We start from the raw sequence: 288,358 nt of genomic DNA, 5'->3' as shown, positions 1-288,358 counted from the left end.
GTGTATATATATATATATATATATACACACACAGCATGCTGTCCTCTGTAGTATATATACAGTTTACTGTCCTCTGTAGTTTATATACAATATACTGTCCTCTGTAGTGTATAGATATATATATATATATATATATATATATATATATATACAGGTCCTTCTCAAAAAATTAGCATATTGTGATAAAGTTCATTATTTTCTGTAATGTACTGATAAACATTAGACTTTCATATATTTTAGATTCATTACACACCAACTAAAGTAGTTCAAGCCTTTTATTGTTTTAATATTGATGATTTTGGCATACAGCTCATGAAAACCCAAAATTCCTATCTAAAAAAATTAGCATATCATGAAAAGGTTCTCTAAACGAGCTATTAACCTAATCATCTGAATCAACTAATTAACTCTAAACACCTGCAAAAGATTCCTGAGGCTTTTAAAAACTCCCAGCCTGGTTCATTACTCAAAACCGCAATCATGGGTAAGACTGCCGATCTGACTGCTGTCCAGAAGGCCATCATTGACACCCTCAAGCAAGAGGGTAAGACACAGAAAGAAATTTCTGAACGAATAGGCTGTCCCCAGAGTGCTGTATCAAGGCACCTCAGTGGGAAGTCTGTGGGAAGGAAAAAGTGTGCAGAAAACGCTGCACAACGAGAAGAGGTGACCGGACCCTGAGGAAGATTGTGGAGAAGGACCGATTCCAGACCTTGGGGGACCTGCGGAAGCAGTGGACTGAGTCTGGAGTAGAAACATCCAGAGCCACCGTGTACAGGCGTGTGCAGGAAATGGGCTACAGGTGCCGCATTCCCCAGAAACAGCAGCAGAAGCGCCTGACCTGGGCTACAGAGAAGCAGCACTGGACTGTTGCATGTCATTCGGAAATCAAGGTGCCAGAGTCTGGAGGAAGACTGGGGAGAGGGAAATGCCAAAATGCCTGAAGTCCAGTGTCAAGTACCCACAGTCAGTGATGGTCTGGGGTGCCATGTCAGCTGCTGGTGTTGGTCCACTGTGTTTTATCAAGGGCAGGGTCAATGCAGCTAGCTATCAGGAGATTTTGGAGCACTTCATGCTTCCATCTGCTGAAAAGCTTTATGGAGATGAAGATTTAATTTTTCAGCACGACCTGGCACCTGCTCACAGTGCCAAAACCACTGGTAAATGGTTTACTGGCCATGGTATTACTGTGCTCAATTGTGAAAAACAGGAGTTTGAGCAGCTCTCACCTGCCAAGGATTCCACTACTATAGCGCGGACCAGCTCCTTCACCCGAAGTAGGAGAAATAGGTATGAAAACGAAAAAAAAGGAATGGTAGGTCCAGCTTGTATTCGTGGAAGTCCAAAGCTTTATTCAATATTCAATAAAAATCCAAGTACAGGAATGCAGGTCTACATGTTTCAGGCACCATCAAATCCTAGCCCTTATTCATGACATGTTCCAGCACACTGCAGAAAGTTTTTATAGAGAGGAGGGAGGGACCGACTTTCTCACCTGAATTAATCAGGCTGAAGTTCAACCACTCCCAACCCATCTACAAAACAACACTCCATTAAAAGCATACCATACATTTATGTGATGTATAAAAAACATAAGAGAAATACAGTTATAATAACGGAACTGGGAGAGGAAAATAAAAAAGAGATGGAGGAAAACTGTATGATCAATAATCAAAAGATCAATATTGTAGGATGAGGTCAAGTTTTTTATTCAGACCATGAGGTTGGCGACTTCCTAACTGGAAAATCCAGTAGGATTCTCTGTTCAAAAGTTTACGTTTTCTGTCACCACCTCTTAAGGGTTTTTTAACTTTTTCTATACCTTGTGCTGACATATATGAGACATCCCCACCATGCACTGTGGCAAAGTGGAGACTTGCCGCAGAAACATTACGATTGGCATGGTGCGGTATGTCTGATATATGTTTCCTAATGCGAGTTTTTATGGCATTTGTTGTACATCCTATATATTGCAACTTGCATTTAGTGCATGTTATGCAGTAAATGGCAAAGGCGGTATTACAATTGAGAAATGAACGAATCTTGAAAGTCTGTCCATTGACAGTAGATTCAAAATTCTGGCTGATTTTCATGTATTTGCAACAAATACAAATGGAATGACCACATTTGTAGTTCCCTTTTGTAGATAACCAAGTACTCTGAATAGAGTGAGATTTATCGTTTCTAAAGAGGGAAGGACTTATTGAGCTGGCTATGGTAGGTGCTTTTTTAGCTGCACATTTTACACCCTTTTGTGCCATAGCTGCCCATGCCTTGTCGCAAGCCAGAACCGGAAAGTGTTTTTTTACAATATTACAAATTTGAGTATATTCCCTGCTGTATTGTGTTACAAAGATATTTTTCCTTTCGTAATTCAGTGTCTCTCTGGTATTGTAGCTAGATTGTTTTACATTGTTAGTTAATAGTGAATTTCTATCAATGTTCAATACCTCTCTGTTACATTTGTCTAACATTTTTTGTGAATAAGCCCTATGTGTTAATCTTTTGGTGATATTTTCTGCCTCTGTTTTGTAGGCTGACTCGTCGCTGCAATTCCTTTTAGCTCTGATTAGTTCACCCTTAGGTATATTCCTGATGGTATGGGTAGGATGGCATGATTGTGCATGCAGTAGTGTATTACCCGCTGTTTGCTTTCTGTGTGTGCTGGTGTATATGGAGGCTGTGGCGGAGTCCCCCCTGAGTCTGAGATCTAAAAATTCGATGTCATTCATGCTGTGTTGAACGGTAAACTGGATACCATTCACACAGGAATTCAGATAATCCGTGAATAGCGGTACGGCCGCCACATCGCCCGACCAGATAAAGATCAGGTCGTCGATGTAACGGCCATACCACCTCACGTGATCCGAAAAAGGGTTGGTGTCGATGAGGAGAAAGCTCCTCTCCCACCATGCCATAAAAATATTAGCAATGGAAGGAGAGAACTTGGCCCCCATCGACACACCTGATGTCTGCAGGAAAAACCTTCCATCAAACATAAAATAATTTCGTCTCAGAAGGAAGTCCACCACAGCCACCACATACTCTGATAGCACCGCAGAAAAATTTCCAAAGTTTTCCAAGAACCAAACCAGCGAGATGTAAACCATATTATGAGGGATGCTAGGATAAAGAGCAATTACATCCGCAGTAACCCAAGAAAATTCCTGGGTCCATTCAAGCTCCTGTATCGCTTGTAAAACCGATTTGGTATCCCTTAAAAAACCAGGAATGTTGGGAATCAGAGGTTGCAGTAACGAGTCAACCCACTGACAGAGACGTTCAGAGTAAGACCCTATACCTGAGACTATTGGTCTCAGGGGAGGTGGAAAAATCAACTTGTGAACTTTTGGTAGGGCATGTAGAATAGGGGTAACAGGGAAGGCAACATAGATATAATCATGGTCTTTTTGGCTAAGAATACCTAAGTTGGAACCATGCATCAATAACGTTTTCATTTCTGATTGAAAAGAGGGGAGCGGGTCACTTGGTAAACTCCTATAGGTCTTATCTTTTTGTAACATCTGATTAATTTGACATCTATAGAGTTCACTATCCAAAATGACCACAGCTCCCCCCTTGTCAGCTTGTTTAATTGGCCTGCCAACTCTCCTGACCTGAACCCCATAGAGAATCTGTGGGATATTGGGAAGAGAAAGTTGAGAGACGCAAGACCCAACACTCTGGATGAGCTTAAGGCCGCTATGGAAGCATCCTGGGCCTCCATAACACCTCAGCAGTGCCACAGGCTGATTGCCTCCATGCCACGCCGCATTGAAGCAGTCATTTCTGCAAAAGGATTCCCGACCAAGTATTGAGTGCATAACTGATCATAATTATTTGAAGGTTGACTTTTTTTGTATTAAAAACACTTTTCTTTTATTGGTCGGATGAAATATGCTAATTTTTTGAGATAGGAAATTTGGGTTTTCATGAGCTGTATGCCAAAATCATCAATATTAAAACAATAAAAGGCTTGAACTACTTCAGTTGGTGTGTAATGAATCTAAAATATATGAAAGTCTAATGTTTATCAGTACATTACAGAAAATAATTAACTTTATCACAATATGCAAATTTTTTTAAAAGGACCTGTATATATATACACAGTTAGGTCCATATATATTTGGACACTGACACAAATTTAGCCTTAAGAATAACAAGGCTAGATTGGACATTGCTAAAATAAAAATGTTAAAAAACCAGCACACTTCTGGCAGAACATTCTTTGGAGAGATTAAACCAAGATCAACTTCTACCAGAATGATGGAAAGAAAAAAGAATGGCGAAAGCATGGTACAGCTCATGATCCAAAGCATACCACATCATCTGTAACTCACGGCGGAGGCAGTGTGATGGGTTGGGCATGCATGGCTGCCAGTGGCACTGGGTCCCTAGTGTTTATTGATAATGTGACACAGGCAGGGGCGTCGTTAGGTCAAAACATTTGGGGCTTGAGCCCCGGATATTTTGTCCAGTGTCCCGAATGTTATGCTGGTAGCATTTTTTTTTATTTGGCTATTCCAGGGCCCTTTATTTTGATTGGACCTGGGCAACCCACCACAGATCATCCCCCCCACCCACCTTGTACTTGTTTCGCTGATCCGCTACTTGCGGGCTGCGCAGGCATGAGTTCAGTCACTTCGGTGCGCAATCCCATCCTGCGGCGCGTGATTCCGCGAGACCCGCCGCGGGAGGTCACGGGTCTCGTGGGATCATGCGCCGCAGGACGGGATTACGCACCGAAGTGACTGAACTCATGCCCGCGCAGCCCGCAAGTAGCGGAACAAGTACAAGGGTGGTGGGGGGATGATCTGTGGGGTTGCCCAGGGTCCACTCCCAACAATAATAAAGGGCCCAAGCAAAGATTTCTGCAGTGGTGAGTAAATGAAACATAACAGATATTGGAAAGTTACCGAATGTTGTATTACATAATGACTGCAGTCTGCACTTCATTTGCGTAAACCAGAACACCCCTTTAAGCATGCCTTTAATGTGCAATTTTAACACAGTGGGCTTGTGCCCCGGATGTTTTCAGACCCTAGCAACGCCCCTGGACACAGGACAGAAGCAGCTGGATGAATTCTGGGGTTTTCAGAGACATACTGTGCGCTCAAATCCAGCCAAATTCAGACAAACTGATTGGTCTGCGTTTCATAATACAGATGGACAATGACCCGAAACATAAAGCCAAAGCAACCCAGGAAATTAGTAAAGCAAAGAAGTGGAATATTCTTGAATGGCCGAGTCAGTCACTGGATCTGAAGCCAATAGAGCATTTCACTTGTTAAAGACTAAACTTCAGACAGAAAAGCCCACAAACTGAACTGAACTGAAAACCGCTGCAGTAAAGGCCTGGCCGAGCATTAAAGAGGAGGAAACACAGCGTCTGGTGATGTCCGTGAGTTCAAGACTTCAGGCAGTCATTGCCAACAAAGGGTTTTCAACCAAGTATTATAAATTAACATTTTATGTACGATTATTTAATTTGTCCAATTACTTTTGAGCCCCTGAAATGAAAGGATTGAGTTTAAAAAATGCTTTAGTTCCTCCCATTTTTATGCAATGTTGTTCAACCCACTGAATTAAAGCTGAAAGTCTGAACTTCAACTGCACCTGAATTGTTTTGTCCAAAATCCATTGTGGTAATGTACAGAACAAAAATTAGAAAAGTGTTGTCTCTGTCCAAATATATATGGACCTAATTGTATATATAGATATACAGTGTACTGTCCTCTGTAGTACATATACTTTGTACTGTCCTGTTCGATGTTAATTACTTTACGCAGTTTAGTGTCATCTGCAAAAATTGATATTTTACTGTGCAAACCTTCTACAAGATCATTATTAAAATATTGATGAGAATAGGGCCCAATACTGACCCCTGAGGTACCCCACTAGTGACAGTGACCCAATCTGAGTGTGTACCGTTAATACCCACCCTCTGTTTTCTATCACCGAACCAGTTACTTACCCACATACAGACGTTTTCTTCCAGTCCGAGCATTCTCATTTTATATACTAACCTTTTATGTGGCACAGAATCAAATGCTTTGGAGAAGTCCAGATACACGACATCCATTGATTCACCGCTGTCAAGTCTAGAACTTACCTACTCATAGAAACTGATTAAATTCGTTTGACAGGACCAATCCCTCATGGAGCCAAGCTGATATGGCGTTATACACTTATTTTCATTGAGATATTCCAGAATAGCATCTCTATGAGGTGCTGGCTTACTTATTATTCAAGTTATGCCTCAAGGACTGTTTAAAAGATCATGTATTGACTTATAGGATATCTACCTGACAACCTGTTCAGCTTTCTTTTCCTTTTTGAAATAGAGCTGATTTGCATATCTTTTTACCAAAAGGAGTGTTGTCTGGAATATAAGACTCCTCACACCTACTAGGCATTCCCCATAAGGGAAAATACCCTAGTGATAAGGAAAATGGTAGCACCTAGTTTATTTACATATTTTATACTCCTCTCACCCCTTTCATATCACTGAAACTCTTTATTATAATCAGTGCTGATAGTGCTGTGATCACAGGATTTTATGAGCTAGTAAGTTCCCTGTTTGAGTAAGATATTCCAATTAGCTTTGCAATAGGTCTCAGCATGAGCAAGTAAATGACTGCAGTTATTATATTTTGCCCCATATTGAGATGTATGAAGCATAAATTAAGTAAATAAAGTTGATATATAGCACAGAAAAGTCTGTTACAATCTTTAATTCAAACTCACACATCCTAATGACAAGGAAAATGGTAGCACCCGGTTTATCCTCTTTTTTCATACTCTCCTCACCCATCTCATATTGCTAAGACTGTATTTGAATCAGTGCTGATGCTGCTGTGATTACATGACTTTGCAAACTAGCGAGTTCTTTGTTTGGGTAAAATATTCCAATTAGGTTTGCTATATCTCTCACCAATGAGTTTGTAGGGGACTGTGATAATAAAATTTCCCCCAATATTGTCGTATATAAAGCGAATAGACATCCTATTTTATTCTAAATTAGAATATTAAAATTTCACACAAATTTAAATAACCCTAATGGTTTTCTAGTACATGAAGAAAGGCATGCTTTAAAGGGGTTCTCCAGGACTAAAAAAAGTGATGTTCTATCCTTAGGATGGGACACCAGTATCAGATTGTTGGAGTCTGACTGTCAAATGTTTGATGAACTTGCCACCGCTTAGGCACAGCTTTGTACTTGTAATAGAAAATGTTCATGATATTTTATCTGGAACTTAGCTGCACTGTCAATCACAGCCACTAGAAATGAGCAAATCAGTTCTGTAGAATAAAAATTTTACTGAATTTTTGATAATTTGATTTGGGAGAATTTGTGGAGAGAGAGACCAGAATGTCATACACAGCTTTTCAGGGCATTGGAAGCACTTTCAAATCAGACCTGCAATATTGAGAGTGTGAAAGAGGGCAATGACTATATATACTAGCACAATTATATAAACACACTATAGTAGATCCATCGATCATTAGCTAGAGATGCAGTGCAGGAGGTAATGGGCATAGAGATAATTTCATCAGGGATCTTTGTTAGCTGTGGTTCTGCATGAGCCGGCTAATAATACACCCTTAAGTCAATAAACAAAGGCTTTGAAGGCATAAAATAAAAAGGATAATAGAAATCATCATCATCTCAGTTATTACATTATGTGGAACTCAAGTCAGAGAGGAAGTAAACAGTTTGTCACTATGGTCACCATGTCCTCCAGCACCTGTCTACTTGACAAACATGTGAGACAAAGGAAGAAATATACGTAAACTTTGATAAATTAACTGTATATGCATTAGATACATATTTAAAGGGGTTATTCACTGGGAAAAAAATTATCCAAAAGAGCTTAGAATGGGTTAAGAAAATAAATGAAGCAACACTCCATAGTCCTTAATTTGCAGGGACTGTCCCTAATTTTCGAAGACAGACAACAATTCAGGCAGGGCTTTTATACGACCCGCTAAAAAGTGGGAGGTCCCAGTGTGTTTGGGTGTATCCTCCAGAGGCAGGTCTTTCATGCCCCAAATAGAGCTGAGTGTATGGATTCTGCATGAATGACATGTTTAGGAATTTTCCTATAAATTTAAATTTTGTTGAATCTTGAAGCTTAAACAGGCTGTTTGCTACCAGTGGCTACCGTCCATTTACCCATCGCCATATATGTTGCTGATAGAGATGAGCGAATTGAAGTTGACAAAGTGGAATTCAATTTGAATTTCAGGTTTTATTCGATTCACATCGAATCTGAATTTCCTTGCGATTCGTGGCAACGAATCTCATTTTTTCCTAAAATGGCTGCTGCACGTGTGAGGACATGGAGCAAGGAACTCTGGGAAGGCAGGATCACCCATAATCCCATGCATGCAGCCAATCAGCAGCCAACCAGCCCTGTGATGTCACAGCCCTATAAATAGTTTCAGCCATCTTGGATTCTGCCATTTTCCAGTGTACTTAGTGCAGGGAGAGACGTCAGCAGACGCTAGGGACAGTGCTAGGAAAGACTTCATTGTGCTAAAAAAGCAATTTACAAGTGCAGGGAAAGATTATTCAAGGTGTAGGGAAATGATAGGGAGGAATAATTCCATAGCATTTATGTTGAACAGGGTTCAGTAGGGGAGGTTACAGCCTGGGTACTAGAAACAATCCTATTACACCTTGCTGCACTGACCGGGGACCCAAATTGCCATTATACAGTTCTGTAATTCCAGAAAACTGTTCCTGTTATTGGGGTGTTACAGCCATTAACAGGATTTATTGCAAGGAAATATTTATATGCCTTATTTGCCCTTGTACGGTGCAGTTATATGTTCTAAAGAAATATTAGGCTTGTATTAGTGGGAAAAAAAGGCTTAGTAGCCGTTGTGTGGTGAAGTGCTAAAATTACAGCCCTTTTTGTCAGTAAAATATATTTGCCGTTCAGCGGTGCAGTTATATGTTCTAAAACCTTTGGTGGCGTGTATTAGTGAAAGAAGAAAAAATATACTTGCTGTTCAGCAGTGCAGTTATATGTTCTAAAGCTTTTTGTGGCGTGTATTAGTGGAAAAAGAAAAAATATATTTTCTATTCAGCGGTGCAGTTACAGTATATGTTCTAAAGCACTTTTTGTCCTGTAATAGTGGCAAAATAAAAATATATTTGCCGTTCAGCGGTGCAGTTATATGTTCTAAAGCACTTTTTATTGTGTGATAGTGGCAAAATAAACATATATTTGCCGTTCAGCGGTGCAGTTATATGTTGTAAAGCCTGTTGTGGCATGTATTAGTGGTAAATGAAAAATATATTTGCTGTTCAGCGGTGCAGTTACATTCTCTAAAGCCTTTTGTGGCGTGTATTAGTGGAAAAAGAAAAAATATATTTGCCATTCAGCGGTGCAGTTATATGCTGTAAAGCCCTTTTTTGCGTCTATTAGTGGCACAAATAAAGTATTTGCTGTTCAGCGGTGCAGTTATATGTTCTGAAGCCCTTTTTGACGTGTATTAGTAAGGAAAAAGAAAAAGGGCTTATTAACCGTTGTGTGGTGAAGTGAGAAAATGACAGCCCTTTTTGGTGTGTATTAGTGGCAAAAAAAATATTTGCCGTTCAGCGGTGAAGTTCCATTGTACTACAGCCATTTACAGGGTGTATTAATAGGAAAGAGATTTACGTCCTATTAGCCTTTCTGCAGTGAATTGTGATTGCTATATTTATTTTTGGGGGGTTTTTGGAGGTAATTCCCTAGTTGTTTTGCCGACATATTCTTTACCACAGGTGCAAGTGATTTTATATACCACCCCTGTGGATTTACAATTAATCAGGTCCCTGATTGTATACGTCTTGTGAGCGTTGTTGCTCATAAAGGTTTTACCACACTGCATGCACTTGCATTCTACACAACCCCCACATTTGTAGTTTCCGTGAATGCCTCTCTCCAGCCACGTTCTTTGTGCTGGTGCTGGGGTGACATGACTATTCACCATCCAATCACGTACACTTTTACCTCTCCTGTATGTGATGCTGGGGCATTCTTTTATAACTCCACAAATGTCAGGGTCCATTCTGAGCATGTGTCAATGTTTTGAGATTATATCCCTTACTGTAGTGGACGCCCCATTTAATGTATCAATAAGACGGATCTCGCGTGTGTTCCTTTGGGGACACGTGTTCAATCTGGTTGTCAAGCTGTTCCTGAAGTCTTGCACCTATCTGCAAGACATCCTAAAAATGACCAGGAAACTTTGCATGCACTTCAGCCACTCGTACACCGCAACTCCTTGAGCTGCAGCAGCAGAACGGCATCCCCCAACATAGGCTGATATGCGACATTTCCACCCGTTGGAATTCCACCCTCCATATGTTGGACCGACTGTACAAACAGAGAAAGGCCATAAACGATTTCTTGATGATCCAAGCGGACAGGAGTACTCCCCTGTGTAACTTCGATGTCAGCCAGTGGCAGCTCATACGTGACACCTGCTGTTTGCTCAGGCCTTTTGAGAAGGCCACATTATTTGTCAGTCACCAGGACTACAGGATGAACAATGTCATTCCTCTGCTTCATGTTATGGAACAGATGTTGGTAAATCTGGCTTGTCAGGGGACTGGAGACGTGGCAATTACATCTCACAGCCACATGAGCCCTGTTGGGGCTGAACTGGAGGTGGAGGAGGAGAAAGACATTGGAGTACAAGCAATGTGTAGCGAAATGGGTGTTTTTTATACACAGGTGATAGGAGAGGAGGAGCAGGCGCAACACCGTGGCAGTATGCAGTGGAGATGGAGGCAGGGAGTCCCTCCGAGTCACTTGCACAAATGGCCTGATGCATGTTCACTTGTTTGCATAGTGACAGCCGAATTGTCACTATTCGGCAGAGGAATGACTTCTGGCTCTCCACTTTGTTGGACCCTCGCTACCGGTCCAAAGTGGGGGCCATTTTTACACCCGTTGAGAGGGAGGACAAACTGAACTACTATAGAGATATCCTATGTAGTCATTTGGCCGCTGCCTATTTGCGCCATCGTTGGACCTCCACAGCAGCCCACCCCCTTAACTTTGACCTTTACAGCAGCCTTCCCCTTTAACAGTAACTTTCACAGCATACCACCTCCTTGACAGTGACCTCCACAGGGGCCCCCCCCCCTTAACAGTGTCCTTTACTGGATCGGGGGCATGTCCTTTTGAACTGAACAGCTCACCATAATACAGCAGCACTGTTCTGTCTGAGTGTGAGCTGCAGGGAGAAAGTCACCCTCCCTCCCACCTCTGCAGCTGACAGAAGTTGATTTTTACATTCATTTTTTCAATCCCCGTCGGCTCAGGAGTGGGAGGGGGCGTGGCCTAACCAGTTCTGGCCATGGCTTAGCGGGACCTAGAAGTTTATTTTTAACTTCATTTTTTCAATCTGTCGGCTGAGGAGGGGGCGTGGCCTAACCGAATCGAGGGCGTGTCCTTTTGAACAGCTCACGCTAAGACAGAAGCACTGTGCTGTCTGAGTGTAAGCTGCAGGGAGAAAGTCACCCTCCTTACCACCCCTGCAGCTGACAGTAGTGGATTTTTTACTTCATTTTTTCAATCCCTGTCGGCTCAAGAGTGGGAGGGGGCGTGGCCTAACCAGCTACAGGGCGTGGTTTCGTGGAACCTGGGGGCGGGGTTCTAAGTCTTTTGAGGGTGGACACATTGTGGCAGGGGGCGTGTCTGGGCTCCTTCCTGCAAGAGTGACTCCCCTCTGGGCCCCTTACTGGCTCATTTGCATACCAAATAAACTGGATTTTCAGGGGATAAAAACATCTATTGCTGGATCTTGAAATAAGGTACTAAGTGCTATTAGGCCATGGCTTTACTTCAATAGCAATTATCCTTGTGACAGATTTCCTTTAAAGCTCTCCTACAGCAGTGAAGATAAATGGCTGTGTTGTTATGGAAACCTGGAGTAAAACTGTGTATGTGGAGGCTGGAGGACCTGCGAGCTTCTATTGACTGATAAGGGTCATGTGACCAGGCTTCTATTGGCTAATGCATTTTTTGGGAATATCTCCGGAACGGTACGTCCTAGAGAGCTGAGAACTAGTCTAAAACCTCCCCGGACACCTGATGTACCTGTGTGCCAAATTTCGTGATTGTAAATGCGACGGTGCGGATTCCTTTAGCAGACATACACACACACACATACATTTAGCTTTATATACAATATTAGAGATAAAACATTGTAACCATTTTATACACAATATTATACAATATAAAACAGAGCTGATTATTAATATTATAATTATTTATTATTAAAGAGCTATTCATTCCATGGCAGTGTATATTTATAAAGAGGTGCACATTAGTGATAAGCGGCAGGGGCTATATTCAAATATCAAATGTAATATTAACGTAATGCGCACGAAATACCGGCGTGGGTCACTTTTGCTACATTTTCCAAGCTGCCAGAAGTTTCCTGAGACTGGAGAAAATGGTTGGCACGGCAGAACATTAAAAATGGCTTTATATGCAGAGTGCTCCAATATATTCACGATTGTGCTAATCGGGATTAATGATGCGAATATTTTGGCGCAATACGTGAAACTTTACATTATAGCAGGTCTGCATGTATGTATCGACAGCTGAACCTATTACACTACCTAACACCCTGCACTGCAACAGCTACACTATATCAGGATATAACCTAGACTGACTATCTGTATTATATATATATAAGCTATATAACTATCTATATACTGTAGTGTGGAAAGCACAGAGCTCAGCAATGACACTGCTGTCTCTCTCAGAACTTAAAAAAAACCTGTAGAACATGGCTGCTCAGACAAAAACATAGCAGCCTTCTCATTGGCCCACAAGCAAGAAGGGAGGTTACCGATGAAAAAACATCTAGAATATTTGAAATTATGAATATATCACTATATTCAGAATATTCGCGAATTCTCGAAGTGCTGATATTCGCGATTAATATTCGCGATTCGAATATTCACGCCCAACACTAGTGCACATACTTCAATTAAAAAATATGTTCAAGAAGCATGAACAAGATAAGTAACAAACTGGTACAGAAGCAGGGAGAAGCATGCCCCCAAGGGCTTACAATCTACAAGGGATGGGAGAAGGACACAGTAGGTCAGGGTAAAGCTGGTCATGGTGGTACTGTAGGTTGTAAGCTTGTATGAAGAGGTGGGTTTTTAGGTTTCTTTTGAAGGCTTCTATGGTAAGTGAGCATCTGAAATGTTGCGGTAGAGAGTTCCTAACATTGTAAGGCCAGCAGACATGAGGAGAGAGTAAGGATGTGTCTCTGCAGGGATGTAACTAAAAGCTCATGGGCCCTGGTGCAAGAGCTCAGCTTGGACCCCCCTTTCCTCAGTGCTTTGTGGCCAGGGGCAAGGAAGCACATTGCCTATGTGCTGCCTGAGGCAAAAATTGAAACGGCGCCCCCCTCCCCCAGGCCAAATTTTTGTCTAAACCTTTTCCCTCAAGCCAGAGGTGTAAATTCACCAGCATGCACTTTCAATAATACTGGTGTCTTCTTATGAGGTACAAGGGTCTTTGGGTCCCTCAGGGTCCTGGGACTGGTAGGGACTCCTACCTCTGCACCCCCTATAGCTACACTCCTGTGTCTCTGTGTATACTTTTGTGATGGATGAGACTCCATCTTTGTGTCTACAGCGGCCATTTTACATTGTATGACCTTTTTTGAAGTTAATAGATCAGTGACATCTGTGTGTGTGTCTGCAGACAGGGGAAGGAGTAACTTAGCCCCCACCTTTGCTATTATCAAGAAATGGAAACTGCTTGGTGTGACATACTGTATATGTCCAGATGTTTCGTGATAAGTGTGTGGGTATATAACCGGAACTGGCCCTAATGTGGTATAAGTATTTGCCTTCCATAAAAAAAGAAACAGAGACTTGGTAAGAACCTATTTATGCTAAAATATGGAATTTGATTGGTCTTGGTCTTGGGAAACATTTGGATTGGTCATTGGTGTTGTTATATATGTCTTGGTTGTTGTTAGAATTTTGTATCGTATCACAGAAAAATGCCCGTAGAGGAAATTGGCTATAAGGAAGCAGATAGATGGTTGTTGAAATTTAGTTTCAACTAAATATTTCAGACATCTGGTAGAGAAATTCTTAACACATAGACATGGGCAATACACAGAGTATACCTGAGGGGTGCAAATTAGCCAAACACATAGTCAAAGATATAGAAGGAAAACAAGATGTTACTGAAGGCGGGTATGAAACATGGTAATTTAGATTCAGAAGTTTGGGAAAGGTTCAAAAGAACACATAGTGGTTGGATAAAGGATTAGGAATGTGAGGAGGTTGTGGAATGTTGGTGTCCGGCGGCAGAGAAAGTGAAGAATGAGAAATGGCCAAGCATAGCATTTGGAGGAAATACAGTATGTATTATGATACCAATGTGAAAAAGGATGACGTGGACGGACTGAAAGACAAAAAGTGTCCAGTACCCTGTGCTCTACCGCCCTCTTATCCGATGGTCATGGGTGGCCCGGGTTACTGGACATGTGGTGTTTGTGGAAATTAGGACCCTGACTGGACTGAGACCTGTAGAGTTTGTGGGGCACCGAAGCCCAGACCACAGACAGGACTATACCCAGTGACTATCAGAACAAGTTTTATTCCACAACTACCAGCACCACCACCAGTTGACGGGACAGCAGACGGAGTAGATGGGGCAGACAATCAGGCTTCCCAAACCCCACCAGTGAGAGGTCAGTATGAACAACAACACATACTGTCATATTTACCTTGGAGTCCTAAGGATCAGATGGGACTTTTAGGTAGAATTCCTGACCCACTGACAAGACCTATGCCTGCCCACTGTATGTTACAACAGATACAAGCCACAGATAGGGCAACATGGGCTGACATAAATTACTTAGTGGCCTTAAAAATGCGAGAATCAACATATAACCAGGGGTCGAGTGGAGGGGGAACGGCATTCCTGCACTATTTTCATGGCAGGAACGCCGTTCCCTTTCAGCCTCAAGCCAGGAGAACGCGGCTGAATCAGATTCACAGGGGGAGACGGAGCGCACTGTGCAGGGCAGGCTAAGGAGGAGCGGCTTCAGTTGAGAGAAAGCTGTCTGTGCGGTGCTGCTGCCTGCGACTGCCTCACTGTGACTCCTCTCATGGCTGCCCCACCCCCTACTGACATCATCTCCTTCACTTCTTCTGTCGGCCAGATACGCTGCAAGTATGTTCAGTCACTTCAGGCAGAGTGTTCGCAGCTGACACATAGCTACAAGATCATTTAGAATGTCTTTCAGAAAAGTTTGTCCTGGGATTCGAACTCACGACCTCTACACATCAGAGGAAGGCATTTACCCTCACAGCCATGAAAGCTGTCTAGGTAGTTGCTTAAAAAAATAAAAATTAGACTTCTACTTATACCTAGTGTACTGATACCTAGTGTACAACCATACACATGACAGCTGCCCACTGTGTATGGATGTAGCAGAGCTGGGTGTGTTGGGGCAGCTGTCATGTGTATGGTTGTACACTAGGTATCAGTACACTAGGTATAAGTTTTTTTTTTTTTTTTTTTTTTTTTTAAGCAACTAGCTAGACAGCTTTTATGGCTGTGAGGGTAAATGCCTTGCCTCTGATGTGTAGAGGTCATGAGTTCGAATCCCAGGACAACCTTTTCTAAAAGTGTTTTTTTTTTTTTATAAGACTTCTACTGATACCTAGTTTACTGATACCTAGTGTAAAACCATACACATGACAGCTGCCCCAACACACCCAGCTCTGCTACATCCATACACAGTGGGCAAAGTTACCTACAGTAGAAGTCTTATATATTTTATTTATTTTTTTAAGTAACTAGCTAGTCAGCTTTCATAGCTGTGAGGGCATATGCCTTGCCTCTGATGTGTAGAGGTCATGAGATCGAATCCCAGGGCAAACTTTTCTAAAAGTTATTTTTAGTTTTTTTTTGTCAGCAGCGACACAAATTACAGCATGCTAGATTTTCTGTGCTTTTTTATTTTTTGGAGGGGGAGGGGGGGGGGGTTGCAGTGGATCTTGGGTGAGTTCCCACACTTTTTTTCCCAGGACTTGACCCCTGCATATAACCCTCTAAAAGAACAGTTGCTGGCTGAAAGGGTAAAAACTGACCAGTCGTCATAGTCTGACAGGGAAAAGTCTGACGCATCGGGCATAGAATACTGCAGGATTTTTGATAGATGGGCAGGACAAAGGAAGATGACAGCGCCCATAGTTTAAAAGATGTAATACAGTAGACTAAAGAAGACGTAGTGGCATTTAAATCTACATTACGGACAGTGTGGACAGACATGGGTTGGGATATCACTGGATGTATGGGACAGAAGTTACTGACATCTGCTTTTATGGAGGGACTGAGACCTGCCCGCCAGACAAAACTGAAGGCATGTAAGCCTGAATGGAGGGTGACAGCACTACTTCAGTTAGTTGCTGCTGCTAAGGGTTTAGAACTAGACATGTTCACTACCAAATCCTCAAAAATCAATACGATACAAGCACAACAGAGACCATGGTCTGGTCAACAGGGACAGACCAGACAGAGGAGGGGTGACTTCAGATGTTGCAATTGTGGCAAACCTGTTCACATACGCAGAAATTGCCGGTTACCCCCTCAAGAACAACAGGTGAACTCACAGAACCAGGGTTCAGTACACACACCCCTGGTCCGGTGACCTCACAATAGGAAGTTGGCAACCCCATGTCCTTATCTGCCATGACCACGGCGACCGAAGGTTGCTGGATCGAAATACCAGTTCAGGTTGGCAATCAGCAGGTTCTCTTTTTAGTTGACATGGGGGCAGCCAAAACCGTAATTAATCCAGATTATGTGAAACCATGGCAGATAAGTGGACAACATGTACCCGCCACAGGGTTCACGGGGGAAGTTGTTTTTGTTCCTGAAACTATGTCGATGAAGTTGAAAATCAAAGATAGTACAGTGGTGACTCAGTTGTTACTAAAAGAAAATATCCCATTTAATTTGATGGGTACTGATGTCCTGTAGGCACTGGGGGCTCATATTCACTTTAATGAAGATGGTTCCACACATGTAGATATTGACACCCCTGATAATGTTTTAACCCGGGTTCTAGCTTTACACCTGGAGCCGGACCAAACATCCTGTGTGGAACAATTGGAGCAGGACCTGCAGCCAGATCCGACAAATTGTGGGCAAAGGGTAAAACTGATATTGGTAGATTGAATGTCACTCCTTTCATGGTTTATTTGAAACCTGGGTGCAGTCCACTTTGGGTCCACCAGTATCCTCTGAGTCACGCACAAGAACAGTCGGTCACCGAGCAGATTGAACAATATGTTGAAATGGGGGTCCTGGTGGTTACCAACTCACCCTGCCAATACTCCGGTCAAGAAAAAGGCCATAAAAGGTCAGCCTATAACATATAGTCTGGTACATGACCTAAGGGAAATCAACAAGGTCACTGTCCTACAAACCCCGATTGTCCCCAATTCACATACCTTGTTGATGCAAGTGCCTTTAAAGGCTTCATGTTTTATCTTTCTGGCAGAAAGTGGTTGTAAATCTTCAAAGGACAAACTGCAATTTTGCCAATCCCGTGTTACTTTCCTCGGTCACTGTTTGTCAGAAGCTGCCCGTCACCCTACCGAGGAAAGAAAATAGGCTGTAAAAGACATCACACTCCCCCGGGGGCCAAAACCCCCCAGAATATTTTTAGGATTGGTGTCTTAATGCAGACCCTGGATTCGAAATGTATCCATGTTGATGCAGCCTTTGTACGACTGCCTGAGTACTGAACCTTTTTCTCTCAGTGACCAGGCAGAAGAGTCTTTTTACACTCTCAAATTGGCAATTTTATCAGCACCTGCATACCCAACTATGACCAGCCTTTTAATCTAGTCTGCTCAGAGCTGAGTGATTATAGCACCTCAGTCCTGACACAGAAACATGGAGACAGGCAGCGTCCGGTTGCCTACTTTTCTGCCAGATTAGATCCTGTAGCGCGCCGCACCCCTTCCTGTGTCAGGGCGGTCGCGGCAGTGCAACTCATGGTGGAAAAAGCATCAGAAATTGTGCTTGATTACTCCCTGGTGGTACAGACTCCTCATGACATTCAAGGAATCCTCAGTCAAGTACAGCCAAAGCACATATCAGTGGCCCGTCAACTTAGATTGCAGTGCTGCCTCCTTATGCCTGACTCAATTACATTCAAAAGATGTATGATTCTGAATCCTGCAACGTTGCTGCACCTTACAGATTCAGAAATGGGGGAGGGAGGTACAGGGTCTCTTTTAAACGATTTAAATGAAAATGATTTACATGACTGTGTACAATTGATGCAACAAGAAACTTTGGATTTTCTCATGTACATGATCAACCTTTGTCTAATCCAGATCTTGAGTTTTTTGTAGATGGCAGCAGATACATGGGTGAGGATGGCTGATTTCATACTGGATATGCAGTGGTCACGCAACATGAGGTAGTATTGGCTGAACCACTCCTTCCTCACATGTCAGCACAGGAGGTTGAGTTGAAGGCAATAGCTGAAGCGTGTAAAATGGCAGATGGTAAAAGAGCAAAGATCTTCACAGATTCCAGGTATGGCTTCGGTATTGCACATGACTTTGGCCCCATCTGGAGGGCCAGAGACTTTCTCACTTCAGCAGGGCAACCAATTAAAAACAAAGATGCTGTGTTTGAACTAATGAACTCACTGTTGCTTCCAGAGGAAGTAGCCATTGTAAAGGTAAAAGCACATACCAGGCAGGAAACTAGGGGCAATGACAGGGCAGATCAAGCTGCCAAACAGGCGGCATTGAAACCTTGGAACTCCGAGGTCATCCCTGTCAGCGTCCTGAAGCCACACCACATGTCTGAAGGTGTGCTGGTAAAACTGTCTGCACAGGCAGATGAAAGAGAGAGAGACTCTTGGGTACAGAAAGGAGCAGCCCTAATTGAGCAAGGTCTCTGGAAGGTCTCAGGTTAAAACTGCCTCCCCAGGGCTTTCTACCCTATGATGGCACAAGAGGGCTCACACACCTGGCCAAAGGGCCAATGGTGGACACTGTGCTGAAGAAATGGATTGCACCGGATGTCTCCACAACTGCCAGTAGTTTTGTACAGGGTTGCATGATCTGTGCTCTGAATAACCCAGGACAGGTAGTAAAAACACCCAAGAAAGACACACCCAGGCCATTTTACCCGTTTCAGAGATTGCAAATAGATTATATACAACTACCAAAAGTGGGATATATGAATATGTGCTTGTATGCATTAATCTCTTTTCAGGATGGCCGGAAGGCTACCCAGTATTAGCTGCAAATGCTAGGAATACAACAAAGAAATTGGTCAGTGAACTTGTCTGCAGGTATGGGGTTCCAGAAGTCATAGAATTAGACAGAGGAAGCCATTTCACTGGGGAGGTGATGAGGGAGATAATGGGAGCTCTGGGAGTCACTCAGGATTTCCACATGACCTATCACCCCCAAAGCAGCGGCTGTGTCAAAAGATTGAATGGCACGATAAAACTAAAAATCCAGAAGGCCCTAGAGACTGTAAGGCCCTAGACAGAGTGCCTCCCAGTGGCCCTGTACTCCATCAGAACCACCCATGGAAAAAGGTCTGGTTTATCCCCTTTTAAGATATTATTTGGATCTGTGCCCAGACTAGGACTGTATTTTCCTCAACAGTTGCATCTCCAGACTGACAGCATGGTCAATTACATGAAGGCACTCACCCGCAGGTTGGAGCACAATCATAAACAAGTGTTTGCTTCCATTCCAGATCCAGACTCAGTGGAAGGGACGCACCCCCTGGTGCCTGGTGATTGGGTTGTCATAAAAAGGCACGTGAGAAAGATATTTGAGCCCAGATTTGATGGTCCTTTCCAAGTTTTACTAAAGACTGAGACTGCTGTAAAAATTGAAGGAAGGACAAATTGGGTCCATGCTTCTCACTGCAAGAAAGTCTTGGAACCACAGGATGAGGGTCCTTCTGTTGGCAGTGGCTCTGACCTTGAGCGTGTCTGCAGTGTTTCGTCCACTGAATGATGAATGGGACAATGCTTTGATATGGCAACATAAGTTGCTGTTTGAGGGACTGAATGACATTGAAACATTGAGAGACTGTTGGATCTGTACTCACAGTCCTGTGAGTTCAGCCAGTATGCCCTATTTTGCCGTGCCCCTCAGTTTTTCTGAATTGACGGAACTGGCCAACTCTACTATATTTTTCTCAGGCATGAAGCAGGTTAAGTCCAAAAATAAAAACAAGGCGCTACCCTTACCCATTGCAGGATGGTCTGAGCCCCCCTGGCTCATGGTAAACAGATCAGGGCCACCAGTTGATTATAGCTCTACCCCCTGGGACGAGAACATGTGGTGCAATGTGTCATGTTTTCTAAGTTGGTCACACTGTTATTGTTTGCAGGTACAGTCGAAGGGTATGTTTTTTAGTCCTCATGACAAATTCGGCTGCAATGACTCTAACCCGAACAGCCTGGTGCAGTGTGTTGGTATAGATCCTGTAAAGGGTAAGAATCTGGCCTGCAACAACCGTACCTTAGCTTATTTAATTGCTGGAATGACTTCTAACTCCTCAGGAGAGTCAGGAAAAGGGATCAAAACTAGCAGCAGGTGTCATACTGGCCAAATTGATAACTCAGTTGTTTAATAGTACGGTGGTTGCAGTCCCAGAAAGTATATTCCTAGTCTGTGGGCATAAGGCATACAAGTGGGTGCCCAGAAATGTCACTGGTTTATGTACAATTGCCCAACTTACTCCTGCAACCTTTATAATACCCCATTCCGACATAGACATAAATGCTGTAACTAAACATACTCTTTATCGAAGAGCCAAGGACAATACACCCAGACCAAATGGTAAACCTCACATCTCACGTAGTAGAGATGAGCATCTCCAATAAGATTTTCAGTACCTTGTTCTTGTACCCCATGGTAATGCAGATGTGGGATAGGCTAGTGGTGGCAACCAATTATTTGGATGATCAGATATGGGAGGTGTTAAAACTCATGAACGCCTCTAACAATCCTGCCAACTGGTTCAAAGGATGGAGTGGCTGGTTAATAGGGCTTTTTTTAAACAGCAGTACAAGTAGTGCTAATTATATTAGTCATTTACATTATAATCAAGCTTATGTGTATCAATACAGTTTGTAAGAAGAAGAAGAAGAAGAAACAATATCGAGATTATTGAGAGTATCTGTGGAAGTGTCCACCCAATTCTTCCGAGTACTCGATACCTATTTGCCATACTAATTTGGAACTCAGCATAAATCAGAGTAGGGGTCTTTGCCCTGACACTTGCATATAGTTCCTGTGACTGGTTGACCAAAATACTTCTTCATAGCTGTGCAAATGGCTGTTAATGCAGTGTTTCCTTTCCTCATCACAGAACAAAGAGAAGCCACTGTGCAGAATACAGCCACGTAAAAACAAAGTCCCCGGGGGTTAATATTGAGGCCCTGTAGGTGCTCCATATGCACTGGCACCTTCACAAAGCAAACTGTAATTCTAGAGGCGAATACCTGTGTATTATGACATGTAATAGAAAAAAGCTTTGTATGTCTAGTATGAGCTCGTATTACTGAGCCGTAAAATGCAGATGAGTAATATGGCTGCGTATATGATCCTTTAGAGTGAAGGAACATTCACATGCACATGTAAGATTCTGTGTTGTTTTTTGGTGGGGGATAATTGTATTGTGTGCATAATATTATAACATAATAAAATATGTAAAACAAAATATACATTCGATAGTTAGAATATTTGTTTTTATTTATTATTTTATTATACTCACTTATATAGCACTACTATATTCCCCAGTGCTTTACAGACATTATCATCACTTGTTGTCCTCAATGGAACTCACAATTTAAGTTCCCTATCTGTATGTCTTTGGAGTGTGCGAGAAAACCAGAGAACCCGGAGGAAATCCACGCAAACACGGGGAGAACATACAAACTCCATGCAGATGTGGTCCTTGGTCAGATTTTAACCCAGGACCTCAGCGCTGCAAGGCACCAGTGCCAACCACTGAGATCTGCCCTATCAGACTCCTCACGCTCATTAGGCGCTCTCCATAAGGTGATATAGTATCCCCCCGAATCCTTATTCACATAAGCGTCTAGCCCAGGACATACTGTAAATGCTCCGTCATAGAAGACCATTAATATTTAATAACCAAAATAGCCATTCTTCATTATAGACATCCCAGGCAACCATTGTACAGGGAGAAATTATCCTTCATGTATTGATTATAATAAAATGCAGTGGTAATGAGTTGGTGTAAATGTCTCCTCCATTTTCCAAGATGATGTCTAAAGACATTTTCTAACAAGTTTCTCCAAGGTTGGGTGTGCAGTCCATCCGTTAGGTAAAGGGGCCCAATGCAACCCTAAAAGTGGCCAGCATCTTCTTACTGTATAGAGTGACTGAGCGAAGGAATGTCATAAATGCCTATTTTCCTGCAGATAATTAGAGAGACACAAGGGCTGCACTACTTTCAGCCATAGTCATGGCAATCAGGTGCATAAAATAAAGCCCCAAAAAATCACCATAGACTAATAGTAGTGGTACCAGTTACACCACATTAGTCAAGATTAAAGGGCCTATCCCTTAATTAATATTGATGACCTATCCTCAAGATAGGACATCAATATTGGATTGGCAGGGTTCCGACACCCAGGACCCCCACCAATCTGCTGAGAGCACCATATACACAGTCACCTCCATAAAGATGCTGCCTGATCCGGCACAAATGCAATGCCTTTTGTCCGGCCGAAACCAGGATTTTATGCCAGAACCCGTCCTGTTCACCTCCGGATCCCATTATAGTCAATAGGGATCCCGCAGTGATCTGTTGAACCCGGCAATGCCAGACCCAGTGAGCACCTGCAGATGTGAACGTGGCCTTAAAATGAGAGAACATTCATTTGCATGCTTCTCACTCTGCACTGTTTCACAAAATCTAATTTAAAATGATAAATGTAAATTGGAATATTATTAAAGTTTAATAATGCATTCAAGATGGAAATGAATGTGATGTCTGAGTATACAGAGGTGCTTTATACAGCTTTGTGAAATACAGTTATTCCATGGAAAATATGTGCAATGTGCAATGCTGCTATGTAACAAAACTAATTTTGCCTCTAGACAGGGCTGAGGATGTCAGTATACTGGCTAAACATATGCTAAAAGGGCAGCCTATATGTTTGGCCATTAAAGGGATTTCCCGTGAGCTAGTGGAACCCATCAACCCACCTTAACCCATTTGTAACTGCCAATACACCCATTTACAGCAGTCACTCATAGACCTGTCAAGGCTGTCAAGTCTTAGCTCTGCATGGATCTCCCGTGCAGCAGAGAGTGAGGGCTCGGTTCTCACATAAGAGCTGGCTCCTGTTCTAACTGACTGGATCAAAAGAATCAGGGGTGCACCACCAATGAGGCCAGGTGAGGCGATCACCTCAGGCAGCACCAGGTAGGGGCCAGAGGGGGGAAGCAGAAGGGCCCTGGGCAGCGAGCGCTATCATTGTAGCAAAGGGGTTAGGTTAAGAAATTTGCATTGGGGGGGCACCGTTTCAGTTTTCGCCTCAGGCAGCAGAAAGGTTAGGTGCACCCCTAAATAGAAGCACTGATCTGGGCCACTCTTAGATGCCACAGTCAATAATGATCACGGCATCTAAGTGGTTTAGAGGGAGGGACTCAATCTGTCTCCGGCCGGAATGAGATTGCAGGGTGCCAATGTCTTCGGATGTGCCTCTCTAAAGCAGCCATCAGTATAGCACTGACCGTACAATAACCTATAGCCTATAGTGCATAAGCAGTACAGTATATTATAGAAGCAACCAAAAGATTTCCTGTTAAAGTCCAGTTGCAGGACTAGTAAATGTAAAAAAAAAAATATTGATGGGTCATTTTTGGGACATTTTTAATAGAAAAAAATAGCAAAAATAAAATCTCCGACATATTTGGTATTGTCACATCCGTAACCACCCGCACTACACAACTGTCATCTAATTTATCCCATACGGTAAATGGCATAAAAAAAGTGCCAATTTTAGTTTTTTTGCTTATTCGATCAAAAAAGTGTTAATGATACTAATCAAAACTATAAGTTGTCCTGCAAAAATCAAGCCCTCACACAGTTCCATAGAATAAAAAAGTTGGGATGCAGCAATGTAGAGATGCTAAAAAATTTTTTTGTAAAGGGTTTTTATTGTGGAAAAGTAGTAAAATGCAAAAAACCAAAACAAAACAATATGTATTTTGTATCGCTGTAGTCGTACTGACCCAGAGATTAAAGTTATCATGTTATTTATGAATGCAACAACAATTATGATGTAAAAACTCATAGGCAATATTGTTGTTTTTTACATCCTCCACAAAAAAAAAAAAGTTTATAAAAGTTAGCAAGTTATGAGTTCGACCTTCGGATTTCCGGTGTGGATTTTAGTGCATCTGTCAGCAGATTTGTACCTAGGACACTGGCTGACCTGTTACATGTGCACTTAGCAGCTGACGGCATCTGTGTTGGTCCCATGTTCATATGTGTCGGCATTGCTGAGAAGAATGAAGTTTTAATATATGCAAATGAGACTTTCGGAGCAACGGGGGCATTGCCATCACATCTAGAGGATCTGCTCTCTCTGCAACTGCTGCCCCCTCTAAACTTAGATTGACTTTAGGAGGTCAGGACCAGGCAGTGAAAACGTTTGCACTGCCTGGTCCTGTCAATCAAAGTGCAGAGGATGCGGCAGTTGCAGAGAGAGCAGGGCCTCTAGGGGTAACAGAAACACCTCCGTGCATATATTAAAACATCATTTTTCTCAGCAATGTGGGCACATATGAACATGGGATCAACACAGAGGCCTTCAGCTGCCAAGCGCACATGTAACAGGTCAGCCAGTGTCATAGGTACAAATCTGCTGACAGATGCCTTTTTCATGCTGCGGATCTGCCCTTAGATTAGCCCTATTGAATGGGGCACAACCAAGAACATACAAGAACAAACTGTCCGTTTTCTGCATTGCATATGGGCCCCAAAAATCGGCACAGATTTCCCATTTGATAACAATATGAAGTGGATTGTGAATAGACTCCATGTACATTTCAATGTCGAATATGCAACAAAATCTACAAGGAATGAATGAATTAATAATTGACTTTACCCTCACGTTGTGTCAACTCTTCTCTACTCATCCCATCGGTGATAAAACCCACTTGTTGTTCTGTATGAAAAAAAAATGGGGACAAAGTTCTCTGAGTTCTGTGCATGTGTCACTAATTATTTATAATTAGAAGGATTTAATTACAACCATTGGGACCTAAGAAAAGCTTAAAAAAATTCGCTTCACAGCTGCTCCACAGGTAAATGCTTCCACAAGGCATATGGCGGAATTAAAAAGGCTCCTTCTAGATGGATGCTGGCCAGGCAGACTGCCCTTAAAAATTCATTTAGCTGTGTGAAAAAATACTTTAGTCGATACTTTAATCACAGCCGATAGTAATGAACTAATGGACACAATTTATTCCTCTATAAGAGTCAACGGGGACCCGAACTTCACTTTATTAATTTCTGTTATAACTTGGTTATATCGGAAAATAATAGCATTCTTTAAGACAGAATGCAAAGCAATATGGCCATTTACGGGTAAAAATAAAAATAAAAAATCACCTCATCCATCTTGACTGAACAGGACCTGCCAAAGGACCTGCAATATGCGTGATGACGTCACCACGTGGGAGAGCGCGGTGAAGTCATCGCGCACATCGCATGTCCTTTGGCAGGTCCTGTTCAGTGAAAATAGAAGAAGCTGATGCAGCGCGATCAAGTGGATGGGGTAATTAATATTTTTTTCATCCCTAAATGGCCATATTGTTTTGCATTCTGTGTTAAGAATGCTATTATTTTCCGATATAACCATGTAATGAGGGAAAATAATAAAATCACCCGAACACCGAACCCAAACCAGGAATTCAGTGAAAAAGTCCAGGTTCGGGTCGAACCCGAGCTACAGAATAAAAGCTAAAGCTGAATTCAGAACTGATGGTTTCCAATTACTATAGAGTTCAACTCAGTGGCTCGTACGCTGTATGGTGCGGTGGTAGCCACAAGGCCTGACTGTACCTCTGCATGCCCTAAAGGTAGGGTGCCCAAATGTTGTCTCTTTCATGGACATGTCCTCTTTCTGGGACCTAAAAAGTTGTCCATCTGGGATTTCTAAATTACCAAAAATGTCTGGGCAGGAACTATACTTAAAGGGAATCTATCACATTTAAAATGTTGTCTGATGTATGAGCAGCATGTTATAGAGCAGAAGGAGCTGAGCAGATTGGTATATAATTTTCTTAGAAAGCATTCAGTGTAACTTTCTATTGATTGATCTAAGACTCTGCTCATTCTCTGAGTGCACACTTATATAGAAAAGGCTGTGAATCACTGAGTAGGACTGCCTACTGGAGTAGATCAACAAACGACAGGTTATAATGAATATTTGTCAAATAAAACTACATACAACTCCTGCTCTATAACACGATGGAACTACATGTACACTTAAAGGGGTAATCCCATGACTAATGTAAAAAATAAAAATCAGACATCATATAGTACATGGCAATCTCTTTCTAACAAAGCTAGAACCAGCCCTGTACCTCACATGGATCCGGAGATCTCCCCATTCATTGCTAGATTTATATCAATCTGAGGGAGTATCAAGGGGAGTGTCTTTTCTGCTACAGCACAGGGGACGTGTCTCAGCTCTCCCTATCACAGCTCAGGGGGCATGTCTCAGCTCTCCCTATCACAGCTCAGGGGACATGTCTCAGCTCTCCCTATCACAGCTCAGGAGGCGTGTCTCAGCTCTCCTTATCACAGCTCAGGGGACGTGTCTCAGCTCTCCCTATCACAGCTCAGGGGGCATGTCTCAGCTCTCCCTATCACAGCTCAGGAGGCGTGTCTCAGCTCTCCTTATCACAGCTCAGAGGGCGTGTCTCAGCTCTCCCTATCACAGCTCAGGAGGCAATTGAAGGATTAAACTGAGCATGTGCAGCCATCTCAGCGAGCAGGACAAAGAAATGAGAAAAAAACCTGACAGCTGGTGGCACTATACAGATACTTTATTAAATAACTCAGTGGCTAAGCTGAAGTTTTAATTAGCTGCAATTACAAAAGTATTCAGATCCAGGTGCTGCTTTAAAAACTGTGGAATATATTTTGTGGGACAACCCCTTTAAAGGAGTTATCCCATGAAAAGCATTACTATGAAACTAATAGGGCATTTCTAAAGAAGTATTACTATAATATACATGCAATAATTGTTCATTTTTGTATGTACATTACATTTTCCTCTCTGATAGCTCCCCCTGCAGTTCATCCTTCTGCTTCATCTTTTCCTGCATTTAGTGGAGGACTAACGTGCTCAGTAGCTTCCCTGCTCTCTTCCACTTCCATCAGTGCACCTTTCATTAATTCATCCTTATTTCTGAATTCATAGACATATATATCTGTATATCTCTGTAGACGGTGGAGAGGGAAATTGTGGGGGTGTGACATTCTAAATTTGTGGGATAACCACTCTAAGACTAGAAGTTTTGGAAACAATGTGCCCAATCAAAATCTATTGTTATAGTCCGGATCGACCGTGAAACTAAACTGGCATATCAGAGAGAAAGTAGTAATAATATGGTCAGCCATATTTGGCCGGTCATGCCATGCAAACAAAATAAAAATAAATCATTGACTGGGGCAGAGCCTGACCACTGAGCGTGATGGAGTTCTGAGACAGAGTGCCTACTCATAAAAAGACACCCAAAACTTACAATGATCAAAATTTGGAGAGATAGACTAAAGGACCACCCTGCGACCCCCAAGTACAGGAAAGGGCAAGTAGAAATAGACCGTTCAGTAAGAAAGAAGCTGGCTCTCTTACCAGCACGCACAAACAAGATGGCCCCGCAGACCTCATTGCCGGACTCAAAGGAGGAGGCGGAGAGTGAGAATGCCGGAGCTTGCGGAGGGCAGAAGGAGGGAGAGGATCTACAAGTGGAAGACAAAGCCATTTTAACAAGATCTTTCCTAAAGGACTCACTAACCCAGGCGCTGGCGCCCTTACTGCAAGAGGTGAGAGAATTGCGACAAGATATAAAGTCGCTTGAACACAGGGTGGACTCCCTAGAAGCTAATCAGGGGCTGCTAGTAGATCACAGCTCTGCGATTTCCAAACACCTGGAAACGCAAATAGACTCCCTTAACAAGGCCTTCCTCCTAATAGAAAATCAGGAGAACAGGAGCCGGAGAAAAAATATTAGGCTAAAGGGCCTACCTGAAGGTGTCGAACCGAATTCATTACAGGTGGCCACCTTGCAACTTTTCTCCTTGGGGAAGAAAGGGCACATCGTATCGTTGTTGAAAAGATTCATAGGTCCCTACGCCGAGGAAGGGTGAACCGCCACGCGATGTGATTTGCGGCCTACTCAGTTTCCGGGACACTGCGGCCTTGCTCCAAGCTGCAAAGGAGAAAAAAGATCTGATGTATGATGGTACCCAAATCCACTTATATCAAGACATAACCCCTACCACGCTGAATAAATGGCGAATCCTAAAGCCCCTCACAGACTACTTGAGGAATCACAAAATCATGTACCGCTAGCTCTATCCCTTTAGGCTTACTTTTAGCAGTGGGGGGTAACTGCTTCACAATCCACACACCAGCGGACCTACCAGATATATGGTCTAAATTATACCTATAGACTCTTGGCTTCCTATGGATAGCACAGCATTGAAGCTACCATTAGTGTTGAGCGAACACCAAAGTGCTCATGTGCTCGAGTAAAACACTTTGCGATGCTCGAGTGTTCTACCGAGCACCAGAGCACAATGGAAGTCAATGAGAGAACCCCAGGCACCCCCTGCTCTGAAGAGGGGAGGGTGTTGGGACTCTAGTTTGGCTTAGGAGCCCCTGCTCTGACTCCATATATGGAGTCAGTGCTTGGGGACACTCCAGTGTATTTAAATCTAATTTCTGAAATGTTTCTGCTGGGATTTGAACTCACAACCCCTTGTACATTAGAGCCAAGGACCTTACCCACTCAGCTATAAATCTGAATGCTAAACTGTGTCAGAAAAACCTCATAGTAGTTTGTGATTTAGTGAGTATTCCTATTCAGCAGAAGACTTAACTTATATTTCTGTGCAGGTTAACATTTAATCTCAATTTCAGAAATGTTCCTGCTGGGATTCGAACTACCAAGCTTGTACATTAGAGGCAAGGACATTAACCACTACACTATATACAGAAATATAAAATAAGTCTTCTGCTAAATAGGAATACACACTAGAAACTACTATGAGGTTTTTCTCACACATTTTAGCATTCATATTTATAGCTGAGTGGATAAGGTCCTTGCCTCTAATGCACAAGGGGTTGTGAGTTCAAATTCCAGCAGAATATTTTCAGAAATAGATGCTAAATTACATTTAAATACACTGACTCGAGAATCGCGCTCGAGCACACGTGGTGTTCGTCCAAACTCCGCGATGTGTCGAGCATAGCGATGCTCGAGCCGAACTGATGTTCGGCCGAGCATGCTCGCTCAACACTAGCTACCATCACTACCACGGTTGGAGCCATGGTCAGTGGTCACCAAGTTCCAGGAGAAGAAGCAAATGAATACCAGAAGAAAGAGGGACTGAACCCACCCACCAACTTTTTCAGATAAAATAAATCTACCTCTCTCTCCATGTCTCTTTCTCCCTAGTCCATCTCCTTCCTACCTGCCTCCATCTCTTGTGCTCCTTTCTTCTCTCTCCCTCTTTCAGTCATTTCTTTCTTAGAGATATCTAGATCCTATTCATTAGATTCACAATTTTTCTCATATTTGTAATTGATCACGTCCCGGCAGTGAAGTAACTGCAGGGATGCAGACCATTATCAGTAATCTGAGGATCCCACCAGGAAACCAGGGGGCTATAGTCCCCACAGTTATTGCAGCCTTAGTATTTTCCAACCTGTAGGGTGTATTTACATGTTTCTATTGTTTTTACAGTTTTGTTTTATTGTCTTCTTTTTTAGTACCTTAATAATTTCACTGTATCTACTGAACAACACAATCCATACCAATCTCTTGGGTGCTCTGCAGGCCCTCACCAGAAGTGCTGAGATGCCCTGGGCTGACGGCTACTTAGCTCCAAGAGAACACCAGAAACAGAATTCTTGTTACTTCAGGGCATGGGTCTGCGGTGCCAGATCAGGAGGTGTATATCCTTTCTCTGTCCCCACACACCCATACATACATGGAAGACATTAGATGCCCTTCCCTACCTCTCCAATCTTCTACTAATGTCTGGACCACAATGTGGATGGCTATACTCACAATTTTTGTCGAATTGAACAATTTCCCTTTATATAATAGTTTACGTGTCATGTTTATGTTTTGTACTCTCGTGCAGGTTGCTCCTGGGAACGAAGGTCCCAATGAATATGCTCACTCCCATACACCACAGCCATGGCAACCATAACCGCTACTTCGTTTAACGTCAGGGGCTTTAAAACACTGCAAAAATGGTCCCAGGTAATCACTCTCCTGAGGAAGTGCAAATCTGATTTTTGCTTTCTACAGGAGACCCACTTGAAAACCAATAAGATTCCTAACTTAACACATACTGTACATACTACAGTCACTGGTTTCACTCACCATACAAAACAGCAGCAAGGGGGGTCAGTATAGCCAAAGCCAAGCATATACCATTCAAGCCCATTTTAACACAAGTAGACACAGATGGGAGATATATCTTTGTGAAAGATTGGCCATGTTATGGTTTCACTATGCTCCTAATAGCAAACAAAATATCTGGATTAAAGACTAGTGATGAGCGTCAGGGGCAATATTCTAATTCGCAATATTTCGCAAATATTTTGTAGAATATTTGTCATATATTCGCGAATTTGAGATTATATTCTTGATTGCGAAAACCGGCAATATATTATTTGTGTAATGCGCGCAAAATACCGTCGTGGGTCACTTATGCTACATTTTTCAAGCTGGTATAGGTTTCCTGAGACTGGAGAAAATGGTTGGCACGGCAGAACATTAGAATAGCTTTACAGGTGAAACTCTAAAGATTAGAATATTGTGCAAAAGTCCATTTTTTATTTCAGTTATGCAAATTAAAAGGAATTGCATTAATGCAGCTTAAAATTAGAATTTTGTGAAAAGGTTTAATATTCTAGGCTCAAAGTGTCACACTCTAGCCAGAAAATTAATCCATACCCCTTGAGCAAAGGTACCTCAAAATTGTGACTTTGGGGTTTCATAAGCTATAAGCCATAATCATCCAAATTATAACAAATAAAGGCTTGAAATATCTCGCTTTGTATGTAATGAGTCTATCTCATATATTAGTTTCACCTTTTAAAGGGGTTGTCCGGGTTCAGAGCTGAACCCGGACATACCCTTATTTTCACCCCGGCAGCCCTCCTGAGCCTGGCATCGGAGCATCTCATGCTCCGATGCGCTCCAGTGCCCTGCGCTAGATCGCGCAGGGCACAGGCTCTTGTGTTTTCAATAACACACTGCCGGCGGTAACTTCCGCCCAGCAGTGTGTTCGGTGACGTCACCGGCTCTGAGGGGCGGGCTTTAGCTCTGCCCTAGCCGTTTTACTGGCTAGGGCAGAGCCAAATCCCGCCCATCAGTGCCGGTGACGTCACCGGGCTGCCTGTCAGCCCCATAGAGAGCCCGGTACGTCACCGGAACTCAGAAAAATGCCTTTGCCCTGCGCGATTTAGCGCAGGGCAAAGGAGAGCATCGGAGCATGAACTGCTCCGATGCTCATGTCAGGGGGGCTGCCGGGGTGAAAATGGAGGGATGTCCAGGTTCAGCTCTGAACCTGGACAACCCCTTTAAGTAGCATTACTGAAATAAATGAATTTTGCACGATATTCTATGGTGTATATTCTATCAACTGTATATGCAGAAAGAGTGCTCCAATATATTTGCACTTGCGAATTTTCAGCAATTAATTATGCGCATATTTTTTTGCAATACGTGCAACTTGTGATATCACAGCACTATGTCTGTAGAATGTATGTATGGACAGCAGAACCTATCAGCTACACTATATATCAATCATAAGATAAGATGCCTTTATTGTCACTGTACAATACAATGTAATACAATGTACAATACAATGAAATGTTGTTTGGAGCAATCCTAGATGCCATGGACAGAGGAACAAGAACTGACATTTAAACTAAAGCATTACACTAGAAAAAAACAAAACATTGCACTAGAAGGCATTACTATTCACAGTTCACAGCATATATATAGCAAGAGCAAAGTAGTAAGTGCTTATGAGTATATACACACTGATTCAGACACCACTGCAGACAAGAGGTCATCATGGGTTCATGAATGCAGCAGTCACTTTCAGTCTGTGGTAGTTTCTATCCTAGGAAGGGGCAACAATCTCCGAGCATTTAGGAGACTGATTGCTTTGGGGTAAAAGCTGTTCTTCAGCCTAGTGGTGCGGGCATGTAGGGCTCTAAGACACCTACCAGAGGGTAGGGGAGTGAAAAGGCGGTGAGTTGGATCCCAGCAGATAATTTTTGCCCTGTTGCTGCAGCGAACAGTGAAGACGTCATCCAGTGATGGTAACTGAGTACCAGTGATTCTGCCAGCCATTCTGATGATGCGCTTGAGGGTCTTCTTGTCCTCAGAAGAGCAGCCGGAGTACCACACTGTAATGCAGTATGTGATAACAGATTCTATGGTGCACCTGTAAAAATTGACTAGCAGCTGTTTTGGGAGTTGTGCTTTCTTCAGACTCCTCAGAAAATAAAGCCTCTAAAGGCCTTTTTTGGTAATTTCAGTTTTTTTTTTTATCCATGACAGGTCCTGACTAATATGAACTCCCAAGAATCTGGAACTTCGAACTATCTCCACGTTTCCACCATTAATGCTAATGGGATGGTGTCCATTTTGTTTCTTCTTCCTAAAATCCAGAATTAGCTCTTTGTTTTCTTGGTATTGAGTATGAGGTTGTTGTTCTTACTCCATCTCTCTAGGTTCTCGACCTCTTTCCTATAGACTGTTTCATCATTGTTGGAGATAGCTCCTAATCTAACCTACACTGACTATCTCCCCCTAACTATCTGAATTATATAAATAAGTTAACTGTCTAATGTAATACAACAAAGCACAGAGCACAGCAATGACACTGCTGTCTCTTTCATAACTGCAATAAACTTTAGAAAATAGCTGCTGGGGAGGTTCTTATATAGTAAGGGGCAGGAAACTTTTCTTTTGGTTGATAGGGATGTTGCTAAGCTCTGACAAAGCCTTCTCATTGGCCCCACAAGCTAGAAGAAGAGAGGGATGATCACCTGATGTGAACTATTCGTCATCACGAACATATAGCACTATATTCTAAATATTCGCAAATTCCCAAAGTGCCGATATTCGCGATAAAAATTCGTAATACAAATATTCGAGTTCAACACTAATAAAGACACGCTATTAAAATTCCAAACCTTTGCTCAAGGATTCAGACTAATAGGAGGAGATTTAAACATCTCCCTAAACCCAGCTGTGGACACCTCCAAAGGAACATCAGCAATCTCACAAAAAGTGATAGGGAAACTTCATAAAGTTCTGAGGGCAAACCACTTAGTAGATTCCTGGAGGACCTTGAATGCCTCTACTAAAGACTATACATTCTACTCACAAGTACATCATACTTATCAGAGAATAGATTATATAATAATTTCTGATAACCACTTAGACATGCTCCAGCGCTCCTCCATTGGCTTGATGACAGTGTCAGGCCACACCCCAATTTCAACTTTTTTATCCTTCTTCTCCCTTGGCGTCTAAATGAGACTCTTCTTGATTCGGAGGAGACCCTGAAAAGCATCTCACATATACAGTGGGATGCGAAAGTTTGGGCAACCTTGTTAATCGTCATGATTTTTCTGTATAAATCTTTGGCTGTTACGATAAAAAATGTCAGTTAAATAAATCATATAGAAGACACACACAGTGATATTTGAGAAGTGAAATTAAGTTTATTGGATTTACAGAAGGTGTGCTATAATTGTTTAAACAAAATTAGGCAGGGGCATAAATTTTGGCACCACAAAAAAAGAAATTAAATCAATATTTAGTAGATCCTCCTTTTGCAGAAATTACAGCCTCTAAATGCTTCCTGTAGGTTCCAATGAGAGTCTGGATACTGGTTGAAGGTATTTTGGACCATTCCTCTTTACAAAACATCTTTAGTTCATTCAGGTTTGATGGCTTCCGAGCATGGACAGCTCTCTTTAAGTCACACCACAGATTTTTAGATATATTCAGGTCTGGGGACTGAGATGGCCATTCCAGAACGTTGTACTTGTTCCTCTGCATAAATGCCTTAGTGGATTTTGAGCAGTGTTTAGGGTCGTTGTCTTGTTGAAAGATCCAGCCCCGGCGCAGATTCAGCTTTGTCACTGATTCCTGGACATTGGTCTCCAGAATCTGCTGATACTGAGTGGAATCCATGCGTCCCTCAACTTTGACAAGATTCCCAGTCCCTGCACTGGCCACACAGCCCCACAGCATGATGGAACCACCACCATATTTTACTGTAGGTAGCAGGTGTTTTTCTTGGAATGCTGTGTTCTTTTTCCTCCATGCATAACGCCCCTTGTTATGGCCAAATAACTCAATTTTAGTTTCATCAGTCCACAGCACCTTATTCCAAAATGAAGCTGGCTTGTCCAAATGTGCTTTAGCCCACCTCAAGCGGCACTTTTTGTGCTGTGGGCGGAGAAAAGGCTTCCTCTGCATCCCTCTCGCATACAGCATTTCCTTGTGTAAAGTGAGCCGAATGGTTGAACGATGCACAGTGACTCCATCTGTAGCAAGATGATGTTGTAGGTCTTTGGTGCTGGTCTGTGGGTTGACTCTGACTGTTCTCACCATTCGTCGCTTCTGTCTATCCGAGATTTTTCTTGGTCTGCCACTTCGAGCCTTAACTTGAACTGAGCCTGTGGTCTTCCATTTCCTCAATATGTTCCTAACCGTGGAAACAGACGGCGGAAATCTCTAAGACAGCTTTCTGTATCCTTCCCCTAAACCATGATGGTGAACAATCTTTGTCTTCAGGTCATTTGAGAGTTGTTTTGAGACCCCCATGTTGCTACTCTTCAGAGAAAATTAAAAGAGGAGGGAAACTTACAATTGACCCCCTTAAATTCTCTTTCTCATAATTGGATTCACCTGTGTATGTAGGTCAGGAGTCACTGAGCTTACCAAGCCAATTTGAGCTCCAATAATTAGTTCTAAAGGTTTTGGAATCAATAAAATGACAACAACAGCGACCACATGTCTGCACCTGCCTAATTTTGTTTAAACAATTGTAGAACACTTTCTGTAAATCCAATAAAATTCATTTCACTTCTCAAATATCACTGTGTGTGTCTCCTATATGATATATTTAACTGACATTTATTATCGTAACAACCAACAATTTATACAGGAAAATCATGACGATTAAGGCTAGTTTCACACTAGCGTTCGTCGGTCCGTTCGTGAGCTCCGTTTGAAGGAGCTCACGAGCGGACCCGAACGCCTCCGTCCAGCCCTGATGCAGTCTGAATAGAGCGGATCCGCTCAGACTGCATCAGTCTGGCGGCGTTCAGCCTCCGCTCCGCTCGCCTCCGCACGGACAGGCGGACAGCTGAACGCTGCTTGCAGCGTTCAGCTGTCCGCCTGGCCGTGCGGAGGCGAGCGGATCCGTTCAGACTTACAATGTAAGTCAATGGGAACGGATCCGCTTGAAGAGGTCACCATATGGCTCAATCTTCAAGCGGATCCGTCCCCCATTGACTTTACATTGAAAGTCTGAACGGATCCGCTCAGGCATCTTGCGCACTTAGAAAATTTTCTAAGTTATTAATGCAGACGGATCCGTACTGAACGGAGCCTCCGTCTGCATTAATATGATCGGATCTGTTCAGAACGGATCCGATCAAGCGCTAGTGTGAAAGTAGCCTAACAAGGTTGCCCAAACTTTTGCATCCCACTGTATTATCCCAGACCATAGTGTGGGAGGCACACAAAGCTTATGTCAGAGGAGAATTTGTGGCGTTGGGCACCAAGATCAAAAAGGAAGGAACATGCAAGAAGACTTGTCTGCCCTACGCCACAAATTAAAAGAACTACTCAACAATAAATGCGCCAAAGCATATCAATATGCTAAGTTCAAATATTATGCGCATGGAGACAAAGGCAACAAATTAATGACCCACTTAATCAAAAAGAGAAAAGAAACCCAATACATAAAATGTATTAGGACCCACCAAGGGCCGACAACCAATGTGACTTAAGATATTGCAGCAGAATTCAGACACTATTTCCATCAGTTATATAATACCCCAGCACATCCATTGGTAGACGCTGACCACACCAGAATAGACTAATTCCTCTCAAGAAATAAAACCTTTCCTCTCTAAAGAAGATAGCTCCTCTTTATTATCTTCCATCACCCCAGAAGAAATATCAAAGATCATTACATCCCTACCACATAGGAAAGCCCTAGGCCCGGATGGGTTACCTGCTGGGTATTTCAAAAAACTACTACCCATCCTACTCCCTCAGATCACTGCTTGGTGTCAGGCATTATTGTCAGAGGCACCTCTCCAAAAACAGGCCTTAGAGGCGACCATTACAGTACTACCCGAAGAAGGCAAAAATAGAGAGGAATGCAGTAACTACAGGCCCATCTCCCTCCTCAACTTAGATGTAAAAGTCTGGGCTAAAATCCTGGCAACTAGGTTGAACAAAATAATCTCAAAAATAATTCACCCAGACCAAGCAGGCTTTGTAACAGGAAGGGAGGGTAACTTTCACTCAAATTATCAATTAATAAAAAACGCTTATTCTACTTAGTAAAGATGCCGAGAAGGCGTTCAATCGTGTCAACTGGACATTTATACAACGCGCCCTGCATAGATTTGGAATACCAACCTGCTTCATCACAGCAATAATGTCCTTGTATCTCCACCCTAGAGCCAGATTAAAGGTCAATGGCACACTATCACCGGCCTTTGACATATGCAATGGAACTCGCCAAGGATGTCCGCTATCCAATTTTAAAATCAATTACTCTTACGCTAAGTCAGAGGCCTTAAACATCACCGTACCAACACCCCAAATCCAACAGTTACACATCTCTTTCCCTTTCAAGTGGAAGCAGGAAAAAATTAAATACCTAGGGATCTTTCTAACTAAATCACCTTCTAAGCTATACCCTTTAAACTATTTTACCCTCCTAAAACAAGTTAGAGACCAATTAAATTCCTTGTCACTAGCTTACGTCTCATGGCTGGGTAGGAAGAATCTCCTACAGACATACATTATGTTCAGATTCCTATACCTACTCCAAATGGTACCTATACACTTACCGCAATCTTTGCATCAATTCGCATATTATTTGCAAATTTTCTATGGAAAGGCAAAAAAACGAGATTAGCATATGACCGGCTGATCAGGGAACGATCGCGGGGGGGGGGGGGGGGGGGGGGGGTTAGGCCTTCCAGATGCAAAGACTTACTATTGAGTAATACATTTAAAAAGATGGCTTCAATTATGCATTCCCGATTCAGGATCCTGGGTTCGGATATAGAGCTAGCTAGCCTGTCTGATAGACAACTTGCGGGATTTGGGGGAATCAATGGACCATACCCCCCACCAGAGGGTTTGTCCAGAGGTATCCACAATACCATCAAATCCCTACAAACAGATACAGGTCCATTCTCTGTCCCTCCAAAACTCCTACCCTCCACTTTAATCCCATTCCTACTATACCAAAACACCACAGATCCACCCTCCTTCTGGAATTCTTTTAAAAATCTAAACATCACTGAGCAAATGTCCAACACCAAAACATCGGCTGACATAGATAACTTATACGCTCAAAGCATACAGTATGTGGTTTATGATGTTTTCTATCTGGGTCCAGAAATCTTTAATAATTGGAAATGACCAGAATAGGTGGCCCAATGTGTCTTCTTCTTGCAAGCATCTCCAGCAAACACTCGTCTCTTTTAGTCCCATTTTGTGTAATTTGCTTGGGTCATTATTCCATCTAGTCATAGTTTTATGAGTGTTCTTGGATTCTTATGCATCTTGAGAATCCATGGGATCTTAAATGTATTTGGTCGATTTCTGCTGCAGTGAGGAATATTTCCAGATATTCCCAGATTTCTGTATAGATAAGAGAGAGCGCACTTGGGGATCACGTGACCAAGCACAATTTTTTTTTTCCAGCCACGATGTATCTGTCTCAATGTTATATTTAGAGTGTAATGCTGAGCAAGCATCCTTAAAGGGAACCTGTCACCGGAATTTTGTGTATAGAGCTGAGGACATGGGTTGCTAGATGGCCGCTAGCACATCTGCAATATCCAGTCCCCATAGCTCTGTGTGCTTTTAGTGTGTAAAAAACCTGATTTGATACATATGCAAATTAACCTGAGATGAGTCCTGTCCCTGACTAATCTCACATACAGGACTCATCTCAGGTTAATGTGCATATGTATCAAATCGTGTTTTTTACACAATAAAAGCACACAGAGCTATAGGGACTGGGTATTGCGGATGTGCTAGCGGCCATCTAGCAACCCATGTCCTCAGCTCTATACCCAAAATCCCGGTGACAGGTTCCCTTTAAACCCTTTTTGGTCAAGGAAATTAACTTTATTTACAGTGGCGGAAATAATTATTTGACCCCTCACTGATTTTGTAAGTTTGTCCAATGACAAAGAAATGAAAAGTCTCAGAACAGTATCATTTCAATGGTAGGTTTATTGTAACAGTGGCAGATAGCACATCAAAAGGAAAATCGAAAAAATAACTTTAAATAAAAGATAGCAACTGATTTGCATTTCATTGAGTGAAATAAGTATTTGAACCCTCTAACAAAAAAAGACTTAATACTTGGTGGAAAAACCCTTGTTTGCAAGCACAGAGGTCAAACGTTTCTTGTAATTGATGACCAAGTTTGCGCACATTTTAGGAGGAATGTTGGTCCACTCCTCTTTGCAGATCATCTCTAAATCCCTAAGGTTTCGAGGCTGTCTCTGTGCAACTCTGAGCTTGAGCTCCCTCCATAGGTTTTCGATTGGATTAAGGTCCGGAGACTGACTAGGCCACTCCATGACCTTAATGTGCTTCTTCTTGAGCCACTCCTTTGTTGCCTTTGCTGTATGTTTTGGGTCATTGTCGTGCTGGAACACCCATCCACGACCCATTTTCAGTTTCCTGGCAGAGGGAAGGAGGTTGTCGCTCAGGATTTCACGATACATGGCTCCGTCCATTTTCCCGTTTATGCGAATAAGTTGTCCTGTGCCCTTAGCAGAAAAACACCCCCAAAGCAAAATGTTTCCACCCCCATGCTTGACAGTGGGGACGGTGTTTTGGGGGTCATAGGCAGCATTTTTCTGCCTCCAAACACAGCGAGTTGAGTTAATGCCAAAGAGCTCTATTTTGGTCTCATCAGACCACAGCACCTTCTCCCAGTCACTCTCTGAATCATTCAGGTGTTCATTGGCAAACTTCAGACGGGCCTGCACATGTGCCTTCCTGAGCAGGGGGACCTTGCGAGCCCTGCAGGATTTTAATCCATTGCGGTGTAATGTGTTTCCAATGGTTTTCTTGGTGACTGTGGTCCCTGCTAATTTGAGGTCATTAACTAACTCCTCCCGTGTAGTTCTAGGATGCTTTTTCACCTTTCTCAGAACCATTGACACCCCACGAGGTGAGATCTTGCGTGGAGCCCCAGAGTGAGGTCGATTGATGGTCATTTTGTGCTCCTTCCATTTTCGAACAATCGCACCAACAGTTGTCACCTTCTCTCCCAGCTTCTTGCTAATGGTTTTGTAGCCCATTCCAGCCTTGTGCAGGTCTACAATTTTGTCTCTGACATCCTTGGACAGCTCTTTGGTCTTTCCCATGTTGGAGAGTTTGGAGTCTGCTTGATTGATTGATTCTGTGGACAGGTGTCTTTTATACAGGTGACTAGTTAAGACAGGTGTCCTTAATGAGGGTGACTAATTGGGTAGAAGTGTCTAACCACTCTGTGGGAGCCAGAACTCTTAATGGTTGGTAGGGGTTCAAATACTTATTTCACTCAATGAAATGCAAATCAGTTGCTATCTTTTATTTAAAGTTATTTTTTCGATTTTCCTTTTGATGTGCTATCTGCCACTGTTACAATAAACCTACCATTGAAATGATACTGTTCTGAGACTTTTCATTTCTTTGTCATTGGACAAACTTACAAAATCAGTGAGGGGTCAAATAATTATTTCCGCCACTGTATGTAACTCTTCTATCCAGCTCTCACCCGTCTTAACACTACTTTGGCTGCCTTCAGGGGGATGGACCCCAAGAGCTTTCGACCTCCCTACATGGTTAGTACAGGCAGTCAGATCTCTCATCCCTTCACACTGGCTTCAATCTTGTGCTCCGACCCTGGCCGAATGGCAGTCAAAGGTAGACCAAGTATACCTCATGGAAGAATTAGCCAGTTGGGCTAATAGAGCTCACGCTATCTTTCTATGTCTATGGGGACCTTGGAAAAAACATAAGCGTGTTGACAAGCGCATATAAACAATATATGGCCTCCAGCTATCTATTACACAAACACTTCATAATCCTACTGTATATTGCCTCTGACCAATTAATTTCATTTCATCTCAGTCGCTACCAAACCCATACCATGTTTAACAAAGTGGATAAATTAAGATCCGAAAGGTGGAAAGTTTTTGACCCCTGCCGTCTATGTCTTATAACTAACTAGGTGGTGGAAGTCACCTATTCTAAGGACACTCCTGGGAGCGACCTCAGCGAACGATTATTAGAATTTTTGCAAGATTAACACATTTATAGGTGACCACTCGCCTCTCATGTGTTTTAATTATTTTGTTTATTTGGATATCTGACCATTTTGTCATCTGTTATATCTGCCTGTTTTTAATGACTCGATAGGGACGCCAGCTGTTTTCACAGAGACATTTAACAAGCTTCTGTACCACCCTAAATGTGACTAGATGGAAACCTTCCATCCTTTTGTATGTAAAACTTACATGTACATTTTTCTTCTAGAATTTTAAAAAATCAATAAAAAGTGAGAAAAAAAATATTGACTGAATTTATAATTTTTTTTTAATGCTTTACACTTAAAATGTCAAACCTAAATGATTTTTATCTAGCATCTCTGACTTACATTGCAGGTCTGACCTGTTCCAGAGTCATTTGTACCGTACCATAGTCCTCAAGCCTTGGAGATCATAAAATGTGTCTCTTGATTGTGTCATGAATTTATCAGATGTTTCAGTAAACCATGTCAAGATTTGAGGCTTAACAGCATTATTAGATAATGTAAGGGAAGCAGCAGAACTTGAATTTTATAGAATGAGACAAGATGAGAACAGGAGAACAGGAGCATCAGCGACAAGGTCTATTTCATGCACAGGAAAGCAGCAGTCTGTTCTGAAATGCATAGAGAAGCGATGTCGTAATTAACTAGATATATGGCAGCCGGAAGGAGTGGATATGTTTTTCCTAATGCAGCAATACTTACAAGGTCAAAATTGACAACAAATTCAAACATTTAGAAAAATATTAAACTTATGCTTTCCATCAATGGCATTTTTCAAAGGTATTTACTGTAAATGTATAATGTAGATAGTGATGTGGCAAGATGTTTCAAGGACATGATTTTAGATACAATATAAAGGGGTATTCCCATCACCTAAATTGCTAGTATACAACATCACTTTATGATCCGACCTCAGGAACTGTTTTAATGTGAACTTTTTAACTGTTTTAATGAGAATAAATAGACTTACGCAGGCTAAGTGCTAAACGTATTCACTAAGTGTGATTATTAAGGTAAAACAGACAAATCCCATACAAAATAGTAAATGTAATCAATAATTATGGCCTGCAATACAATCGGGGAGCTCCCATTGCTGTGCTACCCATGTAGCACATGGCTGATGCCCAATGTTAATACAAGAGAGAGACAGTGATCTACAACATCCTAGCTGGATGATGTTCTCAGCAAGCTAAGTTCTTTGTCTTTGTGCACAAAGGTTTATACCTCCTCTTAAAGGGGATGTCCGGGTTCAGAGCTGAACCCGGAAAAACCTCAATTTTCACCCAGGCAGTCCCCCTGACTTCCGCATCGGAGCAGTTCATGCTCCGATACTCTCCTTTGCCCTGCGCTAGATCGCGCAGGGCAAAGGCTCTTTTGTTTACAATAACACACTGCTGGGCTGAGGCTTCCACCCAGCTGTGTGTTCGGTGACATCACCGGCTCTGATGGGCGGGCTTTAGCACTCCCCTAGCCGTTTTACAGGCTAGGGAAGCGCTAAAGCCTGCCCATCAGTTCTGGTGACGTCACCGGGCTCCCTGAGCAGCCGAAAGAAGAGGCTTCACACTGCCTGCAAGAGACCCGGTACGTCACCAAGTATAAGAAAACAGTCAATTCCAGCTAAGAATATCCTATATGAAAACGGGGCTTCAGAAATATGTGGCTATTACACCAATGTCCCCAATCCCGGACAACCCTTTTAAGTGTGGAGTAGGCATGTCTTATGAGTTAACCACTCTAGAATGTGGTCTGGTGGTCATTTGAAACAAAACAATGGCTTTGTAGATGTTAGCTAACTATCTCTAACTCGCTACATTATAAGGTATATAGAAGTTAATATAATAATTAAAGGTGAAGAACTAACTAGTACTTAATTATGTAAGATACCCTTACAACACAGGAACCCTCATTGATCCCGAAAATGAAGGGGCTGAAGCTGCACAGCAACTCGCCACCTGTGGTACTGGAGAACTGCATCGGACCGACTGAAGTTCCTCTAACAGGGACCCCTTCATTCTCACAATAGGTGGGCTTACCAAAGGTCAGACTTCCTAGAGATGAGATGGGAATACCCCTATAACACATTGAATATCTTAATGGGGTTTCCATACGCTAGGTGGTAGATACTTGATCAGGAGACTTCACTGAGACTTCACCGTACTGCAGACCACAAGCATATCTACAGAGAGTGCAGATGTAGCAGTTGTAATACAGGTCCAAATTCCTGTAGGGCCAAGTGGTGTCTCTGCTATATAAGAAGACACCAGGGTTAGAAGTGACACATGGTAGGTGAAGACTAGGGATGAGCGAACTTGTGTTTTTAAGTTCGGTGTCCAAGGTTCGAGTTCGGGTTATCTAAGAATTCCGTTATGGATTCCGCTACCACGGACCATAACTTATGGTCCGTGGTAGCGGACTCCACAACGGAATTCTTAGAAAACCCGAACCTTGTAAGCCAAACTTGAAAATGCAAGTTCGCTGAACACTTGTGAAGACTCTTTTACAGACACTGGGGCAAAGAAGATTCCAGCTACACCACTGGTTCATTCCCATTTATTTAAATGGACGGAGCAGAGGGACTCTGCAAACCTACTTGTACTTATGAACTGTGCCATTGTAATGAATGAGGGGACCCTGTCATTCTGCATATATAGTAGGATCGACAATTTATTTTCATACTAGACAACTTTCTTGTAGATATCTTCAGGAAGAATATGGTGTGCAACCTGTGGAGTGTGCCGGAAATGTTTCTTGGGCTAGCCATTCCACATTATTTTAAATGATGTGCTTCCACCCCTTACCCTGTATTTGGCCACTGGGATTGTATCTGATGGCACAAATCTTAAGGGCTAATCTCCAAGAGCTGGCAGGAGGCTTCCCTAGCATAAAGGATATATGTTAACGAAAGTCTGGGAGATCTACCCTTCTTCTCTACTCAGGAATATCATAATGGTTTCCTTGAGAATCTGTCAGCAGTCTATAAAGCTACAGTTGACGATCTGTAGTGGATGGGACACAGTCTATAGCAGTGGTCTCCAACCTGCGCTGTCCGACTTTTCCAAAAATAAGGCTAAGAGTTGTAGTTTCATAGCATCTTGAGGATCGCAGGCCTGTCTGTAAGGCCTCTTTCACACAAGCGATACGGATTGTGTTAGGATCTGTTGAGGGAAAAAGTGATGGGTTTTGCATGCAAGTTCAATCAGTTTTATCTGCGATTGCGCTTGTCTGCATTTTTTCTACCCGGATTGAATCCGGATCGCATGCATTTTTCCCACATGTGAAAAAAACCCTGAAGAATAACATTCTACATCTCCTAGAAACTATCAGTGATAAACACTAGAGATAGGCCTCATGCACACGACCGTTCCATTTTTGGTGGTCCGCAAACCGCGGATCCGCAAAAAACGGAAGCCACCCGTGTGCCTTCCGCAACGGAACGGGCAGCCCATTGTAGAAATGCCTAGTCTTGTCCGCAAAATGGACAAGAATAGGACATGCTATATTTTTTTTGCGGGGCCACTGAACGGAGCAACGGATGCGGACCGCACACGGAGTGCTGTCCGCATCTTTTGCAGCCCCATTGAAGTGAATGGGTCCGCACCCGAGCCGCAAAAAATGCGGCTCGGATGCGAACCACAACAACGGTCGTGTGCATGAGGCCTTAAGCAAAGTTTTGGAAAAATTTATTACGCTTCTTCGCCGAATTTTCCCCCAAAATTTGGTTTGTGACAAATTACTTTGTCACGAACCGCATTTTTTTGTAAGTAGTGGGTGCAATGACAGGGAGCTACGATAGTGCAGCTCCCCATCATTGTATCCCTCAGATGCCGCATTCATACACGACCGCTGCATCTGAGTGTAATAATACAGTGTAAAATTAACATAAAAAAAAATGTAATCATACTTACTGCCTCCATTTGCTCACGACAGTCCAGCCACCGCCATCTTGCTTGAAGATCTTGCGAAAAATCTCTTGCTCTCCAAGATGACGTCATCACCCAGGCCAGCGTGGTGACGTCATATGTCACCACTCACAGGATTTCAACCAAGATCTTCAATCAAGATGGCGGCGGCCGGCCGCTAATCAAATTTATCCTGAAATTTGGATCGAATTCCTGTTCTTTGGATTCAATTCGCTCATCTCTCTTATAAACACATTGCATCCGGATTCCTTCCATTTTTCACGCAAAGCCCCATTTACTTCTATGGAGCCAAAGCTGTGTGAAAAATGCACAATATAGAAGATGCTGCGATTTTTCCTGAATACAAAGATGATGCGTGAAAAACAATGCTCAAGTGCACAAGTGCACAGACCCATCGAAATGAATGGGTCAGGATTCAGTCCACATGCTATGCGTTCACTACACACATTGCATCCGGATAGAAACTTGTATGAAAGAGCCCTAGGGCTACATGCACACGACTGTATGTGTTTTGCGATCCGCAAATAAAAAACGGATGACATCCGTATGCCATCGATAGTTTTTTTTGTGGATCCATTGTAACAATGCCTAAAACGGACAAGGATAGGACATGTTCTATTTTTTCTGCGGGGCTACGGAACCGACATACTGATGCGGACAGCATCCGCATCCTATCTGCAAAAAAAACTGAACGGACACGGAAAAAAACAACATTCGTGTGCATGTAGCCTAATAGTGCATATTTATTAGGGAATTTGATCCCAGGCAGCCCTGTATGTTATTGTAGAGGTTTGGCCCCAGAAATCAATAGTTTGGCAGCTAAGAAGTCGCAGATTGTGTATCCGTGGAATGGTTGGTAATGGCGTCTATGATTCTGTGGCAGGAAATAGCAATATAGCTTCTAAAAATGATACTTCAAATGCACAGATCTTCAGAAGAGCTTTCAGCAAAAGTAGACTGAAGATGAAAGCGTCAATTATATCACAATTAGGACCACGCAGTTCCGAGTCTGCATTGTGCAGGGTGCAAAAAGATTTGCTTTGTAAAAACTACCGTTCCCACATGCAAACACACGGGGGATTATTAGCAAAATTAATATCCCATTCAATGCCTGGATCTAAGGTGATCATGCTCTACATCTCCTATGTTCATCGATCACTGAACCCGCTCCACGACATCCGATACACCAGGCTGACAAGGGTTAAAAGGTTGTTACACTTTCAACAAATAACATTAATGTTGTAAAAAAAAATGTTCCAGTATATATTTTGTTTCACTTCTTCACAATTTTCAAGATCTCTGCTTTCAGAATGAAACCTTGACACTGGGTTCACACCTGAGCGTTCCGAAAGGAGCGCTCTGTATGTGCGATTGTACCGGCGTTTACAATCGCGCATACAGAGACAATCGAACGCTCATTGTCGCGCGTTCCCGAATGTCTATGTACGGGAACGCGCGACAAAACGCCCCAAAGAAGCTCATGTACTTTTCTGAGCGTAGGGCGTTTTACAGCGCGATCGTACGCGCTGTAAAACGCCCAGGTGTGAACCATTCCCATAGGGAATCATTGGTTTCTCCTTGTTGAGCGTTTTACAGCGCGTAGGAACGTGCTGTAAAACACTCAGGTGTGAACCCAGCCTGATTGATTGTTTACTCTCAGGTGAATAAAAATATGCACTGGTCCTGAGATGACGGCACAGGCGCCGAGAGCTGAGGACTCTACCTGTAAGGCGCTGTGCACCTGATTATCACATGACCGGGTCAGATTTTCACTGTCAGGAAGTAAACAATGCAGGATCCCATTAACCCCTTACTGACCCGCATGTTTTGTGATCAGACATCTTTTAAACACTTGCACACAAGATGGTTTAGTTCTAAAGTTTTTTATTCTTCTTGGATTCCAAAATCATTTTTGCATCATTTGTTATATGCCTTTTTTTTTACAGAAATATGTTTGGGTAGACTGTACAAAAAAAAATCTGTTTTAGGTTTATAGTACTTTTTAATTTGAAAAAAATTACATTAAAATAAAGGGTAGGAATGTGATGGCAAATGTGTTCCTTTACTTTCATTCTATTTACGGTATTTATTTATTTATTTTTGCTTACTTTTGTATATATATTTTTTGCCTCATCATGAAAGTTATGTGCAGGAGAATCAAATATAATATACATTGATATATAAATAAATAAACAGGGTGTATGTGTTTACAGTATATATATATATATACTGTATACTAGCAGAAGGACCCGGCTTCGCTTGGGTATATTTCATCTATTTCATTTAATGTTTGTGTGTGTCATTAAAAGATATCGACAGTATCCCCCATAGCAGTGACCTCTACAGCACCCCGCCCCTTTAACAGTGAACTCCACAGTCCTCCACCCCCTAACACTGACCCCCCCACAGTGCCCAGCCACTTTAAAATGGGACCTCCACAGCAGCTCATCCCCTTAACTTTGACCTTCACAGCAGCCCGCCCCTTTAACAGTGAGTTTCACAGCACCCCACTAACTTGACAGTGACCTCCTCAGGGGCCCGCCTCCTAACAGTGACCTCCACAGTACCCCGCTGCCTTAATAGTGACCTCCAAAGCAGTTGGCCCTTTAATAGTGGCCCCTGCCCCCTCAACAGTGACCTCCACAGTGAACGCTTCTTTAACAGTGACCTCCACAGCGCCCTGCCCCTTTAATGCTAGGGCTACATGATGACATGTGTCGGGCGACATTTTGTCTCAACAATTTTTATAATGATAGTCTATGGTGTCGCACTGCGACATGCGACATGCTGCGACTGTGACACGACATCCATGTGCAAAACATCCATCCAAGATTCTCTGAGATTTGCATGAGGGGGGGTCATATTTATGTTAAGACTCTGATCTGAGGTCTGATGTCTTATCGAGGTCTTTTTAACATTGGGGGGTCTGATCTGAGGTCTGATTTTTTTTTCTTATTCTCCTCCTCTAAAAACTTGGTGCGTCTTATGGGCAGATGCATCTTATATCGTGAAAAATACCGTGTGTGTGTGTATATATATATTTTTATTTATTATTTATTTATTTTAGATTTTTTTTACACTTTATAGCATTGCCCTATAAGGTTACAATTGAAAATAGCAGAGAGTTGATCTGCTAAGACCCAGCATTTTGACAACATTGCCAAATATCTTATACATGCGATTCCTTTTCCTTTAGGATATTTGATTCACAGATATTGCCATTAACAAATAAAAGTAACATTACTTGATTACATAGATTACTTGTATGACCTTTTGTGACCTTTGTAATTTCCATCCTATAGCTCTGGTCTCATTAGAAAGCTATGTGGGTCACGATATATTTGTTAATATAGCGAATCCAATTACCGGTATCTTCTTTTTCGTCCTGTGGCTACAGGTAAGAAGAGATGCCTAATTTATCCTATATTATCAGTTCCTGTCATGAGATGTATCTGGTGAAATATTTTTCCGAAGGGAAGAATTTATCATATAATGCTTTGGATAATTATATTCTTCGAATGTATATCATATAATAACGTGAACATCTAGACCTGTTGACAGGTTAATACAGTAGCTTTTAGGCTTTTCATGGGGATGGAACACAGTCATAAACATTAAAGAAGGCGTCAAATAGCAATCTGGCCAACTCCCCGTCCCAGAAACGAATGACCCCCCCCCCCCCCCCTCGTCCCATCCACTAAAAGGAAAGCATAACCCCCAAAAAATCCCATTATCCCATGTTTAGGAATACAGTTGTACGTATCAGTGATTGGAGCAATGTCTGTGCAGGTTCGTACCAACAATGGTGAAGTGAAATGAGGCAAACTCAAGTTGACCTTCACTTCATGGATCCCATGAAGTTGTCTGCATGACCTGCCTCTATGTAACGCATGGCTGGCCATGGTGTGAGGACCGACGCTAGTGTCATGTGGTCATTCTAATTAACGTCTTCTGGCTGTTCACACTAGATCCAACAGAAATCAGCAGGAGCAACCATGGTAGGTTGCCTACAGCCGGGTTCAGACTTCCATAATAAAAATTGTCCATGTTGCGACCACAACACGCAGACAATTTATAATAGCCATTGAGGTCCAAATGTCCATGTAGGACATGGATCTAGTGACTGCTGAAGACAAATATCTACAATGGTCTCCAGTAGTGTATGCCCTGTGCTGACCCAAACAGATTCTCGGTCCACATAGAAAAAGAGGTGCAGATGCAGCTGCGGCTCTTAGGATTTGGGGCCCATCTGGGACACTGAAAGGAGTCCCTGCTCTTTTTTAAGGGGTTTCAGGACCCTGTCAAAGAGTCCTTCAGGATTCCTCTAGAAGTCTAGATATTTAACTTTTAGTATTGTTCTTTATTGTATATAGATAGGTCTCAATACCAGTATTGAGACCTAAGACAAAACGGCAAAAACCTTACCACTTAATCCACACACCTAGTAAGGTTTCTGCCTCCCATACAGCATGTTCTGGTTTCATGACCCAGCAGTGACTACCTGAATAAAACAGTAATGTAATTACAAATATAAATTAGTAGCTATATAGGAAGGGGGCCTGGGACCTTTGATATGGGACCCTATGATTTCTGTGTACTCACCAGACTAGTTGCAGGAGGCGACGTGGACACACAAAGAAAGTTGCCATATGCTGCTGCACATGGTGCTATATAACAGGGTTTCTAGAGGAGAATGGCTCCATGAGGAGGTACCTCTCGGTGCAGTTGGTTCCTATAGAAGTCTATAAGTGCTGTATTTTGGTTTTGTAGAACCTGGGGGTTGTATGTTGCCATAATATGCTTACATGCAGGATGTAACATGTTGCTGTGTATATTCAGTTGCCATATTGTGAAAACTTATCTTATAGAGAGGTGGCTTTTTAACTTTTTTTACCCCAAAAAAGAGGGTGAGAAATTAATTTCGGGATAATGAAAAGTAGATGGAAACAAATAAACTCTGCCCTATAATGTTAGCGGTGTGGTAGTATTAACCAACCCCATCCTTGCTATGAGGCCCCTATGTTTATGCCTGCTCCTTACATGCCTGAACACCTTTGTGTGTCTGGTTGGTGGTGAACCTCATTGATCCTTAAAAAGGGGAAACCGGGAAATAAAGTTGAGGACTATCGCCCAATATCACTGCTTAATGCAGATTACAAAATAATCGCAAAAGTCCTTTCCAACCGTTTAAAAAAAGTAATAGCGCGCTTGATACATGCAGACCAGACCAGATTATCATTGGACGCCGCTAAAGCGTTCGATCGTGTCGAGTGGCCCTTCCTCTGGCGTGTTATGTACAGGATGAATCTGGGCCAGGAATTTATTGGATGGGTCAAACTGTTATATAGTGAAGCAACTGCTAGAATTAAGGTTAACGAGGTGCTTACCCCTGCCGTCTCCCTAAAGCGGGGAACACGACAGGGATGCCCCCTTTCTCCACTCCTCTTTGCAATCTTTATGGAACCTCTTGCCTGTAGGATACGGACTGAACCTGGTATATCCGGTTTCGGGGGGAGAGGGACGGACGATAAGATTTGTCTATACGCAGATGACGTTTTACTCTACCTGAATGATGGTTGGAGAAGCGTCCCCAATGTTATGCGGATAACCGAGGAATTCGGCAGAATTGCTGGGTACGAGATAAACTGGCTTAAGTCTGTACTCTTCCCCCTGAACCGGATGCCCCCTCCTAACGATCTTAGGATCAGAGTTATTCCCCCAACAGATCATTTAGATTATCTCGGGATAAAAATCAGCAATAATATCAGGGAATATAATCAATTAAATATTTCCCCTTTAGTAGGGAGAATAAAGGACAAAATAAGAGTGTGGCAGAAACTCCCACTTTCGCAGATCAATAGGATTGCGTTGATTAAAATGGTTTTGTTACCTTGGATATTGTACACGGTTAGCTCCTGCCCCGCTTGGATTGAGGATAGCGTCTTCAATCTGATTGATCGCTTGATAAATGATTTGATATGGGGCAGAAAAAGGGTCCGTATTAAACTACAATACTTGCGAATGGCCGTAAACAACGGGGGCCTAGGCCTGCCCCATTTTCAAATCTATTATCTGTGTGCACAATTACAATGGTGCGTCAATGCCGGGGACGGAGTGTTAATATCACATATCCTAGGCCAACGCCCACCACACTTTAATAACATTTTTAGTATATTGGAATCTGGGCTGCTTCAACGTACAGATTACTCCTACCCCACTATGTTTTTCCTTTTTTTTCCACTGTGTTTTCTGGGCTGTGGATTCTGTGCCTATGAACTGGTATTACAGCTGGACTGCCCTGATTACAGCTGTTTTTGTTGTACGTGTCTGCTCTCTGGCATGAATATGATACACTGTCTGATATGTGATTAGAAACTTGTTTTTATACTGTTTATAAAATAATAAAAAAAAAAAAAAAAAAAAGGTTTCTGCCTCCCATACAGCATGTTCTGGTTTCATGACCCAGCAGTGACTACCTGAATAAAACAGTAATGTAATACAAATATAAATTAGTAGCTATATAGGAAGGGGGCCTGGGACCTTTGATATGGGACCCTATGATTTCTGTGTACTCACCAGACTAGTTGCAGGAGGCTACGTGGACACACAAAAAAAGTTGCCATATGCTGCTGCACATGGTGCTATATAACAGGGTTTCTAGAGGAGAATGGCTCCATGAGGAGGTACCTCTCGGTGCAGTTGGTTCCTATAGAAGTCTATTAGTGCTGTATTTTGGTTTTGTAGAACCTGGGGGTTGTATGTTGCCATAATATGCTCACATGCAGGATGTAACATGTTGATGTGTATATTTATTCAGTTGCCATATTGTGAAAACATATCTTATAGAGAGGTGGCTTTTTAACTTTTTTTACCCCCAAAAAAGAGGGTGAGAAATTAATTTCGGGATAATGAAAAGTAGATGGAAACAAATAAACTCTGCCCTATAATGTTAGCGGTGTGGTAGTATTAACCAACCCCATCCTTGCTATGAGGCCCCTATGTTTATGCCTGCTCCTTACATGCCTGAACACCTTTGTGTGTCTGGTTGGTGGTGAACCTCAAGTCTAAGCATACCATAACAGTATATCAACAGGCCTGATTTAACCCTACCATCAAAACAGCAGAAGAGCACAGACTTAGTACATCTTTCCTTCTCATTACTTGGTATGTCTGCATTGAACCTAACTGCTGCACCCAGTCTGATATTGTCCACACACCTCATCTTTCCTTCTCATTCCCTGGTATGTCTGCATTGAACTTTAATGTTTCTTTTCCTGCTGGATTTATTGAGTATTTGTTTACATTGACTATTTCACCCCTGTATCTGATCCTCCCTTGATTAGGCCAAATGTAGCCCCCCCCCCCTCTTGGTCACACCTAATTGAACACTGAGTGGTCTAAATCTAAGTTCCTAGGTCTTCCAGACCTTGGTCTTTCCAAATGCAACATCTTTCAAGTGCACATACTGAATTATACCAGAATTGGACCACAGGTAATTACAGAAATAGTTAATGCAAACAATGTTTAACTTTTTCATCTTACTCTTCCCACTTTTCCAAAACCTCCTGATATACCCCCACATCCATTCACCCAGCAAGAAACTATTCATCTCTCCCTCCATCTTACCATCTCATCTGACCGCTTGCACAAACCTGTTTGGCAACGTAAAACACTTCCTTCCCAAACACACACAGATACCTCATGCCCTCTCTTATTCTCACCTACTAATAATTTCTCTGCTTCTCCTTATTGCTGGTGATATCTCTCCAAATCCAGGTCCCTCTCAGCAAATCCCCACTATCACCTCTAAGTCCCACTACAAATCTCCTTCTACAAATTTCTGCAACCCTTTAAACCTAATAACCATTCCTCTGACACATGCTCCTTTGGTTCCTATTGCAGGAGCATTATGGAATGCATGCTCTGTCTGTAACAAACTGTCCTACATGCATGATCTTTTCATCTCTCAAAAACTTTCCTTTCTGGGTCTCACAGAAACATGGCTGACACCCTCTGACACCTCCTCCCATGATGCACTCTCATATAGTGGATTTTATTTCACTCACGCCCCCCGCCCTGGCTGAAAACATGGTGAAGGAGTTGGTCTTCTCCTATCAGACACCTGCTCCTACAGCCCAACTCCACTGCCACCTAGAGATGGCCTTGCGGTCGTTTTGCGGCAAACTTTGCGCGATTCGCCGAACATACGAACATTTGGCGATATTCGCGCCCGCCATATTCTTTTACATTGTGAAGAACTTTGACCCATGACACATCCATCAGGTGGTACAGGACAGCCAATTGAGATGTTTCGGCACATGGACACACCCCCTACCTTATAAGTAGACCTGATCTGACCGCCATTTTACATTCAGTCTTTTGCCAGTGTAGGGAGAGGTTGCTGTGTGGAGCAGGGACAGGCTGTAAAGGGACACCAAACACTAGCTAATAGGGCCACAAAAGTCCTTTTAAGGACTGGTATAGATGTGCTATCGATAGGTGTGATACACAGAGGGGTATGATATATTTATAATATACTTTCTAACATAGAAAGTATATTATAGTGCATTTGTATTATGCAGCAGTTACATTTTATCCGCATGACTGCCTAATGTCCCTCAAGCCACAGAATCCTACAAAGGTGTGTGCTGTCAGGTGAATGCCTATTGGCTAATTTTTGGGGCCTGTACTGGCCGACATTTACATTTTTATCCTGTGACCGCCTAATGTCCCTCCAGCCACAAAATCCTACAAAGTTGTGTGCTGTTAGGTGAATGCCTATTGGCTAATTTTTGGGGCCTGTACTGGCAAGTTTGCACAACAATACTTAGTGCACCAATCACTAATATCTCATGAGACTTTATAAAATGTGAAGTGTGTACCGCAAAAAAAATGAAAATTGCATCATTATGGATTTTCACAATGGTGCTTTTATTAAAACACTCAATCTGCATATACAGCGATTGTTCTGACATGCATGTAAAATGTAATCGAATACACTGCTTTAATGTCAAATTACTTACAGTGGGAAGTTCTTCCTCAACGTTGCGAAAATTGCTGCCAACCATCTTCTCTGATCGCATCCAACTTCGGTCTGGTGGAAACCAGTGGCTGTAGTAGGCCGCACCTATTTTGCGCATGCTCATACGCAAAAATTACATTGCTGATATTTCGCATTGAAAAAAATAATGAATGGAGATCGCAAATTTGAATAATACATCTGTCATGTCACTGTCCATGTCACTGGGACTATTTGTGTACTTCTAGTAATTATTTGGTGGCTGCAAATATGATCTGAAGGTTTTTCAGGTTTTCCTGCCATTCAAGTCTATGGGGCCCGCTGCAAACACACGATTTGCAAACATTTGAGCGCGAACGCGCATTCGTCCATCCCGGCCAATGTTCGTCCATCACTACTGCCTCCATTACGCTCACTTCATTTGAAGTACACTCTGTTCGCATCTACTCTCCCTCCTACCTCCAAGTAGCTGTCATTTACAGTACCCCAGGCCCAGCCACCATCTTTCTTTAACACCTGGCTTCTATACTTTCTTTCTGCCGACATCCCCACTATCATCATGGGTGACTTCAACATCCCTATTGACACCTGCCACTCAGCTGCCTCTAAACTCCTATCACTCTCTTCCTCCTTCGGCCTCTCACAGTGGTCTTCCGCTCTCATCCACAGAGACGGTCACACTCTGGATCTTATCTTTACCCGCCTCTGCTCCCTATCTAACCTTTCTAATTCGCCTCTCCCCCTATCCGACCACAACCTACACACCTTCTCTTCATTGGTCTCTTCTGCTGCTCCCCCGGTCCACACACTAGCACACCCCCACAGGAACCTTAAACATCTCAACTTTCGCTTGCTTTCTGACTCTCTTCTGCCACTCTCTATTTGTTCCCTCCAAGACCCAGATGCTGCCACCACCCTGTATAACACCACAATAAGTACAGCTCTGGACTCAGTTGCCCCCCTCACACACAATAAAACTCGAAAAATCAACAGACAACCCTGGCACACCAACCTGACCAAAAACCTCAGACAAGCTTCCAGGACTGCTGAGTGACGATGGCAGAAATCCCATTCTGAAGATCAATTTACTGCATACAAGCAATCCCTCCTCATATTCAAATCCTCACTCACTGATGCAAAACAGGCCTACTTCTCATCTCTCATATCTTCCCTGGCTTACAGCCCTAAACAACTTTTCAACACTTTTAACTACCTTCTCCATTCACGCTCTCCTCTCATCTCATCTCAGCTGAGGACTTTGCCACATACTTCAAACAAAAGATAGTCAACATCAGAGAAATCTTCAGTACACAGTCCCCATAGACCCTCTACACAACTGCTCGGTCCTCTTCTCCCAAAACCCGCTTCTCCAGCATTACAGAAGAAAAACTCTCCACTCTACTCTCCAGATCACATCTCACCACCTGTGCACTTGACCTAATCTCATCCCACCTCATCCCTAACCTCACCACAGTGTTTATCCCAGTCCAAACTCATCTCTTCAACCTATCACTAACCTCTGGTGTCTTCCCCTCTGGTTTTAAACATGCTACCATTACAGCCATCCTCAAAAAGCCTTCACTTGATCCATCTTCTTTGTCCAGTTATCGCCCCATATCGCTTCTTCCGTATGCCTCAAAGCTATTCTGAACTGTCCTCTCACCTCTCCTCCTGCTCCCTCTTTGACCGACTACAATCTGGCTCCCAACCCCACTACTCGACTGAGACTGCCCTTACTAAAGTCACCAATGACCTACTAACAGCCAAAACCAAAAAATCATTACTCTGTCCTCCTTCTCCTTGACCTGTCCTCTGCCTTTGACACTGTCGACCACTCCCTTCTGTTGCAAACTCTCTCATCTCTTGACATCACTGACCTGGCCCTCTCCTGGATCAGTTCATACCTCACAGACCGGACGTTTAGCGTCTCCCACTCTCACACCTCCTCCTTGTCTCATTGCCTCCCTGTTGGTGTCCCGCAAGGCTCTGTCCTAGGACCCCTGCTCTTCTCTATCTACACTTGTCTCAGCCTGGGACATCTCATATAGTCCCATGGTTTTCAGTGTCACTTTTTTGCTGACGACACACAAATCTATCTCTCTGGTCCAGACATCACCACCTTATTATCCAGAATCCCACAATGCCTATCTTCCATATTATCCTTCTTCTCCTCTCGCTTTCTAATACTTAACATAGATAAAACAGAATTCATCATCTTGCCCCCATCTTGCTCAACCCCCCCAACAGACCTATCTATCACGATCAATGGCTGCACACTCTCCCTGGTCAACCAAATCCAATGCCTTAGAATGACCTTGGATTCTGCGCTCTCCTTCCAAACGGACATCCAAGCCTTTTCCACCCCCTGCCACCTCCAACTCAAAAACATCTCCCGCATCTGCGCTTTCCTCAACATTGATTCTGCAAAAATGCTTGTACGTGCCCTCATCATCTCCCGCCTAGACTACTGCAACATTCTCCTCTGTGACCCTGCATCTAGCACACTCGCACCCCTCCAATCTATCCTCAACTCTGCTGAATGACTAATCTACCTCCCACCCTGTTACTTCTCTGCCTCTCCCCTCTGCCAATCCCTTCACTGGCTCCCCATTGCCCAGCGAATTCAGTTCAAAATACTAACAAATACATACAAGGCCGTCCACAACCTGTCCCCTCCCTACATCTCTGAGCTACTTTCCCGATACATCCGCACACGCACTCTCCGATCCTCACAAGACCTCCTTCTCTCCTCTTATCACCTCTTCCCACAATCGCCTCCAAGATTTCTCCCTTGCATCCCCACATCTCTGGAACTCGCTACCCCAACATATCAGACTCTCACCTACAGTGGAATCCTTCAAAAGAAACCTAAAAACTCACCTCTTCAGACAAGCCTCCAACCAGTGACCCTGCTGCCTCTATACCGCCATGGCCAGCTTCACCTGCGCCTACTGTGTCCTTCTCCTATACCATGTAGATTTTAAGCCCTCACGGGCAGGGCCCTCTCTCCTTCTGTACCAGTTTGTAACTCATCTTGTTTAGGCTTCGTGCAATTGTCTGTATTATGTATGTATACCCTCTTATCATATGTACAGTACAGCGCTATGGAATGAATGGCGCTTTAATAATAAGTAATAATAATAATCTCAGTGGGATTGCATATTCCATCAGAGCCTTTGTATACCTCTCTGTAAGGAAGCACATCGAGATAATTATTTATTATTTAATTGCTATGCTAATGTCCTGCAGCTAATTGTGAGCAGAAGACAGGGAACGGAGAACTCTGCTGTAGTTTCCACACTAGATTTAATGTAATCACCATTACAAATTGGCTAATTCCTATGCCTGCAGCCAGAGGTATGTACACTTAATGCTTTTCCAAGGCTTTTGTTGGTTGTACTAATGAGTCAATCTGCAAGGGTCGTCCGAGCTGCTATAAATAACACTAATGATTGCGTTTCCTTTTACCATCAGCAATGATGTGTGCATGGCTCCACAGAGGGAAATTAGAAGTAATAATAGGACGGAGCTGGACTGATATGCGATTTTCTAACCTAGGGAGGCTCGGCCCCTGTCCCTGCCTGCCATTGGCTGTTCCACGCCGACAACGGATGTTTTCATCCGCGCACCAGGAGAAGCAGCGGCGGTGCGGGGACCAGGAGCGGCGCGGGGAGCGGGATAAGTATATTCACTGTAAGGGGCATATGTATTGGATAACCCCTTAAAGGGTACGGCTAGACGGCTACGCTTTTCATGGGACAACTGTCGTAGCCAGGGGCATCTGTAGTGTAGCAGTAATCCCATAGAAATGAATAGGGTTGCAGGTGTGTCAGGACTGCGATTCCCTGAATCACAAAAAAATATACCTGTGTTGGATTTTTTGTGATTCAGGGGTCGCAATCAATGCACATGTGCAACCCTGCGCTGCAACCCCATTCATTATTATTTATGATTATTAAAGCCCCATTCATTCCATAGAGCTGTACATAGGATAAGGGGTGCACATACATAATACAGACAATTGCACTAAGCATGAACAAGACGAGTTACAAACTGGTATAGAAGGAGAGAGGACCCTGCCCACTGGGGGCTTACAATCTAGTAGGCAGGTGCTTAGCTAAAGGCTCATGGGCCCTGGTGTAACAGTTTGGTTTGGGACCCCCTTCCTTTAGTGCTTTGTGGCCAGAGGCAGGGAAGCACACGTATTTGGGCCCCTCAGGCTCCTGGGCTCTGAAGTGACTGCTACCTTGGCACCCCCTATAGCTACGCCCATGCCACTAGGTATGGGGGAAGGACACATGATATGGGATTACGGCTACACTGCAATGTCCCTGTGATCCTGGCCGTGAGCAGTGTCTCTATATAGCCCTACCAGTAAAGGGGTATTCCAGCCATTACGTATATAGGTGATTGTTAGGTTCTGGAGCCTTTTTCCAGTACATGACCGAACCTGCTGGACCCCATTATAAGTCAAGAGGGGCCGTCGGGCACTATATTGTTCGTCATGTGGTGGATCCATCACATCATGAATTCAGCTTTTCGTCACCTATGAAGGAACTTAAAAGCAGAGTTTAGAAAGTAGATGTAACCAGTGACTAGATGTCTAAAGGGAAGGTTTCACCATCATCATGTAAATGAACAAGAATAGGCATTTCTATTATCCGCTCTGCAAAATGTGGAACGCACATGGGCAGTATCCGCAAAACACGGCGCGGTCGTGTGTATGAGCCCTTAAAGGGAGTCTTTCACTAAATATGACCATTACAGACAACTAAGATCAGGTTCTCCATTACTTTCCCCAGATTACTACGGTACCTTTCATATTGCAGTCCATCGCCGATTTGCTCCAAAAACACTTTTATACCATATGGTAATTGGGTTCTGAATGTGCCCAGGGGCGGCGTTCATGCGGCCGGTGCCCAGGCCCCTCGGTGCTTTGCTTACCAAACCCCTCCTCTTTCACCCCTCTGGCCGCCCTTATTTAATCTGATTACCTCCTTCTCTCTTTCTGAAATCCCGCGTCCTCGCCGCTCCACACATTCCCGGCGCGTGCGCACTGCATTGCCCACTATGGGCAGAGGAACAGGGACTTTGAATGCTCATGGGCCAGCCTGCGCAACCCGATCCCGCCGGCGGAGGCACGGGATTTCAGACGGAGAGGAGGAGGTAATCAGATTAAGCAAGGGCGGGCCAGAGGGGTGAAAGAGGAGGGGTTTGATAAGCAAAGCGCCGAGGGGCCTGGGCACCTTCAGAACCTAATTACCATGTGGTATAAAAGTGTTTTTTGGAGCAAATCGGCGATGGACTCCAATATGAGAGGTACCATAGTAATCTGGGGAAAGTAATGGAGAACCTGATCTGAGGGGTCTGTAATGGTCATATTCGGTGAAAGACTCCCTTTAATCTGACAAAGGCAGCGTCTGCTCAGAGATTGTGTTCTCCCCGTGCTTACATGGGTTTTCCGTAATGACATATGTCTGATGGGGACACTTGTGAGCTCCACTGGGGATAGGAACTGATTGGAATGATTACATTCTGTATACAGTTCTGCGGAATAATTTGGCGCTATGTGAGTAGCAGGAAATAAAATGGATTCCTTTACACATGAGAGCATTTCATTCTTGTCCTTCAGCATTTGCAGCGGCCAGTGTACCCCAAATGTCATGGTTCAGGTCTGCAATATTCAGGCTGCTGATGGATTATACAGCACAACAGGACGGTGCATGTTTATCCCATAGCTTCTCTATGCAAAAGAAGAAATTCTGATTAGGTGGGAATATATAACAATCAGAACATAGGAGGGAACTGAAATTCATGCAATTTCCTAACATAATGTTCAAAGTGACTCCAAAGGTGGAGCTTTAATTACATTGTCTCTCTGTAGCAATAGATTTATGAGACAGTAGGAAACAGAACTACAGAACTGCACAATAGATTTCTATGGGCATTGCAAGGATGGACATTGGGATCAGAGGACTCCTGTGTCAGAACAGTCTATGGCCTCCTTCACACGAGACTTTGTAATCGGCATGCAAGCACTTGTGACTTTTGGTCCAAGTTTTTTTTTTCCTGGTGTTTTTGAGTGGAGAAGTCTTCAGAAAAAAAAGCAGCTGTCTGCACAAGCCCTGCAGACAGCTGGCAGCATGCTACAGCTACATGTGAAAGCATTGCCCTCTCCTGCAATGCACCTCTTTAGCTGCACACACCATACCATATGTCAGGGATGGACAACCTGAGGCTCTCCAGCTGTTGCAAAACTACAACTTCCAGCATGCCCATACTGCCTACAGCTATCAGCCTACAGCAGGGGATGGCGGAAGTTGTAGTTTTACAACAGCTGGAGGGCCGCAGGTTGGCCATATGCAGACATCCCATATGTGCAACTCATCTACCTACATAAGGGTCCAATGGGGGGGGGGGGGGGGGCACTGCCACCTCTACTGTCTATTCAGGTCCATGTAAAAGGGCTCAGCTATTGAATTTCATGGGAGATTCTTACTGAGACATAAGTGCTGCTCTATCATGAGCTATGAAAGTGTGAAGGGCCCATATATTGCTGTCGTTATCACACATTGCTTATATAAGGGCAGATTTACTAATAGAGATTTGACAATGCAAACATAGAAGGTATCAACTGTGCTGTGCTAGAAAATGGAAGTGTTTTGGGCTATTTTGTCGGTGGAGTAGGCATTTGTGCTTAATTTATGATGCATTTGCATCATTTTTAGGGGGGTTTTGTGCCATGCCCGGTAAATTACTGAGGGTCAGACAGGGGTTTTGTGGGCAGAGTTTAATTTTTACCCAGATTTAGAAGGGCAACTTTTTTGACCAAGAAGTAGCAAGTCACCCCAAAATTCACAAGTGTACTCCAGTCCCCTGGTGGTGTACAGAATGAGATTAGACAAAAAAAAAAAAAAAACATAACAAATGTAATAAATGGAGTGCAACTTTTAGTAAATTTGTTGCAAAAAAAAAGCAATTGCAACGCATGACTAAAAAAATTAGAGCAGAAAGTCACTATTATCACATTGTCCGCTTTGTTCTCATTCTTTGGCGTGTCTGTCATGAGTTGTGTTTTTTCTTTTTTCTTTTAAAATGTTGCATGTCATTTGTTTAATTTGTCACATGAAATACCTATGGATTATGGGTTTTTCACCCTAAAACATGGATGTCCAACCTGCAGCCCTCCAGCGGTTGCAAAACTACAACTTTCATCATGCTGGACAGGGCATGCTGGGGGTGGTAGTTTTGTAACAGCTGAAGGGCGGCAGGTTGGACCTCCCTGCTCTAAGGTCTAATCATATATATTACAAAGGCTCCGTCAGTTTGTATTCTACTTGGGGACTGGAGTACACTTGCAACTTTGTTTTACGTTTTTTTTTTAAAGTGGCAATGATAAATCAAATTAAAAAAAGGTAGCTCTGCTCAAAAAAGCATTTGTCCAGCCCTTACTAAATGTAACTTGCCAGGCACGGAGTAAGCCACATGGTGCAAATACATAATACATTTAGAGAAATCTGAACCCCACTGACAAAACTGGCAAAATCACTCCAAAGTTTTGACACACGGTGTTGTACCTTAACCAACGCCCACTTTCCCACTAAGCCACGCCCCTTTGTTAGGTATTATAAAAATAGCATCTAAAACCTTTAATGTGCGACAATTTGGGTGCATTATCAATAGTAAATCTGCTCCACGTTATGTCCAATCTGCCCCGTAATAAAGTTGTAAATGCAAAAGTGATGCATGCAGAATAGCTCTTCTCAGGAAGAATCATAGATGGTTCAGATATCTTAGGGATTATTTGCTCAAGGAAGTTTAGCTGCAGTTTTTGCCAATGTTTTTGCTAAATTGTGCCAAAGGTACTTAAAAGTAAAAAATAAATTAAAAAAAGATACAAAAAAAAATACATATGTACGTATAGACGCAGGGGTGTACATAGAAATCACTGGGCCCCATAGCAAGAATCTAAATTGGGCACCCACTGCTGTATATACTATATATCTATACACACTGCATCTATTATACCTCGTACCTCACATATCAGTACACTGCTGTATATACTATATATCTACATATTGCATCTATTATACTGTGTAATATATGCAGTGTGTGAGTGTGTATATATATGTATATAAATACAAATAGTTAAGGCTGCAGCGCAGCCTGTAATTGTGGGAGGGGCATGCAGTACTTAGGCCGGCACTCACCTCCTCTCCAGCCTGACGTTCCAGCGGCGTGCAGTACGGTCCGATCCTCAGCTGTGGCCTCCTCACTTCCGGGTCCGCCCCTCAGCTTCCTCCTGCTGCTTCTCCAGCGTTCGGCTCTCCTCAGCTCCCGGCGTCAAGGACTCCACGCGTGCAGTACGGTCCGATCCTCAGCTGTGGCCTCCTCACTTCCGGGTCCGCCCCTCAGCTTCCTCCTGCTGCTTCTCCAGCGTTCGGCTCTCCTCAGCTCCCGGCGTCAAGGACACCACGCGTGCAGTGCGCTCCGGTCCGCAGCTGTGGCCTCCTCACTTCCAGGTCCGCCCCTCAGCTTCCTCCTGCTGCTTCTCCAGCGTTCGGCTCTCCTCAGCTCCCGGCGTCAAGGACACCACACGTGCAGTGCGCTCCGGTCCTCAGCTGTGGCCTCCTCACTTCCAGGTCCGCCCCTCAGCTTCCTCCTGCTGCTTCTCCAGCGTTCGGCTCTCCTCAGCTCCCGGCGTCAAGGACTCCACGCGTGCAGTGCGCTCCGGTCCGCAGCTGTGGCCTCCTCACTTCCAGGTCCGCCCCTCAGCTTCCTCCTGCTGCTTCTCCAGCGTTCGGCTCTCCTCAGCTCCCGGCGTCAAGGACTCCACGCGTGCAGTGCGCTCCGGTCCGCAGCTGTGGCCTCCTCACTTCCAGGTCCGCCCCTCAGCTTCCTCCTGCTGCTTCTCCAGCGTTCGGCTCTCCTCAGCTCCCGGCGTCAAGGACACCACGCGTGCAGTGCGCTCCGGTCCGCAGCTGTGGCCTCCTCACTTCCAGGTCCGCCCCTCAGCTTCCTCCTGCTGCTTCTCCAGCGTTCGGCTCTCCTCAGCTCCCGGCGTCAAGGACACCACGCGTGCAGTGCGCTCCGGTCCGCAGCTGTTGCCTCCTCACTTCCAGGTCCGCCCCTCAGCTTCCTCCTGCTGCGTCTCCAGCGTCGGCCTTCTTTCGCTCCCGGCATCTCAAGGTAGGTCTAGCGCAGCTCCTGCCTGCCACCTCACGCTGCCTGGGTGAATCGGCCGCCAGGGTCTCGCTTCCAGTGTTGATCACGAATATTCGAGTTGCGAATTTTAATCGCGAATATCGGCACTTCGAGAATTCACGAATATTTCGTTTATCGCAAAATATATTCGTAATTGCGAATATTCGATTTTTGCGAAAATACTAGTTCATGCGAATTTTTTATGCTAATTTTATGCGAATTTTCGCAATCAAGAAAATAATGCCTGGAGATCATGAATTCGCGAATTCTCGAATACATGGCGAATATTCGTCCAAAATATTCGCGAAATATCGCAAATTCGAATATTTCCCCTGCCGCTCATCACTACTCGCTTCCCGCGTCTGTCTGGTCTGAATGCCTGTCCCTTACCCTCCCTCATCTTTTTCTGTCTGCCCCCCCCCTGTCCACTGCGGCTGGGTTTTTCTCTGCTTCCCTGGAGGTACTTGCGCGTTTCTGGGGCTATTGTCACGCGTTCCCATAGTCTGGTGGGGCGCACAACAATAAACGCACACTTGTCCTGAGGCGGCACCTGTTGGACGCTTGCGCCTACAGAACACAACATGAATGCTCAGGTCCTAACCCATCGAGCCGTCCCCCAGCTGCAGCATGTTTTTCCTCCAGCCACTGCGGAGTCTTGTTCCATGCTCCGAGTATGTCGGCCTCCGCAGTCGCTAGTTCATGTCTCTGGGCCTCATCTCTGGTTGTCCTTTTTCTATCACACCACCTTTTCCATTACACCGCGGCCCTCGGTTTCTCCGAGTGTTCCGCATCACAGCGTTCTCGCCTTATTTTCTGTCGTGGCTTATTCTTCCCGGGTCCCCGGGCTCTCTCTCTCGCGGTGTTCGTCCTGTCTCAAGCCTTGGATCGCCCAGGGTCGTCTCTTTTCCGGTTCGCCCGGTTCGCGTGTTTGTCTCCTGGATCGCCCAGGTCCCTTCCCTAGTTCGCCTGGGGTTCTTCTTTCTCCTGGATCGCCCAGGTCTCTTCCCTAGTTCGCCTGGGGTTCTTTTTCTTTCTCCTGGATCGCCCAGGTCTCTACCCTAGTTCGCCCTGGGTTCCTCCTTCCTCCTGGATCGCCCAGCTCTGTTTTTCAGTTCTCGGTTACCTGGTCTCTCTGCTATTCATGGGTGTGGGTTGTCCATGCTTCTTGCTTCCAGTCGGCTGTCCCTTGTACCCCTGGGTCCTGTCTCAGGCTCTCCCATATCCTGGGCCAGTCTGGTCGACTGCTCCTCTTCTGGCGTCTTACCTGTCTTCGCTTCCTTTGGGGGTTCGCCTCCCATCTCGCTTCCCAGCTGTCGCTCATCTGGTCCTCATATGCGTTATCTTCAGATCGCAGGTTCGGTCAGTTTTTTTTTTTTTTTTCGGCTCGCGTCAGTCAAAGGTTTTAAAATCTTTCCTCAGGTAAGTTCAGGTCTTGTTCGGTCCCTCTGAGGACCGTATTTTTTTTTTGTTTGTTTTCCTCTTCTCGTCTGCAGGTCTGGATTTTTCTTTAGCTTACCGGTTCGCATTCGAATTCAGATCTCCTTTTCCTTGGTCTTGGGCGTCTTCTGGTAAGTATTTTAAATAGTTTCGTTTCCCTCGCTTTTCATCTTCATTTTCGGCTGCTCCTTCGCGTCCGCAGCTTCGTTTTTCCTCTCATTTACATTCTTCCGCAGGTCGGTGACCCGGAGGCCGTGGATGCCCTCCATCGATCCGAAGTGGGAAAGGGTTTCATCATCGGTCCCTTTCTCCACATTCTGTTTCAGTCCTGGCGGATCAACCCCATCGGGCTGGTTGTGAAACAATCCTCCAATTAAAACGCCTCATCTACGACCCGTCAGCGTCTCATATGTCATCCATCCCAAGCCTGAATTCCCTTATCCCCTCTGAGGAGTATTCCATGCAATACTCGTCAGTTGAGGAAGCCATTCAGCTCATTCTCCAGTCGGGGGTTGGGTCCTGGCTTGCCAAGGTAGACAAAGCTGATGCATTCAAGCTTCTCCCGGTCCACCCGCATCTTTGGAGGTACTATGGTATCAATTGGTCGGACAGGGTTATTTTGCCAACCGCTTAACCTTTGGGTCCAAGAGCAGCCCCTGGCTGTTCGACCAGTTTGCCAGGGCTCTCCATTGGATCCTGGTGCATCACGGAGGTCTTCCCATTGTAATTCATTACCTGGTCGATTTCTTGCTCATTCAGAATCCTCATCCGGTCCCTTCAATTCCCGCTACCCCTGCCACCAGGGTGATCTTCTGGGCATCACATTAGATTCCGTCAAGATGGAGGCCAGTCTGCCACCTGAAAAGTTGACCAGGATCCGCTCTGCCATCTCCCGGGCGGTCAGCGCTCTGTCCCTGACCAAGGCGGAAGCTTCAGTCCTTACTGGGTCTGCTGAATCACGCCTCGAAGATCATGCCCCAGGGCCGGTCTTTTCTGGCCAGCCTGTTGCATCTTCTTTCCACAGTTCGTGACCAGGATTCTGTTGTCCACCTCGACCGCCACGCCATCTCGGATCTTGCCATGTGGAACACCTTCCTTTCAGAATGGAACGGCATTCCCTCTTCGTTCCCCGTTGGGACTCGGCTTCCCCGATTATTTTCTCGGACGCAGCCGGTTCCATCGGCTTTGCCGCCATCTTCAGGTCCCACTGGCTGGTGGCCAGGTGGCCCCCGGAAATCCAAGCAGACCCAGCTGCCATCGGGTCTTCTCCTTTCCTGGAATTATATCCCATCGTGGCTGCCGCCTTAGTCTGGGGCAGCTCCTCGTCCAACTTGCCAGTCTTGTTCGTCACGGACAACCAGTCCCTGGTCGATATTATCAATTCCGGCAGGTCCAGATCTCTCCGGGTCATAGCTCTACTGCAGAAATTAGTGTGGCTATCCCTCACCCACAACTTCCACGTCCGTTGTGCTCACATTCCAGGGGATTCCAATACTGCCGCTGACGCCCTCTCCCGTTTCAGTTTTTCCACTTTCTTTCAGGAAATTCCCGAAGCAGATCATCCCGGTACGCAGGTTCCTCCACTAAGCTCATTCATCCTGGATTAGCATCCCTGGTGGTCCAGGCAGAGAGACTGGTCGAGGGTTCTCTTTCCCTCAGCACAGCCAGGAATTATCGGGCCGGCTTCACAGCTTTCAGCAAGTTTGCTCGAGAATTCCCAAGGGGTCAGCTGGAGGAAACCTCATGTGTCTTGGCGTTCATTGCATTTTTGCCACACTCGCCTCTCCTTGTCGCACAACACCATCAAGCTATATTTAGCAGGGCTCCAGCATTATCGCATGATCGCCAAGCCACATGGGGGTTCCATCCTTGCTTCACAAGCCGTCAAGGCAACACTCAGGGGTCTGCAGAAGAAGGGAAAGTGTCCGCGCACCCGTAGACTGCCGGTGTCGGGGGAATTGTTCAGAGCCCTATCCTCGGCCTTAGACGGCAGTCCTTTTGGGCCCTCTCTCAGCACGGTTCTGAAGGCGGCTATTTACCTCGGGTTCTACGGCTTCCTCAGGCCTGGTGAATTTACGTCGGGCTCCGGGCGTCATAGCTTCCTCCAGAAACGCCACCCAGTCTGGTCCACAGACCATTTTGTCCTCCATCTCCCGTCCTCCAAAACCACCAGTCTGGTCCTCCCACGGAGATTAAGTTCTTCCCTTCAGGTAACCGTTGGTGCCCGGTCAAGGTTCTGTGGCAATTATCGTACTGCTTCACGGTCTCTCCACCAGACTCCCCTCTTCTGCCTTGCGTGGGTCAGCCACTCACCACATCAAAATTCATGTCCCTCGTCCGGTCCCTGATGCAGGGGTTGGGTCACGACCCCAGTACCATTTCAGGTCATTCCTTCCGCGTTGGGGCTGCGTCGGCAGCATCCAAGCATCAGGTCCCCGCACATGTCATCCGCTGCATGGGGCGTTGGCGTTCGTCCTGTTTCGCCCGCTATACACCAAATCCCCAGGCAGAAATCTCTCAGGCCTTCCGTACACTGGCTTTGTGATATTCAATAAAACTATGTCACCTATTCAGAGTCTTTGGCCCCTTTTCTTGGCGTACCCGCGACCGTGGCTCCCGGCACACCCCAGCCTCTAGGTTCAGGGTTAAGGGTTTCCCCTTTCCCACTTCCACCATCCTAGCCCTGACCACAAATAGTTAAGGCTGCAGCGCAGCCTGTAATTGTGGGAGGGGCATGCAGTACTTAGGCCGGCACTCACCTCCTCTCCAGCCTGACGTTCCAGCGGCGTGCCCCTCCCTCCCTCCCCTTTTCTCCACTCTCACCTTGGGTATGCCCCCTTTTCTTGGCGTACCCGCGACCGTGGCTCCCGGCACACCCCAGCCTCTAGGTTCAGGGTTAAGGGTTTCCCCTTTCCCACTTCCACCATCCTAGCCCTGACCACAAATATATATTAGATGCAATGTGTACAGATATATGTGGTCAGTTATACATTATGGTCTCTGTGTGTCAGGTACATGAGGTAGTGGTCACTGTAACTGTCTGAATTATTATATATGAGAGAGCAATGAGTAAAAAGAGGGCATGAGGGGGCAAATGATGAGAAGTGGAGGACCTCCTCTTACCACTCCATTCCAGTCTGTATGGATCAATGCAGAGCTGATTGTGAACTTCTAATACTTGCTATTAGGGGTTGAAGAACCTGTGATGATGTCATCACAGGTCTTGGCAGATGTACCTTTCAAACCTGGGAACTACACCATTTTTGGTGCAGTTCCTTTGCTAGATCCTGCAGGACCTGTGATGTTGAAGATGATGTCATCACAGGTCCTGACAGATGCACTGTTCTAACCTGGGAACTACACTTTACACTGTGCAGTTCCATTACAGGTCCTTTAGCTTTAGGAAGATAGGCGGGAGCAATTAGGGGGCGTAGCCTCTCCCCCACTGCGGGCCCCCCTTCCTCATGGGCCCCATAGCAGCTGCGTGGTCTGCCTATATGGTAGGTACGCCACTGTATAGACGCACATTTTTTTAGACGGTGGCCTCTACATAACTCCGGAGTATCCCCTGCCGATTCTAAATGGAAGCCAACTTCCTTGCTGTCTTACATTTAGATCATTTTCTATGCCTAAATCAGGTGTAGAAAATGACGAATGAGGCGGGCCGGCCAGCCCATCCCCACCCACGCCATGCCCCTTTTTCAGACCTGGCATGAGTGGGGAGAAGTCACAGATTTTGCCACAACATAGTGTGGCATATATCTGTTCATATATGACTACCATAGTCTTTTTTTTCTCTTTTTCTGTGGGTTTTAAAAAAAAAATATATAACTTCTCTCATCTTTGTACTAGTACAACTGATGTAAATTCCAATAATTCAAGCAGCATCCTGACCTATCCTATCCCCTTAGAGACTGCAAGATAATGAAAAGTTTATGATTTAATAAAAAAATGCACTAAAAATTATTTTGGCATAACTGAATACCCCGTTGTGTTCTGCCCTCATATGGCCATATCTTAATAAATGCTCAACTGTTATACTGATAGAAATAACACAAAAACTTTGCGTGAGGATAGTAAACTGCATCTAACAATCTCGGACTGACTTCGGAGCATTTATAAATGTATAATACGACTGTGATGAAGTCACCGAGCGCATAATGTCATAGCTCACTCCATACAGAATGTCAGCACATGATATAATGACATTACAGAGGCCGACTGGCTCCAACCCAAATCGCGTTAATTACAAATTGGGTTGTTGCAGTCGTTTGATATGATAAATGATTAGAGTGATTAAACCTAAGTTGAAAACGCATCAATAATGCATTCCCATATCATTTCAGATACAAATGTCTTCTTTATATGTTGGTGACCTCATAATATAATATATATAAATGCCACTAGATGTAGCTCTCAGCTTCTGTCACGCGTTCCAAGCTTTGAATAATTCATTGCTTTGACTAAGCCTGGAATCAAGAAAAAGCCTGGAACTGGAGAAACGTTTATTCAAGTAAAGCCACCATTGAACTTCATCTCAAGGTCTGGACTCAAGTTATTACTTCAAATCCCTCAATTATTTCCCCTATTTATTGCTTCGGAGTCAAAGCCTGGGGTACAGCCGTATCCAAGTAGGAGCACCGTGACTAACATAAAGAGACATTTTAGGCCGTAACATACCACTCCTACTAAACCTGGACTGGCGCTATAGGAGGGTCCTGTGGGGAGGCCTCCCGTTGCACATGCAAGGCACATGCACTGATGTCACTGGTGATGAGCCGTAGACTTGTCTCCTGATCTTACTCTACTTGCAGAGCCTGGTGGCTTTGAAATGGGAAGGTTTGGGACCCTAAAGCCCACATGCATAATGGTATGCTGGTGATTTAGTGGCCCCAAAACAAATGGCAGGTTCCCTTTAAGAAATTAGTGGTATGTTTAGGAGCCTAGAGTTAGCTTAGGTATTAGCTTAGCAGCTAATATCTAATATCTCCGGTGGTGTTGGGTATTAAAGGGGTAAATATCAATAACCATTATTTATGGTGGTCCTGGGTGGTTAAAGGTTAATATCTAATATCCCCAGGCTTCCCGTCACATAGGAACCAGGTAATGAATGAAATTAAAAGGGTAAGTACATTATTCGCTATTGCATATCACTAGAACATGCCATAATGTTGTGGTCAGAAGGAGTCTGACCGCTGGGTCCTCCAACTATTCCTGAAAATGAGAGGTCCAATGTCTCTTCAGTGTTACTCCTGCATCTAGACGATTTTACCATGCAGGATTCTACAGGAGCTGGACGGTGACATACAAGGGACATGTACTGGCTTATTTTTTCACCGAACTATGATTAATGGTGTTGTGCCGCCAATAGGGGCTATTTACAGGATACAGGCTAGGCGCTTGATCGCTGGGGACCCCAGAACGATCAGTAATCATAAATGCTCCATGAGATTGAAGCCATGGTGCGTATGCTTGTTTACCACTCCATTCACTTCTATGGGACTGCTGAGTATGTACACCACCGCTCCATTCCCAAGGGGCAGTTCAATGGCACTCGAGGACCTCCGATTTTTGTGACAAATACGTATCCCCTTTCCTGTAGATAAGGGATAAGTGTTAGTAGCAGCACAACCCCTTTAAAGGTAGCCATGCACAATAGATAACTGACGGCCATGAAGCAGAACAGAGACATTTGGCAAAGGAACAGAAATAATTTTTGAACTGTGTTTTTTGTATAATGGATTGGACTGACAGTAATATTTTATGATTTGGATTGATTTATTGAAGTGGAAACCCCCCTTTTAGTACTTACTGTAGAGGAGGATTCAAGGACAGAAAAGCTCCTGAACTGCAGATCTTCCTGACACAACCATTAACTATATCTTACAGAGCTTTGGTCAGATGCATATCCTGGTGACGTTACTTCCAGATTCCTGTTCGCCAAATATAACACTCCATCTATTCGGCATTCAATCTGTCATTGATTAGCAGGGCAGTCAGTGTGACAAGGTCCGACAAACAATTGTGTTAATTCCATTCCTAGAATATTTTCCGAACATTTCGATCCAAAGTGAAGGGTCCCCCGGCGGTCCCTGACCAGCCGAGAGAAGCTTTTATCGTCATGTCCTAGACACAATGCTTCATTGTGATAAATGTGCAGCTTGTGCTCTGAAAACAAGACTTTATTCCCAGAATAGGACTGTGTGGTCTCTGCTTATGGTGCAGGTTTCTCCTCCAGATTGGAAAGTTCTTCAGTTATGTCTAAGGGCACAAGTCAACGCACTGTTTGGGCAGGCAATTATTGGGAAGGGACTGGTCTCTCCTGATAATTGCCTGCTCGTCAGTGGAGCTAAGAGCTGCATTCACATACAGCAATTAACTCCACTGTATGGGAATGATCAATGGCCACTGCCATCACTCATCCTCATGCAGAATCATTATTTTGGGGCAGCAGATCCCTGTTTACACTGCACAATCTGCTGCCCAGAAATGAGGATTTAGGTGTCTGCGTAAATGATGATTTCACCCAATGAATGAGCATTTGCTCATTCATTGGGTGATTGGAAGCACCTTTCAATATCAGTATATTTATAGTATGGTGGCTCACTCCACATACAGTTGTGGAAATGGGTGCTACTAAGTCTAATATGACTCACCCAGTCATAGGTTAGATAATGTATAAAAATGTGTAGGAAGACTGAGCACTCACCAGCTGGACCAATTAGAGAACAAACGGATATATAGCAAAATATTTATTATTTATATATAGCCCTATATCTAAAATGCAGCAGAATCAATAATAATATGGTATATAAAAAATTGATGTTCAAAAATAAATACACCTATAATAAAATGCAGTCATATATATATATATAACTTAGACAATATTAAAAATATAATAGGCCTAAAAAAAAAAAAAAAAAAAAAAAAAAGGGAGCAATTATTCACAGTACAGATACAGATGATTAGAATAAATATTTGGTAGACTGCTGATAAGTTCGGGGAGTACGCCAAATAAAGTGTCCAGATCGGAATATTGTAATGAATGTGCGATAAGTCACTGGTTAGTACAATAGATGCGCCAGATATGGTATCCAATAGTTGTCAATAGTCAAAAGCAAATTAGTATCCCTGTGTTAGTTCACTTCGTATAAAGTGCTTTGATTCAATGTGGCTAGGTGGACATATATTTAAATGGGTATAATACACCTGTTATACGCCGTCTAATGTGAGTATAACCGTGGCGTCCCACGAGGCTCACTGTATTAGAATCGGTGGTACCTGAGTCTGGTCGCTTGCTTGAGGTGGTTGAAATGAGCGTATAGCTCTCGGCGTGAGAAGTCTTCTGATGATATTCACCGATGCTGCAAGCCTGGACCTGGTTGATGAGTAACAAGGTGTTTCTTCCACACTAGCAAAAAAGGGTATACCATGGTTATTGCACTCGGACATCAGCTGATGAAAAAACTCACGAGACCCCAACATCCCGACAATTGAACTTTGACTCTGCCGGAAGTATACCCTTTTTTGCTAGTGTGGAAGAAACACCTTGTTACTCATCAACCAGGTCCAGGCTTGCAGCATCGGTGAATATCATCAGAAGACTTCTCACGCCGAGAGCTATACGCTCATTTCAACCACCTCAAGCAAGCGACCAGACTCAGGTACCGCCGATTCTAATACAGTGAGCCTCGTGGGACGCCACGGTTATACTCACATTAGACGGCGTATAACAGGTGTATTATACCCATTTAAATATATGTCCACCTAGCCACATTGAATCAAAGCACTTTATACGAAGTGAACTAACACAGGGATACTAATTTGCTTTTGACTATTGACAACTATTGGATACCATATCTGGCGCATCTATTGTACTAACCAGTGACTTATCGCACATTCATTACAATATTCCGATCTGGACACTTTATTTGGCGTACTCCCCGAACTTATCAGCAGTCTACCAAATATTTATTCTAATCATCTGTATATGTACTGTGAATAATTGCTCCCTTTTTTTTTTTTTAGGCCTATTATATTTTTAATATTGTCTAAGTTATATATATATATATGACTGCATTTTATTATAGGTGTATTTATTTTTGAACATCAATTTTTTATATACCATATTATTATTGATTCTGCTGCATTTTAGATATAGGGCTATATATAAATAATAAATATTTTGCTATATATCCGTTTGTTCTCTAATTGGTCCAGCTGGTGAGTGCTCAGTCTTCCTACACATTTTTATACCTTTCAATATCAGACTGAGGTTCTTTGGACCCACCGGAATTATTCTAGGGACCCCAGTCCTATAACATCAATAAAGTCTAATAGCTTTTGAATCAAAGACATAGACCCTAGTGGCAAGTGATTGGCTTCAAAGGCAGTACCAAATAAAATAAAAAATCCTGGACTTTTGGGACCCAGTATGGCTGCAGAGAGTGGGCCCACCAGAGGAACCTCTGGTACTCTGGTGGGCTGGGCCAGTCTGACCCTGGCACCCGAAGCGTCAAATAGTGGGAACAAGCGTTCTTACAAATTTTTGCTCGTGATAACTGAACCTATAATGGTCCCATGTAAATCCACCATAAAGCCTTTCATTAGCAATATACATTGGGACCAACATATGTCACTGTTTAGGCCTACAGTGGCCTACATTGACCATAGGCTTGCATGGCACTGGGCATGTGCTGGTTTCCAGGGCCGTGCATGACCTTTTATCAGTGTTGCTTGCCCTATATCAGTGGCCATATTCTGGACGGAGGTGCCGTATAATCAGTAAAGGGCATTGATAAACAACAGAGTGAGACTTTACATATCAGTGCTGATTCCCTTATAAGAATGATTTATAATGTATTTTTGGAAAAAAATGTGGGAAAGGGTCCAATCCCTTTAAATCACAGCTGCATGGTTCTCTTTCTCCTACTCTGATCTGTATGATCAGTATAGGGCAAAAGGGGAGCATGAACGTGGCACTGCTAAATGGATGTATTAGGTGTGTGTTGTACAGACGTACAGGTATGCAGCATTTTTATAACAGTTTTTGCCAGTTGGAGATGATGCATCTTCTGCAACATCTATAGCTACGTCCCAAGTAATCCTTCATACTGTATGTAATAAACTATTATTCATAAGTTTCTTCCTAGAAGCAATGCTGATAGTTAGGACAGAAGAAAAGAATCTCATATGCAGTGGCTGGATTTGAGGTGGCCCCCAACACTATGCAGGGTCCCTCAGACACCATAGAAGTGTCACCACCTGCTTCTACTCTCCAGTGGAGATGGTAAGATGTGGTGCACCCCAATGGGAAATAAGTCCAAAGACTCAAGGTCTGCAGTAAACCACTGTGCTTCTTTACTTTAGGAACTCAAGTACAAAACAATACAGTCAAGACACTAAGCTGGCTTCTATGGTCTCCTCCCTGGCAGAAGAAGGTTCTGTGCTGAGGAAAGGCCAAAGCTAGCTGAACCTCTCTTTCTCAGAAGACCTGTACCCTGGCCCAGTGTATGTGACTCAGTTGTCTGACTGGCTCCCTGGTCAAAGGGCTGATGACCCAAGGTCTGGGGCAGAGTATCCCTGTCTCATCATCTTCTTCTGGTCACTCATGCAATCTGCCCGAGTCTCTCCGACTTAACACTGGTCCCTATATGCACAAAACTAAGGTCACTGAATGCTCTACTTTTATACAGTTTCTGACTGTAGAACCTTCTAGCGGGAGGGGTGAATCTGGAGATGCATAGCCTCACAGAAACAATGTTGCAGTTCAAGCCTGCCATAGACTTGTATTGGGCCTCAATACAAGTAAATAGAAATGTCCAGTTTTCATTTATAAACAGCAGTCTTACAGAGCTAAATCAGGTGGTCAAAGGTTCACCGTGTCTGGCCTTTCCCTCCAAAACTCAGCTCTGCATAGTCCCTTATGACAGCAGTGGAAAATTACTAGCTTCTCAGTGCACAGACTGGAAACTCCCAAAGTCTCTCAGCGTGAACTGGCTGTGCATTAAACCTTTCCACCATTCAGTGCAACATCTTATATATCATGTAAAATTCAGTTCAACAGTTTAAAACAGTATAAGTGCAAACAACGACATAAATCACACTGCAAGTTAACCCTTCAAAGTGGACTAAAGTAGTAAGTTGATAACTTTGCATAGCAGCAATAGGGGCAAATGTCCACAAACATCCAGACTCCAAAGTACCCTTGCTTCAGAGCACTACACATAGAGAACCTATGGGATATAGAGAATATTTACAGTGCAAGCATAATTATACACAGTGACAATTAGCTTTTATTAGCCATCTTGATTGATCCTGAGTTTAATCAACATGAGCAAAAACTGAAAGGAAACACAAGCAACTTCGAGCCACCTGCTTGTCAGCCTGAACACTGGGCTACATTTGGACTAGTGCCCTGTATACTTGCCAGCTTCCCCATCTGCCGGCTATGCCCAGAGACCAGCATGTATGGAAGCATATTGCAAGATTTACCAGTGGCATTAGCTTGTTACTAAATGGATGCCTTTCATCTACTGTACAAACAACAGGTGCAGAGAAAGTAGAATTTTTAGCTCTCTATTGGTGCACCAGCCATTCTAGTCCCTAAACTTAGTAGAGCAGAGGTGGCATGTGTGAATGTATGCAATTCCTTATGTCCTGTCTGCATGATGTGTATATCGCGCTCAGGGGCGGACTGACCATTTGGGCACTAGGGCATGGACCAAGGGCCCGTGGCCACTAGGAGGCACCGTGAGAGGTGGGGCATTTGGGTGGTCCGCCCCGGGCCCAGCATTGCTAGGGGGCCCATCGCCGACGCAAATTCCCACAAACTATGGCGGGGCACGGGAGCGCATAGTTCCCTGCCTCGCCAATCACCGCTAAGCATATGCAGTAGTAATCGCGGCACAGGCGGGCGTGATAACGTCATCACGTGCCTGCGCTGAGACGCAGCACAGTGAGGGGCTCTGCGCGCCTGCCTGTCTAGCCTGCCTGTGAGCGCCAGGAGTCTAGGACACAGGTAAGGATTGGCTTTTATTTTTTTGTGTGCCAAGCCAACTTTGGTGGACATTACTGGGGGCACAGGAGGCGAGGATATATTACTGAAGGGACAATGGGGGCAAATTACTACATGGGGAGCTAACTACTACATGGGGCAGTGTGGGGGGAAATTAATACTGTGGGGGCAGTCAGGAAGAAAATTAATACTGTAGGGGCAGTGTGAGGGAAAAAAATACTACTGTGGGGGCAGTGTGTGGGGGACAAATAATACTGTGGGGCAGTGTGAGGGGAAAAATACTACTGTGGGGGCAGTCTGGGGGAAATTGATACTGTGAGGGAAATAGATACTGTTGGGGCCGTGTGGGGGACAATTACTTCTGCGGGGGCAGTGTGGGGGACAATTGGTACTGCGGGGGCAGTGTGGGGGACAATTGTTACTGCGGGGGCAGTGTGGGGGACAATTGGTACTGTGGTGGCAGTGTGGGGGACAATTGGTACTGTGTGGGCTGCGTGGGGGAAATTGCTACTGTGGGGGCAGTGTGGGGGAAATTAATACTGTGTGGGCAGTGTGGGGGACAATTGGTACTGCTGTAATTACCTGGTGTTGCACGGAAGGAGCATGCACCACGTGAATCAATGAAAAAAATCTAGCAAACCGCCAATATGTTGCAAAATATTAATCTTCTTTATTTTTCATCAATATATTGTTTCATATAACGTGTTTATGCATATAGCCTTTATCAATGGATACATGTCATGATTCACAGTGACTCTTATATATATGCATCAATCAAACAAAGTGACATCATCCACCCCCCTATGGGCGGGAACAAAAAACATAAACCAACCAGCTTCTTAGTTTCACTATAACCCGAAAACACATATACAGAAAGGATAACACAAAATCGAAAGTAGTGGATCAGCGAGCTGATGATGTCTACGATAAAGGAAAAGAAAGAAATTATTCAAATAAAGCAATGTGATAATGTATACTTAACACAATCTCATAACCTTGCGACCTCATAATCGCGATTTAGACCCTTGGGATGCAATGTATCAAGGGTATGTATCCAAAATGCTTCTCTACGGAGTAGGATTTTTAAAATAATATTTATGAGAATATTATGTTAAAAGTTCGCGAAATATTGCGAAAACTAATATTGACTATGCTGCTCATCACTACCCTGCACTAAAGTGAAAGGATGCTACTGCAAAACAGCTAATCGGCAGGGATGCCAGGCGTCAAACCCCCACCGATCCTATACTAAGGATAGGCCATCAATGTAAAAATCCCAGCGAACCCCTTGCTGTCAACTTTTGGGTCTTCAAAGATGGCATCCGCTCAGTGGGCACCATAGCCAGCGGGTGCCTGCTGTTTTACACGGTAGACAGCTATTAGTAGAGCCTGTAATCAGACTACAATCACACACTTTTAAGCCTTCAGATGCAGTGGGCAATTGTTACCACAGTATATAAGCTGTTATTTCCCAGGAGCGTGGCCCTTCCACTGACCTGCAGGAGCCGTTTGGTCGCAATGGAAGCATTTGGCCTTCTGAAGGCTCTGAGGCCTGCCATAGCAAAATCCCTATCAAGCCCTGCCTCATCACTGCAGTGTTGACAGAGAGCAGGTAAACGGGGAAGAGAACAGTGAAGAGAATGCAGCGCTCACAAAGGCACAACTTTCTCTTAATATCAAAATGTAGAAGAGATAACCAGTGGCACGTGATCAAGTGGTAACAAGCCATTTTAGAAAAAAACGCTATACATGGCTGTCTGAACAGAGACCAAAAGGGATTAAGAGATGCAGAAGTTGCTCCTTCTGCAACTTTAATTCCCAACTGTCAGTGATCTCTTTTGCAGGGATAGAACATACGGTTTTTCCACTTATTACCTGTCGCAGCAAGTTTGTGGTTTATTTAATTCTATGTAGATGCGGACGCTTCTACATTGGTAAAACCATTCGCTGTTTACTTGAAAGATTCCGGGAACACCTAAATTCCTTAAAAACAGGAAAGGGTGTCCCGCGGTTAATAGATCATGTGAGCAGGGCACATAATGCAAATCCCAGTGTATTGACCTTTGCTGGTCTTGAAATTGTTAACCGCACAGAGAGAGGTGGAGACAGAGAGAGGGAACTCCTGAGAAGAGAAACAAAGTGGATCCTACGCACAGATGCAATGGGTCCCTTGGGATTAAATGAGAAAATAGACATGAGTGTATTTCTGTAATGAATCATTCCTGTATGCATTGTAATTTCGTATTTGTATTGTTTTATTGGTTTTTATATTTGCACATGCACTTACACTATTGAAGGGGTCCCGCCATTTATCAAGAATCCCTGTCCTCCATTGTGGAAATTCAGGTGTTGATTAAGTAAGTAATTACTGCGATGATGCGGCTTCCTGTGCACATTTGTAAGTGCCGTGACCCCGCCAATAGTGGAAAGCCAGAAGAAGCGCACACACGCGCGAAACGGCTGTTGCTTTATGCTGTGTTTGCACCGTATGCACCCCCCTCCTGCTATGGAATAAAGTGTACCTTTCTACAATCGGTAAGTGCCGCTCGTTTTGAATGTTCTCCTTCGTTGGAAGACAACTTTCTCTTAAGGCTACTTTCACACTTGCGTTCAGAACGGATCCGTCTGCATTATATTGTAAAAAAAAATCTAAGTGTGAAAGTAGCCTGAACGAATCCGTCCAGACAGTGGCGTAGGGATCGCCATAGCAACCATAGCAGTGGCTATGGGGCCCTACGCCACTGGGGGCCCGTCCGGACCGCATAAATTTTTATTAACAGTCACAGTGCACAGTAAAAACACACAGGCAGCCAGGCCCGACCGCCCGCCCAGTGTAGTGGGCGGGGCGTGGGCGGTTCGCGGCTCGGGCCTGGCTGGGGGGAAGGCAAGGAGGAGTAGTCAGGTCAGGACTGGAGGCTGAAGCAGGCGGGCCTGGGGCTCACTGCCGCACGAGCAGAAGAGGTAGGTAACTAGAGGGAGGAGGAGGCGGACTCAGGCGGTGAAGGGGGCGGGGCCGGACCGTGGAGGGGGCGGGGCCGAGCCAGGCCGTGGAGGGGGGGGTTACCTGTTGTGGAGGGACTAGGGAGGGAGAGGGAGTGCTGCTGCACTGGCGCCAGTCAGATTAGCGCTATCTCTATCTGAGTCGCTCTGTCACTGACCTGACATCAGTGACATTGCTCCGCCTCCGCCTCTCCCCTCCTTTCTTATGATGGACAGTGACCAGCAACAGGACGGCCCGATGTGGGCGGAGCTATAATAGCCCGCCCCCTTTTCTGCCCGCGATTCCTGCTGCCTGAAGTTGAACCTTCCCTGCCCAGCATGCTGAACACCAGTTGGATTGCCAGAACTGCACCAGTGATGTGAGTGACAGGGGAACTGGGGTTATATTCAGCTTTCCAGACCATGTGCACATGTGACCTGCAATACAGTAGGAAAGCTGGGTGAATTATATCATGAGATGTCATCCAGCTTCCCTGCTATCCTGCATGGCACAAGTGCAGAGGCATTAGAGTATGGGGGAGAGGCACAGCAGGAAAGCTGGGTGTCTATATATGTGTATTGTATATGTGTGCGTCCATGTATGTGGTGACTGTGTATAAGTGCGCCCCTGTATGTGAATAGTATGTGTATGAGTGCGTCCATGTATGTGGAGAGTGCGTGTATGAGTGCGTCCATGTATGTGGAGAGTGCGTGTATGACTGCGTCCATGTATGTGAAGAGTATGTGTATGACTGCGTCCATGTATGTGGAGAGTGCGTGTATGACTGCGTCCGTGTATGTGGAGAATGCGTGTATGACTGCGTCCATGTATGTGGAGAGTGCGTGTATGACTGCGTCCATGTATGTGGAGAGTGCGTGTATGACTGCGTCCATGTATGTGGAGAGTGCGTGTATGACTGCGTCCATGTATGTGGAGAGTGCGTGTATGACTGCGTCCATGTATGTGGAGAGTGCGTGTATGACTGCGTCCATGTATGTGGAGAGTGCGTGTATGACTGCGTCCATGTATGTGGAGAGTGCGTGTATGACTGCGTCCATGTATGTGGAGAGTGCGTGTATGACTGCGTCCATGTATGTAGAGAGTGCGTGTATGACTGGGTCCATGTATGTGGAGAGTGCGTGTATGACTGGGTCCATGTATGTGGAGAGTGCGTGTATGACTGCGTCCATGTATGTGGAGAGTGCGTGTATGACTGCGTCCATGTATGTGGAGAGTGCGTGTATGACTGCGTCCAGGTATGTGGAGAGTGCGTGTATGACTGCGTCCATGTATGTGGAGAGTGCGTGTATGACTGCGTCCATGTATGTGGAGAGTGCGTGTATGACTGCGTCCATGTATGTGGAGAGTGCGTGTATGACTGCGTCCATGTATGTGGAGAGTGCATCCATGTATGTGGAGAGTGCGTGTATGAGTGCGTCCATGTATGTGGTGACTGTGTATAAGTGCGCCCCTGTATGTGAATAGTAAGTGTATGAGTGCGTCCATGTATGTGGAGAGTGCGTGTATGACTGCGTCCATGTATGTGGAGAGTGCGTGTATGACTGCGTCCATGTATGTGGAGAGTGAGTGTATGACTGCGTCCATGTATGTGGAGAGTGCGTGTATGACTGCGTCCATGGATGTGGAGAGTGCGTGTATGACTGCGTCCATGGATGTGGAGAGTGCGTGTATGACTGCGTCCATGGATGTGGAGAGTGCGTGTATGACTGCGTCCATGGATGTGGAGAGTGCGTGTATGACTGCGTCCATGGATGTGGAGAGTGCGTGTATGACTGCGTCCATGGATGTGGAGAGTGCGTGTATGACTGCGTCCATGGATGTGGAGAGTGCGTGTATGACTGCGTCCATGGATGTGGAGAGTGCGTGTATGACTGCGTCCATGGATGTGGAGAGTGCGTGTATGACTGCGTCCATGGATGTGGAGAGTGCGTGTATGACTGCGTCCATGGATGTGGAGAGTGCGTGTATGACTGCGTCCATGGATGTGGAGAGTGCGTGTATGACTGCGTCCATGGATGTGGAGAGTGCGTGTATGACTGCGTCCATGGATGTGGAGAGTGCGTGTATGACTGCGTCCATGGATGTGGAGAGTGCGTGTATGACTGCGTCCATGGATGTGGAGAGTGCGTGTATGACTGCGTCCATGGCTGTAGTATGAAAGGTACAGAGGCTAAAATACTTGTGGATATGTAGAGGTAAATCAGACAGATCTATTACAATTGCAGCGCAGGTTTTAAAGGGGTTGAGTTGAATATAAACCCCGTCAGCAACTGGAAATGTCAAAAAACAAAGTCGTGCTAAAAATGACAGTAAATACAGTAAATAAAAAGTCTTTGTGAAGAAGTGTGTGTGGGGGGCCCCGTACAAAAATTTGCTATGGGGCCCAGTCAGTTCTAGTTACGCCTCTGCGTCCAGACTTTTACATTGAAAGTCAATGGGGGACGGATCCGTTTGAAGATTGAGCCATATGGTGTCATCTTCAAACGGATCCGTCCCCATTGACTTACATCGTAAGTCTGGACGGATCCGCTTGCCTCCGCACGGCCAGGCGGACACCCGGACGCTGCAAGCAGCGTTCAGGTGTCCGCCTGCTGAGCGGAACGGAGGCTGAACGCTGCCAGACTGATGCATTCTGAGCGGATCCGCATCCACTCAGAATGCATTAGTGCTGGACGGAAGCGTTCGGGCCGCTTGTGAGCCCCTTCAAACGGAACTCACAAGCGGACAGCCGAACGCTAGTGTGAAAGTAGCCTAACACAGCTGATTGTTGTGGATATCAGCAGTCATACCCCCATTGATCTGATATTAGGATAGGTCATCAATATAGGAAAAGCGGATAAGCAGATAAAACCTTTAAAAGTAGTGCAGGAAGTTTCCCATAGGCTGCATTGGTAAACCAGTCTATGGTACAAGCAATCTAACAATTACATGTTGAAGTCCCTTAGGGGGGCTAAAAATAAAGTGGGGTACTATTATATCATATAATTGATAGAGCTATGTGGTGGAGGGATGAACCGGCAGCGGGGGTGGGAGGGTTGACTAAATTGTGAGTCCATACTGCATATTTTGTAAATGATTTTATCTCTATTGTTTTCTATGAAGTAATAAAGAATGTATTTATACTTTGTGTGGTTTTACATTTTTGGCACGTCATATATTGTTAGCACACAGTGGTCTGTACCAGTCTAGTGGTTGGTGGGCTAAAAATAAAGGTAAAAAAATAAAAAATAAATTAATTACCTCTTCCCTTTCCCCAATTTACAAATAAAAATAGATAAACAATAAAAAAATAAAGAAATAACGATCATTGGCAGCACCCCATCCCAAAACACCTGCACTATAAAAATATATTAATCTGGTATGATGGCATTGCTTCAAGAAAATGTAATAAAAAGTGTTTAAAAATTCATACACACCCCAATAAAAACTACCAGGGACATTGCTAAGCACGTAGATTCCTCGTATTACAGGCACATTGCCCCGAGCCTCCAGCCAGCACCTCAACTGTTGCCTTAGTATACTTACCTCTGCTCTCCTGTAAGCTGAGCAGAGTGCAACCTATTCAGCTGAAGGCTCTCACACACCCGTGTTATTATTCCTGTTCTTTTGCTCCATTAAAGAAGCAGATAAATGAAAATAATGAAAGCACCGGATTTGGCACATAACTGACAAGAAACAGATCCCATTGACTATAATGTATCCCTTAGGTTTCCATTTAGGAGAACACTTTTTTTAGCGGACAAAAAAGTCCTGCATGCACAAAATCTGTGAAAGATGCCACCGAACAGAGCATACAGGTCCTTCTAAAAAAATTTGCATATTGTGATAAAGTTCATTATTTTCTGTAATGTACTGATAAACATTAGACTTTCATATATTTTAGATTCATTACACACCAACTGAAGTAGTTCAAGCCTTTTATTGTTTTAATATTGATGATTTTGGCATACAGCTCATGAAAACCCAAAATTCCTATCTAAAAAAATTAGCATATTTCATCCGACCAATAAAAGAAAAGTGTTTTTAATACAAAAAAAGTCAACCTTCAAATAATTATGTTCAGTTATGCACTCAATACTTGGTCGGGAATCCTTTTTCAGAAATGACTGCTTCAATGCGGCGTGGCATGGAGGCCATCAGCCTGTGGCACTGCTGAGGTGTTATGGAGGCCCAGGATGCTTCGATAGCGGCCTTAAGCTCATCCAGTGTTGGGTCTTGCGTCTCTCAACTTTCTGTTCCCAATATCCCAAAGATTCTCTATGGGGTTCAGGTCAGGAGCGTTGGCAGGCCAATTGAGCACAGTAATACCATGGTCAGTAAACCATTTACCAGTGGTTTTGGCACTGTGAGCAGGTGCCAGGTCGTGCTGAAAAATGAAATCTTCATCTCCATAAAGCTTTTCAGCAGATGGAAGCATGAAGTGCTCCAAAATCTCCTGATAGCTAGCTGCATTGACCCTGCCCTTGATAAAACACAGTGGACCAACACCAGCAGCTGACATGGCACCCCAGACCATCACTGACTGTGGGTACTTGACACTGGACTTCAGGCATTTTGGCATTTCCCTCTCCCCAGTCTTCCTCCAGACTCTGGCACCTTGATTTCCGAATGACATGCAAAATTTGCTTTCATCCAAAAAAAAGTACTTTGGACCACTGAGCAACAGTCCAGTGCTGCTTCTCTGTAGCCCAGGTCAGGCGCTTCTGCCGCGGTTTCTGGTTCAAAAGTGGCTTGACCTGGGGAATGCGGCACCTGTAGCCCATTTCCTGCACACGCCTGTACACGGTGGCTCTGGATGTTTCTACTCCAGACTCAGTCCACTGCTTCCGCAGGTCCCCCAAGGTCTGGAATCGGTCCTTCTCCACAATCTTCCTCAGGGTCCGGTCACCTCTTCTCGTTGTGCAGCGTTTTCTGCCACACTTTTTCCTTCCCACAGACTTCCCACTGAGGTGCCTTGATACAGAACTCTGGGAACAGCCTATTCGTTCAGAAATTTCTTTCTGTGTCTTATCCTCTTGCTTGAGGGTGTCAATGATGGCCTTCTGGACAGCAGTCAGGTCGGCAGTCTTACCCATGATTGCGGTTTTGAGTAATGAACCAGGCTGGGAGTTTTTAAAAGCCTCAGGAATCTTTTGCAGGTGTTTAGAGTTAATTAGTTGATTCAGATGATTAGGTTAATAGCTTGTTTAGAGAAGCTTTTCATGATAAGCTAATTTTTTTAGATAGGAATTTGGGGTTTTCATGAGCTGTATGCCAAAATCATCAATATTAAAACAATAAAAGGCTTGAACTACTTCAGTTGTGTGTAATGAATCTAAAATATATGAAAGTCTAATGTTTATCAGTACATTACAGAAAATAATGAACTTTATCACAATATGCTAATGTTTTGAGAAGGACCTGTATGTGAACATGCTCTAAGCAGTAGAAAGTAGCTGATGGAGGACATAACTCTGGAGGCAAGGGGGCTGCTATAAAATATGGTCTGATGCCCCTAGCCCGCACTCACTTCTGGTTTGGTCCAGCTCATTTCAGCTTTCCACACTTCCTCTGGTCAGAACAGAGGCCCACTGGTCCACCAACAGAGATCCTGTGGAGCATCTTAAAACACCCGCCACTCTATGCTTGTAAGTGCCTGTGTTTTGTGCCCCAAAATGGTGTTCCTTCCCATCCCCCTATACCCCAGTCCTCTCTACACAATGGGTCACATCAGGGTTGGTAATTGAGCATCATTTATTATCACCCACCCAGAGACCCTGCAGCTCCTTCCCTCTCCTGCATATGCAGCTCACGGTAGTCGGAGGTAAGGGACCGTCTGCAGACAGGAAGGACACAGGAACCTATAATGACATTTCCTGTGCTCCCCACGCCCTTTGCTCCCCTCTCAGTATGTACGTATATATATACCACGCCATGGCGCGTGTTTCCCTTATTGCAAAAAAGTAGGCCTACACAGCATCGTAGATGGAAATAAAAATGTGAAAACAATTTCTCTGCATTGTCAGATTTTCACATCCATAACTTTATATTATTTTTTTTAAAACACAAGAAAAGCTGTTCAAAGAAGTCATCCATATGTCAGATCTGTAAAGGATAGAACAAGTCCTATACTTGTCCCCAAAGTGCAGACCAAGGACCCATTAAAGTCAATGGGTACACAACGAGATGCGTCATATGCACAGACCACATCGTTATTTTGCAGATCCATGGAGAGCAGACATGGTCATGTGCACGAGTCCTTGAAGGGGTTATCCAATTTCTGAAACAGCCCCCCCCGTGTGCCGGGCCCCTCACAGGTAATATTCTTACCCCGCTCCCGGCGCCACTCCTGGTCCCCGCACCGCCACTGCTGCTTCTCCCTGTACACGGATAAAAACATCTGGTGTTGGGGGGGGGGGAGCAGCCAATGGCAGGCGGAGAGGGGGACGAGCCTCCCTAGCGTCACCTGCGATGCTAGAGAGGCTCCCCCCGCCTGCCATTGGCTGCTCTCCCCTGACACCGGATGTTTTCATCCATATACAGGGAGAAGCAGCAGCGGCGGTTTGGGGACAAGGAGCGGCACCGGGAGCGGGTAGCGCGGATAAGTATATTAAAAAGTCACTAAAGTTCCAAACCGTGGTTTCACAATGGTTTTTCCGCTGCGGGTCTCAGGAGTGAAGTGGGCTCAATTCACAATATCAGCATGCGTTTTTTCGGGCCCGCGCGATTATTCACTACTTCCTCCTCTCTCAAAGATCCTCCAGTTAGGCAAGCACTAGTGGGATGCCGTATACTCCGAATATTCCTCTTTCCACTACAGCTCCTGTGGGAAAAGCGCACCAATAGTGTAGCACAGTATATGCTTCTCACCTGCACCTTTCCCTATTAAACTCACAGGGGCCGGTGGAAATCAGGCACCTCCGACACAGCAAACAGCACAAATCCTCCGATGTTCTTTATCCTTAGTAGTTCTATATAACATAAAAGCTCCAATAGTGAAGAGCCGCTATTTAGTAGATAAAACCTTTTTTAATAATACTCACAAATGTAGGTGGAGACAAGCGATTATAACAAATAGCAGCCTATTGCTCCTGCCCTTAGGGGGGCCCGGCACATGGGGGGCTGTTTCAGAAATTGGATAACCCATTTAATACAATTATTTGAAAAATATTTTTATGGTCAATGGATTCAAAATGTAAACTCAAATATCTCATTTCAAGTTGTCTGCTTCGTGCACTAAGAATACAAGCCTCGGTTGCCTTACAATACGCGGTTTCATCTGTGCCTCAGGGGGCATTGCATTTTTGTTTTTCCTCTGCCTGGAACCCATTAGTATTCATGATGATATTATTCAGGGAAAACTTTTGGGTCACTGAATAAGTAACGATCTCTTCCTACTTAGGAGCTTGTTTGAGATGGTACATTGAAAATGAGTCTTGCCGTGCTGCCCCGGATAAGTATGATTGGGCGTTTAGGCTTATAAAGCTAAGACACGGATGCTCTTAAGACAAAGCCATGTGCCGGGTGCATAGATACTAAGGGACCGGTTTCCTTGGCAATGGTAACTATGTGAGTATCTCGGAATGCTGAATGTCTCTTCGGATATTTAGACGTTAACCATAGTCTTTCCGAAAATCATTTTTTTTAAAATCATTCACGAAAAGAAAAGAAACATTCACTTCAGAAGTCTTGTGAAGTTCATTCCACTCTGACCATTGGAATACACACAACCCGGACCACTGGAGCAGACACAGGCTGTGTAGATTGAGACAGGGGGAGCAGAGTCATCTCTTTATCATCAGTGGATAGAGGATTTGCGTTCTCTATTGTACTGCTGGAGACAGGGGTATAGCTAAAGGCTCATGGGCCCTGGTGCAAGATTTCGGCTTGGGCCACCCCTTCCCTCAGTGCTCAGGGAGAAAAAAATGGAAAAATTGAAATGGCACCCCCCAACTCCACCCATGACAAATTCTTGACCTAACCCCTTCCCTCCAGCCAGGGGTGTAACTTGTCCAGCATGCACTTTCCATAATACCAGTGTCTACTTATGGGGCAGAAGCATCTTTGGGCCCCCTAAGGGTACTTTCACACTAGCGTTTTTCTTTTCTGGCACTGAGTTCCGACAAAACGGCTCAATGCCGGAAAAGAACTGATCAGTTTTATCCCCATGCATTCTGAATGGAGAGTAATCCGTTCAGGATGCATCAGGATGTCTTCAGTTCAGTCATTTTGAACGATCAGGCAAAAGATAAAACCGTAGCATGCTATGGTTTTATCTCCGGCCTAAAAAACTGAAGACTTGCCCTGAATGCCTGCATTTTTTTTCTATTAGTGCATTCAAAATACCGGAATACCGGATCGCATGCACAGACCGAAAAAAAAGGTGAAAAAAATAAATGGCGGATCCGTTTTGCCGGATGACACCGGAAAGACATGTAACCTGAATACTACAGTCCAGTATAGTATATCTCCCATGTACTTTATCATTCAGCTATAATATCCGGCCTACATTCAGTGCGCTGCCTGTGCCGTTCATAGTGCGCCCTGCGCTGATGAATGGCAGGAAAAGTCTAAGACATACTGGTACACCATAGACTTTTTCCAGGGTGCGAGTGCCCACAGAGAGGGCTCTAAGTGCTGCCTCTGGCACCCGTGACATAGATTCGCCACCACTGGTCTATAGACACTTACCTGACCATTAATTTCCATTTATTACAGCTGACATAAAGCGCGCACACTCACAGCACTAAAGAAACAATACAAGATGGAAGTGTGTGTCTACAATATGGCTGCCCCCAGGGAAGCTTGTAAAAATAATAATAAAAAAATAAATAATTTATGATAAAAAAATTAAATAAATAATAAAAAATAATTACAGCATTTAATATAAAAATAACACATTTAAAAAATTTATAAAACCCATTTCTTTTATACAGACTTTCTTTACATTTAATAAATTAACATGAATATGCATTCACTTTCAAGAAAGTCACCAGGAAATTCACTGATAAACCAGGCACAATTGGGGGTCATTTATCAAACTGGTGTAAAGTAGAACTGGCTTAGTTACCCATAGCAACCAATCAGATTCCACCTTTCATTTTGCAATGATTGGCTGCTATGGGCGACTAAGTTCTACTTTACACCAGTTTGATAAATGACCCCAAATGTCTTGTAGAGCTAGCTCAGCTGAACGTAATGATACCTTTCACGCCTTCACAAGCTGCGGATTTTGTAGCCGAATTTTCCGCGACTTAAATCAGTTCAATTCCTTTGAATGGGGCTTGCAGAAATCCATGTGCCTTTCCACCCCATCGAAATATATGGAACTGATTTTCTGTCGTGGAAAATTCTGCAACAAAGTCCAGAGTGTGTGAGTGCACCCTCAGAGATCCGACGCTTCATTCTGGAGAAAGGGTTCTTTACTAATGAGCAGTTAAAGGGTTTTTCCAGTCCTTTTGGTTTATTGATAGACTTCAGTGTCTGATCAGCCAGGCTCTCACACCCCGCACCCCTACCGATCAGCAGGTCGGCAGTAGCTCCGTGTAGTGGACAGAGCTGGTGCTGCTCCCGTTCCCTCAGACATAACTCAATACATCAGCTCCACTGGCAGTGTTCCTTTTAGTGCCTGTCTCCTGACTTCATCATCACTTTGCTCACTTCTAGGTTTTCTATGAGGATAATTTGAGCACACTCTGCAAAAAAAACCCTGTTAAAACATTGCAACTGTCTTACGGCAATCACCCTCGTACTTAATGCATCTGCTTTAGAAACAGACTCATTTGTCTCCATCATCTTCCAAATAATTATCTTTAGAGTTTCTCTAGATTAAACATTTTTCTGCATAATCTAAATAAGTACATGATGGATGTCTCAAGACTGGCTCTTTGTATAAAAATGAAGCTAATTGAGTTTGTCTTGAACTGAAGCATTACATGATTAACATAAACTCCGCTCTGCTCTAGACACATATGTGAACAGGTATTTTAAGAAAAAAATAATAAAATACATTGTGTAGTCATCATGTTCTCTGCAAGAATTAAATAAACCCAGTAGTTATGGAAATCTTGTAGATGAGCACTGTGGATTTTCCCTGCAGCGCCTCCACAGGTTAAGTGAAGCATTACATACTTGTTCATAAAAATCAATGAGAGGCACAGGTCCTCCAGGCCAAGAGATACTTTTTGAAGCAGTTCTGCGGCTGGTTGATACAGTATGATCCTGAAATGGGGGATTCCTCATCTATTAAAGGGGTTGTGCCATCAGGACAACTTATCCCCTATCTTGTGGATAGAGGATAAGTATCCAATGGGTGGGAGTCCGACCGTTAGGGCCCAATCACAAGAATGAGGGGGCCCATGCTCCACGGAGCAGCAGACACACATGTGCACTATTATCTTGGGGAGGAAGGATAAGCGTCTGGTTGGCAGGAGTCCGACCGCTGGGGCCCAATCACAAGAGTGAGGAGGCCCATGCTCCACGGAGCAGCAGACACACATGTGCACTACTATCTTGCGGAAGGAGGATAAGTGTCTGATTGTCAGGAGTCTGAGTGCTGGGGCCCAATCACAAGAGTGAGGGTGGCCCATGTTCCACGGAGCAGCAGACACACATGCGCTCTGCTAACTTGCGGATAGAGGATATGTGTCTGATTGGCGGGAGTCTGACCGCTAGGGCCCCATCACAAGGATGGGGGGGGCTATGCTCCCCTTTTGAAAGGGACAGCAGACACACATGCACACTGCTATCTCAACTGCATAGAGCACATGTATGAGTGTCCATTCTCATGATCGACACCCCCTGATCAGACATCCGCTTTCCTGTGTATAGGAAATAAGTTATTGGAATGGGACCACGCCTTTAATAAAAATTGTATACCTTTTTTCCCCCCAGAAACAGGACCACCCAAGGGCTGTGTCTGGTCCTGCAGCTCAGCCGCATTCCCATAAATTAGGAAAGAGTGGTGCAGCAGCGGGTGGAGGTGAGTAATGAAGCTTTTTTATTATTAACATTTTCTGGCTCGTTTTTCTTTTTTAAAGTTAATGTCTCCTTGCAAAACTCTTTTAATGCTACTTAAAGGTGGAGACTCTAAATACTGCAGTAAGATGACATGACATCTTATGTGAAACCACAGTAACACCTCTTATAATCATGACGAGCTCCACCATGTGGCAGAGTCAACTCTGCTACATCTTTATGAGACTTAGAGGATTAAGATATCTAGAGACAAGGGAGTAATCAGGGGTGCAGTGGTTGCTATTATCGTCAGGCCCTGGAGCCTGAAGGGTCCTAAGAGGATCTCTTTGTCCTATAGGGGGGGTCCTATTACAGCTTTTGCATTGGGGCCTAGTTGTCATGGAACCATGAACCAGACGTACAACAAGAGATAAGTGGAAAATAAGAAGGTTTTATTGAAGAGCAAGCCGTAAGCAAAGTCCGAACGGATGGCTAAACCGAAGCAGGGTCTTGCGGAGACAGAGGTCAGGAACCAGAAGGGTAGTCAGACGAAGCCAGGAACAGGAACCAACGGGGTAGTCAGACGAAGCCGGAATCAGGAACCAACGGGGTAGTCAGACGAAGCCGGAATCAGGAACCAACGGGGTAGTCAGACGAGGCCAGGATCAGGAACCAGAAGCAGCAGCAGTCTTGGAAGCATGTGAACACAGGAGGACCAAGCAAGGAACTGAAGCCACAGACCTCCTATATATATGAGCTGGGCATCCAGCTCCTCCCAGTGGGAAGGAGGAGCCGCAGGGTGGGAGGCTACAAGAAAACCCAGAAACCAAGATGGCCGCCAGCACATGTCAAACGAAGGGAACAGCAAGGAGGTAAGACCATGACAGTACCTCCCCCTCAAGGGCCCCTCCTCCGCGGAGTAAGGAACGGTTTCTGAGGGAAGCGTGCGTGGAAGGCTCGGAGCAAAGCAGGAGCATGGACATCTGCGGAGGGAACCCAGGAACGCTCCTCTGGACCATAACCACGCCAATGGACCAAAAACTGCACCCGGCCGCGGACCAGGCGTGAGTCCAGGATATTGCTCACCTCATACTCCTCACGATTGCCCACTTGGACCGGACGAGGCCGAGGAATCGAGGAAGTGAAACGATTACACACCAGTGGCTTCAACAGGGAGACATGAAACACGTTGGAGATCCGCATGCCAGGAGGAAGCGCAAGGGCATAGGCTACCGGGTTTACCCTGCGAAGCACTCGGAAGGGACCAACAAAGCGAGGCGCCAGCTTGGGAGTGGGCACTCGAAGGTTGAGGTTGCGGGTGGACAACCATACGCGGTCTCCGACCTGGTAGGAAGGAGCGGGCGCTCGTCTGCGATCAGCCTGGAGTTTCTGGCGCTGCGCAGAGACCTCAAGGGACCTCTGGATCTGTACCCAAGAAGCACGTAGGACGGAAAGGTGATCCTCCACAGCCGGAATATCCTGGGGAGAGAATACCTCCGGTAACACGGCAGGTTGGAACCCATAATTGGCCATGAAGGGAGACGTCCCAGAGGAAGAGTTCACCGCCGTGTTCCTGGCAAACTCAGCCCAAGGCAGGAGGTCAACCCAATTGTCTTGGTGATCGGAGACATAGCAACGAAGGAATTGCTCCAAGGCCTGATTGGATCGTTCTGCGGCCCCATTGGACTGAGGGTGGTAGGCCGAGGAGAAAGAGAGATGAATCCCCAACTGGGAGCAAAAGGCGCGCCAGAACCTGGACACAAACTGACTCCCCCGATCCGACACAATCTCCTTGGGCAAACCGTGCAACCGGAAGACCTCCCTGGCAAAAATCGAGGCCAACTCTTGTGCAGAGGGTAACTTCTTGAGAGGAACACAGTGGCACATTTTGGAAAACCGATCCACAATCATGAGAATGACCGTATGGCCTCGGGATGCAGGGAGGTCCACAATGAAATCCATCCCCAGGTGTGACCATGGACGCTCCCCGGTGGCTATGGGTTGCAAAAGGCCCAACGGAAGGTGCCGAGGGGACTTACTCTGGGCACAAACGGAGCATGCCGCTACATATGCGGCGATGTCGGAACGTAGAGAAGGCCACCAGAACAGACGTGAAACCGCCCAGGACAGCTGATTCTTTCCAGGGTGCCCCGCGGCCTTGGAGTTATGGTAGGTTCGCAACAACCGAGTGCGCAACTCCTCAGGCACAAAACATCTGCCGTTGGGTCTCCCAGAGGGAGCACCAGATTGAGCCGCCAAAATCTGCTCACCCAGAGGAGAAGTCAGGCTGGTGCGAATAGCGGCCAGGATCTGATTCGGGGGTATGACCGTAGTCGGAATCGACTCCTCCCCGGACAGCTCGGAGTACTGCCGTGATAAGGCATCCGCTCTGATGTTCTTGGAGCCGGGTAGGTAGGAGACCACGTAATTAAAACGTGACAAGAACAGAGCCCATCTGGCCTGACGTGGTGTCAATCTCTTGGCCTCAGAGAGGTAGGTCAGATTCTTGTGGTCCGTCAGGATGAGAACCGGAACCACCGAGCCCTCGAGCAAGTGCCTCCATTCTTTAAGGGCCTGCACGATGGCCAATAACTCCCTGTCACCAATCTGATAGTTGCACTCCGCGGAAGACAGTTTCCGGGAGTAAAACCCACAAGGAAGCAGAGGACCCTCTGGTGTTCTACGCTGAGACAGGAGGGCGCCTACTCCCGTCTCAGACGCGTCCACCTCGAGGACAAAAGGCAACCCAGGGTTGGGATGCGACAGAATCGGAGCCGACACAAAGGCGGACTTTAGAGCCTCAAAAGCTCGGATGGCCTCGAGCGGCCAGACCTGAGGATTACTGCCCTTCCTGGTCAGATCCGTGAGAGGCTTGGCTAGCATGGAAAAGTCCCTGATGAACTTCCGATAATAATTGGCGAAGCCCAAAAAGCGCTGCAGGGCACGAAGCCCACTGGGCTGGGGCCACTGTAAGACAGCCGAAACCTTCTCAGGATCCATGGAGAACCCCTCAGCGGAAATGATGTAACCTAAGAAGGTTACCTGGGATCGGTGAAATTCGCATTTCTCAAGCTTACCGAACAGCTTGTTCTCTCGTAAGCGTTGCAACACTCGTCTGACATCCAGAATGTGGGCCTCCATGGATGCAGAATATACCAAGATGTCATCCAAATAGACCACCACACACTGCTGCAACAGGTCACGGAAAACATCGTTGATGAATTCCTGGAAGACTGCGGGCGCATTGCACAACCCAAAGGGCATAACCAAGGATTCATAATGACCGGTCCTGGTGTTAAACGCGGTCTTCCACTCATCGCCCGCCTTGATCCTTACCAGGTTATATGCCGCCCTCAGGTCGAGTTTGGTAAAGACCGTGGCCCCTTTGAGGCGATCGAACAGCTCGGAAATCAAGGGTATCGGGTAAGCGTTCTTGATCGTGATGCGATTGAGACCCCTGTAATCGATGCAAGGCCTCAACTCGCCGCCCTTCTTTTTCACAAAGAAAAATCCAGCCCCTGCCGGGGACGAGGATTTGCGAATGTGTCCGCGTGAAAGCGCCTCCCTCACGTACTCCTCCATGGCCTCATTCTCCGCTACCGACAGTGGATAGACTTTGCCACGAGGAGGAACGGCACCGGATTGTAACTCTATGGCACAATCGTATGGGCGGTGCGGAGGTAGGGCAACCGCGCGCACCTTATCGAATACATCCCGGTACTCTTCGTATTCAGGAGGCAACAGAGAGTCCGAGGAAGTACACAGCAACTTGACAGGCCCATGGATGCAACTAGCCCCACACTGCGGTGACCACGAGAGGATCTCGACCGATCTCCAATCGAAAGTCGGATTATGCTTCTGGAGCCAGGGGTACCCCAAGACCACTGAGTAGTGTGGAGACGAAATAACCTGGAGACAGACCGACTCTCTGTGAACGGCACCAATGGCTATCCCCACTGGAAGGGTCTCATGAGTCACGTGTGGCGGCAGAAGGGGTCTGCCGTCTATCGCCTCAAGAGCCAGTGGGGAACCTCGAGGCTGCAGAGGAATGGAATTGGCGGCAACGAACACTCTATCAATGAACAAACCACCAGCACCAGAGTCCACCAACGCCTGGGTCGTCACCGAGCCCCCGACCCAGGAGAGGACAACCGTGATCAGTGGTTTGTCAACACGGGAAACCGGGGACGAGGAGACTCCACCCAAGATCTGCCCCCGACAGGACCTCAGGTGCGAGCGTTCTCCCGGACGGTTCGGACATGCCAACCGAAAATGCCCACCGAGACCACAGTACATGCATCGGCCCTCGCGTCTCCGGAGTACCCTCTCCCCCTCAGACAGGCGAGCAAACCCCCGCTGCATGGGTTCACCCCCAGACAAGTCATCCCCAGGAGGCGTGGGAGGAGAGGGAGGCACGGGTGGGACAGCAAACGTAGGCGCCAATCTGTTAGGAGACCTCCGCAGGCTCTCCTTAAAGGAAGGTCTCTCCCTGAGTCTGGTGTCAATCAAAATCAGGAAAGAAATAAGAGACTCGAGCTCCACTGGTAGGTCCTTAGCTGCAACCTCATCCTTCAAGGCATCCGAGAGACCATGAGAGAAAGCAGCGACCAGAGCCTCATTATTCCAGCCCACCTCTGCTGCCAGGGTACGAAACTCAATGGCGTATTCAGCTACGGATCGTGAACCCTGTCTGATGGACATAAGGAGCTTCGCAGCAGAGGCAGCACGAGCCGGCACATCGAATACCTTCCGAAGAGAAGCAACAAAACCGGAAAACTCGGCAACCACCGGATTGTTGTTCTCCCATAAAGGGCTGGCCCAGGCCAAGGCCTTGTCCGAGAGCAGCGAGATCAAGAAGCCCACCCTTGATCTCTCAGTAGGAAAGGCATGTGGCAGCAACTCGAAGTAAATGCCCACCTGGTTAAGGAAACCTCGGCACTGAGTTGGCTCTCCCCCAAAGCGCTGTGGAAGGGGGGCAGAACCGGTCATACCCTGAAACACCACAGGCGCAGCAACAGGTGTCAGGGTAGACTCTGGCGCAACAACCGGAGCGGCAGTAGGAGCGGGCCCAGGAGCGACAACCGACCCATCGGCAACGGAAGCTAAATGAGCCGTGCGTTCAAGCAGGGTTTGCAACGCCACAGCGAACCGACCCAACAGGTGATCCTGCTGATCAAGTCTGGCAACCAGCGTAGGTAGCGAGGGTGGCCCTGTACCGTCAGAATTCATGGCTTGGTCCTAATGTCATGGAACCATGAACCAGACGTACAACAAGAGATAAGTGGAAAATAAGAAGGTTTTATTGAAGAGCAAGCCGTAAGCAAAGTCCGAACGGATGGCTAAACCGAAGCAGGGTCTTGCGGAGACAGAGGTCAGGAACCAGAAGGGTAGTCAGACGAAGCCAGGAACAGGAACCAACGGGGTAGTCAGACGAAGCCGGAATCAGGAACCAACGGGGTAGTCAGACGAAGCCGGAATCAGGAACCAACGGGGTAGTCAGACGAGGCCAGGATCAGGAACCAGAAGCAGCAGCAGTCTTGGAGGCATGTGAACACAGGAGGACCAAGCAAGGAACTGAAGCCACAGACCTCCTATATATATGAGCTGGGCATCCAGCTCCTCCCAGTGGGAAGGAGGAGCCGCAGGGTGGGAGGCTACAAGAAAACCCAGAAACCAAGATGGCCGCCAGCACATGTCAAACGAAGGGAACAGCAAGGAGGTAAGACCATGACACTAGTAGCTTCAAGTTAAAGGGTTATTCCATCTTGGACAACGGAGGCATATCACTAGGATATGCCCCCAATGTCTGATAGGTCTGAGTCCCACCTATACTTAGCACACTTCTCCATTCATTCCTATGGGAGCACTGAAAATAGACAAGTAGCACGCACGACTATTTTCGGAAGTCCCATTAAAATGAATGGGAAGTGCGCTGCGCAAGCGTGACCACTACTCTGTTCGCTTCTATGGAGCTGACGGAAATAGCTGATCCAGTGCTCAGCTATTTTCAGTGCTCTTATAGGAATGAATGGAGGGCACTCTCTGGCCCTTTGCGGGCTCGTATTAAGTATAGGTGTGGGTCTCAAAGGTAGCACCCGCACCTATCAGACATTGGGGGCATATTCTAGCGATATGCACCCAATGTCCAAGATAAGGCAATCCCTTTAAGCATCTATCTATAAATGTTACTAGTATTCAACTATTTTATTCCTAGGTCTATGTATATACCATGGTAGCTGGAGCAAACACCGTAGCTTTCCTTTGTATTTTCTACTACTAGTTTTGTTTAATTATTTCTCTGGGAAATGATCCGAATCCCCCTAAGCAATGTTACATTCCTTCCTATTCGCTTCCTCCTCCAATGGACCACGAGTTCTAAGCTCACATGCAAAAATTAACGGGCAGGCCATCCTTCTGAATTGCCTTCGAGCACAAATCCATAGCAATCCGTATGATATCCAAAGCTATTTTTTAGCTACAAAAGTATATACCGTACATTACAACAAGCACTTCTCTTGTTTGGCACATGGTCCACGTCCTCATGGTGGTTCAGGTGAGCCAGATTACAGCCGGCACTTGATTGGTGTAGACTGGTTTCAGATCAGGTCCAGCAGTGATGATGCCACCCCAAGACGAGGGTACACCAAAATGCACATCGGGGTGGGCACCATCCTGGCTGCAGCATATACGATGGGTAATGCACTTTAATACTCTTATATTTTGTTTGTGGCTGCAACACCGATAGGCTGTTATATTGTGATACGTTTGTTCATATCTGTTCTTCTTTAGTGATGAGCGGCATAGGCAATATTCGTGTTTGCGATATTTCGCTAATTTTTCACATAATATTCACAATAGACACAAAAACCATCAAGAGCTACAAAGAAACTGGCTCACATGCGGACCGCCCCAGGAAAGGAAGACCAAGAGTCACCTCTGCTGCGGAGGATAAGTTCATCCGAGTCACCAGCCTCAGAAATCGCAGGTTAACAGCAGCTCAGATTAGAGACCAGGTCAATGCCACACAGAGTTCTAGCAGCAGACACATCTCTAGAACAACTGTTAAGAGGAGACTGTGTGAATCAGGCCTTCATGGTAGAATATCTGCTAGGAAACCACTGCTAAGGACAGGCAACAAGCAGAAGAGACTTGTTTGGGCTAAAGAACACAAGGAATGGACATTAGACCAGTGGAAATCTTTGCTTTGGTCTGATGAGTCCAAATTTGAGATCTTTGGTTCCAACCACCGTGTCTTTGTGCGATGCAGAAAAGGTGAACGGATGGACTCTACATGCCTGGTTCCCACCATGAAGCATGGAGGAGGAGGTGTGATGGTGTGGGGGTGCTTTGCTGGTGACACTGTTGGGGATTTATTCAAAATTGAAGGCATACTGAACCAGCATGGCTACCACAGCATCTTGCAGCGGCATGCTATTCCATCCGGTTTGCGTTTAGTTGGACCATCATTTATTTTTCAACAGGACAATGAACCCAAACACACCTCCAGGCTGTGTAAGGGCTATTTGACCATGAAGGAGAGTGATGGGGTGCTGCGCCAGATGACCTGGCCTCCACAGTCACCGGACCTGAACCCAATCGAGATGGTTTAGGGTGAGCTGGACCGCAGAGTGAAGGCAAAAGGGCCAACAAGTGCTAAGCATCTCTGGGAACTCCTTCAAGACTGTTGGAAGACCATTTCAGGTGACTACCTCTTGAAGCTCATCAAGAGAATGCCAAGAGTGTGCAAAGCAGTAATCAAAGCAAAAGGTGGCTACTTTGAAGAACCTAGAATATGACATATTTTCAGTTGTTTCATACTTTTTTGATAAGTATATAATTCCACATGTGTTAATTCATAGTTTTGATGCCTTCAGTGTGAATCTACAATTTTCATAGTCATGAGAATAAAGAAAACTCTTTGAATGAGAAGGTGTGTCCAAACTTTTGGTCTGTACTGTAGATTTTTTGATTCTGTTCCTGAGCTTCCACTAGAGTTTATGACCCCTGTGGGTCAATTGGCAACTACATCTGGACTATCTCAGGAGGTAGCATTCTGGTTGCTTTGCTGCAGCGAAAGCAAGATCTCTGTACAGAGGTTAAAGGGTTAAAATCAGGGGAGCATCAGAATAATGCCCTTAGGGTTTAGCCCAAAGCAAAACAGGTTAATGGGGTCCACACTCGCTAATCCATAATTCATTTATAACTTCTAGCAGGAATAATAAAGGAATGGCACAACAGAGAGTTATAAGAATAAACACTCCAGAAGTGTTATTACATGGGAAATGCAAGTAGTATAAGTTCCTAAAACAGACATGTCACGGGTCCTCTTTAACAAATCTTGGAAGTGTCTTTATGTCCTCAAGCCTGGCAGGTTATCAGCTGACTGATCATTCCCCTGAAGTGGCAGAATTCCAGCTCATGCAATCAGGTTCTCGATACAGGGGTGTTCGTATATTACAGCATAGGAACTGCAGAAAAAATGTGTCCCCTTGATCACTTATTTATCTCATTCATCTCCAGTTGATTTATCTACAAAAACCGTAAATGATGCAAGTTACTCGCTTTATATACAGCCATTTTATAAGTTTATTGTATCTTTTAGAACAAAATGCAGCCTGATGTTGCTTCCTGAGAGATAGTAATAATGCTGTTCCTATGAGAGTATCAGTCTGTATGCTGAAATATGCTCCTTGTCAGAGAGTTTTCGATTATAAAACAGACTAAGCTTACGCAGCCAGTCGCCAACTTTCCATGGGGAGAGGGGGGTCAGTGACGGCTGCTAGTGCTCCAGATGGAGCCTTCTTTCCCAGCATGCTCTTCCAAATCCTGACAGCTGAGGAGCTACAGGTTGTCAGCTGCAGCTACAGAAAGTGTCAGTTCTGCTCATCATCTCTCAAGGTCTTCACAGCCTCCCGCAAACCTCAGTAATTAATATTCGCTTTTTATTTAATTGACTGTACAAGTTATATAGCACCAACAAGAATATCTTTCTCCTAACAATATCTTCCGTCTTTCTAAAAAGAATGTTTCCATTCACTGACACCAAGCAGAGATTTCTAAAGTGATGAGGAACTGAAACAAAGTCGTTTATAAGTTTATAACCTACAATATCACAATAATCCTATACATTAGTGAAGGCATCCGCAAATAATTGATAGGTACGTATATCGAGAGAGTCAATTTTAGGACAACAAATCACCAAACTGCTGGGAAAAAAATCTTAAAAACACCCATTAAAAACACAAAACTGGGAAAGCGCAAGCACACATGGTATTGTCTCTAAAGTAGTCAACCACCATGTCTCAGTAAAAACTATGCCCTATACTGCCGAGCACCCCTGGAATGGGCAAGGTGGGTAACAACTTTATGGACTTGTGATTAGGCAAAGTAATTAGGCTCGCCAGCATGAGGAGGTAGATCAAATAGAAATGAGCTAATTAATTCCATAGGATGAAAATTTTACCCAAATTTTTCACAACATTTTTATTCTATAGAATCAGAGTTTTAGATGATTTCATTCAGGAGTATTTTTGAAGAGAGAGCGAGAGGAAGGGCAGAGAGTGAGGGAGAGAAAGAGATTGGGAAGAAGGGGAGAGTAAGATAGAGAGAGGGGGGGAATGTGCAGAAAAAAAAGAAGAGCGAGAGATTGGGATGGAGGGGGAAGGGAGAGATTGGGAGGAGGGAGGGATAGGGGGAGTGAGAAGAACAGAGAAAGAGATTGGGAGGGGGGAGATAGTGAGAGAGAGAAATAGAGAGAGAGAGAGAGAGGAGGGGAGAGGGATTGGGAGGGAGAGTTAGATAGAGCGGGAGAGAGAGGGGGAATAGGGAGAGGAAAGGGACAGATTTGGAGGATAGAGGGATAGGGAGAGAGAGAAGAACAGGGAAAGAGAGATTGGGAGGGGGAGAGTGAGAGAGAGAAGAGAGGGATTAATAAAGTAGGGGAGAATTATATAGAAGAGAGAGGGGAAATAGAGAGAAGATAGGGAGACTAGGAGGGAGGGGAGAGAGAGGGAGATAGATTGGGAGGAGAGAGGGATAGGGAGAAAGAGAGAAGAACAGAGAAAGAGAGATTGGGAGGGAGGGGTGAGGGAGAAAGAGGGAGAGGAATAGGGAGATAGAATAGAAGAGAGAGAGAGAGATTGGAGGCAGGAGGAGAAAGAAAGAAGACGATTGGGAGGGAGAAGAGAGAGTAGAAGAGTGAGAAATCAGGAAAGAGGGGACAGAGAGAAGGAGAAGGAGAAAGAGAGAGAATCAGAAGACCATCCACAGCTTTTCATGTCAATTGAAGCACTTTCGATTGGTTGAATTGTTTCGGGCCTGAACAGAATCAGACTCCTGATTCAGTTGAATTAGATCCATATCAAATTTCTGCAAATTTGTTATCACTAGGATCAAGGAATGGCATGACCCACCTGGGAGGAGCCTGTTCCCGCCTTCTCAGGTGCAGCTCAGCCTGTCGATCAGTGCAGTGCCCGTAGTTAGAGAGTTGCTCTGCCGACAGAACTAACCTGTCCCTTTCATTAAAGTGCTGTAACTTGGGCCATCAGTTTGGCCACATGAAGTAAAGTTTCTATTGCCAAATAGGTATATACACCAAGCATAGCTCATCATCTCGATTACCCTCACCTCAATCAATAAAAGAGTTAAAAAAGTGCAGACAATGATCTGTAAAAGATCAACTATACATGTATACAATGGTAGAAAACGGTTATGTGCCTATGATCATGTACTTATACCTGGTTCAGATATCCCATGAGCCTAATGTGCAGTATGACAACACTTCCTATAGTCCTACGGTGGACTCCTATACTCAAAGCAATCAGTTGTGTTCTGCTCCTGTCAGAAGGTGACGGGGACTGTATAGACTGTAACTATAACCACACATTGTACTAATGGAATTTACAGCTCTTTCTAAAATCTTTTATGTGCTGAAGGGATATTATAGTAACAACCGACCTGCATTGTGCAACGTCCATTAAGTGCATTAACAATAGAAAGGTCGTAACAACAAACAGCTCGGGTCCTTGGATCTTAAATTAGAATGCATTAACAAAATATAAAGCACAGACTGTTCATATCCTGAGAGCGGACGGGTTCCAGGAACCTGTTTTCTATCTTATCTGAAGGACAAGCTCTTTTTTCTTTGTCCGTGATGTACCAGTATATGGTGGAGTGAATAATTCAGCAGGGCTCTCTGATTGTCTAATTGGACAAAATTCATGTCATTAATGACCGGGTCATCACTAGAATTGTAATATATGACTCAGAGATTAAAATAACATGATTCTGAGAAACTGTAGGATTTGCATAGTGCTATAGAAAGAGACCCAACCAACTTCCCTGACTCCTTCTACATATCAGTCATTGTTAAATTTAAAGGAACGGCTAAAAATGAGAGAAAAGTCTGATATTTTTTCACAATTAGCTCCACCTCGTCCATGGGGTTTGGTATTGCAGGTTTGTTCCATTTACTCCACTTAGCCTCAATGCTACACTCAGCCCACAGACCGTAGTGTGTTCAGTAGTATCAGACTCAGTAGAATTAGTCATGAGATACAATTATATTTGTCTAGATTTGGTAAAGTAAAGAGAATGTAGCATCAGAAAAGTTTATATTATATTTTGGTGTGTTTTTTATCTATGGGACTATCCACATAACAAATATCTAGAAATGTTGACGTTTTCAGTAGAACACCCACAATAGACTGATACTTTCTGTTCTCTGCAGCTCACTTGCCAACTTTACTGTGTAGACTGGGGCAGATGAGCAGAGTCATCTCATTATTAGAGCGTTGGTGAGTTATTGATTCCCATTCCTTTCAGATACCATAAAGTACATACTTTGCTGTAGTGTCTATACAGGCAATACAGAAAGCAGGTGGCCCCCACTAGGAAAATAATTTAAAATAAAAAACTGCTACAGTATTTAAAGGGGAGATTTTGGTTGTGTATATTATCTCCATGGTGAGAAATAATAAAATAAATCAATATTGACCATACTGATTCCCTGCAGCTCCCATCCTGATGCTTCGCATCCACTACCGGTCTCTGCTTCCTGTTTCCTCTTCACAGGCAGAAAATGCTCATTCAGCCAATCAGTGTTTGAGGTCCTTTGTGTCAAGATGGATAATATCTATAGATAGCAGGACCGCAGGTTGGCGCAATGACACCTTACCAGGATACTTGAATGGAGAATAAAGGATCTTCTTCTTTATTGAGTTTTCTTTTATGCCAATTTTTTTTTAAACGCGTTTCGCGGGTCTAGAGCCCCTTTCGTCAGGTTTAAATGGCTTAAAAAACAACAAAACATATACATCAGGTATTTAAACCGTAAAAAAAACGCCAAAGGAGCTTCCCTGGACAGCCCAGTGGGAGTGGTGCTGTCTCAGGGTGTCCCCTCATTTGCATATGAGTAAAAATGTATTCACATTAGAGGTAGACAATCATAGGCTTATATGTGTTGCTTGAAATACATAAAGATAAAATCTGTAGCAAATCTTGTGTTTTCCATTCCAATTAATTTATTTTTAATGAAAATTATGTAGGGTATGGGGCAGGCGCCATGAAGTCACGTGATTGCTGTTACAGTCACGTGACCCTTCCTTGCTAGGAAGTGATTGACGCCAGTGTGTCAATTGCTGAGGTTGCGGACGCCCAAGGGCCAGATGTAGGAAGTCGGCCGGTCGCGTGGTCGCTGTGTGATGCAACCATGTGTCCTGGTAACCAGGGAAACGATGGATGCTATAGTGTTCCTGGCTGATGTATTGAACGCTGAGGTCGCGGACCTGTGGGACTGGACATAGGAGATCTTCCGGTCACGTGGTCGCTGTGTGGTGTGGTCACGTGACTTGGTTGCCAAGGAGAAATAGACACTGTCTTGCTCTAAACTGGAGCCTCCGGGTCACGTGGTGACCTAGATAGGTCACATGACCAGTGTTGCTATAGAAATAGAACGCCTAGAAGACAATTCTTTTAGGTGCGCCAACATACATAAAAATGAAACAAAGAGATGCCAATGGGCGGAAATGCCATGGCAACAGTGTACTTATCAAAAGAGCAAAGGAATTAACTTGTATAAATCAAGAGATGATATCATGGAGCTATTTCATATATATGGGTGAAATTTATATCATGGGTGATCTCATAGAACAATTTGATATATATGGGTGGGGGTTGTGTATTTCTCGGGGGATGGTATCCGTGATGGTTATTAAGGGAGGATGTAGTAAAGTAATTTAGTATATAAGGACAGTGATTATGTAATTACTGTGGAAAAATGAAAACATAGGTACGGGGAAAGATATGTGCATTGCTTGCCTATGGATAGTAATGTGAATGAGCTGAAAATGCTAATATCATTCAGTGGCGCGGTGTTTGTGAGACCGCGTGTTTTGTGTTGTTGTTTTCAGATTTAGACTAGGGAGAGGAGTTTTTTTAAACGTATAATAATGCTATGTAGCTGTTGTCGAATTAGTATTTGGACAAAATTAGCTGCTGTGGTTTAGGCCTCATGCACACGACCGTTGTGTGTTTTGCGGTCCGCAAACTGCGGATCCGCAAAACAAGGATGGCGTCCGTGTGTGTTCCGCAATTTGCGGAACAGCAAGGACAGCCTTTAATATAACTGCCTATTCTTGTCCGCAAAGCGCGGACAAGAATAGGACAGGTTATATATTTTTTGAGGACCACGGAACGGAGCAACGGATGCGAACAGCACACGGAGTGCTGTCTGCATCTTTTGCGGCCCCATTGAAGTGAATGGGTCCACATCCGAGCCGCCAAAACTGCGGCTTGGATGCGGACCAAAACAACGGCCGTGTGCATGAGGCCTTAGAGATTAATTTCAAAGGCCTCATTTAGACCATATGAGTGCAATGTGTTCAATTTGCGTATCCAGTACATTTCCGGGCGCTTGATACACCTGGTGGAGAAAGTGCTGTGTACGTGCGGCTGGAGGTGTAATAACCGCTGCAGGGTGTGTGAGGGAAGATACAGCAGCCGCAGGTACGTGGCTTATGTGACTTTTCCAGTCTGGACTGCTTCTTGTATGGCTCTCAGACAGCACACCAAAGGAGGAGACGGTGAGACGCTGACTAAAGCGCAACCCTCAAAGACGGCTGCGATACATTCACAAGTCTGAAGCACCGATCTGAAGCCTAATGGATCTGTAATGTAGCCTTTAAGGCATCCATTTAGATAAAATATAAATCTGAGTAATACGTTACCCTCTGTAAATTAATTGTGGAACAGTACGGGCTGGCTGCATGAAAGGTCTGGAGACTGCGCTTAAGTTCGTAATGATGTTGCCATTTGAATGGTGGCGATAACACCCACAGAAGCGTCCCTATATATGTGACACAATTGACTATGAATATATGTGGCAAAATTAAACACCATTGACTTATATACAACAAGCGGTAATAGCAGTGTGTCACGACCCTTGGTCATGGTCGTGACTCCTTGGGAGCCGCATGCAGTTGCCCGCGGTTTGGTGTTGTGTCAACCGCAGCTGGGGGCACTTAGTTGTTTGCCTCAAGTGCGGTTGCCGCGGACAACAGGTATGCGTGCGGTTGCCCTTGGCAACGTGTGTTTGTGTGCACTTCCGTTGTCTGGTGTGCACGGGGGTTATTGTGTGCACTTCCCCTTTAAGTTGATGTTTTCCCTTCCCTGGTGTTGGAAGGGTTAACTTCCTTCCTAGTGTGTGTGTGCACTGGGTGTGTCTGACTGTTGGGTGTGGCTTCTTGGCCCTATAAAGCCTCAGTGAATAGCAGTAGTCAGTGGGGGGTTCTTCAGCCATGCTGGCTGGAGACAGCCTCCTGGTTGTTTACCAACTGCCAGTGGGGGCCTCAATTCTGGTCATAAATTGTTACCTTGTCTGAGGTGATGTTTATGTGTATGCGGTTGCTTGTTTATTGCACCTTATGGTTTCCTGGTTTCCCGTATGGTGTGTGCTGTTGTCATTTGTGTTGGTTGTGGATAGCAGCACTTGCACATGGGTTCCAGGCTGTGTGTCTGTGGCAGGTAGGTGAGATTGTAGTTTCCACGTACCTGCCACTGCCATAAGTTGTATTGGTTTCCCCTTATTTACAGCTTGGCCATTCTAGGCTCCTGTTCCTCTATGTCCAGGAGGAACAGGTAGTCTACCCAGCTCCTAGCTTAGGGACCTGCGGAGGGTTAGTAGGGACCCAAGGTTACAGAGCATGAGTCCTCCTACCTTTAAGGTCGGCTCATGCCGCTAGGAGTTAGGGTCAGATTATGGAGGCTTTAGGAGGTGACCTGCTCCCTGATCCTGTGGTTCTGGCCAAGCAGCAACCAAACATCTACGGGTACCGCACGGCTGAGGGTTTCCCCCATCTCCAGCCGTGACACAGTGACTTAGGTATCACAAACATTACTTGTGAGGAGCACCGCTTCGAGTTTTTTCAAAGGATCCTGAGTAGCTCTCATCTGCTTTTTGTTTCTTGTTTTGTATTACAATTTTTGGGGAATTTATACCCTCAGCTGAATAGTCAAAGTGGAACTGGTGATCCGTATGATTATAGTTTAAACACACTATAGTTTGTACTGATGCACTGCTTTCCATATGGACTATTGAAAGGGGACTATAATTAGAGCACATTGTACCATATTTTTTATATATTACATTTTATATATTCTTCTTGATTCTGTTGACTCTCAATTTTAATGATAAATGTACTATAATAGGAATATAATGTACTAAATCTCCTTAGATTTGAGTGCCCTCCAACCTTTTACTTTGAATTGTGTAGCACTAATTCCATAGGTGTTGCCCTTGGAGAGACCACCTGCTGGGGAGCCACTGTTATTTCATTTGTCCTATTGCAGTATGCCTGACCGACAGGGGAATTATACGCGAGGTCACGGTGTGAGCATTAGGTGGGCCGAGGTAAACACAATTCTGGTTACTCACGGTTATGTCGTCCCTGGACAGGCCTGCACAAGTGATGAGGAGAACGTCACAGGAATTCTCTGGGGCACACTCTGGTGTAAGGGACACTGGCCAGATGGTGGTTTGAGGTGCCCTTGATGGTCTGTATTAATGTGCCTATGGCAAGGTCCTTTGTAGTCGTGACGCCAATACCTTTTATGGTGGTGACAAAATGACAGCCTTTTTTTGGGTGTATTAATTTCCTTTTTATTTACTTATTTGATCTAACAGTATGTCAGACAGAGAAGTGTCAGGCCCTGCACAGGTGAGGAGCAGAGGCCTAAATGTTTCTGGCGCAGGCACAGGTCGCAGCAGAGTAAGGGGGGATGGCAGCAGGGGTCACTTCGAGAGGCCTGAGCTCCCAGTGTCAGCTAGCGGTCGAGTCTTGACCAGCAACCCAGCGGTTCTTGAATGGTTGACTCGGTCATCCACTTCATCCCAAGTGACAACAGACATCCCCAGCCAAGAGTCGGTGGGTTCGTCAGACACAACCCTTAGTTGGCATGGCCCGGGAGCAGGCCCTGTGCCCTCACCTGTCCTCAACCTGCCTCTGTCCTTTTCTGTTACCTCAGCCAGAGAAGTATTATATGCTGTGGGCTCAGCTCCACTTTACAGCGAGGACGAGCTACTAGAGGACAGTCAGAAGCTACTGCCCAGCCAAGATCTGGAGGAGACATCCTCCGCTTCCCCCACGAGGCGGGCAAGTAGTGATGAGGAGAGTGGCGTGGGAGCTGGTGTTGTGAGTGGTCAGGCTCCTGGCTCAGAGACCATTGAGGAGGACATCAGTGATTAGCAGACAGTACACGATGATTATGTAGCCGATCGCAAGTGGGAGCCGGGTGACGAAAGGGCTTCATCATCATCGGGAGAAGAGGGTGGCAGCTTGCGCATGAGATAGCAGCGGAGCCAGCAAGTCGGTAGCGTGGCCGGGAATCAGCAGTGGGAGGTCAGGAGCCAAAGGTGCCCGGGTAGACCACTTGCTTCGCAGGAGCTTACCTGTCCGGAAAGTAGTGGTGCATGGGTTCACTTAGGCAGCGGCGGTAGCAGTCAGTCAGTGCAGAGTGTTGTGGGTAAAATCACCTACTTGGCGGTGTGGCAGCCGCCGGAGGAGGTAAACATGGCCATTTGCTGAATCTGTGGGCAGAAGGTGAAGCGTAGCCAGGGTGCCAATGTTGGCACCATGGCCCTGCATCAACATATGCAGCGTCACCATAAAGTGGCCTGGGAGAACCGTGGCTCCAATGTGGTGGTCCAGCCTGCCGCAACAACTGCTGTGTCACCCAGTGGCACACACTCGATTTCAGGCATTCAAGGCTTCACTACCTCAGCCGAAGAAAGCTGTCTGTCCTTCCAATCATCTACTGGTCCTGATGCTCTTGCTCTTCGCCCTCCTACTCCTCGTCAGTCATTCCGTCAGCAATCGATCACTGAAGCGATTTCCAAGAGACAACAGTACGCGTGCACTCATCCAATAGCGCAGAAGTTGAATGTGCTCCTGGCCAAGTTGCTGGTGATGCAGTCCCTCCCTTTCCAAGTGATGGACTCTGCACCTTTCAGAGAACTGATGGCTTGAGCTGAGGTGGAGAGTCCCAAGCCGTCATTTCTTTGTGAAAAAGGCAGTACCAGCCCTGCACAAATATGTAGAACAGAAGGTAGACCAGTCCTTGAGTCTGTCGGTGTCTGCCAAAGTGCACAGCAGCGCCGACATGTGAAGCTTTAACTACGGTCCAGGACAATATATGTCCTTTACAGAACACACGGGGTAAATGTGGTTCCTGCCCAGCCAAACCAGCAACTTGGCCAGGTGACGCCGCTTCCGCCTCCACGTTCTCACGCCGTTGGTCCTGCGACAATGTCCGCCACTCCCTCCTCATCCTCCACTGTGTCTTCAGCTGCGTCAAGGAGGGCTGAGCCATGCGCCCTGCATTGCACACGTGTTCAATTTGGTTGTCAAGCGGTTCCTGAAGTCTTCCACCCATCTGCAAGACATCCTAAAAATGGCCAGGAAACTTTGCATGCACTTCAGCCACTCGTAAACCACCAAGCAAACACTCCTTGAGCTGCAGCGGCAGAACGGGGTCCCTCAACATAGGCTGATATGCGACGTTTCCACCCGTTGGAATTCCACCCTCCATATGTTGGACCGACTATACCAACAGAGAAAGGCCATAAACGATTTCTTGATGATCCAAGCGGACAGGAGTACTCCCCTGTGTAACTTCGATGTCAGCCAGTGGCAGGTCATGCGTGACACCTGCCGTTTGCTCAGGCCCTTTGAGGATGCCACGCTATTTGTCAGTCGCCAGGAGTACGGGATGAACAACGTCATTCAACTGCTTCATATCCTGGAACAGATGCAGGTAAATCTGTTTGATCAGGGGACTGGAGATGTGGCTCCTACATCTCATGGCTACATGAGCCCTGTGGGGGCTGAACTGGGGGAGGAGGAAAAGGACATTGAAGCACAAGTAATGTGTAGCGAAATGGGTGGTTTTTCTACACAGGTAACAGACGAGGAGGAGCAGGAGCAGCCGGAGGAGTAAGAGGGAGGTGAGGAAGACGAGGCAGATGACCCAGGCACACTGTGGCAGTATGCATTGGAGATGGAGGCAGGGAGTCCCTCCGAGTGGCCCGCTGCATGCTCAGTTGCTTGAGTAGTGACAGCCGAATTGTCACCATTCGGCAGAGGGATGACTTCAGGCTCTCCACCTTGTTGGACCCTCGCTTCCGGTCCAAAATGGGGGCATTTTTTACACCTGTTGAGAGCTAGGACAAACTGAACTACTATAGAGACATCCTATGTAGTCAGTTGGCCGCTGCCTATCTGCGCCATCGTCCATCCTCTCGCAGGTCTGACTGGGGGGCCCTCTGTGCTCTCGCTCCACTGCCATGGCTGCTGTGGCGGGGTAAGTAAGGGGGATAGGAGCAGTACCAGCTCCATCAGCAGCTTCAGTCTAGAGTCGATGATGAGCAGCTTTCTTAACCCGCCTAGTGAAGAAACTACTTACCAGCAGCAGCAGCTAGACCTGGAGAAGCACCTGAAGTAGCAGATGGTGGCATACTTAGGACAGCACTTCGGTCATCAACTGTTGCTCCACCTGTAGTATACCACAAACTGATTCAGAACCTCACTCAGGCTCCACAATTATATCCACATAATAGACTCAGTTGTATTAGTCTTTATCAAAAGGTTATTTGTAAGGTATAAATAATACTTACTCTTTTGAAGCTTTGCTTGCATTTTTCAGTCCTTTTATTTTTCATATTAATAAATAACTATAGTGCATAGTAATCCTGAGAGCGCTGAACTGATTGCTACCCCATGCTGCGCAACTTTTTGGGGTCACTCCCCCTTAATCAGGCATTGTGCAACTCTATGGCCTCCTCATGCTGCTGCTGCTGCCACCTCTACACTATGTCACCTTGCCACTCTGTGGCCTCCTCATGCTGGTGCTGCTGCCACCTCCGCACTATGTCACCTTGCCACTCTGTGGCCTCCTCATGCTGCTGCTGCTGACACCTCCACACTATGTCACCTTGCCATTCTGTGGTCTCCTCATGCTGCTGCTAACTCAACACTATGTCACCTTGCCACTCTGTGGCCTCCTCATGCTGGTGCTGCTGCCACCTCCACACTATGTCACCTTGCCACTCTGTGGTCTCCTCATGCTGCTGCTAAATCAACACTATTTTACTGGGCAACTCTGACCTCCCCATGCTGCTGCCACCTCCACACTATGTCACCTTGCCACTCTGTGGCCTCCTCATGCTGCTGCTGCCACCTTCACACGATGTCACCTTGCCACTCTGTGGTCTCTTCATGCTGCTGCCACCTCCACACTCTGTCATTATGCCACTCTGTGGTCTCCTCATGCTACTGCCACCTCCTCACTATGTCACATTGCCACTCTGTGGTGTCCTCATGCTGCTTCTGCTGCCACCTCAACACTTTGTCACCTTGCCAGTCAGTGCACTCCTCATGCTGCAGCTGCTGCCACCTCTACGCTATGTCACCTTGCCATTCTGTGGTCTCTTCATGCTGCTGCCACCTCCACACTCTGTCATTGTGCCACTCTGTGGCCTCCTCATGCTTCTTCTACTGCCACCTCCTCACTATGTCACCATGCCACTCTGTGGCCTCGTCATGCTGCTTCTGCAGCCAGCTCAACGCTATGTCACTTTGCCAGTCTGTGCCCTCCTCATGCTGCTGCTTCCACCTCCACGCTATGTCACCTTGCCACTCTGTGGCCTCCTCATGCTACTGCTAAATCAACACTATATCACTGGGCAACTCTGTGGCCTCCTCATGCTGCTGCCACCTCCACACGATGTCACCTTGCCAGTCTGTGGCCTCCTCATGCTGCTGCTAACTCAACACTATGTCACTGGGCCGCTCTGTGGCTTCCTCATGCTGCTGCCACCTCAACACTATGTAAATGGGCCACTCTGTGGTCTCCTCATGCTGCTTCTGCTGCCAACTCCCCACTATGTTACTGGGCCACTCTGTGGTCTCCTCATGCTGCTAATACCTCAACACTATGTCATTGGGCCACTCTGTGGACTTCTCAAGCTGTTCTCCCACCCTCCCCACTCCATGACTGGGCCACTATTTTGCTTTCTTGGCCTGGTTGACATCATCATTTATTTGACCCTTCTTCTGATCTGTCAGAAGGAAGGAAAAATGAGACGCCCAACGGATCCTGTCTGTGTAGCAGCTGTAAGGACTGTATGGTCCCATCAGAATTGGTTTGCGATTTGGTAGCCAAAAGCAGGAGAGGGTACGAAACACAGAAGACATGCAAATATTCCATTCACGTGTCCTCTCTGTTTTGGATCCACTCCTATTTTTTTGGGCTTTAGCAATACTGATAGATTACTAACCAAATGCTGACCGAGTGAAGGCGGATGCTCAACAGACAAGATTCGTTTTTTGGGGGGGTTATTGTTCTCACGGATCAGAGGAAGGGCAAAATAATCAGTGACGTCAACACAAACTTACTGCTGACACCCTCTCCACTCTGTCAGGATGTCAGAGCGTTTAATAGAACAGGTTCTGTAGACATCTATGTGGAATCAGCTGACGACAGTGTAAAAGGAGTGAGCTCTTTCACTCTACAGTAGGATCTTGGGCCTTTGCACGGTTCTTTATAAATGGCACTAACATCGACCTGTAAAGCTGAGTTCACACTTGAGTTATTTGGTCAGTTTTGGCCCAATAACTGCCCAAATAAGTGAAGTGTGTAGTTATTCTATGGGCGATGCCTGTCATCTGCATGTCATACTGACTCACAGTATTGTTTTACTAGGACAGCAGACTCCCTATGCATGTTACTGCAAGGCACAGTGTTCTACACCACTATAACGGCTTCAGATATATAAATGAAAAAAGGAAATTAAAACAAGGAATAACTAAATTAAAAACAAAGGACGGAAGGTATGTAGAAGAGAAAAAAGGGCTAGCCGACTGCCTTAATGAATACTTCTGTTCAGTTTTTACAAAAGAAAAAGAAGGAGAAGGACCTCCACTAGAAAGGATGACTATTAAATCGTTTGATGGATGTGTCTTTACAGAGGAAGATGTTCTAAGTTTGCTGTCTAAAGTGAAGACAAATAAGTCACAGGGGCCTGATGAGATACACCCAAAATTATTAAAAGAGCTTAGTGGTGAGCTGGCAAAACCGTTAACAGATTTATTTAACCAATCATTAGTAACAGGAGTCGTCCCGGAAGATTGGAAATTGGCAAATGTCGTGCCCATTCACAAGAAAGGTAGTAGGGAGGAATCGAGCAACTATAGACCAGTGAGTCTGACATCAATAGTAGGCAAATTAATGGAAACCCTACTAAAGGATAGGATTGTGGAACATCTAAAATCCCATGGATTGCAAGATGAAAAACAACATGAGTTTACTTCAGGGAGATCATGTCAAACAAATCTTATAGATTTTTTTGACTGGGTGACTAAAATAATAGACGGTGGAGGTGCAGTAGACATCGCATATCTAGATTTTAGTAAGGCTTTTGACACTGTCCCACATAGAAGACTTATCAATAAACTGCAGTCATTGAGCATGGACTCCCATATTGTTGAGTGGATTAGGCAGTGGCTGAGTGACAGACAACAGAGGGTTGTAGTCAATGGAGAACATTCAAAACAAGGTCATGTTACCAGTGGGATTCCACAGGGATCTGTACTGGGACCAATTTTGTTTAATATCTTCATAAGTGATATTGCAAAAGGCCTCGATGGTAAGGTTTGTCTTTTTGCTGATGACACAAAGATATGTAACAGGGTTGATGTTCCTGGAGGGAAACGCCAAATGGAAAAGGATTTAGGAAAACTAGAAGAATGGTCAGAACTCTGGCAACTGAAATTTAATGAGGATAAGTGCGAGATAATGCACCTGGGGCGTAAAAACCCAAGGGCAGAATATAGAATATTTGACACAGTCCTGACCTCAGTATCTGAGGAAAGGGATTTAGGAGTAATTATTTCAGAAGACTTAAAGGTGGGAAGACAATGTAATAAAGCAGCACGAAATGCCAGCAGAATGCTTGGATGTATAGGGAGAGGTATAAGCAGTAGAAAGAGTGAAGTGCTTATGCCGCTGTACAGAACACTGGTGAGACCTCACCTGGAGTATTGTGCGCAGTACTGGAGGCCATATCTCCAGAAGGATATAGATACTCTAGAGAGAGTTCAGAGAAGAGCTACTAAACTAGTACATGGATTGCAGGATAAAACTTACCAGGAAAGGTTAAAAGACCTTAATATGTATAGCTTGGAAGAAAGAAGAGACAGAGGGGATATGATAGAAACTTTTAAATACATAAAGGGAATCAACTCGGTAAAGGAGGAGAGCATATTTAAAAGAAGAAAAACTACCACAAGAGGACACAGTTTTAAATTAGAGGGGCAAAGGTTTAAAAGTAATATAAGGAAGTATTACTTTACTGAGAGAGTAGTGGATGCAGGGAATAGCCTTCCTGCAGAAGTGGTAGCTGCAAATACAGTGAAGGAGTTTAAGCATGCATGGGATAGGCATAAGGCTATCCTTCATATAAGATAGAGCCAGGGACTATTCATAGGATTCAGATATATTGGGCAGACTAGATGGGCCAAATGGTTCTTATCTGCCGACACATTCTATGTTTCTATGTTTCTATGTTTCTCTCTGCAGCCAGGAAATAGCTGTTTTTTAACGCAATTTTCTGCAAATAAATTCTGATCGAATCGTTTCGGAAAATTTGGCAAACCAGCCAAATCAATTTTTTTTTTTAATTCTCTCATCTCTAAATGCAACAAATAATCATTTGCTTTTCATGTTTTTATCAGGTTTTTGTAAAAACGAATTACAAGAACAAAGCCATATATTGTTAACGTGTTTTAATTTTTGTTCTAATTCTATTTCCCTAAAAATATTTGTTGTTGTTCTTAGTTTTATTCCATGGATATTTTCTTTTATTCCGTGGATACTTTTACGGTACTGAGAGACTGAATAGAAGTCTTGTGAGCATCATAAACTTTTGTCATAAATCTTTGGGATTCTAAATAAAATTCAAAAAGTTTTCAACAAAAACTTTCTCTGATATGAAATTGCTCTGCAACTGCCAAGAAATTGCTGAATGCGTAAAATATTACACTCTCTGAAAGGCTGCTCTCCGCTCGGTTCCTGCGCAGTAATCATACTTTAGTGCTATTTCAGTTCAGTCATGCCCTCGTTCTGCTCATGCTGTGATCAAATGATTCAACTTTTGAATAAGAGACAAAAAATGAATGGCATAAATTCCAATTTTCACTTCAACCGCAAGAATAGTTTTCGACATCTAGTCATTTCAAGTGTCTTCTGACAACTGCTTTAAATATAATCACACTTAAAATGAAGGAAAAATTTCAATATACACATAATTTATTCTTCGAGAAGACATTGGTTGCAGATAGAGATGAGCGAATCAAAGCTGACGAAGTCGAATTAGTTACGAATTTCAGGAAAAATTTGATTCTGATTGAATGTGAAATTTCCTGATTGAATGTGAAAATCGCAATTTTTCTTTACATGGCGGCTAGCCGGCTGCAGTGGCGGCTAAAATGGCGGCTACATTTGTGAGGACATGGGGCAAGGAATAGTGTTGATCGAGCACAATAGTGCTCGGGTGCTCAGGCCGAACACATCGGGATGCTCAGGTGCTCTACCATGCACCCGAGCACAATGGAAGTCAATGGGCGAACCCAAGCATTAAACTAGGCACCCCCTGCTCTGAAGAGGGGCGGGTGCCTGGTTCATAGGAAAAGGTCAGAATTTGATGGAAACACAACCGAAATGGGGAACAGCATGGGGAGGATGTCTGGATGCATCTTGGATTCCCAGGCCGCTGCTGGGAATGATGTTGTCCGAGTAGTACAGCACTTTTACAGACTGACAATAATACGCTCAAAACCGAAGATAAAATTGATTTTAGAGGAAAAATTGTTCGGAATTTTTTTTTCCTGTATACTTACTTGTATATAAAGTGCAAGTGCTGCCAAAAATTACAAGGAAGAGGCACTCCGATACAACTGGAGGGCCTCATTCACATTGTGGTACAATTGTTCAGGTAGTGGGACTCACTAATAAAGCCTATGCACTAAGTGAAAGGGCTGCCAAAAATTACAAGGAACCGGCACTACAATACACCCTTTGTTACACATAAAGGAGGGCATCATACACAGCCTTGAAAAATAATGATTGATGGCCTGCTGGTGACCCTCAAAAACATTTGGAGCAAGGGCCTGCTGATCTGACCATCTAAAACATTATGGGCGAGGGCCTGCTGCCACTATGGTGACTCTAGATAACCTGGGCCCGATCGCACTTCCCCGTGATGTCGACGATTGAAATCGGATGTCTGCCCTATCAACTTTCAATGTTATTTTCAGCGCGAACCACGGGGATTCAGGGTTTGATTCCGGAGATGGAGCTGAGAAACAGTTACGGCTACCACTTCCAAGCAAGGCAGCATGCGCGCAAATTACCTATTAAGTATAATTAGGTGAGGGCCTGCAGGTGAGCTGACCCTGTAAAAGATTGTAGGGGAGGGCCTGCTGCTGAGCTGACCCTCCAAAACATTATGGTTGAGGGCCCTCTGCTGAGCTGACCATTTAAAAAATTTACAGTGTTCAAAGCAGGCCGAGTCACCTGAATACTTCAGCTAGGAAAAATGGAATAGGACTCCAGTTCATATTTTGTTGGTTTTCGGAACTGGGGCCATGATTAAGAGGGACGGCCGGGGGCATCCGTATTGCGCCGCTAGAGGTGAAATTCTTGGACCGGCGCAAGACGAACCAAAGTGAAAGCATTTGCCAAGAATGTTTTCATTAATCAAAAAAACGAAAGTTGGAGGTTCGAAGACGATCAGATACCGTCTTAGTTTTGACCATAAACGATGACGAACGGCGATTCGGCAGCGCTATTCCTATGACCCGCCGAGCACCTTCCGGGAAACCAAAGTCTTTGGGTTCCGGGGGAAGTATGGTTGCAAAGCTGAAACTTAAAGGAATTGACGGAAGGGCACCACCAGGAGTGGAGCCTGTGGCTTAATTTGACTCAACACAGGAAACATTACCGGGCCCGGGCACGGAAAGGATTGACAGATTGATAGCTCGTTCTCGATTCTGTGGGTGGTGGTGCATGGTCGTTCTTAGTTGGTGGAGCGATTTGTCTGGTTAATTCCGATAACGAACGAGACTCTTTCATAATAATTAGTTACGCGACCCCTGGCAGTGAGGATTGCGTTGACCAGTCTCTTGGATAGTGAGACTGGACTTGTAGGTGAGGGCTTGCTGGTGAGCTGACCCTCTAAAAAATTATATGTGAGGGCCTGCTGGTGAGCTGACCCTGTAAAACATTGTCAGAACAAAGAAAATGGTGCTTGGAGTGCCAGATAATGAGTGTTATAAATATTTTATTATGGCATAGCAAAAACATCAAAATTACATACAAGAGATGCAGTAGGACAGGGAACAACCCTGGGAGGGACACTCCGGTCATCAATGGTAAAGAAAGTGTGGGGTCAGCGGAATAAAGATATGGTAAAAGAAAAATGAATTACCCGCAGATACACAGTGTATACTGGATAAAAAGAGGTGAGTCACAAAATGACTGCAAGGCCCAACACGGGCATAGACATATACATCCGTGTTGGGCCTTGCAGTCATTTTGTGAATCACCTCTTTTTATCCAGTATACACTGTGTATCTGCGGGTAATTCATTTTTCTTTTACCATATCTTTATTCCGCTGACCCCACACTTTCTTTACCATTGATGACCGGAGTGTCCCTCCCAGGGTGGCGCCGTTCTCTCCCTTCCCTGCTCCCTTTTTTGTTCCCTGTCCTACTGCATCTCTTGTATGTAATTTTGATGTTTTTGCTATGCCATAATAAAATATAACACTTATTATCTGGCACTCCAAGCTCCATTTTCTTTTTTTGTTCTGACATTGTACTCGGGAGCTTGTGCCGAGTTATCTATCAGGGGTGTCACTGTGGGTACATTGGGTGGGTACGGGACCCCCCCTTACCCCCTCCTTTTTCTTCCTGACACCCCCGTGGGTCGTTCCCCCCTCCCTGTAAAACATTGTAGGTGAGGGCCTGCTGGAGAGCTGACCCTGTAAAACATTATGTCACAGATACATTTTTGAAGCGCACGCTTTACACAGGAGATGTGGCGCAGCTAATGTCACATTGCGCTCGAGCACATGCTCTATTTGGCCGAATACCGCCATGTGCCGAGCATCGAGATGCTCGAGCCAAACAGGTGTTCGGCCGATCATGCTCGATCATCACTAGCAAGGAACTCTGGGAAGGCGGGATGACCCATAATGCCATGCATGCAGCCAATTAGCAGCCAGCCAGCCTGGTGATGTCACAGACCTATTAATGCAGCAGCCATCTTAGAGTCTGCCATTCACTATCGTACTTTGTTCAGAGACAGATGTGTATGCAGGCGCTAGGGAGAGTTAAAGAAAAATGTATTGTAAAAAAAGGAAAAAAGCGATTTACTAGTGCAGGGAAAGGATAGTGAGAGGAATCATTTCACAGACAGGGAGAGACGTGTGCAGATGCTAGGGAGAGTCATAGGAAAATCCTCTATGTGAAAAAAAAGAGATTTACAAGTGCAGGGAAACTTGGGGATCCAGATAGTCTCATAATACCAATGTCATTCCAGCAATTAGTTATTGGGGTGCAAGTGCTATGATGAAAAGCCTTTAGTGGCTTTTATCTGTAGAAAAAGATAAATATATACGCAGGTCACTTTTGCTGTTAACTGCGCTGATATCATTTAGTGGCCTATTTCAATACAATATGAGAAATATTTACGCAGGTCACTTTTATTGTTATTTGACCTAAACGTGTTTATTGACATATTTCTAGAGAAAAAGAGAAAAATAGACTAAGTTCATATTTGGTGTTATTTGCCCTAAAAGCATATTTTGTCGTATTTCACTACAATACGAGAAAAATAGACGCAGTTCACATTTGGTGTTATTTGCGCTAAAAGCGTTTATTGTCATATTTCTAGAGAAAAAGAGAAAAACATTCGCCATTCACTTTTTCTGTTATTTACTTAGAAATCATTATTTACGCTGAAATCGTTTCGTTGCCAATTTCAAATCCTTTAGTTGCCTATCTCAGTAAAAAAAGAAATATATATTTGTCGCTTTTAGGGGTGTTTTCATTTGCTTTTAATTTATTTAGTTCAGCTGAAAGTATGTCAGACAAAGAAGTGCCAGGCCCTGCACAGGGGAGTGTCAGAGGCGTAAATGATTCTGGTGCAGGCACAGCAGGGGTTTCTTCCCGAGGCCTCAGGTCCACATATCAGCTAGCAGTCGTGTCTTGACCAGCAACCCAGCGGTTCTTGATTGGTTGACTGGATCTTAGACTTCGTCGCAAGTGACAGCAGCACAAGCAGCCTGAGTCTAGAGTCGCTGATAAGCAGCTTTCTTCACCTGCATAGGGAAGAAACTACTCACCAGCAGTATCAGGTAGACCTGGAGCAGGACATGAACCAGCAGGTGGTGGCATACTTTAACAGCACCCTGCCAGCCATCATAGAAGATCCGGTGGACTACTGGGCAGCAAAACTGGATTTGTGGCCGCAACTGGTCGAGTTTGCCCTGGAAAAGCTGTCCTGCCCGGCCAGTAGTGTGGCATCAGAGTGGGTGTTTAGTGCGGTGGGGGCTATAGTTACCTCAAGAAGAACTCGCCTGTCCACCCAAAATGTGTAGAGACTTACTTTTGTCACGATGAATTAGGCGTGGATCAGCCAGGATTTCCACCAAGGTGAACTCTTCACGACCAAATGGATGAGGTGAGTATTTTTTTTTTTTTAACAGATTAACCCCTGACAGCCCTTATTGGTCATCTAAAATGCCACGATCAGTGCTGAACACGGCATCTGAAGGGTTTAATGTTGGCGGTTTGCACCTTGGCCGTTCTCCGCCACTGCGCCAGCTAAGCACAAAGTGAATTTTTGGGGTGAAATTCGGCGAAGCAGCCGAATCTACTTTTTTTTAGAACTTCACTCATCTCTACATATAACCAATAGTCCAATATTCACTTTTTGCCGCCAATAGAATAAGGTCCACCAGAAGTCGATCACAACCTCTAGTTTTCGTTAGGCAGTCCAGATTCCAAATGCAACATACAAAACCATAGGTCCAGATGTAAAATGCGTTCCCCCCACCCTTTTTATCAAGGACTTGACATCCTCCCAAAACTCTTTCAAACACAAACATAACTATATACTGTGAATTAAATTAGCTTTTTCCTTACCACATTTGGGGCATTTTTTGCGTGAAAGCTTTTATATATTTCTCCAATGACAGGATGAAGGCATATATAACTCTCTCTATTTTTCGGAGCATATCAATTCACTTTACAGTTGATGTTCAAAATCTTAGATTGTATTTCTTCAGCATCTTCCTGTGTATCCAATATTTTCTTCCATTTAGAACCTATTAATCCTTTCTGACCCTGTTCTTCTATTTTATATCTCAAATATTTATATGTATTTTACAGTCCATTTTAACATATACACTCACCTAAAGAATTATTAGGAACACCTGTTCTATTTCTCATTAATGCGATTATCTAGTCAACCAATCACATAGCAGTTGCTTCAATGCATGTAGGGTTGTGGTCCTGGTCAAGACAATCTCCTGAACTCCAAACAGAATGTCAGAATGGGAAAGAAAGGTGGGCTACAACAGCAGAAGACCCCACCGGGTACCACTCATCTCCACTACAAATAGGAAAAAGAGGCTACAATTTGCACGAGCTCACCAAAATTGGACTCTTGAAGACTGGAAAAATGTTGCCTGGTCTGATGAGTCTCGATTTCTGTTGAGACATTCAAATGGTAGAGTCCAAATTTGGCATAAACAGAATGAGAACATGTATCCATCATGCCTTGTTACCACTGTGCAGGCTGTTGGTGGTGGAGTAATGGTGTGGGGGATGTTTTCTGGGCACACTTTAGGCCCCTTAGTGCCAATTGGCCATCGTTTAAATGCCACGGGCTACCTGAGCATTGTTTCTGACCATGTCCATCCCTTCATGACCACCATGTACCCATCCTCTGATGGCTACTTCCAGCAGGATAATGCACCATGTCACAAAGCTCGAATCATTTCAAATTGGTTTCTTGAACATGACAATGAGTTCACTGTACTAAAATGGCCCCCACAGTCACCAGATCTCAACCCAATAGAGCATCTTTGGGATGTGGTGGAACGGGAGCTTTGTGCCCTGGATGTGCATCCCTCAAATCTCCATCAACTGCAAGATGCTATCCTATCAATATGGGCCAACATTTCTAAAGAATGCTATCAGCACCTTGTTGAATCAATGCCACGTAGAATTAAGGCAGTTCTGAAGACAAAAGGGGGTCCAACACCGTATTAGTATGGTGTTCCTAATAATTCTTTAGGTGAGTGTATATTGCTATGTTTTTTATGTTTATTATCCATATGTGTAGTAGGCATATTAGGGTGTAGTTCATCATCCTAGACGCTAGAGGGAGCTAGGAAACCCCTAGTATATATATTTAGGCCCAGACAGGGAGGAGTCAGTCTGTGTAGTCAGGAGTCTGTGTGAAGATAGAAGTGAGAGTGCACCTTAGCCAGAGGGAAGCTGAGGGCACCCTCCTGACATGCAGCTAGACAGCCCAGGCTTCTAGTTGCCACCAGGAGGCTAGTGGATGCAGTCCAGCCTGCCTGAGGATATTGAGCCAGAGTTAGCTCAGAAGACTGTTACCAGGGGAAGAGTTTGCCTCCTGAGAGAAACCTGCAGTTCCCATAACCAGAGAGCAGAGCAGAAGAGTATTCCAGCCAACCTGAAAGGAGCTGAAGGGCAGAAGGATTATTTACCTAAAGCAAGGGATATATACCTGAGGAAGTTTTCTACCAAGGATAAAGCCAGCATTAGGGCATACGGGCCTTGGGATTGAGACAGCCAGGAGTTCTGAGGAATAGTGCACAGGATTTCTGAGGAGAAGGTGCAGCCTGGTCTGTAAGTATTTTTACCCTCTGAGTATCTTGCAAAGAAACTTTGTACCTGCCATTATTGTAAAAGCCTGCTATTGATTGCTGCTGCCATGTGGAACTGAACTCAGACTGTATAAAGTTAACTGTTTCCAATAAAGGAAGTTTGGTTCACCTCAACATTGTGTCTTACTGCGTTTCACCTCAGCAGCGATGGCGCGCTGTGAGAGACCCTGCTTATGCAGTTCAACAACCCGACCACGTTCAAAAAGGGAGAGTTTTTTTGCCTTTGCCATCACAACGTGTTACTACCTGACAGAGAATGACAATGAATCCACATCTTTGCACAGATTTGGCCTGTTTCAGTTAAATCGTTATTTTCAATTAATTGAATGCTCAAAAAATGTTTTGTCTCACTCTCATTTCTTCTTGTTGCATGTTCAAGCTTTACTTGGAACCTTGTAAGATCCAACAATGTAAAATATGATTTTTTGTCATTTTTCAAGTGGTCTTAAACTTTTGATCAGGACTGTATATATATATATATATATATATATATATATATACACAATGCCTTGCAAAAGTGTTCACCCCCCTTGACTTTTTTTGTATTTTGTTCTATTACAGCCTTAAGTTCAATGTTTTTGTTAATCTGAATTGTATGTGATGGATCAGAACACAGCACGCATGGGGTCCTACCACTCAGTGAGTTTTTGTCCTTATGTGTATGGAATGTGCCACTTCATTGTGGTGGTAACATTCTTTTGCACCTGGCAGCTTCTGTGTCACATGGTCTGTTGTCGGTGCGGCTCACAGCTTTATCCTACCTCACAGTGCATTGGTGATACCACTATGGAGACATGTGAGAGCCTGGCTGTGAGTTAATTGCACTGTTCAGACCCTGTTCACACACTACAGGCAGGTTAGTGGTAGGACCCCATGCGTGCTGAGACACCGTGACGTGGTGCATGAAGTGCTTCGATATATTCCTGACTGGAAGATATTGGCAAAGTTCTCAGCTTTTAACATCGGCCTGAGGAATTAGCTAGTATTGTCAGTTGCGTATCATTTTGGTGCATTTTTTGAAACATGTAAATGTGTTGGAATGGCCTAGTCAAAGCCCAGATCTCAATCCAATAGAAAATCTGTGGTTAGACTTAAAGATTGCTTGGAGCTGTGATTGCCGCAAAAGATGGCTCTACAAAGTATTTACTTTAGGGGGGTGAATAATTATGCACATTGACTTTTACTGTCATTTTGTCCTATATAAAAAAGAAACAAACTTATTCAAACTTGTAGGCATGTTCTGTAAATTAAATGATGCAAATCCTTAAACAATCCATGTTGATTTCAGGTTGTGAGGCACCAAAATACGAAAAAAGTCAAGAGGGGTGAATACTTTTGCAAGGCACTGTATATATATATATATAGTAGGGATCTGTACTCGCAGTAGGGTTGGCAATGATAGATTTTCATGGAGACAGCAGGTTTCAAAGTCCAAACTGTGCTTTATTTGGTCATTTCAGCATGACAGAGTAGCATCCAAGTTATAGCGTTGAGGTAAAGTTATAGCACCAGCATAAAACAAAAATAAATACCTGCCTGTCTGAGCTTTACCGATTCCTCTCTCACCTACAGAGTTCTGTTCACACCAGGGAAGATCAGGCTTCACTAAGCCTGATGGTCAGCCAGTCACCAAGCTCTAACCACACAGGTCAGCTCTCCAGGCTTCATTCCCCCTTTTGGTCTAACAGCCCTCCTGACTGTGACCACACAAAGCCTCTCAGGCTTCCTTCTCCCCAGACTGGCATTCTGAGGTCTGCTTTATTTCTGCAGTGATGATCACTTTATATACTGTCTCCTTAAATAGACTATACTTTTCAAGGGTATAGGATGGGCCAGCTCTCTCTCTATTTGATGGTCAGTTAGATATGTTCCACCATTAAACCATTCCTTTGCATATCTCAAGATACTTGATAGATTCCCTCTGCTTGTTTGATTTTCGTAGAGGATATTTTTGGGTACCTTGTGTCTTTTATTTCTCCAGATAAATTTGAGGAAGCAATTTGCTAATAATTGAATGTATTTAGTTTTCAAAAAGAAACAAATCATTTGTAAGGGGTACATAACTCAAGCAAAGCTGATCATTTTTATTAGCTGACATCTCCCAAAAATAGATGATGGTAAATTTGACCACTTTTGGAGCTCTTTCTTAATGTTTTTTAATCTTGATCCCCATGTATTATTTAATTTCTTCCTTAGCTTTATATAAATTAGGCCCCCGCTTCCAACTCAAGTCTGGGTCTCTTACTAACAATAATATTTCCGTTTTAGTCAGATTTTTTGGATATCCCGAGAGTCCACCAAAGACTTTTAGATTCCTTATTATTTTATTAATTTCCTTATGTATATTATTCATGCATAAGTAAATCATCAGCAGACATTGCCACTTTTATTTCCCTCTTTCCGATTTTTATACCTTCTGTTTCTTTCTCTGGCACACAGCCAGTGTTTCAATGGCTAAATTAAATAAAAGGAGCAACAATGGAGACCTGTCTGATCCCCTTCTCATATCAAAGGTACCCAGCCACCCTTACCTGGGCCTTTGGAGTTTTATATGAGATACCAATCAATTTCCCCAATTTCCCCCCCAATCTAACCTCACCTAAAACTGAAAAGAGCCCAGGACACACTATCAAAAGCTTTTTCTGTATCAAAAGACATTATTGCAGCCATTCAATATAAGTGGGCCCTGGGCCTGACCCACTCAAGCACTGCCATAGTTCTTATAATATTTGTATCTCCTGATCTCCTCTTAATAAATCCCATCTGGTGGTCTTCTATCAACTCAGAGATAATCGGGGCCAGCCTATTGGCTTTGATTTTTGTCAATACCTTCAACGTCTTAGTTGAGTAATGAAATGGGTCTATAAGAGCTTGTTAACAATTCATCTTTCCCTTTTTTGGCATCATTGTAATATATGCTAAATTAGAGAATGACAATTATTTACCTTCCAGATATATTTCATTATTGGTTAGCACTTCAATGATTTTATCATTCATCATATAAAAAAAAACCTCAGAGCCATCAGGACCTGGGGCTTTACCGAGAGATAGATTTTTTTTAAAATTCAGAATAGCCAATTTTTTCTCTGTTCCCCTTTTCACGGATGTTTTCTCCAAAAAATATCTTAATTTCTGATGGATCTACATATTTATGTTTATCAGAAAGCTGACTATAATATTCTGCAAAAACAAGAGCTATTCGGGTGTATTAACAACTTCTTGAACCTATAAGTTTTACCTTATAGGATAACTGTCACACTTAGACCCTAATTTCAATTTTCATATATGTAGTTACTAATAACATGATATTCCAGAATCAGTTACTATTAGACTGACTTACCCCATATTTAATAAGATTCAGCTGTCACGGAAGGTGTACAGGAAACAAGACAACACAAAATGAATATATGACTCACTGGATCCAAAACTAAGGAACAAAAAGGGAGACCCCTGCATCAGACCTGGCACTCTCCCTGACTGCTCAGCCTATGCGAAAATCCCAATGGTAGATGATCGCATATCCTCGTACCTCGACTGCATAACACCTGAACACCCTACAACAGTGAGGGGACACGACCACCGGCTCCCTACACTAGACACGGAGGGAGTCAGGGTCACCTGGGATCCAGCAAACAGAAAAACACAAAAAATGCACAACACTTATCTTGTAGAAGACTTGGAAATAGGATCAGCATGCACACACTCTCCAGGAAGTTGTATAAACCGCACACTAATGCTCTATGGGGAGGGATTTAAAGGGATGCAATCAGTCCAACTACATTACAGCTGAGAGTGGCTAACGAGATGAGGAACTGAAAGCAAAACAAAGGAAGCTCAAGGAGGAGGTTCTGAAAGGCATCTGTCAGAGCTTCTCAGATGTCTGGTGGTGACATCAGCCCTTAGCAACCAGTCTGCATAAAACTGCAATCTCACTATTCAGTTAAGATGGCCGCCACTGCCCTCACCCTGAGGCTAATCCCGCCTGCCTTCACTAGCCAGTAACAATAGCCCCCCAAAAGTGTCAGTAACCAGAGCCCTCCCCCCTGAAGGGTTAATCTCATGCAGCACAAAGGGGTCCTCTTACCACATGCTGCTTTCATTTATACACTGAGCAGACAGCAGATCTCCCTTCCCTGGTCTGCACTGCTTCCACTCTGCTTCTCCAGCTCTGCTGAGTGAGGGAGCGTCTGCCAAGCGCAGGGACAGGGAGAAGTGCACACAGCCCAGGCACTGTTATCAGCTGCTGGGGAGGACCTGGCTTTAATCATTTACTTACAGTCCCTGGCTGTCAGTAATCTGACCTTGCACTCTGCCTGCTTCTCTCCCCTTTAACACATAGACGGACCCTGCATAGCAACCTGATTTTAAGCACAGGTAAAAGTAGGCAGTACAGGGAACAGAACTGTGGAATTAAGGGGTAATTGAGTACACAGTGAAAAGTTGAAATAGGGCCACCAAGGAGATATTAATTACCACAATCCAATACTCCAAACAAAAAAAAGTTATACTTTAACCTCTTAAGGACACAGGGCGAACATGTACGCCCTGTGCATTTTCGATCACCGCCGCACGGCATTGAGCAGGCACTTGGGGCAAATGCGCCGGGGGGTCCGGTGACCCCCCCATGTATGCGATCGCAGAAAACCGCAGGTCAATTCAGACCTGCGGTTTTCTGCGTTTCCGGGTTATTCGGGTCTCTGAAGACCCGATAACCCGGAACAGGACAGTGATGGTGGTGTGATTTCACCCCACCAATCACCATCCAGCGATCCTGAGTGGTGATGGTGACATCACCACTCAGGATCGCTTTCTGATTGGTCTGTGGGCGGTCCGGCGGCAGATTCAAAAGAGGCAGGCGCTCCTCTCCTCCTCCTTTTGTGTTCCGGAGCCAGGAGGAGAGAGGAGCTGCCTGCACGTGTGTCCGCCATCGCTGCCAGCACCCCCAGGACCCGATCTCTACCCCCAGCACCCCCCATCAGGTACATAGGGACAGAATAGGGAAAGTTTGGTTTAGGCAGGGAAAAAAAAGGGAAAGTTAGTTTCTGAACTTTTCTGAACTTTGATTGCATCACCCTAAGTTAGGGTGTCTGGGGTCCACAGCACAGCTGTGTGACCCTAGACCCCCCAGGGGTGCTGCCACTTGCCCCCCCACCCCTTGCCCCCCCCCCCCACCTTTTTTGGGGTGCATTTTTTTTTTTTTGAGTACGCTTACTGTGGCCGGCACTTAGTGTCCGGCCACTGTTAGTGCATCGCACACCCCACCGCTGATCAACTTCGGACGGTTGATCAGCGGTTTTGAATATTTTTTCCCAAATTTTTTGCCCTTTTTTTAGTTAGTTTATTTTATTTCTGTTAGTTTTAGGGTGAGTTCGTGAACACCCGTGCCCCCACACATACGCACACAAAATAAAGAGTTACACACACGCACATATACACGCAGACACACACTCCCCTATGGCCCGCCGGACGTTCTCGGCCGAGGAGGCATACGCCCAGCTTGCCTCCGACTCCGAGAGTCCCAGTGAGGATGAGGATGACTCCACATTCCTGTTGTCATCCGCATCCTCCTCATCATCTAGCGATGATGATGAGCCCCCAAGGCGGCGGAGACGCCGCCAGGCGGAGCAAGGGGACCGCCATGTTAGGGACCCTGTGGCCCACACTAGTACGAGCAGCTCTGGGGCTCGTACTGGTTTCCCGGCCCACCAGTTAAATCCACCGGAGCCCCCTGCCGGTGAACTTGTCTGGTGTAGCCCAGAGGGATACGAGCCCGTGATTCCTGATTTTGTAGGCCAATCAGGAATCCAGATTTCCACAGTGGGCTACACTGAATATGACTTTTTTTGTCATTTTTTCAGTGACCCACTGGTAAATCTGATGGTGGAGCAGACGATTCTGTACGCCCAACAGTTCGTCGCTCAACACCCGGGCTCCTTTTTGGCCAGGCCCGGTGGCTGGACGCCGGTCAGTGCAGCCGAAATGAGGACATTTTGGGGCCTCGTGCTGCATATGGGCCTGGTCAAAAAACCCAGTGTCAGGCTGTACTGGAGTGGGGACGTCCTATACCAGGCCCCACTTTACAGTACAGCCATGACACGCTCCCGGTTTCAGGCCATCCGGAAATGTCTGCATTATTCCGATAATGCAGCATGTCCCCCCCCCGAGGTGATCCTGCCCATGACCGTCTGTATAAGATACGGCCGGTCATCGATCACTTTGGGGCCAAATTCATGGAGGCCTATGTACCTGGAAGGGAGGTCGCGGTTGATGAGTCTCTCATTGCGTTCAAGGGGAGACTCATTTTCCGCCAGTATGTGCCCTTCAAGCGGGCGAGGTATGGCGTGAAGCTATACAAAATTTGTGAGAGTACCTCAGGGTACACTTACAAATTTCGTGTATACTAGGGGCGAGATTCCCGGATTCAACCCCCAGAATGTCCCCCCACTCTGGGTGTTACCGGGAAACTTGTGTGGGACCTTATGTACCCACTGCTGGATAAGGGTTACCACCTTTACGTGGATAACTTTTATACCAGTATCCCCTTGTTCCAGTCCCTTGCCGCCAGATCCACGTCCGCTTGTGGGACTGTGTGGAAAAATCAACGCGGCCTCTCTGCCTACCCCCTCCAGGTACCTATCCCCAGGGGTGAGACCCGTGCCCTTACCACTGGAAACCTGTTGCTGGTCAGGTATAAGGACAAGATGGATGTCCTTATGCTGTCCATAATTCATGGTAACGGCATCACCCCTGTCCCTGTGCGAGGTACCGCGGCAACGGTCCTCAAGCCCGATTGTATCGTCGCCTACAATCGGTATATGGGAGGAGTTGATCTCTCTGATCAAGTCCTCAAGCCATATAATGCCATGCGCAAAACCCGGGCATGGTACAAAAAAGTTGCGGTCTACTTGGTGCAGGTTGCCATGTACAACTCTTTTGTACTATCCCGAAGCGCTGGCAGCACAGGGACATTGAGGCAGTCCTCAAGGCCCTGATCTTTTCGGACCGGGAAAGAGCAGGCCGGAGTACCTCAGGAACTGTAGGTGCCCGGATCGTCCCTGGCCAACACTTTCCAGGTGTGGTCCCCCATACTGGAAAGAAGGACGAACCCAAAAAAAGTGCAGAGTGTGTCGCAGGAGGGGGATACGGAAGGACACGACTACTCAGTGCGACACTTGCCCCGATCATCTGCATTGACGGCCTCTGCATTGACGGTTGCTTCAGGGAGTATCACACTTCCATGGAGTACTAAATTTATATCCCAATTTAGCACTGACATCGGATAAAAAAAAACTGGTTCTCAGACTTGAGACACCCAAAAAAACTAAAATAATTTATTAAAAGTAGACATATTAGGTATCGCCGCGTCGGTAATAATCTCCTCTATAAAACTACCCCATGACCTAACCCCCCAGATTAACACGGTCAAGGAAAAAAAAAAAAAGGTGCAAAAAAAGTTTTTTTTTGTCACCTTACATAATAAAAAGTTTAATAGCAAGCGATCAAAAAGTCATATAGCCCCCAAAATAGTGCCAATAAAACCGTCCGCTCATCCCACAAAAAATGAGCCCCCCCCCATGAGATAATTGGATAAAAAAAAATTAAAAAAATGACCCTTAGACTTTAGAGATACCCAAAAAAAAGATTTGTATCAAAAAAGATAATATAGTCAAAAACCTAAATAATTGTAAAAAAAAAGTAGACTTATTAGGTATTGCCGCATCCGTAAGAATCTCCTCTATAAAAATATCCCATTACCTAACCCACCAGATTAACACGGTTAAAAAAAAAAAAAAACGGTGCCAAATCCGCTATTTTTGGCACTTTTCCATTTCAATCCGTTTTTTCCGGTAACAAAACAAGGGTTAACAACCAAACAAAACGTAATATTTATTACCCTGATACTGCAGTTTACAGAAACGCCACATTTGTGGTCGTAAACTGCTGTATCAGTAAAAGGGAGGCCGCAAAAGGAAAGGACCAACATGGTTTCTGGAAGGCCGATTTTGATGGCCTTTTTTATTGACACCATGTCCCTTTTGAAGCCCCTCTGATGCACCCTAGAGTAAAAACTCCCCAAAACTGACCCCATCTAAGAAACTACACCTTTCAAGGTATTCAAAACTGATTATACAAACTTCATTAACCCTTTAGGTGTTCCTCAACAGTTAATGGCAAATGGAGATGAAATTTCAGAATTTCAATTTTTGGTAACCTTGCCTCACAAAAATTTAATATAGAGCAACCAAAAATCATATTTACCCTAAAAATAGTCCCCAAAAAAATTCCACCTTACCCCGTAGTTTCCAAAATGGGGTCACTTTTAGGGAGTTTCTACTCCAGGGGTGCATCAGAGGGGTTGAAACAGGACACAGTAGTTTACGGCAACATATTGGGTGTTTATGTAAACGGCAGAGTCAGGGCAATAAAGATACAGTCTTGTTTGGCTGTTAACCCTTGCTTTGTTAGTGGAAAAAATGGGTTAAAATGGAAAATTAGACAAAAAAATGAAATTTGCAAATATCATCCCCATTTGCCAATAACTCTTGTGCAACACCTAAAGGGTTAACGACGTATGTAAAATCAGTTTTGAATACCTTGAGGGGTGTAGTTTCTTAGATGGGGTCAGTTTTAGGGAGTTTCTACTCTAGGGGTGCATCAGGGGGCTTCAAATGGGACATGGTGTAAATAAACCAGTCCATAAAAATCAGCCCTCCAAAAACCAAACGGCGCACCTTTCCCTCTACGCCCCGCTGTGTGGCCGTACAGTAGTTTACGGCCACATATTGGGTGTTTCTGTAAACGGCAGAGTCAGGGCAATAAAGACACAGTCTTGTTTGGCTGTTAACCCTTGCTTTGTTAGTGGAAAAAATGGGTTAAAATGGAAAATTAGACAAAAAAATGAAATTCTCAAATTTCATCACCATTTGCAAATAACTCTTGTGCAACACCTAAAGGGTTAACGACGTATGTAAAATCAGTTTTGAATACCTTGAGGGGTGTAGTTTCTTAGATGGGTTCCTTTTTGGGTGGTTTCTATTATGTAAGCCTCGCAAAGTGACTTCAGACCTGAACTGGTCCCTAAAAATTAAGTTTTTGTAAATTGCTGAAAAATTTCAAGATTTGCTTCTAAACTTTTAAGCCTTATAACATCCCCAAAAAAATAAAATATCATTCCCAAAATAATTCAAACATAAAGTAGACATATGGGGAATGTAAAGTCATCACAATTTTTGGGGGTATCACTATGTATTACAGAAGTAGAGAAACTGAAACTTTGAAATTTGCTAATTTTTCCAAAAATTTGTTAAATTAGGTATTTTTTGGTGCAAAAAAAAGAATTTTTTTGACTTTATTTTACCAGTGTCATGAAGTACAATATGTGACGAAAAAACAATCTCAGAACGGCCTGGATAAGTCAAAACGTTTTAAAGTTATCAGCACTTAAAGTGACACTGGTCAGATTTGCAAAAAATGGCCTGGTCCTAAGGTGTAAAAAGGCTGTGTCCTTAAGGGGTTAAAGTTTCTCTTCACAAGCCTTGCCAACAATTTCCAAGATTTATTACCATAAACATAGAATTTCACATATTTTCTTGCAATGTGTTGTTGCTCTATTTTCTCTAATAAGTTGTTATACACATTTTTTACTTCTTGACATTTAACCTTATTTCCTATTGTGGGGTTGGTTTTATATATTTTAAGACATTTAGTTTACTGATTATATTAATCAAATCCATTGTGTTTTCTTTCCTTAAACTATACATATGGTATATGACATTATTTTCCCCTCAGCACCGCTTTCATGGTTTCCCATATCAAAATGCCGTCCTGTATACTGTATGTTGATGCTTGTCAATGAAATACTTATCATATTCTTCTCTTAGATATTTATCAAATAATTTATCTCCATTAAGAAAAGTTGGAAATCTCCAAATAGTCACACACTGACCAGGGGCATGATCTGATATAATCAGGTCATATGCTGTATTTTTACATTCAAGACCTTTTCCAGGAGTTCCATTGAGACAAATATTCAGTCAATTCTAGAGAACAAGGAGAAAAAAAGTGTAATCCCTCTCTTCAGAGTTAAACAGTCTCCATGAGTAAGACATTTCTAAATTCCTTACCATGCATTTAAAAGATTTATTCGCCCTAAAACAAACCGTTTTGGACGAGGAACTATCCATATTGATGTTCATCACTGAGTTAAAGTCCCCTGCCAAAACTTTAGATTGTGATCGATCTAACATAACCCATTTCTCCAAAGATGTAAAATATTCCTCCCCTGGATTATTCGGGGCATGGATGTTGAGTATGCAGAATTTGTTAGTAAAGGTAAGGACTATTTTAAGGCCTCTACCTGTTTGATGTTCTTCCACTCAAATTATATGGCAATTTATTTTTTTATTAAACAAAATAATCAACCCACTTATTCTCCTGGTTACACGGATCACCCTCACATATCCCAATCAGAGACGACACAGTTTGTCCATTTCTTTTTCATTCAAATAAGTTTCTTGTGATAGTGCTATATGTGTTCCAAGCCTATTCAAGTGTCAAAATACTTTATCCCTCTTAATTGAAGTAGATATACTCTTAACATTCCATGACATTATTCTCAACGGTCCCATATGCACATATTAACTGGTTCCTTAAGGTCATACAGAGTTGCAGTACCCCACAACACCTTTAAGAGTAGCTTCTCCCACTCCCATGTGTAATTTATCTTATACCACATTTTAAACATTAACACGTGAATGCCCTATATCAACTGATGTCCAAGCTCAATGGACATGGAGGGTGGGCTGGGGGTGAGACGAAAAAATATAATTTCTCCCCATCCAGTCCACCCACCCAGACACTCCAATGGAAATAACTGAATCTACTAATGACTGGTGTAACCATAGTTATCTTCAATACATTTCTTAGCTTCCTCTTTTAGTCTGAAGGAAATGTTCGTACCATCATCAACAAAGCAGGGTATTACAAGGCAAATTTGACATTTTTTCCCACCAAAAATAAACATAAATCAAAAATGCTCTCTTTTTTTCTGAGACCAGTGTCGAATAGTCTAAAAAAAAAGCTACTTCTTTCCTTCAACCGATAGTCCATCAGCCTGTCTATAGGCCTTTAATGGCCTTTTGAGGTCCTATTCCTCAAAGAAGAAGACAGAAGAGAAGCCGGGCTGCGCAAGCAAGTGGATTAAGGTGAGTTAAATATTGTACTATAGCTATAACTGTTCTTGGTAATTTTCTTTCCTGGGTTTCTCTTGGTGGGCCCAAGTTAGGTCCCAGGTTCTTGGGGATCTGGATAGCTACCAGGTCTTTTAATGCATTGTTAGAAATTTCTGTGATTCCCACTATTCATATATTATTTCTCTTTGCCCGATTCTCTAAATTACCCAATTTTCCTTTCAACTCTTCCTTTGCTTTATTGGCCTCTTGTAGTTTTATATGTAGGGATTCTAGTTCATCTTCCATAGATAGTAATTTATGCTTAAACTCGCCTGTCTTGTCTGATAGTTTTTTTATTTTCTGCCATAAACTGGGTACTTTTTTGTTGCAATAATCTTTCCAATAATTCTGACAATGAAGGTAATAACTCACTTGTTATTGCTTTAGCTATATGTCCATTGGGGGTTTCGTTTGGTTCTGTTTCTTGTGGGGGTTTAGTGGTTACCATAGGCGATTTTGTTGCAAATTAATTAGACTCCCTCCTTGTGTCTGGTTCCGCTGAATGGGAACCTTTGCTTACTTGAGCTCCTCCTGGCATCTTTTAAACATTAATGTAGTTGTTCAGTGGCTCACCAATTAGGTATTATGGATAGAGGTGCTCTATCACCGGTACACCCAAAGAACCGAACCGTGTAGCAAAGAAATTCAATGTATAAAGATATGATGGCACACTCACATATGGTATAAACTTGGAATGATGAGTATCTTGGTTATGATAAAATGGTATTAAATAAATACCATTTTATCATAACCAAGATACTCATCATTCCAAGTTTATACTATATGTGAGTGTGCCATCATATCTTTATACATTGAATATCTTTCAAACACTATATAATCTTTCTTTACAGGGTTTAAAATGTTCTTTATTCCATTTTAGTTTTTGTTTTAATATTTACATTTTTCTACATTTTTATTTTATTGTGTTCCCCCCCCCCCCTCCACCTCCACCCCACAAATAGGTTTCAATTAGCCTTTTTTTTGTACTTTGTTCACTACTAGGGGGCCTCTAATTTATCCCGAATGTAATGATTCAGAGCCAAGTTCTAAATATTTCGCTTATCCCCTCCTTTTTTGCTCTTTTGTTTTCTTCTGTCCTTTTCCTTCTATGTCAGTATACAATGTCTCTGTGAGTGTCTCAATGAATTTTCCTTATTTCTTTTTCCTTATTCCTTGTTTTGTGAATGTATCCATATACAGCAATATAGCATACAGTCTAGGTAAATGTCACCCGATGATGTCTCCCATCAGACAGAACGTGTCCATCCACCTCAGATTTGTCGGGATCCCAATGCTGTTCTGTTTCAATAAGGTAGATGTACCGAGTCTAGTTTGTGCAGCTACTGGTGCCCAGCGCAACGCAACAGCACTTATCCGGTGCTCTGAGCGCTTTTACTCCTACTCTTCAGCAACCCTCTGTGTGTACTTCATGCGAGCACTTCACCACGCTATGTAGCTCACCGGCAGCACTACCCCGGCAGCAAATTGCAGTAATCAAAGACAAACCGGCCACTAGCAGCCAGGGAAACAAACAACTCTCCATCCGCCTTCAGCTAAAATAGAGCCAGGTCAAAGACACAAGGAGGCCCTGGCAATGCAGCAATTAATTGTCATGAGGGTGTCACGACCTATCGCTGACCCTGTGGTGCCTGCCCCATTTCAAGGGATTGCTCCATGACCTAGTAGTGGGAATCGATTCTGTTCCAGGTTTTCCTGTTTTGGTTTACTATCCTTTTTGTCCTGTCTAGGTATCGGTAGTTTTCCTTTCAGCTGTTCTGGGTCTGCCACTCCCAGCCACTATTTAGGGAACTTTTAGCTATTAAATTAGCATTTGAGGAAGGGCGTCACTTTTTGGAGGGGGCAGCTCATCCCGTCATGGTGATTACAGATCATAAAAACCTGTCCACCAACGCCGCAGTGTCGGTGGTCGCCGGGCAGCGCCGCGGCAATGTTAGGTTAGGACCCACTCATTGAGGCAACCTTGGCGTGGTGAGTGGGCTTATGCCTTTTGATCAAAATGTACACTAATGCCTCATTCAGCATGTAGCATAGAGGTGGTACACATGCGCTATTTAGTGCTGTCCCCTGCAGAAATGCAGGGATGAGATCATAGCATTAGCAGTGGATGTGCGATTCATTTCTTCTTTTCTCCCATTATCTATTGTATAGAGATTCTGTCCCTGGATCAGCACTCCTTCCATACGCCAGGTGATTTTAATTAGCCTAGTATTCTGCAGTAGGGGTTAAATTAGCCTATCATGCTCTCAGTTGGAGTTCCTGTGAGCTTCAGAGGAGGTGAGCTTTGACAACTGTTCACATGGTGAGGTGCTGCACGGGGGACACTGTGCTGATTTTCTGGCTGGCTGGTGGGGCCCAGAGCTAGGTTTGGCATGGTCAGGCAGCAGGGGTGCTGCTTGGCTGCTGGGCCCCGCCGCCGGCCGGAATGGCGCCGCAGCGTCGGTGGTCGCCGGGCAGCGCTGCGGCAATGTTAGGTTAGGATCCACTCATAGAGGCAACCTTGGCGTGGTGAGTGGGCTTATGCCTTTTGATCAAAATGTACACTAATGCCTCATTTAGCATGTAGCATAGAGGTGGTACACATGCGCTATTTAGTGCTATCTCCTGCAGAAATGCAGGGATGAGATCATTTCTTCTTTTCTCCCATTATCTATAAAAACCTGCTGTACCTTGAGTCTGCTAAACATCTTACCCCTAGACAAGCTAGGGGGTCTTTGTTTTTTACCAGGTTTATTTTGTTATTACTAGAGTTGAGCGAATACCTGGATGTTCGGGTTCGAGAAGTTCGGCAGAACTTCCCGGAAATGTTCGGGTTCGGGATCCGAACCCGATCCGAACTTCGTCCCGAACCCGAACCCCATTGAAGTCAATGGGGACCTGAACTTTTCGGCACTAAAACGGCTGTAAAACAGCCCAGGAAAGGGCTAGAGGGCTGCAAAAGGCAGCAACATGTAGGTAAATCCCCTGCAAACAAATGTGGATAGGGAAATGAATTAAAATAAAAATTAAATAAATAAAAATTAACCAAAATCAATTGGAGAGAGGTCCCATAGCAGAGAATCTGGCTTCCCGTCACCCACCACTGGAACAGTCCATTCTCAGATATTTAGGCCCCGGCACCCAGGCAGAGGAGAGAGGTCCCGTAACAGACAATCTGGCTTCATGTCAGCAGAGAATCAGTCTTCATGTCATAGCAGAGAATCAGGCTTCACGTCACCCACCACTGCAACAGTCCATTTTCATAAATTTAGGCCCAGCACCCAGGCAGAGGAGAGAGGTCCCGTAACAGACAATCTGGCTTCATGTCAGCAGAGAATTAGTCTGCATGTCATAGCAGAGAATCAGGCTTCACGTCAGCCACCAATGCAACAGTCCATTGTCAGATATTTAGGCCCAGCACCCAGGCAGAGGAGAGAGGTCCCGTAACAGAGGATCTGGCTTCATGTCAGCAGAGAATCAGTCTTCATATCATAGCAGAGAATCAGGCTTCACGTCACCCACCACTGCAACAGTCCATTTTCATAAATTTAGGCCCAGCACACAGGCAGAGGAGAGAGGTCCCGTAACAGACAATCTGGCTTCATGTCAGCAGAGAATTAGTCTGCATGTCATAGCAGAGAATGAGGCTTCACATCAGCCACCACTGCAACAGTCCATTGGCATATATTTAGGCCCAGCACACAGGCAGAGGAGAGAGGTCCCGTAACAGAGGATCTGGCTTCATGTCAGCAGAGAATCAGTCTGCATGTCATAGCAGAAAATCAGGCTTCACGTCAGCCACCACTGTAAGAGTCCATTTTCATAAATTTAGGCCCAGCACCCAGGCAGAGGAGAGAGGTCCCGTAACAGACAATCTGGCTTCATGTCAGCAGAGAATTAGTCTGCATGTCATAGCAGAGAATGAGGCTTCACGTCAGCCACCACTGCAACAGTCCATTGGCATATATTTAGGCCCAGCACCCAGGCAGAGGAGAGAGGTCCCGTAACAGAGGATCTGGCTTCATGTCAGCAGAGAATCAGTCTGCATGTCATAGCAGAAAATCAGGCTTCACGTCACCCAGCACTGTAAGAGTCCATTTTCATAAATTTAGGCCCAGCACCCAGGCAGAGGAGAGAGGTCCCGTAACAGACAATCTGGCTTCATGTCAGCAGAGAATTAGTCTGCATGTCATAGCAGAGAATGAGGCTTCATGTCAGCCACCACTGCAACAGTCCATTGGCATATATTTAGGCCCAGCACACAGGCAGAGGAGAGAGGTCCCGTAACAGAGGATCTGGCTTCATGTCAGCAGAGAATCAGTCTGCATGTCATAGCAGAAAATCAGGCTTCACGTCAGCCACCACTGTAAGAGTCCATTTTCATAAATTTAGGCCCAGCACCCAGGCAGAGGAGAGAGGTCCCGTAACAGACAATCTGGCTTCATGTCAGCAGAGAATCAGTCTTCATGTCATAGCAGAGAATCAGGCTTCACGTCACCCACCACTGCAACAGTCCATTTTCATAAATTTAGGCCCAGCACCCAGGCAGAGGAGAGAGGTCCCGTAACAGAGGATCTGGCTTCATGTCAGCAGAGAATCAGTCTGCATGTCATAGCAGAGAATCAGGCTTCACGTCAGCCACCACTGCAACAGTCCATTGTCATAAATTTAGGCCCAGCACCCAGGCAGAGGAGAGAGGTCCCGTAACAGACAATCTGGCTTCATGTCAGCAGAGAATCAGTCTTCATGTCATAGCAGAGAATCAGGCTTCACGTCACCGACCACTGCAACAGTCCATTTTCATAAATTTAGGCCCAGCACCCAGGCAGAGGAGAGAGGTCCCGTAACAGACAATCTGGCTTCATGTCAGCAGAGAATCAGTCTTCATGTCATAGCAGAGAATCAGGCTTCACGTCACCCACCACTGCAACAGTCCATTTTCATAAATTTAGGCCCAGCACCCAGGCAGAGGAGAGAGGTCCCGTAACAGAGAATCTGTCTTCATGTCAGCAGAGAATTAGTCTGCATGTCATAGCAGAGAATCAGGCTTCACGTCACCCAACATTGGAACAGTCCATTGGCATATATTTAGGCCCCGGCACCCAGACACAGGAGAGGTTCATTCAACTTTGGGTAGCCTCGCAATATAATGGTAAAATGAAAATAAAAATAGGATTGAATGAGGAAGTGCCCTGGAGTCCAATAATATATGGTTAAGGGGAGGTAGTTAATGTCTAATCTGCACAAGGGATGGACAGGTCCTGTGGGATCCATGCCTGGTTCATTTTTATGAACGTCAGCTTGTCCACATTGGCTGTAGACAGGCGGCTGCGTTTGTCTGTAATGACGCCCCCTGCCGTACTGAATACACGTTCAGACAAAACGCTGGCCGCCGGGCAGGCCAGCACCTCCAAGGCATAAAAGGCTAGCTCTGGCCACGTGGACAATTTAGAGACCCAGAAGTTGAATGGGGCCGAACCATCAGTCAGTACGTGGAGGGGTGTGCACACGTACTGTTCCACCATGTTAGTAAAATGTTGCCTCCTGCTAACACGTTGCGTATCAGGTGGTGGTGCAGTTAGCTGTGGCGTGTTGACAAAAGTTTTCCACATCTCTGCCATGCTAACCCTGCCCTCAGAGGAGCTGGCCGTGACACAGCTGCCTTGGCGACCTCTTGCTCCTCCTCTGCCTTGGCCTTGGGCTTCCACTTGTTCCCCTGTGACATTTGGGAATGCTCTCAGAAGCGCGTCTACCAACGTGCGCTTGTAATCGCGCATCTTCCTATCACGCTCTACAGTGCAGGAAGTAAGGTGGGCACATTGTCTTTGTAGCGTGGATCCAGCAGGGTGGCAACCCAGTAGTCCGCACAGGTTAAAATGTGGGCAACTCTGCTGTCGTTGCGCAGGCACTGCAGCATGTAGTCGCTCATGTGTGCCAGGCTGCCCAGGGGTAAGGACAAGCTGTCCTCTGTGGGAGGCGTATCGTCATCGTCCTGCCTTTCCCCCCAGCCACGCACCAGTGATGGACCCGAGCTGCGTTGGGTGCCACCCCGCTGTGACCATGCTTCATCCTCATCCTCCTCCACCTCCTCCTCATCCTCGTCCTCCTCGTCCTCCAGTAGTGGGCCCTGTCTGGCCACATTTGTACCTGGCCTCTGCTGTTGCCAAAAACCTCCCTCTGAGTCACTTCGAAGAGACTGGCCTGAAAGTGCTAAAAATGACACCTCTTCCTCCTCCTCCTCCACCTCCTCCTCCTGGGCCACCTCCTCTTCCATCATCGCCCTAAGTGTTTTCTCAAGGAGACATAGAAGTGGTATTGTAACGCTGATAACGGCGTCATCGCCACTGGCCATGTTGGTGGAGTACTCGAAACAGCGCAACAGGGCACACAGGTCTCGCATGGAGGCCCAGTCATTGGTGGTGAAGTGGTGCTGTTCTGTAGTGCGACTGACCCGTGCGTGCTGCAACTGAAACTCCACTATGGCCTGCTGCTGCTCGCACAGTCTGTCCAGCATGTGCAAGGTGGAGTTCCACCTGGTGGGCACGTCGCATATGAGGCGGTGAGCGGGAAGGCCGAAGTTACGCTGTAGCGCAGACAGGCGAGCAGCAGCAGGATGTGAACGCCGGAAGCGCGAACAGACGGCCCGCACTTTATGCAGCAGCTCTGACATGTCGGGGTAGTTGTGAATGAACTTCTGCACCACCAAATTCAGCACATGCGCCAAGCAAGGGATGTGCGTCAAATTGGCTAGTCCCAGAGCTGCAACGAGATTTCGCCCATTATCACACACCACCAGGCCGGGCTTGAGGCTCACCGGCAGCAACCACTCGTCGGTCTGTTGTTCTATACCCCGCCACAACTCCTGTGCGGTGTGGGGCCTGTCCCCCAAACATATGAGTTTCAGAATGGCCTGCTGACGTTTACCCCGGGCTGTGCTGAAGTTGGTGGTGAAGGTGTGTGGCTGACTGGATGAGCAGGTGGAAGAAGAGGAGGAGGATGCCGAGTAGGAGGAGGTGGCAACAGGAGGCAAAGAATGTTGTCCTGCGATCCTTGGCGGCGGAAGGACTGCGCCAAACAGCTCTCCGCCTGGGGCCCAGCTGCCACTACATTTACCCAGTGTGCAGTTAGGGAGATATAGCGTCCCTGGCCGTGCTTACTGGTCCACGTATCTGTGGTTAGGTGGACCTTGCTACAGATGGCGTTGCGCAGTGCACACTTGATTTTATCGGATACTTGGTTGTGCAGGGAAGGCACGGCTCTCTTGGAGAAGTAGTGGCGGCTGGGAACAACATACTGTGGGACAGCAAGCGACATGAGCTGTTTGAAGCTGTCTGTGTCCACCAGCCTAAATGACAGCATTTCATAGGCCAGTAGTTTAGAAATGCTGGCATTCAGGGCCAGGGATCGAGGGTGGCTAGGTGGGAATTTACGCTTTCTCTCAAATGTTTGTGAGATGGAGAGCTGAACGCTGCCGTGTGACATGGTTGAGACGCTTGGTGACGGAGGTGGTGGTGGTACATCCCCTGTTTGCTGGGCGGCAGGTGCCAACGTTCCTCCAGAGGCAGAGGAAGAGGCCGAGGCGGCAGCAGCAGAAGAGGTAGCAGGGGGAGCCTGAGTGACTTCCTTGGTTTTAAGGTGTTTACTCCACTGCAGTTCATGCTTTGCATGCAGGTGCCTGGTCATGCAGGTTGTGCTAAGGTTCAGAACGTTAATGCCTCGCTTCAGGCTCTGATGGCACAGCGTGCAAACCACTCGGGTCTTGTCGTCAGCACATTGTTTGAAGAAGTGCCATGCCAGGGAACTCCTTGAAGCTGCCTTTGGGGTGCTCGGTCCCAGATGGCGGCGGTCAGTAGCAGGCGGAGTCTCTTGGCGGCGGGTGTTCTGCTTTTGCCCACTGCTCCCTCTTTTGCTACGCTGTTGGCTCGGTCTCACTACTGCCTCTTCCTCCGAACTGTGAAAGTCAGTGGCACGACCTTCATTCCATGTGGGGTCTAGGACCTCATCGTCCCCTGCATCGTCTTCCACCCAGTCTTGATCCCTGACCTCCTGTTCAGTCTGCACACTGCAGAAAGACATAGCAGTTGGCACCTGTGTTTCGTCATCATCAGAGACATGCTGAGGTGGTATTCCCATGTCCTCATCATCAGGAAACATAAGTGGTTGTGCGTCAGTGCATTCTATGTCTTTCACCGCTGGGGAAGGGCTAGGTGGATGCCCTTGGGAAACCCTGCCAGCGGAGTCTTCAAACAGCATAAGAGACTGCTGCATAACTTGAGGCTGAGACAGTTTCCCTGGTATGCATGGGGGTGATGTGACAGACTGATGGGGTTGGTTTTCAGGCGCCATCTGTGCGCTTTCTGCAGAAGACTGGGTGGGAGATAATGTGAACGTGCTGGATCCACTGTCGGCCACCCAATTGACTAATGCCTGTACCTGCTCAGGCCTTACCATCCTTAGAACGGCATTGGGCCCCACCATATATCGCTGTAAATTCTGGCGGCTACTGGGACCTGAGGTAGTTGGTACACTAGGACGTGTGGATGTGGCAGAACGGCCACGTCCTCTCCCAGCACCAGAGGGTCCACTAACACCACCACGACCATGTCCACGTCCGCGTCCCTTACTAGATGTTTTTCTCATTGCTATGGTTCACCACAACAACAAATATATTATTTGGCCCAATGTATTGTATTCAAATTCAGCGGGATATAAATTTGAGGCCTAGTATTTAGGCGCTGGGTGACCGGTATGGATTTAGTGACAGAATTAGACTTGGAAATGCACAGTAGCATGTGTGTGAAGTTATTCTGAATGACCCTATGTGCACCTTGAATATTATATACCCTTTTAGGGATAGATTTCAAATAGCTCTAATATAGCAGAAACCGCTAAATTATGAAATTGCTAAATTGGGAATTGTATTTCAACCCAGAACAAAAAATGTGCTTTGGCGGACACTAAATAACTTGCCCATCCACAACAGGACAGCGGTAACGACAGATTTAGCGGGATATAAATTTGAGGCCTAGTATTTAGGCGCTGGGTGAGCGGTATGGATTTAGTGACAGAATTAGACTGGGATATGGCCAAAAAATAACCACACTATTGCTGGTTAAATGCACTTGGTGTGACAGCTTGACCAACCACACTACTGAGGGTTAAATGCACTTGGTGACGGGCGCAGCTTGCCCCTGATGTAGTATATGGCCAAAAAATGAACAGACTATTGCTGGTTAAATGCACTTGGTGACGGGCGCAGCTTGCCCCTGATTTAGTATATGGCCAAAAAATAAACAGACTATTGCTGGTTAAATGCACTTGGTGTGACAGCTTCACCCTGATGTAGGCTTTAGCCAAAAAACAACCACACCATTGAGGGTTAAATGCACTTGGTGACAGGCGCAGCTTGCCCCTGATGTATTATATGGCCAAAAAATAAACAGACTATTGCTGGTTAAATGCACTTGGTGTGACAGCTTCACCCTGATGTAGGCTTTAGCCAAAAAACAACCACACCATTGAGGGTTAAATGCACTTGGTCGCAGCTTGGATGCACTTGGTCGCAGCACCGCACAAGACACAAAATGGCCGCCGATCACCCCAGAAAAAAGTGACTGACAAACGGTCTGGGGAGCCTAAAAACAGTGAGCAATTGAATTTCAGCAGCTCAATGATCCACAGCTGCAGATCGATCGATTAATCAAGTCCTTTGGAGGAGTTAATCTGCCTAATCTCGCCCTACTGTCGCAGCCGCAACCTCTCCCTACGCTAATCAGAGCAGAGTGACGGGCGGCGCTATGTGACTCCAGCTTAAATAGAGGCTGGGTCACATGGTGCTCTGGCCAATCACAGCCATGCCAATAGTAGGCATGGCTGTGACGGCCTCTTGGGGCAAGTAGTATGACGCTTGTTGATTGGCTGCTTTGCAGCCTTTCAAAAAGCGCCAAGAAAGCGTCACAAACGCGCCAAGAAAGCGACGAACACCGAACCCGGACTTTTACGAAAATGTCCGGGTTCGGGTCCGTGTCACGGACACCCCAAAATTTGGTACGAACATGAACTATACAGTTCGAGTTCGCTCATCCCTAGTTATTACCTATTGTCCGGGGGCAAAAAATACCAACGCTGATCCCAAAAGTTCGTTATCCCAAAGTTTAACGAACGTTATCCCAAAGTTTCCCTGGAGGGAGTGAGGTTGTTAATCCGGTGCTGAATTTACAAAAGGGGATGGTTGTCTCTGCGTTACACTCAGACCTGGAGGGGAGGGTTTTGGAGTCTCAGGGGGACGCCCCGATCTCCTGCCTCCCAGGAAAGTTGTTTGTGCATTTGAACTTGCGCCTTGAAATATTAGGAGAACATCATAACTCTGCCCTTGCTTGGCGCCCGGGTAGTAGGGCAACCTCTGAGCTATTGTCTCGTCATTTTTGGTGGCCGAGGCTGCATCAGGATGTAGTTGATTTTGTGTCCACCTGTACAACCTGTGCACGCGCTAAAGTCTCTAATACTCGTCCGGCAGGGTCTCTGTTACCACTAGTCATTCCCAACAGGCCGTGGACACACCTGTCAATGGGCGTTATCACTGACCTACCTGTTTATGTGGGTAAAACTGTTATCCTGGTGGTTGTAGACAGGTTCAGTAAAATGGTGCATTTCTTTGCTTTACCCGCGTTGCCAATTGCTAAAACCCTGGCTCAGGGCTTTATCAGTGAAATTGTTAAGCTTCTCGGTGTCCCGTCCGATGTTGTTTCAGTTTGGGAAACCCAGTTTATTTCTAAATTCCGGAGAGATTTTTGTTCTAGTCTGGGGGTACATTTGTCTTTTTCCTCAGTCTTCCATCAGCAGTCAAATGGCCAGACTGAACGCACCAACCAAAACCTAGAGACTTACTTTAGGTGTTTTGTGTCTGAAAATCAAGAGGAATGGTCATCTTACTTACCTTTAGCAGAGTTTGCTATAAACAATCGCCGTCAAGAGTCAACTGGTAAGTCACCATTTTTTGGTGCATATGGTTTTCATCCTCAATTTTGTACTTTCAGTGAAGGGGAGTTGTTTGGGATTCCTGAAGAAGAACGGTTTACATCGTCACTCTCCTCTGAATAGCAGAAGGTTCAAAGCAATTTGAAAAATATGGGAGGCAGATATAAACATATGGCTTATAAGAAACATTCGCCAGGTCTGGACCAAGGGGTGAATGACTACTGTATTAAACCAAATAGCAAATGTTACCCCTTTGCAGTGGTCCTCTGGGGCACTGCACATCAATCGTCCAATCCCTTCTGCCTATAAGACCCCAGTCCATATACCATCCTGCACCTGACAAGCCCCTCTATAAGCCATGTAAGAGGTTTTTTTTTTCTCTGGGGAGACCTAGGCCATCTATGCATTACAAGGTTGGCAGTAGCTACCCACACAGTCAAGTTAGGCATATCCCACTAGTTAATGCTGATCACAGTGGGTTATAAAAGCAGGACCCAGGGGTGATCCGTGGAGATTCTTCTGTTAAATGTGATCCATTACTAGCACTTCACTTTAGTTTGAATTGTATTGTTGTATATTATTTGTTGGATTATGAAATAGATTATGCCGCTTTGCCCCTAAATGTCCGGCTTTCCCCATATATACACACTGCACAATGAGCACTGTGCATAGAGATTAGAAAGAGGTGCTAAGGCTTCCTTCTCCAGTCCTAATGATCATGTGGTCACTGGGGGCTGGGAGTCTGTGTGAGCTGTTGGGTCTTATCAGACCAACTCTGCAGTGATTTTGCATAGCAGTGTACAACCTCTCTGCATGGTTTATTCTACCCATGTAACTGAGACTACTATGTCGAAATACAGGTGAAATCAGCAATTTAAAAAAATGGAATGTCCCCCAGAGGTCTTGTATGACCTTATGGGGGGCAACGTATCAAATAAAAAATATAAACAAAATAAAGTTAAAAATAACGCCACCACAAAAGACACCACAGCTTCTAGTGCTGTTTCCAGGAACCACAACCTATACATCCCATATCAAAACAACCATTATGGAAAGAGGACATCATAAAAAAAATATGCTGTATTTTCTACACCATAAGACATACCTAGGTTTTAAAGCAGGAAAATTATATATATATATATATATATATATATATATATACACACACAGTACAGACCAAAAGTTTGGACACACCTTCTCATTCAAAGAGTTTTCTTTATTTTCATGACTATGAAAATTGTAGATTCACACTGAAGGCATCAAAACTATGAATTAACACATGTGGAATTATATACATAACAAAAAAGTGTGAAACAACTGAAAATATGTCATATTCTAGGTTCTTTAAAGTAGACACCTTTTGCTTTGATTACTGCTTTGCACACTCTTGGCATTCTCTTGATGAGCTTCAAGAGGTAGTCACCTGAAATGGTTTTCACTTCACAGGTGTGCCCTGTCAGGTTTAATAAGTGGGATTTCTTGCCTTATAAATGGGGTTGGGACCATCAGTTGCGTTGTGGAGAAGTCAGGTGGATACACAGCTGATAGTCCTACTGAATAGACTGTTAGAATTTGTATTATGGCAAGAAAAAAGCAGCTAAGTAAAGAAAAACGAGTGGCCATCATTACTTTAAGAAATTAAGGTCAGTCAGTCCGAAAAATTGGGAACACTTTGAAAGTGTCCCCAAGTGCAGTCACAAAAACCATCAAGCGCTACAAAGAAACTGGCTCACATGCGGACCGCCCCAGGAAAGGAAGACTAAGAGTCACCTCTGCTGCGGAGTATAAGTTCATCCGAGTCACCAGCCTCAGAAATCGCAGGTTAACAGCAGCTCAGATTAGAGACCAGGCCAATGCCACACAGAGTTCTAGCTGCAGACACATCTCTAGAACAACTGTTAAGAGGAAACTGTGTGAATCAGGCCTTCATGGTAGAATATCTGCTAGGAAACCACTGCTAAGGACAGGCAACAAGCAGAATAGACTTGTTTGGGCTAAGAACACAAGGAATAGACATTAGACCAGTGGAAATCTGTGCTTTGGTCTGATGAGTCCAAATTTTAGATCTTTGGTTCCAACCACCGTGTCTTTGTGCGACGCAGAAAAGGTGAATGGATGGACTCTACATGCCTGGTTCCCACCGTGAAGCATGGAGGAGGAGGTGTGATGGTGTGGGGGTGCTTTGCTGGTGACACTGTTGGGGACTTATTTAAAATTGAAGGCATACTGAACCAGCATGGCTACCACAGCATCTTGCAGCGGCATGCTATTCCATCCGGTTTGCGTTTAGTTGGACCATCATTTATTTTTCAACAGGACAATGACCCCAAACACACCTCCAGGCTGTGTAAGGGCTATTTGACCATGAAGGAGAGTGATGGGGTGCTGCGCCAGATGACCTGGCCTCCACAGTCACCGGACCTGAACCCAATCGAGATGGTTTGGGGTGAGCTGGACCGCAGAGTGAAGGCAAAAGGGCCAACAAGTGCTAAGCATCTCTGGGAACTCCTTCAAGACTGTTTGAAGACCATTTCAGGTGACTACCTCTTGAAGCTCATCAAGAGAATGCCAAGAGTGTGCAAAGCAGTAATCAAAGCTAAGGTGGCTACTATGAAGAACCTAGAATATGACATATTTTCAGTTGTTTCACACTTTTTTGTTATGTATATAATTCCACGTGTGTTAATTCATAGTTTTGATGCCTTCATAGTCATGAAAATAAAGAAAACTCTTTGAATGAGAAGGTGTGTCCAAACTTTTGGTCTGTACTGTATATATATATATAATATTATTTTTTTTCATCAGACCGCCAAATCAGATTCCCAATTTTCATCAGACCACAGATCAGACAAAAAAATAAATAAAAGACCTTATGTCACACAACATCAGGTCATAGTGTGCACTCACGCACACTACATCCTGGCGCTGTATGCTGTCAGGCCACGGCAGGCACCTGGAGAAGACTAATGAGTGGTGAGTAACTGATCTTACTGTACTAATGAGCGCTTCTGTAATGAACGCGCTCATTAGTATTCGCATTGTAAGATGCGCTGTCATTTTCCCTCACTTTTAGGGGAAAGAAACATGCGTCTTATAGTGCAGAAAATACAGTATATCTTTTAGTTGCAAGTTGTCTTTTATTTAAGACTATTTCTCCCTTTTTCACATTTTCTTGGTTATAAAAAATAACAAAAATACTAAAATAAAAATGACAAAAGTAAAGCCCCATGTTTTAGTTAAAGAAGGAGTAAAATGTATTTACATAACCGAACAAGAAAATAAAAAAGTTATGGCTCTCATAGATGCATGTACTGAAAAAATTGAGAATGCTTCTGGTCAGGAAAGGGATAAAAAGACTTGGTCTTGAACCGGTTAAATAACATGAACATTTTGGCCTTTTCTTCCATGACTGACCCTGACAGAGAAGGTAAATAGCCTGCTGAGCCAGTTGTGATCTATACTGTGCTCTGAATGGCGACATATGTTACTTGGAGTAATTGACTTACTACATAACAGGCAGGAAATCATAAAATGTGCACAGAGCCTCGGGATATATTATATAAGAAACATAGCAACTCTCAAGCCATGAATCAGTAGATGATGATGGTCCTGGTGCCTGTCATTCAATTATGTGCAGCCTGTTTTTCTCTCATCACATGTAACTCTCAATCCCTCCTGTCAGCATCCATTGTGAATTTATTTCTGTGCTGTACATAGGTCTTGTCTGCTCCAAGATTACGGCCATTTCCCGGAGGGCTCGGTCTTATAAAATGTTCCAAATACACATGTGTTCCCTGTGGAAGGCAAATGCAATTACAGTGAGAATCCTTCAATCCGGAATTCTTTAATCCACAAAGTCTGATAATCCAGCACTTAACCAGAATACTGAGCAGAGACAACCGCTTGCTCGGATATTCCTCTGATTAATAACAGAGTTAGGCTACTTTCACACTTGTGGCAGAGTGATCCGGCAAGCAGTTCCGTCACCGGAACTGCCTGCCGGATCGAGCAATCTGCATGCAAACGGAGAGCATTTGTAGACGGATCCGGCAAGAGTTCAGTTTTTTGGGCCGGAGATAAAACCATAGCATGCTGCAGTATTATCTCCGTCCTGAAAAATCAAAAAGACTGAACTGAAGACATCCTGATGCATCGTGAACGGATTTCTCTCAATTCAGAATTGCATGGGGATAAAACTGATCAGTTCTTTTCCGGTATATAGCCCTTAGGACGGAACTCTATGCCGGAAAAACGCTAGTGTGAAAGTACCCTTACAGTAGCAGATGATGGTCCTTTAAGGGGTTGTCTCATCTGGAACATTGGTGGTTTATCGCTAGGATTTGCCACCAATGTCAGATAGCTGCACATCCCACCTCTGGGACCTGCACTTATTTTTAAAACGAAGCTCCCAAAGAGAACGAGAGTGCACCGCGCATGCGCAGTCCTCTCCATTTTTCTATGGACTACTTTTGAAAGTCCCATAGAAATAAATGGAGAGTGAACCATGCAAATGCGGCCACCGCTCCGTTCGCGTCTATGGAATTGCTGAAAATAGTAAAGCCAGTGCTTAGCTATTTTTCGGCGCTGCCATAGAAATGAATGGAGGGCAGCCAAGCATATGTGGTCCCCTCTTGTTCTCTTTGGGAGCTTTGTCCCGCACCTATCTGACAATAGTGGCACGTTCCAACAATATGCCATCAATGTTTTCAGGTGAGACAACCGCTTGAAAGAGCAGATATCAGCAGGGTCAACCCTATTAAACCAGGAATACTGCCTGGTAGAGTCAATTCTGAAGATTAAAATCATACCTGCCTCGTGAAAATCAGTTGGGGCATTCCTGAGAAAAAGGCCTTTTATTAATTGTGCAAATGAGGGCTTCGGTGCACTGAGGGGCGGGGCCTAGCCTATTGGTGCACCTCAGTTCCTCAGCTTTCCAGTGCCGGACATGTCCCTCAGGAACACCTCCACTAATTTTGGTGACAGAGTTTTATTGTTTTCCTCCTCACCTTCCAAGAGTTATAACTTTTTGATCTTTTCTGCAGCATAGCCGTATGAGTTTTATTTGATAATGGCACCATAATGTATTGTTAAACTTTAAAAAAATATCTTTTTTTCCGGAGCTCACACGAGGTGTTCATTTTTTTTGTACGATTACTGTGATACCAAATTTTTATAGTTTTTTTTTTAAATAGATTTCTACTTTCAAAAGAGTAAAACACTTTTTGTCATCACTGATAACTTTTTATTTGTCCATGGAGATGTATGAGGGCTTTGTTTTTTTGTGGTGTGAGCTGTAGTTTTTGTTCCATGACCTCAAAGGGTGAAGGAGGGGGTGTCAAGACCATGTTTATGGCCATGACTCCTTGGGAGCCGCATACAGTTGCCCGCGGTTTGGTTTGTTGTGTCAACCGCAGCTGGGGGCACTTTGCTGTCAGCCTCAGGTGCGGTTGCCGCGGACAACAGGTATGTGTGCGGTTGCCTTTGAGTTGTGTGTGTGTTGTATGCACTTTTGAATGTCTGGTGTGCACTCTGTTTTATGTTTGGTGTGCACTCTGACATTTTCCCTTCACTGTAGCTGCCCGTGGCAACGTTTGGTTTGTTAGTACATGTGGTGGTAGTGTCTCGGCCTTTTGGCCGGCTCCCAGGACACGTTTGCCACGCATGTTGTTGTCATCGGTAACAGCTGCAGTGAGTATTTGTGTGTATTTCTCCTTATGTGGTCTCACTACACTTCCTGGTGTTGGAAGGGTTAATTCCCTTCTGTGTGTGTGAACACTGGGTGTGTCTGTGTGGGTGTGACTACTTGGGCCTATAAAGCCTCATGGTTATCTCCAGTCTGAGGGGTACTTCAGCCATGACTAGCTGGAGTAGCCTCCTGTGTTATATCACCTGCCAGTGGGGGCCACCCTTGTGGTCATAAGTTTAAGTTTATGTGTAATGTTTACTTGATGTTTTCCTTTGTTATTCGGTGCAGCTATGGATCTGGGTTCGTGTGTGTGCTCAGTTCATTTTGTATTGTGTGGACTTCAGCTTGCCAGCACAGGGATCCAGTCAGCAAGGCTGTGGCAGGTGGCTGGAACTAGTGCAGTTCACCTGCCATATCCATAGGACTGTTTGTGTTCCCCTTTTCCCTGCAGCTTGGCCAGTGAGACTCCTGCTCCTCCGTGTCCAGAAGGAACAGGTCGTCTTACACTACTCCTGGTTCAGGGACCGGCGGAGGGTGAGTAGGGATCCGAGGTTCCTGAGCATGGGCCCTCCTACCTTCAAGGTCGGCTCATGCAGCTAGGAGTTAGGGTCGGATTAGGGATGCGTTAGGAGGTGACCTGCTCCCTAATTCTCTCATCCTGGCCGAGCAGCCGTTAACATCTTCTGGCATCGCACACTAATCTATAACATAGATGGCCTATCCTTAGGACTCCTTCTGATCAGCACAATGAAGGGTCTGAGACTTGCTCTCCTTTTAAACTGGTCCATTCCTGGTACTGGGGCTCATCCAGTCCTCTTCATTGCGCTGATCGGCGTCAATCCCAGGGCTTGGACCCCCTGCCATTAAAGTGACTTCATCTATCCTGGACTAAGTATGAGCTGTACACACAGGATGGCTGCCGGATGAATGCTTATTTGGCCTATAGCCATCACTCTCGATCCCCTCAAGCTCATGCATGGCCAGGCAAGCATCTGTTCTCGGTAGGAAGACTGGGAGGAAGCTGCTGCCAGACCGCTCTGGAAGGGCGACTATCTCCCCGACAATAAAAGGATTGAGCAGATGAAATCCAACATGTTTGATCCTTATCAGCAGATGTTGGGGAAATGTTGTAGGCTCCCATACACATCAGAAATCTAATGCCAATGGCTGACTTAAAGGGGTTCTCCCATAAAAAATATTCAGCAGTTTTCAAACCAGCGCCTGGATCTGAATACTTTTGCAATTGCATGTAATATCTATATAGCGCCACCTGCTGTTTGTTTTTTTAAAATTTTATTTCTAGGGTATGCTCAGTTCAATCCTTTAAGTGCCTCCTATGCTAAAACTTTTGTAATGGAAAAAAAAAAGTGCCTCCTATGCTGTGATAGGGAGAGAGCTGCAGCAGAAAGGATACGCCCCCTAGCGGTCATCTCAATGTAAATCTAGCAGAGCAATTGGAACAATTAATGTGGAGATCTCTGGACCCATGTGAGGTACAGGGCTGGTTCTAGCTTTGTTAGAAAGAGATTGGCATGTACTGTATGATGTCTGATTTTAACTTTTCCGAAATATTTTAATTGATGACCTAGACTCAGGATAGAGCATCAGTATCTGATCGGTTTGGGGGGTCCAACCAGGGTTGCCAACTGTCCAGAAATTTCCATAAAAATAGGCAACTTTTTTCCTGTGTCCGTGATTTTTTTTTAGGCTGGTGATTCTTGACTAGATTATTTTCGTGGTAATTATCACCATTTTACAGCTCACAGTAAATGGCTGTCCCTGATTTTGGGTTAAGTTGTCCAGAAAAAATAAAAATTCGGGTTGGCAACCCTGGACCCCCGCTGATCATCTATTTTAATAGGCACTGGTCCTCACAGCAGCTCCGCTGCCTTCTCGCAGATTTTCCTAGGCCATGGCCTAGGCGCAGCTCAGCCCCATAGAAGTGAATAGAGCTGAGCTGCAATACCAAGCACAGCCGCTATGCAATGTACGGCGCTGTGCTTGGTGAGCAGAGACTACGTGGCGCTACTGTGAGTGCCGATGCCTTCTCAAACAGCTGATCGGCGGGGGTCCCAGGTGTCGGATTTCCAGTGACCAGATATTGATGACCTATTCAAAGGATCTTGGAAAGCCCCTTTTAATCATGGGATAACCCCTTTAATGATCAGCCATAAATTTTATAGTCCCAGGGAACCTTTTTATTCAATGCTGTAAGTATCAATTAACTCGGCCGCGGCGGAGCAGGAAAATATCAATATCTCGTTAAATAAAGGATAAGGCATAATTACTAAACTTTTTACTAAAATGTCCTACCTTTTTGAAGGTTTATAAATGGGTCGCATACACGTATAGCAGAGACGTCTTATTCAGGTGGCTGCCTTGTCACATACTGTAGCAGGAACAAGCCGCGATTCACTCCAGCATTTGTCCCAGAAAATAAATGTTCCGTATACTGCGTACAGGCAGCACACGACAGCGAGTGGAAAATCAATTAAAAACGCCTGTCTGAAAATCACCAGCGACTGCGCCGATGAAAAGACCAATTAGAAGGAAATCAGAACAGCAGCCGGTTCTGACGAGAATCACTTCCATGTAAATTAAGATTGGAGTGATGAAAATGAAATAAAAATGTAAATGCGACTGCACTGATTGAAATTTACAAACATGGCTGTTGTAATGCATTTTTCATGAAGATTTCTATAGGTCAAGAATTACGTTTTCAGCTCTGCTGGGCAGAGTTTTATTTTTATTTTTTTTGGAGGGGGGGTAGTATTCACAATGAATTTCAGGCACAGCATTGTGTATGAGGATCTGATCTGAGATTCTTGGTTTATAAACACAATGTAATAAGTACAGCGATCTATCTCTTGTTCTTATATCTATCTGTCTGTCTGTTTGTCTATCTATCTAAAACAAAAACAAAAAAAAAGAGGCAGCACTCCAAGTCAGGTGGCGAATCCGCTTTTATTCACCCCAACTGCAACTTCTCAGCCCAGTGAGGCCTTTCTCAAGCCTAGTGACATGTGCCAGAGCGGCAGTATATAGACACATAAGTCCAATAATTACAATGAATCAATGTGATTGATAAACATCAATTTCATCCAAAAACAGTGTAAGGCCCCTTGCAGACAAGCATGAGCGGATTCGGTCTGGATGTGTTGCGGATGCGCTCAGTGAAAAATTTGCAATTTCGCAAGCAAGTTCATAAAGCTTTGTCTGCAATCGCGTTCAGTTGTTCAGTTTATATCGCGCGGGTGCAATGCGATTTAATCCGTTTTGCGCGCGCGTGATAAAAAACTGAAGGTATACAAACAACATCTCTAAGCAACCATCTGTGAAAAACACTTGCTTGCTGATGCGATGCTATTTTTACGCAGTCCCGATTCACTTCTATGGGCCAGCGTTGCGTGAAAAACGCAGAATATAGAACCTGCTGCTATTTCATGCAAAACACAAGTGATGCGTGAAAACTAACGCTCAAGTACATAGACCCATTGAAACGAATGGGTCCAGATTCAGTGCGAGCGCAATGCATTTGCATCACGCATTGCACCAGCGCAGAATACACTCGTGTGAAAGGGGCCTAATTCATATCATAAACATATAAATAAGCATATAAAGTGCAAAGTGCATATACATTGTATATGGAAGGCATCCAATAAGTGCAATCAATATGTGTTCCTTAGGGTTAAGCAAATCGAGGTAGCCAAAGTGGACTTCAATACGAAATTTCAGGGAAAATTTGATTTGCTGCCAAGCCGAATTTCCTTGTGCTTTGTGGTAACGAATGAATTTTCCCTGAAATGGTGGTAAAAAAAAATCATGCTCACCTCATCCATTTGAGCGTTAAGAGGCCACCTCGGCCATCTCGATTGAAGGACAAATGTGAGAACACAGCATATTGATAAAATAATGATGGTAATTAGAGATGAGCGAATCGAAGCTGACAAAGTGGAATTCGAGCAATGAATGCGAATTTCCTTGCACTTCATGGTAACAAATCAGAATTTTTCCTAAAATGGCGGCTACACGTGTGAGGACATGGGGCAAGGAACTCTGGGAATGCGGGCGGACCCATAATGCCATGCATGCAGCCAATCAGCAGCCAGCCAGCCCTGTGATGTCACAGCCCTATAAATACGGCGGCCATCTTAGAGTCAAGCATTTTCAAACGTTCTGAGTGCAGGGACAGACGTGAGAAGGCGCTAGGGACAGCAATTGGAAAAACCTGATTGTGAAAAATAAACCTGAAAAAAAAACAATTTACAAGTGCAGGGAAAGACTAGGGAGGAATCATTTCCCAGCATCTTCGTGCAAGGAGAGACGACAGAAGGCGCTAGGGACAGTGCCAGAAAAGCGATTTACAAGTGCAGGGAAAGGATAGGGAGGAATCAGTTCCCACCATCTTAGTGCAGGGAGAGACGTCAGATTACAAGTGCGGGGAAAGATTATTTGGGGATCCAAATAGCCATTAAACAGCTCTGTCATTCCAGCAATTTGTTCTTGGGGTGCAAGTGCTATGCTGAAAAGCCTTTAGTGGCTTATATCTTTTCAAACAAGAAAAATATACACGCAGTTTACTGGTGCACTTATTTGTGGCAAAAGCGTTCAGTGGCCTACTTCATTATAGAAAGAAAAAAATATACACACTTCACTGGTGCACTCAGGCAGTTGAATGATGAACATACGTATGAGATGATACGAGAGGATCCCGTGGCAGGCATACAACAACAACTTATGAGATTACTTCACAAATATCTTATAAGATTTTATCTCTAATCAGAAGGCTGAGAAATTGGTACCACTCTTCCCCACCAAACCTTGTTGGCAATTTTTGCCGAAAATCCATAAGTTGCTGAGTCAACCCCCTGGTCGCCCTTTTGTGGCGGGATTGGCTCGGTGATTGAACATGTATCCAAATATGTTGACTGGTTGCTGAGACCCCTTCTCACTTGTGCCCCTGCGGATTTATGCAATACCAACGATTTCCTCCTGGCTGTGAAGGATTTCCATTGGTAGGAGCAGTGGCGGATTACAATAGGGACGTTCGGGTCGGCAGCCCCGGGCCCAGCACCGCTGGGGGGCCCAACGCTGACCCGAACGCCCACATACTGCGGCGGGGCACAGGAGCGCATAGCTCCCTGTCCCGTCGCCGATCTCCGGCATTCACCGCATAGGCCTCAGGCCTTGTAGGCCTGAGGCCTATGCGGTAGTGAAATCCCGGCGCAGGCGTGCGTGATGACGTCATCGCGCGCCTGTGCCGGGACGCAGCACTGTGACGCGCCTGACTCATCCCGCCCGCCTTCCTCTGCGAGCAAGCGCCTGGCCCTGGACATAGGTGAGTATTTATTTTTTCATTTTTTGTTCATTTTTTATTTTTTTATTTAATTTGCCTACTTGGGGGGGACACAGGAGGACCTATTAGGGAAGATAAATCGATTACATGGGGGGGAATGTGGGGGCTGTATGGGGCCAAATTATTATGGGAGGGAATACTATGTGGGGGCAAATTACTAGATGGGGCAGTGTGGGGGCAAATTATTATGAGGGAATACTATGTGGGGGCAAATTATTATGGGAGGGACTACTATGTGGGGGCAAATTACTAGATGGGCAGTGTGGGGGTAACTATTGTGTGGGGGCAATTTGCTGTGTGGGGGCAAATTATTATGGGAAGGACTACTATGTGGGGGCAAATTTCTATCTGGGGGTAGTGTGGGGGAAACTATTGTGTGGGGGTAATTGCTATGTGGGGGCAAATTACTATGTGGGGGAAACTATTGTGTGGGGCAGTGTGGGGGAAATTGCCATGTGGGGACAGTGTGGGGTAATTGCTATGTGGGGACAGTGTGGGGTAATTTCTATGTGGGGACAGTGTGGGGTAATTTCTATGTGGGGACAGTGTGGGGTAATTTCTATGTGGGGACAGTGTGGGGTAATTTCTATGTGAGGGCAATTTACTATGTGGGGGCAAATTACTATGTGGGGGCAGTGTGGGGAAAACTATTGTGTGGGGGCAAATTATTATGGGAGGGAATACTATGTGGGAACAAATTACTATGTGGGGGCAAATTATTATGAGAGGGACTACTATGTGGGGGCAAATTACTAGATGGGGCAGTGTGGGGGCAAATTACTAGATGGGGCAGTGTGGGGGCAAATTACTAGATGGGACAGAGTGGGGGCAAATTGCTATGTGGGGGCAGTGTGGGGAAATTGCTATCTGGGGACAAATTACTATATGGGGCAGTGTGGGGGCAAATTACTATGTGGGGGAAACTATTGTGTGGGGGAAATTGCAATGTGGGGACAGTGTGGGGTAATTTCTGTGTGGGGTAATTTCTATGTGGAGACAGTGTGGGGTAATTGCTATGTGGGAAAATTGCTATGTGGGGGCAAAATACTATGTGGGGGCAGTGTGGTGGAAATTACTATGTGGGGGCAGTGTGGTGGAAATTACTATGTGGGGGCAGTGTGGGGCAAATTACTATGTGGGGGCAGTGTGGGGCAAATTACTATGTGGGGCAGTGTGGGGCAAATTACTGTGTGGGGGCAAACTACTATATGGGGCAGTGTGGGGCAAATTACTGTGTGGGGGCAAACTACTATATGGGGGCAGTTTGGGGGAAATTACTGTGTGGGGGCAGTGTGGGGCAAATTACTATGTGGGGGCAGTGTGGGGCAAATTACTATGTGGGGGCAGTGTGGGGCAAATTACTGTGTGGGGGCAAACTACTATATGGGGGCAGTGTGGGGCAAATTACTGTGTGGGGGCAAACTACTATATGGGGGCAGTTTGGAGGAAATTACTATGTGGGGGCAGTGTGGGGCAAATTACTATGTGGGGGCAGTGTGGGGCAAATTACTATGTGGGGGCAGTGTGGGGCAAATTACTGTGTGGGGGCAAACTACTATATGGGGGCAGTGTGGGGCAAATTACTGTGTGGGGGCAAACTACTATATGGGGGCAGTTTGGGGGAAATTACTGTGTGGGGGCAAATTACTATGGGGGGATTACTATGTGGGGGCAGTGTGGTGGAAATTACTATATGGGGTGTTGCTATTGGGGAGGCACTATAGGGGCAATTCTATTATTTCTGGGGACACTATACAGGGATTATTGTCTGGAGCACAATAGAGGGTGGTATTATTACTGGGGGTCTCTAGGGGACATTATAGCTGCTGTGGACATTATAGGGACATTTGGGGTAATTTATCAAACTGGTGTAATGCAGAACTGGCTTAGTTGCCCATAGCAGCCAATCAGATTCCACCTTTCATATTTGACAGCTCTTTTGGAAATCGAGTTCTACTTTACACCAGTTTGATAAATTACCCCAATTATATCTATCAGGGTCACTATTTTTTCAGCAGTATAGTTCCTGGGGCATTGGGGAGCACAACGGGCACAGTATTGGGGGTGGCAGGATGACACTGTGGGGACACCAGGATGAGGAGGTTGATGGAAAATTTGAGAAATCTAACGTTTCTGTGTTACAAACTGTAGAGACGAGATGCGGCTAAAAGAATTTGCCATGGTGGTCTGGGTCAAATGGAGGAGAAAAGGAAATAAAAGGTCTACATGACAGGAGATGTCACTGGATGTAAGAGGTATGTGGTGCTGTATTCTCCTCCATGTCTTTTTTATTACAATTATATGTATTTAAAATTTGACGACCAAATTTTTCAGTTTAGGACCCAATTTGGGGTATTTTTTTTTTGTCTGAAGATGTCATATGGCCTAAGAAGAGACTGTGGCGCTCATAAGGCACCGCAGCCTCTTCATACAAAAAATAAATAAAAATAAACTAAAATGGAGGGGGGGGGGGGGCCCAAGTTGGGTAGACAGCCCCGGGCCTATCATGCACTTAATCCGCCCCTGGGTAGGAGGGTTGTAGTTTGGTATCTCTGGATGTTGAGAGCCTGTACAACTGCATTCCACACAAGGCGGGGGTTGCTGCAGTTCTCGAAGTCCTAGAGAATGTTGGTAAGAGTGTTTTTTTTGTGATTTTGTGGCGGAGGCAACAATGTGTTTAAGTTTGGGAATCAGTGATACAGGCAGAAACATGGTACTGCCATGGGTACTCCCGTATCATGCACGTTTGCTATACTGGAGGACAGAAATGTATTTACCACTAGTAATCCATATTCATGCCATATAAAGCTTTTTTTGCGGTATGTGGACAATGTATTCATGGTGTGGTCAGGCACTGAGGCCCAGTGTGCTGAATTTGTCACGTTCTTGAACATCACGAATAATATGGGCATGTATTTCACTCTCAATTTTGGAGGTTCTTACATAGAATTTTTGGATGTGGCTGTCGAGGTTGTGGGTGATGAGTTGGTGACCAAGAGGTATCAAAAACCCACGGCTACCAACTCGTTACTACACCAGCTTTCATCCCAGTAGTGTTAAAAGATCAGTCCCTTATGGACAATTTATTAGATTAAAGAGTATTAATAGTACCCAAGAGAGTTATTATGAACAAGCCCTAGAATTGAAAAAGCGTTTGATGAAAAGAGGTTATCCTGAAAAGTTGGTAGAGATTGCCATGAGAAAAGCTGGAGGTTTATCCCAATGTGATTTACTAATGCGTAATACTAAACACAAAAAGAATAGAGAGTAGGGTAAAGATAGACAGACGTCAAAGGAGATTTGTGTTTTCCTTCAGATATAGCCCTATGGCAGACTGTATACGTGAGGCCATATATTATAATTGGGACATTCTAAAGAGGGATGATCTCTTTGCAGAATATGTGGAGGAAAAGCCGCTTATAAAGTGCAGGCGAAGCCACACCATAAAAGATAGAATAGTAAGGAGCCGCTTTGTAGACGACACCAGGAGTAATTGCTTACGAAATAGCAGACCCAAGGGTAAATTTAAGTGTGGTAATTGCTCCTTTTGTAAGTATGATTCCCCCAAAAAGTACTGAATGTTGCAGGTGTACAACATAGAATCAAAAGTTTTATAACCTGCAGAAGTATGTTTGTGATTGCAGCTTTTTCTACATAGGGAAGACTATAAGATGCCTATTTGAAAGGGTTAGGGAACACATCAACTTCATACAATCAGGAAAAGGTTGCCCCATATTTATCAAACATATAAGGGAGGTACGTGGAGGCAGTTGTAAAACCCTCAGATTTGCTGGTATCGAGCTAGTCCCAAATTTACCGTCAGGAGAGTAGGTGGATTTTACGCACAGGAGCGCTAGGACATTTAGGACTAAATGATAGAAATGATTTAAGTGTTTTTCTATAGGACTCTTTGCTTGTTGTTTTTCACCATGTGTGATGTTTAAGGAGTTAAACTGAGGTGCGTCATGATTTTCATTGGCAACTGCACCTGCAAGAGTTTAAAAAGAGGCAGAGCAGGACTATGCGCTTATGTGTGTGGCCAGAGGAAGCACGTAATATGTATTGAAGGAATGCGTGCTGCCCCAGTCTGCTGTACTGAAGCTTTGTTGCATCAATAAAGAAGAATTCGTTTTGGGGGGGGGAGTTGTGCCACGTTTGCGCGAAACGGCCTTCGCCGCTAATATGTATTGAAGGAATGTGTGCCGCCCCGGTCTGCATCAATAAAGAAGCATTCGTTTTGATTCAAAGTGGTGAGTGCCGCCTTTATTCTTCTTCCATTTTGTGGACAATTTGTGGCAAAAGCGTTTAGTTGCCTATTTCATTCTTGAAAGAAAAAAATATACGCACATCACTGGTGCAGTTATTTGTGGCAAAAGGGTTTAGTGGCCTATTTCAGTACAGAAAGAAAAATAAATATGCACTTCACTGGTGCAGTTATTTGTGGCAAAAGCGTTTAGTGGCCTATTTCAGTACAGAAATAAAAATATATACGCACTTTACTGGTGCATTTATTTCTGCTGAAAGTGTTTACTGGCCTATTTCAGTACAAAAAGACAAATACATTCTCAGTTGACGTCGGCGGCAGTTATATGTGTAAAAAGTGTTTAGTGGCCTATTTCAGTACAAAAAGAAAAATACATTCTCAGTTCAGGTCGACGGCGGTTATATGTCTTTAAAGCGTTTAGTGGCCTATTTCAGTACAAAAAGACAAATACATTCTCAGTTCTCGTCGGCGGCAGTTATATGTAGTAAAATCTTTATTAAAGTATTTTGGTCGAAAAACAAAATGTATTTAGCGGTCAGTGCTGCGTTTATATGCAGTAAAATATCCATGATGTTTCAATGATAAATCTGCAGCGTGGGGGCCCCATGTGGCTTCTACACACTCTCTAAATAATCCTTCAGCGGGGAGAATAGATGCTGGATGACCGGGACGCTCCATGACCTACCTACCCGGCAAGTAGTGGTGCAGGGGTTACCGGAAGTAGCGGCGGTAGCAGTCAGTCAGTGCGGCGGTTCTATGTGTTATTTTGTATTTCAGTGCAAAAGGAAAAATACATTCTCAGTTCACGTCTGCAGCGGTTATATGTGTTGAAAGCATTTAGTGGCCTATTTCAGTACAAAAAGACAAATACATTCTCAGTTCAGGTTGGTGGCGGTAATATTTGTTGAAAGCGTTTAGTGTCCTATTTCAGTACAAAAAGAAAAATACATTCTCAGTTCACATTGGCGGCGGTTATATGTCTTGAAAACATTTAGTGGCCTATTTCAGTACAAAAAGACAAATACATTCTCAGTTCACGTCGGCGGCGGTTATATGTCTTAAAAGCGTTTGGTGGCCTATTTCAGTACAAAAAGACAAATACATGTTCTATTTTTTCGGGAACAGAATTGTGGATCTGGAAGTGCGGATCCGGAAATCTGGATGCGGACAGCACATCCGCATCCATTCCGGCCCCATTGAAAATAAATGGGTCCGCACCCGTTCTGCAATTTGCGGAACGGATCCGGACCCAAGTTGAGGATGTGTAAATGGACCCTAAATGAATAGATGAAGCGGCCACTCTGTGGCCTCCTCATGCTGCTGCCACCTCCACAATCTCTTGTCATTGTGCCACTCTGGGACCTCCTCCTGATGTTGCTGCCGCCACCACCTCCACTCCCTGTCATTGTGCCACCCTGTGGCCTTCTCCTGATGTTGCTGCTGCTGCCCCTTCCACGCTCTGTCATTGTGCCACCCTGTGGCCTCCTCCTTATGCTGCTGCCACCGCCACCTCCACACTCTGTCATTGTGCCACTCGGTGGCCTCATTATACTGCTGCCACCTCCAGACTCTGTCATTGTGCCACTCAGTGGCCTCCTCATACTGCTGCAAACTCCAGACTCTGTTATTGTGCCACTCAGTGGCCTCCTCCTGATGCTGCTACTGCTGCTGCTGCCACCTCCAGACTCTGTCATTGTGCCACTCGGTGGCCTTCTCTTGATGTTGCCACAACCTCAAGACACTGTCATTGGGCCACTCTTTGGTCTCCTCATGCTGTTCCCACCCCCCCCCCACCCCCACTTCATGACTGGGCCACTATTTTGCCTTTTGGTCTGGCTGACATCATCATTTGTTTCACCCTTCTTCTGATTTGTCAGAAGGAAGGAAAAATGAGACACACAACGGATCCTGTGTGTGTCACAGCTGTAAGGCCTGTATGGTCCCATCAGAATTGGCTTATGATTTGGTAGCCAAAAGCAGGAGTGGGTAGAAAACACAGAAGACTTGCAAATATTCCATTCACGTGTCATCTCTGTTTTAGATCCAGTCCTTTTTTGGGGGGGCATTAGCAATACTGATGGATTATTGAGCAAATGCTGACCAAGTAAAGGCGTATGCTCCACAGACAGGATCCGTTTTTTGCGAGTTATTGTTCTGACGTATCAGAGGATATCAACACAAACTTACTGCGGACACCCTCACCACTCTGTCGGGGGCTCTACTTGTATAAGCGTTTAATAGAACAGGTTCTGTAGAGCACATCTATGTGGAATCAGCTGACGACGGTGTAAAGGAGTACGCTTCTTCTTGACGCTAACATCAACCTGTAAGGCTGAGTTCATACTTGAGTTATTTGGTCAGTTTTGGCCCCGTGACTGCCCTAATAAGTGAAGTGTGCAGTGATTCTAAGGCCCCTTTCACACGGGCGAGTATTCCGTGCGGATGCGATGCGTGAGTTGAACGCATTGCACCAGCACTGAATCCCGAGCCATTCATTTCTATGGGGCTGTTCACATGAGCGGTAATTTTCACGCATCACTTGTGCGTTGCGTGAAAGTCGCAGCATGCTCTATATATTGTGCGTTTTTCACGTAACGTGGAGACCCGATCATTATTATTTTCCCTTATAACATGGTTATAAGGGAAAATAATAGCATTCTGAATACAGAATGCATAGTAAAATAGCGCTGGAGGGGTTAAAAAAATAAATAAAATGTAACTCACCTTAATCCACTTGATCGCGCTGCCCGGCATCTCCTTCTGTCTTCACCTTAGCTGTGTGCAGTAACAGGACCTGTGATGACATCACTCCGGTCATCACATGGTCCATCACATGATCCATCACCATGGTAAAAGATCATGTGATGGATCATGTGATGACCGGAGTCACCACAGGTCCTGTTACTGCACACAGCTAAGATGAAGGTAGAAGGAGATGCCGGCTGCGTGATCAAGTGGAGGTGAATACAATTATTATTTTTTTTTTAAGTGAATGGGTCCGTGATCCGCTGCTGCTGCCCCACGGACAATGTTCGTGCATTGCGGCACACAGGGCGCAGGAGGCCTAAGGAGAAATGGTGAAAGGCTAAGGCCGAGTCACATATGTGACACTAAATAGAAGGGGGTCTCGTACACAAATGTCTGATCACTGTCTGTTCACACCGATCACCATAGTCCCACCCTGGACAATGGAAGCCAGCCAAATCATGGTAGGCACCATTCATTCTAGGTGAGTAGAGGAATGTAGGGCACCGTTGTGTCCCATATCCTCCACCCAACCAAAAGAGGGGACTCCCGTTTGGACACAACCCTAACCCATGTAACCACGTATATCGTGTACACCTTGCCAAAAGGAAAGATAACATCTCCTTGGCCGAGTCAACATAGTTTCAACAGAAAATGTATCTATTGTGCTTATTAGAGGATAAAGTCCAATGGAAAAATCATATCAATGCCTTGAATGTCATGTCATAAAAAAGAAAACAAAATGAAAAAAGAAAACTGGAAAAAAAAAATGAAAATGACAACAGAAACCAATATGAGGAGACTCGTTGCTAAGAGCCCACATACAGCTGAGTCCTTGTTGACAGTTCTGACTATTTCAAGTTTTCTCCCTGTAACAAAGCAAACATACGGCTAGTAAAAAAGGTAAGTAATATGTAAAAATACAAAGAAAAGCACATCTCACTAAACTATCTACAGAGACAGATGAAAAACATACAAAAATATATACAGAGCAGGGGACCCCCGTGAGTGCACCCTCTCACACACAACCACGTTGCATATTAGGCACACACATACATCACTGAGCACTTTCAGTCAGATGCCCCAGGTTTAAATTCCACATTGAGACCATATAGTTTATTGAGGTTTTCTGAGATGTTAATACTGATGACCTATCCTCTGGATTTGTCCCGTATATGGGTGTGCAAATATAGCTGTCACGCTTCGGTGTAGGAGGGAAACACCACAGGAGGGTAGGTGGAAACAGGGAATCAGGCCTGAGAACTAGGGAAGGAAGATGGACACCTCCTACTGAAAACGCTAACCAAAATCCTGACTGACTACCAGTATGAACAGACCACAAAGGTAGATGAGTTTATACACAGGAATACATAGAGTCCTATTTAGCCCTATAGGACCCTGGTACTAATGGCAGGGATGAGACTACCTGTTCCTCCAAAAGGAAGGACAAACAGGAGTCTACTTCAGGCCTAATAGAAAGAATAGGTAAATACAACACACAGAACCCATCTGAAATTCTGAAATTCCAAACTACCGACCACCATTAGAGATGGCCTTGCGGTTCGCCCGGCGGTCGTTTCGCAGTGAACTTTGCTCGTTAGCGATTCGCCAAACATGCAAACATATGGCGATATTCACACGCGCCATATTTTTTTGCACAGCGCCGAACATGGACACACACCCCTACCCTAGAAATAAACCCGATCTGGCAGCCATTTTACATTCTGTTTTTTGCCAGTGTAGGGAGAGGTTACTGTGTGGAGCAGGGACAGACTGTTAGGGACACCAAACGCTAGCTAATAGGGCCACAAAAGTCCTTTTTTAAGGACTGGTATAGGTGTGCTATCGATAGGTGTGACATACTGAGGGGTGTGATATACTTATAATATACTTTCTAACATGGAAAGTATATTATAGTGCATTTGCATTGTGCAGCAGTTGTGTGCGGTTCTGCTGCGATACCGCAGCTAGTTAGAGGGACAAACGCTATTGGAATAACTAATTGCAACTGGTGTGATATACCTCTGTTGCCCCTCCCCCCCCCAAAAAAAATGATTGAGGGGTGTGATATACCTATAATATACCTTCTAACATAGAAAGTATATCATAGTGAATTTGTATTGTGCAGCAGTTGTGTGCGGTTCTGCTGAGATACCGCAGCTAGATAGAGGGACAAACGCTATTGGAATAACTAATTGCAAATGATGTGATATACCTGTTGCCCAAAAACAAAAACTAATTGAGGGGTGTGATATACCTATAATATACCTTCTAATATAGAAAATAGAAAGTATATTATAGTGTATTTGTATTGTGCAGCAGTTGTGTGCGGTTCTGCTGAGATACCACAGCTATACATAGGGACAAACGCTATTGGAATAACTAATTGCAACTGGTGTAATATACCTGTTGCCCCCCCACCCCCCAAAAAAAAAAAGATTGAGGGGCGTGATATACCTATAACATACCTTCTAACATAGAAAGTATATTATAGTGCATTTGTATTGTGCAGCAGTTGTATGCAGTTCTGCTGAGATACCGCAGCTAGATAGAGGGACAGACGTTATTGCAATAACTAGTTGCAACTGGTGTGATATACCTGTTGCCCCCAAAAAAACTGATTAAGGGGTGCGATATACCTGCTTCCACAAAATACTGATTAAGGGGTTTGATATACCAGCTTCCACAAAATACTGATTGAGGGGTGTGATACACCAGCTTCCACAAAATATTGATTGAGGGGTGTGATACACCAGCTTCCACAAAATATTGATTAAGACCTGCTTCCACTAAATAATGATTAAGGGGTTTGATATACCAGCTTCCAGCAAATACTCATTAAGGGGTTCTATATACCTGTTTCCACAAAATACTGATAGAGGGGATTGATATACCGGCTTTCACCAAATATTGATTGAGGCCTGCAATACACCGGCTTCCACCAAATATTAATTAAGGGGTTTGATATACCAGCTTCCAGCAAATACTCATTAAGGGGTTCTATATACCTGTTTCCACAAAATACTGATAGAGGGGATTGATATACCAGCTTCCACCAAATATTGATTGAGGCCTGCAATATGCCTGCTTCCACAAATACTGCTCTTCTATAGCGACTTTGTCACAGGGTCATTTTGAAAATGACAGGCATAGGAAGAGGCAGGCCATTCCGAAGGGGTGGTAGGGGACGGGCAGGTGCACCAGGCCGGAGCCTAAGTGGGAAGTTGGAGAAGGTGCGTGCGATTACATCAAAGGACGCACCAGAGTTGGTTGAGTGGCTCACTCAGCCTTCTGCTTCTGCACCCTCCTCACTCTCTGCTGTGTGCACCCCCAAAGACACCACCACCACCATAGCCCCTCCACTCGAGTCAGAAGAATTATTTTCCCATCCATTCCCAGACCTTACCGATGTGAAGCCATTCTTGGCATCGGATCAGGAAAAGGAGGTATCAACGGCCGGCACCCAGTGGTCTGACGACAGTGCCCAGATCAGCCCAAGGGCGGAGGTCCCCGCTATTGCTGCCTACTTCGAGATCTCTCATGTCAGTGGAGGTGAAGGTGACGATGATGACGTGTCAATAGATGTCACGTGGGTGCCCACAAGAGAGGAAGAGGAGGGGAGTTCAAAGGGAGAGACAGAGCAGCAGATAGGGGGTAGAAGGAGTGGAAGCAGGCAGAACTCGCAATGCACAGGAGGCAAAAAGCAGACTGCAAATGTATCTGGAGTGAGCCATCCACCATGCACGGTCACATCTGGCGCTCACAGGACGCCGGCAAATGGCTCCGCAGTGTGGGCTTTTTTTAACGTGTCAGCTGCTGACAATAGTCTTACAATCTGCAGCCTGTGCTGTCAACGCATAAGTCGCGGTAAGCCAAACACTCACCTAGGGATGACTGCCTTAAGAAGACACCTGGCCTCCCATCACCGAGCCCAGTGGGAGCAACACCGTCAGAACACACAAAGCCACACTCCCGTCGCTCCACGTCCTGCCTCTTCTCCTTCTCCTCTCTCCTCCCATTTGTCCTCCACTCCACCTTCCACCGTGCTGTTGTCGTCGCGTTCCTCTGGCAAAAGGCAGGCTTTCGTGGCCCAAATATTCGAACGTAAAAAGTTGATAGCGTCGGATAACCCTTTTGCCCAACGGTTGACCGCTGGCTTGTCGGAACTGCTAGCCTGTCAACTACTGCCATATAAACTGGTGGACTCGCAATGGAAGGTCCCCGGAAGGAAATATTTCTCCCAGAAGGACATCCCAGAGATTTATGGCCACGTTCAGTGGCAAGTGAATGTATCTCTGGCACACAGTGTCGTGGTCTAGCAAACACGGGCAGGGAAGGTACATAACTTTTACTGCTAACTGGGTGAACCTTCTAAAGGCTGTCAAGCATGCAGACTTCTGCAGCCATTTGATGAGATCACCAAACTGGTCAGTCGCAGCCAGGGCGCCATCAGTGACATTGTGCCTTATGCCTTCTTTCTGGAGCGTGCATTGCATCGTGTCATTGATCAAGCCATCGAGGAGCAAGAGCTGGAAGATGAGAAAGTCGCAATGCTAAATTAATTCTCAGAGGGGGCTATTCCATCTGAGACAAGTCAGCAGGAGTCTGAAGAGGAGTTAGCGGAGGATGGTGCCTGGGGGGAGGAGGAGGAGCAAGAAGGGTAGGCGTTAAACTTTTCAGGGTTCCCGGGTGTTGTCCGTGGATGAGGGGAGAAGACCGAGGACGACATTCTCCTGGGCAATGAGCAGTAGCCATGGCGCTTCACCACTTCCAATTTAGTGCAAATGGGGGCCTTGATGCTCCAGTGTTTGAAAAGGGACCCCTGTATAAGAAGGGCAAGGACAAGTACTTGGTGGCAACATGCTTAGACCCCCGGTACAAACACAAAATGGCAGACATGTTACCAGCATCACAGAGGGCTGTCAGAATGCAGCATTTTCCAGGCCTTGCTGCGAGAGATGCTGCATTCTGCTGTTGCGGACGCTGGCAGAGGAATTTCCACCCACAGAGAAACTGTTGCTGGTACCAATCCTACCGCGCATGCAAGAGGGCGGTTTGAAGATATGTTTTTCACTTCGGATATGAGATCATTCTTGCAGCCAACCCATCGACAGCCGCCCTCCGGATCCAGCCTTAGGGAATGCCTAGACCGACAGGTGTCCGACTAAATATCAGAAAGGTACTCACTAAACATTGGAGTATCCTGTTGAAAGACCCGATTCTGAAAGATGTACTCCCCAAACAGCCGTCCTTTACATTTAGAAGAGCCCACACTTTAAAAAATACCATCACCCCCTCATGCCCTAAGCTTCGAGCACCCAATAAAACTATCTTGCCTCCAGCAACTAAAAAATTTAAATGCTGTGCGATAATCACTCATGGCATTAGAGAAATCGAAATAGGAGGTTCATCCGGCATCTGGGCCCTAAAACAGGAACTAAACTGTGGGATGAGAAATATCATATATCTCTTAAGGTGCCCATGTGGCTTAAAATACGTAGGTAGGACCTCTCAAACTTTGAGGGAGAGAATGTGTGAACATCGTTCAAACATCAAACGTAAAGTTTTAACACATAGTGTATCACGCCACTTCCCTGAATGACATGATGGCACCCTACCTGGTCTTACAGTCACCCCTTTAGAAACCATCCCATCTTCCTACCAACAGTTATGTCGGAAGGAAATGTATTGGATATTTACACTGAACACATTATCCCCTTTCGGTCTAAATGAAAGCCTGGAGTACTTGAACTATTAAAAGAACACTGCAGGTACCCCTATAATATGTCAACAGCTTATCCAGATAGCTCACACATGATCATATACATGTTCTTTCTTTTGAACATGTATTCTAGCTATACTAATATGCATTTTTCATCTAGTCGTGTATTTTAGAACATATGGAATTGTTTTGCGAAGATTATTTCACATACGACTCTGTTCCGTTATTTTGAACATTCATTTTAATTTATTTTAGCATTATCTATTTTAAGTCTTATCAGCATGCAGTCTCTTACCCAGATGTTTAGCTTAGTTTATTTTAATATCCACCCGTTCTTTTTAATGTAAGAGCTATCTATATGAATATGTAGTCTATTATCTACATGATAATTTGCTGTCTATCATTATCTTTGCGAATTTGTCTGTATACGCTTGTATCTTTTTGCCTATTTGTTTATTTTTATATCTTTTTTTTTTATTAAAAACATTTTTTTCAATTTTAATTTTAATTTATTTTTTATTCTTTATTCTTTTTTTTTACTTATATATTTGAAAAGGTAGCCTTTCTAAAAGAAACGACACACTGCCAAGGTTGAACAATGGAATTTTCGATTATAATTTTAATCCTTTCCTTTTAATATATGTGCTCTGGGCCACTGCGTTCCACCGGTACATGCTAAGTGACGACCGGTGACGCAGGCACCCGATCACATGACTCGGCACCTGATCAAGTGACCTAGCCATCGAACACTACATTCCTTTTGTTGTTCTCTAGTGAGGTCACGTGTACTTACGGCCTGGGCTTAGCCACGGGTGACCATACTAATCAGGGTCTGCTGCCACCTAACCCCGCCTCCTAAGTGCCCCACATATTCGAATATCATGATAATATATATATGGTTTATTCGTCTGGTGTGCGCGATGTGTGGCTTCCGGTTCGGGTATGCGTTCCACAGTCGAACGCACCGAAAGTTCCAGGGTGCGTTCCACTGTGGAGCGCACCGGAGGTGGCGCGTTGCCATACTGGATATCTGAAGATCGCAGCGATGCTAAAGAGCAGCTGCTCAGTATACTTCTATACTTATCCCTGTGTTAGTTGTCTGTATATTGATTTCTATTTAAACTTTGTATACTAATTCCGATTGTAACTATATGGGCCGACAACTTGTGGCGCGTCACTTCCGGTGAGTTCCAGCGTGGAACGCACGCGAAAACTGGATGTGACGTCACTAGAAACCTTTTGGCGGTTTTTTCTTGTCTATTTAAATACCACCTTTTGTTATTGTATTTATATCTGCTCCTGATGAAGGGGACTGACTATTAGGCCCCAAAACGCGTTGAGCTTCCTCTCCTCCCTTACCCTGGCTTTGGAGTAAAAGAAGAAGTTCAAGATACAATGTTGAGTATTTGCTGTCCTTTTCTGACATCTCTACAGGCGACCCAGGTGCCAGGAGGTGTGGTGTGGGTGTCTTGAGCTTTATCCCTACATTACCCTCCTTGGGAGAAGTGAGTCATTAACATTTTGGCTTTGATTTTATATGAATCTATTCTGATTAGTTACACGTAATTTTCTATATGTGTAAGTATTGCTACTCTATATCTCTATACCTTGAGATACAAGGAAACAAGTCTATATAGATTACATTATACGGATCTCTATGATCCACCTCATAGCCTCTATCTGATTAACTCTTAGCGAATTTGGCGCCTTCTCTTTTGGTCTTTTTTAGCGTGTATCAAGTACCACTATCTTCATAAGAAACAATCACCCTTTAAGCAAGCTGGATAGTCGCTGGGAGCGTGAACCATATACAATAGTGGCCATTCCCTCATCAGAGGTCTACGAAATCCAGAGAGAGGATAAAGTTACTCAGCGAGTCCATCATAACAGGCTCAAGAAATGCCTACAGGAACCTGTTCAAGAGCAGCCAAGAACAGAGGATACATCACCCGAGCTGCCATTGTCTTCAGAAAGTAAGACTCCAACAGAGTTGCCTTCCATGCTTGACCCCCTTCAGTGGTTACTCCAATAGTCAAATTCGAGTCCTGAGGCCAGTTGCTGAGATTACTCCAAGTCAGATAGATGATCCTCCTGCACAAGTCCAGGACTCTACTTCTACCCATGGAGACTTGAAACTGCCCTATCGGAGATCCCAACGGACCAATAAAGGTAAACCACCTGCCCGTTATCGGGAATTCTTTGAAAACCAGTGTTTAGCCACAGAGACAATAGGAGCCAAGCCATGGACACATTTTGACTAGTAAGAAACATTGCCTACTATTTATTGTTGACATTCTGGCCTTTTTCATCTACCCTTTTTGTGCCTGGACTTCATGGACTCCATCTATCAGCCAAGCCATACCTCATGTTGGATTACAAATTATTTTCGATTTTTGTGTTTTTGCTACTTGTTACAAGTTATGCAACTGTTACAAGCTTGCACCCAAAGAAAATACTCAAACGTGTACCTGAGCTCTTTGTGATTTATACTGTGCTAATCTTGCACTACTTTTGCCTAATTGTTTACAGGTTGAGCAACGTTCAAGCACTTATGCCCATTGTATGGACTCTTTTACAGATGCCGCAATGTGACCTTTATGCACTTTTTGTGAAACTGCACTAATTTTTGCCTTTAGCCAGAGCAGAAGCACCTTACTTTTGTGTGCCTTGCCTTACAGCTCTGTTCTCTTTACACGGACTGCCTCTGCGGATGCTTAATACGAATGGCCTACTCCTGGTGTCATGTATCCTAGGTACCCAGGTAGGACAAGTGGTAAGTCCCAGGCAGGTCCCGCAACTACAAGGATAACCATGCTGCTTCGGGAACGGCTAGGGGAATAATATACCCCTCCTTCCTGTTTGTTATATGTGCCAGGTTTGGTAATGGGACTACTAAACCCCCATCCTGGTGTGTCTTCCAGGAGTTCGATGGGATTACTATACCCTCCTCCTGTGATTGCCAGAAGTGCTTGGAGAAGCTCATGACTTCCTCTTCTGTGCCTTTGCCTAAGGTATAGGCCTCAATCTTAGAGCCATTTTAGCTACCCATAGTCACCATAGTGATCGTGCTATAAGCCTTATATTTTGACTTTGGTGCAGGGAAGGGTATACAGGATAAAGCCACTCTTCCATTTGCAAGTATTTCATTACTCCATGGTGGGATTACGGAGTAAGGACACCACCATGCTTTCTTTGGTATTCGGATCCAAAATACTTCAAAGTCAGTCAGTAGTGATTGCTTAGTGCAGACCTTTGGTTCACTGGGTTTACCAAGAGGGAAACTGTTAATTAGGACACCCTACTCATGCGGGCAGGAACCTCAGGGTAGCCATTTCATGTTTGTCATTGTATGTCTTTATACAGTCCTGATCAAAAGTTTAAGACCACTTGAAAAATTGCATAAAATCCTATTTAGCATGGCTGGATCTTAACAAGGTTCAACATGCAACAAGAAGAAATGGGAGTGAGACAAAACATTTTTTGAGCATTCAATTTAATGAAAACATAGAATAAACTGAAACAGGCTGTTTTTCAGCTGATCAAAAATTTAGGACCACACCTCCAAAAAAAAAACTAAACCCCCCCAAAACAGAAATCTAACTCCAAACATGAACTCAGTAATGAGTAGCTCTGCCGTTATTGTTTATCACTTCCAAAATTAGTTTCGGCATGCTTGATGCAAGCGTTTCCATGAGGTAAGTGGGAACATTTCTCCAAGTGGTGAAGACGGTCGCACAAAGGCCATCTACTGTCTGGAACTGTTGTCCATTTTTGTAAACTTCCCTTGCTATCCATCCCCAAAGGTTCTAAATTGGATTTAGATCAGGGGAACACGCAGGATGGGCCAAAAGAGTGATATTATTCTCCTGGAAGTCCCTTGTCCTGCGGGCATTGTGCACTGTAGCGTTGTCCTGTTGAAAAACCCAGTCGTTACCACACAGATGAGGGCCCTCAGTCATGAGGAATGCTCTCTGCAACATCTGGACATAGCCAGCGGCCGTTTGACGCCCCTGCACTTCCTGAAGCTCCATTGTTCCACTGAAAGAAAAAGCACCCCAAACCATTATAGCGCCCCCTCCACTGTGGTGCGTAGAAAACATGGTGGGATCTGCTTGTCATGCCAGTAATGTTGGAAACCATCAGGACCATCAAGGTAAAAAAAATTCTCATCAAAGAATAAAACTTTCATCCACCTTTGAATCTCATCTTTGGTGCTCTCTTGCAAAGTCCAAACGAGCAGTTCTGTGGAGTTCAAGGAGACGAGGTCTTTGTAGACGTTTTTAGTTTTTGAAGCCCTTCAGTCTCAGATGCCGTCTGATGGTTATGGGGCTGCAGTCAGCACCAGTAAGGGCCTTAATTTGGGTCGAGGATCGTCCAGTGTCTTGACGGACAGCCAATTGGATCCTCAGGCTCAGTGCTGATGACATTTTTTGGGGTCTTCCACTTGACTTTTTTGTTCCATAACCCTCAGGATCATTTAAGAAATTCCAAATGACTGTCTTACTGTGTCCCACCTCAGCAGCGATGGCGCGCTGTGAGAGACCCTGCTTATGCAGTTCAACAACCCGACCACGTTCAAAAAGGGAGAGTTTTTTGCCTTTGCCATCACAACGTGTGACTACCTGACAGAAAATTACAATGAATCCACATCTTTACACAGATTTGGCCTTTTAAAGGCATGTGGTCCTAAACTTTTGATCAGCTGAAAAACAGCCTGTTTCAGTTTATTCATTGTTTTCATTAAATTGAATGCTCAAAAAATGTTTTGTCTCACGTACCATTTCTTCTTGTTGCATGTTGAAGCTCTACTTGGAACCTTGTTAAGATCCAGCCATGCTAAATATGATTTTTTGCCATTTTTCAAGTGGTCTTAAACTTTTGACCAGGACTGTACCTCAAAATCCACAATAGACTACCTTAAAAGGCACAAGCTGAAGGATTCATCATAACCCTCACAGTCATCATTTAAAACCTATGGATAGACCTTAAAAGAGCAGTGCGACCAAGACAGCCCAGGAATCTCACAGAACTGGAAGACTCTTCCAAGGAAAAATGGATGAAAATCCCTAAAACAAAAATTGAAAGCCTCTTGGCTGGCTTCAAAAAGCATTTACAAGCTGTGATACTTGCCACAGGGGGTTCTACTAGGTACTAACCATGCAGGGTACCCAAAGATTTGCTTTGGGCACTTTTTTCATTTTTGTTATTTAGAAAATGTAAAAGATGAACATAAAACTTGTTGTTGTTTAAAATACAACAGGAATGTGTCATCTTTAACTTTATGCCTTTTGGAAATCATTTCATCTGCTGTTCACAGTAACAGTAATTTTGAGTAGGGGTGCCTAAACTTTTGCATACCACTGTATCTATCTATCTATCTATCTATCTATATCTCACATCTATCTAACATCTATCTAATATATATATATCTAACTCATATCTATCTATCTATCTATCTATATCTATCTATCTATCTATATATCTATCTATCTTTGCTTTATTTGCTACAATGTATCAGTATGGAATCCAGGATGTTTAGCTCCAGAGTATTGTCTGAACTAGATACATTTGTATCCACTTCTTAGCTCAGAGCAGTACTAGCTATGTACAGGGTTGCAACCTTTCCATATATACACCAGACAGCTGGATTTTTAACTACAAACCACCACTATGACCACTATGTTTTCTCACCACCAAAATTAGTTTTGAAGCAAGCCTACCACCATTAATGAGAGCCGAGAGTCAGTACACCAGCACCAGAAACTACACAATGGACGAGCCTTCTGCTACTGGCGCCATCCACTGTATACTTTCTGGCGTCATGAGGAGCTGACCGGTAGGGGTGTTGGGTGTCAGACTCCTACTAATTTGATATTGATGACGATCCCGAGAAAAGATTATCAATATCTAAGTCCCCTTTAAGTTGTTCACAGCCACCCACCCAATCTGATGAAATATTATAGTCTTGTCATAATATAGCTTGGTGATGCCACAGAAATCTTGATTGATTGACTTTTTTCTAAATATAGAATGATAGAAAGTAACAAGTGGAAGTTGTCACCTGTAGATGTAAATGAGAATAGCCTGGGCATTCACTGATTAAGCATTATCCTTACTTTCCACCTCTTTAACATAATTCTACATTTTACATGTCTGTACAGCACACAATACACCATCATCCCCGACAATACAAGCACAGACGTCTCTGTAAACAATTTCTGATTTCCTTTGAAATGAATTACGCCCTCTCATGTGAAAAGAAGCAGCAGACTGACGATATTAAGTGCAGTGAAAATCGAAATCTTGCTTAATTTGTCTGCAGACCTGTGCAGTGTCAGCGGGGAGTCCTTTCCTGCGAAACGTGGTTTACGGATGTTCACGATGTGATAGATCGCATATTCCCACCACAAGCTGTGTTTAAATTACCTTCGTTCTGCCTTCCTTCTAGGGACATTTTAACATTTCCTACACAATACATTCTTAAAAGGTCATAAAAAAAACAAGTACAAGTGCGGCAGATCATGTGTGCCCCAAGATCTTTTAAAGAAGGAAAGTATCTGCTGTGCAAACAGCGATCTTAATATTGTCTTCAGATGCATGGCATTTTTATATCCTTCTGCAAATACAGCAATAGCAAGGAGGCAAGAATGACGGACACGTCATTGCTACCTCAATTCACTCCATGCACAGTTTTAATAATACATTTATTAGCTGTGACGTATATAAGTCATCTGAGGATAGGTCATCAATATGAAAACCCCTGAGAACCCCTTTGAAAGGGAACCTGCTAGGATCATCAAAAACCATGGCCAGCGTGAAATCCTGATAGGCTCCCTGGTTACAACCAACTATTTGTGGGTAGATGTCACAAAGTGGGTGTGGACCTACTGTGTCACTGAACAGATCTGGCATGGGTTACTTCTAAAGGAATTATCTAAGTGCCTTCCTCCCTACAGTTTTCACGTTTTATACGGGAATCTGGACTCTGCTGCAGGGAAACCATCAGGCCTCCACCTCTTGAAGTTATCTATGTTCAGTGGACAGGCAAAATTGTAGTCAAAGCACAAGCCGAGGTCAGGGTAGGCAGACATTGTTCAATCTGGTTATCAGTTCAGACAGTTCTTTGTGCAGAGAACCATTCATTTCTATGGGGTCCTTCGGCCATGAAAAAATGCAGCATATTTATTTTTTCATACAAAGCTATCTTTAATGAGAAAAACTACAGACTCTAGTGGGTCGGTATGTGTTGTGGGTGCAGTCCGCATTAAACATGGATGGCACCCACACATGAAACTCACTTGTGTGCATGAGCGCTAAAAGGAGCTATTACTTTCAGAGGAAGCTGATCGCCAAACACGTGACTGGGCGTCGTGGTGGTCCAGCATTGAGTACGTTTGTTTTATTGATTGGATTTGCTTGTGATTATTTATCACTTGGATTTTACTTTTAAACTACTTCCAATCATGTACACTTAAAGGGGTTGTCCGGGTTCAGCTCATACCTCCATTTTCACCCCGGCAGCCCCCCTAACTTGGGCATCGGACCAATTCATGCTCTGATGCTCTCCTTTGCCCTGCGCTAAATTGCGCAGGGCAAAGGCATTTTCAGGAGTTCCGGTGACGGACCGGGCTCTCCATGGGGCTGCCAGGATGGGTGGGCTTTAGCCCTGCACTAGCCAGTAAAACGGCTAGGGCAGCGCTAAAGCACGCCCATCAGAGCCGGTGATGTCACTGGACACACTGGGGGGCGGAAGCCTCCGCCCGGCAGTGTTTTGTTGTAAACAAAAGAGCCTATGCCCTGCGTAATCTAGCGCAGTGCAAGGGAGCACATCGGAGCATGAGATGCTTCTAACATCAGGGGGGCTGCCTGGGTGAAAATATCGGTATATCGGGGTTCAGCTCTTCACCCGGACAACCCTTTAAGACTAACAATCATATCATCAATATTTGATACATACTCTCTGACTTTTGACCACCACTGTTTACATCAGATGATTTGAATTGTTTTTTAAATTATGTAATTATGTTGAGCCTATAATTAATATTGTTTGTACTAATGAATTGAACTCACTAATATTTCACAGATCACTTCTAGTGTGGTTACTTATTATCCTATTGCTATCCCATATGCTTTGCTAAAAAAATACGGTCTGCATTTTCTAGAAACAGTCGATCCGTTGTCATTGGGCAGTGTCTGGTTTAGGCTGTAATATCATTCACTTAAAGGGGTTGTCCGGGTTCCGAGTTAACCCCAGACCTATCCCCTTCTTCTCCCATTCAGCCCCTCTGACATGAACATTGGAGTATTACACGCTCCGATGCTCTCTCTTGCCTTTTTCTGTGTCGCGCAGGACAAGGGCTGTTTGTTTATATTTTTAGCACTGCTAGGCGGAGGCTTCCACCTAGCAGTGTTCCCGGTGACATCACTGGCACTGATGGGCTAGGGCAGCACTAAAGCCCACCCCTTAGTGCCAGTGACAGTCACTGGGCTCACTGCTCGGTGGAAGCCTCCGCCTAGCTTACCCATGGAGAGCCTGGTGCGTCACCGGATATCCTAGAAAAGCCTGAATCACGCAGGGGGAGCAGTGGGGGGAGAAGGGGATATGTCCGGGTTCAGCTCTGAACCCGGACAACCCCTTTAAATGCTGTAATGTCAGACACAGCCTACCAACAGGAGTGGCGCTGTTTCTGGAAAAATATACCTTTTTAGTTCTGGGCAACTCCTTTAATTTTTGCAGCAGTTTTATCAGCTCCCACTGACTATTCACTCTTTAAAGGGAATCTGTCACCAGCGACCTCCCTGTCCAACTGTTTGCATAGACACATAGCTCTGGTTCACCTGATTAAAAAACATGTTTTTCTTTTGTTGCTCCTAGACTCCGTTCCCGAGTTATGATACTTTTTCTTAATGTGCAAATTAGGCCTTTGGTGCAATGAGGGTGTCACCATTGCTCTTGTTACACCCAAGCTCTGCTCCTTTCTGGGGCCAGCCCTTTCTCGGCTCCTTTGATTTACAGGGTCAGGCAGTAGCAAAGCAGCCAGGAAGGGGCTGGTCAAAGAATGGAGTGGAGCTCCATTGGTGATGGCCTCATTGCACCAAGGGTCTAATTTTAAGAAAAAATATCAGATAAGCCTCAGATTAAAAAAAAAACTGGGTTTTAATTAGGTGAACTACAGCTATGTGTCTATGCGGGATAGGGAGATCACTGGTGACAGATTCTCTTTAAATAATTAACAGATTATAACTAGATCCAAAATCCCCAAAGCTAATATTTAAATATAATATCAATAAATCATATCCAATATGTACTGTAACAATAACATAATAATCATGTGAAAACACACACAAGCATCCTGCAAAATCAGTTTTTGTAGACCTGATGGCAGCTCAGAGCCTCGTACGTTTATTCCCCAGAGTCGCTGGCACAGCAGCTGAGCCCTCGCAGCACTGAAATCTCCAATTTATGCCGCGCTGACTGTATACCGTAATAGGGAGAAGTGTGCATCAAGCTAACAGTGCTTTGTTTGATAGCTCAACCATGGCTGCGCATTTACAGTTCCAAAAAATGTATTCTGCTTTTTCCCCTGTCCAAAATAACATTTCCATTTTGATCAGCCAAAAAAAAATAAAAACACAAAACCATAAATGATCAAAAGTCACGGATCCAATATTCAATTTTGATTGAATTTATTCTATGAAAGTAAATTGAATACATTGGTTGCATAAACATTGCAGAGAACAGGAGCAAATGCAATATAACAATATAGAAATCCATGTATATATATATATATATATATATATATATATATATATATATGAAAAAAAAATTATAATAAAAAATATATATATTTACTGTAATTTATTTATTTGTTAGCCACATAGATGTTTCAGGGAGTTACCTTATAGCATGAGACCATAGATTGCATTTATACAGGTCCCAAAAGTCTATCTTCTAGAACACACATCTAAAGAGTAGGGACTTCATGCACACGAACGCATGTTTTTTCCACATCCAATTCACATTTTTTGTGGGTTGGATGTGGATCCATTCACTTCAATGTACCAGCTGAGGAGAGTATAATGGTCTACTGCAGCAGCTGAGGTGCACAATGTGAGGGCTGGAGGTGTCTGAGATGTATAACAGAGTTCTGCACTGTCTGAAGCATGGATTATGATGTTCTGCAGTGTGTCTGATGATCTGCAGAAGCTTAGGTGTCTATCATGAGGTTCTGCAGCAGCTCAAGTATGTATTCTGATGTTCTGTGGTATCTGGGATATGCTCCCATTGTCTTAGAGGTGCGGTTCCCACCACTGGGGCCCATACCTGTATCAGGAACAGACGCCCGCAAAGTGGTGGCTGGAAGACTCCGGTCCGGCCACCACCAAGCTCTCTCCCTATAGAAGTGATTTGGAGCGCACCGCGCATGACCGGCCACCACTCCCGTTCACTTCTATGGGCCTGACGGAAATAGCCGAGCTGGGGTCTGATATAGAGTCTGACACAGAGATCTAAAGGGGGTCTTATCTCAGGTCTGATATGGGGGGGGTCTCATCAGATGTTTGATATTGGGGTCTGATCTGAGGATCTCTTATGGGGGTCTGATCTGAAGGGTAAGGGACTAGTTTTTGTACTGTCACACATTAGGGGGTATTTTTCTCCTGGCATACATTATAAGGAGAAGTATTACTACTGGGGGACTATGGGGAACATGATTACTAGTATTGGCACAATGGGGGCATTATTACCATCGGGGTCATGTTAACACTATGCACGCTGGTAGATAATTATTTCTATTGGTGGGACTTTGGAGAGCACTATTACTGTTGGGGGGCACCCTGGCACAGTATCAGCTTAGCACAATTAATTTTTATTTTGTATTTATACTATTAGTGTTGGACACAACTTGCTGGATGGAGTAATTTTTTAGGGCCCTGTATGCCAATAATTGTTGAAGGGGGCACTATCTGTGTGGTACTAGTATTTTTAGGAGGACTGCTTCTGCATTATAGTATTGGGTGGGCAGGATGGGGTGTTCAGAAGGTGGAAGTGCAACGTGCCAGACCACAGGGGCAATATGTGAGTGTAATGGTGGTGTGCCGAATGGGTGTAGTAGTTCTATTACTCACAGTTCTGTAGCTCCCTGGGCCGGCCTTGCAGTGGAGGGGAAGACAGCATGAAATCCTCCGGGGCTCTCTCTATTGCAAAGAAACACCAGCCAGATAGAAGTCGAGGTGCCCTTGATGGTAATATGAGACAGAGAAAAATGGCGGTTCTGTGGTGCTATTCCAGCAGTGTCCTGGAAGCACCGTGGGGGCTCCAGAGAGCCAGAACCAGATTTCTAGCTTTGAATATTATCAAGCACCCAAGGAAAAGTGCAAGTACAGCAGTCTCTATATATAATAATAAGATGCGTGTGTGTCAAAGAACGCTCTAAGAACGCATAGAGATAGCTATAGTAAATGAGAAGAGATATATACAGAGAATTGTAAAATACTGAATCATAGAATACAAGGATCATATATAAAAGTCCAATACAGGGATTAAAAAGTGCATAAATAAATGTTTGTGCACTCAACTTTGGCATATGTCAATATGTCTCACTTTCACTTTCAGCATACTAGTGAAGCATTGATAGAGGACTTACTTTACCGGGGAGGGAAGTATAGGATAAGCACATAACACCTATACTTGTACCTCCCCCGCCGAGATCTCCTTTTAAAGATGAATAAGGCTTCTATGTCCCCCAAAATGATGACACCGGGGCTCCAGGATCCAATAGAGGTCTTTAATGTATACAAAAGCTCAAAGGGTTTCGGGATAGTACCCCTTTATCAAGAGCATAAATAAAACACAGACATAACAGGATATAGATAGATAGGAAATGCACATGGTTTGCAGTCAGGTGATCTAAGGGGCCGGACATGTGTTGACATCACTTCCTGGCACTGGCCTGGAGTGACGGATTGATATATCGTCTAGAATAGTAGAAGCAAAGAATTCAATATAATGAAACATAAGTATAATGAAATATAAGTGATGGGCGATGAATATGTAAAAGGAGTTAATAAAATATAAAGTTGGATATAATAAGGAGAAAAACCCATATTTCTTCTAAGAGTATGGAGACCGGAAGTGGGAGTGTCTACCTATGCGTTCCAAGGTGGAACGCATGGGAAGATTTTTATATACAATTTATATATTTATATTTTCATCTTTCTAAATAAATTGTATATAAAAATCTTTCCATGCGTTCCACCTTGGAACGCATAGGTAGACACTCCCACTTCCGGTCTCCATACTCTTAGAAGAAATATGGGTTTTTCTCCTTATTTTATCCACCTTTTTATTTTATTCAGTAGTGCTCCCGTAGGGTTCTGTTCCGCGCTTCTGTTCCGCACTATTCCACATGCCCGGATTTGCAGGACCCATTGAAGTGAATAGGTCCGCCTCCGTGATGCGGAATGCACACGGAACGATGCCCGTGTATTGCGGATCCGCAAATGCGGTCCCTAATATGGCAACGGGAAGCACACGTTCGTGTGCAGGAGGCCTAAATAGAAGGGGGTCTCGTAAAGAAATGTCTGATCACTGTCAGTTCACACCGATCACCATAGTCCCACCCTGGACAATGGAAGCCAGCCATATCATGGTAGGCACCATTCATTCTAGGTGAGTAGAGGAATATAGGGCACCGTTGTGTCCCATATCCTCCACCCAACCAAAAGAGGGGACTCCCGTTTGGACACAACCCTAACCACGTATATCGTGTACACCTTGCCAAAAGAAAAGATAACATCTCCTTGGCCAAGTCAACATAACTGCAACAGAAAATGTATCTATTGTGCTTATTAGAGGATAAAGTCCAACTGAAAAATCATATCAATGCCTTGAATGTCATCATGTCATAAAAAAGAAAAAAGAAAAAAAGAAAGCTCGAAAAAATATGAAAATGACAACAGAAACCAATATGAGGAGACTCGTTGCTAAGAGCCCACATACAGGGTCCTTGTTGACAGTTCTATTTCAGGTTTTCTCCCTGTAACAAAGCAAACATAGCGCTGGTAAATAAGGTAATATGTAAAAACAGAAAGAAAAGCACATCGCACTAAACTATCTACAGAGACATATGAAGGCACACACATACATCACTGAACACTTTCAGTCAGATGCCCCAGGTGTAAATTCCACATTGAGACCATATAGTTTATTGAGGTTTTCTGAGATGTTAATACTGATGACCTATCCTCTGGATTTGTCCCGTATATGGGAGTGCAAATATATCTGTCACGCTTCGGTGTGGAAGGAAATACCACAGGAGGGTATGGGGAAACAGGGAATCAGGCCTGAGAACTAGGGAAGGAAGATGGACACCTCCTAGTAAAAACCCTAACCAAAATCCTGACTGACTACCAGTATGAACAGACCCCACAGGTAAGCGAGTTCATACGCAGGAATACACGCACGGCGTTGTACTCCTCTTTGCTTGACGGTGACAAAATGGGCGGTGATTCATAAGCAAACAATACAGTCCATAGCAAAGTCCTACTGGGGCAAAGCCAACTTAATATTGAGGTATAAAACATTTGCAATCCAATAAAGCACAAAAAGGTTCTAGTATTGCAAACATGAGTATTGCATAAGGGTACTTTCACACTTGCGTTTTTCTTTTCTGGCGCCGAGTTCCATCCTAGGGGCTCAAATCCGGAAAAGAACTGATCAGTTTTATCCCCATGCATTCTGAATGGAGAGAAATCCGTTCAGGATGCATCAGGAGGTCTTCAGTTCAGTCTTTTTGACTGATCAGGACAGAGATAAAACCGCAGCATGCTACGGTTTTATCTCCGGCCAAAAAAACTGAAAACTTGCCTGAATACTGGATCCGGCATTCTTTTCCATAGGAATGTATTAGTTCCGGATCCGTCCTTCTGCGCAGACCAAAAAAATAAATATGACACCGGAAAGACGGATCCGGCATTTCAATGCATTTTTAATATGGATCAGGATCCTAATCAGTCTTAAAAGGCCATCAGTTGGCATACGTTTTTGCAGGAACTGCTTGCCAGATCACTCTGCTGCAAGTGTGAAAGTAGCCTAAAACAGGCACAGAAAATGTCCTTCTGGGTACATTGCTTGAGCGTTACATAATTTGATCCAAGTTAAAGTTCTCAGATAACCTGAGAAGGCGGGAGGGAAAGGGAAAAATGGTACAACAAAAATAAAAATGCGCAACTGGGAAAATGTTCACACTGTTAATGTCCAGCAAGTTAGTCCTGAATATTTTTTATTTTTTTTAAAGGGACAGTAGGCTCTGAAGTGACTTAAGGAAACGGCCACTAAGGGGTGCAACGAGCACGAGTCCTTACTGTTTAAATGCCTAGGGCTCACTGTGGGACACACATTTTTCTTTTGAGTAGTGTGTACCACCACTGCAGGAGGTACCTTCCAACACAGATTTTTCAAGTTGAGGGGCATTCCTGCAGGTCTCCAGGATATTGGCGAGTTCCGCTAGGATTGCGAGAGTCGCAGTACTCCGACTGTAAGTTAGCCTCTCTCTCTTCCAGCCGTGCTGTGGATCTGGTACACTAGCAGCGGCGGCAAGCTTTGACTCCTCAACGGGAGTTCGTGACGCAGGCTCCGGCTCTTGGGAGACAGAATCGTTTCCGGGGCGCCCACAGCCGACACCCAGCCGATGCTGTACGGCTAGCTGGCGTTGACCTTCTTGATGGGCCCAAAATCTCTCCCAGTCCTCAGCAGCGGCGATGTCTTCTTCCCTCCAGTGAAGATCAGGTGACCGGTAAGGCCTAGCTTCCACTTCTACCATTATCGGCTGCCAGATGTTGGGTCCTACGAAGGAAGCTTGATATGTGGCCCGAACAGGCGCCGGTGGGGTCGTCATTTCACTGCCGTACTTAGTATTACTTTCTGACTCCTCCCAATTTTCTGGCTCTGGCTGCGGCCTAGCTACTGCAATGGCATACGGACCCGTCAGGCCTTCCTCAGGGGTGAATTCCACAATTTCACAGGTTATGTTGGAATTCGGGTAGATAGGATCTTTTAACCGATCTCAGGTTCACAAAGTAGTCTCGACCAGTGCCCTGATCGCGCAGGAATCCGAATTCTCGCTCTTTATTAAAGGATAGGACAGTGCCCCGCCACCTTTCTAGTTTGGAGAAACACTCCTCTGGATGTTCCAATAGTCTTTTGGCCAGCTCCTCGAAGTATCTTTTCTTCATATTGGTCTTTGCGACACCAGCGGCTCTAACCTCCGCCATTAAGACCGTAAATAGTGGGTTTGCTGCTGGGAAACCCCCTTGTCCTCCCAGAGGTTGTGGTTGCTCCACTACAGGATCATCCTCCTAAATAGGCACTGACGCTTCAACTCCACGCCGGAGACTCCAGTTTTCTCCTGGGCGGCATGGGGTAAGAATAGGGCAATGGCTTCCTGGCTCAGGCCAAGCTGTGACTCCATGTCTTCAGCCATGACTCCTCCTCTCTCTGATCTAGCGCACAGGAAGAAGTCGAACAAGTACTTCCAGTCGTCACGCAAACTCCACCTTTTACACGGCCCGCCTCCTAGGTTCACCAGCATTAGAGGGTCAGCGCCGACATTGTAATCCATGCTGGGTATATGGTGGCGCAGCAAATATTATTTTCCCGCAAATTTAAAAGGGGCGGCACTCAATTTTTCCCACCGTTGGGATGATTCTCAGCGCACTAATGGCGAACAAGAAGGCTGTCAGCGGCCAATTTGGGTACATTAAAAAGTCCATTCAGCGACAGCAAGCACTGTTACTAACATGAAAATCTTCAGTTTTCTAAATTTGGACCATGTGATTTTTTAATGAAGGTCTTGTATAATATCCACATGTACTTTACAATTCACACAGGCTATTCTCCGGTTGATTAAAGGCTCTTAAAGTTTCTCTCACTTTCAATATGCAACTGATGTCATCAATACACAGTGTACAGTTCATTTAAAGGCACAGAGGTGTGTGATATACGTTTCACATCCTGTTCGTGACGCCAATTCTTTGCAACGTGCCAGACCGCAGGGGCAATATGTGAGTGTAATGGAGGTGTGCCGATTTGGTGTAGTAGAAACACCAGCCAGATGGAAGTCGAGGTGCCCTTGATGGTAATAGGTATTCTTAGGGTGCTTTGGTGGCTGGGCCCCTGTGTTGTTCGTGACGCCAGCACTGTGAGGTAAATAGAGTTGAATGATGAGAGAGGCAGTAGTTGAACCAAACAGGAACTTTACTTGTCTTGCAATAAGTATAGCGGCACTTTGTCATAAATACACATGTTAAAGCTGCAAATCCCAATAACAGGCTCAGTGAGGTGGTGTATATAGGTTCCAGCTCAACTGTATAGAAGTGATGGTCTTACTTGTACTTGGTTCCTGACCTTACTCTGGTTACTCAGCCTTTCAATAATAGTTTGGATCCTCTGTAACTAAATATTCAGCACTTAGCAGTTCAGCAATATTCAGTGCTTCAGCAACCCAAGGGCAATCTCCCTCATGTCAGGCAAACTTTGCTCCATTCTTTGAAAAGGTTGCACAAGATACAGCAATTATTCTCTTAATCCCTAGAAGGGTCCCTGGAAGGGGTATTACAGTAAAGGATTAATAAATCCTAGTCTTGGACTACAAAGGTTGCAGTAGTATGGTCCCCTGGGCTAGGCCCAGCAGAACAGAGCCAAGTCTGTCTCCTCTCCTCCTAACTCCTAATCTCTCTTTAACTTCCTGTGGCTGACCTATATAAATGGTGTTACAGAGACCTCTAGTGTTGGAGGTATGTAATGCATTCACCAGCCTGAAAAAGGAATTTAGCAGCTGTGGCAAAGGAAATGCATAAAATGGCATGAAATTAGATATAGCAATTTGGAGTGTTCCCATCCAACTGGAGTGGGAAACTACAGAAGGGTGATGGAAAAGTAGGAAACTAAGATGTTTGTTAAACTCTGCAGAGAGAAGAGGTGTCTGAAAGAAATCATCATGGTGGTCTGGTCTGAATGGAGAAGATAAGGAAAGAGAACATCTACATCACAGGAGATGTCACTGGATATCCTCAGGATAGGTCATCAATATCAGATCGGCAGGGGTCTGACTCCTGGCACCCCTGCCGATCAGCTGGTTCAAGAGAAAGCAGCATTGCCTTTTCTGCTCTGTTTATCTGCTTGGCACAGCAATTGTAGTGATGGGCAGGTGTAATTACAAGTATGGCGTCTCCATTCACTTCTGTGGGACAGCTCTGTAGTATTCACTTGAACAGAAAAGTGAATGGGCACGCCATACTTGTATTTACACTGCTCACCACTGCAATTGCTGTGCCGAGAAGATAAACAGAGCAGAGAAGGTAGCGTTCTTATGATCGTTGTCTTCTCTTCAAACAGCTGATCGGTGAGAATGCCGGGGGACGGACCCCCACAGATCTCATATTGATGACCTATTCTGAGGATAGGTCATTAATAGTAAAAAGAGGACAACCCTTTAACAGTAGGGCTGGAGGGAAGGGTTTAGGTTGAGAATTTGGCATGGGGGGGGTGCATTTCAGTTTTTACCTCAGGTAGTAGAAAGGCTAGGTGCTTCGGTGCTCCTCTGCCCCTTGCCGCAAAGCACTGAGAGATGGGGGGGGGGGGGGGGGGCAAGCTGAAATCTTTCACCAGGGCCCATGAACCTTTAGCTACGTCTCTGCAGATGAGGTATGTATTATGAGGTTATGGAGCAGATTAGGTGTATATTATAAGGTTGTACAGCAGCTGAGGTGTGTATTATGAGGTTCTACAGCTGATGAGATGTGTTTTGTGAGGTTCTACAGCAGCTGAGGTGTCAATTATGAGGTTTTGCAGCAGCTGAGGTTCTGCGGCAGCTGGGGTGTGTATTATGAGCCTTTGCAGCAGCTGAGATGTGTATTATCATGTTCTGCAGCAGCTAAGGTGTGTTTTATCATGTTCAGCAGCAGCCATGGTGTGTATTAAGTGGATGAACAGCAGATGAGGTGTGTTTTGTGAGGTTCTGCAGCAGCTGAGGTGTGTATTATGATGTTCTGCAGCAGCTGAGGTGTGTATTGTGAGGTTCTGCAGCAGCTGAGATGTGTATTATGAGTTGCAAGAAGAGCACAGTGATATTTATTCAGATATTATTTACAGACAATGGTAATTATAAAGTACATAAAATAACTTTTATAGCAACAATATAAAATATAAGGAAACAAATGTTCCCAGACAAATAAACCACAGCCTGTCAATCAGCACACGCAGCTTTTGGTAGGGAGCATATTGTCTTGCATTGAAAGCAACCTGATAATACTGGAGTCACAGGCGAGGGTGTTTGAAGTTGACAGGGGATTAAAATAAATTCTCTGGGGAGATGGAAGGTCCATCGTGAGCTCATGAGACTCTCTTATCCTCCTAGACAACAATGTTGTATTTACATCTCCTTCTTAAGTCTAAAGCAGGGATCAGCAACCTTCGGCACTCTCCAGCTATGTTGAAACTACGACTCCCAGCATGCACACTTGCTTAGCTGTTTTCAGAACTCCCATATAAGTGAATAAAGCAGGCTGGGAGTTGTAGTTTCACCACATCTGGAGTGCCAAAGGTTGCTGGCCCCTGGTCTAAAGCATGGAGCTAGGAGAATCAGCCACACCTTCAGGTCTTTTTATGCAGTGTTTGAAGCAGAATTAGGAAAGGTTCATAAAAGGAGAGCATGTATTAAAGGGGTTATCCCATCTTAGACAATGGGGGCATATCGCTAGGATATGCCCCCATTGTCTGATACAAGGAGAACCGAGAGGAGAAAGTTGAGAAAGTCGCACTGCGCATGCGCAGCTGCCCTCCATTCATTTCTATGGAGCCGCTGAAAATAGCCGAGCGCTGGCTCGGCTATTTCTGTCGGCCCCATAGAAATAAATGGGAGCGGTAGCCGCGCATGCGCAGTGCGCAGTGCGCTCCTATTCACTTCAATGGGAGAGGCGGGGAGCTGCGCCTGGAGGTGGACGGACCCCGGGAAACCCGGGGTCCTCCAGCCACAACACTCCCCGACTCCGTTCTCCTTGTAGGTGTGGGTCCCAGAGGTGGGACCCGCACCTATCAGACAATGGGGGCATATCCTAGCGATATGCCCCCATTGTCTAAGATGGGATAACCCCTATAAGGACAGATTCTTTTTAAATCCATTCCTGCATTAAAAATCCTGAGTGTGTGGACATCCCCTAAATCTAAACCAGACTCACTATGCAGTCACATGTGACGTCATTTTTCCTCCATGGGCAATTCACTGAAAAATCTGCATGTCCTACATGTCGATTTTGATACAGATTTTTTACAATTTACCCTTAAATTCCCATCGTATTTTAGCCTGGGTTCAGATCACCATTTAGTTTTAAGTTTTCCTGATCCGTCAAAAGAACAGAGAAATAGACAAAAACAAAGCAAATCCTTTATTTTAAGCACCCGTTATGCTCATTTATGCACATTTCGCCTCCGTTTTACCCATTTCCATCTGAGATCCGTTAATTAAAACTAAAAAAGTTATACACAAAGTTTTTTTTCCATCTAAAATAATGGATCTAATATGGAAATGACTAAAACGGATGCAAAATGTGCATAAATCAGCATAACAGATGCTTAAAATAGAGGATCCGGTATTTTCTTTATTTTTCTGCTCTTCTGACGGATCAGAAGAACGGAAAACTAAACGGTGTTGTGAACCAGGCCTTAGGCTCAGAGAACTACATCAAAAACTGCATGTGTGATTCCTGCCATAGGGCTCATGCATACGACCGTATGTATTTTGCGGTCCGCAAAAAACAGATCCGCAAATAATACGGATGACGTCTATGTGCATTCCGTATTTCGTGGAACGGAACAGCTCACCCCTGATAGAACAGTAACTATCATTGTCCGTAAGGCGGACAATAATAGGACATGTTCTATTTTTTGGCGGAACGGACATACGCAAATGGAATGCAGATGGAGTAACTTCCAGTTTTTTTGCAGACCCATTGAAATTAATTGTTTCCGCATATGATCTGCAGAAAAAAAAACTGAACGGACACGGAAATAAAATACGTTCGTGTGCATGAGCCCATAGGGAAGCGTTGCAAAAGGATTTAGAGGAGATTAGAGGAGGACCAAGATTTACTATTGGGGCTGCACCTGAATTTGGAACTAAGATTTGGAATATTTTTGCCCAGTTTGGCGCACTTTATGTTTTACGGAGAAAGTCAGCCAAAAAGAATAATCTATAGCGCCTGACCTATTGAGTCTTGGCTTAAGATTGCATTTTTTGCAAACAAAATTCTGTCACAAAATAAGCCAATCAGTGGATGAGGTAAACTAAGGCAAATTGTACTGGATCTTTAGATTGGCTGTCTAGGTTTAATATCTCAGTCCAAGAGCTATAACTTTTTTTATTTTTCCATCGGTGTAGTCGTATTAGGGCTCATTTTTTGTGGGACAAGTTGTAGTTTTTAATGGCACCACATTGGGGTACATATAACTTACTGATTAACTTTTATTAACTAATTTTTAGGGGCTGGGAAAAAGCAACAACAACGCCTCGACTGAGTTTTTACAGCGTTCATTTTTCAGCAAAAATAACATTAGAACCGATTACAGCATTTATTGATAACAGCGATACTAAATACATATAGTTATTTTATGTTTTACTACTTTTGCACGATAAAAGCTAATTCTGGCACTGCTTTTAATGTTTTTTTTACAGCGTTTACTGTACAGAATAAATGACATGATAATTGTGTAGTGCAGGTCTATATGGATGCAGAAATACCAAATATGTGGAGGGGACAGAAAAGATAAAAAGAATTTTAAACAAATTTTGAAAACGCCACCACTCGCCACAATGCAGCTTCTAGCCCCACCACCATAACACATACATGCTATACCTCAAAACAACCGTTATGGAAAGGGGAAATAAAAAATAAAACATATTTTAGTTGCACGTTGTGCTATTAAGGCCTCTTTCGACCAAGCAAGCATAACAAAGCATCTAGGCTGAATCCTGACCCCTTCATTAAAATTTAAAACATCAGAGATCAGTAATTAGAACTGATGGCATCAGAGCTCAGTAATAAGGCTACTTTCACACTAGCGTTTTTACTGTATCCAGCAGGGTTCAGTAAAAACGCTTCCGTAACTGATAATTAGGAACGAGCGAATCGACTTCAGATTAAACATCCGAAGTCGATTCGCATAAAACTTTGTTCTAATACTGTACGGGGCTCTGATTGGCTCTGATTGCGCAATAACTTCATAAATTAATTTGTACTGTAAAAAAACATTTCCCGAACTCGGGTTTGGTTCCAAGGTTCCAAGGAAATGTTTTTTTACAGAACAAATTCATTTATGAAGTTATTGCGTAAAGTCTCGCGAGACTTCGCGAACCAATAACTTCGGCTCATCGGAGCCAATACATTCTAATACTGTAGGGAGCTCCTACTCCGTACAGTATTAGAACAAAATTTTATGCGAATCCACTTTGGATGTTTCATCTGAAGTCGATTCGCTCATCCCTACTGATAATACAACCATCTGCATCTGTTATGAATGGATACGGTTGTATTATCTTTAACATAGACAAGACGGATCCGTCATGAACTCCACTGAAAGTCAATGGAGGACGGATCCGTTTTCTATTGTGGCAGAGAAAACGGATCCGTCTCCATTGACTTGCATTGGGGGTCATACCTCTGCATCCCAGGACAGAAAGCAAACTACAACATGTTGAGGTTTGCTCTCCGGTATGGGAACTGTCACGGCTGTCATGGTCTGGTGGTAGTGGACCGTGACACTTTTGCCATGCATGCTTGTTGCTGGAGGCAACATGTTGTTAGCATGATTTTACACTTCCCCTTTAAGGCTGGTGTTTCTTCCCATTTTGCTTTGTTTAGGGTTAAAGGAGTGTGCAAGGTGGAGCTGGTTGTGGCCTCATGGCTCTTCTTAAACTGGAGTTGTGAGACTGAGGTTAGTTGTATGTCTGTCTTTGTATGAGTAGGATAGGAGGTTCTGGTCAGGCGCAAATCACTGGTAAAGTTGGTCTTTATGTGAATAAATCTTCTTTATTGCATGAATACCATGGATGTATACAGAGAACAACGCGTTTCGGGGCTCCAAATGTCCCCTTCATCAGGTTATTAGGTTTGTATGAGTAGGAGCTTTGCTCCGTTGAGGATGTGTCACCTGTCCGTGAGGGCCTCCTTGTGGAATATCAAGGTCTTAAGCAATGTCATCCTGATGTTTCCCCATTTCTCCTTACCCTTTCTCACCTGTTTATGATGTTTGGTGTGGGTTTATGTACAGGGTGTTTGTTGTATGTCTTTTGGTGTTCCATGTCTGGTCTATTTGGTGTTTGTAGTCCAGCAAGGTTGTTTAATATTTCCCCTGTCTGTCTGTGCCTATGGAAGTGGGCTTCATGGTTTCCCGGAGGGGTGAACCACAAGTCAGCAAGCTGTAGTTGTTCCACCCAGTCGTTGTGGCAGGTAAGTGGTGGTTGTTCCAGTGCATGTCGTTTGCGCTGGGCTCTTACCTGCCGTTTTGTGTTTATGCTTGCTCTCTGCTCCTTCCTTGTTGCTAGGCCTGCTGGAGACCTCGGTTCATCCACGTCGTAGATGAACAGGTCGTCTCCTAGCCCTGACATTATTTCCAGGGATCTCTAGAGTTATTAGGGTCCTAGGTTCCGGGTATGAGCCCTCCCACCATCAGGGTTGGCTTATACAGTCAGGAGGTCAGGGATTGTATTTAGGGATGCATAGGAGGTGAGCTGCTCCCTTATCCTGGCTTCCAGGCGTAGTGGCATGGTCTATATTGACATTGTGCAGTGGGGGGCTTTCCCCCACTCCCCATCGTGACAGGAACGCAACTAAACGGAACGGAATGCATTTTGGAGCATTCCGTTCTGTTCAGTTCAGTTTTTTCCTCATTGACAATGAATGGGGACAAAACTGAAGCGTTTTTTCCCGGTATTGTGCCCCTTTGACGGATCTCAATACCGGAAAACTAAAACACTAGTGTGAAAGTAGCCTTAGAATTGATGACATAAGAGCTCAGTAATAAGAACTGATGACATCCGAGGTCAGTAACTAGAACTGATGACATCAGAGGCCAGTAATTAGAATTAGAATTCAATAATTAGACTTGATAACATCAGATGCTGTTGGGCAGGAGTGTAGCTGTAGTGGAAGCGGGGGAAGCAGCTGCTGTGAGGCTCGAACTCAGAAGTGGCCCGTATGGGAGAAGGACTAAAAGATTTTATTGTCAGGGCTCATGCAACAGTATTATACAATTACATTATACAGTATACAGTGACAGTATATACAGTGACATGACATACAGTGTCTATGTGTAGGAAACGGACAGAGCAGCTGCTGGGCCTGGTCTGAAAAAGTGATATTAACTAGCTGCAGGAGTGGGGGTTGCGAAGATGTTGCTGGAGGGGGGTGGGGGGCATTAAAAACTTTGCTGTGCGGCCCAGTCATTTCTAGTTACGCCACTGTCATGGGGCCTGTCTGCATATAAGTTGCATACTTGTATATAACCTATAGACATTTTATCCTTTGTGGAGGATTTACAATGCATTTGGAAAGTTTATTTTGTTATGTTGTAGTGCTACGCTACAATAAAGAGTCCACCCCGGGTAAATTCAGTTGATTGGACACGATTTGGACACAGTCCTGTCTATTTAAGGTCTCACAGCTGACTGCATATCAGAGCAAAACAAGCCATGAGGAGGTAAGAACTGCCTGTAGAGCCCAGAGACAAGATTGTGTCGAGGCACAGATGTGGGGAAGGGGACCAAAAAATTCTGCTTCACTGAAAGTTCTCAGGAGCACAGTGGTCTCCAAAATTCTTAAATGGAATAAGTTTGGAACAACCAGGACTTATTCTAGAGCAGGCTTCCCCACCAAATGAAGTATTCAGTGGAGCAGGGCCTTGGTAAGAGAAGTGACCAAGAACCCAATGGTCACTCTGGCTGAGCTCCAAAGTTCCTGTGTGCTGATGGGAGAAACTTCCAGAAGGTCAGTCATTACTGCAGCACTGCACCAATCTGGGCTTAATGGTAAAGTGGCCAGAAAGAAACATCTCCTCCGTAAAAGACACATGAAAGCCCACCTGGAGTTTGCAAAAAAGCCACCTAAAGGACTCTCGAACTGTGAGAAACAAGATTCCGCCAAAACCAAGATCAACTTTTTGGCCTCGGTTCTAAGCATCATGTCTGGAGTAAACCAGGCACTGCTCATCATCTGCCCAATACCATCCTTACAATGAAGCATGTTGGAGGCAGCATCATGCTTTGGGGACAGGAAGACCGGTAAGGGTTGAAGGAAAGCTGAATGGAGCAAAATACAGACATATTCATAATGAAAATCTGATCCAGAGTGCTCTGGACCTCAGACTTGGATAAAGGTTTACCTTCCAAAAAGACAATGACCCTAAGCACTGTTAGGGCAAAACCCCTACCTCTATGATTGTCGGGATTCCAATTGAAGTTTTATGAGTTCTGAGAGAGAGCTGACACAGACACGCTTGCTGAATCAACTACTCTACTTTATTCCATAAAAAGCATACTGAGATTTATTATACAAATCAAGTCTACGAACCGGACATTGGAGTCCAAGGACTTTGATTTCCCTTTCTATAATGTTCTGCAATTTTCGAAACACAGTAAAGAACAAACAAAACGTATACTGTGACTCCTAAAGCCAGACCAAAAACATCCCAATCAAAGTTACTCATGATCAGAAACTAAACCCAAAAATCATAAGTATTTTCAACTTTTAAGGTTCTTTATCAATATGAACTCGACTGTAAAAGGAATTTTTATATAATCCCTCGAGCCAGACAACCGGTCAGGGAGGCACAGATATAATGTAAGATAAAGTCTCTTACCTTATCTGTCCGTCCCGGTCTGGATTATCCAAGTTGTCGGGAGATCAATGAAGTGTCCTTTAGTCGAGCCCCTCGTTGAAGCGCCAAGTTTTGTTAGGGCAAAACCCCCTACCTCTATGATTGTCGGGATTCCAATTGAAGTTTTATGAGTGCTCAGAGAGAGCTGACACAGACACGCTTGTTGAATCAACTACTCTACTTTATTCCATAAAAAGCATACATTTTGTAACGGTATAGATAACAGATAAATCTGGCACACCTCCAAAGGGGGTGGAAAGCGAAACTAATGATTTGATTGGTTATTCATAAAAGGTAATACTTCCATAGCATACTAATAAAATTCTACTAATTAAAAAGGTTCTGCAGAATTTTATCTCAAAGTTAGCATTCGTTAGCATTCCAAACTAACAAGGAGTATAACTCTCTCTTGTATGTCAGACTCTGATAAGGAAGCCGAGGCGGCCACTACCTTGCCCTTGCAGCTAGGAGCAGTTGACTTATATACACAGAGACTCCCTACGTCCTGCTGGTTCATACATTTTTCCACATATGTACAAGATGGAGAACATGTTTATACAAAATGGATTCTCATCCCTCACAGCACACAGCCAAGACAATAGCGAAGTGACTTAGGGACAACTCTGTAAATGTGGTTGAGAGCCCTGACTTGAACTCAAACATCTCTGGAAAGACCTGAAAAATGGCCGTCCACCAACAGTCCCCATTAACCTGACAGAACTTGAGAGAATCTGCAGAGAAGAATGGCAGAAAATCCCTAAATTCAGGTGTGCAAAGCCTTGTGGCATCATTCCAAGAAGACTGGAAGCTGTAATCCCTGTCCAAAGGGTCTTTAAGGTGGTCAAGGAGAAAAAAAGGGCAAACTTAGCAAGATGGATTAAGGAGCGCCAAGGGAGCTATTAGGTGGATTGAAGGAAAAAAAGGGGGATGTGAGCAAAAGAGAAATAACGTGTTCCGAGGCTGCACCCTAAAGTGGGCAGTGAAACCCCTTTCAAGTCCTGAGTAAAGGGTCTGAATACTTATGTCAATGCAAGATTTTACTTTTTACTTTTCAATAATTTAGCATAGATTTCTAACATTCTGTTCTCACTTTCTCATTATGGCCTATTGAGTGCAGAATGACGGGGAAACATTGTCTTTTTTTTATTTTAGCACAAGGCCCAACATAACATAATGTGAATAAAGTCAAAGGATCTGAAGGCTTTCTGAATGCTCTCCATTTGCTTGTGACTTGACACTCTGCTCTTACAGACGACACTTTTATCTCATTGTTCTAGGTGCCCCAATACCATAAATAAGGCCTAATAGACGCCCCAAATCTATTATAATTACAAGTCATTTTGTCATTATGAGATATACCTGCAAGAAGCTAAAATGTAATTTATCATGTGCTGGGTTAATTACAGAAAATTAGGAGGCCGCAGCTTTGTTACAATACTGAAAGGCTGGAAAATGGAGCTAATTAGATGCCGCATTCACCGGAGGGTTTGATTGACAGGTGTATTAGGTGGGTGTGCAGCTTTATTGTGGCTTTTCTTACTCCACAATGGATCATTCTGTGCAGCGGAGACGGCTCTCCTGCAAATCAACCACTTTTAATGCATGTGACTTGAATGCCGCGCAAATCCGACTGTAGACATGTTTTTTCCACAGTTAGACAAAAAAAAAATCATATATGGGGTCATGGATCATGAGAGAAGTATTTAAAATCTGTTCCGAAAATGACAGAACACGTCCTATTCTGAACCTTATTGCAGAATAATAGTCATTTCTACTGATGGGAGTGGGAAAAATGCGGAATGCACCTCGAGGGTATCCGTATTTTGTGGATCTGTGGTTTGCAGACCGCACTATGGACACACTTTTCCATCCACGTTCTGCAGTTTTCTAATATACTCTGTCTCTCGCCACTGTCAAGATCTCTGCTTGCTGTTTGTGAATGGGGAAATCTTTAATAGCTGAATCAAAATTTGGTGGTTCCAGGTATTAAATGCCTTCATAACGTTGTGCTTCCATTCACCGGGACCATTCAACCATCTACAGTATATGGGGCTTACCCAGGGGTCTATACACATCTCATAGGGCCCCCTGCCTCACCCAGTTTTCCAGACTAATTTAACCTTTTTTTTATTTTTTATTAAGCATAATGCATTTTAATTAAAAATTGTAATTAAAAAAGTCACCCTCAGCCTCACCCAAAATTTAATTTATAGGAAAAATTGGAGCAGGTGCTTCATAAATACAGCGTTCATTCTGAACAGCGTATTTCCTAATTGCTGCTTCCCTTCAGATAATATATTACAAAAACGTCTGCCTGCAGCCGCCATTAGGGGGAGCTCAGTCTATAGGAATTCATATAGTTACCATTGAACGCAATTGAAGCTGTTATAATCTCTTTGCTCTGAGCTCCCCCTGGTGGCAGCTGGATGAAGATGCCGTATTTTCATTTCAGGATCAGAAGAAGGAGTTCAGGGCCGGGTCCTATAGCAGTCGCATGGTGTGCCTCCATTGAAGGCATACAGGTGGGTTTACTCTGGGTTTACTAACTGTACTTTAACAGCAGTGGTGTACATAGAGAAGTAAGGGCCTCATAGCAATGATCATCTCAACTAAGACTGGGCCCCCTTTTGCCCTGGGCCCCATAGCAGTTACATGCCGCTATGGTAGGTACGACCCTGCTCCACAGATGATGTCAGGCAGGGGGAAAGATCAGGCATGTTGAATATCAGTGCCGATCCTTTTGTTTTGAAAAGAGGTAAGCCGCCACCAGAGGTGTCTAGCAGCAGCTTACTCCTCTCTCCCTATTGGCAGCACTTGCACACTGAGCCATGCTGGGCATGCATGTGTATGGGGGGATTCGTGGAGAATAGCCATTAACAGAGATTTTATTTAATTTTTTTGATTTTTTTTGCTTCCATGGAGTGAATTAAATTGTTGCACATGAATAGATATTTCTTTTCTTGAGCCCCAAAATCTATTTTATCAACTAGTTTTATATTAAAGGGGTTTTCTCTAGGATATGTCCCCATTGTCTGATAGGTGCGGGACCTGCACCTATCTCCTAAACAGAGCCCCGAAAGTGGTGGAGGGAACACTGCGCATGCGCAGCCGCCCGCCATTCATTTCTATGGGGCCACAGAAAATAGGCGAGCGCTGGTTCGGCAATTTCAGTCGGGCCCATAGAAGTGAATGGGAGCGGCGGCCGGTCATGCGCGGTGCGCTCCCATTCACTTTTATAGGGAGAGCGCTTGGTGGTGGCCAAGTCCTCCGGCCACCACTTTGCCCTCTCCGCTAGCGATCCAGGTGTGGGTCTCAGCGTTGGGACCCACACCTATCAGACAATGGGGGCATATCGTAGTGAGATGAGACACCCCCTTCAGCAGCAACCATTGTATTAGTCACAACCTGATCTTACCATGTGGGGCAATGAAGATGGAAATAATTAAAGGGGTGGTATGAGATTAGTAAACATGTGTTATATTTTTTTTTACCATAACAGCGCCGCTCTTGTTTTTTTTGGTCGTGCTTGGTATTGCATCTCAGCCCAATTCCATTGAACGAGGATGAGCTGCAAAACCAGACACAACCTGTGGTCTTTTCACTAATCGTATGCCTCCTCTTTAACTACTGTGGATGGCATACTGATCCTGGCTGTATGTAACATTTCCGCATGCTGCCGTGCTGTGCTATGAAATGAATTCATTTGTGAATTAGTTAATTAATATGCCGCTTTTAATGACGCTGTTCGCGTACACAGATGGCGGGTTTATCTGCCTGAAAAGCCTACCGAAAAATATGGAAATAGTCGATGTGCGTATGTCATGGCTGCAGAGAAGCTTTCCTTGGGGACGGAGACGTGAAACGTTTGCTTGGGTTTCACAAGTTTGACTTCAGAACTGAAATGTGACGTTTGTGTCTGTCCCTGAGGAGACAGTGTCAAAATTAGATGTGATTTCATCCATGTGCTGTCATCAATCGTGTGGCCGTTCTGCAAATTATAGTTGTGTATTATTATGTATTATAATGTTATGTATTGTTTAATGGATTTGGCTATTGTTACCAGTAGGAAATGGATGATAAAGGTTGGCAAGGAACAGAGCTAATCACCCTGTTCCTCCCCTCTTGGTATGAGTGGGCTGGTCCTGCTTTCTGCCAGAGACAGAGAAGAGAGGAAGCACACTGCTGAGCTCCTGCTCCCAAATAGGATTCTCCAGAGAGATCTGCTTAATCCAAGTCTCAAGTGAAGTCTCGAGACACTAGACAGCAGAGTGAACTGGCTACAGCTAGCTTTTAAGACACTGCTGCATGGTGAGGGACTACAGCTAAGACACCCATCACCCAGAACGTTACTAAGCTAGTACCACCTAACTGCTAAATAGCCACCTTCCAACCTGCCTCCATAATCCTTACTGGTGCCAGAGAAGTTTTGCACTTGAAATCTGCTGCTGCTGAATCTATTGGAAATTCTTAAGTTTAATTCTGGTCACCTTTTTCAGTACTACATTTCCACTGGGAGCAATGGTCTGATGGAGAACACGGATCTTCTGGGGGTATGCTGCACATGTCCTATTCTTGTCCATTTTGTGGAGAGAATAGCCCTTTCTACTGATGAGTATGAGAAAATTACGGAATGCACGCTGCCAGTACCAGTATTTAGCAGTTTGCAGATTTTTTGGATCTCTTCTTATCAGGAGTAATGTGAATATGAAGTTTTATTCCTGAAAATACCCAGGGTGATTCATTGTGAAATGTTCAATGCATTGAGCTGTATCACAGCCCTTCCCCTCTGCTCTGAGTGACAGGTATAATGGTCTCCTGGTTGGTTGCTATAGCTGTCACTCAGGACAGAGGGGAGCAGCTGTGAAGCAGGTCAATGCAGAGATCACCTCACTGTAGAGCCCTGCCCTGGAAACTTGCAAAGGCAGAATCTAGCATAATAAAAGTTATTATTCACACTACTCCTAAGGGCTCTCGCACACAAATGTATTTTTAGTTTACATCCGATCTGCATTTTTTGCGGGTTGGATGCCCACCTATTCACTTTAATGGGGTTGCAAAAGATTTGGACAGCACACCGTGAGTTCATAGCGCTATACAATGCCCATAAATTGTGAACATATGGTTACTAAACACTACCAATTCTCTACCAATGATGGATTACAATAGGAGCATTCGGGTCGGCAGACCCGGGCCCAGCACCGCTGGGGGGCCCAACGCCGACCCGAAGGCCCACTTACTGCGGCGGGGCCCGGGAGCGCATAGTTCCCTGCCCAACGCAAATCACTTCCATAGGCTTCAGGCCTAGTAGGCCTAAGGCCTATGCGGTAGTGAAATCCCGGAACAGGCGGGTGTGATGTCATCCTGCGTCTGTGTTGGGACGCAGCACTGTGACGTGTGCGTGCCTCTCTCATCCCACCTTCCTTTGCGAGCAAGCACCTGGCCCTGGACATAGAGTATTCAGCTTTAAAAAAAACAACACATTTTTTATTTTTTATTTTATATGCCTACTTTGGGGGACACACAGGAGGACATATTAGTGAAGAGACATCGAGTACATCACTATATTGGGGCTTCTGTATGGGGGCAAATTACTGATGTGGGGATTACTATGTGGGGGCTGTGTGGGGCCAAATTATTATGGGAGGGATTACTATGTGGGGGCAGTGTGGGGGAAACTACTGTGTGGGGGCAGTGTGGGGGAAATGACTGTATGGGGGCAGTGTGGGGGACACTTCTGTGTGGGGGAAACTACTGTATGGGGGCAGTGTGGGGGACACTTCTGTGTGGGGGACACTACTATGTGGGGGCAGTGTGGGGGAAATAACTGTATGGGGGCAGTGTGGGGGAAACTACTGTGTGGGGGCAGTGTGGGGGAAACTACTATGTGGAGGCAAATTACTATATAGGCCATTGTGGGGGAAATTACTATATGTGAACAGTGTGGGGGAAATTACTGTGTTGGGGCAAATTACTATGGGGGATTACTATGTGGGGGCTATTGGAGAGGCAGTGTAGGGGTAAATCTATTATTTTTGGGAACACTATACAGGGATTATTACCTGGAGCACAATATAGGGTGTTATTATTACTGGGGGCACTCTAGGGGACATTATAGCTGCTGTAGACACTATAGGGACATTTGGGGTAATTTATCAAACTGGTGTAAAGTAGAACTGGCTTAGTTGCCCAAAGCAGCCAATCAGATTCCACCTTTTATTTTTGACAGTTCTTTTGGAAATCTAGTTCTGCTTTACACAAGATAAATGACCCCAATTATGTCTATTAGGGTCACTATTTTTTCAGCAGTATAGTAGCTGGAGCATTGGGGAGCACAACGGGCACAGTATTGGGGGTGGCAGTAGGATGACACTGTGGGGACACCAGGATGGGGAGGTTGATGGAAAAATTGAGAAATCTAACGTGTCTGTGTTACAAACTCTGTAGAGACGAGATGTGGCTGAAAGAATGTGTCATAGCGGTCTAACGGAGGAGAAGAGGAAAGAGAAGGTCTACATGACAGGAGATGTCCCTGGATGTAAGAGGTATGTAGTGCTGTATTCTTCTCCAAGTCTTTTTTTTTTATTGTAATTATGTGTATTTTAAATTTGGCGACCAAATTTTTTAGTTTAGGGGCCCTTCAGCTGTTGCAAAACTACAACTCCCAGCATGCCCGGACAGCCTACAGCCAGGCATGATGGGAGTTGTAGTTTTACAACAGCTGAAGGGCCACAGGTTGAGCATCGCTGCTCTACTATAAACCACCCCAAAAAATTGTATATGAACAGAATTCACAGTATTTATCAGAGAAAACACGTTGGTGCTTTATATCACGTATTTTATACTTGTATCATGTATTAGACTGTGCAGTATAGATGAAGCCTCCGCTAGCGCTAATATTATGTGGCGCGTCAATAAAATCAATGTGTTTATTTATAAATATCCCAATTATCTTAATGAACAAACACAGCGCTAAGTAGGAAAATATGGCCGCCATGTCAAACCGGCAAGGTCAAATGTGTCGCATTAATCCAGAGCTGTTCACCGCATGGCCTATAAAATGTCAGCATTTTGCCCAATTAACACCTCGCTCTGGATACAGCTGCTAATACTAATTAAAGTCATGGCAGCAGATTGGGAACTTATGTACAAGGTTCAGTTTTCGCATTCATTATAAAAAACACAGAATAACCCATCTTTTATTAATGTAGGTCTATAGGTCTCGTTTCCCACCTAGGAGGAGGGGAATATTTGAAGTCAGTTTTGCAAATTTGATGCGTCTTTAATTAGCACGTGCCAGCAGGATCAATCCTATTAAGGCCTCATGCACACGGCCGTTGCCCGGCTGTGCCCGTATTGCAGCCTGAAAACATTCACTTGAATGGGTCCAAAATATGGTAGGTGCGGTGGCGATTGGAGGCACGGAACCCCACGGAAGCACCACGGAGTGCTTCCGTGGGGTTTCTCTCCGTGCCTCTGCACCACAAAAAATAGAACATGTTCAAGTTGAATAGGTCTGGATCCGTCGCGGCAGCCGCACGAATGTTGCCTGTGCATTGGGGACCACAAATTGCAGTCCCCAATGCACGGAACGAGCGAGCAACGGCCGTGTGCATGAGACCTAAACCAGACATACTGCCTGGTAGAGTTGACACTGCTGATGATAATGATTATAATAATACCTGTCTTCAGTGCACAGAGGGGCATGGCAAGCACTGGAAAGCCGAGGTACACCAAGGGCCACGGGCCTGCTCCTTGTGCACTGAATAACTAATTAGTAGAGATGAGCAAATTTCTTGAAAATTCGATTTGGGTGCTTCGCTGAATTTAGCAAAAATATTTGCTTTGCGCATTTTTTTGTAAGTAGCGGGTCCAATGACAGGGAGTTGCGATAGCGCCACCCCCTTCATTGTACCCCTTAGATGCCACGTTCATACATGATCGCGGCATCTGAGTGTAATTTTACACAGTTTTTAACAATAAAAGAAACTATTACATCAAACTTACCGCCACCATTTTGCTCGCAACGGACCGACCGCCGCCATCTTGCTTGAAGATCTAGGCCGAAATCCTGTGCAGCGCAAGATCACGTCATCCCGCCGGCAGGGGTGGTGACGTATGACGCCATCACGCTGGCCGGCGTGATGTTGTAATCTCGCGCCACATGGGATTTAGGCCGAGATCTTCAAGCAAGATGGTGGCTGGCGGCCCGTCGCTAGCAAATGGAGGCGGTAAAGTTAAAATTTTTATGTTTTTTACGCTATTTCAGGATACATTGATTCGCTGACACAAAGCATGAGGAATTTCAGCTTCGGTGCGAATACATTTTTCCTGAAATTCGGATCGAATTCCACTTCGTCAGCTTCGATTCACTCATCTCTACTAATTAGCATAAAGAATAAAAGTTATTTTTTTTAATTTTGCAACAGATTTACACAAGACAGGTATTATTTTAATCAGCAGGATCAACCCTACCAGGCAGTATGATTGAGTCAAGTCTAAGGCTAGGTCTACACGACGACATTTGTTGCGCGACAAAAAGTTGCGCGACAGATAGGGCGCAACATTTGTCGCGCAACATTTTGTTGCACTAATGTCGCGCAACAATTTTTATAATGGCAGTCTATGGTGTCGCACTGCAACATGCGACATGCTGCGACTGCGACAGTCGCAGAAAAATCCATCTCAAATGGATTTTCTGCGACAGTCGCAGCATGTCGCATGTTGCAGTGCGACACCATAGACTGCCATTATAAAAATTGTCGCGCAACATTAGTGCAACAAAATGTCGTGCAACAAATGTCGTCGTGTAGACCTAGCCTAACGCTTACTATGTTCCGTGTGTCACTACTGCGTTACACGGAGAATTTCTTGACAGAAATCTCACAAGGAATATCTTGCCAGTAAACAACACGTCATGTAAATAGATTCGTCGTGTACAGGAGAAGGCGTCTCACCTGTAGAGAAGCCTAACAACGTGTTACAAGGGCAATTTCTCCCCGGGGAATTAATTAAAAGAAATTAACACCTGCAGTTAAAGCTGCCTCCCTCTACCCTCCTCACCACCATCCGAAGACCTGGGAATGTAATGGTTAAGTATTAAATCAGCGGTGAACCGTCACCCCTACTCATATTACTTTCAGGGTCGTGCGGGACAGAAGTAATACTATGCAACTAATGAAATGATTCAAATTCCCCTATTTTTGTGATAAATGTGAGCATTTTATTCATTTCTATCTACTTTACACTATTAGGGCTCATGCACACAAACGTATTTTCTTTCCGTGTCTGTTCCATTTTTATTGCGGAACCATTCACTTCAATGCATCCGCAAAAAAACGGAAGTTACTCCGTGTGCATTCCGTTTCCGTATGTCCGTATTTCTGTTCCGCAAAAAAATAGAAGACGTCCTAGTACTGTTCCATGAAGGGCCAGCTGTTCCGTTCCGCAAAATACGGAATGCACACGGATGTCATCCGTATTTTTTGCGGATCCGCCATGTAAGTGCTGTATATGGTCATATGGAGGTGACAGACTCCCTTTAATATAAAAACATCAAAAGGTCATTTTCTGATGACACATTCCCTTTAAATAGAATAAGGATGTAATAATACTCGAGCTTAGCCTATGGATGAAAGGGCCTCTGCTTCTAAAAGAAAGTAGCTGTGTTTTTAGACCCTGCCATACACTTCTTTAACCATCCCTTTAAGTACAGTATAAACAGATCTTTTGTCTGTCTGTAGCCCACTGTCTGAATGACAGGAAATCCATGTGTACATTCTAAAGATAAATGTAGGGGTAAAGAAATGCATTCAGTAAAAGTTGTATGTAGGCACAAACTAATAAAACAAAGTGATATGAACATGCACCTCTTTCCGCTTTCTTGTTCGTTGCATATATATAATGTAAATTAAAGGATTTGGTCAAATCTATTCACTGGAAGTTCACATAAAACGATGTCATTAGTTGTTTTGGCAAAATGCCGCGTCCATTCATGTATTTATGATGGAATTAAGCTTCTGAGACCTTCCATTTACTTGCAGGTACAAAGACTTTTTTGGAAAATGGACAAAGAGTGATTTTCTTGAAGTTTATACACAAAAAAAAAATCTTTCTTCCTAAGCCACTGAACAGACCTGTCACATATCTTGGATTTGTCTGGGTTCTTAGAGTATTTCAGTGACTGACTGTCATCAAAACCACAAGTCATGGAGCTGCAGGAGAGGAAGACGTCCGATTATATATAGAAAATTGTTTATAACGACTTTAATCCTATTTTGTTCTTCTTGTTATTACAATGTTTGATGTGTCATAAAGTACAGAAAGTCCTGCAGAACATAAGATCTCCTGCTCCAAATACATTTTCTTTTAGAAGACATAATGGGAAAGATAGAGAGACAATAGATAGATAGATATTTCCAAAAAATGAGGCAGCACTCCTTATTTTGTCAAGCCTCATTGAGTGGGCTGAAACGTTGCCTGGGAATAAATTGGGTCACCTTTTCACTTTGATTTGGAGTGCTGCCTCATTTTTTGGAAATATTGTACAGTGGAATGGTTTCCTACCTTCCCTGAGGATTTGCACCCGATTTTTTTTTTTCTAACTGTGCTGCTGTTGTGTTTTTGTTTTTTAGATAGATAGATAGATAGATAGATAGATAGATATGAAATAGATAGATATGAGATAGATGGATAGATAGATAGATAGATAGATAGATAGATAGATAGATAGATAGATATGAGATAGATAGATAGATATGAGATAGATAGATAGATATGAGATAGATAGATAGATAGATAGATAGATAGATATGAGATAGATAGATAGATATGAGATAGATAGATAGATAGATATGAGATAGATAGATATGAGATAGATAGATAGATAGATACCGTATTTTTCGCCGTATAAGACGCACTTTTTTCCCCCCAAAAGTGGGGGGAAAATAGCAGTGCGTCTTATATGGCGAATGCAGCTTATTTTGCGATTTGCGAATTTTCGTGCGAATTTTTGCGCAAATTTCCGTGCGAATTTTCGCGCGAATTTTCGCGCAAATTATTTTGCGATTTTCAATGATACACCCGCCGCGATGCCGCGCGGCGGGTGTATCAGCTGTGAGGGAGGAGGGGCTGGGGGCCGGCGTCTGCTTTTATAATGACAGCGGGGCCCGTGCAGTGACTATTCTACTACACGGGCCCCGCTCACTGTATAATCGTATGTCTAATAGTAAATAGTTATGTACATAATCGCATAATGAGCGGAGTACTTACAACTACAAACGCTCGCCGAGAGGAGGGAGGAGGCAGGCTGGGAGGACGGGCGCTGGCAGTGTGTGAGTCATACGTCACGCGCCTGCGCCGCCCACCCACTTTATGAATGAAGCCGGCGGCGTGGGCGCATGACGTATGACTCACGCTGCCAGCGCCTGTCCTCCTGGCCTGCCTCCTCCCTCCTCTCGGCGAGCGCTTGTAGTTGTAAGTACTCCGCTCATTATGCGATTATGCACATAACTATTTACTATTAGACATACGATTATACAGTGAGCTGGGGGCCCGTGTAGTAGAATACAGTCACTGCACGGGCCCCGCTGTCATTATAAAGCCAGATGCCGGCCTCCAGCCCTGTATTGAGGGTCATTCACTACAGGGACACTTATGGAGGGGATCTGTGGATGACACATAGCATAAGATGCTATATATGTGTCATCCACAGATCCCCCCCATAACTGTCATACACAGAGACCCCAATAAGAGCCACCCACAGATCCCCCATAACAGTGCGTCACCCACAGATCCCCCATAACAGTGCCATCCACAGACCACAATTAGTTCAAAACCCACCAAAAGCACGCCTTTTGGTTCAAAATATTTTTTTTCTTATTTTCCTCCTCAAAAACCTAGGTGCGTCTTATAGGCCGGTGCGTCTTATACGGCGAAAAATACGGTAGATAGATATGAGATAGATAGATAGATAGATAGATAGATAGGAGATATAAGATAGATAGATAGATAGATAGATATAAATTAGATAGATACATAGATATGAAATAGATAGATACATAGATAGATATGAGATAGATAGATAGATAGATAGATAGATAGATAGATAGATAGATAGATATGAGATAGATAGATAGATATGAGATAGATAGATAGATATGAGATAGATAGATAGATATGAGATAGATAGATAGATAGATATGCAGTGAGAGAGATATTGCAGTGAGAGAGACTCACTTCAGGAGACTGTCTGATCTCTGCCCAGACTTCACCTCCATGGAGGAGGAAGAGAGACTCTCCATACTGCTGGGGGAAGAGGAGAACACAACGGCCATAGCAGCACAATATATTACTGCCTGCCATGGACTGAGAGGAGCCTGATATACCATGGACTCCTATACCCCCACCCTGGACCTGTCCCCACCCCCCAACCCTACCCAATTATTTACCACTTGCTTTGGCAATGCTAAAATGTATTTAGTCCTGCCAATAAAGCTTATTTGATTTGATTTGATTTGATATGAGATAGATAGATAGATAGATAGATATGGACTATAGATAGATATGAGATAGATATGAGATAGATAGATAGATAGATAGATATGAGATAGATAGATAGATAGATAGATAGATAGATATGGACTATAGATAGATATGAGATAGATAGATATTAGATAGATAGATAGATATGAGATAGATAGATAGATAGATAGATAGATAGATATGAGATAGATAGATAGATAGATAGATAGATATGAGATAGATAGATAGATAGATAGATAGATAGATAGATATGAGATAGATAGATAGATAAAAATGTCGGTTTACTTTACTTATTTTGCATTTTTTTAATGAAAATCCTGACCCTGAATTTGACTAGGTAGTGAGCTGCCTGTCTTCACTATTCAGCGCAGTACTGAACAGTAAAGTCGTTCCTCACTCAATGCATCCCTCGTATATGGCTAAAGCTGGCCATAAATCTCTTATAATATAAAAATGAGTTTCTGTCTGTCTGTTCTTTATGCACGACCAAATGACTAGACCGATTTTCACCAAATTTGGCACACAGGTACATCAGGTGTCCGGGAAGGTTTTAGACCAGGTCTCAGCTCTCTAGGAAGTACCGTTCCTGAGATATTCCCCCAAAATCACCTGCATTAGCCATTACAAGCCTGCAAGTCTTTCACTTATGTCACAACTGCCATACACACACGGTCACATGCACACATTTTTTTATTTTTTTTTCAGATTTCCATAACAACCCAGCCATTTTTCTTCACTGCTGTAGGTCAGCTTTAATCTATGGCTACACGACAACATGTGTCACGCAACAATAAGTCGCATGACACAGGGCACAACTACACTGCTACATGTGTCGTTCGACATTGATGTCATGCGACAATTTTTATAATGATAGTCTATGGTGTTGCACTGCGACATGCAACATGCTGCGACGCGACAGTCGCAGAAAAATCCATCTTGGATGGATTTTTTGCGACTGTCGTGTCGCAGTCACAGCATGTCGCATGTCGCAGTGTGACACCATAGACTATCATTATAAAAATTGGTGAGAGAAAATGTCGCGCGACACATGTCGTCGTGTAGCAATAGCATTAAAGGCCATGTGGAGGTCACTGTTAATGACTTTTTACGACACACACAAACATTAAATTAAATAGATGAAATATACCCGTACGAAGTCGGGTGCTTCTGCTGGTACTATATATATTTATACACTGTCCTGTCTGACATCGGTACACTGTGTCTGTGTGATCTGTATGTCCGGCGTGCTCGCTAACTATCTAGCCGCTGAAAGATAAAAGAGATCACTGCCGACTCTGCTGCATCTCCTGGCAGCTCATTAGTCAGCAGCCAAACTAATACTATGTTGAAGCACCTTTTGACTTTATTACAGCAGTCTTTTTGGGTATGAGTCTATCAGCATGGCACATTTTGACTTGGCAAGATTTGCCCACTCTTCTTTGCAACAACACTCCAAATCTGTCAGATTGTGAGGGCATCTCCTGTGCACAGCCCTCTTCAGATCACCCCACAGATTTTCATTCGGATTCAGGTCTGGGCTCTGGCTGGGCCATTCCAAAACTTTAATCTTCTTCTGGTGAAGCCATTCCTTTGTTGATTTGGATGTATGCTTTGGGTCGTTGTCATGCTGAAAGATGAAGTTCCTCTTCCTCTTTCTAGCAGAAGCCTGAAGGTTTTGTGCTAATATTGACTGGTATTTGGAACTGTTCATAATTCCCTCTAGCTTAACTAAGGCCCCAGTTCCAGCTGAAGAAGAACAGCCCCTTGGCATGATGCTGCCACCACCATGCTTCACTGTGGGCATGGGGTTCTTTTGGTGATGTGCAGTGTTGTTTTTGGGCCAAACATATCTTTTGGAATTATGGCCAAAAAGTTCAACCTTGGTTTCATCAGACCATAACACCTTTTCCCACATGCTTTTGGGAGACTTCAGATGTGTTTTTGCAAAATGTAGCCTGGCTTGGATGTTTTTCTTCGTAAAAAAAAGGCTTTCGTCTTGCCACTCTACCCCATAGCCCAGACATATGAAGAATACGGGAGATTGTTGTCACACGTACCACACAGCCAGTACTTGCCAGATATTCCTGCAGCTCCTTTAATGTTGCTGTAGACCTCTTGGTAGCCTCCCAGACCAATTTCCTTCTCATCTTTTCATCAATTTTGGAGGGACATCTAGTGCAATGAGCAGGACACTGGTACAATGCAGTGGGTCAGGATATATGTATATAAGTCTATAGTTTGTTCGTGACGCCAATTGCAGCTTGCACAGGTACTGTAGCAGGGCCCTTTAAGATGTTATAGCCCACGTACCAGGTGAGGAATGCCAGAGGGGGATAATGTCTCTGTATAGCAGATATGGTAGTGTTAACGGTGTCTCCTACCTTGGTACGGCTGGACTCCTGGATCCTGGCTCACTTGCAATGAAATGAGTGTTGTTAATAGGAGTAACTGAGGAACTTTGGTGGTAGTAAATGAGATCCAGACTTGGAGTATAATGCAACTTGTCTTTACTGGATGGCAACAGAAATCCATACGAGTTACAGCAATAGTCTTGAGTCCCAGCAGGTATTGGTAATGTATGGCAGGGATCAATATCTCTTCTGCTTCTTTACTATGTGCCTGGAGAATCTGGCAGGTATTTATCTTCTGCTCTGTCTGTCTTCTGCTTGGTGTGGGCCTGACTAGCTGAGGAGGAATTTGACTTCTCCTGGACTCTGGAGAAGTACTCACAGGACTGCTCGCAGGGAATGGTTTTTCCTGGAGATCTGTAGTTCTGGAGGTCTTGCTTGGTTGTCCACAGTCGAGGCTGAAGGGCTCAGACTGGGAGAAGTGATCCTTGGCCTCAGCCGAGGCTGGATCCTAGGTTGGGATCCCTGTAACTGGGAGCTCCTATTAACACAGCCTTCCCCAGGCAGGGGTGGCTGGTACACTGACTTAATTTCCTTCTCCTCCTCATGAGACAGGACATGGGAACAGCCCACTTCTGCTCACACAGGGGAGACTAGACTGGAATGAACTATTCCAGCCTGGATATACTAAACTGGCTAAGGTCTGCTGAACACATTGCTGCCACCTGCTGATGCACATGGAAATTACAGCATAATATATCAAACAGGCCTGGAAAATACATATACAGGGAAATGCAATGTTAGATTACACAAGATGACAATAAATATACACCTGACAGGTTGTAGCAGGGAAACAGAGTTGAGTAACATACTCTGGGATGTTACACTAGTACTTGGTAACGTCACAGTTGTGCCATATTTTCTCCACTTGATGATGACTGTCTTCACTGTGTTCCATGCTATATCTAATGCCTTGGAAATTCTTTTGTATCCTTCCCCTCACTGATACCTTTTAACAATAAGATCCCTTTGATGCTTTGGAAGCTCTCTGTGGACCATGGCTTTTGCTGTGAAAATTTCAGGAAAGACCAACTAGAGCAGCTGAATTTTATTTGGGGTTAATCAGAGGCACTTTAAATAATGGCCGGTGTATGCTGACTATTTAACATGATTGTGAATGTGATTGCTGAATTCTGAACACAGCTACATCCCCAGTTATAAGAGGGTGTGCACACTTATGCAACCACATTATTATTATTTTTTATTTTTTTTCTTCCCTCCACCTAAAAGATTTCAGTTTGTTTTTCAATTGAGTGGTACAGCTTAGGCTACTTTCACACTAGCGTTCAGGTGTCCGCTTGTGAGCTCCGTTTGAAGAGGCTCACAAGCGGCCCCGAACGCATCCGCCCAGCACTAATGCATTCTGAGTGGACGCGGATCCGCTCAGAATGCATCAGTCTGGCAGCGTTCAGCCTCCGCTCCGCTCAGCAGGCGGACACCTGAACGCTGCTTGCAGCGTTCGGGTGTCCGCCTGGCCGTGCGGATCCGTCCAGACTTACAATGTAAGTCAATGGGGACGGATCCGTTTGAAGATGACACACTATGGCTCAATCTTCAAACGAATCCGTCCCCATTGACTTTCAATGTAAAAGTCTGGACGGATCCGTTCAGGCTACTTTCACACTTAGACATTTTTTAACAATATAATGCAGACGGATCCGCTCTGAACGCAAGTGTGAAAGTAGCCTTATAGGTCACATTAAAGGTGGAAAAAGTTACAGCACAGAAACCTGACATTTTAACCGGGGTGTGTAGACTTTTTTTTATCCACTTTTTATGGCTAGCCTTAACCACTTAGCGCTACGCTAACGCCGAAAGGCGTCATCTCTGCGGCGCTCCCAGGCTACGCTAACGCCAATAGGCGTCATCTCGCGTGAGCCGAGATTTCCTGTGAACGCGCGCACGCAGACGCGCGCGTTCACAGGAACGGGAGGTAAGCGAGTGGATCTCCAGCCTGCCAGCGGCGATCGCTCGCTGGCAGGCTGGAGATGTGATTTTTTTAACCCCTAACAGGCATATTAGACGCTGTTTTGATAACAGCGTCTAATATACCTGCTACCTGGTCCTCTGGTGGTCCCTTTTGTTAGGATCGACCACCAGAGGACTCAGGCAGCTCACTAAAGTAGCACCAAACACCACTACACTACACTACACCCCCCCCTGTCACTTATTAACCCTTTATAAACCACTGATCAGCCCATATAGACTCCCTGATCACCCCCCTGTCATTGATCACCCCCCTGTCATTGATCACCCCCCTGTAAGGCTCCATTCAGAGGTCCGTATGATTTTTACGGATCCACGGATACATGGATCGGATCCGCAAAACGCATACGGACGTCTGAATGGAGCCTTACAGGGGGGTGATCAATGACAAGGGGGTGATCACGCATATAGACTTCCTGATCACTTCCCTGTCATTGATCACCCCCCTGTAAGGCTCCATTCAGACGTCCGTATGATTTTTACGGATCCACTGATACATGGATCCGCAAAACACATGCGGACGTCTGAATGGAGCCTTAGAGGGGGGTGATCAATTACAGAGGAGTGATCACCCATATAGACTCCCTGATCACCTCCGTCATTGATCACCCCCCTGTAAGGCTCCAGTCAGACGTCCGTATGATTTTTACGGATCCACGGATACATGGATCGGATCCGCAAAACACATACGGACGTCTGAATGGAGCCTTACAGGGGGGTGATCAATTACAGAGGAGTGATCACCCATATAGACTTCCTGATCACGCCCTGTCATTGATCACCCCCCTGTCATTGATCACCCCCCTGTAAGGCTCCATTCAGACGTCCGTATGATTTTTACGGATCCACGGATACATGGATCGGATCCGCAAAACACATACGGACGTCTGAATGGAGCCTTACAGGGGGGTGATCAGTGACAGGGGGGTGATCACCCCATATACACTCCCTGATCACCCCCTGTCATTGATCACCCCCCTGTAAGGCTCCATTCAGACGTCCGTATGATTTTTTACGGATCCACGGATACATGGATCGGATCCGCAAAACACATGCGGACGTCTGAATGGAGCCTTACAGGGGGGTGATCAATGACGCAGGTGATCAGGGAGTCTATATGGGTGATCACCCCTCTGTCATTGATCACCCCCCCCCCTGTAAGGCTCCATTCAGACGTCCGCATGTGTTTTGCGGATTCGATCCATGTATCCGTGGATCCGTAAAAAATCATACGGACGTCTGAATGGAGCCTTACAGGGGGGTGATCAATGACGAAGGTGATCAGGGAGTCTATATGGGTGATCACCCCTCTGTCATTGATCACCCCCCTGTAAGGCTCCATTCAGACGTCCGCATGTGTTTTGCGGATCCGATCCATGTATCCGTGGATCCGTAAAAAATCATACGGACGTCTGAATGGAGCCTTACAGGGGGGTGATCAATGACGAAGGTGATCAGGGAGTCTATATGGGTGATCACCCCTCTGTCATTGATCACCCCCCTGTAAAGCTCCATTCAGACGTCCGCATGTGTTTTGCGGATCCGATCCATGTATCCGTGGATCCGTAAAAAATCATACGGACGTCTGAATGGAGCCTTACAGGGGGGTGATCAATGACGAAGGTGATCAGGGAGTCTATATAGGTGATCACCCCTCTGTCATTGATCACCCCCCTGTAAGGCTCCATTCAGACGTCCGCATGTGTTTTGCGGATCCGATCCATGTATCCGTGGATCCGTAAAAAATCATACGGATGTCTGAATGGAGCCTTACAGGGGGGTGATCAATGACAGGGGTGTGATCAATGACAGGGGGGTGATCACCCCATATAGATTCCCTGATCACCCCCCTGTCATTGATCACCCCCTGTAAGGCTCCATGTAGACATTTTTTTGGGCACAAGTTAGCGGAAATTTTTTGTTTGTTTTTGTTTTTTCTTACAAAGTCTCATATTCCACTAACTTGTGTCAAAAAATAAAATCTCACATGAACTCACCATACCCCTCACGGAATCCAAATGCGTAAATTTTTTTAGACATTTATATTCCAGACTTCTTCTGACGCTGTAGGGCCCCTAAAATGCCAGGGCAGTATAAGCACCCCACATGTGACCCCATTTTGGAAAGAAGACACCCCAAGGTATTCCGTGAGGGGCATATTGAGTCCATGAAAGATTGAAATTTTTGTCCCAAGTTAGCAGAAAGGGAGACTTTGTGAGAAAATACAAAAAAAAACAATTTCCGCTAACTTGTGCCAAAAAATAAAATTCTAGGAACTCGCCATGCCCCTCACGGAATACCTTAGGGTGTCTTCTTTCCAAAATGGGGTCACATGTGGGGTATTTATACTGCCTTGGCATGTTAGGGGCCCGAAAGCGTGAGAAGAAGTCTGGGATCCAAATGTCTAAAAATGCCCTCCTAAAAGGAATTTGCACATCTAGGCTGCAAAAAAGTGTCACACATGTGGTATCGCCGTACTCAGGAGAAGTTGGGCAATGTGTTTCGGGGTGTCATTTTACATATACCCATGCTGGGTGAGATAAATATCTTGGTCAAATGCCAACTTTGTATAAAAAAATGGGAAAAGTTGTCTTTTGCCGAGATATTTCTCTCACCCAGCATGGGTATATGTAAAATGACACCCCAAAACACATTCCCCAACTTCTCCTGAGTACGGCGATACCAGATGTGTGTCACTTTTTTGCCGCCTAGGTGGAAAACTACTTACCACACATTAGGGCCCCTAGAATGCCAGGGCAGTATAACTACCCCACAAGTGACCCCATTTTGGAAAGAAGACACCCCAAGGTATTCCGTGAGGGGCATGGCGAGTTCCTAGAATTTTTTATTTTTTGTCACAAGTTAGCGGAAAATGATGATTTATTATTTTTTTTTTTCCCTTACAAAGTCTCATATTCCACTAACTTGTGACAAAAAAAAAAAAATTCCAGGAACTCGCCATGCCCCTCACGGAATACCTTGGGGTGTCTTCTTTCCAAAATGGGGTCACTTGTGGGGTAGTTATACTGCCCTGGCAATTTAGGGGCCCTAATGTGTGCGAAGTAGTTTGAAATCAAAATCTGTAAAAAATGGCCGGTGAAATCCTAAAGGTGCTCTTTGGAATGTGGGCCCCTTTGCCCACCTAGGCTGCAAAAAAGTGTCACACATCTGGTATCGCCGTACTCAGGAGAAGTTGGGCAATGTGTTTTGGGGTATCATTTTACATATACCCATGCTGGGTGAGATAAATATCTTGGTCAAATGCCAACTGTGTATAAAAAAATGGGAAAAGTTGTCTTTTGCCAAGATATTTCTCTCACCCAGCATGGGTATATGTAAAATGACACCCCAAAACACATTCCCCAACTTCTCCTGAGTACGGCGATACCAGATGTGTGTCACTTTTTTGCCGCCTAGGTGGAAAACTACTTACCACACATTAGGGCCCCTAGAATGCCAGGGCAGTATAACTACCCCACAAGTGACCCCATTTTGGAAAGAAGACACCCCAAGGTATTCCGTGAGGGGCATGGCGAGTTCCTAGAATTTTTTATTTTTTGTCACAAGTTAGCGGAAAATGATGATTTATTATTTTTTTTTTTCCCTTACAAAGTCTCATATTCCACTAACTTGTGACAAAAAAAAAAAATTCCAGGAACTCGCCATGCCCCTCACGGAATACCTTGGGGTGTCTTCTTTCCAAAATGGGGTCACTTGTGGGGTAGTTATACTGCCCTGGCAATTTAGGGGCCCTAATGTGTGCGAAGTAGTTTGAAATCAAAATCTGTAAAAAATGGCCAGTGAAATCCTAAAGGTGCTCTTTGGAATGTGGGCCCCTTTGCCCACCTAGGCTGCAAAAAAGTGTCACACATCTGGTATCGCCGTACTCAGGAGAAGTTGGGCAATGTGTTTTGGGGTATCATTTTACATATACCCATGCTGGGTGAGATAAATATCTTGGTCAAATGCCAACTGTGTATAAAAAAATGGGAAAAGTTGTCTTTTGCCAAGATATTTCTCTCACCCAGCATGGGTATATGTAAAATGACACCCCAAAACACATTCCCCAACTTCTCCTGAGTACGGCGATACCAGATGTGTGTCACTTTTTTGCCGCCTAGGTGGGCAAAGGGGCACATATTCCAAAGAGCACCTTTCGGATTTCACAGGCCATTTTTTACACATTTTGATTTCAAACTACTAACCACACATTTGGGCCCCTAAATTGCCAGGGCAGTATAACTACCCCACAAGTGACCCCATTTTGGAAAGAAGACACCCCAAGGTATTTCGTGATGGGCATAGTGAGTTCATGGAAGTTTTTATTTTTTGTCACAAGTTAGTGGAATATGAGACTTTGTAAGAAAAAAAAATAATAATAATAAATCATCATTTTCCGCTAACTTGTGACAAAAAACAAAAAGTTCTATGAACTCACTATGCCCATCAGCGAATACCTCAGGGTGTCTACTTTCCGAAATGGGGTCATTTGTGGGTTTTTTCTACTGTTTGGGCATTGTAGAACCTCAGGAAACATGACAGGTGCTCAGAAAGTCAGAGCTGCTTCAAAAAGCGGAAATTCACATTTTTGTACCATAGTTTGTAAACGCTATAACTTTTACCCAAACCATTTTTTTTTTACCCAAACATTTTTTTTTAATCAAAGACATGTAGAACAATAAATTTAGCGAAAAATTTATATATGGATGTCGTTTTTTTTGCAAAATTTTACAACTGAAAGTGAAAAATGACATTTTTTTGCAAAAAAAATCGTTAAATTTTGATTAATAACAAAAAAAGTAAAAATGTCAGCAGCAATGAAATACCACCAAATGAAAGCTCTATTAGTGAGAAGAAAAGGAGGTAAAATTCATTTGGGTGGTAAGTTGCATGACCGAGCAATAAACCGCTAAAGTTGTGGAGTGCCGATTTGTAAAAAAGGGCCTGGTCACTAGGGGGGTATAAACCTGTGGTCCTTAAAGGGTTTCTACCACTTAGGTGTCACATATTTGGCTGTCAGACACTAGCGATCCGCTAGTGTCTGCTCTGGCCAACCATCCTAATATAATTGCTTTTGGGGCGGTGGTTTGGCTAAAAAAACTACTTTTATTAATATGCTAATGAGCCTCTAGGTGCTATGGGGGCGTCATTAGCACCTAGAGGCTCCGTCTACCTTCAGAAACGGCCGCCGCCGAGCGCGTCCCTCCAGCCCGCCCATCTCCTCCTGAATGCGATCCTCGTATGTATTCTGCGCATGCGCAGTGAATGTCTGATCGCTTCCTTGCTCAGACATCTCCACTGCGCCTGCGCGATGACGCCATAGTGCTCCGAGGACAGGCGCAGTGGAGATGTCTGAGCAGGGAAGCTGTCAGACATTTACTGCGCATGCGCAGAATACATACGAGGATCGCATTCAGGAGGAGATGGGCGGGCTGGAGGGACGCGCTGGGGGCGGCAGTTTCTAAAGGTAGACGGAGCCTCTAGGTGCTAATGACGCCCCCATAGCACCTAGAGGCTCATTAGCATATTAATAAAAGTAGTTTTTTTAGCCAAACCACCGCCCCAAAAGCAATTGTATTAGGATGGTTGGCCAGAGCAGACACTAGCGGATCGCTAGTGTCTGACAGCCAAATATGTGACGCCTAAGTGGTAGAAACCCTTTAAGTGGTTAAAGGGGTTGTCCCATGAAAAATATTTTGAGGTTTTGAATAGTGATGAGCAGCATAGGCAATATTTGTTTTCGCGATGTTTCGCATAATATTCGCAATAAATTAGCAAAGTCTAGAATTCGTGATCTCCAGTCATTATTTTGCGATTGCGCAAATCAGGACTAATGATGCACATATGTTTTGCGCAATACATGCAACTTCACATTTTACCAGGTCTGAGTAGATATTACTGATTAGTGCACTAAGTATTGTTGTGACATCACAGCACTATGTCTGTAGCCTGTATGTATGGACAGCAGAGAAACAGTAATCCCTATCACACTACCTAACACCCTGCACTGGGACCTATCAGCTACACTATATCCCTATCTAACCTACACTGACTATCTCCCACTAACTATCTGTATTACCGTATATATATATAAGCTAACTAACTAACTATCTAATGTAATTGGATAAGGAATAGGATCCAGATGAGAGCACAGAGCACAGCAATGTCACTGCTCTCTCTCTCAGAACTGCAAAAAAAAACTGCAGAAAATGGCTGCTGGGGAGTTTCTTATATATTAAAAGGGGTCGGCAGCTTTCCTATTGGTTGCTAGGGATGTCGCTAAGCTCTGACAAAGATATTGCAGCCTTCTCATTGGCCCACAAGCAAGAAGGGAGGTTACTGATGAAAAAAAACATCTAGTATATTGACGATTACGAATATATAGCACTATATTCGACATCTTAACGAATTCTTGAAGTGCCGATATTCGAGATAAAAATTTGCGATTAGAATATTCGCGATCAACACTAGTTTTGAAACCAGCACCTGGATGTGAATTATTTTATAATTGTGTGTAATAAAAAATACACCCCACCCACTCATTTATTCAACAAAATGTATCTGTATAGCGCCACCTGCTGTCTGTTTTCTCCTCATTTCTTTGACCTGCTCACTGAGATGGCCGCACATGCTCAGTTTCATCTTTTAACTGCCTCCTGAGCTGTGATAGGGAGAGCAGGGCCACGCCCCCCTTAGATGCAGCAGAAAGGACACTCCCCTTGGGCTGCCAGCTTGATATAAATCTAGCAGAGCAATGAATGTGAAGATCTCTGGACCCATGTGAGGTGCAGGGCTGGTTCTAGCTTTGTTAGAAAGACATTGTCATGCACTATATGATGTCTGATTTTCATTTTTTACATTATTCATGGGATAACCCCCTTTAAGCTCTCCGTCTTTTTTTTCTCTTGCCGGGCACCGTTACTGGGAGAGGGAGCATATCTTAGCTGAGTTAGGGGTGTGGTCTAGGGTGTCTTCTTTTTTGGGGTTATGAAACTGGCCACCCTAGATAGAATATATAGATTATAGATAGATAGATAGATAGATAGATAGATATCAGATGTCAATATTATCCTAATTTAAAGTCTTTCCTTTCATAGAGGCAGACGGCTCCACTTGTGAGACCAGGCTCACCATTAAACTGCTCCTCCTGTTTAGGGAACCTGTCATCTGGATTTTGTATATAGAGCTGAGGACATGGGTTGCTAGATTGCCACTAGCACATCCGCAATACCCAGTCCCCATAGCTCTGTGTGCTTTTATTGTGTAAAAAAAAAACGATTTGATACATATGCAAATTAACCTGAGGTGAGTCTTGTCCCTGACTCATCTCACATACAGGACTCATCTCAGGTTAATTTGCATATGTATCAACTAGTTTTTTTTACACAATAAAAGCACACAGAGCTATGGGGACTGGGTATTGCGGATGTGCTAGCGGCCATCTAGCAACCCATGTCCTCAGCTCTATACACAAAATCCAGATGACAGCTTCCCTTTTAAAGGGAGTCTGTCAGCAGTTTTGACCTGCTAAACTGCTAGCATTACAAACATCATATCTTTTGTGGTAGTTTTCTCATTAGTAGTGCTCTCTCAAGTGTCCAAGAGGCAGAGCTTCACTGTAAATTGCCCTCTCTCTTTTGGCTTCACAACCCCTCCCATCTGCTCTGAGTGACAGCTATAGTATCCAACCAGGAGATCACTACAGCAGAGGGGAGGGTCTATGAAACAACTCAATGTAAAGAGCAAACTTCACAATGAAGCTCCGCCTCCAGTACACAAAGGTAATAATATTCTGTCTGTCTGCATCTGCCACTAGGGGGAGCTCACTGCATATGGCATATGTATTCATACAACTCCCACTGAATTCATTGGGAGCTGTATAAATCTGAGAGATCTGCCTAGTGGCACTCATGTAAGCAGAATCATACTACTGAACCTAATGTTTAAGGGAGTCTGCCAGCAGTTTTGATAATGCTAACTCCACCTCCAGTACACTTGCAGGGCAGAAACTGTCAGAATACAACTTGTTTTTCACTCTACTCCTGATAATAAAAACTCTATACAAAAAGGTATATTTGTTCTGCTGTCCCCTGTTTTTAACTAGAGCTGTCAGCAGTTTAGCATTATCAATACTCTGCTGATAGACTCTCTTAAACATTAGGTCATTGGGTTGAATTATATAATTCTGCTTACATGACTTTGCCACTAGGCGGATCTCTCTCCACGGATTGAACCTAATGTTTAAGGGAGTCTGCCAGCAGTTTTGATAATGCTAACTCCACCTCCAGTACACTTTCAGGGCAGAAACTGGCAGAATACAACTTGTTTTTAACTCTACTCCTGATAATAAAAACTCTATAAAAAAAAAAGGTATACATGTTCTGCTGTCCCCTGTCTTTACCTAGAGCTGTCAGCAGTTTAACATTATCAATACTCTGCTGATAGACTCTCTTAAACATTAGGTCATTGGGTTGAATTATATAATTCTGCTTACATGACTTTGCCACTAGGCGGATCTCTCTCCACAGATTTAGACAGCTGCAAATGAATTCAGTGGGAATTGTATGAATACATATGCAGAGAGCTCCTCCTAGTGGCAGATGCAGAAAGCCAGAATTGTATTACCTTTGTACATAGGGCCCAGTATGAGTTTTTTATGGCCTTTGATTCCTGTTTGTTCTGTTTTCATCTAAGGCCTGACTAAAGAGAGTCCACTGTGCTAATACCATACCAATGGGTTATTTCTGGTGACGAGGAGAATCAGATTTGCTCTTTTCTTGTGGGAAATATTCGAAAAACATATTTTGCTCTCCAAACCTCCCTCCTCCTGAAGATCAGTTTTTCATAAGCTGTTGTTTTTTGGGTCTATTTTAGACAGATGAGCAGATGGCACAATGTGCAGGTACATTAAATCAAACCGCTCTTCCAGTTTATATTGTGCCAAAGCAAGAAGTTAATTTACCATGAAATACAACATATTGCTGTGAATTTGTGGTCAGAGACGGCAGAAAACCATATCCTGCGCCTACTTCATCAACCTAAAGACTTAAAGGGAATCTGTCACCTACTTCCACTGTAATTGAAGGGGTTGTGCAGGCAGTATTTATTGATGACGTCTTCGTGTGCGACCCACACCTATCAGACATTGGTGGCATATCCTAGAGATCCATGTTCAGTAAAACATTCTAGGGTCATGTAACATACCAGAAAATAAACTCTTTCACTCTGCTCCTCAAAATGCAGTTTTTTTAGGTGGCAAATAAAAAAAACAGCAATTCTGGCTTTTTTTCTTTATGGAATTCACTGTGTGGGATAAATTACATGATGCTTGTGTAGTGTGATATGTGATGGAGATTTTATTTTTGCAATATTTTTTATTAAATAAAACTTTATTTAAGTGTTTTAACCATTTACTAGTCCCACAGGGGGTCTTTGATCACTTCTATAATACTCTATACTGCTTATGTAGTACAGAGTATTATACTGTCAGTGCTATACTGACAGTCACCAGCAGACTGTGCCAGAGAGGTGTAGCCTGATATGGATATACTGCAGGGAGGCCTGGGGCCATCGTTATGCCCCAGGATGCCATGCAAATACATCAGCAAACCATAATCTCATTTAAGGGTAGATGATGGAAGACAGAGGGAGCCCCTCCCTCTAAATCATTTAGATGCCGCTGTCGCTATTGACTGCAGAATCAAACAGGCTAAACTGCCTGGATTGGCACTTCTATTTATCCAGGCGATTAGGGCTGGAGCCTGACTCTGATTTGGATGCTGAGACCCTGCTCACCACTGCACGGGAGACTTGTGCAGCTCTTATGCTAAGCTGTCATAAAAAGGCCATAAGCCTTAGAGACCAACATAAAAAGGAGTACTGGTGGTCACTAAAGGGTAAAAAATAGTTTTTTTGCATGGTTTGCTGCATGCTATACCTAACCTTATCATGAGTAACACACCCATAAGGGGTACTCCAGCTTTCAGTTATCAATGATCTATCCTCTGGATATGTTATTTATATTACATTGATGGGGGTCCAACACCTGGGGTCCTGTCAGCTGTTTTCAGCAGCTGTTAGTACCAGAAATTAAACAGTGAATGAAGACGGAAGCAGAAGTTTCTGTCCACTGTGTAATGGTCATACCAGTGTACTGCAGCTCAATTCCCATTATATCAATATACAGTACAGACCAAAAGTTTGGACACACCTTCTCATTCAAAGAGTTTTCTTTATTTTCATGACTATGAAAATAGTAGATTCACACTGAAGGCATCAAAACTATGAATTAACACATGTGGAATTATATACATAACAAAAAAGTGTGAAACAACTGAAAATATGTCATATTTTAGGTTCTTCAAAGTGGCCACCTTTTGCTTTGTGTCATGGTCTTACCTTCTTACTGTTCTCCTTCGTTTGACATGTGCTGGCGGCCATCTTGGTTTCTGGGTTTCTTGTAGCCTCCCACCCTGCGGCTTCTCCTTCCCACTGGGAGGAGCTGGATGCCTAGCTCATATATATAGGAGGTCTGTGGCTTCAGTTCCTTGCTTGGTCCTCCTGTGTTCACATGCTTCTAAGACTGCTGCTGCTTCTGGTTCCTGATCCTGGCCTCGTCTGACTACCCCGTTGGTTCCTGATCCTGGCTTCGTCTGACTACCCTGCTGGTTCCTGATCCAGGCTTCGTCTGACTACCCTTCTGGTTCCTGACCTCTGTCTACGCAAGACCTTGCTTCGGTTTAGCCATCCGTTTGGACTTTTGCTTACAGCTTGATTTTCAATAAAGCCTTCTTATTTCCACTTATCTCTTGTTGTACGTCTGGTTCATGGTTCCATGACATTAGGACCAAGCCATGAATTTTGACGGTACAGGGCCATCCTCGCTACCTACGCTGGTTGCCAGACTTGATCAGCAGGATCACCTGTTGGGTCGGTTCGCTGTGGCGTTGCAAACCCTGCTTGAACGCACGGCTCATTTCGCTTCCGTTGCTGATGGGTCGGTTGTCGCTCCTGGGCCCGCTCCTACTGCCGCTCCGGTTGTTGCGCCAGAGTCTACCCCGACACCTGTTGCTGCGCCTGCGGTGTCTCGGGGTATGACCGGTTCTGCCCCCCTTCCACAGCGCTTTGGGGGAGAGCCAACTCAGTGCCGAGGTTTCCTTAACCAGGTGGGCATTTATTTCGAGTTGCTGCCACATGCCTTTCCTACTGAGAGATCAAAGGTGGGCTTCTTGATCTCGCTGCTCTCGGACAAGGCCTTGGCCTGGGCCAGCCCTTTATGGGAGAACAACAATCCGGTGGTTGCCGAGTTTTCCGGTTTTGTTGCTTCTCTTCGGAAGGTATTCGATGTGCCGGCTCGTGCTGCCTCTGCTGCGAAGCTCCTTATGTCCATCAGACAGGGTTCACGATCCGTAGCTGAATACGCCATTGAGTTTCGTACCCTGGCAGCAGAGGTGGGCTGGAATAATGAGGCTCTGGTCGCTGCTTTCTCTCATGGTCTCTCGGATGCCTTGAAGGATGAGGTTGCAGCTAAGGACCTACCAGTGGAGCTCGAGTCTCTTATTTCTTTCCTGATTTTGATTGACACCAGACTCAGGGAGAGACCTTCCTTTAAGGAGAGCCTGCGGAGGTCTTCTAACAGATTGGCGCCTACGTTTGCTGTCCCACCCATGCCTCCCTCTCCTCCCACGCCTCCTGGGGATGACTTGTCTGGGGGTGAACCCATGCAGCTGGGGTTTGCTCGCCTGTCCGAGGGGGAGAGGGTACTCTGGAGACGCGAGGGCCGATGCATGTACTGTGGTCTCGGTGGGCATTTTCGGTTGGCATGTCCGAACCGTCCGGGAAACGCTCGCACCTGAGATCCTGTCGGGGGCAGATCTTGGGTGGAGTCTCCTCGTCCCCGGTTTCCCGTGTTGACAAACCACTGATCACTGTTGTCCTCTCCTGGGTCGGGGGCTCGGTGACGACCCAGGCGTTGGTGGACTCTGGTGCTGGTGGTTTGTTCATTGATAGTGTGTTCGCTGCCGCCAATTCCATTCCTCTGCAGCCTCGAGGTTCCCCACTGGCTCTTGAGGCGATAGACGGCAGACCCCTTCTGCTGCCACACGTGACTCATGAGACCCTTCCAGTGGGGATAGCCATTGGTGCCGTTCACAGAGAGTCGGTCTGTCTCCAGGTGATTTCGTCTCCACACTACTCGGTGGTCTTGGGGTACCCCTGGCTCCAGAAGCATAATCCGACTTTCGATTGGAGATCGGTCGAGATCCTCTCGTGGTCACCGCAGTGTGGGGCTAGTTGCATCCATGGGCCTGTCAAGTTGCTGTGTACTTCCTCGGACTCTCTGTTGCCTCCTGAATACGAAGAGTACCGGGATGTATTCGATAAGGTGCGCGCGGTTGCCCTACCTCCGCACCGCCCATACGATTGTGCCATAGAGTTACAATCTGGTGCCGTTCCTCCTCGTGGCAAAGTCTATCCACTGTCGGTAGCGGAGAATGAGGCCATGGAGGAGTACGTGAGGGAGGCGCTTTCACGCGGACACATTCGCAAATCCTCGTCCCCGGCAGGGGCTGGATTTTTCTTTGTGAAAAAGAAGGGCGGTGAGTTGAGGCCTTGTATCGATTACAGGGGTCTCAATCGCATCACGATCAAGAACGCTTACCCGATACCCTTGATTTCCGAGCTGTTCGATCGCCTCAAAGGGGCCACGGTCTTTACCAAACTCGACCTGAGGGCAGCATATAACCTGGTAAGGATCAAGGCGGGCGATGAGTGGAAGACCGCGTTTAACACCAGGACCGGTCATTATGAATCCTTGGTTATGCCCTTTGGGTTGTGCAATGCGCCCGCAGTCTTCCAGGAATTCATCAACGATGTTTTCCGTGACCTGTTGCAGCAGTGTGTGGTGGTCTATTTGGATGACATCTTGGTATATTCTGAATCCATGGAGGCCCACATTATGGATGTCAGACGAGTGTTGCAACGGTTACGAGAGAACAGGCTGTTCGGTAAGCTTGAGAAATGCGAATTTCACCGATCCCAGGTAACCTTCTTAGGTTACATCATTTCCGCTGAGGGGTTCTCCATGGATCCTGAGAAGGTTTCGGCTGTCTTACAGTGGCCCCAGCCCAGTGGTCTCCGTGCCCTGCAGCGCTTTTTGGGCTTCGCCAATTATTATCGGAAGTTCATCAGGGACTTTTCTATGCTAGCCAAGCCTCTCACGGATCTGACCAGGAAGGGCAGTAATTTCCAGGTCTGGCCGCTCGAGGCCATCCGAGCTTTTGAGGCTCTAAAGTCCGCCTTTGTGTCGGCTCCGATTCTGTCGCATCCCAACCCTGGGTTGCCCTTTGTCCTCGAGGTGGACGCGTCTGAGACGGGAGTAGGCGCCCTTCTGTCTCAGCGTAGAACACACGAGGGTCCTCTGCTTCCTTGTGGGTTTTACTCCCGGAAACTGTCTTCCGCGGAGTGCAACTATCAGATTGGTGACAGGGAGTTATTGGCCATCGTGCAGGCCCTTAAAGAATGGAGGCACTTGCTCGAGGGTTCGGTGGTTCCGATTCTCATCCTGACGGACCACAAGAATCTGACCTACCTTTCTGAGGCCAAGAGATTGACACCACGTCAGGCCAGATGGGCTCTGTTCTTGTCACGTTTTAATTACGTGGTCTCCTACCTACCCGGTTCCAAGAACATCAGAGCGGATGCCTTATCACGGCAGTACTCCGAGCTGTCCGGGGAGGAGTCGATTCCGACTTCGGTCATACCTCCGAATCAGATCCTGGCCGCCATTCGCACCAGCCTGACCTCTCCCCTGGGTGAGCAGATTTTGGCGGCTCAATCTGGTGCTCCCTCTGGGAGACCCAACGGCAGGTGCTTTGTGCCTGAGGAGTTGCGCACTCGGTTGTTGCGAACCTACCATAACTCCAAGGCCGCGGGGCATCCTGGAAAGAATCAGCTGTCCTGGGCTGTTTCACGTCTGTTCTGGTGGCCTTCTCTACGTTCCGACATCGCCGCATATGTAGCGGCATGCTCCGTTTGTGCCCAGAGTAAGTCCCCTCGGCACCTTCCGTTGGGCCTTTTGCAACCCATAGCCACCGGGGAGCGCCCATGGTCATACCTGGGGATGGATTTCATTGTGGACCTCCCTGCATCCCGAGGCCATACGGTCATTCTCATGATTGTGGATCGGTTTTCCAAAATGTGCCACTGTGTTCCTCTCAAGAAGTTACCCTCTGCACAAGAGTTGGCCACGATTTTCGCCAGGGAGGTCTTCCGGTTGCACGGTTTGCCCAAGGAGATTGTGTCGGATCGGGGGAGTCAGTTTGTGTCCAGGTTCTGGCGCGCCTTTTGCTCCCAGTTGGGGATTCATCTCTCTTTCTCCTCGACCTCCAATCAGGCCTTGGAGCAATTCCTTCGTTGCTATGTCTCCGATCACCAAGACAATTGGGTTGACCTCCTGCCTTGGGCTGAGTTTGCCAGGAACACGGCGGTGAACTCTTCCTCTGGGACGTCTCCCTTCATGGCCAATTATGGGTTCCAACCTGCCGTGTTACCGGAGGTATTCTCTCCCCAGGATATTCCGGCTGTGGAGGATCACCTTTCCGTCCTACGTGCTTCTTGGGTACAGATCCAGAGGTCCCTTGAGGTCTCCGCGCAGCGCCAGAGACTCCAGGCTGATCGCAGACGAGCGCCCGCTCCTTCCTACCAGGTCGGAGACCGTGTATGGTTGTCCACCCGCAACCTCAACCTTCGAGTGCCCACTCCCAAGCTGGCGCCTCGCTTTGTTGGTCCCTTCCGAGTGCTTCGCAGGGTAAACCCGGTAGCCTATGCCCTTGCGCTTCCTCCTGGCATGCGGATCTCCAACGTGTTTCATGTCTCCCTGTTGAAGCCATTGGTGTGTAATCGTTTCACTTCCTCGGTTCCTCGGCCCCGTCCGGTCCAAGTGGGCAATCGTGAGGAATATGAGGTGAGCAATATCCTGGACTCACGCCTGGTCCGCGGTCGGTTGCAGTTTTTGGTCCATTGGCGTGGTTATGGTCCAGAGGAGCGTTCCTGGGTTCCCTCCGCAGATGTCCATGCTCCTGCTTTGCTCCGAGCCTTCCACGCACGCTTCCCTCAGAAACCGTTCCTTACTCCGCGGAGGAGGGGCCCTTGAGGGGGAGGTACTGTCATGGTCTTACCTTCTTACTGTTCTCCTTCGTTTGACATGTGCTGGCGGCCATCTTGGTTTCTGGGTTTCTTGTAGCCTCCCACCCTGCGGCTTCTCCTTCCCACTGGGAGGAGCTGGATGCCTAGCTCATATATATAGGAGGTCTGTGGCTTCAGTTCCTTGCTTGGTCCTCCTGTGTTCACATGCTTCTAAGACTGCTGCTGCTTCTGGTTCCTGATCCTGGCCTCGTCTGACTACCCCGTTGGTTCCTGATCCTGGCTTCGTCTGACTACCCTGCTGGTTCCTGACCTCTGTCTACGCAAGACCCTGCTTCGGTTTAGCCATCCGTTTGGACTTTTGCTTACAGCTTGATTTTCAATAAAGCCTTCTTATTTCCACTTATCTCTTGTTGTACGTCTGGTTCATGGTTCCATGACACTTTGATTACTGCTTTGCACACTCTTGGCATTCTCTTGATGAGCTTCAAGAGGTAGTCACCTGAAATGGTCTTCCAACAGTCTTGAAGGAGTTCCCAGAGATGCTTAGCAATTGTTGGCCCTTTTGCCTTCACTCTGCGGTCCAGCTCACCCCAAACATCTCGATTGGGTTCAGGTCCTGTGACTGTGGAGGCCAGGTCATCTGGCGCAGAACCCCATCACTCTCCTTCATGGTCAAATAGCCCTTACACAGCCTGAAGGTGTGTTTGGGGTCATTGTCCTGTTGAAAAATAAATGATGGTCCAACTAAACACAAATCGGATGGAATAGCATGCCGCTGCAAGATGCTGTGGTAGCCATGCTGGTTCAGTATGCCTTCAATTTTGAATAAATCCCCAACAGTGTCACCAGCAAAGCACCCCCACACCATCACACCTCCTCCTCCATGCTTCACGGTGGGAACCAGGCATGTAGAGTCCATCCGTTCACCTTTTCTGCGTCGCACAAAGACACGGTGGTTGGAACCAAAGATCTCAAATTTGGACTCATTAGACCAAAGCACAGATTTCCACTGGTCTAATGTCCATTCCTTGTGTTCTTTAGCCCAAACAAGTCTCTTCTGCTTGTTGCCTGTCCTTAGCAGTGGTTTCCTAGCAGATATTCTACCATGAAGGTCTGATTCACAGTCTCCTCTTAACAGTTGTTCTAGAGATGTGTCTGCTGCTAGAACTCTGTGTGGCATTGACCTGGTCTCTAATCTGAGCTGCTGTTACCCTGCGATTTCTGAGGCTGGCGACTCGGATGAACTTATCCTCCGCAGCAGAGGTGACTCTTGGTCTTCCTTTCCTGGGGCAGTCCACATGTGAGCCAGTTTCTTTGTAGCGCTTGATGGTTTTTGTGACTGCACTTAGGGACACTTTCAAAGTTTTCCCAATTTTTCGGACTGACTGACCTTCATTTCTTAAAGTAATGATGGCCACTCGTTTTTCTTTACTTAGCTGCTTTTTTCTTGCCATAATACAAATTCTAACAGTCTATTCAGTAGAACTATCAGCTGTGTATCCACCTGACTTCTCCACAACGCAACTGATGATCCCAACCCCATTTATAAGGCAAGAAATCCCACTTATTAAACCTGACAGGGCACACCTGTGAAGTGAAAACAATTTCAGGTGACTACCTCTTGAAGCTCATCAAGAGAATGCCTAGAGCAGGGATGGCCAACCTGATGCTCTCCAGCTGTTGCAAAACTACAACTCCCAGCATGCCCAGACTGCCTACAGGTATCAGCCTACAGCAAACCATGGTGGGAGTTGTTTTACAACAGCTGGAGAGCCACAGGTTGGCCAGCCCTGGCCTAGAGTGTGCAAAGCAGTAATCAAAGCAAAAGGTGGCTACTTTGAAGAACCTAGAATATGACATATTTTCAGTTGTTTCACACTTTTTTGTAGTGTATATAATTCCACATGTGTTAATTCATAGTTTTGATACCTTCAGTGTGAATCTACAATTTTTATAGTCAAGAAAATAAAGAAAACTCTTTGAATGAGAAGGTGTGTCCAAACTTTTGGTCTGTACTGTATAAAAGCTGATATACCCCTTTAATAACAAAATTAAAGGGAGTTGTCTCTTAGGACTCAGAGAGCCACTTGTGCGGCTGCCATGTAATACCACATTTCTCTGGTGCAGGGGAAATTTCTAGCTGGTCTTAGCTTCCACCAATAAAATCAGCTGACAACTCAACCCATTTAAGTAGGAAGGTACCTGGTGGGACCCACTGGTCAGATCAGAGACTGTGGGTTCTCTCTACTAACCCCTAGAGTGGAGAAAGGACAGAACACAGCAACAGAGAAACTGAACCACTACTTCCAGGATTATTTAATATGGTTGACAGCCGATTCACTGAGTCAGACAACAGGTAATGCTCCAATAGCACAAGTTGCAGTTAGAACCGCAGTTAGTGTGAACTGGGTCCAATAGCAGACACGGTGGTGAGAAGTGGTATTGCAGAGAACACTGGAGTAAAGGAGGATGATGGTGGTAGTCAGAGGCAGAAGCTGAAGCGTGGTCAGAGACAAGCCAGAGGTCAGAAGAGTAGTATGTCTTATGATACGTTTCGGCAGAGCATGAGACTCTTAATCTCAGGATAGCCGAAACGCGTCATAAGACATACTATTATGACTGAATAAAAAGAATATCCTTATTTACAATTGACGACTGCTGGGATTTCCTTTTGAATTAGTCATCATAACCAAGACAGGGTTAAAAGCTGGCATGGAGTCCTGTTGAGGGTCCTTATTTTGTTAGAGGAGACTTAATTCTATCACAGAATGTGCCAAAATGGAGCGCAATTCATTATTGTTTTTGCTGGTTGTAAAAGATTTTTCTTGTCTATACTATTGGTTTACATGTATGCCAGCCATGAGGTGGCATAAAGAAGGACGATGTATGTACTATACCCAACACGTTGTGCCAAATAGCGGTATCCCTCTGTTCAGGGACTTAAATGTAGGGGGTGCAGAGACACATGGTAGGTGAGTGGCCATCCAACACTGGACAATTGACGACTGCTGGGATTTCCTTTGGAATTAGACGTGGAGTTTCGCTCCTTCCGGCTGCAGCGCATACACAAGGTTGAGTGCCGGCTGATTCATAATATAAAATATAGGTTATGATGACTGTCCTACAATCCCAATGTTTACCTTTGGATGAAAAAATTGCAACGGGAATCCCAACCATGTCCGCAAATTCTGCACAACAATTTTTTCCCCTATTGGGAAACACTGAGGTCCTGTGAATGTGATTTTCCTTTGACTGCTGCCCTACTACCAGATGTCCCGGAGTCCTAGCCCTACACCTGGGTCTGTGGCTGTAAGGTTAAGCACTAAGTTAATTCTTTAAAATGAACCATTTAAGATATAAAATTACATTTCCCAAGCGTAGACCTTGTGCAGAGCAATGGGTGATAATAGAGTATGGCTCTTCTCCTGCAGCTGCGGGCAGTGACATATTATCGCACACGTGCCAGGCTCCGTACTCCGATGTGTTAGTAATGTGCACTGACCTTTACAGGACCCGGTAATTGCACTGGCATTTGGGATTATTTGTTTCGCTCCCAAGATGTCACGTCTTAATTTTTGCGCAGGAACAAGCTGTGATATGTAGCTGGGAGAAAATGTAATTATATAGGAAGCAAAAGGAAATAGAGTTGCAGAGTTTTGGAAAAGTGAAAATACCCAGCTAAAAAGTTCAGCGTGAAAAGTAATGTTCCAGATTTTTCCCAAATGAAATGGTATTTACTAACAAGTGGGTTTGTCGTCCAATATTCCCTTCTGGAGCTGGAAGTAAGAGGCTGGCAATACACATAGGATAGCTGTCAGATGAACGAGTTCCCCAATTGCAGCGAGCCCATCAGGAGCTGGAGCAGAGGATGGGAGTGGTAGTGGCTCTGGCTGTTACAGTCAATGACAGACCGTTGCTCTGAAGTGAAAGGAGGGCGCACCCTTTTTTCCTTCAGGGTACACCCTGATTCTGGGACTCCTGCCTAATGGGAGTTGGGGTGCCCCTGATGTTAGGTGTTTGGGTACAAGGCAGGGGGCGTGGAGTGCAATGGCTGATGTATGGTACAGGAATCAGTAACAAAAAATAAAAGTGGAATCGCACTCACCAGGACTTGAGGTCTTCCGGTATGCAACAGCCTACCTGGAGTCCAAGATTCATCAGGGCTCCTTAGTGAAGAATCCAAAAACGAGAAGAAGGAGGCAGCATAACCGGTAAAAATCCCTTTAATGCGGGAACCGCCAAGTGAACAGACGTGCAAGTTTGTGACGTTTCGGCTGCAGCCGAAACGTCACAAACTTGCACGTCTGTTCACTTGGCGGTTCCCGCATTAAAGGGATTTTTACCGGTTATGCTGCCTCCTTCTTCTCGTTTTTGGTACAGGAATCAGTAACCAGGACAGATTTAACAGAATTAATGTCTGTCTTTAGTGCAAAATAGGAGTTGTAGTACATCCAATTGTAGCAGACACAGTTTACACAGTCCAAGCCTCTTCACACTCAAATGGATGAGGGGAGTATGATTTTATTATTGCCATTTCAGGAAAATTTATTACCATGAAGCACAAGGAAATTTGGCTTCGCGGCAAATCGAATTTTCCCTTAAATTCTTAACGAAGTCCACTTTAGATACTTTGATTCGCTCAACCCTACTCACCAAGTACAGCACCGTACATTGTATAGCGGCTGTGCTTGGTATCAGAGCTCAGCCCCATTCATTTCAATGGGGCTGAGCTGTGCCTAGGCCATGTGACCGATGAGCGTGAAATTACATTGCCTAGACTAAGCTGTGAGAAGGCCGCGGCGCTACTGCGAGTGCCGGTACCATCTCAAACAGCTGATCAGCTGGGTCCCGGGTGTTGGACTCCCACCGATCACATCTATCATCAGTTACAAAAATCTCAGAAAACGCCTATAAAGGTAGTATTCCCTTCTGGACATCAATGTCTTAAGCCTCATTCACACGTCAGTGTTCCACGGACAGCATAGGTCCCCATTCATTTTAATGCGTGTATTTAGACATCAGTGTTATAGCACGGTCCGTGGCTCTGTTTTTTTTTAGCACAGGTGCTTGCTCTATTTTGTCCATGTTCACGGATCCATCACGGCCATTATAGTCTATGGGTTCTTGAAAGCCACAGATGCAACACGGATGCCATCCGTGTTTTACGGATCATTAGGAAAAGATGCTTATTTTTCAGCTGTGCACGGTCAGTGAAACACGGAGGGCACACCGACAGCAAAAAACGGACACACGGACAGCTTCATAGATGCATCAGTGACCACCTTCTCACGGATTTGAGCACAGACACGGATGTGTGAATAAGGGTACTTTCACACTAGCGTTGTTTGAATCCAGCGGGCAATTCCGTCGCCGGAACTGCCCGCCGGATCCGGAAAAAACGTGTGAAAACGGATTACATTTGAATCCTGAACAGGATTCTGATCACAATGAAAAAATGCATTGGAAAAAAAGGATCCGCCATTTATAGACTTTAACTTTTTTTTAAAAATTTCGGGTTTAACATGCAAAAGCTGGATCCGGTTTGACGGAACACACGGCGCCGGCATTAATGCAAGTCAATAGGAAAAATGCTGGATCCGGCGTTCAGTCAAAGTGTTCCGGATTTTTGGCCGGAGGTAAAAATACAACATGCTACGGTTTTCTGAAAAGACTGATGATCAGTAAAAAAAAACTGAACTGGATGCATCCTGAACGGATTGCTCTTCATTCAGAATGCATGGGGATAAAACTGATCAGTTATTTTCCGTATTTGAGCCCCTAGGACGGAACTCAGCGCCGGAAAAGAAAAACGCTAGTGTGAAAGTACCCTTAGGCGTTATCCACAGGATATGCCATAAATGTCCAATAGGTGCATGTCCCACCTCCTGTCTGAATAACGGGACCTGATCCTTTCCCGTCATTAATGGAGAGCAGGTCACACTGTGGGACCTGTGAAAATAGCTGAGCATGCTTACTCTGCTCTTTCCAGAAGTCCCATAGCAGTGAATGGAGCAGGCTTCTCCGTTCACGACAGTGCTCGGTGGGGGTCTCGCTCTTAAGATAGAAGCAGGTCCATAAATACCCAGATGGGACAACCCCTTTAAGCTATCGCACAGCTGTGACACTATTGTTCACACCGCACACCTCGTACACATGCACGTTGTTCTTCAGTGTATCCTGCCAGCAGATAATTTCATTAAGATGAATAATCAATTCTATTATACGACAAGATATAAAAGAAAGATCTGTAAACACAAAAATGATCTGGAGCTCTGTAAGTTCTGACTGTACGGCTGGTGATTATGGATAATTACCGTAAGAGAACGCACTAATAATCTCACTTTCATGTAATAGACTATGCTTCATTTTACTCTGGGCGTTAAGATATCGCCTGGAACCTCTTTCTCCTACAATTAAAAGTTTACAAGTGATAGATGTACTTCTCATCTCTTGAAAGAAAATAGAAAGGCTCCTAAGTGAAGTCTTCATTCAAGTGTTGTCCTCAGAGAGGTGACGTGCTTGTGTTCTTTAAGTGGAAAACTGTAATTTCCAGATATCGGAGTGCTCTTCTCAGCAAATCAGCCCTCAAAAACTTCTTGGGACATTAATGCTGTTTCATTTCCTCCAAGTAGAAAGACTTAAAGGGCATCTGTCCGCAGATTTGTACCTATGAAACTGGCTGACCTGTTACATGTGCACTTGATGTGGCGTGCCGCCCCCAGGGGCGATCGGGTCCCTGTGTTTAGGAATGCTGGGTGGTATGTTGTGGCCCTAATAGTTTGTATCACCGTGCTCCTACCTGGATACTGTCGACCCCTGGGGTTGTAGTTGGTGGAGTAAGTAGAGTCCAGACTTGGTGATAAACATCCAAACAAGGGACATCCTAAAACATGTAATGTGAAAATTAGTGCTGAGCACGAATATTCAAATTACAAATTTTTTATCACAAATATCGGCACTTCGAGAATTCGCGAATATTTAGAATATAGCAATATATATTCGTAAAAACCAATATTCGTTTTTTGTTTTCATCTGAACCCATTACTTAATGTAATTGTATTGAATATAGTGTTACAGTATATTCGTTTTTTAGAACATTTGTCATTTTTATTCATCTGAAGTCATGATTCCTCCCTGCTTAAGTTGCTTGTGGGCCAATGATTCATTGGCTCACAAGCAAGAAGCAGTGAGGAATCATGTGTTCTTACGAATTCGCTTTACGCGATTTTTACATTGCCGATTTTTCGTAAATATTCGCGAATATATGACGAATATTCTACCACATATTCGAGAAATATAGCGAATTTGAATATTGCCCCTGCCGCTCATCACTAATGAAAATGGCTTGATGTAGCTTAATGTACCATAATGTGCCTAAACCTCAATCAATTGCCTTGAAACTTTGTACAACCTAAGTTTCCAGCTTCCCAAACCTATCCTGGAAGTTTCATGGATTTTGGCTACCCACAAGGCAAATGAGTGACGTTAAGCTTGTTTTTTGGGGAGATTAATGTGGCTTAACATACAAAAAACAACTCAGATGTTAACTAATTTCCCCCAAACTTCCCATCCTACTAGACTCTCTCTATGCCAACATATTCTGAAGATTTGGGGTCATTTGATAAAACATACCAAAAGTTATTCACATTAAACTATTTTATTCCTTTTTTAAACATTTAGCGTAATGTGAAAAGCGCTTAATGTACCATAATGTGCCTAAACCTCAATCAATTGCCTTAAAACTTTGCATAACCTAGGTTCCCAGCTTCTCAAACCTATCCTGGAAGTTTCATGGATTTTGGCTACCCACAAGGCAAATGAGTGACGTTAAGCTCTTTTTTTGGGGAGATTAATGTGGCTTAACATACAAAAAAACAACTCAGATGTTAACCAATTTCCCCCAAACTTCACATAATATAAGACTCTTATCTGTTCAAATAAATCTTCTGAATATGTATAGAGAGAATCTTGTGGTATAGGACGTTTGGGGGAAATCGGTTAACATCTAAGTTGTTTTATGTACGTTAAGCCACATTAGGCTCCCCAAAAAACAAGCTTAATGACACTCATTTGCCTTGTGGGTAGCCAAAATCCATGAAACTTCCAGGATAGGTTTGAGAAACTGGGAACTTAGGTTATGCAAAGTTTCAAGGCAATTGATTGAGGTTTAGGCCCATTATGGTACATTAAGCTCTTTTTACATTACGCTAAATGTTTTAAAAAAGGAATAAAATAGTTTAATGTGAATAACTTTTGGTATGTTTTATCAAATGACCCTAAATCTTCAGAATATGTTGGCATAGTAAGAGTCTAGTAGGATGGGAAGTTTGGGGGAAATTGGTTAACATCTGAGTTGTTTTTTGTACGTTAAGCCACATTATATATCTGTAAAGAATAAATCAAGGCAACTGGACGTACTGTCGATTTCTTGAAAACGTTTCACTCGTTCGTCCAATGAGCTTTCTCAATTCTGAATGACTGTACAAAAATTCTGGGAATAAACATGTAACTGAATCAACATCTGGTAATTATACCCAGCATTGGGTCAAAGGTGTTGATTCCACTAACCACTTTCAAGGGAATTACACCGAGTCATTGGTTCAGATATGTGGATGACACTTGGGTTAAAATTCATAAACAAGAGTTACAGGCTTTCACCGACCACATCAACTCAGTGGATCATAACATCAATTTCACGTGGGAAGATATGCAGAACAACAAACTGGCGTTTCTGGACTGTCTTATAACAGTGGAAGAGAGAAGGAAGCTGGGAATAGAGGTCTATCGAAAACCAACACACACAGACCAGTACCTGCTATTTGATTCCCACCATCCTCTAGACCACAAACTGGGAGTCATCCAGACTCTACACCACCGGGCAGAGAAAATCCGCACCAGAACAGAGGCCAAGGTGAAGGAACTCAAACACCTCAGAGGGGCACTTAAAACGTGTGGGTATCCAGTTTGGGCCTTTGTCAAAACAGAAGGAAGGAGAAGAAAGAGCACCAAGACTACCAGTGAGGGCGAGAAGCATGACAGACGCAAGAATATGGTTATCCCATATGTAGTTGGGGTGTCTGAGAAACTCAAAAGGATTTTTAATAAACATCACATTCCTGTTTGCTTTAAACCCAGCAACACACTGAGGCAACAACTAGTTCACCCCAAAGACCCAACGCCTAAACACAAGATGGACAACATTGAGTACGCAGTCCAGTGCAATGAGGAATGCTCAGAACTGTATATCGGCGAAACAAAACAACAACTACATCAGCGTATGGCTCAGCATAGAAGAGCCAAAACCTCTGGTCAAGATTCAGCCGTGTACTTACATCTAAAAGGAACAGGTCACACCTTTGAAGACAGTCAAGTACGTGTTTTGGATAAGGAGGCCGATTGGTACAAACGAGGCGTGAAGGAGGCCATCTACGTAAAAATGGAGAAGCCAAGCTTGAATAGAGGTGGGGGGTTAGACATCTATTGTCTGCCACATACAATGCTGTCTTGACACCTTTTTCTGGGAAGTCTTTATCACCTACTGACTCCAATTAGGATAATGGAATCAACACCTTTGACCCAATGCTGGGTAAAAATGACCTCTGACCCCATGCTGGGTATAATTACCAGATGTTGATTCAGTTACATATTTATTCCCAGAGTTTTTGTACAGTCACTCAGAATTGAGAAAGCTCGTTGGAAGAACGAGTGAAACGTTTTCAAGAAATCTACAGGACGTCCAGTTGCCTTGATTTATTCTTTACAGATATACCATGACCTGGATAAATGAGAACCTTCACAGACGTTAAGCCACATTAATCTCCCCAAAAAACAAGCTTAATGTCACTCATTTGCCTTGTGGGTAGCCAAAATCCATGAAACTTCCAGGATAGGTTTGGGAAAGTGGGAACCTAGGTTGTACAAAAATTCAAGGCAATTGAGGTTTAGGTACATTATGGTACATTAAACCATTTTCACATTAAATGTTTTAGGATGTCCCTCCAAACAATACTTGATCTGTCTCTTGGCTCCGGCAGAGTAAGGGTAAACTTGCCAGTAAACTTGAATACTTTGCTTTATCCCTCTGCTGCTGTGCTAGTTCCTATCAGCTTCAGTTACTGTTTCTTGGGTGAGGTATCCTGTGACCAGGGCTTTTTTTCTCAGAGAAAAGGTGGTGGAACTCACCCCCCCTCCCCTGGCCACGCCCCCACCCACCCCTAGGACCGCCCCCTAAAACCGCCCCTTTAGAGAACAGGGATGCAAGTAAAATTTGGGGGGTCACGTGCTGCAGGACGGCATTGTACACCGAAGTGACTGAACTCATGCCCGCGCAGCCCACAAGTAGCGGAACAATTACAAGAGGGGTGGGGAATAGCCAAATTAAAAAATATTTTTAACATAAAGGTGTGCTTTTGGTGGGTTTTGAACTAATGGTGGTCTGTGGATGGCACTGTTATGGGGGCTCTGTGGATGGCACTGTTGTGGGGGCTCTGTGGGTGACACATATATAGCAGCTTATGCTATATATGTGTCATCCACAGATCCCCCCATAACAGTGTCCCTGTGAGGTAATGATCCCCAATACAGGGTCTGGGGGCCAGCATCTGGTGTTGTAATGGCAGCGGGGCCCGGTGCAGTCACTGTCTTCTATTACACCGGGCCCCGCTCACTGTAATATTGAGGCATTAATGTAGGCAAAAGGCATTTTAAACAAGAGAAATCCTCTGCGATCCTCTCCACAGAGAGGGAGAGGATCGCAGAGGATTTCTCATGTTTAAAATGCCTATTGCCTACATTAATGCTTCAATATTACAGTGAGCGGGGCCCGGTGTAGTGGTGATGTAAAGGTAGTATATAGTGGCAGTAATATGGCAGTAATCTAGGTGTAGTGGTGGTATATAGTGGCACGGCAGTAATATGGCATTGCTAGCAGCAGTGATCACTGGTGAACTCTTGGGCAGGATAAGTGAATTACACCGGGCAGCCCTGAGTCCATTGTCTGGGATCCTCTGCTAATCCATTTATGGAAATGATCGGTAATGAGCGGCGCTTATTGATCAATTACCCGGCACGAGACCCGAAACTGCCCGAGCTGCCGTGTCCCGTCCGCAGAGCTGTATTCATCCGAAACCAGCGGTCCAATCCAGATTCCCACATTTCCATAAGATTACCGTATTGTACAGCCTGCAGCATCATTTCTACCCTGCGTTTCCTAAATTACCGCAGACAAGATCTCTCCCAGACGAGCACTCAGCACTAGATTACTACATGACTGGTATTGAAGCATCGCCCATCTTCTCATTATCCGACCACCCCTCACAGAAATATTACATCTCATATATGACCTCGTCTCTCCTGCCTTATTCCTTTGATTACAGAGTCTCTGTACTCACAAACTCCTGTAGCAGGCAGGCCGGACGGCAGCGCAACTCAATGACGTCACGCGCCTGCTCCTCCCACTTTATGAATGAAGCAGGCGGAGCAGGCGTGTGACGTCAGTGAGTTACGCTGCCGCCCGGCCTGCCTGCTACTGAGTTTGTGAGTACAGAGAGGATCGCAGAATCGCAGAGGATTTCCCCTTTTCACATATGATTAAACTCAGTTAGTTTGTTTGCGGCGGGGGGCGGACGCACATGAGGGGGGCGGGGCGAGTCGGACGAATAGGTGGCGGAACGCCGTTCCGGGGCGTTCCGCCAGAAAAAAGACCTGCCTGTGACCCATTTTGCTGAGTAGGGTGTCTTTGGTTCCGTTTTGCCTCTCAGACAAAGTCCTTTTATATATCAGGAATGCTCTGCTCTCTGAGCTGCTTTCCCAAAGCTCCTGCAGCAGTGAGGGGAAACACTCCCTCACCACACTGCTTCATTCTCAAGCTCCAACTCTCCACTCTCTACTGCACTAAAGCTTCCTCCAACCCCTCCCTTGATAGGAAACATGACTCACCTACATCTGCCCAAAAGGGAAAGAATGGAATGGAAAGTTATACTCTATTTAAAGGTACTCTCTGCCAGATACACTTCTACCTGCTGAACAACCAGGCACATTATATGTAATATTTGCATGCCAACATTATTAAGGCACAGTATCAGAGGACCTGGAATGAAATATACAGATGACATTCTTTGCTAGCCATTAGAGACAGTAGCTGTGCAAGAATGGGAGTGCACCTTCTGTGGTACTACATTGGCAGCTGAAGGCATCTTTGTTGGTCCCATGTTCATATGTGCCCGCATTGCTGAGAAAAATGAAGTTTTAATATATGCAAAGGAGCCTCTCCAACTGCCATGCCCTCTGCACTCCGATTGACAGGATCAGAACTGATCACATTTACGCTGCCTGGTCCTGTCAATCAAAGTGGAGAGGGTGCGGCAATTGCAGAGAGAGCAGAGACTCTAGGTCTTACAACAACGCCCCCGTTGCTCCTAGAGGCTCATTTGCATATATTAAACTTCATTCTTCTCAGCAATGTGGGCACATATGAACAACATGGGACCAACACAGATGCCTTCAGCTGCCAAGTGCACATGTAACAGGTCAGCCAGTGTCATAGGTACAAATCTGCTGACAGATGCCCTTTACAGGGGTTGTCACTCAAAAAAAAAATATATTGCACATTTTTCAAAACAGCAACTAGATCTGAATACTTTTGTAATTGCATGTAATTAAAAATTTAGGATAGCCACTGAGTTATTCAATAAAATCTGTCTGTATAGCTCCACCTGCTGTTTGTTCTTTTCCTTTTTATCTGTCCATCTACTGGTCACACATGCTCAGTTTAAATCTGTCACCAGCCATATTATCTGTTAGAAGCTGTGACAGTTACCGAGAGTTAAGAGAGCTGCAGCAGAAAGGACACGCCCTTTGAGCTACCAGCTTAATATAAATCTAGCAGAGCAATTGGAGCAATGAATGGAGGAATCTCTGGATCCATGTGAGGTACAGGGCTGGTTCTAGCTTTGTTAGAAAGAGACTGTCATGTTCTATATGATGTCTGATTTTAAATTTCTACATCAATCATGGCAGAACCCTTTAAACAGGACCCAACATCTCTCCTGACATGTCTGTTTTAGTAACTACTTGCATTCCCAATGTAACAACAATTTTGAAGCATCTATTTTTATGATGTGTTGCGCTATTCCTTTATTATTCCTGCTGGAAGTTATGAGTGAATTACTAGCAATCTGCAATGAAGGTCCAGGCAGGTATTACCAGCTAGGTAATGGGGGCTAGGGGGAACACCGTCTGGACCTTCATTGCAGACTTCTAGTAATTCATTCATAACTTCTAGCAGGAATAATAAAGGAATGATACAACACAGAGCCATAAGAATAGCTGTTAAAGGATTATTATTACATGGGGAATGCAAGTAGTTACTAAGACATGTCAGGAGAGGGAACAGGTATTCTGTAATACACATGCTGTTTTCTATTATAGAAATTCAAGGAACAAAAATTATGAAATTGGATCAATCCAATAAGTTTCACATTCACTTTAGTAATGTGCAAAATGTGCAAAATGTGAAAGAGAAGGTCTACATAACAGGAGATGTCACTGGATGTAAGAGGTATGTGGTGCTGTATTCTCCTCCATGTCTTTTTTATTATAATTATACGTATTTTACATTTGGCGACTACATTTTTCAGTTTAGGACCCAATTTGGGGTAATTTGGGGTATTATATTTTTTTTTCTGAAGATGTCATATGGCCTAGGAAGAGACTGTGGCGCTCATGAAGCACTGCAGCCTCTTCATACAAAATAAAACTAAACTAAAATGGAGGGAGGGGGCCAAGTTGGGTAGACAGCCCCGGGCCTATCATGCACTTAATCCGCCCCTGGTCACCACATAACCTTATAAAAGGGTACTAGATATAAGCATATGTTTTGGACCTATTGCAGGATGCGTGACCACTATGCCATACCACCTGCAGCAGCTACTAGAGGGAGCTCACTGCATACAGATTCATACAGCTCCCACTAAGCTTGGTATTACCTGCATAGATCCATATGCATTGAGCTCCCCCTAGTGGTGGCTCTGTCCAGTCTAAATGATATCATTTATCAAGCTGGAACTACAGCTCCCCTGTACAGATGGAATATGGAATTAATTAGCACAGGATTTTGGACATATCATGTTATATATTTTGGTGGTTTAATATAGGTGGTGAAGCCCATTGTCAGACCCTATGAGCTCTGGACCTGGATCTATTTGGAAAGGTTTTATTTCCCTGGAACTGTTATGGAAGGTATGTCAGCAGGGAAATAAACAAACACAGGGAAAACAAACAGAACAATAGACTAGGCCCAAAAGCTAGGGAGAAAGGGCCACCTCCTAGCAATCCCTGAAGCTTTCCCTATACTGCTGTGCACATGTGCATACCCTTATGGTGGATTTGCACATGCCCTCGTGCCTACGTCTATATACCCTGGGAAAACCCTGAGCAGAAGGGAAAGGGGACGAGGCGACCTGCTTCCTTAAGCAGGAGGAAGCAAGCGTCTCCCTAGAGACCTAGACAAAAGACAACAAGGGAAGAAACAGAGAGGACTTATCTTGAGCTGAGCTGGAGCAGACAATTCACAACACATCCAAAGCCCACAGGAATGAACTATAACCCGCACAAGCCACTGGGAGAAGGAGGAATCAATAGCCTCGCTAACAATCAACCCAGTACACCTGAGGGAAGGTGGATCAAGCTCAACTCAAACCAAAACAAAGAGAAGAGTCAAACACGTGCAGCCAGCCTGGCAGATCTCCGCACATTCACAGGGCAAGGCGTGACAGGAACCATATGGGGACTTGGAAACGTTAAAAAAAACTTTTACAGGATTAGAAAAACATGGCTGCTTTCCTCTAAAAAAACTCCACCACACCTGTCTATGAGTTTAGTCTAGTACTGAACTGCGGCTCTATTATCATAAATAGCTGCAATACCGCCCCCTACCAGTAGACAGATGTTGCACTGTTTTTGAAAAAAAAGTAATTTTATCTAATCCTGTACACGTTTAAGCCGGTGTTGGTTGGAATTAACAAGTTGGTCAATGCTCATCTATTAATGACGCTAGCTGCACAATTATACAATGTTCTTGTAGTGGTTATACTCCAGTGAATATTAAAAAAGAAGAATTCAGATTAAAGCAGCACCCTAACATCCGCCACTGACAGCAGGGCACTCTTAATCAGTGGGCACTTTTTATGGCTCATTTATGGACTACAAGTCTTTATACTTAACCTACTTTCTTACAGCTTCCATTTAAAGTGCAGTGAACAGAGAAGCCTCTGTAAACGCGCTCCATGGTGGCGATGTGGCCCAAATTATTTATGAGTTAACAGGGTGCACATCACATCAAGTATTTCATGCTTATCTGAATGTGAGCAAAGGGTCCTCCGCTGAAATCTGACATGCTCTAACATTGATTTTCCTAGGGGTTCAGAAAAATCCTCTTATAAATATTACATGGTGCCTAAGAGAAATGACCTTAGTTTATGGATTTTTACAGGTTATCAGCAACACATCTTACTAAGTAAATTCTATGAGGTGTCACCAAAAGAGACTGGAATTGCCTAGACAGACTGGGAACTTAAAGGAACTGTACACCTTATAGGGCAATTGTTTTATATGACTGCATTTTACTTGTTTTGGGCTAAAAATCCTTTCTTTAATTGGTCTTAATTAAAAATATTTAGCCGTTCTGTCACAAAGGTTTAACTGTTTGTCTAAATGTGTGAACCGTACTTTCACTTTGTGCAGTCATCTAATAAACTTTATCTCAATTACCATCAATTATTTAAGCCACATTCTGATCAGTAAGATAGGAATGAAGCTATAATGAATGTTCAGCAGGTCAGAGATCAGAAATAAGGAGCCATCAGCTGAGCTGCCTGATGGGACAAAGTAAAATAAGCCCTACCCCGATAATAAGCCCTAGCTCTATTTTGCAGGGTTTTTGGAGTAGGCTTAAAATATAAGCCCTACTCCAAAAATAAGCCCTAGATACAGCCATATTTTAGTTTATATAAAGGGAAGGTGGGGGAAATGTGTGGGTTGCAGCAGCTCAGGAGTGCTTACTAATGGTTACTGAGCTGCCATGAAACTGCGGGCGGGCAACGCAGGCTTTAGTGAATTAGCCTTCAGTGAAACGGATAAATGGCGGCACTAAGCAGCACCTGACGGGCGGGCTGGCGGCTTCACTAAATGCTAAATCATGCTGGCAGCCCGCCCTTCACTTTCACGTTGGGCGGGCTGGCGGCTTCTCTGTATGCCCTGTACTGCCGCCAGCCCGCACGTTCTTACTTACATGAAGGAGGCAGCAGGAGGATCTCCTTCTCCTCTCCGCTGCCTGGAGGAGCTCCCTACATCTCTCCCGTGCCGTATCTGCTCTCCCTGGTACCATAGATTGCTGCCTAGGTCCCTTGGGTAAGGACAGCTCAGGGGCAATATACGGTACAAGAATGAAAAATGTGTGGCAAATTTGACTATAACCCCCCTCATCCATAGGAATGCACCCATGTACTGCAGAGGGGGGTTATAGTCATATTTAATATAAACACTGTCTAGGGACTTTTCTATAATTGGCATGTGTCTATATAAAAATATGTTCATGGAGCCAAATAAAAAAGCCCTACCCCAATAATAAGCCCTAACCCTTTTTTCAGAGAATTTTTTTTTTTTATAAAAGACCCTGTCTTATTTTCGGAGAAACACGGTACTAGAGCATTTCAAGGCTGCACAGAGAAAAGGACTCAACATTTTTTATAAAGACTAATTGATAAAATAATTCTTAGCTCAAAATGAGTACAATGCAGTAATTGAGAAAACAAAATCCCCCAAAGGTGTACATAGAAAAAAATAAAAAAATAAAAGTGGCCCCATGTGGCCCCAATTGACAATAGGCAGGGCCAGCAATACTGTAGTGCAGTAGAAAATACTGCTGCAGCAGTACCAAATACACAGTGCAGCACAAAATAATGCCGCCCCCCCCCCAGCACCACTCAACCCTATCATCATCCTGAGGACAGCAGTTGTCTGTCAAGGAACCATGAACCAGACGTACAACAAGAGATAAGTGGAAACAAGGAGGCTTTATTGGAAATCAAGCTGTAAGGCAAAAGTCCAAACGGATGGCTAAACCGAAGCAGGGTCTTGCGAAGCCAGAGGTCAGGAACCAGAAGGGTAGTCAGACGAAGCCAGGATCAGGAACCAGCAGGGTAGTCAGACGAAGCCAGGATCAGGAACCAGCAGGGTAGTCAGACGAAGCCAGGATCAGGAACCAGAAGCAGCAGCAGTCTTAGAAGCATGTGAACACAGGAGGACCAAGCAAGGAACTGAAGCCACAGACCTCCTATATATATGAGCTAGGCATCCAGCTCCTCCCAGTGGGAAGGAGAAGCCGCAGGGTGGGAGGCTACAAGAAACCCAGAAACCAAGATGGCCGCCAGCACATGTCAAACGAAGGAGAACAGCAAGAAGGTAAGACCATGACAGTACCTCCCCCTCAAGGGCCCCTCCTCCGCGGAGTAAAGAACGGTTTCTGAGGGAAGCGTGCGTGGAAGGCTCGGAGCAAGGCAGGAGCATGGACATCTGCGGAGGGAACCCAGGAACGCTCCTCTGGACCATAACCACGCCAATGGACCAAAAACTGCACCCGACCGCGGACCAGGCGTGAGTCCAGGATATTGCTCACCTCATACTCCTCATGATTGCCCACTTGGACCGGACGAGGCCGAGGAACCGAGGAAGTGAAACGATTACACACCAGTGGCTTCAACAGGGAGACATGAAACACGTTGGAGATCCGCATGCCAGGAGGAAGCGCAAGGGCATAGGCTACCGGGTTTACCCTGCGAAGCACTCGGAAGGGACCAACAAAGCGAGGCGCCAGCTTGGGAGTGGGCACTCGAAGGTTGAGGTTGCGGGTGGACAACCATACACGGTCTCCGACCTGGTAGGAAGGAGCGGGCGCTCGTCTGCGATCAGCCTGGAGTCTCTGGCGCTGCGCAGAGACCTCAAGGGACCTCTGGATCTGTACCCAAGAAGCACGTAGGACGGAAAGGTGATCCTCCACAGCCGGAATATCCTGGGGAGAGAATACCTCCGGTAACACGGCAGGTTAGAACCCATAATTGGCCATGAAGGGAGACGTCCCAGAGGAAGAGTTCACCGCCGTGTTCCTGGCAAACTCAGCCCAAGGCAGGAGGTCAACCCAATTGTCTTGGTGATCGGAGACATAGCAACGAAGGAATTGCTCCAAGGCCTGATTGGATCGTTCTGCGGCCCCATTGGACTGAGGGTGGTAGGCCGAGGAGAAAGAGAGATGAATCCCCAACTGGGAGCAAAAGGCGCGCCAGAACCTGGACACAAACTGACTCCCCCGATCCGACACAATCTCCTTGGGCAAACCGTGCAACCGGAAGACCTCCCTGGCAAAAATCGAGGCCAACTCTTGTGCAGAGGGTAACTTCTTGAGAGGAACACAGTGGCACATTTTGGAAAACCGATCCACAATCATGAGAATGACCGTATGGCCTCGGGATGCAGGGAGGTCCACAATGAAATCCATCCCCAGGTGTGACCATGGACGCTCCCCGGTGGCTATGGGTTGCAAAAGGCCCAACGGAAGGTGCCGAGGGGACTTACTCTGGGCACAAACGGAGCATGCCGCTACATATGCGGCGATGTCGGAACGTAGAGAAGGCCACCAGAACAGACGTGAAACAGCCCAGGACAGCTGATTCTTTCCAGGATGCCCCGTGGCCTTGGAGTTATGGTAGGTTCGCAACAACCGAGTGCGCAACTCCTCAGGCACAAAACATCTGCCGTTGGGTCTCCCAGAGGGAGCACCAGATTGAGCCGCCAAAATCTGCTCACCCAGGGGAGAGGTCAGGCTGGTGCGAATAGCGGCCAGGATCTGATTCGGAGGTATGACCGAAGTCGGAATCGACTCCTCCCCGGACAGCTCGGAGTACTGCCGTGATAAGGCATCCGCTCTGATGTTCTTGGAACCGGGTAGGTAGGAGACCACGTAATTAAAACGTGACAAGAACAGAGCCCATCTGGCCTGACGTGGTGTCAATCTCTTGGCCTCAGAGAGGTAGGTCAGATTCTTGTGGTCCGTCAGGATGAGAACCGGAACCACCGAGCCCTCGAGCAAGTGCCTCCATTCTTTAAGGGCCTGCACGATGGCCAATAACTCCCTGTCACCAATCTGATAGTTGCACTCCGCGGAAGACAGTTTCCGAGAGTAAAACCCACAAGGAAGCAGAGGACCCTCTGGTGTTCTACGCTGAGACAGGAGGGCGCCTACTCCCGTCTCAGACGCGTCCACCTCGAGGACAAAAGGCAACCCAGGGTTGGGATGCGACAGAATCGGAGCCGACACAAAGGCGGACTTTAGAGCCTCAAAAGCTCGGATGGCCTCGAGCGGCCAGACCTGGAGATTACTGCCCTTCCTGGTCAGATCCGTGAGAGGCTTGGCTAGCATGGAAAAGTCCCTGATGAACTTCCGATAATAATTGGCGAAGCCCAAAAAGCGCTGCAGGGCACGAAGACCACTGGGCTGGGGCCACTGTAAGACAGCCGAAACCTTCTCAGGATCCATGGAGAACCCCTCAGCGGAAATGATGTAACCTAAGAAGGTTACCTGGGATCGGTGAAATTCGCATTCCTCAAGCTTACCGAACAGCTTGTTCTCTCGTAACCGTTGCAACACTCGTCTGACATCCAGAATGTGGGCCTCCATGGATTCAGAATATACCAAGATGTCATCCAAATAGACCACCACACACTGCTGCAACAGGTCACGGAAAACATCGTTGATGAATTCCTGGAAGACTGCGGGCGCATTGCACAACCCAAAGGGCATAACCAAGGATTCATAATGACCGGTCCTGGTGTTAAACGCGGTCTTCCACTCATCGCCCGCCTTGATCCTTACCAGGTTATATGCCGCCCTCAGGTCGAGTTTGGTAAAGACCGTGGCCCCTTTGAGGCGATGGAACAGCTCGGAAATCAAGGGTATCGGGTAAGCGTTCTTGATCGTGATGCGATTGAGACCCCTGTAATCGATGCAAGGCCTCAACTCACCGCCCTTCTTTTTCACAAAGAAAAATCCAGCCCCTGCCGGGGACGAGGATTTGCGAATGTGTCCGCGTGAAAGCGCCTCCCTCACGTACTCCTCCATGGCCTCATTCTCCGCTACCGACAGTGGATAGACTTTGCCACGAGGAGGAACGGCACCAGATTGTAACTCTATGGCACAATCGTATGGGCGGTGCGGAGGTAGGGCAACCGCGCGCACCTTATCGAATACATCCCGGTACTCTTCGTATTCAGGAGGCAACAGAGAGTCCGAGGAAGTACACAGCAACTTGACAGGCCCATGGATGCAACTAGCCCCACACTGCGGTGACCACGAGAGGATCTCGACCGATCTCCAATCGAAAGTCGGATTATGCTTCTGGAGCCAGGGGTACCCCAAGACCACCGAGTAGTGTGGAGACGAAATAACCTGGAGACAGACCGACTCTCTGTGAACGGCACCAATGGCCATCCCCACTGGAAGAGTCTCCTGAGTCACGTGTGGCGGCAGAAGGGGTCTGCCGTCTATCGCCTCAAGAGCCAGTGGGGAACCTCGAGGCTGCAGAGGAATGGAATTGGCGGCAGCGAACACACTATCAATGAACAAACCACCAGCACCAGAGTCCACCAACGCCTGGGTCGTCACCGAGCCCCCGACCCAGGAGAGGACAACAGTAATCAGTGGTTTGTCAACACGGGAAACCGGGGACGAGGAGACTCCACCCAAGATCTGCCCCCGACAGGATCTCAGGTGCGAGCGTTTCCCGGACGGTTCGGGCATGCCAACCGAAAATGCCCACCGAGACCACAGTACATGCATCGGCCCTCGCGTCTCCGGAGTACCCTCTCCCCCTCGGACAGGCGAGCAAACCCCAGCTGCATGGGTTCACCCCCAGACAAGTCATCCCCAGGAGGCGTGGGAGGAGAGGGAGGCACGGGTGGGACAGCAAACGTAGGCGCCAATCTGTTAGAAGACCTCCGCAGGCTCTCCTTAAAGGAAGGTCTCTCCCTGAGTCTGGTGTCAATCAAAATCAGGAAAGAAATAAGGGACTCGAGCTCCACTGGTAGGTCCTTAGCTGCAACCTCATCCTTCAAGGCATCCGAGAGACCATGAGAGAAAGCAGCGACCAGAGCCTCATTATTCCAGCCCACCTCTGCTGCCAGGGTACGAAACTCAATGGCGTATTCAGCTACGGATCGTGAACCCTGTCTGATGGACATAAGGAGCTTCGCAGCAGAGGCAGCACGAGCCGGCACATCGAATACCTTCCGAAGAGAAGCAATAAAACCGGAAAACTCGGCAACCACCGGATTGTTGTTCTCCCATAAAGGGCTGGCCCAGGCCAAGGCCTTGTCCGAGAGCAGCGAGATCAAGAAGCCCACCTTTGATCTCTCAGTAGGAAAGGCATGTGGCAGCAACTCGAAATAAATGCCCACCTGGTTAAGGAAACCTCGGCACTGAGTTGGATCTCCCCCAAAGCGCTGTGGAAGGGGGGCAGAACCGGTCATACCCCGAAACACCGCAGGCGCAGCAACAGGTGTCGGGGTAGACTCTGGCGCAACAACCGGAGCGGCAGTCTTAGAAGCATGTGAACACAGGAGGACCAAGCAAGGAACTGAAGCCACAGACCTCCTATATATATGAGCTAGGCATCCAGCTCCTCCCAGTGGGAAGGAGAAGCCGCAGGGTGGGAGGCTACAAGAAACCCAGAAACCAAGATGGCCGCCAGCACATGTCAAACGAAGGAGAACAGCAAGAAGGTAAGACCATGACATTGTCTTAATACCAGATGCTCCTAGAATTAATAGTGAGAGCATCAGATCTCTATATCGCCAACCTGCGGCCGTGAGGTATTGCCTATAGAGGGATTGCCATTTTTGGCTTAGTTATCACAGTGAGTTTGCACAATGGTGGTAATCAGTCTGACATGTCATCAGATGTGTCCATCTTCTGCTTTATAGACAAGGACACCGCTATAAGGGGTGCATAGATTGCAGCTATACCTAAGCCTTTTATAAATAGTACTTGGTGGCTAGGGTTCCTACCTGAGGTCCTGGAGCTTCAAATTCCACCTCAACCTATGGACATGCTTGGCAACACTCCAGGGACATTATGGGGCTCCCTTCAAAACGTGGGACCTTCCATACTCCTGGAAGACCTGGAAAATCTCCCAGAAATAGCATGGAGGGCTGCTTATTCCCAGAAAGCAGCCCTCATATTCTTGAAATTCATACAGTGCCGAGGCTGTGGAAGCAGCCTCGGCACCCAAACATGCAAAGAGTGGGTGTGATGGTGTAAGAGTTGGGTAGGCTCCACAAGAAAAGGGTGGATCATGTAAGAACAAGGGTGGTCTGTTTAAGGGGATCCTGAGATTTCTGCTAGATTTACTTCAAACTGACAGCTGCATGTCCTTTCTTAGGGGGTGTGCCCTGTCTGCTGAAGCTCTCTTCCTATCACAGCTCAGGGAGCGTGTCCTTTCTCAGAAGGTGCGTTCTTTTTGCTGCAGCTCTCTCTCCCTGTAACTGTCACAGCTTCTAACAGTAGATATGGCTGGTGGTAACTGAAGGATGGAACTGATTATGTGCGACCTGCTCAGCGATGTTACTAAGGTGGACAGAGAAATAAGGAAAATATTAAGCATCAGGTGGCGCTATACAGATTCATTTTATTAATATACTCAGTAGCTATACTTAATTTGTAATTACATGCCACTACAAAACTATTCAGATCCACGTGATAGTTTGAAAAATTTTGATTATTTCTCATCGGACCACCCCTTTAAGTAAGAATGTGGCATGAAAGTGTTGCTTCCCTTTAATCAATAGGAGAGAATCTTATTGTGTGGCTATACAGTGCTCAGAGCTGGCGATTTCTGTGGAAAGACTATCACCTTCCTGCAAAGCTGAGGCGGTGTCAGTTGTGCACAATTAAGGAAACTTGAAAGAAACTAATTTGTATTAATGTCCGAGATGATAAATTAGAAGTCGACCAAATCCAACCAGAAGCAAAATGAATAATTAATGATCCAAACCACAGCTATCCACATTTATCCTTTGCCGTACACTTAAGATGAGATAATCAAAAGACTAATTCTATGTTGACAGCTTTTTTTGGCAAGGATCTTACGAACGTGAATTTTCCAACTCTAGAAGATTAAGGAATAGCTTTACTGGCTATGAAAGACAGACAGGGTTAGGGCTCATGCACATGACCGTAGCCTGTTTTGCGGATCCATAAAACATGGACACCGGCCGCTTGCTTTCCGCATTTTGCGGAACGGAACGTCCGGTCCCTAATAGAACAGTCCTATCCTTGTCCATAATGCGTACAAGAATAGGACATGTTCTATATCTTTGCGGATACCTAGGAATGGACATTTTTTCGGGCCGATTGAAGCGAATGGGTTCGCATCCAATCCGCAAAAAATGTGGGTCTGATGCGGACAAAAAATACATTTGTGTGTATGCGCCCTTAAAGGGTTTTTCTGGGACATTAACACTGATTTCTTATCCTTAGGATAGGTCATCAATCAATCAGATCGACAAGGGTTCCCCTCCCCATCTGGTGATTGCAGAGCACACTGCAAACCAGAACCAAATATTCCAAGAAGTGAACGGACCAAAACCTCTGCACGCAGTGGGTTTTATTTCGGACGATTCTAGACATATTTTCCATACTTGGCCATTTACACACACAGATCTTTTGTTATACACACCAACTATAGGCCTGATTGGACAGAAATTGGGCAGATAATCTGTTGATGTAAATACAGTCCTTAGTTTCAATAAATTATGGTAGATACAAGAGTGAGTGTATGAGGCTAGGTCTACACAACGACAATTGTCGCGCGACATTTTGTTGCACCAATGTCGCGTGACAATTTTTATAATGGCAGTCTATGGTGTCGCACTGCGACATGCTGCGACGCGACAGTCGCAGAAAATCCATTCGAGATGGATTTTTCTGCGACTGTCGCGTCGCAGTCGCAACATGTCGCATGTTGCAGTGCGACACCATAGACTGCCATTATAAAAATTGTCGCGCGACATTAGTGCAACAAAATGTCGCGCGACAACTGTTGCGCCCTATCTGTCGCGCGACTTTTTGTCGCGCGACAAATGTCGTCGTTTAGACCTAGCCTAAAGGGTCCTTTACATGGGCTGAGAATTGAACAGATCATCATTAACGAGCATTCATAGTGACGCTCGTTAGCGATGATCTGACGATGTAAATGTACTGACGATTAAACTATGAACAAGCGGGACGCTCATTCATTGAGTAATTGGATCGTTTGTGCAGCGCAAAAATTCCCTGTAACAAACAGCCTGTTTAAAAAAAAAATGCACTGCAGGATTTTTTATGTTTTTTTTTAATACTTTACTTTTTGGCTGCAAATGCCTGCTGGTATGTATTCACATATCCCCTGGGGCCATATGACCTTCCTTCTTCATCTGTCCTCCGAGCTGAAAAATGACTGACTGCATTTTGAGAAATTCACCCAAATCAAATAGAAGAGTACCACTGCTAGCGCAGTGCTCCACTGCTTAAGGGGATTAATGTAATATCACTGTAATTGGGCACTGTGTTATCTCAAAGGATGTGTCTAGGGAAATATAGGGGAGTATGGCGTTAATTATCCAGCCCCTATCTCAGTTCCTAGGAGTGGGCTGGCTTCACCCTACTTCTTCCAGAAGCTGCTAGCAGTCTGAGTCTGGAGTGAGCTGCTCTGAACTGTGAGCCCTGTGTATGAGGAAAATGAGCTGAAAGCAGCCGGCAAAGTGGAGCCGCCTCTGAGGGAAAAACTGCCATAAAGAGATTGCACAGTGGACATTTACAAGGGAGAGTGCAGAGAAATACAAGCCAGTGAAAGGTAACACTTATATACCTGTTTTGGACTTCACTGTATTTTGGTGGGATCATAAGCCTCAGACACCCTGCCATACTTAAAGGGGTTGTCCCACGAAAAATATTCTACAGTTTTCAAACCAGCACCTGGATCTCAATACTTTTGTAATTGCATGTAATTAAAAATTTAGCATAGCCATTGAGGAATTCAATAAAATCTATCTGTATAGCTCTAATTGCTATTTTTTTCTTATTTCTTTGTCCTGCTCACTGAGAAAGCCGCACATGCTCAGTTTCATCCTTTAACTGCCTCCTGAGCTGTGATAGGGAGAGCTGAGACACGCCTCCTGAGTTGTGATAGGTAGAGCATGGACACGCCCCCTGAGCTTCAGTAGAAAAGACACTCCCCTTGAGCTGTCAGCTTGATATAAATCTAGCAGAGCAATGAATGTGGAGATTTCTGGATCCATGTGAGGTACAGGGCTGGTTCTAGCTTTGTTGGAAAGAGGTTTTCATGTACTATATGATGTCCGATTTTCAATTTTTTATATTAGTCATGGGATCACCCCTTTATCTGCCCTCATACTGGAAATCGCAGAAACCCTTATTGAATAAGCTGAAATAGAGTTGGGCATTGTAGGGCCATATTTGTAAACAGAGAAAAACTGAATTGTTGAGAGGGAAAGAGACAAATTGCACCCCCATGGCTGGATTATGCATGTTATATAGAGAGAACAGCTATAGCATCAAATATCCCTATACACAACCTTGCGGACTTGCATATGCTAACTGTAAAGACTGTGCTTAATGTGTCCAGTGCCTGTTTGAACCATCCATTGAACTGCCACAGTAAAGTGCAGTGGACCTATTGCATTAAACTTTGACTCATCATTGTCTTAAAGGGATTTTCCGAGACTTTATAACTGATGACCTATGCTCTGGAGCAGTCATCAGTTTCTGATGGGTGAGGGTCCAACACCCAAGACCCCTGCTGATCTGCATTTTGAGAAGGCACCAGCTCTCCAATCCAGAGGATAGACCCTTTAAAATCTCAGAGACCCCTGCTTTGCACATCAAATTCACCTACACCAAGTGCCCCTCATGTAACACTAGGCAGGAATACATAGTAACATAGTTTATAAGGCTGAAAAAAGACATCTGTCCATTAAGTTCAGCCTGTTATCCTGCAAAGTTGATGCAGAGGAAGGCAAAAAACAACACTGTCAGGTAGAAGCCAATTTCCCTCACTTTAGGGGAAACAAATTCCTTCCCGACTCCAATCAGGCATCAGAATAACTTAGGCTACATTCACACGTCAGTATTTTTCTATATCCCGAATTTCGGTCAGTTTTTTGCGGATCCGTTGTTCCTGAAAATGTTTCCGTATGTCATCCTGTTTTTTGCGGATCCGCAAAAAACGGAAACATGTATAAATTTCAATAAGCAAATAAAGTTGTTTGGATTTCTTTGAAAAAAAATTGAAAAAAAAAAAGTTTCTGTTTGCAGGATTTAATTTCCAGGAACGGAATCCGCATAAAACGGATGACATACGTAATGACATACGAATGTCTTCCGTTTTTTGCGGATCCATTGACTTTGTATTGTACCAGGATCGGATTTTTGCGGAAAAGAATAGGACATGTTTTATATTTTTTCGGACATGCGGAAAGGAACAACGGAAACGGACAGCACACATTGTGCTGTCCGATTTTTTTCAGGACCCATTGAAAATGAATGGGTCCAGATCTGGTCCAGATCTGTTCAGCAAAAAACGGAACAGATCAGGAAAGAAAAAACTGACGTGTGAATGGACCCTTAAATACGAACACTATTCCACTGGCGCTTGTGCTCTCCTTATCTATCTCCGCTGCGGTATCGCAGTAGTACCGCACTCCCTGCTGTTTAAAGAAAAAACTTCACAGTGTAAATAGTATATGGGATTCCGCACATCCCTAACTCTATTAAACACACTGATTCCCCCACTATAGGCAGCCACTTACACATGTCAATCCAAATCCAAGATTACCTTGCTGTTGATACTGTATCCTTGGCTAGTATTCTCTTTATCCTTCTCTGTTGGCTTTAATTCAGGGGATATCGGTCAGGTATCTATACAATGGAGCGCGCTCTGGCCGGTGGCGCCGCTCCAGTATAGTTAAAAAGCTCGCACTCACGTGGAGCAACTAGTGACGTCACTATTAGAGCTATGGGTAGTCGTGGGTGCCATATTTTCCTGGAAATTTGGCACTCACGGCTACCCGTAGCTCTAATAGTGATGTCACTAGTTAATTAAGTTAAAAACAATAAAACTCATAAGGATAGTGGTCTGAGAGTGGGGAAATAAACTGGTCAGAAATTAGTAATTACCAGAAGCTCAATGGAATATACATGTAATATAGAGAGTATACAATGATACAAATAATGACCCTGCTAGCAAACTGATAATAATTAAGATCACAGCAAGTGCAAGAGATATGTCTACCAGGATCAATATAGGATACTATGAACAGGAGTATTAATTCATAGGCATACTGACCAAAAGTAAATCCCACAGCAGCAAAGTTAAGACCACCAATCCACTCCAGATCCAGGTCCCTCCTTTCTGGTATCACCCTGGTCCATCAAGCTCCTGGTCTATCCAGGTCCCTCATTCCTGGTATCATCTTGGTCATCCAGCTCCTGGTCCATCCTGGTTCGTTCTTCCTGGTATCACCCTGGTCCATACAGCTCTTGGGATTGTTTGAGGTACATGGTAAAAAGTTCAAAGTGCTGACTTGACCATCAAATTCCCAAGATTTTCTACTGATAGAGCTCTTGCTGGATGTGCTAGATCAGGGATGGCCAACCTGCAGCTCTCCAGCTGTTGCAAAACTACAACTCCCAGCATGCCCAGACTGCCTACAGCTATCAGCCTACAGCAGGGCATTGTGGGAGTTGTAGTTTTACAACAGCTGCAGGTTGGCCATGCCTGTGCTAGATATACAAGTCTGATTCCCCTCACAACTTATTTGAAGGATCTGCTGCTACCTTGTTTTCAGATAACGAAGGACACCTTATGAGGTCTTGTTGAGTCCATGCATTCATGAGTCAGCATCGTTTTGGTGCCTAGAAGGTACCCTAGACAATATTAAGCAGGAGTTTTTTTTAATATTTAACTCTTTTTAATGTTTTAAAGCTCCCCTTAGTGGTGAATTTAGGCAGACAGAATTTTACCATTGGCAGTCTCTATGACTATAAAGGGGGTTTATTGCTTTGTATCAGAAAAAGTCACCACTATTAAATATTTTACTTCTCAGCACTTGCACTTGGCCTTTACTTTACAGGATAGCACAAGATCCTGGCAATTGTTACTAATAATTTAACCTGGACATTAATTCAATTATTACTTATATTTCATGAGCTGCATTCAATACACCAGACCGAGGAAAAAATATTCCCTGCGGTATTACCATAGTATAGTCTATAAAAAGTTTTTTTTAATCCTGGTATATAATAGGATGCAATTACAATCACTTGAAAGGTTTTAAGGCTTAATTTCATCACAAGCCTAGCGGTTCTTGGATTACCGCCTTCTTAAATTCTATTTTGCAGAACATTAAATCAAGAAAGTGATGAGATGATTGTGTCCATTCTCATTTGGTGATGGAATTAGAGAGAATGCCACGCTCAAGGTGAAAGTTATGTAAGATAGCTCCCCGCTGGGGTGTTACATGGTTAACATTTACTGAAGTGAAAGGAACATTTTCATCTCACTTCTGATACTAAGGCCTCCTGCACACGACAGTGTTTTTTCACTGTCAGTGATTTGGCTTCAGCGGTCCGTGTCCGATTTTGCTTCAGTTGTGTTTCCTTCTGTCTTCCTTTTTTTGTTTGACAGGGAAAAAAAAGGAAGGTTAATGAAAAGTGTAATTTTATTGCACCAAGGTCTTGTATAAAAAAACGGACGCGGACATGGATGACATACCAGTTGTGCATCCGTTTTTTTTTTGACGGACCCATTGACTTGAATGGGTCCGTCCTCCGTTTTCCACTGACAAGAATAGGACAGGTTATATTTTTTTGACGGACTGGAATCACGGATCACGGACGAGGAGAAAAAACGGAGGACTATCAGTTTTTTTTCACAGCTCCATAGAAATGAATAGGACCTCCGCTAAACTGTGAAAAATGACTGAACGGACGCGGATGCACACAACGGTCGTGTGCATGAGGCCTTCAAAAAGGTTTTCAAGCGTTTTCTACTGATGACCTATCCTCTAGATAGGTTCAGCAGTATCTGACTGGTGGGGGTCCGACACGCGGTACTCCTGCTGATCAGATGTTTGAGAAGGCACCGGCACTTGCAGTAGCGCAGTGACCTTCTCTCAGCTTTTTCTCGGCCCTGTGATATCATGTTCAAGGCCTAGGCGCAGCTCAGCCTCATTGAAGTGAATGGGGCTGAACTGCGATACAAAGCACAGCCGCTATCAAATGTACGGCGCTGTGCTTGGTGAGCAGAGAGAAGGCTGTAGCTCTACTGCGAGCGTCGGTGCCTTCCCAAACAGCTGATCGGTGGGGATCCTGGGTGTCAGACCTCACTAATGAGATACTGATGATCTAAGTCTCAGAAACCTCTTTTAACCCCATTCCTGACCGCCTAACGTAAAATAATGTTGGCGGTCGGGCATTTAAAAATGGCACCCACTCGTGAGCAGAATAGGCTCCATAGCCACCGAGCGCCTGCTATTTTAAACAGGAGGCACCTGAGACTAATGTGTGCGATTGACGATAATGTTGATCGCATACATTTAACCCCTCGGATGCCGTGGTCATCTGAGAAGTTAAAGACCAGTAGCGCATGCTCCCAACCATTTTCCAGCTCCCCCCGGCGAGGATCGGGAGAGCCAGATGCAGTGTGTGGCAGCCCCTATACTCAGGAGTGGTACAGGACTGTCACACACTATTTACTATGGAGAGTCTGCCTGTGGCAGGGCTCCATAGGAACTTTGGAGGTCATTTATTAAGACTGGCATTTTCGAAGGCGCAGAGGCACTGGCCTCTACATAATTTCGGAGTATCCAGTGCCGGCCTAAATGTAAGCCAGCTTCCTTGCTGGTTTACATTTAGACCATTTTCTATGCCTAAAACAGGACCAGAAAATGACGAATGAGAGGGGCCAATGGGTCTGTCCACTTCCCCACGCACGCCCACTTTTTTAGACCTAATGTGAGCAAGGAAAAGTCGCAGATTGTGGTGCCAATAACCTTGGTGCCACAATTTGTGCCAGAAATATGCCTAATCTAGCCGGATTTCTGATCATAAATGACCACCTTACTGTAATTCTAATAGATGCTAATGCATTGAAGTCTATGATAAAAAACGATTTTAAAAATAAAAAGAAATAGAGAAAATCTAATCACCCCCCTTTCCCCAAAATAAAATTAAAAATACATAAATAATTAAAAAAATTAACATGGGCATCGCCAAGTGTGAAAACACACATACTATTAAAATATAAAAATATTTATCCCATACGACAGTCAGCGAAATGACCCGAGAACAAGAGTAACAAGTAAAATAAATAAAAAGTATTGTGTTATCAATACTTACCTGCTTCTGACTCCTGCTGACAGCGCCATCCTAAAGGTTCAGTTTCTTTTTACTTCTGCAACAAGTTAGTTTTACCACATAGGAAACTTTGTAAAAAAAATTTTAAAAAATTTAAAAAATGAATTTATTGCGAATATTATGCAAAAAATTTGCGAAATATCGCGAAAAGAATATTGCCTACTAGGGACGTCAGGCACATTTAATGGGAGAGGAACTGCTGACCGCTCAACACTTTCTCTGGGTGGCAAACTTGCCACGGCTGGCGCCTCACTAGGTACCGGGGCAGAGGCAACCCACCACTCATCCTCCTCATCCTCTAAGGGAATTTCCTCTCTATTCAGAGCAGAAGGAGGCATTTCCTCCGTGCACACTGGCTCATCAAAATTACAACGCTTCAACATGTTACGGTGCAAGTTTCGTGAGGGCCCCCAAGTCCCTATTGGCTCTACCTCATAGACCAGGGATGGCAGGGTCTACCCTCCTCTTCACCATGTATGGGACCGCCTCCCACCGCTCATCCAACTTCCCTGACGGCCTCTTGGCTTTGACCATCACTTGATCACCCGGGGCATACCCATCCCTCTGCACTGGTCTTGGATAAGGGTGTACCACTTGTCCCAGGCGCTCCCCTACAACCTTGTGGATCACTCTCAGCCAGCGCCGGTGCTCTTGCACCCATGCAGTGGTATTTCTCGGGGGTGGCTCCATCGGATCAGGCACGTGGAGATCCTCAATCTCCCGTCCAGCTCTCCCAAACATGAGCATATGTGGGGAGTACCCGGTGGTACTGTGTACCCTGTTGTTATAGACCCACATCAGTTCAGGTAGGTACTTGGCTGTCCTCCAGAGTCCGCAGCATCTGGAGCAAGGTGTGGTTGAGGTGCTCGCACTCCCCATTTCCCTGGGGGTGATATGGGGTGGTGCGGGAACGTTCGATCCCATACAGTAGGTACAACTCATTTATTAGAGTACCCTGAAAACATGCCCCCTGGTCCGAATATATCATCTGTGGACACCCGAACACCTGTATAAAGTGTTTGCAGACTGATGCAGGGCCTACTCTGCCATCTGGTCTCTGGTGGATACAGCCACCGCATACTTTGTGAAATGATCTGTCATGACAAAACAGTATGAGTGTCCCGAGGTAGAATACCCAATCTGTACGTAATCAATCATAAGGACCTCTAGGAGTGCTGAGGTCTGGATGGCCTTGACAGGAGCTAGCTGTTCAGTACTCTTATTCAGCCAGCAGGGCCGACACTTAAGACATGTCTCGGCCACTTTGTCTGCCAGATCTGGACAGTACACCAGCCGTTGGAGCCACTTGAACGTTTTTTCGCTCCCGAAATGCTCGCCCTTCTCATGGGCTTCCCGGGCAGCCTCCGGTCCCAATGACATGGGGATGACAATCTGTCGCTGGTACTGCAACTTTGATTGTAAGTATATGGTCCGACACAGGAGGCTCTGGGTAATAGTCAGCTTATCCCACTGCCTCAACCACATTTGGCCCTCTGTAGCCAGACGGGCCTGCTCTTCTGGCCGAGGCCAGATCTTGGTCTGGACCCATTCTTTCCCTTTCCACAGGTCTGGGCAGCTATTCTGGACTCTCTCCCAGTCAATCAACGTCTTTCCCAACACCATGGACATCCGGACGCCACCCCACTTGAATTTGCCACATCCTGGAACATGGGTAATCGACCAAGGTCAGGAGTTTCAGTGTCCTCTAGCTCTTCATCGGCACTCTGAGTCGACAACCCTACAGGGACTCGGGAGAGTGCATTGGCATTGCCGTTCTCCCTACCTGACCGGAACTTGATGCGGTAATGGTACTTAGAAAGGCTAGCCAACCATCTCTGCTCAAGCGTACCGAGCTTAGAATTCTCTAGATGTGCTAACGGGTTGTTGTCCATCATCACGGTAACCTCTGCACCTGTCAGGTACTGCGCAAACCTTTCAGTCATAGCCCACACCAGTGCCAGTAGTTTCAGTTTAAAGGAGCTATAGTTGTCAGGGTTGCGCTCTGACTCCCTCAGAGACCGGTTGCCATAGGCAATGGCTCTCTCACGTCCATCCTGGACTTGGGATAACATGGCCCCCAAACTATGTAGACTTCTGTCAGTGTACAGCAGGAATGGGGTGTCAAACCACTCATAAGCCACAATCGGGGCACTGGTCAGCGCCTCTTTCACTACTTCAAAGGCCTCTTGTTGCCGGGGTCCCCATTTGATGGGATGATTCTTCGGGCCCCCCGCAGTGTCCCCTTAATAACTCAGTTTAATGGGCCCACCAAATGAGCGAATTTGAATATAAACCTCCTGTAGTAGCCGGCCAGTCCCACGAACGCCCGCACCTCTCGTAGTGTGCTCGGCTGGGGCCACTTATGGACGGCATCCACCTTGCTGGGAGACGGCTTTACCCTCTCCTGGGTGACCAAATGTCCCAAATACTCCATCTGTTTCTTGATTTTGAGCCCATGGTCTCACATTCATCTTAGGACTTATCGCAGCTTTTGAAGGTGCTCCTCAAAGGAGGCCCCAAACACTATTATGTCGTCCAGGTATATTAATAGTTAAGTTAAGATCTCCCAGACAGTGCTCTATCAACCGCTGGAATGTTCCTGGCGCATTTGAAAGGCCAAATGGCATCCGGTTGAACTCGTAGAGTCCCATAGGTAGGATGAAGGCTGTCTTCGTTTTGTCCCTCTTGGGCACCGGTACCTGCCAATACCCACTGGCCAGGTCAAGAGTCAAGAAGAGCTTCACATGACTCAGAGCAGATAATGACTCCTCAATTCGCGGAAGGGGGTAGGCATCCCGGACGGTCTGGGCATTCAGCTTCCGATAATCCACGCAAAACTGGAGACTCTTTCTTCCGCACCAACACTACTGGAGCAGCTCAAGAGCTTTGACTTTCCTGGATCACCTGGTTCTCCAACATGCTGGCCACCATGTCCTTCACCTCCTGGTACATTTTAGACGGAATTTGACGGTAACGTTCCCTGATTGTCCTCGTCATGTCTTGAGAACACCTCCTGAAATTACCAAAGGGTGTCTTCAAGCAACTTCTGTTGTCCTGGAGCCAGGGCCTTGCAGTCCACCCCCATCCGGGCCATGATCGACCATTCCACTCCACTGTTGGGGTCTCCCTTTGATGGACCTCTACCGCGTAGGTCCAGGCTGATCTCCTATACGGCTGTAGCGTGAAGGCCCTTCGTCGAAGGACGTCACCTTTGGACACAAACTTTGGCCAGCAAGGTATTCCCAGGAATGGTTAGCTCACAGTCTTCAACATTGAGACAGCATATGGGCATACATCCATCTTTAACACTAGCAAGGGCCCGGGCTACCAGTGGGCGAGTCTGCGTTTCCTCTTGGTAAGTGGGCTTGATCAGGACCATCAAGCTCGGCAGGCGGCAGTCCGGATACTATGGGGGCACTTCACCTATGACATCTCTCTTCATCAAGAGAATAAGAGTGAGTCCTCTTCCCCCCTACATGGCCTGCCCGATGGCATCTACCAGGACATAGTAACTATATCAAACATTACCTAGTTTATTATCCTGCTTTTGAATCCATGATGTTATATGTAACAATTATCACTTCTTAACCGACCCCCTGATGAACCACAGTGGGGAAACGGTTGGGGTTAAAATTGACATCATCAACTGTGTTAAAAATTACCAAGGTACAGGGTTGTACAGGGCAAGACAGAGCAGGCATGGGGACAGGGTGATCCCACCATCAGGGTTCATCCCTGGGCAGAGGGCTAATCTAGGGCGGGTACAGGGAGAGAACCATCCCCAGTACCTTCAACAAGGTGCCCTATCCTCTATCCATTCCCCATACCTCCCATTAATGTACACTATCCCCTGGAATTTACACTATCTTATTTATTAATTTTTTTCACCAATTTACGGTGGTAGCTGGGCAACATCCTGTCCTGTTATATGTTATTTTGGATACCCAGTTATCAGAGGGTGTTTATATATTTTTGCTTTTTTAATTGAACTAAATAAAAGCTACATTTTAAAAGGGTCCAACCTATAGGCTAATAAACCTCCAGTCCATTCAGTTCTTGTCCAGCCCCCACCGGCAGCGTCAATATTTGTTCCTGTCGTGGTGGGATCTTCACCAGCGTCCTCTGCGGTACCTTCACGTGTCCTACTGTGCCGACTGGACATGTTGCTCTTTTGCAGACTACAGCTTCTCACCATCTGCTGTAAAACCTTCTTGGTTGGCCGGTGCATGGTGGCCCATTGCCAATACTTTGGCACTTCTTTCGCATAGAGTTGATGATGGTCTAGGACTCTCAGCACATTCATACCTAGTGTCACGTCTATTCCTTTCCGGGATGAATGATCCACGAGCACGACCCCCTTCTTTCTGATGTCTTGCCCAAACATCCAGACTGTCTCTCAGACATCCATCTCTCTACTGCTGACGCTCCCATCTTCTGGCTCCATCATATGTCCAAAGTGTCTTTAGAAGAACTCAAGAGGCATAAGGGTGCACTCCGACCCTGTATCAACTAGGCAGCGTAACTTCTGGCCTTCCAACTCGTCTTCCACAACAGGGCTGCTGGCATACAGGTCGCATTCCTCACGCATATGGCTTAGCTTCTGGTGTACTGGGCATCCTGTGGCTGTCGGAAGTTTAACATAGGCTCAGACTTCATCTGTTCGGGGTACTCTCTGGCCATATGGTCGTACTGTCGACAAGCCAAGCAGAGGGGCCCTCTTTTGACGTGTCCCCGCACCTGAGTTATCCTGGGTTAGAGGTGCGGAGTACTGGGGTCATCTCCGGAGGCCGGGGAAATTCTACCTTCATCTGGGACACTTCCAGCCGAAGTTCTCTCAATTCTGTCCACAGGGCCTGGACCACATCCTTTAAGTACTTTGAGTCTTCAGACCCCGACCGGTTCCCTGTAGCATGGGTGCTACTCACTACTCTGGCCGCCACAGGCATGTGCTCTTCCTCTCTCTCCACGGAGGCTAGGTAGACGCTGTAGAATGTCATGTCGGCCGTGGGCCGGGTCATCTCTTGCAATGTGTTCTGTATGAACTTGTTGGATAGCCCCACTATGAATTGGTCTCCTAGTAGCCGGTCCACCTCCCGAAAGACTCCCAAGGCCTCAAGGTCTCGCCGCTGTATTTCATTTAGCGTCTCCTGTAGGGCATTGGAGTACTGCATCAGGGTCTCGCCCTCTCGCTGTGGTCGGTTAAAGAAGTAGCTCCTCAACTGCACTACTTTAGCAGCCCCCCTCCCGGGCTCTCTCCAGCAGGGAGAATATTTTCTCTAGGGTGTCTCTCTCAAATTCAGGTCTTACCATAACAGTCTGTCTGACGTCACCCTCTAGAGCCCCCATTGTAACCTATGCCCGCAGCTTGGGGGTCAGGTTACACATTCTAACCGCACTTCGCACCCTTTCAGTCCAGTCCTGCAACGTCATATTTTTACCGTCAAATTTTGGCAGGTGACGCAACAGCGTCCCCACGGGGATGTACCCTACTAGGGTACTCGCTTAGTCAGTGTGGACTTCTCAAACATATATTTGTATATAATCATATTTTTACTCCTTTACTCATATTTAAGGACTTCAATCCACATTGTGCGCCCTATATCAATGGCTTCCTCTCGTGTGGTCCATGGGATAATGTGATACCGCACCTTGGTATAGCTTCCCACGTCCACATGCAATGGTGCTTTACCTATTTGCATCGTTCACATGGTGCGTTTTATATAGAAAACAGCAACCTGCCTGATATGTGGACTAGATGCAATGGTCTTGACTCAAGGGCACAGATTTAATAGTGGCAGCTATGGTTCAACACTTCAAATTGCCCAGCTGTCTATCCCACAACAATACCATTCACACACACAGCGTCTCATAATTTCTCATTTCGTTCAAACGATATAATCATTTAGATCCTATCTAGACATCAGTATAAACATCTCCCTAAAATGGCCAGATAACCAAAATGAATATGAATACAAACATAAATATATATATGTATATTTAATACTACATTCCGTGGTTAATACTATATTCCATAATTGCTGGCAGGTATAGGGTGAGGGAGAAGACAGGGGACGTCGGTGCAATAATAGAAGACCTGGCAGCTGGCGTCCCGTGTGAACTGACACCCCACCCCTTACAGGAACCCAAAAACCTCCAGTTCAGCATTCAAACCTTTTGGCATCAAGGATCCAAATTCATAGATTTTCTTGGCTTCACATCTAGACATTTGGGCAATAAAATCGTCTCCCCTCCAATTTCCTGTGACTGTCTCAAGTGCTGCAAATTTCAAACCCCTTGGACTGCTGTCATGAAAAATCTTAAAATGATTTGATAACGTATGTTTTTCGTAGCCTCTCTTAGTTCGCCCAATATACTCTCTCCGACATGGACGCTCAATCACATAGAAAACTGACCTGCTACTACATGTGAGTAATTCTTTTATTTCCCATTGGAAACTGTTGGCTGTTGATTTGATTATGCTGGTTTTTCTTGAAAAACGTGTCTGTTTACAATTTTGACAGCTGCCGCACCTGAAGAAAACACTAAATGTCATCCAATTTTTCGACAGCATCTTTCTTTTGTTGTCATGGTTGGAATTTTTAACGGTTGGTGCTATTTGTAAGCCCAAATTGGGCACCCTAGTAAAAACTATTGGGGGCCGGTCAGGGATTACGGGTACCAATCTTTTGTCTTCTTTTAATAGATGCCAGTGTTTATGTACGATCCTTGATATTCTTTTATGTTCTACATTGAATGGCAAAACCAATTTACAGGAATCCACCACGGTTTATTCAGTATTTGTTGATTTAGTATCAAAGAAAAGAGCTCTATCTAATTGTTTTACTTCTCTGAGGGATTTTTCTAATGTCTCTAATGGACATTGTTTTTCTAAAAATTTAGTTTTCAACTGTCCTGCCTCTATCTCAAATTGATTTGTTAAAGTACAATTTCTTTTTAGACGTCGAAACTGACTTTTCGGAACGTTGAGTAGCCATCTTGGTAAATGGCAACTCGTATGAAGAATGAAACTGTTCTTGGCCACATCTTTTTGGTACGTACTGAAAATAAATCTGTCCGTTTGCGATTCTATTTTGAGATCTAAAAATTCAACTGTTTTATTGTTAATGTTGGGTGTAAATTTTAAATTATACTGGTTGTTATTGATTGAATTAACAAATTCAATGTCTGATGTGTATCTCCCCATATAAAAAATACATCATCTATATATCTTCAGCAGAGCACCAGGTCCGCCCCCAGTCTGGGAATGATGGTCTCTTGTTCCCACGCAGCCATAAAAAGATTGGCGTAACTGGGAGCGAACCTGGTGCCCATGGCGGTCCCTGTTATCTGTAAACAATAACCAGCAAGTAAAAATAATTATGCTGAAGTACAAAATTGATGCCATCCAATATGAATTGTATTTGCTCTTCAGCTGAGTTTTCTTTCCTGTTTGAGGACTTTTGCCACTGCTTGAATGCCTTGTTTGTGATTTATGCTTGTATATAACGCAATAACATCGAGTGTGGCCAAAATACATACCGGCCCCTGGTTCAGCCCTTGACTTTTTATCTCTCCTATGTCTTTAAGATCCTATTAGACTGGGAGATGTTTTCTCAGTGCAGTGACCTGTCATTGTCACTGCTAAAAGATTAAATCTAAATACTTGGTATTATCACGTTAAAAAGTTTACTGCGATGCCGACTGTGGTTTATAACCTTTGAACTCCAAAAGGCTATGTATGGGAAGAAACTATTAAACTGGCGGCTTTAGTTAAAATTTGTGGGTTATGGACTGGTCCCATTTTCCTCTGGTTAGCATTAGAGAGTTCCTAGCAGACTAAGCTAGAGTGATCACCTGCTTTGGTGTGCCCTGCCAAGTAGTCCCTAAAAAAGGAAATCTTATCCAGGAAAACACCATTCCTGAAGATAAAGCTTCCAGAAAGAGTAACTTTGCTGAGAACAACCTCTGAGTGTTGAATTTATCCAGAAGACAATGGACCATTAAAGCTGTGCTGGAAAGACAGTAAGGTAAACACACGTTTGTGGTAATAGACTTTACTGCTTGTGGTCTGGGTAAAGTGCTTCCGGTGCCCGTGTCATTTTGCAATTTGGAATTTTTTCCAGCTTCCCACTACGTTGTAAATATTAAATGGTGCCATTAGAAATTGCAAATTGCCAACATCGCTTCATCAGGAAGGGGTTAAAGAGGTTGTTTAAGTTGAATGAAACTCCGGCAGCAACAGAATATCTTATAAAATAACACAAGAAATCAACTATACTGCTATAGGCCAGTGATTGACTGCACGGTGACCTGGTGTGTACAGGGAAATGCACCCAGAAGATGATGTCACCACTTCCACAGCAAAAAGTGCCACCAAACCACATGTATTATATACGTTTTGTGCCACAGAAAAACCAGCGGACTTCCTCCTCTCCAATGCAAATGAAATTCACAGCATAAATTGCCATACTGTAGATTTAAAATCCGTATGGAAGAGAAGTCAGAAATTCTCATTCCACTTTGCTGGTACTGTACAACATGGCGGATTTGAAGCACAAAAATCAGCTACGGCAAATCTGCAGCTAATCAGTCAAGTCTGAAACTGGCCTTTTAGTCCTGATAATATATTTATGAATTGGGGTAAATGAGACTAAACTTTACTTAAAGGTCTCACACAAAGGAGATATGTGGATCTGTAGTGCTGAAACTGGAAAGAAAATAATGGGAGTTAGTCAGCACATCCCAGTGTGCAGGTGCACGTCACTATGGCTTAAAGCGCAAAAGCAAAAACAAACAATGCAACAGCACTCTGCAGACACAAATAATAAAGTGAATACAATCGTGCCATACTCACTATAGAAAATTCTTGGCAAATGCATTTTGTACAAAATCATTTGTGCCTGGCCGCCAACGACAAGGCAATCTCTATCGGACAGAAACCTATACTAAATACTACCTCCAGTGGTGCCATGCTGAACTCCATTACATTCAGGGAATGCAGGTTCCACACGCATGCTGAGCCCACACCATATTATACCTCTCTTGGTGTCACAATGGTTTCCATTACATTCAGGGAATACAGGTCCCACATGCATGCTAACCCCACACTATATTATACCTCTTTGGTGCCACAGTGGCCTCCATTAAATTTAGGGAATGCAGGCTTCACATGAATGCTGAGGGCTGAAACTGGCAATGTGAGATGACAGGAATACGAGGGAATTTGAAATATAAGATTAATATTTTTAAAATTCAGATTATCAGCAATGTCTTCTAATGGGATCTCCAGGAACAGTTCCTTATATTTATGGATATATATCCCACATTCTGCAGCATAACCGAGAAGACATGTCGCTCTATAAAGTAGCACTGGATTATTGAGAGGGAGCTTGTTGCCTTCCTTGACAGAGTAATATTTTATTTTTACACAAATCGTCAAGTGCTAGTCGTCCTGACAAGCATGGAATTGTATGATAGAGAATGAAATATAACTCTTTATTTTCCTCCTAGGCTTTGTGGTTTACAAAGATAGAAAATACATTAGCTGAAAAAAGCTGCAGGCAATTTGTGCTTTGTGTTGATCTGCTTCTGTCAAATACTGAAGGAACATGCATGCTTGTCAAATATTTTTGCAAGCTCATTAGCAAAAATACAATAGGCGTTTGTGCTAGATAAATGAAGGCTGTGAATAATGTGAGACTTTAAGGAAGGGGCCACGCGTTTCTTTGGCCTCGCAGAATCCATGTTCATTCCATTAAGAACTAACGTGGGATCAAGGGGTGGCTTTGATAATGAAGATAAAAAGGTATTTCTGAAGGAATCTTCTATATTATGGATGATGAAGCGCAAAATGTTTAGATGGCTACTAAAGTACATTTCCTAGCAATTTTGTTGACAAGGCATGCAAGTGCTTACGGGTTACTGGAGTATGAGTTCACTTTAATAATTTAATTCACAAATATATTGTATACTGGATTTCTAGCTTTTGAGATGTATTTCAGTCCTCTAGTATAATTTCTTTATCTGTAGTTTAGTTGTGTAGTCTGGACCTCCTCCTGTAAGTCAAGCTGTGTAGTGTAGACGGCTGCTATAACAGCAGTCCGGATGTGTAGTCTGGACCTCCATCTATTCCAGTAGTCCGGATGTGTAGTCTGGACCTCCATCTATAACAGTAGTCCGGATGTGTAGTCTGGACCTCCATCTATTACAGTAGTCTGGATGTGTAGTCTGGACCTCCATCTATTACAGTAGTCTGGATGTGTAGTCTGGACCTCCATCTATAACAGCATTCTGGATGTGTAATCTGGACCTCCATCTATAACAGCAGTCTGGATGTGTAGTCTGGACCTCCCCCTATAACAGCATTCTGGATGTGTAGTCTGGACCTCCTCCTATAACAGCATTCTGGATGTGTAGTCTGGACCTCCCCCTATAACAGCAGTCTGGATGTGTAGTCTGGACCTCCCCCTATAACAGCATTCTGGATGTGTAGTCTGGACCTCCCCCTATAACAGCAGTCTGGATGTGTAGTCTGGAGCGCCCCCTATAACAGCAGTCTGTGTAGTCTGGACCTCCCCATATAACAGCAGTCTGGATGTGTAGTCTGGACCTCCATCTATAACAGCAGTCTGGATGTGTAGTCTGGACCTCCCTGTATAACAGCAGTCTGGATGTGTAGTCTGGAGCACCCCCTATAACAGCAGTCTGGATGTGTAGTCTGGACCTCCCCCTATAACAGCAGTCTGGATGTGTAGTCTGGACCTCCCCCTATAACAGCAGTCTAGATGTGTAGTCTGGAGCTCCCCCTATAACAGCAGTCTGTGTAGTCTGGACCTCCCCGTATAACAGCAGTCTGGATGTGTAATCTGGAGAGCCCACTATAACAGCAGTCTGGATGTGTAGTCTGGACCTCCATCTATAACAGCAGTCTGGATGTGTGGTCTGGACCTCCATCTATAACAGCAGTCTGGATGTGTAGTCTGGACCTCCCCGTATAACAGCAGTCTGGATGTGTAGTCTGGAGCTCCCCCTATAACAGCAGTCTGGATGTGTGGTCTGGACCTCCATCTATAACAGCAGTCTGGATGTGTAAACTGGAGAGCCCCCTATAACAGCAGTCTGGATGTGTAGTCTGGAGCGCCCCCTATAACAGCAGTCTGGATGTGTCGTTTGGAGCGCCCCCTATAACAGCAGTCTGGATGTGGTGTAGTTTGGACCTCCCGCTATGACAGAGATGCAGTTGATTCGAGGTGAGGGGTACGAAGCATAAAGTATTTGGAATACATAATGATGCACAGCTTACTTTATTGGACTTGGCATGAGTGCTCGCTGTGTGTTGTAATTAAAATTTTAGCTTTGTAAAGCAGGATGAAATGTTTACATGGCACAAGTGGGATATTAACCCATAGCTGTCTCGTCAAGCTTCTGTACCAATATCAACACTGAGTCATGAATCAGCCTGTTACTGGGTGAATTTTCCCGGCTCAGTCCATGATGAACCAGTACAATATTGATAAAAGAGGAATCCATAGTGATCACTGTGTCCTTAGCCACCTTTTAGACAGCACTAGTCCAAGATAAAAGACTTTACAAACATATTATAGAGTTGGCTCTGGTATAAAAAAAATCTAAAATTCTATTGGTATTGTGTAGATGTGTAGCATGGAGCCGGTGTGTAGTGTATGTCCATTATGTGAGTGGCACATGTGTGCCATGTATCCAGCATGTAAGAAGCACGTTAATGGCATGTATCCAATGCGTGTGGCATGTGAAAGGCACAACGAGCATAGTGCGCTAAGCAAAGTGGAAAAAACACAGGGGCACATAAAGTCCCATTGCTGGCGAAGGATCCACGGAAGTTATCCAGTGCCAGTTCTAAATGCAAGATAGCTTCCTAGCTGTCTACATTTAGACCATTTTCTACACCCAAAACAGGCATAGAAAATGATGAATGAGACCACCCTTGCCACACCCACAATTTTAAACCTGCCGTGAGAGGGGAGAAGTCGCATCTGCACCTGAAATATGCATAATATAGGCGTATTTCAGTATAATAAATGACCCCCACAGTACAAAAAAAAAATTAAGTTAATGCCCTTTAAAAAACTTTAAAGGAATTTTCCAAGATTTATAAAAATAAAAAAAATAAAACAAAAACAGCCAGAGAGTGTTGGGAACCAAAGTAGTAGTGCAGGAGTATTTAAAAGGTGAATGAGTATTTTTCTTTCTTTATATCACACAGTCCCCTGCTGGCTGGCATTTTTTTTTTTATCTTGGAAAGCCTCAATGTTGTTAGACCCTTGCACTAGAGACCAAAGTATCATAATTTGGGAATGGAGCCTCGGATCAACAAAAGAAAAACAGTTTTTTAATCAGGTGAACCACAGCTTTGTGTCTATGCAATCAGTTGGATAGGGAGGTCGCTGGTGACAGATTCCCTTTAATTCTATAGAAAAGAACTAATGAGTTTTTTTTTTTAATACTGTAGATATATTTTTTTCAACTATTCTGTAGGCAGCCGTATTGTCTGTATAGATAGTACAGTGTAGTGTGTGAGCCTTGACACAGCTAAAACGAATGCAAACAAGTTGAAAAGGAAATGTTAGAGATCATTACAATCTAATGACATAGCTCTGCTCGTTCTATCCCAGCCTACACAGAAAAGTTGAGCCAAGAGCTACAGACAACTGAAAGTATCAGCTTACTGTGACTTAGAAGCTCTGTTTATTTCAGCATACTCTAGGTGTAGAAACCTTTATGACCACAAGTTTGTTCCAGAATTTAAAAGGTCCAGTTGTCAAAGAAAGAACACTACAAATGACAGCTGAGGGGACATTTTAAACCTGTTTATGTAAGAACTGAATGAAGATATCTAGATTTAATTTTTATAGTAAAATGCTGATTATGACCATAATCAAATGCACCCATTAGTCTCCCATTGGTTCTTAAAAAAATTATTTATTCAATAACAATTGCAACCTGAGTTGTAATACATAATACTGTGCTGTTTAGGGTATGAAGCAGAATGAATATATTTGATAGGTGCCTTCTGTAACCAATCAGCAGTCCCCTGGTTACTTCAAGGGACTGAGAGTTCGGCAGCAGTGTCTACATATATATATATATAGAGAGAGAGAGAGACAGGAGCTGCAGGACCTGCACATGTGGGGGTGGAGAAAAATGGGGAGTATATATTAGAAATAAGAATGCTAGGAAATGGTAGGGGGAGAAGGCAATTACATTAATGATTGTCCATCCAACAGCTATAAAGATTTGTTTAGTGATGCGGGGCATAGCTATAGTAGATGCTAAGGCAGCAGGCACACTGGGGTCCTGATGCTTGAGGAGTCTCAAAGGCACCTCTTCCAAAATGAAATAAGGTAAGTCGGGGCAATTACAGGTTTTGCATTAGGACCAAGGAGCTTTAAGGTGTCATGACCCAAAGGTTCAGGTCAGGGACACATTTGCAGTACCCCAGATATCTGCATATCTGGCAAGGAACAGGGCTGACCATGCGCATGACACCAGAAAGACGAATCCGGCATTTCAAAGCATTAGGCCTCTTTCACACTTGCGTTGTCTGGATCCGGCGTGTACTCCACTTGCTGGAATTACACGCCGGATCCGGAAAAACGCAAGTGTACTGAAAGCATTTGAAGACGGATCCGTCTTCAAAATGCGTTCAGTGTTACTATGGCAGCCAGGACGCTATTAAAGTCCTGGTTGCCATAGTAGTAGAGGGGAGCGAGGGAGCGGTATACTTACAGTCCGTGCGGCTCCCGGGGCGCTCCAGAATGACGTCAGAGCGCCCCATGCGCATGGATGTCGTGCCATGCGATCACGTCATCCATGCGCGTGGGGCGCCCTGCCGTCACTCTGGAGCGCCCCGGGAGCCGCACAGACGGTAAGTATGCTGCTCCCCGCTACACTTTACCATGGCTGCCAGGACTTTAGCGTCCCGGCAGCCATGGTAACCACTCTAAAAAAGCTAAACGTCGGATCCGGCAATGCGCCGAAACGACGTTTAGCTTAAGGACGGATCCGGATCAATGCCTTTCAATGGGCATTAATTCCGGATCCGGCCTTGCGGCAAGTCTTCAGGATTTTTGGCCGGAGCAAAAAGCGCAGCATGCTGCAGTATTTTCTCCGGCCAAAAAACGTTCCGTTCCGGAACTGAAGACATCCTGATGCATCCTGAACGGATTTCACTCCATTCAGAATGCATTAGGATAAAACTGATCAGGATTCTTCCGGCATAGAGCCCCGACGACGGAACTCTATACCGGAAGACAAGAACGCAAGTGTGAAAGAGCCCTTACTAATGCCATCAGTTGGCATAAGTTTTGCCGGATCACTCTGGACAGAACTGCTTGCTGGATCACTCTGCCGCGAGTGTGAAAGTAGCCTTACTACAGTATGTTACCAATCCCCTGGGAGCAATAGCCTGAGAAAGCACACCACGACACAACACTTCAAAAGGGACGCTGCCACTCCTATCCTCTGCACCGGCTCCTCAGGGGTTTGCCGTACATTTAGAAACCTCTATCTAGGTCACCAAGAGGACTTGATAAAGAAATTATTGATCATAAGTTTATAAACACATCCCCAAAGCTTTTTCAAAGTTCAACTGAATGGGCCTTGAGGGTATTTCTTGCATTAAATAACTTGTAAAGTAGTTACATAACTGATCATGTCAATGCCGAAGATGATATTTAATGACACTGGAACTTAAATATGTTGAGTCAAGAAAAGTTTGTATTACTTCTTGCTAATATGGCAGCTCTACCAGTTCTGACAACCATGACGTTCAAAGGAAGTGAAATGCTGATGTGGAGCGCAGAATGCTGGCACTGCAGAATGTACTGTGGTGTCTAGCAGAGCATCAGATAATTGATCAGACTTGCTCTAGACCTCGGGGCCCTTGTCAGTATAATTATCTGGCACATGAGAGCACAACAAATGGAAGTGCATGACGGCTAAAGTAAGAGAACCATGCACACAGCTAATGACGGGTGGATGAATGGAAACTTTTTTTTACACATACATAAGTGAGTCTTTTCCTTTAGCCCACACTGGAAGCCAAGTGTCAGAAAATTGAAAAAGCGAATAAATTCCGCCTGACATAATATGAAAGACAGAGGGATGATGTAACATGCACATAGTTGCTGATTCTGAATGGGTATGTGCACCTTTAAATATCTTTTGACATATCATGGAGACCGTCATAAGATGTTACTGGTGATGGTCCATGAGCCAAGACTCCCCCCATGACCCTCGCGGGCGTGGTACTACTGTATGCTAGAGATCAACATGCCCTTTCGGCTACCGTTTGCTTCACTCAGAATTTTCCATGAGTGAAACTGACAGCCCCATTGATCCTCTACATTCTAGTAATTGGTGGGGGTCTTGGACTATGAAATGACATCCTCCACCAACAATATCTTTGAAAATATTTAAAGGTGTCCTTTCCTTGTAAACAGGTCCTTAAATAGATTGGCCCACCTGGAGAAAGCATTTCAGTATAGCCTATTAGGTTCTACAGACACCATAGAGGAAGGTCTCCTGCTCAACATCCCTCTCTTTGACCCTGATTTAAACAGGTCCTACTCTCTACAGCCCCATAATTACCTTGTAGTGTTGACTGCTGCAAGGTAATTATAGGGCTGCAGAGAGCTATTTTATTTAAAGGGGTATCTCTTAAAAAAAAATCATCATGAAACCCCAAGCTCCCCATTTCCCCTCATTGCATGACCACAGTGGGGAAACCTTTGGACAGAGCAGTCAGAGTATGCGTGCTGCCGCTCTATTTAAAGTCTATGGGGCTAACAGAAACAGCTGAGTACAGTACTCACTGCAGTGAGCCGAAACTTGGGCTTCAAGACCTCCATCCTAGTGATCATAGGAGTCCAAGCAATGGTCCCCCCAGTGATCATACACTTATGACCTATCCCATTGATAGGTCATAAATGTTTCTTGTTGGATAACCCCTCCAAAAGGGTTGTTCTAACAGGTTTACCTATTCTTAGAATGAAGCCAACCCTGCCATCACCAAGGCCTAGAAAAGATGGACCCTTGCTGATCAAGTCATTGCCAAGGTGTCTATATAGTATAAAAGTCTAGACATAAAAGGAATTCTTGAAAATTGTAGGTTTCCTATTATACGTCCATCACATGCAAAACGAACACATTATATTAATGGAATCATCGCTCCTATGACATCACAAGAGTGCTATGACAGTTTTGCATTAGAACTTTACTAGCAGCTCTCCACCATTGTGGATATTACTAGTTCTAGTGACTAGAAAATATTTCTTGATATTGGAGATGTGGGATCTCCCATTGATCAATAGTGGTTTAGGACCTCCAAGCCCAGACAGCTCTTTGAAATCAAGAGCTACCAGTAGTTCCAATACAAGATATTCTATGAGAACTCACCACAAGGAGAAGAGCACGGTGAAGCAATACCAGTTAGGAGATGATTTTCTGCAATACAAAAAGGAAGCTATGAAGAACATAAAAGCTCCAATGAGCCAACCTTCAGATATCAGAGAACCTGCTGCTCTTATACCACCAGCACAAAATAAACTTCTTCCACCACTATCCCTCCAACCAGACTTCAGTTTTAAGCCAAAAAAAGAAAGATTGTAAGACATCTTTGAATAATGGCCCTGATTATGGGAATGCTATGGATGTAGCCTCCTATGAGCCAGATGGAAATCAACAATTCCCGAGCACAGGACAGTTGTGAGGAGATTTGGTGAGCCATCTGTGGTCTTCAGTGATGGTTGTAGCTTCAGGAAAAGTGATAACTCAAAACCTAATACATGAAACCTCCACCATGAAATATTTACAACAGATACCACAGCTATTGTGAAGGGTGATTTTTTGTGTTCAACTTAAAGGGAACCTGTCACCTAGAAAATGCATATTAAACCTCCAGCAGTACCTTATTGCAGCCTGTAGCATGCTTATAAAGGTGTCTGTGTCTTTTCTGTACAATGCGCCAAAAGTCTGAAAAAAGACTTTTATTCAAAAGGGTGCGCTATGTAAACGATTGTCTTGAAGTCAAGTGTGCCCCGCCCCCTTTCCGGCCCCTTAGCGTTTGATTGATAGGAATTCGAATTTCTTCACCACTGGACGCTCAAACGTAGTCTTGCGTGTGCGCTGTGTCCCTGCAGTGCCGGCGCCTGCGCACTGTTCCACTCCGCTGTGAGGTAGGCTTAATGATAAGGCACTCGCACATGAGAGCCTGCACTTGCGCGAGACTACACTTGAAAGCCCAGCAGTGAAGGAATTGTACATCCTATCAATCAAATACTAAGGGGAAGGGGCTTGACTTCAAGACTATCGTTTACATAGCGCACCCAGCTGAATAAAAGTCCTATTTTTTATTTAGGCAACTTTCAAATCTGCAGCCGAGCGTTCCGGCAGACAATGCTGGGAATCGGACAGACAAAAACAGCAGGCAGTAGCAGGCAGGCCGGGCGGCAGCGTAACTCACTGACGTCACGCGCCTGCTCCGCCTGCTTCATTCATAAAGTGGGAGGAGCAGGCGCGTGGCGTCTACGGGAGTTTGTGAGTACAGAGAGGGAGAGGATTGCAGAGGATTTCTCTTTTTTAATGCCTATTGCCTACATTAATGCCTCAATATTACAGTGAGCGGGGCCTGGAGTAATAGAAGACAGTGACTGCACCGGGCCCCGCTGCCATTACAACACCAGATGCTGGCCCCCAGACCCTGTATTGGGGATCATTACCTCACAGGGACACTGTTATGGGGGGATCTGTGGATGACACATATATAGCATAAGGTGCTATATATGTGTAACCCACAGATCCCCTCCCACAACAGTGCCATCCACAGAGCCCCCACAACAGTGCCATCCACAGAGCCCCCATAACAGTGCCATCCACAGAGCCCCCATAACAGTGCCATCCACAGAGCCCCCATAACAGTGCCATCCACAGACCACCATTAGTTCAAAACCCACCAAAAGCACACCTTTTGGTTTAAAATATTTTTTAATTTGGCTATTCCCCACCCCTCTTGTAATTGTTCCGCTACTTGTGGGCTGCGCGGGCATGAGTTCAGTCACTTCAGTGTGCAATGCCGTCCTGCAGCGCGTGATCCCGCGAGACCCACCGCTGTAGGTCTGAGTTTACTTTTGGTAAGTATTCAAATTTTTTTGCACATTTTACTGCATTGCTTTTTATTTAATTCCATACATTTACTTTTATAGCCCCCCCCCCCCCCCCAATTTTACTTGCATCACTGTTCTCTAAAGGGGCGGTTTTAGGGGGCGGTCCTAGGGGTGGGTAGGGGCGTGGCCAGGGGAGGGGGGGGTGAGTTCCACCACCTTTTCTCTGAGAAAAAAGCCCTGTTTATCAGACAGCGGCCAGGTAGTCATTAGGGTCTGGCGAGGAAGCGGCAGTATCTGGCAATGCTGGATCCGGCAAAGTGTTCTCTACTGGAACAGCCTGATGGAGGCTGCTGCAGATATCAAACTACTCTTAGACTGGTGCATTCTTACCAACATTCAGCCCAGAATTGCCTCTGCCGGTGTATGAAACGGCAAACATAATAAAGGGCCTGTGTTTCACTCTGAAATGCTGCATAGGGGGAGGCTCATAAAATTAAAAGAAAAACTTATAGCAACCAAACACAGAGCAGCTTTCAATTCTAACTGTGCTCTTAAAAAGTGAAAGCTGTACTGTGATTGGTTGCTATGAGTCCATAGCAACCAATCACAGCCCAGCCTCTTGATTGAAAAGTCTCACCCCATGCACATATATACAGTATATATTAAAAACACAAAAGAATCATCAGGGAAAAGCCAGAAAGGACCCACCCAGTGGACACTTCTCCTGTGGTTCTTTCTACTAGGAAAGACAAAGGGGTCTTCCGGGACTTTTATACCGATGACCTATCCACAGAATAGGTCATCAATATCTGATCGGTGGAGGACTGACATCCAGTAACCCAGCCAATCAGCTGTTAGAAGAGGCCACGAGGCTCTGGCTGTGGCCGTACTTGGTATTGTAGCCCAGGCCTATTCTGTCACAATCAGTGTGTGTGTGGGGGGGGGGGGGGGGGGACGCCACACTGAACACAGGAGGGAAGAGTAACAGTAACTGGGCCCGGAAACTAGGGAATAAACAGGTCACCTCCTAGACAACCCTAATCCGGGCCCTGACTATCTATCAATATGAATAGACCTTGAAGGTAGGAATATTCATAAGCAGGATACCTAGGCCCTGATTTCCCTATAATACCCTGGAATAAATATAGGACCAGAGACAACCCATTCCTCCCCAGATGGAATGGAAGTCTCTGTCTCAGGCCCAGATACAACAACCAGGAATATAACAAGGGAGGGGGCGTGACCAGTTGCCCCAACAAATTTATATTAATTTCCGCCAGTTTTCTGACTCAAATGAAGCCAGAAATCCACTGCAGCTCTAAGCCGTCATAGATTTCTGCTGTTGAGCGGGGGGACAGATCTTTGTTGCACAAGAGCTCTGATGAATAGATTTGTACAAATCGATCTGCTCACATAGTGAGGAGCATCCTGTCTATAATCACACAACTAAGGCTACTTTCACACTAGAGTTAGCAGAGTCTGGCAGACTGTTCCCCTGCCGGATCCATGCTAACGCTAGCCCACGAGTGCCGTCGAAAGTCCGCTCCAGCCCCATTCACATTCACTGATATCCAGCATGCTGCATTTTTTTGTCTGGCCACCTCTCAGCATGTTTGCCATGAATGGGGCCGGAGAGGAAATTTCCGGTGGCACTCGTGGGCTACTGTTAGCACGGATCACAGTATACAGTGTACAGCGGGTCACGGATCTCTACATGCAGTGTTGGGGTTCACATATCACCATATACCAAGTGCAGGAAGGAGAGGGCACACATTTATAGAAGGTGAGACCAGTGACTGCTGCTGATATCACTGACCTCAGCCATACTGACTGCTCAGAAGGGGTTAAAGCTCCTGAACTGTTGGTCTGGCTGTAATATCATGTGTGTGATAAGAACACAGTGCAGAGGGGCCATAAACAGGACAGACACTGGGCTTGCTCACAGTTTGTGGTTTACAACACTTCTCTGGCTCTGCTACATCCTCACATGTTGGCAGGATCCTCTCAGTAAAGCACCTCTGATACAAGAAGGGTGCTTTAGGACCCAGACAGCAGCACACTCCTTCAGGCATGGACGAGGTAGCGCCTCCATAGCATGTGCAGGGATGGATGAGACAGGCAGCTGTGAGAGCAGGACAGGAGAGGGCATGGTGAGAGCAGGACAGGAGGGGGCGTGGTGAGAGCAGGACAGGAGGGGGCGTGGTGAGAGCAGGACAGGAGGGGGCGTGGTGAGAGCAGGACAGGAGGGGGCGTGGTGAGAGCAGGACAGGAGGGGGCGTGGTGAGAGCAGGACAGGAGGGGGCGTGGTGAGAGCAGGACAGGAGGGGGCGTGGTGAGAGCAGGACAGGAGGGGGCGTGGTGAGAGCAGGACAGGAGGGGGCGTGGTGGGAGCAGGACAGGAGAGGGCGTGGTGAGAGCAGGACAGGAGGGGGTGTGGGGAGAGCAGGACAGGAGGGGGCATGGTGAGAGCAGTACAGGAGGGGGCGTGGTGAGAGCAGGACAGGAGGGGGCATGGTGAGAGCAGGACAGGAGGGGGCGTGGTGAGAGCAGGACAGGAGGTGATGTGGAGAGAGCAGGACAGGAGAGGGTGTGGTGAGAGCAGTACAGGAGAGGGCGTGGTGAGAGCAGGACAGGAGTGGGTGTGGGAAGAGCAGGACAGGAAGGGGGCGTGGTGAGAGCAGGACAGGAGGGGGCGTGTCCAATAGCAGGAAAACCAGATCTGCTTAGGGTACTTTCACACTAGCGTTTTTGTTTTCCGGTATTGATTTCCATCGCAGGAGCTCAATACCGGAAAAAACTGATCAGTTTTATCCTAATGCATTCTGAATGGAGAGAAATCCATTCAGGATGCATCAGTTCAGTCCCTCTTACGTTTTTTGGACGGAGAAAATACCGCAGCATGCTGCAATTTTCTCTACGGCCAAAAATACTGAACACTTTCCGGAATGCGGGATACGGCATTAATTTACATTGAAGTGTATTAGTGCCGGATCCGGCATTAAGTGTTCCGGCAAAACGGATCTGGCTTTCCGGTCTGCGCATGCGCAGACCTTTAAAAAATGTAAAAAAATAATAATACCGGATACGTTTTTCCGGATGACACGGAGAGACGGATCCGGTATTTCAATGCATTTGTCAGACGGATCCGTCTGACAAATACCATCCGTTTGCGTCCGGATTGCCGGAATCCTCTGCCGCAAGTGTGAAAGTACCCTTAGTGCTAACAGAGTGCCCAACCCCTTTAACGAAAACTGCCTTTTTTGCCCATAGCAACCAATCACAGGCCAGCTGCACACCATTACAAATGAAAGCTGTGCTGTGATTGGTTGACCGTTTTTCCTTTTTGATGCTTTTATTAATCCACCCCCCCCACCCACTCCATAGGGCAGCAGGAGACTGACAGGTTCCCTTTAATGACTCAGGCTCCAATTTAACATTTTGTGCAAAGCTCATTTTTCTGTATCTCGGTGTTACATCCTGACTCTTTATTAGACAAGCTTATTACTATTTAGAAAAAAACATTATAAAAACGTGACTCTATTATGCTGTCATTAGACCCAATTAATATTTCATTTCGCTAATGGATCTGCGTTCATTTTCTTTCTTTTTTTTTTTCAGGTAAAAATTGGGCAAAGTAGAAACTGACGTATTTATCTCATTCTGCATTCAGGACGGGCAGGCTTCCCATTAGCAATTAATTATCTTAGGCCTTTTAATGAGATTGGTGCAACAAAACCCATTTAGTGCTGGCGGTGGCTAGAATCGGGCTGAGACAGTTAACAAATAAAGATTTTCATGTCCATTCATCCTCATCCCTTATCTGCTAATCAATAGCAAAACCTTATTAAAAGTTCTGCCTCTTTCTCCCATTCTTTTCACACTTTGAATTTAAAGGAGTTGTACAAGATGAGGAAACATGGCCGCCTTCTTGCTGAAACGGCGCCTCTCTAGTTAAAGGACTGGGTTATTATTTCTCAGCTCCACCTGATTTTTTAGAAACAGCATCACTTTTAGGGCTCATCCAGACGGCTGTATGCTACCGCGCAAAAATGCGGATCCGTTTTTTTGCGGATTAGATGCTGACTCATTCACTTTTATGGGGCCCTTTTCTATTCCACAGTTCCGCAAAACAAATGAAACATGTCCTATACTTGTCCGTGAAAATCAGGACATGGCCTCATTGAAGTCTATGAGTCTGCAAAAATACTGAATGCTATCCGTTTTGATAGCATTCAGTATTTTTGCAGACAGCATACGGCTGTCTGAATGAGCCCTTACACATACAGTGTCAAGTATCGCAATTCAACATGTCTTCTCCCTGAAATAGCGCCCCCCTTGTCTGACAGTGCCACTTTTGTACATGGTCTGAGCCTGGTATTGTGATTTGAGCTTGTTCACGTCAGTAAGGTTCAGCTGCAATTTCAGACACGGACCATGTACACGTAGCACAGGATTTATTACTCTCATACAACCCCTTAAAGGGGACCTGTCGTCTCTCCTGACAAGTCTGCTTTATAAACTGATTACATTAACAATTCCCAGACAGCCCGAAGCCCCTCACAGAGGTGTATAGCCTACAATCTAAAGGTCCCAATCCTGGTGAGAACGCCAACTAATGTACTACTCCTTCATTAAAAGGGTTATCCCATCTTAGACAATGGGGGCATATCGCTAGGATATGCCCCCATTGTCTGATAGGTGTGGGTCCTATCTCTGGGACCCGCACCTACAAGGAGAACGGAGCAGAGTAAGTTGAGGAGGGCGCACTGCATGCGCAGGCCGCCTTCCGTTCATTTCTATGGAGCCGCCGAAAATAGCCGAACACTGGATCGGCTATTTCTTTCAACCCCATAGAAATGAATAGGAGCAGTGGCCGCGCATGTGCCGTGCGCTCCCATTCACTTCAATGTGAGAGGCGGGGAGCTACGCCTGATGGTGGACGGACCCCGGGAAACCCAGGGTCCTCCAGCCACAACTCTCCCCGGCTCTGTTCTCCTTGTAGGAGCAGGACACGCACCTATCAGACAATGGGGGGCATATCCTAGCGATATTCCCCCATTGTCTCAGATAGGATAACCCCTTTAAAGTTACTCTCCACTGTCATGTCTCATCTCTCATGGTGTTATTACCATCATAGTTTACCTTGCACTGTAGGATTGTCCCTGCTGTCTCCTTGTAGTCAGGCTCTGATGTTGTCAGACCCTCCCTCTTCTTATACTAGTGTAATTCATGGTGTTCTGCTCAGATATCTGCTCTGACAAAGAATTACCTCATCTGGTTCCTTCATACGCCTGCCTCTTCAGCTGAGCTGACATTGTCTGACAAGATCTCGAGGTGTTGTACCGGTTCACTGCAGATCTATAAAGCCATACCGCCTCAAGAGCCTCATCGTCTTACATCCAAAGATCTGTGCTGATTATTCTCATCATATATCTGTATGGAGGAGCACAGTTATTGTATCTTTAGACATTGTATAATTCTGGCTTTCTGCAGCCACCAGTAGGGGGAGCTAAGTCCATATAGATTAATAAAGCTAGTATTTAATGGGGTTATCCTGGTTATGGATATTGAATATCGACCCTTAGAATAGGTCATCAATATCAGATTGGTGGGGATCCAACACTGGGCACCATTATCAATCAGCCATTCTCAGCCAGTACCAGAAATATCACAGAGGATACAGACAGAAGCAGAGCTATAGTCACCATGTAGTGGCCGTCCTGGGTTACCCAGCTAAGCTCCCACATAGAAGATGGATCTGGAAGCAGAAGGCTCGTAAACCAGCATGGCCACTACACAGTGGATGGAGTTGCCAGCTGTGTTATTTCCATCACCGGAGGCTGCTGAGAACAGCCAATGGTGATGACCTACCCTAAAGGTAGGTATACAGCATCGAGAACCTGGATAACCCCTATATCTCAGTGGGCGCTGTACAAACATTTGTAGAAGCTCCACCTAGTGGCAGATGCAGGTAACTGCTTTGGCCATGTTATGTTAAGCAGGGGATGCTCTCCACCACAGAACCCTGGTTGGTAGGAAACTGTCTATACATTCAATTAAAGCTGCTCTCAAGTATTGTAATTGAAATCTGATTTATAATGTGTTTTATTCACTAACACAAATTCTGAAAACCCTTAGGTATTATACATTTTATAGCCTGTTCTTCCTTGGTATAGGTGGGGGCTCAAAATCTAGGCTACCACAAATGTTAAGATGGAGATTTGTTTATATCCAGAGGATAGAAACTCACACCAACACCAAGTATAGGTCCAAGCCACTATGGGCATCCTTGCTTCTCCTGCTTTGTCTGCCAGACCCTCCCTCTCCTTCCTTCCAGGAATCAGGAGGCAGAGGAAGCAGTAGGAGCAAGGGTGCACAGAGTGACTTGGGCAGACCCTCAGTGCACTTAGCTGCTTATTGGTATATGGATTAAAAGTACTTTTTCTCCAGAATGAAGCAATTTATCACTAAGTAAAAGATTTTTTTTTTGGGGGGGGGGGGCACCTAGCCTTTCTGCTTCCTGAAAAGAAAAAAGAATGGGCCGTGCCAAATCCTCAGCCCAAGTGGCCTATGGTCTATGAGGCTAAACAGTGGGGATAGGGGGCCATAGGCCATGAGCTGCCACCTCCTCAGAGGCAGGTTGGTTGCCAACTGAGGCAAGATGGTCACCTCGCCTCATGGCAGATGCGGCCCTGGTGAAAGGTATCATTACATTTAGCTGAGCTAGCCCTATAAGGCATTGTACATGCTCTGTGTAGATAGAGGATGGAACCTCAGAGTCACTTCCTCCAATGGACCCAAGGAACCTCAGTTAGATGCTGCTTTGTCCTAGCATTCTGTGTATGATTTTTGTAATTTGCTGTTTGTAAATGTATTTATTTTACTCACTTATATAGCCCTTAATTATCATCACTTGCTGTCCCCATTGGAGCTCACAATCTAAGTTCCCTATCAGTATGTCTTTGGAACCACTGAGCAACCATGCTGCCCATCTTCTATATGTTCCATCTGTGAATATGACACAGGTTCAGTATAATCTGTACTAAATATAAGACGTTGAGAGAATGGAGGAACATTTTGTAATGTATTATTAATATTAGTAGAAGTGAGAGATTGGGGCAAGTGCCCTGGTGGTGTGGGGGCCAATACATAACTCTGCCTGCTGTCTCTGAATCTTTATCTTTGTCTTAGTAGAAAGAAGACGGAGCATAAATGTAACAATTAGAGGAGAATAGTTGTGAAGACTCAGACCTCCTTAAAGAGGACCTCTCACCTCTCCTGACATGTCTGTTTTAGCAACTATTTGCACCCCCCCTTTTAATAACAATACTGAAGCATCTATTCTCATGACTCTGTGTTGTACCATCCCTATATTATTCCTGCTAGAAGTTATGAATGAATTACTAGCAGTTGCAGTGAAGGTCCAGATGGGTGTTACCAGGTGTCCAATCGGTGCTGTCGGTGGCACACCTCCAAGCGGTAACACCCATCTGGACCTTCATTGCAAACTGCTAGTAATGAACAGTTATCACACGGGGAATGCGAGTAGTTATTAAAACAAACAAGTCAGGTTACAGAATTGAAATTGTATCCAAGCCACCGATCCAGGACCAAAGGGCTAATCATTCCTGGATGCATTCCATTTGCTTCCTGTCTTGAGTATCTTAGTGTAACCTATGTTTAATGACCATCTATGACAGGGATAGCCAACCTGAGACTCTCCAGCTGTTGCAAAACTACAACTCCCATCATGCTCGGACAGTCTACAGCTATCAGCCTACAGCAGGGCATGGTGGGAGTTGTAGTTTTACAACAGCTGGAGGGCCGCAGGTTGGCCATGCCTGATCCATGAGAAAAACAATGACAATTACAGAGGACGAGGTCTGCTTCACCTCGTTTCCTCTGCTGTAAAGCGCATCGTTCCTAGTACCTCAGTGAAACGCTGAAACGTTCTTGTCGAGATTTGCTTTCCTTTGCCTTTCGTGTGCATACCGCGCTGTCAAGAAACATCAGATAATCCCCATATAAAGAATGACCTTTAGTTGGGACTGTAACAGTTTAAGCCTCGCGTTGAATCTCATGAATTTCTGTGGATATAAAACGTCAGTCAGCTGCTTGGGTTCTGTCACCCCTCAGAATAATAGCACAAAGAAGGCAGCGCGCACAACTTTATAGTCAAGAGACATTGGGCGTATGTAATAAATAACGCAACCTTCAAAAGAACAGGGGACAAGAGTTTAACTCCTTCAGTTAACCCGAACCTGGAGACGTGGGGATATCAGATACTATTTGGGTGACACATTTTAGAAATTTAATTAGTTCTCTGAGACTCAAATATTCGCAGGATAGCTCATCCATCATTAGTATTATTATTATAATTATCATTAGAGATGAGTGAAGTTATTCCTGCTCCGCCAAATTTCACAAAGAAATTTGATTCGTAACGAATTACTTCATCACAAAGCGTATCCCATTGTATATAACGGGCACATTTATGGGGAACGGTGATCCCGCCCCCCCCCCCCCCATCATTGAACCCCTCAGATGCCGCGTTTATCAATGATCGCAGCATCTGACATTAACCTTGAGGCCTTTCAGTGGTTTAAAAAAAATGCATACTCACCTCATCCATTTGCTCATCTTGATTGAAGAAACTGCGCAAAATCTGACTTGATGACGTCATCACGCTGGCCGGGCACAGTGATGCCATCGCCCCTCCAGCGCGCTAACATGGCGGTGACAGCCTCTCTGCGAATTTTATTACCGCCATTTCAGGAAAAATTAATTTGTTACCAGAAGCGCAAGGAAATTCGGCTTCATGGCAAATCAATTTTTTTTCGGAAATTCGAGTCAAAGTCAATTCATTTAACTTCGATTCGCTAAATACAAATTTTTATTTTTTTGTAAGCGCTATTAATTACATGGTGCTGTACATCAAGTGGGGATTACACATAAGTAATATAGTCACACAGGGGCACATTTATTAGGACTGGCTGTCTTACATTTACCCATCTTCTATGCCCATGTCATGCCCACAATTTTAGACCTGGTGTGAACAGGGCAACCAGTTACGCCACCATCTGCGCCTGAAATATGCCCAAAATAGGCGTATTTCAGCATAATGAATGACCCTCATAGTAATTATATTTTAGTTTGTAAGGCTGAAAAAAGACATTTGTCCATCCAGCTCAGCCTGTTTCCTGCCTGTTATTTGTATAAAATTACAAATACTATTAACAAGAAACTATTAACAGACTACAGAGGGGGAGAGGACCTTGCCCACAAGAGCTTACAATCTACGATATCTGATGGGCTTTGACTCCAGTGACCCGCACCGATTAGCTCTGATGAGCACTGAGGCCTCTTCATTGCATATCAAGCACAGCGCCATCCATTGTATAGTGGCTAAGCTTGGTATTGCAGCTCAAGCCCATTTACTTGAATAGCACTGACCTGCAGAAAGGTCACATGAGCGATGGATGTGACATCAGGGGCCTAGGAAAAGGCTGCAGCACTCATCCAAGTACCCCTGCCTCTTCCAAAAGCTCATGGGCGGGGTTCTAGGAGTCATACCCCCACAGTTCAGATATAACCTATCGTAAGGCTAGGTCATCAGTATTTGAGTCCAGAAGAGCCCCTTTAAATGCTGCTTTTCATCAGTACAGCTTCAAAAACTGGGGTCTTTGATTTAAAGTGCATCTCCACCGGTAAAGGGGACATAAGACAGATATCTGGCAGAAGTATTGCAGAATTCATAGCATAATTGCTGCTTTGAAAAGCGTGAAATCTGAGTTGTAAAATTGCTATATAAATTTCCATACTGCTGATTTAAAACGTGCTCCGCAAATCGCTGCATTGCAGGAACTTTCCGCATTGTGTGGCTCAGATTTTTTAATATATCATCCACTTTGCTGCTACTGTATAACTGCAGATTTTCAGGTGATTTTACGCCTCTGTAGGGGTAAATTCTATCAACAGGTGATATTTAAAGGAATTAAGTGAATATTCTAAGTAATCTTAAATTTAAAAAAAATACAGGAGGTGATGTTCTGGATATAATGTATTCTACTTCCAGTCCCGACTCTTTAACTTCCTTTCTGTCTGGACCTTTAGTCTCCGAACATCACTGCGACCAGAGAGGACTACCCTGAAGTGACACTGATCAATGCAGTGCTTTTCTGCGTGCATCTTCATCTAGGCCTATCAAAAGCACAACATACTGTTATCCCAGTTCTACACCTACAATTATCTTTGGGATTACCCTTCAGATAGCACCTTCCCCTCACAGCAGCAGTAAACTGGCAATTAATTACCTGTCTATATAAGAAGTCTTATCATAAGTGTTGACTGCTACAGAAGGGCAATATTTTGTATTTAAGTTTCAATGGTACAGTACCGCCAACATGCTTGTCAATTTTTATAAAAAAAAAATTTTTGGCCCCTATTTTAACCCCTTTAAGACCTCCACCGTACATATACGGCGCTGGTGGTCGTGACTTAAGGACCAGCGGTGAAAACACAGATGGCGGCGCATTAACGCTTGCACTGCCGCGGTCAGCGCTGACATGCGGGATCATGCCAGGTGCGGGGTGGCCATCAGGTCCCGGCGCTGCTGTGACGGGAACCCGATGGCAGGGAAGGCAGCCCGATGCCTTCCTTAGGCATCGTGGCTGCCTTCCATGACAGCCTCTGAGATCCAGCCCCCTGGATTTCACAGTAAGCAGGCTGTAAGTGTATTACAGTGTGTAATACACTTACAGCCAATGCATTACAATACAGAAGTATTGTGATGCTTTGTAAAGGGGATCAGACCCCCAAAAGTTGAAGTCCCAGAGTGGGACAAAAAATAAAGTGAAAAAAGAAGTTAAAAATATAAAGTTCTACCCCAAAAATTTAAAAAGTTTCAAGTAAAAAAAAAAAAGCATCCTTTTCCCAAAATAAAGTTAAATAAAATTGTAAAAAATAGGGAAAAAAAAGAAAAGTAGATGCAAAAAATGAGCCCCTACCTAAGACAATCGCCCAAAAATAAAAAAAAACTATGGCTCTCAGACTATGGAGACACTAAAACATGATTTTTTTTTGTTTCAAAAATGCTTTTAATGTGTTAAATGTAATTTTTTTACATATTAGGTATCACCGCGTCCATACAACCTGCACTATAAAAATACCACATGACCTAACCCCTCAGGTGAACACCGTAAAAAAGATAAAATAAAAACTGTGTCAAAAAAGCCATTTTTTGTCACCTTACATAACAAAGTGTAATAGCAAGCAATCAAAAAGTCATATGCACGCCAAAATAAAGCCAATCAAATCGTCATCGCATACCAAAAAAAAAGAGGCCCTACATAAGACAGTCACACAAAAAATATAAAATAAACTATGGCTTTTAGAATATGGAGACACAAAAAAAAAAAAAAACTTTTTCAAAAATGCTTTATTATGCAAAACTGAAACAAACAATATTTGGTATTGTCGTGTCCGTAACAACCTGCTCTATAAAAATACCACATGATCGAACCTGTCAGATGAACATTGTAAATAAAAAAATAAAAAAACTGTGCCAAAACATTTTTTGTTACCTTGCCTCACAAAAAGTGTAATATAGAGCAACCAAAAATCATATGTACCCTAAAATAGTACCAACAAAACTGCCACCTTATCCCGTAGTTTCCAAAATGGGGTCAGTTTTTTGGAGTTTCTACTCTAGGGGTGCATCAGAGGGGCTTCAAATGTGACATGGCAGCTTAAAATTATCCCAGTGAAATCTGCCCTCCAAAAACCATATGGCGTTCCTTTCCTTCTGCGCCCTGCCATGTGCCCGTACAGCAGTTTACAACCACATATGGGGTGTTTCTGTAAACTACAGAACCAGGGCAATAAATATTTAGTTTTGTTTTTCTGTTAACCCTTGCTTTTTGTGGAACACCTAAAGGGTTAAGTAAGTTTATAAAATCAGTTTTGAATACCTTGAGGGGTGTCGTTTCTAAAATGGGGCCATTAATGGGTGGTTTCTATTATGTAAGCCTCACAAAGTGACTTAAGACCTGAACTGGTCCTTTAACAGTGGATTTTGGAAATGTTCTGAAAAATTTCAAGATTTGCTTCTAAACTTGTAAGCCTTCTAACGTCCCAAAAAAAGAAAATGATCCAAATATGAAGTAGACATATGGGAAATGTAAAGTAATAACTATTTTAGGAGGTATCACTATCTGTTTTAAAAGAAGAGAAATTGAAATTTAAAAAATGCTAATTTTTCCACATTTTGGGTACATTTGGTATTTTTTTGATAAATAAAAATGAAATATTTTGACTCAAATTTAACACTGTCATGAAGTACAATATGTGACGAGAAAACAGTTTCAGAATAGCTTGGATAAGTAAAAGCGTTTTAAAGTTATCACCACATAAAGTGACACATGTCAGATTTGCAAAAAAAATGGCCTGGTCCTTAAGGTGAAAAATGGCAGGGTCCTGAAGGGATTAAATAGTTTTCATTATGTTTTCATCTTAAAGGGAACCTGTCCTATTGAACATGATGTCTGATCTGCAGGTAGAGAAGGTGGACCTGAGCAGATTGATATACAGCTTAATGGGAAAATATTCCGTAAAACTTGAAATTTATTCTTTTAAATTCTTGCTCCTTCTGGGCTTTGAAGTCCAGGAGGCGGTCTTATCAGTGATTGACAGCTAGCTCTGTATACACAGTCATAGAGGAAAGGCTGTCAATCACTGATAGGACCGCCTCCTGGACTTCAAAGCCTAGAATGAGCAGGAATTTAAATGTATAAAATACAAGTTTTATAGAACTTTTCCCATAAAACTATCTATCAATCTGCTCAGCTCCTCCTGCTCTATAACATGCTGCCTGCGGATTACTTTGCATTTTCATGGTGACAGGTTCCCTTTAAGTTTCAACATGCTGGTTCCAGTTCCCACCTCCGTAAGCTTGTCCTTGCCTTTGTTTTTCCATTCTGTACTTTCTAGATTGGATTCACATTTCCTCTGTCTTTTTCCAATCTGGGGCTGCTCCAAGTACTACAAGTCCTAGTATGCTGGGAGTTGTAGTTTCACAAGTGCTGGAGATAATTTTCCAGGGCGTATCTAACAACTGTCTTATAACTTTGATCAGCACTTGGACAGTTCCTGGAGCTTTTGCAGGGTTTTTGACAATTGATTTACAGTACCTGATCACGGATACCTCTGTCTTCTGTCAGTGAATAGCTTTATCGGAGGATCATGTGCTCCTGTACCTGTTATTTTATGCCAGCGATTTTACAAGACAATAGTTGCTTGCCAATATTTCTTTATATGGTTCTTTTTATAGCAAGTGTAATATTATTTGCATAATTCCTGTGGTACAGAGCAAGGCTTCTGTCACACGTCAGTAAATCACAGACCATGGACAGCACACGTACCCATTGACTTTAAAGTGTGTATTTACACATCCAATGGGCCCATAGTAACACCATGGAGGCATGCCCATTTTTGTCTGTGATTAAATATAATTTTTCAGTTCACCAGCAGTACCAATAGATTTAGGAGTTTATTTGCCTGGTAGGGTTGATCATGCTGAGTGAAACAATACACTTATTTCCTCTCAAAGGTTAATAAGTACAGACATATTTTTATATCTCTGTAAATTAGGTATTTGGAGCACCATGTGGTTGGCCATAGCGCAAGGAGCACCACTAGTGCAATGCTACCTTTGCTCTCTGCACTCTCCCTTCCCATTTGACAGAAGGGACTGGACATCTCGTCCAGTCCTAGCTTCTCGCAGCAGCGCCAAGTCTCAGCTATTCTGCTCTTATGTAGTGAATCAGATGCTGCTTCCTGAGCTTGGTAAGCAGCAGAAGATCCATTGCGCAGGCGCTGAGTTGGCTTGGTGACTCACCACCTGCACAATGAATCTGATGAACATTGCTTTCTGAACTCATCAGATCCACTGCACAAGCGCCAAGTCACTGGGCCTCAATGATGCTGCGAGAACACAGAGCTGGACAAGATGTTTAGTCCTGTCACACAAAGGGGAGGGGGGAGTACAGAGATCAAAGGGGGTGTTGGCTGGTGGTACCCCTAGCACTATGGCCAGCCCCCAGGTGCTCCAAATACCAAATTTACATAAATATATATAATTTTATATATGTCTGCACTTATTAACTCTATGACCTCTTCAGTTTTAGCTATCATTGTAACTTTTTATATATCTTTGTAAGGGAAATTTGCATCTTCTAGCAGCCTATAATTTACAGTTTCTGTCTGCAATCTTTCTGTAAATTTTAGCTCACCTCCTCAGTCAGTGAATAGCAGACAAGGAGGAGGAAAGAGGTGATGGAGGAGGGGGATGCAGCTGCAGTTCTCAATCAGTCCTCAGTCATGTCTGGTGTAAAACTGTACGCAGTGAATAGCAGACAGGGAGGAAAGAGGGGAGGAAGGAGGGGGATGCAGCTGCAGATCTCAATACTTCCTCATTTGTGTGTCTAGTATAAAACTGTACACAGTGAATAGCAGACAGGGAGGATGAAAAATGTGAAGGAGGAAGGGGATGCAGCTGCAGTTCCAATCAGCCCTCGGTCTTGTGTCTAGTGTAAAACTGTTAACAGTGAAAAGGAGACAAGAGGTGAAGGAGCAGGGGGATGCAGCTGCAATTCTCAATCAGCGTTTCAGTGAGGGAGAGGAGCTGCAGAACAGACAACATGAGACATTATGTGATCCCATGTGATGTGGCACTATGTCATGGCATAGGGAAGGTAAATAGAAAAGCGACGGGGCATTACCAGCAGTAACGGAACAGCACTTGTATTTTTTTGTGACATTAATGCTTTTAAAAATATTCGCTCAGACCAATGAACTTCTTGTGTTTCTTGTCTTGGTCCCCATGGTAGAGCTTCCACTTTTAATTAGAAGAATAATTCAAACCTTTCGAAATATGCAAATATGAGTACAAAAATTAAATTATCATCAGTGATAAAGCCATGGGATAGAAGCTTGGCAGCTGAGCCGATGACCCATGGCACGCATTCTGTGACCCTCAAATAACATTCAAATCCCAAATCATTGTGTTTGCAAGGATAGTTTTATCTGCTGGCTGCTCTTCCTGGATTTCCAAGTACCGTAAATCTGCAGAGTGGAATATTGTCTTTGAAACTTATCAAGGACTAGACAAAGTTTACACTAAGTGTAACAACCTTCAGCAAGAGTGAATAAATGTATATTACAAAGGATACACAGTAACGTCCTGGAGGATAATGGGGATGTTGCAGAATTGCAACCCATGCAGCAAGGCATCAGAGACATAAGCAATTTTATTGCTCCAATGAAGCAACTTTGCAAATGGTCATGATCACAATGTTCCTGTTATTTTGTATCCAGATCTTTGTTTCTCCATGGTAACAGACTACAAAGAAACTCTGTGTAGTCTGATCCTGCAGTCAAAGTTCACAGACGAGACAAGTAAAAGGAAGAGAGACTACAGGATCAGACTACACAGATATTGTTTGTAGTCTGTTACACAGTACTGTATAGAAGGTGTATACACAGAACAGTTGGACATTTTTAATCAAAGCCATTTCAAACTTACTTTTATTTACTTTTTTTTATTCTAGAGGTATTGGAGTTAGAAAATACATTTTAGTTGCAAAGTAGCACATTCCAGTAGCAGGTATCTAATTTAATAACCTGATCCTGATCAATGCCATATATGCATAGCATAGTAACACTCAGAACCTATGCCAACGCTATCCCCCACGGGACATGCCACATGCCAGCTTTACGTGACTGATGTACAGTGACATCATATGGCCAAGAAAAAGGCTGCAGCACTAACAGAGAGCTCTGGCCTCATCTTACATGTATATTGGGTACATATATTGGGTGGGCATATTGGGGGTCGGACACCTGCCGATCTAATACTGATGACCTATTCTGAGGAGGATGGATGATTCCCAGATCTCCGTGCACCAGAAAGTCACATCACCACCAGTTAGTGGCTGCCATAGACTTGAGCTATAACTTACACCAGTTTCTGTCATAAGTTATAGTAAATCTCCCAGCTGTGGTAGGTTGTGCTACTCCCACTAAGCCACCGACCTTTCTCGACACTTAAGTGGTGAGAAGCTTAAAATGTAGCAAATAGTGGGGGGAATATGATATACACAATAATTTGCAATGTTTTAATGCCACAATAGTGGCATAAACAACTTGGTAAATGTCCCTCACCTTATCTTTAATGGGTTAAAGACTGCCAATGGCCCTGTTCTCACATCTCCCATCCCATTTCCTAGCGGGAGGACCTGTCCTCTACTTACTGACCTCTGACGTCTATTTTTCGAAGGAGTAGTATAAAATTTAAAAAGGTCAATTTTATCCAAAACCAGCGGCACTCTTATACATGGGTTAAGTCTGGTACTGCAGGTCCATGAACTGTCCACTTACCCCACTTTTTAGCCACCTATCTGCCTAATACCAGTTAAACAGCTATGAATAAAATTAATTTATAAGATGTTGAAAAAAATTCTTTCAGCTCACTTTTCCACAAGTTAGACTTCTTTATTTTCCTTTCTGGGAAGCTAATTCCCTGTTCTGAGATGACAAAAAAAGTTTCCAGGACTGATGGCAAGTTCAGGATACTCAACGGCCGGACAGGGTGCCATAAATCAGGTGCTATAGTCTACCTCTTGCCTAATGACGTTAAGAG

This window comes from Bufo gargarizans, chromosome 8 (genome assembly GCF_014858855.1).
Source record: "Bufo gargarizans isolate SCDJY-AF-19 chromosome 8, ASM1485885v1, whole genome shotgun sequence".
Classification (NCBI taxonomy): domain Eukaryota; kingdom Metazoa; phylum Chordata; class Amphibia; order Anura; family Bufonidae; genus Bufo; species Bufo gargarizans.
Note: the sequence above shows the minus strand (reverse complement) of the source record.